Source organism: Miniopterus schreibersii (genome assembly GCF_964146895.1).
Source record: "Miniopterus schreibersii genome assembly, chromosome: X".
Lineage (NCBI taxonomy): Eukaryota > Metazoa > Chordata > Mammalia > Chiroptera > Miniopteridae > Miniopterus > Miniopterus schreibersii.
Window position 1 is genome coordinate 47,862,478 of NC_138104.1, and position 288,358 is coordinate 48,150,835.

General features: G+C 37.1%; 1 protein-coding gene and 1 pseudogene across 3 annotated transcripts; one reads left to right on the plus strand and one right to left on the minus strand.

The window, feature by feature from the left end:
• Positions 1-64,748: 64,748 nt before the first annotated feature.
• BRWD3 (bromodomain and WD repeat domain containing 3) lies at positions 64,749-194,766 on the plus strand. Of its 2 annotated transcripts, none has more exons than XM_081124964.1 (41): positions 64,749-64,999; positions 65,125-65,183; positions 65,381-65,410; positions 65,815-65,874; positions 78,280-78,430; positions 80,761-80,859; positions 110,996-111,156; positions 112,451-112,672; positions 124,460-124,560; positions 125,340-125,410; positions 126,340-126,440; positions 127,805-127,845; positions 130,699-130,803; positions 131,932-132,085; positions 133,562-133,696; positions 134,976-135,104; positions 136,045-136,270; positions 137,883-138,050; positions 139,688-139,868; positions 141,689-141,782; positions 143,679-143,828; positions 145,122-145,198; positions 145,792-145,960; positions 147,063-147,176; positions 151,402-151,509; positions 153,109-153,233; positions 154,526-154,608; positions 156,050-156,161; positions 157,127-157,188; positions 157,291-157,446; positions 158,090-158,210; positions 159,419-159,544; positions 159,632-159,710; positions 176,520-176,576; positions 177,734-177,874; positions 181,870-181,944; positions 183,481-183,633; positions 184,969-185,132; positions 185,485-185,582; positions 186,151-186,309; positions 192,729-194,766. In XM_081124964.1, exons 1-41 carry the CDS (start codon positions 64,969-64,971, stop codon positions 193,478-193,480), a joined length of 5,400 nt encoding a protein of 1,799 aa, XP_080981090.1. In that variant the 5' UTR covers positions 64,749-64,968; the 3' UTR covers positions 193,481-194,766. The 2 variants fall into 2 exon arrangements, with proteins under 2 accessions (XP_080981090.1, XP_080981091.1); XM_081124965.1 differs by having other exon boundaries at positions 158,153-158,210.
• A 19,939-nt stretch (positions 194,767-214,705) lies between these two features.
• On the minus strand, positions 214,706-219,481 carry LOC308550945 (uncharacterized protein C15orf39 pseudogene; annotated as a pseudogene). Its single transcript has 3 exons — positions 219,410-219,481; positions 218,894-219,036; positions 214,706-216,545 (listed from the first exon to the last, which is right to left on the minus strand). The product of its transcript is annotated as an uncharacterized protein C15orf39 pseudogene (transcript).
• Between the last annotated feature and the right edge of the window lie 68,877 nt (positions 219,482-288,358).

Sequence of the window (288,358 nt, forward strand, 5' to 3'; positions counted from 1 at the left end):
GTAATGGGATGGAAGTAGATAACAGTCACAATAATATAGAACTAGAAGGAGTACATTAATTATATAGGTTTATTTTTTAAGGCCTTAATAATATATATGATTTACCTAAGACTACACAGTTAATGAAGGAGCCAGACTAAGAACAAAATTTTTCTGATGCTCGTGCTATTCGTTATTTTTTCTACTGCATCATGCTGGAAAGAGCTATTTTGAGAGAAGTAAAACTACTAACAATGTGAATTTTAAAGGACACACATTATAATGCATGTTGATGTTAGCTCAGGTGAAAAGTAAGTTTACTTAGACTAAGAAATTCACATCAGACACTTTTGCAGAGAGTTTTTGTTTGTGATACAATTTAAAGAAAGAGTAGATATTTTAGGGCTAGGTAATTTAACTTTAGCTGTACTATTTAAAAATGTGACACAATACACTGAATGAGCAATATGGACTTTAATATATCTAAAACTTTGTTATAGTAAAATTTTTATTTTCATGAGTGAACTGGGGGAATGAGGAATTATGGCATATAGTATCTGATTAAATACCCAAAATTTACTATGAAAAATTTTTCTGCCATTAGTAAATAAGAATGCTAAAATCAACAATATTTCCTTGAAGACTAAATATTCTGTAATAGGCTCTTGGATTATCCCTGTGTTTAATGGAATATCATTAACATTTTTGCTGAGTAAAATTCGATATAAATATTTTTTTTATAACGAAGTTTCTCAATTAGTTGGATATGAATGCGACTTTAGTATATGTTGTTCTGTTTATATTTGTAGACAACGTCAATTAATAGTTAAATAAACAATTTTAAAATTTAACTTAAGAGGAGAGCAGAAGATGGTGACCCTGTGAGAAGCACCAGCGCCCCCGCTCCCAGACACGGACTCGATTTACTCCTAAAATCCTACATAACCAGCTTGAAAAAAACAGAGAAACATACCTGAGTGGACGAAGTGTGAGTGGGGAGCACTGAAAAAACATCACGGAGTCCGGTAAGAGAGGGGGGCCGTAGGAAGGGGGAGTCCCCCTGAAGCCTGTGCTGTGCTCCGAGCCCAGAGGCTTGGAGGCTGCAAAGCTCCTGCCCCTTGGGAGTGCAGATGGCATCGAAAAGTGGGGATCCCACAGCCGGAGAAGAGAGGGGAAGGAGCGCCCCGCGCACAGGGCAGAGGGACCCAGGGGAGCAGTGAGTCCTGGAGGGAACAGCGCCTTCCTAGGAAACAAAGCCTCTAGGGGCAGCTGCGACCAGCGTCTGGTGCTCCGGGTGCCGACCATAAGGAAGGCTGTTCCAAGGCCTGTGGCACCCAAGTGGTAAGGGACCAGAGGACTGCGGTGAGCAGCCTCACACGGGGACCCCCTGCCTCCCTGTGGGGCATTGTGTTGAGCCCCAGAAAGCGCTGAATCTGTGTGGCGCGGGGGAGAGAAGAGCCCTCCTGCCCTGAGCTCCGGGTGCCAAAAGGCTGGGATCTCTGACCAGCCCTGAGGGGCCCCGTGGTGGCCCGTGAAGCCACTCCAGCTTTGCTCAGACCAGCGGTGTGGAGAGCTGCGTGGAGCTGACTTTGGGTCCCCTCCCCCTGGGGGCCTTGGAGCAAGGGTGGCGGGACCTTGCAGGGTGGACCCTCTGCCTGTGTGTTGCTTTGTGCTTTTGCGAGTCTGATTGCGGAACTGGTTCTCACCTTCCCGGCGTGCACTGCACGGACAGACCAGCAGAGGCTGCCTTTGGGGTCTGTGCTGTAGACTGTCTGAGGCGTGGGCCTGGTGCAACCAGCCAACCAGAGCTGAGCAGGGAGGGGCAGAGCCCTCCAGCCTCCCTAGCAGCTGGACCGCCACCCCCAACAGGAAAGGGGCGGGTCCCGCTCACTGAAGCCCCAGACACACCCGCAGGGCACAGTCCTGAGGTGGAAGGGAGAGCAGCTCACAGGAGGACTTTGCAAGAATAAGACTCTCAGGGACTGCTGTTTGGGAACTGGAGGAAACGCTGAAAACCCCTGCTGGGGGCTGGGCAGGCAAAGGGCTCACCAGAATGTGTTCTTAATCGAACCCACTGAGCCCAGGCTGCTGAAGCGGCCCACACAGAAAAGGCAACAGGCTGAAATCAATCTGAAGCTGCAGCAGGCCAGAGCCTGCGGAACTAGAATCAGAGGAAAGGGTAGGGACTGAGGAGCTGGCGGTGGAGCAGAGACTAACTCCCGCAGAGTGAGAGCCTGACAGCAACACCTCTAAGGGGAGTGATACCCTGGGCTACAACTATGAGGTTGCAAAATAGCTGGCAAGAGCAGGTGGTCCACGGAGAGCCTTAGATCAACCATCTACCTAAGGACACCAGAGCCAACCCTAGAAGGCTCCTCACATTGGGGTGATACACAAGTACCTCCCAGGAGAACTGAAATCACAAAAAACAGTGACCCTCAGACAACATAAGTTGCCCAGAAGAAACTCACCTGATTGACTTCCTTTGGTTCTGCTGTTTTTTTGTTTTGTTTTGTTTTTGTTTTGGGGGTTTTTTATTTGTGGGTTTGTTTATTATTCCCCTTTTTTCCTTAGGAAGAAGAGAAAGGGGAGAAGATTTGTTTTTTCTTCTTTTTAAAATTTTATAATAATTTTTTTTTTTAATTTTTTTTAAATATTTTTTTAACTAAATTTTTTTTCTTCTTTTTTATAAAAGAATTTTGTCTTGCTTAGCTTGTTTTTGGTTTTGTTTTGGTTATTTGCTTTGTTTTGTTTTATCCTTGCTTCTACTACCAAGACTTTCTTGATATCCCTGCTTAACAACTGGGACTTTATCATTATAACCAAGTTTACTGCTTTCCTCTATAGTTTCCCCAAATCTCTTACCAGACACCCTGCCTGCCTGGGCTTTATCTCTCTCTCTCTCTCTCCTCTCAATCAGTTGGCATAACTTTTATCTTCTTTTTATTCTTTCTTTTTCTGCTTTTCTTTCATTCTTTCATTATGCTCCCTTCTGTCTTCCTGTCCGATTGTTAGTTTCTCATTCTCTTTATTGTATTTTTGTTTTCTCATTTTCAACTATTATCCTATTCCTATTCTCTCTCTTAATTTTTTGCTGACCCTTCTTTCAGAATCTTTTCTCTGCTTCTGTTATCTCCCAGTAGCTTCTCTATATTTTACATTTTAGTTTATTATTATTTTCTAAATTTTCACCAGTATTAACAATATACATCTCTCTCTAAGTGTTACTTTTCTTTCTCTTTCTTTTGTTTTAAGCATTATGTTGTGTGTGTGTGTATGTGTGTTGTCCCTTCACTCTCCCAGTTCTATTTTCAAGTGGGTTGTTTTCATTGTGACTGTCAAGATATTTTGAAAGATACCTCTTGTTTCCTGGAATTTTAGTTGTGTATTGTCCTGCCTTGCCAGCACCCGTACAACAGCTTACACGTTGAGGTTGGGGCTGAGACACAGTTAGCCAACATGAGAGGAGGGTCCTCCCAAGGACTGATCTACAATAATCAAGACCCAAACACAACAGGAGAACATAAAGAAACCACAAAAGAAGCACCCACAAGAGGGACACGCCTAGAGCAAAGAGCTCAGAGGTGTAAGGAAAACACACCTCTGGGCTCCACTGAACCCACACGAGAAAATCCCATCCCACAGACTGGGAGACAGCAAATATATCTAATATACAGATACAAGCACTAAGACCTACCAAAATGGGGAGACAAAGAAACAACCCCCAAATTAAAGAAAAGGAAACATCGCCAGAAAAAGACGTTGATGAGACAGAGTTCAGCAAGTTATCAGATATGGAGTTCAGAGTATGGATGATGGAGATGTTCAAGGAACTTAAGAAGACTCTAGATGATAAGAGGGAGTACCTTAGTGAAAACAGGGAAAAAGAGCTACATACCATAAATAAAACTCAGACAGAGATAAAGAATGCTGTATCTGATATCAAGAATGCACTAGAAGGAATTAAAAGCAGGGTCAATGAAGCAGAGGCTAGAATAAGTGACTTAGAAGACAAGGTAGAGAATATCACACAATCAGAGCAGCAAAAAGAAAAAACACTTAAAAAGCATGAGGACACTTTAAGGGAACTTTGGGACAACATGAAGTGAAACAACATTCGCATTATAGGAGTGCCAGAGGGGGAGGAAAGAGAGCAAGGGATAGACAACTTGGTGGAAGAAATAATTATAGAAAACTTCCCTAGGCTGGCTAAGGAGAAAGCCACACAAGTTCAGGAAGCACAGAGGGTTCCAAACAAGAGGGACCCAAAGAGACCCACTCCAAGAGACATTATAATTAAAATGGCAAATGTCAAGGACAAAGAGAAAATATTAAAGGCTGCAAGAGAGAGACAAGCAGTGACCTACAAGGGAACCTGCATAAGGCTGACAGCTGATTTCTCAACAGAGACTCTTCAGGCCAGAAGGGAGTGGAATGAAGTTCTGCAAGTAATGAAAAGCAAGAACATGCAACCAAGATTGCTTTATCCAGCAAGACTATCATTTAAATTTGAAGGTGAAATAAAAAGCTTCCCAGACAAAAACAAATGAAAACAAACACACACAAAAAAAAACATATGGGAAACTCAAAAGAAAACTAAATAAGCATAAAGCCCCACAGCATCTGAGAGCTGGATCTGGCCTGTGACTGCCAGTTTTCCATCTCTGGGGTAGATGTTTTCTTTTTTGAATTTTGACTATGTTTTTCTTTACTTGGGAAAAAATTATATGGCATCCTTCAAAAATGCAATAGTCACAATTTAAGGTTGTCCCTCTTAATTAAATTTTTTTTTAAATTTTATTTTTGTTTAAAATATTACAGATATCCCTTTTTCTCCCCAATGACCCATTCCACCCCTTTCCTTCCCCCTCCCCAGTCCCTCTCCCCACCATTGTCCATGTCCTTGGGTTGTGCATATTTGCATATAAATTCTTTGGTTACTCTCTCCCCCTCCACCCACACACCCTCCTCCATCCTTCTGACATTCATCAGTCTCATCTATGCTTCCATGTCATTGAATCTATTCTGTTCATCAGTTTATTAAGTTCTTTAGATTCCATGTATAAGCGAGATCATGCGATGTTTGTCTTTTGCTGCCTGGCTTATTTCACTTAGCATAATATTCTCCAGGTCCATCCATACTGTCCCAAAGGTTATGAGATTCTTCTTCTTTACAGCTGCATCGTATTCAATGGTGTAAATGTTCCACAGCTTTTTTATCCACTCATCTACTGATGGGCACTTGGGCTGTTTCCAGATCTTAGCTATAGTAAAACTATGCTGCTATGAACATCGGGGTACATTTATTCTTTCTGATGAATGTTTCAGAATTATTAGGATACATTTCTAGGAGTGGAATCACTGGGTCAAACGGCATCTCCATTTCTAATTTTTGGAGGAACCTCCACACTGTTTTCCATAGTGGTTGTACCAGTCTGCATTCCCACCAGCAGTGTACTAGGGTTCTCCTTTCTCCACACCCTCGCCAGCACATGTCATTCATTGATTTTTTGAGGGCAGCCATTCTGGCAGGTGTGAAGAAATAGCTCATTGTGGTTTTAATTTGCATCTCTCTGATGATTAGGGACATTGAGCATTTTCTCATGTGTATCTTGGCCATCCATATGTCCTCTTTGGGGAAACGTCTATTCTAGTCCTTTGCCCATTTTTTAATTGGGGGGTTTGTCTTCCTCTTGCTGAGTAGTATGAATTCTTTGTACACTTTGGAAATTAGCCCCTTATCAGATACACCCTTGGCAAATATGTTTTCCCAGACCATGGGTTTCCTTTGTATTTTGAGACTGTTTTCTTTTGCTGTGCAGAAGCTTTTAGTTTGATGTAATCCCATATGTTTATTTTTTCTTTTGTTTCTCTTGCCCTAGGAGTCGTATCAGTGAAAAGTCCAGTACGTGGGATGTCTGTGACTCTACTGCCTATGTTTTCTTCCAGAATTTTTATGGTTTCGCAAATTACATTTAAGTCTTTTATTCATTTTGAGTTTATTTTTGTGTATGGTGAAAGTTGGTGGTGTAGTTTCATTCTTTTTCATGTATCTGTCCAATTTTCCCAGCACCACTTATTGAAGAGACTGTCCTTACTCCATTGGAAACTCTTGCCTCCTTTGTCAAATATTAACTGACCATAATGGCATGGGTCTATTTCTGGGGTCCCTGTTCTGTTCCATTGATCTATATGCCTGTTGTTGTACCAATACCAGGCCATTTTGATTACAGTGGCTTTGTAATACAGTTTGAAGTCTGGTAATGTGATCCCTCCTACTCTGTTCTTTTTTTCTCAAGATGGCTGCAGCTATTCGGGGTCTTTTTTGGTTCCATATAAATTTTCAAAATGTTTGTTCTAGGTCTGTGAAATATACTGTTGGTATTTTCATAGGAATTGCATTGAATTTATAAATTGCTTTGGGTAGTATGGACATTGTAATGATATAAATTCTTCCAATCCATGAGCATGGCATCTTCTTCCACTTGTTTAAATGTTCCTCTATTTCTTTTTTCAGTGTCAAGTAGTTTTCTGAGTACAGGTCTTTTACTCCCTTGGTTAAGTTTATTCCTAGGTATCTTATTTTTTTAGTTGCAATGGTAAATGGTATTGCTTTTTTAGTTTCTCTCTCTGAAAGTTCATTGTTGGTGTATAAGAATGCCATTGATATACAGATGTTGATTTTGTATCCGCTACCTTGCCAAATTTGTTTATCAAATCTAGTAGTACTTTGATGGAGTCTTTAGGGTTTTATATGTACAATATCATCTCATCTGCAAATAATGACAGCTTTACTTCCTCCATCCCAAAACCAGATAAAGATACTAGAGAGAAAGAAAATTACAGGCCAATATCTCTGAGGAACATAGATGCTTAAATCCTCACTAAAATACTAGCAAACCGGATCCATCAATACATTAAAAAGATCATACATCATGACCAAGTGGGATTCATTCTGGGGATGCAAGGCTGGTACAACATCCACAAATCAATAATTGTGATACATCACATAAGCAAAATGAAGGACAAAAATAATATGATCATTTCAATAGATGCAGAAAAAGCATTCAACAAAATCCAGCACTCATTTCTGATAAAAAAAAAACCTCTCAGCAAAGTGGGAATAGAGGGATCAAACCTCAACATAATAAAGGCAATATATGAGAGACCTACAGCCACTATCATACTCGATGGGCAAAAACTAAAACAATTTCCATTAAAAACCGGAACAAGACAGGGATGTCCACTTTCACCACTCTTATTCAACATAGTACTGGAAGTCCTCACCATAGCCATCAGACAGAAAGAAAACATAAAATGTATCCAAATTGGAAAGGAGGAAGTAAAACTGTCTATTGCTTTTTAAAGTGGAAGGTGGAATGAGAGAGGGGGGAGGCACAAGGAAGGGAAGGAAGGAGGGGGAGTGAGAGGGAGAGAAAGAAACATCGGTGTGAGAGAGACACATCGAATGTTTGCCTCCAGGATCGAGCCTGCAACCAAGATATGAGCCCTTGGCTGGAATCAAACCCAGGACCCTTCAGTCCTCAGATGCATGCTCTAAACACTGAGCCAAACTCGCCAGGGCTGTTTGTTTTTGTTAATTCTCATCGAAGGATATTTTTTCCATTGATTTTTCTTTTCTTTTTTTTTTTATTGATTTCAGAGAGAGGAAGGGAGAGGGAGGTGGAAATAGAAACATCAATGATGCGGGAGAATCATTGATTGGCTGCCTCCTGCACGCTCCCTATTGATGATCAAGCCTGCAACCCGGGCATGTGCCCTGATTGGGAATCAAACCCTGATTTTTTGATTCATGGGTCAACACTCAACCACTGAGCCATACAGCCCAGTTTCCATTGATTTTCAGAGAGAGTGGAAGGGCCAACACTCTAACTGCTGAGCCACAGTGGCCAGCACTGCACATAGGAGGTTTTAAAACAATTAGAATTAGCCCTGGCTGGTTGAAAGTTTGATTTCTGGACAGGGCACATACCTAGGTTTTGGGTTCGATCCCCAGTCAAGCCGTGTAGGGAAGGGATTTGATGGATGTTTCTCTCTCACATCTATGTATCTCTCTCTTTCTCTTAAAAATAAATAAACAAATAAATAAAAAATAAATAATAAAAACATTTCCTTGAGTGAAGATTAAAAATACACACACACACACACACACACACACACACACATAGAATTAGATGGCAGCATTTAAAACCTGAGAGATTTAGCATAAGTTTATGGCTTCTGAAAGAATTAGATCTGGCCATATTGGTTCTATAGTCCCACTTTACAACAATCAGCTGGCACTGAACTATTTTATTTGTCACAGTCTCCAGCACATTCTTTGGAGTTTCAGCCTCCATGATTTATATAATCATTTGAATTTAGAACCCTTGCAACAGACAAACCTTACTTAAAATACAGGCAAAAAATACTAATTCAACAATATATTGAAATACTAATACACCATCTAAAGATAAGGCTTAATCCAAAAATGGAAGGATTGTTTTGTATTAGGAAATCTATTAACATAATACATGACATGTATATTATTCATACAGTATCATGTTCCAGAAAGACTTTAATATGGCTCAAAAGAATACATAAAATACAGTTGATGATATGCAAAGAGTGAGCAGTAAAAAAATTAAAACCGGAAATATAAATACCAACATGATCATCTTAATAAGTACTAAAAAGGTATTTGATTTAAAAGGTCCATTTCTGATTTTAAATAAAAAATTCTTAGAAACAAAGAATAAGTATGCTTTTTTATTGTTGACAGTATTACAAATGTATCCCATTTTCTCCATTTTTGCCACCCTCCACCCAAAATCTGCCCGACCCCAGGTCTTCCCCATGCTATTGTCTGTGTCCACAGGTTATGCATATGTTCTTCCATGGATCTCTTCCTGTCCTCTCCCCCCCAAAACCCCCCCAATGAGGTCTGTTATTCTGTTCCGTGCATCCATACCTCTGGCCCTATTTTGTTTGTCAGTTTATTTTGTTCTTTAGATTCCACTTATAAATGAGATCACGTTGTATTTGCTTTTCTCTAACTGGCTTACTTTGCTTAGCATAATACACTTCAGGTCCATTTATATCCTTCTTTTTTATAGCTGCATAGTATTTCATGGTGTAAATGTCCCACAGCTTTTTTATCCACTCATCTACTGATGAGCACTTGGGCAGTTTCCAGATCTTAGCCATTGTAAATAATGCTGCTATGAACATAAGGGTGCATATATTCTTTCTGATTGGTGTTTTGGGATTTTGGGGATATATTCTGAGAAGTGGGATCACTGGGTCAAATGGCAAATCCATTTTTAACTTTTTCAGGAACTTCCACACTGTTTTCCACAGTGGCTGCACCAGTCTGCAGTCCCACCAGCAGTGTACTAGGGTTCCCTTTTCTCCTCATCCTCAACAGCACTTGATGCATGCTGATTTATTGATGGTTGCCATTCTGGCAGGTGTAAGGTGATATCTCATTGTTATTTTAATTTACATCTCTCTGATGATTAGTGATTGAGCATTTTTTCATGTGTCTTTTGGCCATTCATATGTCCTCTTCGGAGAGGTGTCTATTCAGTTCCTTTGCCCATTTTTATTTTGATTGTCTTCCTGCTGTTGAGGTGTATGAGTACTTTATATATTTTGGAAATTAACCCCCTATTAGATGTATCATTGGCAAATATTTTCTCCCACACAGTGGGCTCCCTTTGTATTTTAATGTTGGTTTCTTTTGCTGTGCATAAGCTTTTTATTTTGATGTAGTCCAATTTGTTTATGCTTTCCTTTGTTTCCTTTGCCCTAGGATATGTATTGGTGAAGATGCTGCTACAAAAGAAGATGCCTATATTTTCTTCTAGAATCTTTATGGTTTCATGACTTACATTTAAGTCTTTTATTTATTTTGAGTTTATTCTTGTGTATGGTGTAAGTTGGTGGTCTAGTTTCATTTTTTTTCATGTACCTGTCCAATTTTACCAACACCATTTATTGAAGAGACTATCTTTGCTCCATTGTATGCTCTTAAAACCTTTGTTAAATATTAGTTGGACATATTGGTGTGAGTAGATTTCAGGGGTCTCTGTTCTGTTCCATAGGTCTATTTGTCTGTTCTTGTACCATTACCAGGCTGTTTTTATTACAATGGTTTGGTAGTATAGTTTGATATATGGTATTGTGATCCCTCCAACTTTGTTCTACTTTCTCAAGATTGCTGCAGCTACTCAAGGTCTTTTTTGGTTCCATATAAATTTTTGGAGTGTATGTTCTAGATCTGTGAAATATGCCATTGACATTTTAATAGGATTTGCATTGAATCTGTAGTTTGCTCTGAGTAGTATGGACATTTTAATGATGTGAATTCTAGCAATCCATGAACACAGTATATACTTCCATTTTTTTGTAGCTTTCTCTATTTCCTTTTCTAGTGTCTTATAGTTTTCTGACTACAGGTCTTTTACCTCCTTGGTTAAGTTTATTCTCAGGTATCCTAATTTTTTTGTTGCAATAGTAAATGGGATTGTTTATTTAGATTCTCTTTCTGAAGGTTCTTTATTGGTGTATAAAAAAGCCATCAATTTCTGGGTGTTAATTTTGCAATCTGCTACTCTGCCAAACTTACTTATTAAATCTAGCAGTTTTTGGTGGAGTATTTAGAGTTTTCTATGTACAATATCATGTCATCTGAAAATAATGACAGTTTTACTTCCTCCTTTCTAATTTGGATGCCTTTTATTTCTTCTACTTGTCTCATTGCTGTGGCTAGGAATTCCAGTACTGTACTGAATATGAGTGGTGAAATAAGACATCCCTGTCTTGTTCCTGATCTAGTTTTTGCCCATTGAGTATGATGTTGGCTGTAGGTTCATCATGTATGGCCTTTATTACATTGAGGTATGATCCCTCTATTCCCACTTTGCTGAGAGTTTTTATCATAAGTGGGTGCTGAATTTTGTCAAATGCTTTTTCTGCATTTATTGATATGATCATATGATTTTTATCTTTTATTTTGTTTATGTGGCATATCACATTTATTGATTTTTGAATATTGAATCATCCTTCCATCCTTGGAATAAATTCCACTTGGTCATGGTGTGTGATCTTTTTAATGTATTGTTGGATCTTGTTTGATAACATTTTTTGAGGATTTTAGTATCTATGTTCATCTGAGATATTGTCCTATAATTTTCTTTCTTTGTAGTGCTTTATTTGTTTTTGGAATTAGGATAATGCTGGCCTTGTCAAAAGAGCTTGGAAATTTTCCCTCCTCTTGAATTTTTTGGAATAGATTGAGGAGTTTTGGTGTTAGTTCTTCTTTGAATGTTTGGTAAAACTCACCTGTGAAGTTATCAGGTCCAGAGATTTTGTTTGCTGGGAGTGTTTTTTATTACTGCTTCAGTTTCATCAGTTGTTATAGGCCTATTCAAGTTTCTGCTTTTTCTGCTTCTTCCTGATTAAATTTTTGGAGATTGTGTGCTTCTAGGAATTTGTCCATTTCACCCAGGTTTTACAGTTTGTTGGCATATAGGTGTTCAAAGTATATAAGTACACCTTTTTAATGTGACAAAAAGTGTGAATCTTAAATTATCAGTCAATATTATACTGAATACTACACTCCCACTTAAACAATAAATTTCAAAAGTTACAAACATTATAACAGTTATAACCATTATTATTAGACATAGTTTGGAAAGTTCTGCTAATGAGATGACATGAATTAAGAATAAGTGTAAGGGTGGAGGGGATCAATGGGGAAAAAGAGGGGGAGGATATCTGTAATACTCTCAACAATAAAAATAATTTTTTTAAAAAGAAATAAGTGTAAAGATTGGAAAAGAGATTAAGTCACTATTAGTAGATAAATTAACTGTTTACCTAGAAAACTTACCAATTGGAAAATTGTTAGAATACTCATTAGTGAATACCATTTTGTTCATGCTTACCATGTGCCAAGTACTGCCCTAAGTATTACTTTACATCTCATCTCATTTAGTCCTCACAACAATTCTATAAGTAGATACTATCAGTATTCTGAATGCATAGATGAAGGAATTGAGAACCAGAGATTAAATAACTTTCTTCTAGATCAAATAATAAGTATCTGAGTGTAGATCTAAATGCAGCATGAGTCAAGACAACATGACTATATATTAAATGCCCTCAATATATATACTATATTGCCTCAGAATTAATAAATATGTTGGAATTAAAAAATATTTAGCCACTGCACACCAAGCAGTCTTCGGATCTATCTCTAGGATCAAGTGCCTGCAAGGAACAAACCAGAAGACTTCCTATTTTCAGTTTCCAAACAATCTCCAACCTCCTCCACAGCTGCAGCCTCTGAAACCATATTCTCAGCTTGACATAGGCCCAAAAATGAAAAAAGAGATCAATAGAATAGAACAGATAGCAAGGAAATAGTCTTTATTATAACACTTTAATAAATTATGAAGGCAGTATGATACAATTGTGAAAGTAAAGATATTCAATAAATAATGATAAAACTACTAGTAATCTGTTTTGTAAACAATTTTTTAACTCCATACAAAATAAATTAAAGTTGTAAAACAAAGAACATTGATGTAAAAAAAACATCCAAACCTGAAAAGCATTTTTATAAGAGTTTATTTGAGCCAAACTGATGACATATTCTGGGGAGCAAGCCTCAAATACTCCTGGAGAATAACAGCTTTTCAGTTTCTTTTATGCATTTGAGATTAAGAAGGAAATTTAAAGAAGATTACTTAGCACTTGGGTAAGGCAAGGTGGGGATTGGATTACAGGATAGTTAACAAGATTATATGTTCTCTTGAGGATGGTTAGGCTTATTTCAAAAGTGTGTTAACCTACATGCACAGACACAATAGACAGGGCTTACTTAAGGCAAAGATAAACCTATTACTAAAAAAGTTATAAGCCTGAAGCATGACTACCCACCATAACCTGCCCAGTTAGGAATTTGTGATCAGATCACACAGTGAGGTTACTTTCCATAAAACCCCTTTTTCATACACAGTAGTTATCTGTAAAAATATCAATTTATAAAAAACAAAACTAGTGGAGTCTTGGCAGGTGTGGCTCTGTTGGTTGGGCATCATCCCATGCACCAGGAGGTTGCCAGTTTGATTCCCAGTCAAGGGCACATGCCCCAGTTACAGGTTCAATCCCCAGTAGGGGGAGTGGAGGAGGCAGTTGATTGATGTTACACTCTCACATTGATATTTCTCTCTCTCTCCTTCTCCTTTCTTCTCCCTCTAAAATCAATAAACTATTTTAAAAACTATTGGAAAAGAAAGGTTAAAGGTTTACTTTCTAAGTTTAAGGTCAATGGAAAAAATAATGAGAAAAAAATGGATAAATTTGACTTTTAAACTGTCCACCATTCAAAACAACATAATTTATAAAACAAGAACAAAATTGTAAAAACTTTGGCAACAAATATGACAGAAAGATAGTTATATTCTTAATATATATGTAGTTCAAACAAATTGAAAATAAAAATACCAAAGATTCACTAGATAAATGGATGAAAGATATAGGTGACTCATATAATTCACAGAAGATGAAACAAATGGATACTAAACAAGAAACAGATGTTGAAATTCACTAAACCAAAGAAATACAGCTAAAAATAAACACTAACAATTTCAACCAACAAATTGACTATATATGTAATATAGCTATTATATATATTAATGTATTAATATACTTATATATTTGGTAATACAGTCACTTTCATGCACTGCTGGAAGGAATATTAAAATTAGTGGAAGTATAAATTAGTACATTTCTGAAAGTAATTTGGTATTATTTTTGGAGGACCTTTAAAAATGTTCATACTCTTTCATCCAGTAATTTCAGTTTTAGGAATCTATTCTTAAGGATGTAATTCAAACTGTATACAAAGATGAATGCCCAAAGACATTTAATGTTGCTTTATCTATGATAATGAGAAGGGGGAGAGAAACCAAATATAGAGTATTAAGAGAAAGGCTAAAGTAAATCTAATACAGTCAAATAATATAATTCTACACAGCTATTAATATGTTTAACAAATAGTTTTGTTTTTTGTTTTTTTAATATATCTTTATTGATTTCAGAGAGAGGAAAGGAGAGGGAGAGAGAGAGATAGAAACATCAATGATGAGAGAGTCATTGATAAAGCCCACAACCTGGGCATGTGCCCTGACCAGGAATCAAACCCCTATCGCCTGGATCCTAGGTTGATGCTCAACCGCTGGGCCACGCCTGGCCGGGCAACAAATAGTTTTTAATATATGAGCAAACATTCATATTTTGATGTTAAGTAAAAATAAGAGGAATAAACCACTTTTATAAACAAATATGGCAAAATGTCAAGTTGAAAAGAAATATGGCAAAATATTAAGAGTGACTAATTTTCAATGGATTTTTCTGTTTTCCAAATAGTCTTGAAATATTTTTTCATATTAAAAAGACAAACATGCTTACTGTTAAAAATATTTTCATCAGTTGAGAATATGAAAATAGAAAAAGTTTTCCTTCTGCCCCCATGCTACTACTTCTCAGAGTTTCTTACTATAAGGCTTCCTGTGTATCCTTCCAAGCATTTTAAATATATATACAAAAATATTATTTTATATTAAGTAAACAAAACAAAGAAGTTCTCATGCAAATATTTGTTTCTAAAACTTAATACATTTATATTGAAAGCTATGGTAGTTGTATTTATATTTTCAAGTAAACTTATAACCACAACACTATCTTCATAAAGACTTTAGTATACACATATGCTATAATATATACTTAGAAGATTTCTAGGTAGAACAGATTAACATTGGTTATCATTGCACAAGAGTTTATATTCAACTTTTCTACTACTCCAGAGCATAGTATTTAATTATTTTCAGAGTAATACCAGTTACTACTGATAAAAATGAAAATGTATGTATCATATTAATTTTGCAGTCAAGAGATTTGCTTTGTGTAGGTTCTGACACTATTAATAAATAGTCAAATTAGCCAGTCAAAGAAAGACAAGTACCATATTATTTCACTCATATGTGGAATGTAATGAACAAAATAAACTAACAAACAAAATAGAAATAGACTCATAGAGAACAGACTGGCAGCTGTAAGCTGTCAGAGGGGAGGGAGCTTGGGGGGCTGGATGTAAAAGGTGAAGGGATTAAGCAAAAACAAAAAACAAAAAAAACCTCATAGACACAGACAACATCATGGTGATCACCAGAGGGAAAGAGGGTTCGGAAGAGGTAGAAGAAGGTATAGGTGGGATAAATGGTGATGGAAGGAGACTTGACTTGGGGTGGTGAACACACAATACAATATACAGATGGAATTGTACCCCTGAAATGTATTTAATTTTATTAACCAATGTCACCACAATAAATAATTTTTAAAAAGCCTCTGGCAGTGCTCAAGTTATATGTGCTAGTCTCTCAGTGAATCACATGTAGAGGCGAGTGGTATTCACCAGATTGATACTGGTTCAAACTTGGTGCCAGTCCTGGGTTTGAGGTCACTCAGCAAAAGCCCCCAAGTATACCAAGTCTAGTTGCCACCGCTGGGTACTCACACACATTTGTGGTTGGGCAAGGTCTGAGTTTATCAGGTCCAAACAGACCAAGATTTGGCCTTATGAAAGGAGGGTTCTGCACTGCTCAGGCATGCAAGGGAAATTTAGTCCCCAGTCTATAGCCATACAACTCAGTCTTAAACAGAAGGAGCCCAAGCTCAGCAGGGTAGGGCTGCCTGAAGTCTGGAGGATGGGGCTAAGTATATCTTTTGTGAGGGGGAGGTGCAGGTCAGGTTTTGGGGACGGTGGGGGTGGCCTCTGCCCCAAAGCCACACAATTCAGCCTTTCCCAGATTTTGCCTAGCCTTCAACAGGGCAGAGCCACCAGGAGTTATGAATGTGAGGTTAACAGGTCTTCTGTGAGGCAGAATTGCCAGTCAGATTCATAGGAAAGTAGAGGGAATGGCCCCTGCTCCAAAGCCACACAACTCAGTCACTGGCTGCCACTGAGTTTGCCTATACCTCTACACCCCTACCCAAGCAGCTAACTCTTCAGCAGGGAATAAGCTCTGCAACTGGGGCAAGAGGGAGTCCAAGACAGAGAAAGAGAAACATCAATGTGAGAGAGACACATTGATTGGTTGCCTTCCCCACATGCCCCGGCTGGGTCTGGGAATGGAACCAATAACCGAGGTATGTGCCTTTGACCAGAATCAAATCTGTGGCTCTTCAGTACCTGGGCTGACCTTCTAACCACTGAACCAAACCAGCCAGGGATATATCTGTTTCTCTTTTTTTCAAACATAGGGACTAGGCGCATTAAAAGAATATAATTTTTAAAATAATCTAATTTAAATCAACTCTGTGTTTGTACTCATTCTGTGTTTCCCCTTGCCTTATTCTTTCATAACTCAGTTGAGGCCGAATGCAACAACAGTAGCAAAAGGTCAACATGGCAGAGAGAATAAAGGTTACAGAGGAAATATGTGCCATTGTGAGTATATAAGTACCAGTATAAATATTTTATAATACATTTCAGTTTTGCTTTAATAGAATTATGGAATCTCCCTATTAATTTAGACTTTTAAGGGATTCAGTATCTATCATTGCCAGTAGAGATGAACACATAGAGTAGAATAGATTTTGTCATTCTGTGTATTTAAAGATCATTTTAGTTAGACTGGGCCTGGCTTAATATATAGTAATTAATTTCTAAGTTGGGGTCTCCTTTTAAAATTCATTCACAGGGGAGGGAAGATAACGACACTCTGACAAGAAGTTGATAGCCCTTGCTTCCAGGCATGGACTGGATTTACAGCTAAAATACTGTGTAGGCAGTTTAGAAAAACAAGAGAAATATACCAGAGTGGACATATTTTAAGTAAGGAGCACTGAAGAAAAATCATAAAGTCTGGTAAGAAAGGAGTGTCCCCGCTGAAACCAATGCTGGGCTGTGAGACTCAAGGGTTATATGCTGCAAAGTGCCCTCCCCTTGGGAGTGTGGACTGGCATCCAAAAGCTGGGATCTCAAACCCAGAATGGAGGAGAAGGGAAGGAGAGCCAATGCACGGCAGGCAGATGGAGCAAGGGGAACACTGTGCCTATGAGGAGGGGACTGCGCCTTCCCAGTGAAACAACACACTTAATGGCATCAGCCAGGACAGGAGACTTTCACCCTGGTACAGAACACTGGAAAGGCTATACTGCAGGGTGTGGCCTCTGAATAGAAAGGGGCCAGAGGGCTGCACTCAGCACTGACCTACAGGGACCCACTCCTTTCCTGTAAGGCATTGTGTAGAACCCCAGAAAGCATTTAAACTGTATAGCAGGGAAGGGGAAGAGAGCCTTCCTGTGGCCAGAGAAGGGCCAGAGCCACCAGCAGGGTGGATAGGGGCTCCAGCTGCCTGCCAAAGATACTGGTGGAGTAAATTGGAGATTATTGATCTGCTTTAAGGGGAGCCAGAAAAGCAGGCAAGGAGCTGCCCCAGCTTTACTGAGATAAGCTGTACAGAAGACCTGCATAGGGCTGACTTTGTGACTCCTCCTGCTTGGTTCTGAAGCACGGGAGCAACAGGACCTTGCAGGGCAGATTCTCTGTGGGTTTGTTGCTTTGTGCATTTTTTATTAGTGACCGGGCATCCACCTTCCTTGCTTGCACTGGAGAGATGAACCAGCCAGGGCTGGGATTAGTGCCTGCACTGTGGAGAATTAAAATGAGTGTCCTGTGAGATCAGCCAACCAGAACTGGGAAAGGAGGGGCAGAGCACACTTACTTCTCCTGGAGATGAGGAGCACCATCCCCAACAGAAAAGGGGCTGGTTCAGTTCACTGAAGCCCCAGATATCCCCCACAGGGCACAGCACTGAGGAGGAAGGGAGAACAGCTCACAGGATGACAATACAAGAATAACTCTCAGAGACTATGTGGGAACCAGAGGAAATGCTTAAAACCCCTTCTGGGGGCTGGGCAGGTAATGTGCTTAATGGTGTTTTTTTTAAATTAAACCCATTGATCCCAGGTCACTGAAACTCCCATACAGAAAAGGAAACAGACTGAATTCAATTTGAACCTGCAGCAAACCATTGTATGGGGAACTAGATTTGGAGGATAGGGTAGAGACTGAGGAGTTGGCTTTGAAGCAGAGACTAACATCCCACAGTGAGTGCCTTACAGCAAAACCTCTAAGTAAGGGGGGAAATACCCCAAGCTATACTAGTCGGCCTACACCCTAAACACTCTCTTGGGAAGACTCTGGAGAAAGACCAATCAACCACAAGGGGGAGGCAAAATAGCTGACAGGTGGCGGTGGTTCACAGAGAGCCTCAGACCAGCCAACTACCAAAGGAAACCAGAGGCAAACCCAGACAGCTCCTTACATTGTCAGACACATAAGTATCTACAAGGAGACCTGAAATCAGTATATAAAATAGTGAGCCTCAGACAACATAAGCTGAAGAGAGAAAATTCACCTGATTGACTTTTTTTCTTTTAGAAATAAGAGGGGAAAAAATTCCTTTTAAAATGTTTTGTTTTTAATTTATTAATTTTTAAATTAATTTTTTAAAAATTTGCTTTTCCTTGCTTTGCTTGTTTTTTTATACTTTATTGTGTTTTGTTTTGTTCTTTGTTCTGTTATCAAGATTTTCTTCATATTCTCTGTTTTATTGCTGGAATATTATCATTATAACCAATAAGTTTATTGCCTTTCCCATTGTTTAACGCATAACTCGTATTGACCTCCTTCTCTGCCATTACTTTACATTTCTCTCCCTTTTTGTTCCATTGGCATAACTTTCTTTTTTTCTTTTCTTTTCTTTTCTTTTCTTTTCTTTTCTTTTCTTTTCTTTTTTCTTTTCTTTTCCTTTTCTTTTATTTTTTTCTCTTGTTTGCATTTATCTCTTTTATTTTTATTTTTTTATTTTTCAACCACTTCCCTATTACTACTTTATCCTTATTTTTTGGCTTGACCACTTTGCCTTTTAGAATTTTTTCTCTACCCCTCTGATCTCCCAGTAGCATCTCTGTTTTTTAATTTTAATTTTATTTTATTATTTAAAAAAAATTACTATTAGCACTAATATCCTCTTTCTCTCTCTCTCTCTTGCTTTAGCAATTGTGTTTTTGTTTCACTCTCCCAATTCTACTTTCTCTTGTGTTGTTTTCATTGTGATTGTCAGGATATTTTTTAAGTTACTATTTGTTTCCAGGCAGTTAGGTTGAGTTTTGGTTTTCACTGTCAGCAACTGTACAGCACCTCACATGACATGGTTACATTAAAAAGATTATACACCATGACCAAGTATATTTATTCCAGGAATGCAAGACTGGTATAACAACTGCAAATCAATAAGTGTGATATATCACATAAACAAAAGAAAGGATAAAACTCATACGATCATATCAAAAGATGCAGAAAAAGCATTCGACAAAATCCAGCACCCATTTTTTATAAAAACTCAGCAAACTGGGAATAGAGGGAACATACCTCAACTTTATAATGGCTGTATATGACAAACCTACAGCCAACACCATAATCAATGGGCAAAAACTAAAACCATGTCCTTAAAAACAGGAACAAAACAGGGATGTCTACTTTCACCAGTCTTATTCAACATGGTATTGGAAGTCCTTGCCACAGCAATCAGACAAGAAGAAAACATAAAATGTATCCAAATTGGGAGGAGGAAATAAAACTGTCATCAATTGCAGGTGGCATGATATTGTACATAGAAAACCCTCAAGACTCCATCAAAGCACTACTAGATCTGACAAATGAATTCGGCAAGGTAGCTGGATGCACAATTAACATCCGGAAATCAGTGGCATTCTTATACATGAACAACGAACTTTCAGAAAGAGAAACTAAAAAAAAATACCACTTACTATTACAACTAAAAAAATAAGATACCTAGGAATAAACTTAACCAAGGATGTAAAACACCTGTTCTCAGAAAACTACAGGATACTGAAAACAGAAATAGAAAAAGATATAAACAAGTGGAAGAACGTACCATGTACATGGAATGGAAGAATGAATAACATTAAAAAGTCCATACTACCCAAAGCAATTTATAGATTCAATGCAATTCCCATTAAAATACCAAGAGCATTTTTCACGGATCTAGAACAAAAAGTTTGAAAATTTATATGAAACCAAAAAACACCTCTAGTAGCTGCAGTCATTTTAAGAAAGAATAACAGAACAGGAGGGAACACTTTACCAAATATCAAACTGTACTACAAAGCCATTATAATCAAAACAGCCTGGCAATGGTACAAGAACAGACATATAGATAAATGGAAAATATCACAAACCAGAGAAATAGACCCAAGCCATTATGGTCAGTTAATATTTGACAAAGGAGGCAAGTGCACACAATGGAGTAAAAACAGCCTCTTCAATAAATGGTGCTGGGAAAATTGGACAGTTACATGCAAAAAAAAAATGAAACTAGACCACCAACTTTCACAATAAACAATAATAAACTCTAAATGGAAAAAAACATAAATGTAAGTCACAAAACAATAAAAATCCTGGAGAAAAACATAGGCAGTAAAGTGACAGACATCTCATGTAGCAGAATTTTCACTGATACATCTCATAGGGCAAGAGAAACAAACAAAATAATAAACAGATGTACAATATCAAACTAAAAAGCTTCTGCACAGCAAAAGAAAACAGCTTCAAAATACAAAGGAACCCCATGGTCTGGGAAAACATATTTGCCAAGGATGTATCTGATAAGAGGCTAATTTCCAAAGTGTAAAAAAACTCATACTACTCAGTAAGAAGAATACAAACAATCCAATTTAAAAAAGGGCAAAGGACCTGAATAAACACTTCTCCAAAGAGGACATACAGATGGCCAAGAGACATACAAAAAAATGCTCAATGTAATTAATCATCAGAGAGATGCAAATTAAAGCCACAATGGGGAACACTTTACACCTGTAAGAATGGCTATCATTAACAGATCATCAAAAGTCATGAAATGGAGAGGATGTGGAGAAAGGGGAACCCTGGTACACTGCTGGTAAGAATGTAGGCTGGTAGAGGCACTATGGAAAACAGTATGGAGGGTCCTCAAAAAATTAGAAATGGAGCTGCTTTTTGACCCAGTGGACTCCTATCTAGGAATATACCCTAAGAATCCTGAAACACTAATCAGAAAGAATATATGCATACTTATTTTCATTGCAGCATAATTTCCAATAGCTAAGATCTAGAAACAGCCCAAGTGCCCATCAGTAGATGAGTGAATAAAAAAGGTGTGGGACATTTACACCATGGAATGCCATGCAGCTGTAAAGAAGAAGGATCTCATGCTGTTTGGACAGTATGATGGACCTGGAGAATATTATGCTAAGTGAAATAAGCCAGGCAGAGAAAGGCAAACATTACATGATCTCACTTATATGTGGAATCTAAAGAACTTAATAAACTGATGAACAGAAATGATTCAATGACATGAAAGCAGGGGTCAGACTGACAACTCTCAGAAGCATAGAGGTGGGCAGGTGGGTGGAGAAGAAAAGATTAACCAAAAAACTTACATGCATATATGCACATATATGCACAACCCAAGGACATGGACAGTGGTGTGGTGAGAGACTGAGGAGGGGGTGAGGCAGGGTGTAAAGGGTCATTGGTGAGAAAAAGGAAAATCTGTAATATTTTGAACAAAAATAAATGAATAAATAAATAATTAATTAAATAAAAAGAATGAGGACTGTAAGGAAATTTTAGGACTACATGAAGGAAAACAACATTCGCATCATAGGGGAAACAGAGGGGGAGAAAAATGAACAAAGGATAGAGAACTTGATGATGGAAATAATGACAAAAAATTTCTCAAAGCTAATGAAGGAGAAAGCCACACAAGTTCAGGAAGCACGGAGGGTAACAAAGAAGAGGCACTCAAAGAGACCCACTCCAAGACACATCATAATTAAAATGAGAAGTGTGAAGGACAAAGAGAGAATAGTAAGGGCTGCAAGAGAGAGACAATCAGTGACCTACAAGAGAGCCCCCATAGGGCTGACTGCAGATTTCTCAACATAAACACTTCAGGTCAGAAGGGAGTGTCATGAAGTTCTCAAAGTAATGAAAAGCAAGAACTTGCAGCCTAGACTGCTTTATCCAGCAAGGCTATGATTTAAAATTGAAGATGAATTAAAGAGCTTCCCAGACAAAAGAAGGCTACAGGAGTTCAAAACCACCAAACCAGCATTGCAAGAAATGTTTAAAAGACTGCTTTAAAAAGAAGAAGAAATATTGAGAGAAAGGTACATTGGCAATAGGGGGGGAATGGCCTTAAATAAGTACCTATCAATAATAACCTTAAATGTAAATGAAATAAATGTTCTAATCAAAAGACATAAGGTAGCTGAATGGATAAGAAAAAGGGACTCATATATATTGCTGTGTATAAGAAAGCCACCTGAGAGCAAAAGATTCACACAGGCTGATGGAGAATGGATGGAAAAAATATTCCATCCAAATGGAAACAAACAAAAAAGCTGGAGTAGCAACACTTATTTCTGACAAAACAGACTTCAAAATAAAGACCATAATAAGAGCAAAAGAAGGTCATTACATAATGTTAAAGAGATCAATCCAACAGGAGGAAATAATCTTTATTAACATATATGTACCCAATATAGGAGCACCTAAATATATTAAAAAGTTCATGGTAGACTTTAAGGGGGAGATTGACAGCAACACAATCATAGTGGGGGACTTTAACACCCCACTGTCACCATTGGACAGATCATCAAGACAAAAAATCAACAGGCAAACACAGACCTTAAATTACACACTAGATCTAATGGATTTAATTGACCTTTACAGAAGATTTCATCCCAAAGAAGCATAATACACATTCTTCTCAAGTGCACATGGAACATTCTCAAAAAGAGACCACATGTTAGAGCACAAAGCAAGCCTCTACAAGTTCAAGAAGATTGCAATCATATCAAGCATCTTCTCGGACCACAATGGCATGAAAGTAGAAAACAACCACTATAAAAAAAATACTCAAGCACATGGAGGCTAAATAGCATATTATTAAATAATGAATGGGTTACCAATGAGATCAAGGAAGAAATAAAAAACTTACTGGAAAACAATGAAAATGAATGGACAACAAACCAAAATCTATGGGACACAGAGAAAGCAGTCCTGACAAGAAAGTTCAGAGTATCACAGGCATACCTCAAAAGTCAAGAAAAAGCTCTACTAAACCAAGTAACACAACAACTAAAAGAATTAGAAAGAGAACAGGAAGAAAAGCCCAGAAGAAGTAGAAGGAAGGAAATAATAAATATAATAGCAGAAATTAATGACATGGAGACTAAAAAAAGAATACAAATGATGAATGAAACCAAGAGCTGATTCTTTGAAAAGATAAATAAGTTTGATGAACCTTTAGCCAGTCTCACCAAAAAACAAATAAAGTAGACCCAAATAAATAAAATCAGAAATGAAAGAGGCGATATAACTGACCCAACAGAAATACAACAGATCATAAGAAAATACTCCAACAAACTGGGCAACCTGGGTGAAATGGACCAATTCCTAGAAGCATACAACCTTCCAAAGCTGAATCAAGAAGAGGCAGAAAACCTGAATAGGCCAATAACAACTAATGAAATTGAAGCAGTAATCAAAAACTCCCAGCAAACAAAAACCCTGGACCAGATGGGTTTACAGGCAAGTTTTACCAAACATTCAAAAATAATTAACACCTGCCTGGTCAGGCGTGGCTCAGCAGTTGAGCATCGACCTAGGATCTAGGGGATCGCACTTCAATTCCCAGTCAGGGCACATGCCTAGGTTGCAGGCTTGATCCCTAGTCGGAGGCATGCAGGAGAAAGCTGATCAATGACTCTCTCATTATCGATGTTACTATCTCTCTCTCTCTTCCTTCCTCTCTCTGAAATCAATAGATAGATTTAAAAATGAAAAAGAATTAACACCTATTCCCCTCAAACTATTCCAGAAAATTCAAGAGGAGGGAAAACTCCCAAGCTCTATTTATGAGGTCAGCATTATCCTAATCTCAATACCAGCTAATCACACTACAAATGGAGGAAAATTTCAGGCCAATATTCCTGATGAACAAAATGCTAAATTCCTCATTAAAATACTAGCAAACCAGATCCAGCAGTACATTAAAAAGATCATACACCATAACCAAGAAGGATTTATTCCAGGGTGCAAGGCTGGTATAATCACAAATCAACTAACTGCCAACATCATACTCAATGTTCAACTAAAACCTTTCCCTTCAAAACAGGTTAAATTTCAGCATTTGTATGAAGATGGAATGCAGCCACTAATAAAGTTGAAGTTTGGAAAATGTAGTTTGTATTAAAACAAAACTAGTGCTGTTGCAGTAATGTAAATGGAAAGTCAAAGCCAAATAACATTAAAAGCAAACTGATTTAAAGAGTAAGCTATTAAAGAGACAAAGACCTGGTGGAGGTTCTCTCAGGAACATGCCCACTCCTTTCTTCCTTTTCAGGTGTGCATCTTTACTTTTCTCTCCTAAACTCTAAGGGTACCCATGAGAATCACAACCAGCAACTTGCAAACAGACAGCAGCAGCATGTCCTGGGTTTACTCCCTGAACCTGTCTCCAAGGCCCCTTTTCTCTGGCTTTTTAATTAGCTAACAGCAACCCCACCTTGGCTCACTTCTTTCCTATAAACGTTTCTAGAGAGTCAAAGGAGAGTACCGCTTAGGCTCTCTCCTGTTGCTTCTTCTATCCTAGACTTTTTGGTGAGCTAAAAGTAGCCCTGCCTTGGCTCACTTATTTCACTGTGACTTCTACTTCTCAGTGAGTACATGCAGGCCAGTGTGGGCCACTTTTCTTATAATGTTTCTAGAGAGCCAAAGCAGAGGCACTTCCTTGGTTCTCTCCTGTTGCTTCTTTTTCCTAGACTTTTGTGTGAGCTAACAGCAGACCCACCTTGGCGCATTTCTTTTTTTAAAAAAAACTTTTAATTTATTTATTTTTTAATATATCTTTATTGATTTCAGAGGGAGGAAGGGAGAGGGAGAGAGAGAGAGATAGAAACATCAATGAAGAGAGAACCATTGATCGGCTGCAGCCTGCAACCCGGGCATGTGCCCTGACCGGGAATCGAACCCTGATCGCCTGGATCCTAGGTCGACACTCAACCGCTGAGCTACACCCAGCTGGGCACCTTGGCGCATTTCTTTCCTATAATGTTTCTAGGGAGCCAAAGCAGAGCATTGACTATGCTTTCTCTTGTTGCTTCTTCTACCTTAAGGCCTTCCTATGTTTTATTGTCCCCAGCTTTAATAAACATACTCTCAAAATCACCTGGACTTCTGCTGTGAAATCTTTCCTGCACAAAGTAAAGAACCCACACACTACTGGCTGGCTTAAGGCAGACCTGCTCCTGGCCCAGTCTCTTTCCAGTGACAAAATTACTGTTTATGCTGTTATTTATGAAGTACAATATTTATTGAAAATCATCTGTAACGTAAATTGTGTGTGTGTGGTTTTTTTTCAAGTTTTTAAAAAATATATCTTTATTGATTTCAGAGAGAGGAAAGGAAGGGGGGCGAGAGAGATAGAAACATCAGTGATGAGAGAGTCATCGATCAAGCCCGCAACCCGGGCAAGTGCCCTGACCAGGAATCGAACCCTGATCGCCTGGATCCTAGGTCGATGCTCAACCGCTGAGCCACGCCTGGCGGGGCTGTGTGTTTTTTTTAAGTTGTTGATAGAATACAATTAACAGTGTGCTACAGTGATAAGAGAAACCTGGGTAAAAAAAAAAAAAGTCCCAAAATAACTTGCATGCTTTCTCTTATGTACATGAACTTTATAGACTTCTGTAGACACCCTGAAATACATCCAGTAAAATAAGTCAAAAATTTGAAATATTATAAATATAATGAAATAAAATTAGTTTATAACTTTGGAAATAATTTTGTTTTTAGGCTCTGTACAATAGCTTAATAGCTTACATATATTTATTTTTAATCCTCTCCTGAGGATGTTTTTCACTGATTTTAGAGAGATGAAGGGAGAGGGAGAGACAGAAACATCAATGTGAGAGATAAACATTGACCGGGTTGCTTCCCATACACCCCCCCACTGGGAATCAAACCTGAAACCTGAGTATATGCCCTGACTGGGAATTGAACTGTCACCAATTGGGGTTGCTGGCTGGGACCTCAGTTCTTCTTGTTGATGCAGAAAAGATTTTAAGGCCAATGAAAATGAAAGCAAAGCAAACTGGGATTTATTGAAAATACACTCCAGCCCAGCTGGCATGGATCAGTGGTTAAGCACTGACTTATGACCCAGGAGATCACAGTTCAATTCCAAGTCAGGGCACATCCCCAGGTTGCAGGCTCCATCTCCAGTAGGGGGCATTCAGGAGGCAGCCAATCAATGACTCTCATCATTGATGTTTCTATCTCTCTCTCCCTCTCCTCTCTCTGAAATCAATAAAAACATATTTTAAAAAGGAAGAAAAGAAAAGAAAAAAGAAAAGAGAAAAGAAAGGAGAGGAAAGAAGAGAAGAGGAAAAGAAAAAAGAAAAGAGAAAGAGAAGAGAAGAGAAAGAAGAGGGGAGGAGGGGAGGGGAGGGGAGGGGAGGGGAGGGGAGGGGAGGGGAGGGGAGGGGAGGGGAGGGGAGGGGAGGGGAGGGGAGGGGAGGGGAGGGGAGGGGAGGGGAGGGGAGGGGAGGGGAGGGGAGGGAAGGAGACGGTCCAAACAAGGAGTGGGTCAGTTGAGAGAGACAATGGCCCTGAACTCCTGGGTTATATGGTTTAAATTAAGAATTTTCTGAGTGGAGACTTTCATTTGAGTTCAGTGATGATTGACAGAAAAGGGTTATATAACTATATTTCTTCTGTACATCCATTACCCAGGGCAGGGTGGTGGGGGTGGGGAGGGACATCAAAACCACAATGTAAATTTTATAATAATTAATCCAAGGCCTTAATAATGCCACATTGAGGTCATGTCGTTTTCCTCTGCATTGTTCCAAGAACCGGCTGATTCTGAACCTGCACCCTGGTGGTCTGCTGGCTGCTGGACCACCCATAGAGAGGTGGTCAGAAGGCAATGTTTGTCTGACCCCTGTCAGGACCCCAGGGAAGGCCCCACCCCAGTTGCTCATGTCTAACTTCCTACCTAACAAAACCTGCCACCTTTTGGGGTATGGGATGTGTGTTCCAGACAACTGGGCTACACTGGCCAGGGCTATCTTATGTTATTGAAATCAATAAACATACCTCCTCAGTGTCCATGAGAATAAATTGAGTGCTAGTATATATTAGGTGAACTTTAGTCTATTTATTAAGTTGGCTAACAAATATTATATAGTCTCTAATAAAGACTAACTAGAATTTTAAGTATACATAATCAGTCAGTAGGGTCTATGGGGGGAGCGAGGGCTTATGATAATTCTCACACTTCATGTAATAACAAGAACTCTACATGTAAGAACCCTACAGAAAGAACTCCATGTTTATAATAAAGCTCTAGGGTTCTATCTTTCCCTTCCCTTTTCTTCCTTTTTCCTTCTATAAATACCCTCCATCTTGGCATGCAAGCCAGAGTTTGCATGTGGCTTGCCATGTCTGCATGCACTGGGATGAAAACCTTTCTTTTTCCCAAATAAATCCTTTTTGGTTATAAAACACCTAGACACTATTATTTTTCAGTCAACAGCTCTTTAGATAATTTCTCCTTACATCATTTCCAACCCAAAACCCTTACATTTTTCCTGCTGTTACTGTTGAATTTCAGTAATTTGCACTACATCCCCTTTAACTTGCTCTAACTCTTCAGAAATTTTTGGCAAACATATTCAAAGATTTTTGAGAAACCAGCACCAATGATCAAAGATTAACATAAAAATTGATAAAATTTTGTACTTTTAATTTAGAGATTTGGTGTACTCACTACAGTCATTTCAGACTGGGTTATCTATAAAAGGCGTTAATAACTGTTTCATACAAGTAAATGTTGAGATAATTATAATAAGTTCCCCTTGACAAAGTTCTGATACATGATTAGGATTATGAAATACTGCCATATTTACTTTAATAAAGACTTGCCATATGATTTTACAGGATTAAGTTTGTACTGATATAAAAAGCATTGTACTAGTTAATCGTTTTTAAGTGCTATCCCTTTACTTAAAACACTTCCATCCAGTTCCCAGAAAAGCATAAAAAGCTTACTAATTGCTCTGATTTCATGCATGACACTGGGTGATGCTCTGGGGATTAAAAGGAATGTGGTCAACATTGTCCAAATGCCCTAAAGAGATGCAAAACAAAAAAGGGAGGCACAGATAAATGTAATTGACTTTGAAATAATGGAGTACATTGGGGGAGCTCTCTCTGGAGCATGACCAAGCTTTTCTTCCCTCTCAGGCACGAATACTTTTCTCTCCTGAACTCTATGGGTCTCCATGAGACTTGCAACAAGGGGAGCAACAGACAGCAGCAGCTTGTCTCAGGCTCACCCACTGAACCTGTCTCCAAGGGCCCCTTTTCTCTGACTTTTCAGTGAGCTAACAGCTCCACATTGGCTCACTTCTGCACTGTGACTTTTGCTTCTCAGTGAGTTCAAGCAGCCCAGCATGGCCCACTTCTTTCATGTAATATTTCTAGAGAGCCAAAGAAGAGCACCACCTAGGCTCTCTCCTGTTGCTTCTTCTACCCTAAGCCCTTCCTTTGTTTCACTGTCTCCAGCTTTAATAAAGGTACTCTCAAAGTAAAAAAAAGAAATAATGGAATACTTTTAACGGATAAAATAACAACTGAAAAACTTTCAGATGAAGGAAGTATCTTGGCTTCCTTTGTCACTCCCTATTCTGGTTTCAATTTTTCTTGGTTCTGTTTGTTTGTTTGTTTGTTTTTGGCCTTTCTCAGTTTGTGTTTTTCTTATTACAAGTGAGCAGACATCCAAAGCTTCCACTGAACAGAGGGCCCTAGGATATTTAGGTTTTTTGTTTGTCTGTTTTTCACCTCAGCAAACTTCACTGGACTGTTATCCTTAAGAAATAGCAACAGGTAATTATTAAATACTCTCTGGACCTAATAATTTTTAGTAATAGCTGAGAAGGCACTAGATAACTGATACTTAGTGAAGTCTATATAATTCAGTCAAAAAATTCAATTTCTTCCTCGAGGAACTGATATTCCATGATATAGTGTTGCTGTCAAAAAAATAATAATGTCCAAACACAAGTTTTACATGTTTCTATGCTGTTGCCCTTTGAAGTGGCAATGAAAGGCACATAAGAGAGACTGAAGGAATATAGTGCAGATCCATGTAAAAAAGAAGCAGAATACATCTTTCCAAATCCACTGTCTTCTAGTGGATGCCTGAAGATGAAAGGCACAAATAGCATTATTCTAATTTACTTCTCTAAAATGTTTATGTCTATAGAAGGTAAACATGATAGCATACTTCACTGAGTGTTCCACCCTAACACTAACTTGTTTTTATCATTGTAAAGGTAAATTGGGTCGACACAGGGTCTTAGTATACCAGTTTTCAGGTGTACAAAATTAATTAAGTAAAAGATGAATCTGTCAAAGTCAAATAGGGGGAAAAAATGATCTCTGAGTGCAATTAACCTGAAGTATATCACTTAACTATGATCCTTTGCAGGATTGGGTGTAAGAAATTCACCATGGCCCTGGCCACTGTGGCTCAGTTGGTTTGGCATTGTCCCATGCACCAAAAGTTTGCTGGTTGGATTCCCAGTCAGAGCACATGCCTGGGTTACAGGCTTGATCCCCATGCAGAAGGCAGCCGATGGATGTGTCATTCTCTCTCTCTCCCTTCCTCTCTTTCTCTAAAAATCAATAAACATATTTTTTTTTTAAAGAAATTCACCATGATTTGCTTCTGCCAGAGACAGGAGGGAGAGGAGATGTCTACTTCCCATTTATATTTCTCCAAGTTATCTGAGAGGTTCTGATGGAATGGGAGCCTCTTTTACTCACTGGCTAAATATAGGAACACAATCATGAATAAGATGGGTCCCCTAACCTAAAAACATGAAGGCTTGGGATGGCCTAATGAAAGAGAATGCATTTGTGAGTAAACTACAAAGCATACAGGTTTCCAAAGACTTTTTCCATGATTGGAGTAAAGCTGCATTGCAGTAAGGATACTCCCTGTGTTTTCCTATATGATTCCACAAATACCATGGAGGCCTTTGATAAGAGCAGAACCACTTAGAGAATGTAGTTTAGCTATGAATAATCCCACTATACTGGCACTACTTTGTGTTCAAATGCTATTTGAGCATCCTCAATCTTTTAATTTGTTAGATATTTTGGTAGTAATGCTACTGTTCATGGAGTAGTTGATTAGTATTAAAAAATTCTGCTTCATTTAACATTAGGATTCATTATTAGAGCTGTAGGTAGTAAAATGCTAGAAAGAAACAAAATACAGTGAGTCTAAAGAAAGATAAATATACTTTAAAAAGTAGTTAAAATGTTATTTTAAAAAATAATTTCAACTTGCACGTTCTCTTATAAATCATTACAGCAATAAAAGACTGAAATAGAAACTTTATTCAGTAGGGCCAATTAGCCCTGGCAGGTTTGGCTCAGTGGTTAGAGCGTCAGCCCTCAGACTGAAGGGTCCCAGCTTTGATTCAGGCCAAAGAATCTGTTGCAGGCTCAGTTCCAGTCAGGGCTCGAGTGGGAGGCAATCAATCGATGTGTCTCTCTCACATCAAAGTTTCTCTCTCTCTCTCTCTCTCTCTCTCTCTCTCTCTCTTTCTCTCTCCCACTCTCTCTTAAAAGCAATGGAAAAAATATCCTAAGGTGAAGATTAAAAATAAATAAAGTAGGGCCAATTAGCAAAGATGTTCCTAAACAAAAATTTTTTCCCCCCGGTGTTTGGAAGTAGAGAGTTGTGAGATTACATAGTCTTTGTATCATATAGTACATGATTATGAATGATTTGGTCAAGTATGTTTAGACTATTGGAACAAACCAGAAAAAAAATACCAGAGAACAGGCTCTAAAGAACAGGGAATAACAGAGTAATATCTATCTATTTTTAAATTTTTATTGAAATATAATTCAATACCATACATTTCACCCACTTAAAGTATACAATTCAATGGTTTTTACTATATTCTCAGAGTTAAAAAACCATAACCACAATTCATTTTAGAACTTTTCATTACTCCCCCAAAACTCCACACCCAATTAGCAGTCACTCCTCATTTTCTCTTAAGTTCCCTGCTACTAGACAACCACTAATCTACTTTCTGTCTCAATAGATGAACATTTCATATAAATGGGAGCATACATGTGGTACTTTGTGAAGGGATCCTTCCACTTAGCATAATGTTTTCAAGTTTTATCTATGTTGTAGCATGTATCAGTGCTTCTTTCTGTTTAATTTTGGAATATTTCATTGTATGGATATATCACATGTTTTATCCATTCATCAGATCATAGACATTTTGGTGGTTTCCACTTTGGGACTATTATGATTAATGATGACATAAATATTCAATTACAATTTTTTAAAATTCTCACCTGAGACATGTTTAGAGGGGAAGGGAGATAGAGAAAGAGAACATCGATCGGTTGCCTTCTGTAAGCTCCACAACTGGGGATCAAACCCACAACTCAGGTATGTGCCCTGACCAGGAATTTAACTGGTAACCTTTTGGTGCACAGAATGATGCTCAAACAACTAAGCCACTCTGGCTGGGCTCAAGTACAATTCTTTAGTGGACATATATTTTTCAATTTAGGGAGGTACATATCCAGGAGTAAAATTGTTGGTTAATTCCATGTTTAGATTATTGAGCCACTGTCAGTTTTCCAAAACAGCTGGATCATTTTATGTTCCCACCAGCAGTGTATGAGAACTCCAATTTTTCCACATCCTCACCAATACTCATTGTTATCTGTGTATTTAATGGTAGCCATCCTAGTGAGTAGAAAATGGTTTGTATTTGCATTTCCTTTTTGGATAAAGATGATGAGGATCTTTCCATATGTTTATTCAAATCCTTTTCCCATTTTCCAATTGGGCTATTTGTCTTTTTACTGCTGAGTTCTAAGAGCTCGTTACATATTCAAGCTCCAATATCAGATATAGGACTAGTAAATATTTTCTTCCATTATGTAGGTTTTATTTCCATTTTCTTAGTTTTGTGCTTCGATGAACAAAGGACTTGAATTTTGATGAAATCTAATTTATATGTATATATTTTGTCCCTTGAGCTTTTGGTGGGATATCTAAGAAACCATTGCCAAATCCAAAATCACAAAAATTTATGTGTATGTTTTTTCTAATGTTTTTGTAGTTTTACCTCATATTTATGTCTTTATTTATTTTGAATTATTTATTTTACACATTGTAAGATATGGTTCCAAAGTTATATTTTTTCATGTGGATATTCATTTGTCCCAGGACCATTTGTTGAAGAGATCATTCTTTTCCCCATTAAATTTTTTTGACCTTTTTGGAAAATTAATTGACTAAAATGTGAGGGGATTACTGGACTCTCAATTCTTTTCTATTGATTTAAGTTTATCCTTATGCCAATAACACACTGTCTTGATTACAGTACCTTTGTAGTAAGTTTATAAATTGAGAAGCATGCGTCCTCCAAATGTTCTTATTAAACTATGTTTTGGCTATTCTGGTTCTTTTTGTTTCCAAATAAAATTTAGGATCAGTTTTCCAATTTTTGCCCCAAAAAAGCCACCTGAGATTTTGATAGGGATTGTATTGAATATATAGATCAATTTCAAGAGTGTTGCAATCTTAAATATAGTGAGTCCTCTGATACATAAATAGTGGGTGTTGTTCTGTTTATTTAAATCTTTATTAATTACATTTAAAATGTTTTGGTGAGCCCAGCTGGTTTGGCTCAGCGGTTGAGTATCAACCCATGAACCAGAAGATCACTGTTCGATTCCCAGTCAGGGCACATGCTCCGGTTTTGGGCTTGATCCCCAGCAGGGGGCATGCAGGAGGCAGTCAATCAATGACTGTCTTTTATCATTGATCTTTCTATCTCTCTCACTCTCTCCTTTCCTCTCTCTGAATCAATAAAGACACATTTTAAAATAAATTAATTAAATAAAATGCTTTGTTGATTTTAGTGTACAAGTCTTACATGTCATTGGCTAAATTTAATCCCAAGTATTTTATTTCTTTTTATGTTATTGGAAATATAATTATTTTTGAAATTTTATTTTTATATAGTTCATTGAAAGTGTATAGTAATCGAAAAGATTTTTGGACATTCCTATTTTATCCTGCAAAACTCATTTATTAGCACTCATGAATTTTTAATGGATCCTTTAGAATTTTCTATATACAAAACATGCCAGGAGAGGGGAAGATGTGACAACAAGCCATGGACTTGATTTACCACTAAAATACTGCATAACCAGCTTGGAAAAGCAGAGAAATATACCTGAGTGGACATATTTCAAATAGGGAGCACTGAAGAAACATCACAGAGTCTGGTAAGGGGGGGTCATAGAAAGAGGGAGTTCCCCGTGAAGTCTGTGCTGGGCTCCGAGGCCCTAGGGCTAGATGATGAAAATCTCCCTCCCTTTGGGAATGTGGACTGGCAACCAAAAGCTGGGATCTCAAACCCAGAGTGCAGCAGAAGGGAAGGAGATTCTGTGAGTGGACCACAGAGGGACCAGGAGAATAGTGTGCCTGCTAAGAGGGGACTGTGTCTGTCAGTGAAACAGTGCACCTAAAGGCTGCAGACAGGACAGGTCTTTTTCACTCTGAGTATTCACCTTGGAAAAGGCTGTCCCAGTGTGTGGCTCCCAAATAGAAGGGGGCCCGAGGGCTGCACTGAGCAGCCACATACAGGTACCCTCTGCCTTCTTGTAAGGCATTGTGTATAACTCCAGAAAGCATTTGACCTTTGTGGTGCAGGGAAGGGAACATAAGCCCTACTGCTGCCAAAGAGGGTCCAGAGCTTTGAGAAGGGCGAATCAGGACTCCAGCTGCCAGAGCTACCAGTGTGGTGAATCTTGGTTTCTTGACCTGCTCTGTAGGGAGCCGGGATAGAGCACAATGAACTGCCCCAGCTTTCCTGATATCAGCTATGCAGAGGAGCTTCATGGGGCTGACTTTGTGACCACTCCTGCTTGGTACCAAGGTATGGGGGTGACGGGGATCTCGCAGGGCTATTTCTCTGCCTGTGTGTTGCTTTGTGGGTTTTTGAATTTTCAATTGCTGAACAGGTGTCCACTTTTCTGGCTTGCACTGGGGTGACAGACCAGCAAAAGCTGGGATTTGTGTCTGCATAGTGGAGTGTGAAGTGAACGCCACATGTGACCAGCCAACCAGACCTGGGAAAGTAAGGGAGGAGCACTGCTAACTCTCCTGCAGGCTAGGAGCACCACCCCCAACAGGAAAGGGGCTGGTTCAGCTCACTGAAGCCCCAGATATCCCCTGCAGGGCACAGTCCTGAGGGAAAAGGGAAATCAGCTCACAGGACAACAATACCAGAATAAGACTCTCAGGGACTATTGTTTGGGAACTAGAGGAAAAGCTTAAAACCTCTGCTGGGGGCTGGGCAGGCAAAAGTGCTCACCAGATTTTTTTTCTTTTTTCTTAATCGAACCCACTGAGCCCAGGCTTCTGAAATGGCCCATACATAAAAGGCAACAGACTGAATTAAATCTGAAACTGCAGCAGGCCTGTGTATGGGGAACTAGAATTGGAAGATAGGGTATAGACTGAGGAGTTGGCTTTGAAGCAGAGACTAAGTTCCCCACAGTGAGTGCCTGACAGCAAAACCTCTAAGTAAGGAGAGCAATATCCCAAGCTACACTAGTTGGCCTGCATCCTAAAGACTCTTCTGAAGGCTCTGGAGTAAAACCAGGGAACCACAAAGGAGATGAAAAATGAACAACAAGTGGAGGTGGTCCACAAAGAACCTCGGACCAACCAACTACCTAAGGACACCAGAGTTAAAACTAGACAGCACCTGACATTGGCTGACACACAAGTATCTCCAGGAGAATCGAATCAGCTTACAAAACAGTGAGCCTCAGACAACATGAGCTGCCCAGAAAAAACTCACCAAATTGACTTTTTCTTTTTTTCTTTTTTTCTTTTTAGAAAAAAGAAAAAACATTTTCTTTTAAAATAATTTTTTTTTTAATTTTTAAATTACTTTTTTAAAATTTTGTTTTACTTTGCTTGGTTTTTTTGCTTTGTTTTGTTTTTTGTTCTATTATCTTTATCTTCCTGATATTCTCTGCTTAATTGCTGGTATATTATCATTATAACCAATAACTTTACTGCTTTTCTATATTGTCTCCCCAAAAACTATTATTGTACTCCCTCTCTGCTCTTGCTTTATTTATCTCTCTCTCTTCTTGCCCCATTGGCATAACTTATTTTCCCTCCTCTCTTTTACCCCCTTTCTTTTCTTTTTATCCTTTCTGTCTTTTGTCTTTTTGTTTGTTTGTTTCTGTTTGTCACTTTATTGTATTTTTATTTTTCATTTTTCAACTATTTTCCTAACCCTATGCTCTACCTTAATTGTTTTTTCCTCACCCTTATTTCAGAATCTATTCTCTGCCCCTTATATCTCCCTGTAGTTTCTCTATTTTTCACTTATTTCATTTGTTATATATATTTTTATTTTTGTTACTGTTAGCAATAATATCCTGTTTTCTCTCTCCCTCTACATATATACTGATTTTTTTTCTTTCTCTCTCATTTATTTATTTTTTGCTTTAGTATTTGTGTGCTCACTTCACTCTCACAATTATATAGTCTCTTGGGATGTTTTCATTGTGATGGTCAGGATATTTTGTAAGTTACTGTTTGTTTCTTGGCAGTCTTATTGTGTTTTATTTTGCCTTGCCAGCACCTTTACAACAGTTCACATGATGTGGTTGGGGCTGAGACACACAGTTAGTCAACCTGAGAAGAGAGTCATCCCAAGGACAGGTCAACAACAATCTAGACCCAATCACAACAGGAAAGCCCAAAGTACCCACAAAAGGGACACCCACAAAAGGCATGCGCCTAGAGCAAATAGCTCAGAAGTATAAGGAAAACACACCTCTGGGCTCCACTGGACACACACTACAAAATCCCACCACACAAGACTGGGAGACAGCAAATATATCTAATATACAGATACAAACACTAAGAGCCACTAAAACAGGGAGACAGAAAGACAAAACAAAACACCAAACTAAAGAAAGGGGAATATCACCAGAAAAAGTGCTTGATGAGATAGAGTTAAGCAAGTTATCAGAAATGGAGTTCAGAGTAATGGTTATAAAAATGCTCAAGGAAATTAATTAGAACAAGACACTTAATGGAAAGGTTGAGGAACTTAGTGAAAACATGAAAAAAAAAACTAAATATCCTAAATCAGAAACAGGCAGAAATGAAGAATATTATATTTGATATCAAGAATATGCTGGAAGGTATTAAAAGCAGGCTCAGTGAAGCAGAGGATAGAATAAGTGACTTAGAAGATGAGGTAGAAAAAAACACTCAATCAGAACAGAAAAAGAAAAAGCACTTAAAAAGCATGAGGATAGTCTAAGAGAGCTTTGGGACAACATAAAGTAAAACAAAATTTGCATCATAGGAATGGCAAAAGGGGAGGAAAGAGAGCAAGGGATAGAGAACTTGGTGGAGGAAATAATCACAGAAGACTTCCCTAAACTGATGAGAGAGAAAGCCACACAAGTTCAGGAAGCACAGAGAGTACCAAATAAGAGGAATTCAAAGAGACCCACACCAAGGCACATCATAATTAAAATGGAAAGTGTTAAGGACAAAGAGAGAATAGAAAGGGCTGCGAGAGAGAAACAAGCAGAGAGTGACTTACAAGAGAACCCCTGTAAGGCTGACTGCAGATTTCTCAACATAAACACTTCAGGCCAGAAAAAAGTGTCATGAATTTCTCAAAGTAATGAAAAGCAAGAACCTGCAATGAAGACTGCTTTATGCAGCAAGGCTATGATTTAAAATTGAAGATGAATTAAAGAGTTTCCCAGACAAAAGAAGGCTACCATCAAACTAGCATTGCAAGAAATACTAAAAGGACTGCTTTAAGAAGAAGAAATATTGAGAGAAAGGTACATTGGCATAAGGGGGAAATGGCATTAAATAAGTATATATCAATACTAACTTAAAATGTAAATGTAATAAATGTTCAAATAAAAAGATATAAGGTAGCTGAATGGATAAGAAAATAGTACTCAAATATATGCTGTCTACAGGAGACCCACCTGAGAGCAAAAGATTCACACAAGCTGATAGTGATTGGATGGAAAAAAATATTCCATGTCAATGGAAATGAAAAAAAAGCTGGAGTAGCAATACTTGTCTCTGACAAAATAGACTTCAAAATAAAGACCATCACAAAAGCAAAAGAAGTTCATTACATAATGCTAAAGGGATCTAACCAAGAGGAAGCAATAACCCTTATAAATATAAATGCACCCAATATAGGAGCACCTAAATATATAAAAAATTTCTTGGTAGACTTTAAGAGGAAGAAAGACAGAAACACAATCATAGTGGGGGACTTTAACACCCCAATGTCATCATTGGCCAGATGACCAAGACAAAAAATGAACAGGGAAACAGAGACCTTAAATGGCACACTAGGTCTAATGGATTTAATTGACATGTACAGAACATTTCATCCCAAAGCAGCAGAATACACATTCTTCTCAAGTGTACATGGAACATTCTCAAAATTAGACCACAGGTTAGGGCACAAGGCAAGTCTCTACAAATTCAAGAAGATTGAAATCACCTCAAGCATCTTCTTGGATCACAATGTCATGAAACAAGAAATCAACCACTATAAAAAAAACTGAAAAATATTCAAATATGTGGAGGATAAACAACATGTTTTTAAACAATGAATGGGTTACCAATGAAATTAAAGGAAGAAACCAAACACTTCCTGGAAAAAAATGAAAATGAACAGAAAACAACCCAAAATCTATGTGACACAGAGAAAGCTGTCCTGAGAGAAAAGTTCATGGCATTACAGGCACATCTCAAGAAACAAGGAAAAGCTCTACTAAATCATCTAACACAACAACTAAAAAATCTAGAATAAGAACAGCAAGAAAAACCTCGAGGAAGAAGGAAGGAAATAATAAAGATCACAGCAGAAATTAATGACATTGAGACTAAAAAAAAATAATACAAAAAAGTCAATGAAACCAAGAGCTGGTTCTTTGAAACAAATAAATAAGATTGATGAACCTTTAACAAGACTCACCAAGAAACAAAGAGAAAGAACCCAAATAAATAAAATCAGAAATGATAGAGTTGATATAACAACTGATGCAACAAAAATACAAAGGAACATAAGAAAATAATATGAGCAATGATATGCCAACAAACTGGACAATCTGGGTGAAATAGACAAATTCTTAGAAGCATATAATCTTACAAAGCTGAATCAGGAAAAATCAGAAAATATGAATAGGCTGATAACAACGAAAGACATTGAAGCAGTAACCAAAAATTCCAAGCAAACAAAAGTTCTGGACCAGATGGATTTACAGTCGAGTTCTACCAAGCATTCAAAGGTGAATTAACACCTATTGTCCTCAAATTGTTTAAGAAAATTCAAGAGGAGGGAAAACTCTCAAACTCTTTTTATGATGCCAGCATCATCCTAATTCTCAAACCAGATAATGACACTACAAAGAAAGAAAATTACAGGCCAATATCCCTGATGAACAGATGCTAAAATCATCAACAAAATACTAGCAAAGTGGATCCAGCAATACATTAAAAAGATCATACACCACGATCAAGTGGGATATATTCTTTGGATGCAAGGCTTTTATAATATTCACAAATCAAAAAATGTGATACATCACATAAACAAAATGCAGGACAAAAATCACATGATCATATCAAAAGATGCAGAAAAATCACTTGACAAAATCCAGCACACATTATTGATAAAAAACTCTCAGCAAAGTGGTAACAAAAAAAAACATATCTCAACATAACAAGGCCATATATGACAAACCTACAGCCAACATCATAATCAATGGTCAAAAACTAAAATCATTTGACTAAAAAATAGGAACAAGACAGGGATGTCTCCTTTCACCACTCTTATTCAATATAGTACTGGAAGTCCTTGCCACAGTCATCAGAGAGGAAGAAAACATAAAAGGTATCCAAATTGGAAAGGAGGAAGTAAAACTGTCATCATTTGCAGACAACATGATATTATACATTAAAAAAGCATAGAAAGACTCCATTAAAATAGTACTAGATTTGATAAATGAATTTGGCAAGGTAGCTGGATATAAAATTAACATCCAGAAATCAATGGTATTTTTGTACATCAACAATGAACTCTCAGAGAGAGAAACTAAAAAATTCAATAACATACACCACTGAAACTAAAAAAATAAGATACTTAGGAATAAACTTAACCAAGAATGTAAAACACCTGTACTCGGAAAACTACAGGACACTGAAAAAACAAATAGAAGAAGATATAAACAAGTGGAAGAATATACAGTGTTCATGGATTGGAAGATTTAATATCATGAAAATATCCATTCTACCCAAAGCAATTTATAGATTCAATGCAATTCCTATTAAAATACCAAGAGCATTTTTCACAGATCTAGAACAAACATTTTGACAATTTATATGGAACCAAAAAACATCCAAATAGCCGTAGCCATCTTGAGAAAGAAGAACAGAGTGGGAGGTATCACATTATTGGACTTCAAACTGTACTACAAAGCCATTGTAATTAAAACAGCCTGGTATTGGTACAACAACAGACACATAGATAAATGGAACAGAACAGTGACCCCAGAAACAGTCCCACGCTATTATGGTCAGTTAATATTTTCAAAGGAGACAAGAGCATACAATAATGACAGTCTCTTCAATAAATAGTGCTGGGAAAATTGGACAGATACATACAAAAAAAAAAGAAACTAGACCACCAACTTTCACCATACACAAAAATAAACTCAAAATGGAAAAAAAAACTTAAATGTAAGTCACAATACCATAAAAATCCTGGAAGAAAACATAGGCAGTAAAGTCACAGACATCTCCCATAGTGGAATTTTCACTGATACATCTCCCAGAGCAAGAGAAACAAAAGAAAAAATAAACAAATGGGACTACATTAAATTAACAAACTTCTGCACAGCAACAGAATTCAGCCTCAAAATACAAAGGAAACCCACGGTATTGGAAAACATATTTGCCAACAATGTATCTGATAAGGGGCTAATTTCCAAAGTGTACAAAGAACTCATACAACTCCACAAGAGGAAGACAAATAATCCAATTAACAAATGGGCAAAGGACCTGAATATACACTTCTCCAATGATAACATACAGATGGCCTAGAGGCATATAAAAATATGCTCAATGTTGCTAATCATTAGAGAGATGCCAATTTAAATCACAATGAGGTATCACTTCACATCTGTCAGAATTGCTACCATGAACAAATCAACAAATGACATATGCTGGTAAGTATGTGGAGAAAGGGGGACCCTGGTACACTGCTGGTGGGAATGCAGACTAGTGCAGTCACTATTGAAAGCAGTATAAAGGCTCCTCAAAAAATAAGGAGCCTTTTGACCCAGTGATCCCACTTCTAAGAACATATCCTAAGAATCCTGAAACACTAATTAGAAAGAATATACATAGCCCTATGTTTATAGCAGCACAATTTATAATAGCTAAATCTGGAAACTGCCCAAGTGCCCAGCAGTAGATGAGCAGATAAAAAAGCTGTGGGACATTTACACCATGGAATACTATGCAGCTGTAAAGAAGGATCTCGTACAGTTTGGCACAGTATGGATGCACCTGTAGAATATTATACTAAGTGAAATAAGCCAGGCAAAGAAAGACAAACATCACATCATCTGACTTATATGTGGAATCTAAAGAACTTAATAAACTGATGAATAGATTAGGTTCATTGACATGGAAGCATGGATCAGACTGAAGAATCTCAGAAAGAAGGTGGGGTGAGTGGGGGGGAGAGATTAACCAAAAGATTTATATGCATATATGCACAGCACAAGGACACAAACTGGTGTAGTGAGGGACTGGTGAGGAGGGTGGAAGGGGTGGAATGCATCAATGTGGAGAAAAAGAGACATCTGTAATATTTTGAACAATGAAAAACAAAAAACAATCAAACAAAAACAACAGAAAAGCATGCCATTTATAAATTGAGAGTCATATTCGTTCCTTTTCAAACAGGAAGCCTATTATTTCATTTTCTTGACTAATTTCCTAACTGGAACCTGAAGCAAAATATTTAATTGAAATGATGAAAAGGGACATGCTTGTTTATGCCTGATTTCTAAGATTAGAAAGACTAAGATCAGTTTTTCCTCGTTAATATGATGTTAGTTATGTGGTATTTCATAGATATCCTTTATCAGGTGGAAGAAGTTTTTTCTATGCCTTGTTTATTTTATTTTTTTATCATTAAAGAGTGTTGAATTATTTCAGATGTATATTTCTTATTTTACATTTAAATTACTTTTTTCTTTTTCAGTTATAGTTGACATACAATATTATATTAGTTTCAGATGTACACTCCATTGATTAGACATTATATAACTTAGTAAGTAAGCATCCTGATAAATCTCATACAGTTCTGACACCATACATAGTTACTAGAATGTTATTGACTCTCTCCCTTATGCTGTACATTACATCCTCCTGACTATTCTGTAACTACCAAATTGTACTGCTTAACCCTTTACCTTTTTCATCCATTCCCCAATCCCCCTCCCATCTGGCAACCCACAAAATGTTCTCTGTATCTATGAGTCTCTTTCTGTTCTCCTTGTTCATTTATCTTGTGCTTTTTATTCAATTGTTGATAGATATCTGTTTATTTGCCAATTTATTGTTCATATTTTTAATTTTTTTTTGTTTTTCTTCTTCTTCTTAAAGAACTGTTAGTATTTCATGTAATACTGGTTTGGTAGTGATGAACTTCTTTAGTTTTTTCTTGTCTGGGAAGCACTTTATATGTCCTATATGCCCTTCAATTCTAAATGATTGCTTTGCTAGGTAGAGTAATCTTAGTTGCAGGTCCTTGCTCTTCATCTTTGAATATTTCTTGCCAATCCCTTCTGTACTGCAAAGTTTCTGTTGAGAATTTGACTGACAGTCTTATGGGAGCTCCCTTGTAGGTAAATAACTGCTTTTCTCTTGCTGCATTTTTTCTTTATTTTTTCCATCACCATTTAAACCTCCTATAACCTCTTCCATCTCCACCCAACTCCCTCCCCCATACAATCATTACACTGTTGTCTGTGTCCATGGGTTCTTTCTTTCTTTTTTTTTTCTTTTTCCTTTTGCTCAATCACTCCACCCTCTTGCTGCTTTTGAGATTCTTTTTTTGTCTTTAATCATTTGCATTTTAACTATGTTGTGTCTTGGTGTGAGCTGCCTAGGATTCATTTATTTGGGACTCTTTGAGCTTCCTGGACTTGTATGTCTATTTTCTTCACCAGGTTTAGGAAGTTTTCTGTCATTATTATTTCAATAGGTTTTCAATTTCTTGGCCTCTCTCTTCTCCTCCCACGTTCATGATGGGAATGTTGGTATACTTGAAGTTTTCTCAGAGGCTTCTTACACTATCGTCCTTTTTTCTGTATTCTTTTTTCTTTTTGCTGTTCTGATGGGGTGTTTTGTGCTTCCTTATATTCCAAATTGCTGATTTGATTCTTGGCTTCATCTACTCCACAGTTGATTTCCTGTAAATTATTCTTCAGTTTAGTTAGTGTATCCTTTATTTTTATCTGGCTCTTCTTTATGGTTTCCTTGTCTTATTTTATGCTGTTCTTCTCACTAAGTTCATTGAGCATCCTTATAACCAGTGCTTTGAACTTTGCATCTAATAGATTCCTTTTCTCCATTTTGTTTAGTTCTTTTCTGGAGTTTTGTTCTGTTTTTTTTTTTTTCATTTGGGACATGTTTCTTTGTCTCCTCACTTTGGCTGCCTCCTTGTGTTTATTTTTATGTCTTAGGTAAAGCTGCTATGTCTCCTGGGCTTGGTAGAGTGGCCTTATATAGTAGGTGTTCTGTAGAATCCAATGGCACAGCTTCCCCATTCACCCCAGCTGGGCACTCCAGGTGTGCTGTAAATATTCTTCTGTTGTAGTTGAGCCTTGGTTGCACATCAATTGGAATGATTTACCACCAGGCAGATTGCCTGCAGGGACTAGCTGCCACCTCTGACCACCACAGAGGATCAGCTTTGCAGGGGCCTATCCCACAGAGCAGAACATTCTGCAGTGGGGCTCTAGTGCCTTTTGAGTATTCCCCTTGAGTGTGTTGCTTGTGGAGGTGGTTGAGTGGTGTTTTGACATGGTCTGAAGCTGTCACTGAGTGTGCTGGCTCTGGGGCCTTCAGGAGGTGAAGGCCTAGGTCAGCCACTGCCTGTGTCCTGCTTGGGCCCCCCCCCCCCCAGCATTAGCTACAAAGTGATTTGCAGGTGGCTGCTACTTTTGCTTGGTTTGGAGGTGTCCAGGTAAGGCCAATCTGCAAACCAAGGCCTGCTACTGGTAGTGCCAGTCCTGAAGCCACTTAGCAAGAGGTATGTGCAAGCTGAGGCAAGATGCTGCTTGTCTGAGAGATTTTTGGAAAGTCTAAAGCATGAGCCAAGACAGGGCATTCATATGGAAATGCCAGTAAAAACTGCTTGGTTGGGCCTGCAAGTTTGGTAGGGTGAAGTCTCAGGGAATTACCAGACAGTTCAACAGTGATATCCAGGTTGATGGAGACTCAGATATGGCACCCATCTTCTGGCTCTGTAGGGGTAGTCTTAAAAAGAAACAATGGCTTCTGCCAATGCTGTTTCCTCAGCTCTCATCCTGATGTCAGACAATTCAGTTCCTTCACATATGTCCCTGGTGCCTTTTGAGTTGTTTCCACAGTGCTGGAGCTCAGAGGGAGTGAATCCATGTAAGTCCGTGCACAGGCTCTTTAAAAGGAACTGCCTGGGACTCTAACAGCTCTCCATTTCATTCAGCAGCAATTCCTGCTGGATTGTATAGCCATGTGTTATGGGAATTTCTCTTACTTGTGCTGGAACTTTGGGCTGGGGGGCCTGGTCTGCAGCTGGGACCCCTTGCTCCTCAGGGGAGACCACCACAGCCAAGATATTTCTCCCAATTTTTATCCACCACACATAGGTGTGGGACCGTCTTATTCCATGTCTCTGCCCTTCTTACCAGTCTCAATGTGGCTTTTTATTTATATCCCTAGTTGAAGGACTTCCATTCAGCTAGATTTCAGGCAGTTTTGAATGATGGCTTTTGTGTAGTTTAGTTTTAATTTTTGTTGTTGTTGTAATTTTGATGTGATGTTGGAGGATGTGAGTACTGCCTTTACTTACACCACCATCTTGGCCTTGTCATATGCTTTTTCTGTGACTAATAAAATTATCTTGTAGTTTTTGTTCTATATTTTATTGGTATAATGCATTACATTAATTGTTCTTCTGATGCTAAAATTACCTTGCATTTCTGGGATAAATGTAACTTTGTAATGGTTCATAATCCTGTTCATATAATTATATGCAGATTACTAGTATTGTGTTGAGAACTTTTGTATCTAGATTAGTATATTTATGGTGTTCCACAGTAACATAACCAGTTGTGTGTGTATATATATACAATAGTATAGTTATATACATAGAACCAATGTGTATGTATGTATATATACATACACACACATATATAGAACCACAAGTATATATACATTATATATATAGAGAGAGAGAGAGACAGAGAGAGACAGAGAGAGATTTATTGCACAAAATTGATTCACACAGTTAAGTTATGCAAGGTAAGAAGTCCAAATACCTATCATGTACAAATTGAAGGTCCAGTTTAGCAAGTAGAATAATTCTGAGAACCAGGAAAACCAACAATGTAAATTCCAGTCCAAGGACATAAGATGAGATGAGATGTCCCAGCTTAACAGTGAGACAAGAAAAAGAAGAAAAATCCCTCCTTCCATTGCCTTTCTTACTATTTAGGCTCCCAAGGGATTAGGTAATTCCCATCCACACTTGTGAGGGCATTCTACTTTACTGAGTTCACTGATTTCAAATATTAATCTCATCCAGAAACAGCCTAACAGACACACTAAGAAATAATGTTTAATCTGCCCAGTCCTTGACCCACTCAAGTAGACAAATAAAATGAATCATCACAAGTCCACCTTTTGTCAATTTGACACCCATAGGCATCTTCTTAAACTATACTTAATCACCAAATAAAGATAAAATAAAGACATAAAGACAAATAAAAGTCATACTTTTTTCTAACATGATAAAACTACCCTGGATATAAACAAAAACAAACCAACTCCTTCCCCTGAAGAGGAGATAATGTTCTTGAGTGATGTTTACATTTTTTGATATCCCATAACTTAAATACTATGATGCAAAATAAATAATACAGGGACTTTCAAGATGGTGACGGAGTAGGTGGGTCTTACACTCACCTCCTCCCAGGACCAAATTGGAAGTACAACTAAAATATAGAAAAAAACATCCTGAATAATCAACTGAAGACTAGCTGGAGAGCACCCTCATAATGAAGGACGAAAAGTGGAGAAGCATAGAGTCTGGTAGGAAATGTGGGGGCACAAGAGGGCTGGCCAGGATCCCACTGACAGCTGCTGAAGGTCCAAAGAGATATCCCAGCTGTTGGGGGGTTCCCACTAAGAACCCCGGGGTCTAAACCCCAAGCTGGGCTCCCCAGCCCAGAGCACCAGAATTGAGAAAGGTGCCCATACAACATCTGGTTGTGAAAAACAGCAGGGGTTTCTGTCTGCAAAGAAGGATGGCTGAAAATGTAGACACCCTTTTAAAGGGTCAAAGCACAACATTTTTATGTGCAGTCACTCACCTTGGGCTCTGGCAGAGGGAGGAAGAGTGGACTAGTGCTGTGTGAGGAGAATCCAGGATTTAGGGCTCTGAGGGTAGAGCTTGGATTCCTGTGCTGAGTCAATCCCCCAGACTGCAGTGGACATCTTTCTCAGGCAGACCTTTACCATCCAGGCAGCTTTTGCCTGGAGGGGAAGCAATTTCCCCACCCTGTTGGAAAACCTCTCCCCCCACCTTGTAGTTTATGCCTTGCTGATGTCTATACCTGAGCCTCATTAGAGACTGAGAATAACAATCAGCCTGCAGGCAAAGGTGGATCTCTGGATGCCTAGACTCTTTCCTGATCTGCTTCTGGACCTGGGGCTAGGAAAAACAGACCTTGGTCTACATCTTGGTCCTTTCCAAAAGCACCCAGCCCCAGCAGAGGGATTTATAAGCTGTGTCACTGAGAGCTCCAAACAAGATACTCAAGGCGAGTCACAAACAGCATCTTACATTGAATTGCACCGGAGACCATCCAGAAAGACTGGGAGACCTAATAGATCTACCTAATATATAAAAAAACTCATACAGCCCGACCGGGCGTGGCTCAGTGGTTAAAGCATCGACCTAGGATCCAGGCAATCAGGGTTCGATTCCCGGTCAGGGCACATGCCCGCGTTGTGGGCTGCAGCCGATCAATGACTCTCTCATCATTGATGTTTCTCTCTCTCTCCCTCTCCTTTCCTCTCTCTGAAATCAATAAAGATATATTTTTTTAAAAAAAATTTGAATTAAAAAAAAAAACACAAAAAAAACCTCATACAGGCAGCCAAAATGAGGAGACAAAAAGTAGGTCCTAAATGAAAGAACAAGAGAATTCTCCAGGGGAGATAAATGAAATAAAGATAAGCAATCTATCAGATATAGAATTCAGAATAATGATTGTAAGGATGCTCACCAGCATAAGAAAAGATATGGAAACTATAAGGTAAATTAAGAATGTCATAGCAGAGCCAGGCCAGTGTTGCTCAGTGGTTTAGCACTGACATATGATCAAGGTTCAATTCCCATGCATGGCACATGCCCGGACTGTGGGCTCAGTTCCCAGAATGGGACGAGCAGGAGGCAGCCAATCTATGACTCTCATCATTGATGTTTCTATCTCTCTCTCCCTCTCCCTTCTTCTCTCTGAAATCAAGAAAACTTCTCTAACCTGGTGAAGGAAAACATCACACAAGGTCAGGAGGCTCAGAGAGTCCCAAGCAAGAAGAACCCAAAGAGGCTCATGCCCAAAAACATCATAATTAAAATATCAGAAATTAAAGACAAAGAGAGAATCTTAAAGACAGCAAGAGAAAAGCAATCTGTTACCTACAAAGAAGCTCCCATAAGGCTGTCAGCTGACTTCTCATCAGAAACTCCACAGGCCAGAAGCGAATGGCATGAAGTAGTTAAGGTAATGAAAAACAAGGATCTGAAACCAAGACTGCTCTATCCAGCAAAGCCATCATTCAAAATAAACAGTGAAATAAAGGGCTTCCCAGACAAAAAAAAAAAGCCTAAAGGAGTTCTTCACCACCAAATTAGCATTGCAAGGGACTGGTGTAATAAGAAGAGGAAATAGGGAAACATAGGCATAAATAATTAAAGAGGCAATAAATAAGTACCTATCAATAATCACCTTAAATGTAAGTGTATTAAATGCTACAATCAAAAGATATGGGGTAGCTGAATGGATTAGAAAACATGACCCAAGTGTATGCTGTCTACAAGAGACCCACCTCAGAACAAAAGACTCATACAGGATGAGAGTAAAGGGATGAAAAAATATTTTCCATGGGAATGGAAATGAAAAAAAAGCAAGGGTAGCAATACTCATATCTGACAAAATAGACTTGAAAAGGAAGGTCATAACAAGAGACAAGAATGGTCACTACATAATACTAAAGGGATTGCTCCAATAAGCAGATACAACCCTGGTAAACATATACACACCCAATATAAGAGCACCTAAAAATATAAAAAAAACTTCTGGAGGACTATAAGGGAGAGATTGACAGCAATACAGCCATAGTAGGGGACTTTAACACCCCACTGAGTTCACTGGATAGATCTTCCAGACAAAAAATCAAGGAAACAGTGACTATAAATGACACAGTAGATCAGATGGATTTATGGAACTGCCATTTAACCCAGTGATCCCACTTCTAGAAATATATCCTAAGAAACACAAAACACCAATCAGAAGAAATATATGCACCTCTATGTTCATAGCAGCGCAATTTACAATAGCTAAGATCTGGAAATAGCCCACGTGCCCATCAGTAGATGACTGGATAAAACAGCTGTGGTACATTTACATCATGGAATATTATACATCAGAGAACAGAGAGCCCAGAAATCCACCCATTCCTCTATGGTCAATTAATATTTAACAAAGGAGGCAAGAGCATACAATGAGTGGTAAAGCGGAAAGTCTGTTATATAACAAAGTAGGTTTCCCAAATGCATGTGTTAAAAAATTGGCAAATTAGTTTCTGTTTTTACTTATGTAGAAACATTTGTGTAATTATAATGAAGAATGTATAAAAAGTTTAATTTCACAGAAATGTTTTCTATATGTATTACTGTAACTTTAAATTTATACCAAATAGGTCTATTAAATGCGTGCATTCACCTGTCACTGAGAGCAAACAAATGCACACAGCTGGGGAGTGGCTTAGTGCACGTTGGAATATCGGCTCGAGCATGCCTCACAACTGCTACAGAAAGTCACACCAAGCAACAACAAAACCAATTACTGCACGTGATGCTGTTTGATCACATGCTAATCATTTGGCAAACATTATTTATGAGCAGTGACTCTTTGATTTAAATATGTAGAGTATAGTTGTAGGTATGTAATATTTATGTCAGGGAAATTACTACAAGTGATTTTTCCAACATGTGGCCTAGTCACTAAAATTTGTTAAAAATAACTGAATTAATAACAAAAAATAACCTGTTAATTTAATTACAAGCAAATCTTAGTCAAAAGCATTTTAAAATTAACAGAGTGTTAATTTTAACATATGACATAGGGACCAGAAATTTTGTACATTAAATCTGAAGTCTGTTAAATCAAGGTCTGCAAAATCAAGGGTTTACTGTACTGTGATATAAAATCAATACACCTTGCATATATATATATATATATATATATATATATATATATATATATATATATATATATACACACAAACATATTCATAGCAAAGTAAAGATAAAGTAATCATAAAAATTGTCATCCTCGTTTCTGTCATTGGTCAGTGGTCATAGCTGGCATTTATACCTACTTTCTTTTGCTATCCATCCTGTATTCCCTTTGTCTTTGGCCAGTACCTCAGCTGGTCATTGTTCTTATGGTTCTTTACCTGGGGGTGGGAGGGTGGCTCAAACCTTTATTCCTGAAAGTTTGGGGCCATTATTAATCCTGCCTGGATTGTTTTGTTGTAGCTTTCCATTGATCTTAATCACAGAGCATGGTAAACAGAGATGTACTAAGAGATCTCCTGTATTCCAGACATACTTTTCCTGAACTTCATTGTGGAGTAGTAGTTCAATTCCTCCCTTGGCATTCAGGATCAAACACCCTAGACAAGCCTGTAATTCCCTTCTTTGCCTGTTGATTCAGAGGTACAAGTAACCCAAAGTGTCTGGGTGGCAATCTTAACTTCTTGTTCAATGGAAACCGTGTGTTTATGGGTGGAATCATTTTTTCATCTGGAGCTAAGACCTCTAGGCCAATGGAGCATAAAGTCATGGTGACAGGAATCAAAAGTTTGTTATTGGGTCACTAGGGGTAATAGTGAGTGGTACCGCTCCTATTTTTACTCCTTGATTTTTGGATCCATTAATCCTAACTATGGGAAAAACAGCACCGTATACTAGACACTAATTCAGAGCATATACAGCCTTCAGGGGAATATTGCCTTAGCTCTGCAAGATATTTCCACCTAGCTGGCCCTGTAACTGAGTTTCCAAAAGCCATTTCACTATTCTATTGATACAGCTGCTTCAGGATAGCAAGGAATATGGTAAAACCAGTGAATTCCATAAGCATGGGCTCATTGCTGCACTTCTTTTGCTGTGAAGTTCCTTGATCATCATACCATGATGAATGATAAGGAATTCTGTAAGTTCAAGGATGTAGTTTTGACAGAAGTTTTGCATGCAGGGAAGGAAAATCTATATCCAGAGTAAGTTATTCAATAAGTACAAAATGCTGTCCCTTCTATGATAGTTGTCCAGTGTAATCCATCAGCCACCTACCTGGTAGCTGACTGATCGCCCCAGGGAAGGGTCTCATATTAGAGGCTGAGTGTTGGTCTTTGTTGCTGGCAGATTGGGCAACTCAGTTGTGGCTATAGACTGATTGGCTTTGGTGATTGGAACTCTATGTTGTGGAGTCCATGCAGAACCTCTATCCCTGCCACCATGGCCACTTTGTTTATGAGCTCATTGGGCAATGACAGGGGTGGCTAGGGAAAGAGACTGATTAGTATAGAGGAAATGGGCCATCTGCTTCACTTGATTATTAAAATCTTGTTCTGCTAAGGTCACCTTTTGGTGAGCATTCACAAGATATAAATATCTTCACACACACACAAACACACACACACACACACACACACACCCATTTAGAGAGATCTTGCTACATACTTCTTCCCAAATGCCTTTGTCACCAATTTCCCAGTCATGTTCCTTCCAAGTTTCAGACCATCCAGCCAAATCACTGGCTACAGCCCGTCAATTGTTATTAATCACACATCTGGCCTTATTCCCTCTAAGCAAATAGAACAATCCAGTGGACTGTACAAAGTTCTTCAAATTTAGAGAAATTCCATTTGCCACTGTACTTCAGAGATATCATAGAGGGGGCCTGCAGTGCTGCACTTTTAAGTGATGCCTTTACACTGTACAGAACCATCTATAAACCAGGCCCAATTTTTCTTTTATTCTGTCAACTGATCATATGGAACTCCCCATGAAGCCATAAGGTGCAGCTGGGGAGAGAGAAGGTAGTGTAAGAAGAGTGGAGACTATGGGCATTTGGGCCACTTCTTCATGTCACATACTTGTGCTTTCAAGACCTGCTTGGGCCTGATCATGTGCACAGCAAATCCTCACTTAACAACATCAATAGGTTCTTGGAAATGTGGTGAAATGATATATAATGAGATCAATTTTATCATAGATTAATTGATATAAATAAGAGTTCATTTCCTAGGGCATCTCATCAACTTTATATAAAACTGTTGAACGAAAAAAGATCATTCAAGGACCTGCTATAAACTACTTCCATTTGATGATGATGTTTTGGTGTGCATGTCTAACTTTATAGTTTGGTAGGTCAGATAACTACCTGTTCATGATGGGAAGCTCAGATCACATGGTAACTTTGTGGCCCATAGTAAAGCATTTAGTCTTTACCAACGACCAGCAGCAGGCCAAGAGCTATTCCTCAAAAGGAGAGTAGCTATCTGCAGATGGTGGCAAAATCTTGCTCCAAAATCCTGTAGGCCTGTGCTATGACTCACCTATTGAGGCTTCCCAAAGGCTCTAAACAGCATTCTTACCTGCTACTGATACTTTACGTACCACTTAATATGCAGAATCACATAGTCCAAGTGGCAGAGAAGTTTGCATATTAGCCTGGCCCTGTTTCAAGCTTCTCTTGTCCTGGGTCCCACTAAAAACTAGGAGATTTGAGGGTAACTCAGTAAATGATTCAGAGAAACACACCAAATGAAGAATATGTTCCCTCAACAAGCCAAAGAGGCCCACCAGGTGTTGTGCCTCTTCCTTGGTTGTAAGGGGTGGGGCAGGTGCAACAACTTATTCTTCACCTTAGGAGTAATATCTCAATATGTCCCACATCACAGGCCCCCTAGAAATTTTGCTGAAGTAGAGCTGACCTGAATTTTAGTCAAATTTATTACCTACCTTCTGACATGCAAATTTACCAACAAGTCTAGAGTAGTTGCTACTTCTTGATCACTGGGTACAATCAGCATAACATCATCAATGTAATGGAACAATGTGCTATCTTCTGGAAGGTAAAGTTGATCAGGATTCCTGGAAACTAAATAATGACAATGTTTGGAGAGTTGATATATCCCTGAAGTAGAAGAGTGAAAGTGTATTTCTGGCCTTGTTATCTGAACACAAAATATTTCTTGTGGATCTAGTGAACAAGGACAGAGAAAAAGGCATTGCCAGATCAATAGCTGCATACCAGGTACTAGGGGATGTCTTAATTTGCTCAAGCAACAAAACTACACGTGATATAGCAGCTTCAATTGAAACTTCTATCATAAAATGTGCATCTTTATCTCTAATAACATTTTTGCTTTTAATTTTATTTCTCCTACTATTAGTAGAGATACTCAAGCTTTCTTGTGGTTGTTTGCATGATATATATATTTTCCCATCAATTTAATTTTAATCTATATATTTGAATCAAAAGTGTTTCACCTAGCCCTGGCCTGGTTTCTTAGTTGGTTGGTGTCATCTCATACACTAAAAGGTTGTGGGTTTGATTCCCAGTCGGGCACATACCCAGGTTTTGGGTTTCATTTCCAGTCAGGGCCAGTACAGGAGGCAACTGACCAATGTTTCTCTCTTACATCAATGTTTCTCTCTCTCTCTCTTTCACTTCCTCTCTCTAAAATCAATAAAAAGAAAAGCAAACATATCCTAAGGTGAAGATTAAAAGAAAAATGTTTCACCTTAGTTGGTTTGACTCAATGGTTAGAGCGTTGGCCTGTGGATCAAAGGGTCCCAGGTTCAATTTTGACTAAGGGCACGTACCACCTCAGTTGCAGGCTTGTCCCGGTCAGTGCATGAGCAGGAGGCAGCCAATCAATGTGGCTCTCTCACATCGATGTTTCTCTCTCTCTCCCTTCCACTGTCTGAAAAAGCAATGGAAAAAAATATCCTTGGGTGAGGATTAAAAAAAAAAGTGTTTCATCTATAAACTGTATGTAGTTGGATAATTTCTTTTCCACTGGATTGTTTAATCCATTCATATTTAATGGTATTGTTGATATATTTGATTTTACATGTGTTATTTTACTTTTTCCCCAGATTTATTGAGATATAATTGACACATAACATTATGTAAGTTTAAGGTATACAATGTGATTATTTAATACAAAAATATATTGTGAAATGATTATCATACAAAGTTAGTTAACACATCCTTAACCTCACATAATTACTATTTTGTTATGTTAAAAACATTTAAGATGTACTCTCTTAGCAACTTTCAAGTGCACAATACATTATTGTCAACTATAATCACCATGTTGTACATTAGTGTTGAGAATTTACCTAAACTACTCCACAATGCTGCTGCCTTGGCATCCATTTTGAATAGCCAAGTGGCCTGCAGTGCCCTTGAACTGACACTAGCTCCTCCCAGGAGTCTATGCCCTAAATAACAGCCTGCAGAGTCACAAGTATATGTAAGTTCCTAATATGACTCTCTCAAAGGCTTTTGTGATAAACAGTCTCTATTGCCTCCCAGTTTCCCCTGCAAAGCTGGCCAAACACCTCCTCTTTTTGGTTTGAATTAACTAATACCACTTTAGTCCAGGAACCCCAAAGCACTCCACACTTGGACCTTAATAAAGGCATTTATCCCAGGATCTGCTCCTTTCTCTCTGCCTGTACACTACCTTGACCTTTCCACATTGCCCCTTGAAGTATGCTGTGCACCTCCTTCAGGACATATGAGTAGTAAACTACTCTATTTCAATTCCCTTGTGGACATTTGTTGGACCGAGGCTCATCATCCAACATCCTGGAGCTCTACTTAATAAATAATAATTTAATGAAGTAACAACTCTTAGATTCCCAGAACTCATTTCTCTTAAAACTAAACATTTGTAACCCTTTGACCCACCGTTTACCCCACTATCCCACCCTTGGCAACCACCATTGCACTCTGTTTTTATGAGTTTGGCTTCTTTATTTTTATTTTTGTAAATATTATTTTTACTTATTGATTTTGAGAGAGAGAAAATGGAGGGAGGGAGGGAGGGAGGGAGGGAGGGAGGGAGGGAGGGAGGGAGGGAGGGAGGGAGGGAGAGAGAGAGAGAGAGAGAGATTTGTTGTGCTACTTATTTATGCATTCATTGGTTGTTGTTTATTCTTTTTTCTTTTCATTGGTTGGTTCTTGTATGTGCTCTGACCCAGGATCAAGCCCTCAACCTTGGCATATTAGGACAACAATCTGATGATCTAACCAACTGAGCAACCCAGCCAGGGCTGAGTTTGGCTTTTTTAGATTCCACATATAAGCAAGATTATATTGTATTTCTTTCTTTGCATGCCTTACTCTTCTTAGCAAAATGCCCTCAAGATTCATTCATGTTGTTGCAAATGGGAAAGTTTTCTTTTTATGGCTTTATAATATCCCATTGTGTATGTGTGTATATTTTCTTTATCCATTCATCCATTAGTGGACACTTAAGCTGTTTCCATGTCTTAGCAACTGTGAATAATGCTGCTATGGATATGGAGGTGCAGATATATGTATGAGACAATGATTTCCTTTCCTTACGGTTGTGAGATTTCTGGTCATAAGGTAGTTCTATTTTTAATTTTTTAATGAACCTCCATAGTTTTACATAGTGGAAATTTACATTCCCACCAATAGTTGTGTTATTTTACTTTTTGTTTTCTATATGTATGTTAGCCTTCTTGTTCCTTTATTCCTCCTTTACTGCTTTCTTTTGTATTAAGTGAATCTTTTCTAATGCAGCATTTAAATTTCCTTAATGGTTTGTTGCCATATTTTGTGAGTTGTTTCTTTAAAACATTTTTATTTATTGATTTTAGAGAGACAGTGGAAGAGAGAGAGAAGGAGAGGGAGAGATTGATTTGTTGTTCCGCGTATTTATGCATTCATTGGTTGATACTTTATTTTTTTAAATGTTTTTATTGATTTTTTTAGAGAGAGGAAGGGAGAAAGATAGAGAGATAGAAACATCCACGAGAGAAAAACATCATCAATCATCTGCTTCCTGAAAAACATCATCAATCATCTGCTTCCTACACTCCCCCCACCAAGGATCGAGCCTGAAACCCAGGCATGTGCCCTGACCGGGAATCGAACCAGTGGGAATCAAACCAGTGACCTCTTGGTTCATGGGTCGATGCACAACCACTGAGCTACACCAGTGGGGCTTCATTGATTGATTCTTCTATGTGCCCTGATTGGGGAATGAACCTTTAACCTTGGTGTATTGGGACCATGCTCTAAACAACTGAGCTACCTGGCCAGGTTGTGAGTTGTTTCCTTAGTGGTTGCTCTGGAGCTTACTGTGTACACTGTAACTCAGTAGAATCAGCTTAAGATTTATACTAACTTAATTCTGGTGAGATATAGAAATGTTACTCCTATATAACTATACTCCATTTTCCCTGTTTTGTGGTATATTAAATATAATACCTCTATAAATGATGTATAAATTTTTCTATCCAAACAATATATTATAATCATTACTTTATCTAATTTAATATCTTTTAAGAAGCTAAGAGAAGAAACAAGAGCTAGTATATATTAGTAGATTTTGTTATATTAACCTGATTATTTGTCATTTCTTGTTCTCTGCATTTTTTCCTGTGGATTTAAGGTACCATATGGTATCACATCCTTAGCCCAATACAGCTTTGTTCCCATTTCCCTTCTTGTTGCTTTTACTGGCAGATACATTTTTATGTTATAGGCCAAATAATTCATTATATACACATTGTTTTGTACAATTAAAAATTTAAGATGGGAGGAGAAATATATATTTTTACTGTCTTTTATAATTATATAATTATCTTTATAATTACTTTCTTGTATGGATTTGAATTAATGTCTGGATTTAGTTGCTTTCAGCTTGAATAACTTCCTCTAATGTTTCTTGTAATGTGGGTCTGTTAGCTACAGATTGTCTCATTTTTGTTTATCTAGCAATGTCTTTCACCATCTTTTTAAAAGATAGCTTTCTTGGATATAGAATTCTCATTTGATTTTTTTTTTTTTTTCCTTTGAGCACATTGAATATGTTATCCCACTGTCTTGTGGCCTCCATTGTTTCTAAAAAATCAGCTGTTATTCTTCCTTTGTAAGGGAGAAATCCTTTTTCTTTTGCTGTTTTCAAGATTTCCTTTTTGTCATTGGCTTTCTATATGTTTTCTTTGTCTATGGTGTTACTATAATATGACTATTTGTGGATCTCTTTGCATTTTTCCTATTTGTAATTCACTGAGGTTCTTGCTCCATTTTTTCTTGCTCTCCTTTCTCACTTTTCTTTTCTTCTAATAATTCCATTACATATATATATTGCTTCTGAATATTATCCTACATTTCTCTGAGGTTTTCTTCATTCTTTTTCTCTCTGAGTTTGTTAATTTTTTAAGTTGAGGTATAATTGACATTATATTTGTTTCATGTGTACTATGTAATGATTGAGTATTTGTGTGTATTGTGAAATGTTCACTTCAATAAAGGGTAGTGAACAGAAATTTACTAGATGGCTGTAAACTGCTTGCCATTTAACTGTATCAGTATCCTTACTCCACTTGTCCTGGCTTACTAACCTATCTCAGTGAAAGAAATAAGGGAAACCCTCTTGAAATGAATGGCAACATAGAATGTCTCATATGATCTCATTCATATGTGGAATCTAATGAACAAAATAAACTGATGAACAAAATAGATCCAGAGACATAGAAGCATGGAACAGACTGACGAATCTCAGAGGGGAGGTAGGGATAGGGGAGTTGGGAAGAGAGATTAATCAAAGAATTTATATGCATAAAGGGGGGTGCGGATGCCAGCTAGAGGGGATCAATGGGGGGGGAAGGGGACATCTGTAATACTTTCAACAATAAAGATAAATTTTAAAAAACTAAAAAAAGGAGATAGACCAAAGCACAAAACAAAACAAAATGAAAAACAAAAACAAAAGAACTACACTATAAGGAATTGTAGAAAATACAGATTGGGAAAATAAAAGACTAGTGACCTCAAAGTCATAGCAAAGGAAATTGTACAATGTAAAATATAGAGAAAAATAAATTTTAAAAAGTGTAGTGAACATCCATCACCATACATGGCTACACATTTTTTTTTTTTTCTGATGATGAGAACTTTTAAGATTTACTCTCTTAGCAACTTTCAAATATGCAGTACAGTATAATAACTATAGTAATTGTGCTATACATTATAACCTCATGACTTATTTATTTTATAACTGGAAATTTGTACCTTTTGACCTCCTTCACACATTTTACCAGTTCTCCAGCTCCCACTTCTGGCAACCCCACCATCTGTTCTCAGCATTGATGAGTTCTTTTTTGTTTTGTTTTATTATTTTTTAGATTCCACATACAAGTGAGATCATATGATATTTTTCTTTCTCTGTCTGACTTATCTCCCTTAGCACGATATCCTCAAGGTCCATTTATCTTGTCACAAATGGCATTATGTCACTTTTTATGGCTGAATAATATGTCATCATAAGAGTATACAACACATTTTCTTTATCCATTCTTCCATTGGTGGATACTTAGGTTGTTTCCATGTCTTGGTTATTGTGAATAATGCTGCAGTGAACATGGGAGTGCAGATATCTTTTTGAATTTTTTTTTTAGTTTTCTTTGATAAATACCAGTAAGTGAAATTGCTAGATCATATAGTTCTATTTTTAATTTTTTTTAAATATGTTTTTATTGATTTTTGAGAGAGAGAGAGAGAAAGAAACATCAATGTGAGAATCAGCTGCCTCCTACCAGGGACCACGCCTGCAACCCAGGGACGTGCCCTGACCGGGAGCTGAACCGGTGACCCTTTGTTCCATGTGTCACCACTCAACCAACTGAGCCATGTTGGCCAGGGTTATTTTTAATTTTTTTTAGGAATGTCCACAGTGTTTTCCATAGTGACTGTACCAATTTACAATCCCACCAAGAGTGGATAAGGGTTCTTTTTTCCCCACATTTTTGCCCACACTTGTTATTTTTCGACTTTTTGATAATAGTCATTCTGACAGGTGTGAGGTGATAACTCATTGCGGTTTTGATTTGCATTTACCTGATAATGAGTGATGTTGAACATCTTTTCATGTACCTATCAGCCATCTGTATGTCTTCTTTGGAAAAATGTCTATTCAGATCGTCCACCCATTTTTAAATTGGATTGTTTATTTTATTCCTATTTAATTATGATTTCTTTATATATTTTGGATATTAATCCCTTATCAGATATATAATTTACAAGTGTTTTCTCCCATTCAGTAGGTTCCCTTTTCATTTTTTGATGGTTTCCTGCTGTGTAGAAGCTTTTTTAGTTTAATGTAGTCCCACTTGTTTATTTTTACTTTAGTTTGTTAATTCTTTATTCTGCCAGTTCGAATCTACTCTTGTTTCCTCTAGGAATTTTGTTTGTTTTTAATCCTCACCTGAGGATATTTTTTCATTGTTTTTCAGAGAGAGTGGAAGGGAAGAGGAGAGAGAAAGGGAGACATCAATGTGAGAGAAATATATCAATTGCCTCCCACACACCCCCAACCGGGGCCTGGGATTGAGGCTGCAACTGAGGTATGTGCCCTTGAGCAGACTTGAACCCGAGACCCTTCAGTTCTTGGGCCAGTGCTCTAACCACTGAGCAAAACTGCTTAGGGCGGGAGTTGTTTTGTTTTTGTTTTTGTTTTTGTTTCAGAGAGAGGAGGGAGAGGGAGAGAGATAGAAACGTCTATGATGAGAGAGAGAGACATTGATCGGCTGCCTCCTGCAAGCCTCCTGTTGGGGATCGAGCCCGAAACCGAGGCATGTGCCCTGATTGGGAATCGAAATGCGATCTCCTGGATTGTGGGAGAACACTCAACCACTGAGACATGCCGGCCATGCCATTTTTTTTTTTTAATAATTTCTATTTATATTCCCTATTTGATGTAACATTGATATCATACTTTCCTTTAGTTCTTTGAACATATTTATAATGGAAACTTTGAAGGCTTTGTCTATTAAATCTAACATCTGGTCATTTTTCACAGGCAGTTTCTGTTGCTCCTTTTTTTGAAGTGTGGTTCATACTTCCCTACTTCTTTACATGTTTCAACTTTTGTTGGAAACCAGACATTTTAGATAATATATTTTAGCAAACTTGGGTACAGGTTGTCCCCTCTTCCAAGTCTTACTATACGCTTGTTCACTTCACCATGTGAAGCCCCTGATGTTGTACCTCAGAGGGTGCAGCCTTGATTATGTACACAATTGCCCTGGGATGACTAATTTTGTCAGGGCTCTGTCTCTTTTCTTGACCACTGTCAATGCTTAAGTTTTGTTAACTGCTGGTTGTTTGTTCTGTTGTTTTAAAAAATGCAGTGGCACATAAATTGCTTCACAGTCTAACCCAGTCAAGTTTTGGCTCCTTTGAAGAGATATTTCCTTAGATCAGTGTTGGAGATTTGCTCTGACCTCAGAAGGGCTCTTTTCAGTTGTCTTTTCCCTTCGTTTCCTTCCAGCAAACTAAGCAGCCTAAGATTTATCTTATAATTTCAATGAATGCACTAATTTCCTTCCAATTGCTTTTCCCCACAACCTTCACTGTGTTTCCAGAGTGCTCTTAGGCTTGGATTCTCCACACTCTGCTGCAAATGAAGTCAGTTCCTTTGGGGAAGGCTTCAGAGCTCTCTCTTGTAAGCCCTGCCTCTCCTCTAGAGCAAAATCTCTGAGCTACAGCTCTAGTACTGTGGGTCAGGACAGTGGAACATTTCCCTCTGACATCTTTGATTTTGAAGATGAGTGCTTGGTGTAGAGTGGGACAGTAGGTTAGGTATCTTTGCCTTACTTTTCTTAGTATGTTTCTCATGTGCCTCAATGTGGTATAAGGGTGACCCAGGCTCCAGCATTCTCAGTGCCACCATGTCTAAGATCTATCCTTGACCTATGAGTGAGGGCTTGGTGAAAGAAGGAAGTCTCCACCTCCTTAGCTGCACTGAATCAGAAGTTAGCCTCAGAATAGGCAGTTGAGGTATGAGAAACACTTCTGCCTTGTCTCACCCAAGAAGATAGCTTTTCATCTGAGAACTAGGAGGAGAGGGAACCCTGTATTCTTGGCTATTCTATGCAGCAGTGCAATTTCTATATTGATAAGCTTGGGGGTAAAGAAGAAGGGGGTGGGCGTGGGTTTTGGTTCAAATACCATAGACTTTTACTCTTCTTAAAGTTTTAGTAGATTTTCTTGAAGGCATGTTTGTTTGTTTTTCATTTTTTATGCCATTAGGACCATTTCTGGAGACTTTATTTTTTTCCTTTTTATTGAATTTATTGGAGTGACACTGGTTAACAAAATTATACAGCTTTCAGGTGCACAATTCTACAACACATCATCTGTACACTTTATTGTGTGTTCACAAGTCAAGTCTCTGTCAATCACCATTTATACCCCTATAACCTCCTCTACCTCCCCCCACCTGACTTTAAGTGGCTGTTTTTTATAATTGTCACTGGTTTCACTGGGGAGCTGGTCAAAGCTCTTCATGCTGTCATGCTGGAAGTGGAACCTATCCATTCACATGTAATGTTATTGTAGATTTATGTCTGCCATTATAATTTTGTTTTCTATCTGCCTCATGTCTTTTTGGTTCTGTTCCTCTTTTCTTTATTTCTTTTGCATTAATATTTTCTAGTGAAACTTTAAAAATTTTTAAATAATTTTTTCATTATATAGTTTTTATTTAGTCCTCTAGTGGTTCCTCTAAAACTTACCATATATATATCCCTTAACAGAATATAGTTCATTTTTATACTAACTTAGTTTTTTGTTTGTTTTTTTTAAATATATCTTTATTGATTTCAGGGAGAAGAAAGGAGAGGGAGAGAGATAGAAACATCAATGATGAGAGAGTCATTGATTGAGCCCACAACCTGGGCATGTGCCCTGACCAGGAATCGAACCCCGATCGCCTGGATCCTAGGTCGACGCTCAACTGCTGAGCCACGCCCAGCCAGGCAAACTTAGTTTTTTTGAGATACATAAATGTTACTCCTATATAGTTCTATTCCCTCTTCCCTTGTTTCCCCCTATTTTTTGTTACGCATATCACACCTATGTAATATGTTAAAACATATTGACATATAATCTATGTAATATGTTTAAAATCAAGGAATACATTATTTTATTACATTATATAATTTTGTTTTTCTTAAGAAACTGATATAGGAAAATAAACGATTTATTTATATAACTTGTTATATTAATCTTACTTATCATTTCCGTTCCTCCATTTCAGGATTCCCTACTTTTTATCTTTCTTTTTTTTCCAACCTAAGGATAATTGTTAAATTTTCAACCTTGATCTTGCATTAAAATGTGATTTTAAAGAAGCCAGAATAAAATAAATGATTTAGTGGTTTGATTTGTGTCCCTTTCAAAACATATACCCATGTCCTACCCCCCTCCCCCGTATCTGTGAATATGACCTTATTTGAATATAGGGTGTTTACAGATGTTAAGTTTTTCAAGATAAGATCATCCTGGATTTAGGGTAGGCCTGAAATCCAATGACTTGTATCCTTATAAGAAAAAGGAGAGGGGATTTAACACAGGGACACACAAGGAATAACAGCATATGAAAATAGAGGCAGAGCCTGGCCAGGCGTGGCTCAGCGGTTAAGCATCGGCCTAGGATCCAGGCGATTGGGGTTCGATTCCCGGTCAGGGCACATGCCCGGGTTGCGGGCTGCAGCCGATCAATGACTCTCTCATCATTGATGTTTCTCTCTCTCTCTCCCTCTCCTTTCCTCTCTCTGAAATCAATAAAGATATATTTTTTTAAAAAAAGAAAAAAAAAGAAAATAGAGGCAGAGATGTGAGTTATGCTATCAGAAACCAAGAAATGACAGGAACCACCAGAGACTGGAAGAGGTAAAGAAGGATTCTCCACTAGAGATTTTGGAAGGGGTTTGGCCCTGGCACACTTTGATTTTGGACTTCTAGCTTCCAGAACTGTGACTGACAGAACAAATTTCTGTTGTTTTAAGTCACCCAGTTTGTGGTAATTTGTTTTGGCAGCCCTAGGAAGCTAATATACCTATCAGTTAAACATTCTAGCTTTTTGCTGTATAAATCCATATTTGCTTTATTTTATGAACATTTTCTTCCCCTCTCAATTAAGCCCTTGGCCATAGACTTAAGACTGGTGATTTCAATTGCAGCAAAACAATTCATTCAAAGCATCAGGCTTATCCTGAACAACAAATTTTGAACGCATTTTATGTTAATTTACATATTTTAATAACTTTTTTTCCTCAACCTAGTCATTACAGTCAAGAAAACAGCAGGAAAGTTGTGCCAGTTTACTGATGTTGCTTATCATCTCCAAATTCTCCCTTATTGACTGCTCTATGAAAAATGAATCTGGGACATTAAATATTTTTCCTTTTGTCATCTAGAACTGTAGCTTTGTCAGTCAGTAGAGGTAAGTGGAAAGGCAGTGCAGGAAGAATGGGTTTTGCTTCCAGCTTCTGGTGTGCTTACTGAGTAGGCTGCTCTTACAGCTTGTGCAGCTTTCTCCAGTGCCTGGCTCCTGTGGTGAATAGTTGGTGTTGGGAGCACCCAGCAGCTCCCCCTAGCACCCTCCCTCTGGTGGTTTTGTAGTAAACTGCCTCAGGTGAGAAACTTGACTGTGAACATATTTCCCAGGCATCCTAGAGGACTGATTCCAGAGGGTAGGTTTCTGGAAAGTTCCAGAGGCCAGAGGTCCAGCATTCTGCCTTCAAGGTATCACAGCATCTTTCCTACCATTGAATGAATCTCGGCTGGTTCTGTCCTCTCCAACCAGGTTTGGATCTTAGTCATGGTGGGGAATAAGGGTTGAGAAGACTCTATCTCAGCTCTATGGGTAGTGGTTATTATATCTGCTGTTACATTATATATTATATCTGCTATTCCTATATGCTATAGACTTTTCTTAACTCCTTAGTAGGTAACCCCTCATTAGTCCAATCTCCTGTTATCATTAATCATTCCGTATCTTAAACTTTCTCTATTCAAGTTACTGTGTGCCTTTTCTCTCTTGATTTCACCCAGACTGATACTGATCACTGGAAAACAATGACCTATAAAGTCTGATATATGACACAAATATATTCATGACTTTTACAGCAATTCCTATGAAGTGGGCATGGCATGTAGTATTACTCACATTTTATAGATGAGGAATAAGGTTTACAGAATTTAAGTGAGTTGTCGAAAGTCATATAGTCATTTTTGTCACCTGTAAAATGGGGATAAAAATAGAACCTACCTCCTAGGGTCATTACAAAGATTGAATTAGGTAAAGTAGTTAAAGTGCTTAGTACATGGTAATGGCTTGATGTTAAATGTTATATTATGCTTGAACTGTAAAAAATAGTCTGGTGTTTTGCTAAACTGCTTGTAATGAGTTGTCTAGGGTTTTGTATCTTTTCAAGATCCAATTTTTTTCAGTTGATGGTATTTGTTTTGTCAAGTACTATAGCATAATGACCAAACATAGACTTATAATCACAATTACCTTGTGTGGTTATTTCTTTCTGAGGGTTAAACACGTGACCAGAGTGAGAACTAACCAACCTACGTTAAGTTTATGTCAGCATAATGCAATTCTAGGTTCACTGTGGTCAAATTTGAATATTTCAATGTAAACAGTGCATGCAGCTAAAACAGCATTTCTGGTCTCATCAGGTTCAGCTTCTATTAATTACTTCTTTTGGATAAGGCTTGAGGTGGGAACAGAATATTAAGGGAAAATAGGGAAGGAGGTCCAATTTACTATGTATGTGAATTATTGTACAAACCCTTTGATCACGTAGGATTTCAGTAAAACAAATACTGCAAGTTGATACTGTACTAAGAGTTTGGGATTATATATTAACAAACACTGCCCCAAACCTGTAGAAAACTGCCTTGCATACATAAAAATCCATGGTTAATGTAAAATGCTCTGGCAGTATTTGAAGATACAATTGAAAATTATTCTATAGGAATGGGAGAGATATGGCATATGTGGAACTTTCACTAGGGGATAAAATAAAATGCTTGGTGTTGGACAGCAAACTCCTGCAGTATTTGTCAGAATGAGGGACATCTTCAGAACTGGTCTCCTTTACAACGATGTGAGCCCTGCACTCTGGACTGGTAAGTACAGCCTTTTCATCTGGTACAAAAATCGTTTCAAAGAGAAGCAAGTGACGAGAGATAAGTAGAGGCTCCTTTTCATTCCTTGGTCACAAGATCCTTTAGGGGCTAGCTAGCCTCCTTTCGGTGGAGAAGAGACAAAACAAACAAACAAACAACAAAAAAAAGGGGGGAAAAAAGCCTCATTAGCTCCGGGAGGAAAACGAAAAAAGCAGCTGAGTCAAGTCAGCGCCTCACATGTTTCTCAGGATCACGCCAGAGACACGGCTGCCCCACTGGAAAGGTTCCTACTGCCCTCACAGGAAGGGAAACGGACTGTAGAGATCAGGGAAGAGAACGCCACCATCGAGTTCTACAGAGGCTGCCAGAGCGTCTGCCCCAGTTAGCACCTCCCCCCTTTTCCGGGAGCAGTAGCTAGGCAACCCTAGGCCGTCTGGGAGATCAGAGGCCTGGCTGCAGCCGTAGTGCCTCTGGCGGCGAATAACCAGTAATGCAGGCCCCTCTCAGTTTTTTTACCTTCCCATCTCTCCACCCCCTTTGCCCCCGCCCACCCGTCCGCCACTTCGACTCCTCCCTCTTCTTCGCTTGCTCCCTCTCCTTCCTCCTCCGCCTCCTCAGCTCTAGGGCTAGAATATCTATGGGTCGAAACGTGATGCGATGAATCCGAGAGAGACCGAAACTGGGACGAGGAGTGCGGCGGAAACGGCGGGACTCCAGGGCATGGGGGCTTCACCACAATAGAGGCAGCGCCCTCACCCGCCGCCGCTAGCCTCTCCGGATCGAAGCCCCCAAACCCCCTCGTGAAAAGGATGGCGGCGGCACCTACCCAGATCGAAGCCGGTGGGTAGCTGTGTCTGGGGGCCAAGGGGATGGGGGCTTAGCGCGACGGATGTCAGTTTCTTTTGAAAAAGCTTCTATTTCTCTTCTTTGCCTCCCTTTCAACCTCTTTTTCCCCTCTTTCTTAGAGCTGTATTACCTGATCGCTAGATTCTTGCAGTCCGGACCCTGCAACAAATCCGCTCAGGTGAGAGGGAGAAGGAGGTCTGGGAGTCGTGGGGAATGGTCCCAAAGGGGAAGTCGAGGCAGCAGAGTGCGCGGTTCCGCTGAGGGAATGGCCGGCCTTGACTATTCCTACCGTCAGCGGCTGTGTTCGAAGTGGGAAGGGAGGAATGGGTTGATGGCCCAAGCTGCTTCTAATTTCTGTATTTCTCTTTTGCTCAGGTGCTAGTGCAGGAGCTCGAGGAGCATCAGGTACGGAGCCCCTTCAGGAAGAGGTGGGGAGGGCTGGGGTGAGACTGGAAGGAGAGTGGGCCGGTCTGGGGCGAAGGGCTGGGGCCCGGTGGGAGTCTTGGATCGGGGCACTCGTAGCTGTTGTCACAGGGGTGAACCGGCTTTTTCGCTCAAAAGGGGCGGATAGCGCTGGGGTCTCATCTGGCCCCCTCTTTATGCCTGTGGGAGGCGGTTTTTCAGGATTTCCTCCGGGTAGGCCTCCTCCACCCACACTGGTCTAGCTCTGGGGCCACAGCTACAGGGCCTTGAGAAATAAAGACGCCAAAGGGTCAAGGACCGGGACCCAGGCTGGTTCGGGTTGACTGGGAGCGGGGGCTTGGCCTTTATCGTTTGCCTCCCCTCTCCTTTTTTTCTCCGGCCCCCAGCTGATTCCGCGCCGCTTAGACTGGGAGGGGAAGGAGCATCGAAGAAGCTTTGAGGATCTGGTGAGTAAAGTTTTCATTTCAACTTACCCCAACTCTTTCACTGCTCCTTCCCCACCTTGTTCCCCCAGCCCGCCTCTGGGTCCCCTTAGCCGACTGGGCTCGGGAGCTCAGTGTTGAGCCGAACGACTCCCCTTCCCCCCTCCCTAGTCGGAGAAAGGGTATCTTGCCCTCCCCTTGGCCTTGCTTGTTTCCACCCGAAAACTTTGAAGAATGTGAGTTGGTTGTCAGAGATACTGTGCTGTGGATTATGAATATGTTACAAACGTCGGGAAAGACCCATTGTAGGGGGAAAAGGGAGAGAAACCAGGGGGTTATCTTGGGGCACGTACCAGGGACTGACGCTGGCCAATGGCAGCATTGGTAACAGCCCGGAGTTCCGGATTAGTGGAAGAAAACTGGTTTCTGGTTGGTCCTGGCTTGAAATACGGGAACTGAGGCCAGGCTCGGTCTTTTTTGGGGGTGGGGGATGAAGGAGGGGGCTCTGGAGGGGAGTTGATGGACCCGGATTGAGAAAAACGACAATTAAAAATAGGGAGCAGCGAGCCAATTCCAAAATTTCGAGTACTGAAAAAAAAGCATAGTCGTATATCTCAGATTTTAGAAAACAGCTCATCAAATCATTATTAAATTGAATTTGTGCACATTATTAAATAACAATTATGGATTATGACCTTTTTGAGAATTGATGAAACACGGAAACACGATTTTGGGTTTACAAGGAGACAACAATGGACACATTCTAAAATAGAATATACTTGAGTAAAAGGCCAAAGGCAATAGATTGACCGTCGTTTCTCCTACAAATACAATTCATAGTGTAAACGTACCTTCTGTTTAGCATTGATACACACAAAAAGGGGATCCTTTTTATTTTGGGGAGGCTGTTCCCTTGCATTAGCCACTGGCACAGTGAATTGGAAGGAAATGAAAAAAGGAAAGGCTGATGTTACTAAAATCAAAATTGAGCCATCTTTGAAATAAAATCCAAATGGAGAAAAATCGGACAAAGTTTTAAAAAAGTTGGAAGGGTATGGTAAACTCTAAATATAAATAAAATGATTTAAAAATTGCTTGTAATAAGACAATATTTAAATTGCTTTGGTGTTCATTTGATATTTCTCTTTGTATTAAATTACAATAATGAGGCCACGTTAATTATTACAAAGTCTACTATTTTTCTTATTTTTTTGCAAATCTCAGAAAATGGTATAAGGAATGTGATAAGGATAAACTCCACCATCTGTTCTATTAATGGTAAAGAATTTGCAGGTGGATAAAAATTATTTTTGAAGAACTGCGTATATTATCAGTTTATTTAATTAGTAGTCAGACATTTTGTTGAACTTAAGTCCTGTTCCAAAAAGGCGCAAACAACAGTGCCTAGCAATATATATTTTAACACTTTATTACTAATGTGGTTTTGAAGATAGAGTTTTTTACTGAGGTATATTTAAAATGTTTTCCTTTACTTTTGTCTCTAAGTGGACCTTTTTAAGTAGAAAAGACTTAAAAGGAAAAAGCTGTTTAAATATTAACTTGACAGTAATGCAAAGTAAATGAACACCAAAATAATTAAAAATACAGTCTCCTAACCACATATGTACACACACACACACACACACACACACAAAACCCAGCCCACTACATTTCCTTTTCTTAAATTGTAAACGTATATTTTTAAGTAATTGTAATCAATATCTATTTTATGCTTTATATTTTTTTACTTACCACTTATACATATGCTTATCTGTATTTGACTGCTCATTGTTATTTTAATGGTAAGAAAAGATTCCATTTTATTTGAGCTGCTATGATTAGAACTTAACTTCTTGTAAAGCACTTGAGTTACTTCCAGTTTTTCACTAATATCTTTGCATAATTAAGTAGTCTTTCTGCTTTTTTCTTTGAGTTCTTTTCCTGAGCTATATTCCTAAAGTGAAGTTATCAGGTCAAAGGGTCTCATTAGTTTTATAGCTCTTTTATGTATTGTAAGATTGCTTTTCAGAAGATTGTACTAATTTATAGTGTCACCATCTAGGTACTTAAAGTGAGTTTTTAAATATTTTTTTACATCTTTTGGAGGCTTTAATTGGTGAAAATAGTCCTTAGTTGATTTAATTAGGTCTTTTTTTCCATTGTTAGTGAAGCTTAAACTTTAACCAGTTTGTTTTTTAATTGTTAATCCCTACATATACTTGAGTTTCACTTTTTGAATATTTATATATTTTTTATTTTTATATACACAGAATTTCTATTGTTTGAATATTATCTAACATTTAGATAGTCTGTCTTTTTTGTTTTTAATTTAAATTTTATATTTTACATTTAGGTTTTTATTTTTCCACACTGGGATTCAGTTTTTCTAGGGATATTACATTTTGATAGTATGGTCCTATTTTAAGTCTGACATCTGCTCTCTACCTGTAGATTTCTTTGTAGGGGAAGAGGGGACAGAGCTGAGTGAAAATTTGGACAGGAGGAAAAGAAGTATAGTGGCTGAGAACTGAGTGGGCAGTGTTAGACTGATTCTAGATTCAGCAGTTGTATTGTTAATTAAAATCATTACACATTTGACCTCTGATTTTGAGTGGCTTCATTGTGGAATTTTTTTCCTTGGGGTAGACCCTTTTTTTTTTTTTTTTTTTTTTTTTTGAGAATTTTTATGAGTTTATTTGAGTCAGTCTGATGACATATGCTGGGAAGCAAGATCTCAAATGTTCTTTGGGGTAGGTATTTTTTAAAGTGCTATTAGAACAATGGATTTATACAGTATGATCTTAGATTTAGCTACATGTTTTGGATTGGAATTTAGGGTAAAGTATTAATAAGTAGTATAATCTTATGTACTTATAGTATTAATAAGTAGTATAATCTGATATATTAATTATATAACAACACTTCAAATGTAAGATATACTGGGGTATAGAAAGGAAGGAATACAAGTGCATAATGAAGTGGTAAAAAACTATAAACAAAGATATCAAAATACTGAACTGGGGTTGCATATCCATGTGTATACTATATATTAGAAAAAAATCCTGCCTTTCTGTCCAGGTGAATACTTTTGCTTAAATTGTCTGTACTGCTTAACATCCAGAAGGATGTTAAGGTAATAAGTTGATTAGTGCTCTTCCTATTACATATTCTAGAAATTCCTCCTTTTTATTTTTTAAATCTGATTTAATGTTTTAATTAAAATTTGGAATGTAAGGGAAGGTGCTTTTTTGTTAAAGCCACTGGCAGGCAAGTATGACATATTCAGATCTGAAGTGCCTTTAAAAAAATGTCTGTACATGAAATATTTGTCATTTTGTGTTGAACTGTAAGGTTTCTGAATATGGTATTCAAAATAAAACATTCTAAATTAATTTTCAGAATGTTAAGTAGTGATTGAAGGAGAATTTTGAAGTGATGATTGTTTCTGAAGTTTGATCTGTGCCTTTTTCTTTGTATCTGCTTGACTTATTTACAACATAATAGAATTAGATTTGATTCTTACAATTCATCTTAAGGTAGATAATTTAAATAATTACAGATGTTTTTTCATTTGTGTTGACCCTGTTGAATTGTTGGCTGTTTTATTGCTTCCTCCATGGAGCTTTATTGGGGACAATGAACAAAGTAATGAGGGGGGCATGTGTGTTTAAATGAGCAATTTTTGTTAATATACACATTTCATACATTGAAATGATGACTTGGAAACTTTTTCAAAGGCAATTTTAAGATTTTTGAATCATGTTAAGGGTACTCATATAATACTGAAGCAGAGGCATAATTATCTTTAGCTGTGGTATGTATTTTTACATTTATTCAGTATTTTCATCGATCGAATTGAAAGCACGAATTACTGTTTACATTTGGAGTGACATTGATCGTATTACCTTTTTTTATTTACTGATTTGAGAGAGAGAGAAAACCACTGATTTGTTGTTCCACTTATTTATGCATTCATTGGTTGATTCTTGTATATGCCCTGAGCTGGGATCAAACCCGCAACCTTGGCATATTGGGACAACGCTCTAACCAACTGAGCTACCCAGCCAGGGCTCTATTACCTTCATTTTGTCTACAAAAGACTTGAAGCAGTTTTATGCTCTTGAAAAAGTTTTATCAAGATTGTATGTTCACTATCTTTAAAAATAATACATGTATCTATGATGATATGTCGTTATAAGAACTTGTATCTGCATATAACATTCAAGTTTAAAAGTGCTTTCACATCTCATTTGATTCTCACCAACTACTTTAAAGCACTGCATTTACGTTCCAGACATATCTATTTTTTTCTTACCTTACCCAGCTCTTTTTCTCTAATTACTAGTAATAGCTTAAATTGTCTGTTAGAAAAGTATCTTTGAGTGTTGATAGTATAGTTAATGCATCCCTCAGTGTGGAAGCAATTTAAGCATGTGTGATTTATTAACTGCTCTGTGGACACAGACACACAGCCATAGTTAGGAAGAACAGAATGCATCTTGGGAAACCAGAATGCATGTGCTACTCAAGCCCAGTGAGGATATAATGCTAACTCATAGGTATTATGGCAGAGAGCAATGAATGTCTGAACACTAGTATTCTTCACTACTGATTTGCTTGAGTCACATGTTCATTCTTGCTTTCTGTAATATGTTGGCTTTAGCTTTTGTATGGATTCATCTTCGGCTTTTTTTCACACGTGGGCTCTAGTAACATACTTTGGATGATTAAAATCCTTTTGGAGATTTATCATTAGCCCTAGGAAAACTGGTATCTCAGTAAAAGTAAGATAGTATTAAGAAAGTGATGAAAATTGCTGTTAGGGTGAATGTTCCCTTATAAAATTTTGTCTTTAAAGCACTTTGCTAAATTTGAAATAGTATATAGTTTGTCGTGTTTTTGTTGTTGTTTTACTGATGTTGATTACTGATTGATTAATATATAATTTTTTGGTAAAGAGCGAAATAGTAATTAATTTAAAGGCAAGTTAGTGTTTGTGTCATTTTATTTTATTTTTGTTTTTGTCATATTTTAGAGATGCCCTTGTTTGACATTTCTCACATAACATTTTGTGGGTAGTATGAAAATATCAAAAGTTTAGCCTGGAAGATAGGCTTTACTTGCTGAGTAACCCTGGGAAAGTTATTTAACCTCTCAGGGATTCAGTTTCCTTATTTATAAAATAAAAACCAATGCCTGTTTTACATTGTTGTTGTATGAATCAAAAGAGTTAAATATGAAAGAATGCATTTTGTTAATTGAAAACACTGTGCAAATGAATTGGTTACTATTTTTTAAAAAATATGACAGAGATTGAATTGCTAGCATAGAAATCTGGAGAACTGACTCTGGAATTTTTTTTTTTTTAGCTAGGTAATTATTACCATCTAATTTTTCTAATATTTTTATAAGGTGAAGGGCATATAAGACATGCCATTAAAAATAGTATTTAAAAAGTGAGTGTCAGAATTGAACCCCAAATGAGTGTTTTGACGTGAACCTGTATTAAACAATAAATTACCATTAGGTCAAAAGATATTTAATGTTATTTGTATTTTTACAAATTACAGAAAAGTAATTCATTATGATATTGGTGTAGTTAGTATTCAGTCTTTTTTAAGAAGTAGGAGGTATGTCTTTTCATTGTCTTTTTGTAGGGATTCTCAGTCCTTCTGATCGATCTCTTTTTATCCTGTTATTTTCTATACATTATTAATAATTAATTTCTTATATTTTAAATTACATTGTTGAATATGTTTTTTCATGTCCTTTAGTATCTACCATAGTGCTTTATATAATTCTCTGTCCCTCTGTTATTATTTGATCAGTTTTCTTAACTGTTTTAAGAAGTATATATATATTTAAGGCTTTTCTAGTCTGCTAGCTGGTACTGAATTCTTTCATTGGACCTTTCTTTACTGAGAAACTTCTACAATGTGGGTTGATCCCTTGTCTTTGTCTTGATATTGTGTGCTTTCTTGAGACAGCGTAACCCAGAGAATATTTGAGCCTAGGTGGGTGGATCTGGTGGTCTCATTCCTGAGGATATCTTAACACTAATAAAAAGAAATGCTGTGGACAATGATTAGCATTTTCAAAGGAAAGTGATATGAAATCTTAACACTTTATATCCCACCATGCTAACTAGTGGTATTACTACAAGGCCTATCTGTTTTATTTCCCTTTTGACCCATTTCCCCCCTCTCTTCCTTCAAACACTAAAACTCGACACTTATATTATAAAGATATACTATCAGATTATTGCAGATATTTATATTTTACTGAAAAATATCAAGAAGAAAATGTTTTCTTCCAGTCTTGTTTATTTGTACAAGTATTATTCAAAATCAGATGATCCTCTAGAGAGAGGGTTTTTGTTTTTTTTTTAATATATATATCTTTATTGATTTCAGAGAGAGGAAGGGAGAGGGAGAGAGAGAGAGAGAAAAACATCAGTGATGAGCCAGTCATCATTGACCGGCTACCTCCTGCACACCCCCGACTGGGGATCCAGCCCGCAACCTGGGCATGTGTCCTGACCGGGATTTGAACTGTAATCTCCTGGATCCTAGGTTGATGCTCAACCTCTGAGCCATGCCCGCTGGGCAAGAGGTTTTTTTTTTTTTTACTGGACCTTGGTTCAGCAACCTGGGTGTTTGAGTTTTAGCTAAGATATCTCTCTTTATCTCTCTCTCTCTCTCTCTCTGTCTCTCTGTCTCTCTGTCTCTCTCTCTTCCACCCTCTCTCTGTCTCCCCCCTCTCTCCCCCCCTCTCTCCCCCCCTCTACTGCCCTCTCTCCCCCTCTCCCCCTCTCCCCCTCCCTCCCTCCCTCCCTCTGCAAAGCAACGGAAAAAATATCCTCAGGTGAGAATTAAAAGAAAAAGAAAGAAAGAATTCAGAGGCAAGATTCAAACTATCAGAGAAAGTTTATTTAGAAAGTCACAGAGGTAGAAGTGAACTGTAGAAGAAATGGGCTCAGGAAACAAGTTACAGAGGCAAAAGAAGGGCCCTTGGAGCTTAGGAGAGAGAGGCAAGGGAAAGGCACCTGGGAAAGTGGGTGGGGAAAGGTGAGGGCATGCTCCACAGAAAGAGCTGCTGGAGTTTCTTTTGTTTTTTTTATTCTTTTATTTATTGATTTTAGAGAGAGGAAGGGGAGGGTGAGAGAGAGAAAAATCCCATTGATTTGTTGTTTCACTTATTTATGCATTCATTGGTTGCTTTTTGTATGTACCCTGACCAGGGATTGAACACACAACCTTGGCATATTGGGAAGACGCTCTAACCAACCGAGTTACCTGGTCAGGGCCCTGCATTTTTTCTTTTTTTTTTAACTTAACATTGTGGAGGAGCATCTAAAACATTGCGTAGACAGTGTGTGATAGTCACCATTCAGTGAGTTTACTGGGTGCAGGTGCATTTCTCTGCCTGGAATGCCCTCTCTTCCCCTTTGTCTTGTGGATATTTATTTAGCCTTCAAGTGTGAAATTAGACATGAACTACTTCCTACCCCAAGGCCAAAATTAGCACTGTGCTGCTTTGCTTCCTTGCTCTCTGTGCTAACTTCTGGGCACTTGTAGCATTGATTTTTTCTTATTTGCTAGTTTGTTTCCCCCATGGGACTGTGTGTTCCTTTAGGGCAGCAGTTTAATCATCTTTCCATTGCATCCCTATACTTTAAATGACTGAATAAATGAGTTCATGGGTAAATGATTCTGTTTGTGTCTTTACCAAATCATGTGAGGTGGTTATCATTACTCCCTGTTTTACGGATGAGGAAGGTCAGGCTCAGAGACTGAGTAACCTTACAGGTCACATAAGTAGGAAATGGGGATGCTGGAATAATTCACTAAGTCATTCCTATTGTACGACACTGCCAGAAGGATAAAGGCTAGTACATTTTAGAACCTGAATAATCCAGGTTCTCAGACTTCAAAGTGACATGCTAATGTACTTTTATTGATGTATTTAAAACCTTGCTGTATTTTTCAAAATTGCTTTGTTTTCTGTCCCTAGATGTAAAAAGAGCATGTGACTTTTTACATGTCTTCTATTCCCACCACTCCCACCAAATTACAATCTCAAATAAATGTTGCATTTTATTTCTTCAGCATATGGTCCCAATTTGATTCATTTTACCTGTGTAGTTATGATCTTAGAAAATAAAACACACAAACAGTTCTGTCTTGTTTTTTAGAGTTACTGATCTTAATCCTATTATTTCTAAAAGCCAATGTAAAATATCATTACCAACTGAAAATTAGTATTTCAAATGCAGCTTTTGGTGCTGGGCTAGCCTCCAGATATTAGGTAGGTACCATTTGCATTTTATTCAGTGCCCAGCTGGATTCCTCTTAAGTATGATGAGTAGGATCATCTCAGTGAGCTCTCTGGTCCTCTCAGTTGTCATAATGATTCTGAAGGGTGGTAATTCAATTGCTAGATTTGCTCTTTAGGTCAGGTAATCTTCTGTCTAGAAGGTTTATAATTTGGCTTCATTTAATTTCTTTCAGTTTATTGAAATTTATAGTTTTACTTTTTAACAGTCTTTGTGTTACTTCATAATTTTTCAACTGCTTTAATAGGACAGTAATAGAAAGAGCAGCAGGCAGGGAGACCAGAGTCCTGTCCACTCATTATGACCATTGGACTTCACTTCTCTGGATCTCTTTTTCGTACTCGAGGATGTGGAGTTGGCTTGATTATGTATAAGGATACTTCCAAGTCAAAGATTCTGTAACTTTACAGAATAATACAGAAGTTTGTATTATATTCTTGAATTTTGTTTTTAGAGATTTTTTTCTTCTGCAGATCTTAAAGTGCTTGTTGTATTACTTGTTGGCCATTATAGTCCAGAGAGAGAAATGTGGTTAAATAACCGAAATTGGAATATTTGAGCTTTAATGCAAAAGAGTTGCTTAAAATATTAAGCCACAGATTTCATAGAATATTTTAGTCCATATTTTAATATTATATTTTATATTACATTATATTCCTACATAATTCTAATGAGGGTAGTTAAGAGTTCTTATGCTTAAAAAGATCACCTTCAAAACATTATAGTTTTAATTAAAACAACTGGATTAAAGTTAATGTTAACTACCACTTATAAGTCCTAAAGTTTGATTCAGAAGAAACTATTATTGCAAGAACTGTGCTGATATAGTTTGGAAACTTGCTAATATATTTTTTTTAAACGAGAAGCTAACAGGTTCAAAATAAAAAGTATTGTTATTGCCATTGTGTTTATAGAATCTGTTTCTCTAGTACTGTTTTATAATCAAATTTTTTATTGATTTTACAGGAATGCACTTTTGAATGGGACCACTTAGAAACTGAGCAGTTTTCTATTATATAGGGTGAAAATCAAACCTGTGAAATTTATTTAATGGTTTATAATACAAACCTTCAAGGGGGAGAATTTGGGAGTAGAAAAGCCTTTAGTTCCTTAACTAATGTTTATATGTTTTTAAATTATTACTGAGGAATTAATAAAAATTTTATATAATTAACAGTAAATTGAATACCATTGTTTCTGTAAAATGAAGTAGTCAGGCCTTAAGATGTCAGTTTGATATAATTCTGACAGATTTTTTTTTTAATAAGAGATAATTCTAAAAATTCCTACCAGAGAACTCCCATTTTCTGGATTACATATTGCTAGATATATTGTAATTTCTAGAATAGTTAGTTAGATTTTTGTAATGTGAATAACTTGAGTTGGTAATGGCATAAAGAAAAAGAAAATTTATAAAAAATAAAATGCCATTAGAGACATCAACTACTATCCTGCCCGGCCGGGCGTGGCTCAGGGGTTGAGCATCGACCTAGGATCCAGGCGATCAGGGTTTGATTCCCAGTCAGGGCACATGCCCGGGTTGCGGGCTAGGCAGCCGATCAATGACTCTCTCATCATTGATGTTTCTCTCTTTCTCTCTCCCACCCTCCTTTCCTCTTTCTGAAATCAATAAAGATATGTTTAAAAACAAGAAAAAACAAAAAACTACCATCCTATGTAAAGCCCTGATATAGGATGGGGCAAAATAAGTTTACAGTTGTTAGTATGGAAAATAATACAATAATTAATAAATAATAATACAAAAATAAACTCTGTGTTTCACATACTCGCAACTGTAAACCTACTTTTGCCCCAAACTGCGTAACAGTTACTTGGTGAAAAAATAATTGCTGATATCAGAAGCTCAGTTTATCCAAAACAGTATTGGGTGGGGGCAAAGACATAAGCTATTATACATGTTAATATTCAATATCTTAAGGCTTTTTTTCTGATGTGTGTGTATGTGTGTATATATGTATACATATAAAACATATATACATATATATAATATATATATTAGGGGCACTAACTATGTTTGCATGTAGGCACATTTAGAAAATGCCCTAATGTTGAGGGAATGAATTACAAACAGGTTTTAGGATATCAGTGTCTGTAGATAACAAGAAATGGTTTTTAGATTGAATCATCAGCTGCCTTTGTTTTATTACCTGTATATTTTACTGATAGTTCTATATAGTTATTTGCTTGGAAAACAAAACGAGATGTGAGAAATTAATTTGCTTGATCCTTTGTCCCAATCCAGAAGCTAAACTTTGTAGATGCAAATTTAAAATAATCGGGTGAAATTGCCATTCGTCTTGAGCATTGCGACAGTTGCCCAAGCCCCAGTTATTTTGGTAGATTAAAATTGGTTTTTGAATGTACTTAGAAAGATAATTGTCAGGAAGTAATTTTTTTAAATCACAATAGAATCAATCATTCCAAGAATTCTGCATACATGTTGGATCATAGATCTTTGACTTGTTTCCTAAGGAAAGAAAAAGGCACCCTGATATAAGAGCCTAAGGTTTTTCTTTTATGAATTCATATGGTATTGCTTACTTTTGTAGACTTTACTTTGGTTTTTATTCATTTATTGATTCAGCAAGCGAATATTGATAGAACATACATAATCTCTTGCCTCATGGTGATCATTAGGGACTATTTACAAAATTATTTTTTTGTGTTGTGGTAATATATCGATGTGTGTACTATGTGATGGTAGACATGTATATTTTTATTTATATTTATATTCCTTGCTCTACATATATATACATACATATATACATATATATATAAAACTGTAGCACTTACAAAAATTGGCATTGTGGCCAGAAGTAGGTTTCAGGACCTTATATCAAGAGAACGTAGATGCTCGTTTTATCTAAGGATTTTTAATATTCTAGTTTTCTCTCTTTACTTTTTTAATAATTAGGTATTTATGAAACATATCAGGGACTTGAACATTAGCTTAGATAAAAAATGAAAAACAGTTGTGTTTTACTGTCTCATCCCTATCTACATATGTTAACCATCTTCAGAAATTTATTGTGTGTTTTAAAAAATGATGAGCCCGGTCGGGTGTGGCTCAGCACTTGAGCATCAACCTAGGATCCAGGAGATCGTGGTTCGGTTCCTGGTTGGCGCACATACCCGGGTTGTGGGCTTGATCCCCAGTGGGTGGTGTGCAGGAGGCAGCTGATCAATGACTCTCTCATCATTGATGTTTCTATCTCTTTCTCCCTCTTCCTTCCTCTCTCTGAAATCAATAAAGATATATTTTAAAAATAAATAAATAAAAAATGTTTATGTTGCAATGAATTTTGAGTACACAACTTAGTCGTTTAGAGCATAGTATTTATAAAATCATTAATTTCATGCTCTTTTGGAAACTAGTTAGCTTTTTTAGGAAAAACAGCTCTGCTTTATTAAACAAGTGTGTCCAGTTACTTGTAAAGAGATTAAGGTAAGAGTTTTGTGTGTAATACCTTTTGTTTGCATTCTTATCATTTAAATAGAATCTAGATTCTCTGATTCTTGGTCAGTTCATTACTACTGAAGAAATCAAGTACCCGTCTTTGTAATTCTTTGATTTTAGGCATGTTCACTTTTGCCGTTTTGTAGCACTTATTTCATAAGATTAACAGCTAAGCAAATTATTTAATCAAGGCATATAAAAGAAAGAGTGTCATGTCCTTTAAATGTAATATTATTTAAATGTGTTTCTTTTTATTTTAAATATATCTTTATTGATTTCAGAGAGAGGAAAGGAGAGGGAGAGAGAGAGATAGAAACACCAATGATGAGAGAGTCATCGATTGAGCCCTCAACCCGGGCATGTACCCTGACCGCCTGGATCGAACCCCGATCGCCTGGATCCTAGGTTTACGCTCAACCGCTGAGGCACGCCCGGCCGGGCTAAATGTGTTTTAGTATTTAAAGTTTTGTAGCTGTTTCTTAAATTTGGTTGACATGTTAAATATTTAAAATAGTTAAAATTGTACTTTGCTTCATGATGGAACAGTTTGGTAATGGAGTAGATTAATGTTTTTAAAACAAATTTGTTTTCCTGTGTTTTATTTATGCTTTTTTAGGTGGCAGCCAATGCACACATTCCTCCAGACTACCTCCTTAAAATTTGTGAGCGGATTGGTCCCTTACTAGATAAGGAGATCCCTCAGAGTGTTCCTGGGGTACAGACATTGCTCGGTGTTGGTCGGCAGTCTCTGTTACGGGATGCCAAAGGTAAGATTTTCCATTTTTCGAGGAATGAGTAGAGAGCAGCATACAGTGGTACCTTGGTTTTCGAACGGCTCCGTTGATGAACATTTTGGTTTACGAACACTGTAAACCCGGAAGTAAATGCTTCGGTTTTGGAACATGCCTGGGAAGTTGAACATGCCCCCTGGCTTCCGCTGAGGCTGAGGGCAAGATCCTGAGGCCTAGCTGTTGGCTGTTGATCCCTCGGTTTTCTGACGTTTTAGAGCTCCATTGGGCTTCTGGAACGGAGTACATTAAAAAACTGAGGTACCACTGTATTTTTATGTTAAGTATATGTTCCCATGTTTTTCTAAATACTAAACTTTTCCAGTTTTTATTTTATTTTGCCAATCTTGTTTTTATTTTCTTAGTGTACAAGTAAATTTTTAGAGGCCTGAAAGGAGCCCTTTTTTGTAAAACAATGAATATCAGAGGTAAAAGATATAAAATCTCTGTAGTCCTGTGGAATAGAGATCTCAAAAGATTGCTGCTCTGATTAGTACAGTATAAATTACATTTTAATGTTCTTAATCTTTATGAGTCTTGATATCATCCTAATCACGTAGAATATTTTATAACAAGTAAATGAAAATTATGATATGTAAAATTATAATTTGAAAATATTTACTTTTAAGTTATTATTTTCTAAAGATTTTTAAATTGATTTTTAGAGAGAAGAAGGGATAGAGAGAGAGAAATACTGAGGAAAACATCGATCCACTGCCTCCTGCACGCCCCCTATGGGGATTGAGCCTGCAACCTGGGCATTTACTCTGACCAGGAATCGAACTGGCAACCTTTGGTGCACGGAATGATGTGCAACCAACTGAACTACACTAGCCAGGGCAATTTTTTAAATTCTTTTTGAATTTTAGCAGTTCCTTTCTGTAGGTCCATTGTTCTATTGTTTATTTATTAACAGTTTTTATTTTCTGAGAGTTGATAAATACATACTTCAAATACATTACTCTTACTGATTTTTAGAAAGAGAGAGGAAGTGGAAAGAGAGATAGAGAAATTGATTTGTTGTTCCAGTTATGTATGTATTCATTGGTTGATTCTTTTATGTGCCCTGACCCAAGATCAAACCCACAACTTTGGCATATCGGGACTGTACTCTAACCAACTGAGCTACCCAGCCAGGGCTATTCATTGTTTAAATATCACAAAAGTGCTGGAGGGTTGAAGGGTTTTTACTCCTCAGCTTTATTGAGGTATAAAAAATTGACAAATTGTAATATACTTAAAAAACATACTCAAATAAAAATCTCAACCCATCAGTAACTGTTAAATAACAGTTTCTCTCCTCTACTGTTTTTCAGCCTTGTACAGCTTCTTCCCAAATTTTTACATGGAACCCTAATATATAAAATATATAAAATAGTATTTTATGAACATAGAAATATGAAATTAGGTGTTAGGATACCTCTTAGTGTAATAAATACTTCAGGTCTAGCAACCAATTTATTTCTGTTTTTTTTTTATTAGCATAATGTTTTTAAAAATCCTAATTTACAAATATAAATAGTTGCATAAATGATACCAGTACTTAAGTATCTTATTTTATAATTTAAGGAAATTCTTCAATAAAGTTAATTTGGGAGCTTTTAAGAGAGTAGTAGAATATTTTTGTTTCAAAGTGGATTAGGAGTATTTCATATGTGCTTGAATCTTCTGACATAAACATAAAAGGCAGACAACACAACTATTTATAGTCAATTATCATCTAATATGCAGTGTTACCTGTTACGGCACAACTGGAAAACACTGCATAACATGAGCATGCACTGAGAATAAATGTTTATAAATTTTATCTGGCATACATGTATGTAGTTATTTCCTTGCTTATATAGTTTATTATGAGTAGATATGTATATGCCTAAAGGTCAGGAAGGACCAATGTAAACTTAAATCCTTATTAATCCATGACATTTACATGAGATTCAAATATAAGTATAATAAAAACTTTAGTTCAAGGTCAACACAAATAAAATATCCTGATGATGTATTAAGGTATTGGTGTTTACCAGTCATGATGTAATGTGGTTTATAACATGTTTAAATATATGCAATTTATTTTCATTGTGGCTTTCGTAAAAAATGTATTTTTAAAAATTTATCTTTATTGTTGAAAGTATTACAGATGTTTCCCTTTTTCCCCATTGACCCCCTCCACCCTGTACCCGCCCCCCCATGAAAAATGTATTTTAATAATTGAAGTTGAAATGAGACATTTGCCTCAGAGGTACACTTAAAGAACTAAAAAACAAAACACTGTTCTACTCCTTGACTAACATTTGAATCTTTTTGTATAGACTGTAAGAGTACACTATGGAATGGGTCTGCTTTTGCAGCTCTACATAGAGGCAGACCTCCAGAACTACCTGTAAATTATGTGAAACCTCCAAATGTGGGTGAGTAACATCCATGTGAGTTATAAACATATTCTTGATTTGTTCTTTCCGGAGCTCATTATAAAGCCAATAATAGGAACGAGAACTAAATTTGAAGTATAAACAGACTGCTTACATTCTTGAGGTGTTTCATGATGGGTCCAGATTTTTAAAAGTAAAGCAAACTTAATCATAGTTTTGTAAAAGGTGACCTCCTGTTCCCTCCCTCCCTCCTGAAGCATTTTTATATACTACAGGTGTTTTTAACCGTATGGATGTCTATTTACATATCTATGTGCTGAGCTCAAAGATTTTACAGGGATCTATGTAAATATAGCTTTCAGAAGGAAACAAAAGTTTCCCGAAATTCACATGTCCTATTTAGAATATTTCAGAGTTTTCTCTGGTGACTATTATAAAAAAATATTAGTAGTGGTTCCCAAGGAGATCTAGCTAGAGAGCCATTTATAATAAAGTTAAGTCTTAAACAGTGTGCGAAATCAAGCAGCTGGATGAGTAACTGTCACTTTCTCCCTATTTTCTCACTCTTTAAAAAATTATTTTATACAGTGCCTATAGAATATTCCTTAAATTCAAGTTGAAAAATAAGAATACTTTTTTAAAGGAATACTAGCTTATAAAACTTATTTACCCTAAGAGATTAAATAAATTTAGGCTAGAGATAATTTTAAAATATATTTAGACATATCATTGATAAAAATTCTTTAAGGTTTATTAAAGTAAATTGGATACTTTGATGTATATTGCTAACAATACTTTATCATAGCCTGGATATTACTGGGAAAAGTAGACTACTGGGTTGGGTCTAATTGAACTTTTTTTGTTTTTCATCTTCAGGGGTAGTTTTTTTTACCCTCCAGTGTTTTCTAGTTTTTACTTTTCCTTAAATATTTATTCATAATTAATTTATTAAATTTAATTGGAATAATTTTATTATTCATGCATTTATTTATGTTGCAAAGTTATATTTTTAGCCACATTATCAACCTATTTTGTGATGCTTTATATTTCCTTCACTGGTCACATGTGAGGTGAAGAGCAGCCTTTAGAGGAGAGGTGGGGAACCTTTTTTCTGCCGAGGGCCATTTGGATATTTATAACATCATTTGAGGGCCATACAGAATTATTAACTTAAAAATTAGTTATGAAAAAAGCTCCTAGATTTATTGTATTTCGAGTCCGGCCTGCAGTTGCCTTGGTAGCGCCAGACCAAATGATTTTGCCAGCTGGGACGTTCCCTACCCCTGCTTTAGAGTATTAGACTTTCAATGTTTCTTTATTGTTTCTTTCCTTCCCTTTTTAAAAATTCTTTTAACTACTCATATACATTCAAACTTATGCTGATTTTGAGAGTAAGCATTTTTTTTTGAGCAGAAAAATATGCTTTATTTGCCCCACAGTTTTCTTATATTCATCTTTCCGCTTTTATTTGAAGCTCATATATGTGTAATGTTATGAGAGCAAATGTTTAGTTCCGTATTACCTGATATATGAACTGTTATATAGTGCATGATTTTCACAATCTTTTCTTTTTTTTTTTTTTCTTTTCATTGATCCCCTCCACCCCGCATCCATCCCACCTCCAGGCTTTCTCCATACCAATGTCTGTATGCATGGGTTATGCTTATAAACATATAAGTTCTTTATTTAATTTCTCCCCACCCATTCCCTCCTCCCCGCCTTCCCTCTGAGATCCCTCAGTATGTTCCATGTTTCTGTATCTCTGGATCCATTTTGTTCTTCAGTTTCTTTTGTTTATTAGATTCCACATATAAGTGAGATCATGTGGTACTTGTCTTTCTCTGACTGGCTTATTTCACTTAGCATAATACTCTCCAGTTCCCTCCATGCTGTGCCAAAGGATAAAAGATCCTTCTTTTTTTACAGCTGCATAGTATTCCATGGTATAATGTGCCACAGCTTTTTTATCCACTCATCTACTAATGGGCACTTGGGCTGTTTCCAGATCTTAGCTATTGTAAATTGTGCTGCTATAAACATAGGGGTGCATAAGTTCTTTGTTATTGGTGTTTTGGGTTCCTTAGGATATATTCCTACAAGTGGGATCACTGAGTCAAATGGCAGGTCAATTTTTAATCTTTTGAGGAAGCTCCATACTGCTTTCCATAGTGGCTTCCCCAGTCTGCATTCCCACCAGCAGTGTACTAGGGTGCCCTTTTCTCCACACCCTGGACAGCACTTGTTGTTGATTTGTTGATAGTAGCCATTCTGACAGTTGTGAAGTGATGTCTCATTGTTCTTTTAATTTGCATCTCTCTGATGATTAGCAACTTTGAGCATTTTTTCATATGTTTCTTAGCCATTTGTATGTCCTCTTTGAAGAAGTATCTATTTAGGTCCTTTGCCCATTTTATAATTGGATTGTTTGTCTTCTTTTTGCTAAGTTGTATGAGTTCCTTATATATTTTGGATATTAACCCTTTATCTAGAGAGTAAACATTTTACATTCTGACTTAGGTCACTTTGTTACTCTTAGAGTAATTGCTAAGGAATTTTAGTGTCCCTGGTATTGATGCTTTCACATTCTTAACTCTACCATGTTATTTGGGGAAAGAGCTATTATAATAGAGATAATTCAGTTAAGTTGTATTTTCATGTATCCCATGGGGGATACATTCCAAGACCCCAGTAAATGCCTGAAACTGTAGATAGTATTGCACAGTGTGTGTGTGTGTGTGTATATATACATAAATATATGTACATATATATGTACTGTGTTCTTTCCTATACGTACATAGCTTTTCAATTAAAGGAAGCACTTTATGGTTTCTCTTTGGTATATGTGAATTGCTAGCATCACCACTCTTGTGTTTTGGGACCATTATTAAGTAAAATAAGTGTTACTTTATTTAAACACAAGCACTGTGTACCAGGACAGTCAATCTGATAACCTAGACAGCTACTAAATGGCTAAGGGGCAGGGGACTGTATACAGTGTGGATACACTGGACAAAGTGATGATTCATGTCCCTGGCAGGATGGGGCAGGATGGCGAGAGATTTTATCATGCCACTCAAACATCAGTAAATTTTAGACTTATGAATTGTTTATTTCTGGAATTTTCAATATTTTCAGACCATGGTTGACTGCAGGTAACTAAAACCACAGAAAGCAAAACTGCAGATAAGGGGGGACTAATGTTTATTAACCAAGATTCTTAAGTTTAGGATAATTAGCATGCAGAACGTGATGAAAACTCAGTGGCGTTGACTAAGAAAGTGAGCAAGATAAATATGAAATCTTTTCAAATTTTGATTTGAGGCAGTTTTCTCATTGTAGGGTACAGTTTTCCACAGCTACTTTAAAATCAGTCAGTCTTATGATTTTCCAATGTAAATAAAACTTAATCATGAAGCTAAATCTTGAAAGTTTATCAAAGAATCTTAGAACTTGAAAGAACTTTAACAGCACTACTTCTCTTTTTTAAAAAAATATATTTTTATTGATTTCAGAGAGGAAGGGAGTCATTGATTGGCTGCCTCCTGCACGCCCCCTGCTGGGGAATGAGCCCGAAACCGGGCATGTGCTCTGACTGGGAATCGAACCTCGATCTCCTGGATCATAGGTTGATGCTCAACCTCTGAGCCACGCCGGCTCAGCACCACACTACTTCTTGGGAAAAGAGTTCCTTGGTCAAGTAAATGTAGGAGACAATTTAAAAAATATGGAATAAATGTGTGTATATACACGTCTGCTCAGAGCCTTTCATATGCTAATATGGCATTGCCAATCACCTTATGAGGAGCATTTCCTAATCTGATGTGGAAACCCTTTTCCAAGAATACCTGTAACATTCTGAAAGTTTTCTGGGCACTGATTTGGGAAGCTGGATTATAAACTGTTATTTACAGCAGAAAAACTCAAAGCTCAGAGAAGTATGTGACTGGCATAAATTATACTGCTTGTCTTATGTACAGTAGTAAGGGTCTTCCTGCCCTTTTTCTGTTGAATTCTTATATGGATATACGTAATCCTCAGTGCCAGCAGGAAACAGATCATCACCCTTTCTGGCATCAGCAAAGTGGTCAAAAGAGTGGAGGTTCCGAATAGTGGACATACATACAATTTCTTTTCCTGTGCAGAAATGGCCTGCAGAAGGCTGCAGCAGGGAATGTCAAGCAAGGGGGGCTCAAAGGGAGGTAGTTGATCCTCAGTGGTGGATCAGTGACTGGGCCTAAATTTTTCCTTTTTATTAAATTTATTTGGGTGACATTGGATAATAAGACTATATAGGTTTCAAGTGTACTTGTACTATTGAAGTGCTAGTCCCTCAAGTACAGTGGTGATTTGAAGTGGTGAGACTGGACACCTTTGCCTTATTCCTGATCATAGGGGAAAAACAGACAATTTTTCACCATTCAGTATGATCATAGATGTCCTTCATCAGTTTGAGGATGTTTTCTTCTATTCCTACTTTGCACTGATCTTGTAAAACATAAATAGATATGTCTCATTTATTTTATCCAGTATATTTGGAATTATACCAGTTATTTCTTGAGGCTCATTTTAACTGTATTTTATGTAGAATAGTGCTACCCAGTAGAACTTTGCGGTAATGGAGATGTTCTATCCTATGATATGACATCCAAAACAGTAACCTTTAGCCACATGTGGCTATTGTATCTGAAGAACCAAATTTTTAATTTTTGGAAGTTTGAGCAATTTGGTATGCAATAACCACATATGACTAATGGTTACTGTATTGGACAGTGCAGATCTAGAACAATATGGTAACCAGTAAGCAGTTCTCTGGATAGGTGTATAATTTGGTAATAATCTATTGACTAATGATTCATTTTACAAATTTAACTTTGACTGTTTCTAATTTTTGTACTTAGAAACTACATTTAGATTTTTCTATTTTGATTCTCTAACTCACTTTAAAGATCACATTGTGCCACTTACTTCCACTGAAAGTTTTACAATTGTCTTTGGTCAAAACCAATGTAATTCTGACCTTGTCTGGACTTTCCAATATATTAGACCATTTTTTCAAATGTTCCCATCCTTTGTGTAGTTAACAGTGTTTTTTAGTAATTCAGTGAAATGGAGGTGAGGGAGCTTGGAGATGGAATTTTAGAGTTAATTCCAATTCCATCCTCCAGACTAACTACTGTAGTACTTTCAACATATGTGTACTTAAGTTTTTCAGGGTTGAATTTCCATATTCCTGTAGGGCAAGAGCAAAGATGCCTATTAACATTATTACAGGTCTAAGCTCCAGTCATGCCATTTCATTAGCTGTATGCTTAACTGATCAAATTGGTTTTGCATTGTGCCAAAATTAAATCAGAGGAAGAAAATGAACTAAATTCAAAACAGTATTAATGTTTAATGCCACTCAAAGAAATCCTGGAGCATATGTAATTAATATTTGTAGTATTGTTTGAGATCTTGCACTATAATCACTAAGTATTATTTCTTTATCCCTTTACGTATTATTAGTATTTGTTATGGAAACTTTGTAGTAGTTACACTAAAACTTGAAAATAAAATTTCACACAAGCACAACTCTTCTCAGCTAGTTTGTTAGTACAGAAGTAATTTTAAAATTGTTTCATGTCTGTTTAAAATGAATATTTGCAAGAACTAGTATTATAGTTATTATCCATCCTGATAGAAGTATCCTAATTCTAAATAATTGTCCAAAGGAATGGCAGCACAATGGTTTATTCATTTTAGTTTAGGACTGACATTGTACCCAAGGAACAATTGACCATGCTTATTTTTCTAAACTGAGTCAAGGACATGATATAATAAGACTGTTTTTAAAGCTTTTTTCCTTTATCTTCAGTATATTTGGCATATAGCAGCATCCTGTAATTTACATTGTACGCCTATAATTTACACTGTATTCAGCTCAGGAGGCTTGCATTACCTCTGTAGCCAAATTAATACTTATATGTTGCCATAAACTTCCATTTAACATTGATTGGCTCTTGACTTATTGGCCATCATATGGTTATGTCACACTTAAATCCAGAATTCACTTGAAGTTGGTAAACCTGTCTCTTGTTAACATGCAAATGCAAACTGAAAGAAAGTAATCTAATTTAAACTTTTTATTTGGTTGAGGTGACTCTTTTTGCCAGGAATATTTGTCATCCTCCCTCTCTGATTTTATGTAGTTCTTATCTTTTGCCCATGGGTCACAGGTTTTTCCAAGGCTTACTTTGTACTGCCGGCTTCCCTTTACTTACCACCTTCCTCCTTTTTGTATTCACATAATTGTTCATGAAAACAAGTTGCATCTAAAGTCATTACTTTTATGTATTTGTAGAGGAAGAAGGGATTCTTGTCACACCTGCAAGTAATTAGAACTGGAATATAAACTCAGAATCTTTTGTATGTGCTACATTGTGAGAGGTCACTAAATATTAAATGAATGGAAGTGCTATAATTGCTGCCACATGGAAACAGAAGCATCCCTTTTAAAGGCATTTATATGGTTTTCTATAGCTCATGCATTTCTAGCCCTTTGTATCCATTTCTGAAGTCAATATTTAATTAATATTAGGCTTCATAATTTTAGTTTATCGATTTGAAAGAAAACAGATTTTATAATGAATTTCTGTTTAATCCTGTTATGAACATTATTTTCCCGTTCCTCATTATTCTTGATCATTTCTTTAGCCTTTGATTTCAACATACACCAAAGTATTCTAAAATAATATTTTAATATTTGTTGTATACATTTTACTCTGTATCTTATAGAAATAGAAGTTTATATTTACAGTTTACAAAGGGAAGCTGCAAAACAACTCCAGATTTGTTTAGTTGGAAGAAAAGGCAATCTAAAATGTCTGTGTATAATAATCAAATCAGGTTAAATGCTTTGGAAGAAGATAGGAAAATAAAGATTTAGGATACTTACTCTGAAATTATGTTAAGTGAACTTTCCTGAAAGGCTGAACGGAATTAGAAATACTGTGTGTTTTTTGTTTGTTTGTTTTTTGCCATATCTCATTTAATATTATCTTAGCAAAAAGACATTCAATCATGAATATCAATAGCCTGTAGGACTTAATACTGTTACTTAAATTGTACTGTGGATGGGTGTTATGAGGTAGGAATGGTATCAGCCTTATAGACTGTAAAGCAATTATTCTGTGTAGTTACGGTTTCAGAGATATAATTAGATCCATAGTGGCATCAAATCCATGAAATAAATAATTCTGTTGTCTTAGGTTTTTACTACAGTTTTTAGGTTTTATTAAAATTCATTTCTGCTCTTGCTGGTTTCTTTCAAGACTTTATATTAATTCATTTAGTTAGAACTTTTAGGGGGGGACCCTGAACCAAGCTTGACACAGAAAACACTACTGATCATTGTAAATCTAAAATTGGCACTGAATTTCATTAGTCACTTCCAGTGTTCTTGACATAGTATTTTCTTAGTCTATTATTGCCCTCTACTTTTAGGATAACTGCATTTTAACCAATCAGAAGGTTGTATATATGCTATTATTGTATTTTCTGATTAAAATTAAAAAAATATAACTAAGTGTTGATGAAGTGTCTTTTTTATAAAAGAGAAAAGACTAATCCAAGATTCTTTTAGCCCTCTTTAAATACAGCTTGTTTTCTGAAAAACTTTGTATTTGATGATGACATTGATGATGATGGGTGTGGTGTAAGAAGCCTGATAGTCTTTTCTGCCTTGTGTATATAAAGCCTTAAGGCTGTTATTTTGTTAGCAGTTATTGGCTGAGCCTGGTACTGTTTTTCGATTCAATCTTAAACTTATGCTGAAAGCACCCCTCTTCCTGCCTCATTCTTTATCCTACCCACATTCCAAAGTTTATCTTTGAAGCAGGGGTTTAGCTACTGGTTCTTAGAAGTTGAAAACTTCACTTTATTGTTTTGAAGTTGTTTAGTGGATTTTAAAACATTTCATATTGGTCCTATAGGCATCATATTGGAACATGATTTTAGTAATGTCCTTTGTCCTTCATTCCCTTTATAAGGCTGGTCTAATAAAGTTGTGTTGAGGTTATTCTTTAAAATAGCTAGACCTGCTATTCTCCAAAGCATTTTATTGGTAATGAGGTGCCTTTAAGTTCTCTGGGTTGCTTAATGGCCTCTACGAATATAAAGTTAACTTGACCTATGGTTAAAACTATTCATTTTATCTTTCAGTGCCATTTACAGAAGAATTGGAACAATTCTATTTTTATATAAGCTATATTAAAGTTTAAAAATTAAAAGTTAGAAAATCACAGGGATTTCATGAACACTATGTATAGCATATGATTAGATTATAGGTGACAGATAAAATTGCTCAAGAGTTATGCGACTCATTTTTATTAAAAATCAGATAACATCACCAATTTGGACACTTCTGGTTTTATCTGGAGCTTGATGCCAAGTTCATGATACACTCTTTCTCCCAGCAAATATGGTAGTTACCTGGCATTGGTTAAATACTATATCTTTTAGCATCATTGATCAGATGTTTCCTGTGATATATTAAGTAGAATTCTGTCAGTTATTCATCTTTCTTAGCAGTGAAAGTATCTTGTGTTTAGTGATTTTATGGTTTAGGCTCAGAAGTTGGTTTTTTTGGGAGGGGGTGGGGGGCTTTCGTCAGTACTAAACTGCTGGATCTGTAGGGCAATTTAAAATAGGTTTCCTTGTTAAAGCCTCATCAACCAGAGACCACCAGCAACAAGCCTGTAGTCTGACAAAATCAGATTTATTGACTCATAGGAGGGAGTACACTCCTGAGGAACCTTGGAAGGCCTCTGGATAAGAGGAAGGAGGAAAGTGTCTTTTTTTTTTTTTTTTAAATGACCACTTCTTATTTATTGAAAGATATCCAGTTTAGAAATAGAGAAATAATTGTTAGCATGTATGACAAATGATTATGATTAAGTTCCACTAATTCATATTTCTGAATTATACTTTCTGCTAATTCAAGAGCATTCTATTCATGCAGCAGTAGGAAAAAATATTGTTTTAATGCCCATCTTCTTGATAAAGCAATGTAAGTTTGGTTTCCCACTAAAGCATTCTGAGGAGGGTTTGCAGGAAACCAGGATTAGTTCTGAATTGGTGGTTGCTTCTGAAGCAGATTGACAGTAGTGGGGATTAACTAGGGGATGGGTGCTAGCATGAAGTAAGGCAGTTTAGGAATTGGGTATCTCCTTTCAGTAATAAATGAAAATAGCAAAGCAAGTTTGGGGGCATTATTGGTAAGAAAGCAGTAATCACTCAAAGACAATGTAGTTATGATATTTTACAACTACAGCATGACCTTGGGAAAAAACAATGTTTCCTGTTAACTTTAGAGCCCACTTTATCTTGTCTGTCCTCCCAGCCTGATTAATTGCAGGGCTGCCTTTTTCTTTTTCAGTCCTGGCTGATATTCACTATTTCAATCCTGGATGGGTTTTGATTCTTTCAACATGTTGTCTTTAAAAAGCATGTGGTTAACATACAGCAATTTGTTATTAATTGTATTTAAGGGTTTTTCTGGATGTTCTTAGTCTGTTTTGTTTTAGCCTAGAAACATTTTCTGACACCAGTTCAAAAGTTCCATAAAGAATAAAATACTTTTAATATAAACAGATTTTTTCCCCACTTTAAATAGAGAATGAATGGAGTAGACTAGTTGTCTAACAATTCCGATGTGGCCATTTTAGAATACTCTTTAAATCTTCGTGAACTTTGCAGTAAAACCCAGAGTCCCTACTGACTTTATTCAGTGTCTTGCAAGTAGAGGAAAGATTGAGGGATGTATGTAGATTTTTTGTTTTTAAAATTATTTACTATTTCAGGCTCATAGCATATTGTATTTTCTGTAATGTCATTAAATAGCATCAAAAAGTGGGAAGACTATTGAACTATAATCAGGAGACCTAGATTCAACCTATGCTCTGCCATTTATTGGCTCTGTGATGTTAGGCAAGACACTTAGTTTCTTTGAGCCTTAATTTCCTCATTTACAAATTGAAGTAAATGCTTACCTTCAGATCGCACAGGATTACTGTGAACTCAAGTGAGAAGTCTGTGGAATTACTTTATAAGCTTTAAAATATTACACAAATGTAATTTGTAATTACGATATTGGGTTACAGATACTGATAATAATGACTCATAGATTAAAGATCTAGTATTTGAGTTATCTGCATGAAAAGATTATATAACTCACATGCAACCATTGTGGTTGCATATCTAACCTTAAGTCTCAGACTTGTCCTTAGACTTCAAATCCAGTGCTCCTCCCACAAAATTCTCAGCAAAGTGAATAATACATATATTTCCTACTTGCCATAATGGAACATCTTGTTGACCATTGTAGGTGCTCTGAGATATTTATAATACTAATTTTTGCTACTACTTTCCCAAATAGTTTCCAGCCTCTGATTTATGTTTAGAATCATAGTTTTTACATTGTTGTGTGCGTTTTAAATAAGACATGAGATAATAAGATAGGAATTGTTAAATACTCTCAATTTATTCAATATACTTTGAGGTCCAATTATATCAAGTACAGGCTCTTGAAAAATGAATAGTCGTTTTGTTCAGAAGAGAATTAATTGCCTATTTGCTATAATAAAAGCCTAGAGTTTATGGTGGGATATAAGACTGGAAAGGAAGGTTCCGGACCAATTATTCTGAACCCTTCATGCTAAGAGTGGATTTTTTTTAGCTAAAGAGTTAGATAGCAGAAGTTTTTTGCTTTCTGGGTCATTTGATCTCTGGTGCAACTACTCATCTCTGTGGTAGTGTGAAAGCAGCCAGCAATGGGCGCATGATGCAGATAATGTTTTATTGAGTTGTACACTTGAAACTTGTATGGTTTTGTGAATCAATGTCACCCCCAATAAACTCAATAAAAAACAGATGCCACAGGTAATATGTAAATAAATGAGCATGATTGTTTTCTAGTAAAAATGTATTTACAAAAACATGTAATGGGCTGAATTTGTCCCATGAACTTCATTTTGCCAAAACCTGTTCTATACTACACTACTGAGTGTAGTATGAATCATTGGATATTTTTTTTTGAAAAATTTATCTTATTGTTGAAAGTATTTCAGGTGTCCCATTTTTCCCGCCCATTGACCCCCTCCACCTCCCTCCCACTCCCTCCCCAGCCTCTACCCCATTATTGTCTGTGTCCAGGGGTTATGCATATAACTTCTTTTGTTAATCTCTTTCCACCCCCACCCCCCCTTCCCTCTTCCCTCTGAGACATGACAGTCCATTGAATGCTTTAATGTCTCTGGGTCTATTTTGTTTGTCAGTTTCTTTTGCTCATCAGCTTCTTCTTAAAGAAGACCCTTCAACATTTCATGTAATACTGGTTTGGTGGTGATGAATTCCTTTAGCTTTTTCTTATCTCTGAAGCTCTTTATCAGACCTTCAGTTCTAAATGATAGCTTTGCTGGGTAGAATAATCTTGGCTGTAGGTTCTTGCTTTTCATCACTTTGAATAATTCTTGCCACTCCCTTCTGGCCTGCAAAGTTTCTGTTGAGAAATCAGCTGACAGTCATATGGTGGTTCCCTTGTAGGTAACTAATTGCTTTTCTCTTGCTGCTTTTAAGATTCTCTCTTTGTCTTTAACCTTTGGCATTTTAATTATGATGTGTCTTGCTGTGGGCCTCTTTGGGTTCCTCTTGTTTGGGACTCTCTGTGCTCTTTGGACTTGTAAGTCTGTTTCTTTCACCAGGTAGGGGAAGTTTTCTGTCATTATTGTTTCAAATAGGTTTTCAATTTCTTGCTCTCTTTCTTCTTCTGGTACCCCTATAATGTGAATGTTGAGAAACTTGAAGTTTTCCCAGAGACTCCTTATACTATCTTCATATTTCTGGATTCTTTTTTCTTTTTGCTCTTCTGGTTGGGTGTTTTTTGCTTCCTCATCTTCCAAATTGCTGATTTGATTCTCAGCATCCTCTACTGTACTGTTGATTCCTGTAAATTATTCTTCATTTCAGTTCGTGTAGCCTTCATTTCTGACTGGTTCTTTTTTATGTCATTGATGATCTCACTAGTTTCCTTAAAAGTCTTACTAAGATCCTTGGCATTCTCATTAAGTTCCTTGAGCAATCTTATAACTATTGTTTTGAACTCTGTATCTAGTAGCTTGCATGGCTCCATTTCATTTAGTTCTTTTTCTGTAAATTTCTTATATTCTTTCCTTTGTGACATGTTTCTTTGCCTCCACATTTTGGCTGCTTCCTGGTGTTTGTTTCTGTGTATTAGGTAGAGCTGCTATGTCTACTGGAATTGGTAGAGTCGCTTTGTGTATTAAGTGCCCTGTAGGGCCCAGTGGCTCAGTATCCCCAGTCACCTGAGCTGGGCCTTCCAGGTGCTCCCCTAGGTGGGCTGTGTGCACTGTCCTGTTGTAGTTGAGCCTCGGTTGCTATTGGTATCACTGGGAGGAATTGACCCCCAGGCCCATTGGTTGTGAGGACCAGCTGCAGCTCCAGCCAACGAGCTGCTGTGCTGGAGACACCCCTATGGAGCAGTAGTTACTTCATTGTAGCTTTGGTGTTCACCGAGTCCACCTCTTGAGTGTTTCACTCATGGATATGGTAAGGTTGTAATCTGGTGTAGTCTGAAGCTGACCACTGGGTGCACTGTCTCTGGGACCTCCCGGGAAGTGCAAAGTCAGCCTCTTCCTGTTCCCTGCCCAGGGCCACCCAGCATGAGCAATCTAGTGATAGCTGCTAATTGTGCTGGGGTTGGAGCTCTCCAGGAGTGGTCAAGTTATGAACCAGTCAGACTGTCGGTAATGCCAAGCCTGGTGCTACTTATCAGGAGGCATGGGGCACACTGAGGCCAGCTGCTGCTTATTGGAGAGATTTTAGGAAAGTCCTAAGCATGAGGCTAGAGAGGCCACTTGCATAGAAAAGCCACTAGAAATGGCCTGGATGAGCTTGCAAGTAGGGACGGGCCTGGTCTCCAGGAATCACTTTCACCAGGGTGAAAAGTGTTACCCAGGTTGATGGAGATTCAGAAAAGGCGCCTGCCTACAGGTTCTGTAGGGGGAGGGCTCATTTAAGGGGCAGTAGCCTCTGCCAGCTCTTCTGTCTAGGAGAAAGCTTCCCCTCCATCTCTTGTCCTGATTCCAGGCAAGTTAGTTCCTCCCTGAATGTCCCAGGTTCCTTTCAAGGTGCTGCCTAGCGCTGGAGCTCAGAGGGAGTGCATCTGAGTAAGTCCGTGCGCCAGCCCTTTAAGAGGAACTGCCTGGCACTCCTGCAGTCTCAGCCTCCCTCAGCCATGATCTCTGCTAGTTTTTGCAGCCTGAAGTTGTAGGGACTTCTCTTCCCGGCCCTGGAACCCTGGGATGGGGGGCCTCTCTACTCCAGGAAACCTCCACCACTGAGGTATTCCTCCCGGTTTTCAATCGCTGCACCTGGGTGTGGGACTGGGGCTGTATCTTTGTGATTCAGTCCAGATTCTGCCCTGTTTCTCTGCCCCTCCTACTGGTCTCGTTGCTTCAGTTCCCTGGTTGTAGGACTTCTGTTCAACTAGATTTCAGGAGATTCTGAATGATGGTTGTTCTGCATTTTGATTGTAATTTTGATATGGTTGTGGGAGGCGGTGGGTACCACTGTTACCTACGCCACCATCTTGTTGTCTCCTCATTGGATACTTTTGAATAGAAAAATTATATAATCAGACTATTTTGAAAAGATAACTCAGGTTGCAAAGTGTAAGATAAATAAATTGGAGAGGAGAGAGACTAGAAGAGGCACACAGTAATCAGAGGGAAGATTATTATTATAGATGTAGACAGATGATGAGTATGAGTGAAAGGTAAAAAGTTAATGATTGGCAATATTTCATATGTGGGTAGGTAAGATTGCAGGGATAGCTTGAAGACAGACAGAGAGCCCTAGATAGAATTTGAATGAATTTCATCAAGGGTAAGTCAGAGTAGGAAAAAAACAATATAAAACTAAGAAGGTAAGGTTTAAAAAGGCAGGGAGGAGCACAGAGGATTTTTTAGGGGAATGAAACTATATGATACTATTATGGAAACCTATAGAATGTACAACGTGAGTGGACTTTGGGTGATGATGACATATCAGTTTATGTTCAGCAACTGTATCGAATGCACTGTGGGTGCTAATAGTGGGGGAGGCTCTGTTTGTGGGGAGCAGAGGACATATTGGAACTCTACTTTTTCCCAGATTTTCTGTGAACCTGAAACTGTTCCAAAAAATAAAGTTTATTAAATCATTGAAAAAAATGTCGGGATGAGTCAGAAGTGATATCTTGTAAAGCATAAGAAAATTTGATTAATTTTTCAGATTTGATCAATATTCACTGTAAAACATACTTATTTTATGGAATTTATATTCTCCATGGTTTTGAAAGATTGAATAATAATCCAAATTACTTAACTTTCTAGAAATAATTTTTAATTCATTAAATACTTGAACATCAAATATATGCAAAGCCTTTTTCAAGTCTTCAGGGATTCTTGCTCTCAAGGATTTTTACTCTTTTACTGGGGAGGTTTGGATAGATGGAATATGGTTATAGTGAAGTGTCTCAGTTGTTTTTGGATGCTATTAAAAAATACCATAGATTGGGTGGATTATAAACAACAAACATTTATTTCTCATAGTTGTGGGGTCTTGAGAAGTCCGAGACCCTGGCAGATTTGGTGTTGGTGAGGACCTGCTTTCTGGTTTGTAGTTTCTTCTCGCTGTAACCTCACGTGGAGGAAGGGGCAAGGGAGTTTCCTCAGGCCTCTTTTATAAGGGTACTAATTCCATTCAAGTGGGCTCTACCCTCATAACCTAGTCACTTCCCAAAAGCCCCACCTCCTAATACCACTACATTCAACATATGAATTGGGGGTAGCACAAACTTTTAATCTATAGCAGACATAAACTAAGTGATTTATGTGAAATACAAAGTTTAATCAACATTCAGAAAAGAGAGATGAAACTGATTAAGAGAAACAAGGAAAGATTTTAAGTAATAAATAACCTTTGAGATGAACTTTTAGGGATTGATTATAAGTTGAAGGGTGGAACATTCCAGATGAGACGATATCTGCATAGGACAGAAAAGAAGGCTTGTCTGATTTCAAGTGGAAAATATATGCCCTGGAGTAGTAAGAATTATGGTTGGATATTTTGGGAACGATGGGGCTAGATTAATTAAACAAATACCTGAATGTGTTTTGCTCCCTAGGACTAAGTTAGGTCAGCACATGATGCATTAGACATTAATCTCTTTCCTTAAAGTGCTTATAATCTTAGATCATAGATATGTACAACTAAAGGACCTTGACAAGCAGGAGAGTTCATTTTTGGCTGAAGTGATTATGAAAGATTTCATGGAAAAGAAGGTGGTTTTAGGCTATGTGTTCAAAGATAAGGATATTGACAGGCTGAAATGGCAGAGGTAGGCATAAAGCTAAAGGAATAGCATAAGCAGAGGTTCCAGTGTGGTAAACTGAGAGAAGTTTAGATTAAGTGTAAGAATCAGGAGATTGCCTATAGTTTTATCAGTTGTTCTCTGTTTTACTTATATTCACTTGAGTGTGAATATGTGGTTACTAGGTTCTATACAATTTTATCACTTGTGTTTCCACCTCCACAGTTAAGATAGAGTTTTATCACAAGGTTCTCTCATGTTGCCCTTTTATAATCACACCCACCTACCTCCTGCCTGACCTACCCCACAGTCTTGTCAGCCACAAATCTGTACTCAAGAATGTTATATAAATGGAATCATACAGTATATAACTTTCTTTCATTTAGCATGATATACTAGAACTGGACATTCATCTAAGTTGTTGCATATATCAATATTCATTCCCTTTTATTGCTGAATGGTATTCCATGGTATGGATATACCACAGTTTGTATGACCTTTCATCAGTTGGAGGTCATGTGTTGATTCTAGCTTTTGATTATTACAAATAAAGCTGCTATGAACATTTGTGGATAGGTTTTTTTCGTTTTTGTCTTTCTTTTCTCTTCCCCTCCCCTCCTTTCCCCTCCTGTCCCCTCCTGCCCCCCCCCATCTCCTCCTGTCTCCTCCTCTCTTTGTGAGTGAACCAAAGCTTTCATTTCTCTAGGATAAAAGCTCAAGAGTACAGTGATGGGTTGTATGGTAATTGCATGTTTAGTTTTGTGTGTTTTTTAAGAAACTGCCAAACTGTTTTCTAGAGTGGCTGTAGCTGTAGCATTTTTACATTCCCTGTAGCAATGTATAAATTATTGTTTTTCCACATCTTCACCAGCATTTGATATTCTCATGGTGTTTTATTTTAGCTATTCCCATAGTGTGTAGTGTGATATATCATTATGGTTTTAATTTGCATTTCCCTAATGGCTACTTAAGTTGATCATCTTTTTGTGTGCTTATTTACTATATGTGTATCCTCTTTGATGAAATGCCTGTTCACATGTTTCACCCATTTTCTAATTAGATAATTTTATTGTTGAGCTTTAAGAGTTCTTTATATATTCTAGATACCAGTCTTTTGTTGGGTATATCATTTGCAGATATTTTCTGCCCATCTGAGATTTGTCTTTTCATAATCTTTACATAGGCTTTAGCAGACTAAAAGTTTTTAATTTTGATAGCATGCAGTATATCATTTTTCCCTTTTATGAGTCATGCTTTTTTGTTAAGGCGAAGAATTGTTTGCCTAGCCCCAGATCCTAAAGATTTTCTTCTTTTTTCCTAAAAGCTTGTTAGTTTTATGTTTTACATTTAATTCTATGATCTATATTGAGTTAAATTGTATAGGTAGAGGTTCATTATTAATTTTTTGAGGTTTATTATTTTTTTACTTATGAATATCTAATTGCTTCAGCAGCATTTGTTGAAAAGGCTATCCTTCCTCTATGGAATTTGATTTGTACTTTTTTCAAACGTTAGTTTAAAATATTTATGTAGATCTATCTCTTGGTCCTCTCTTCTGTTCAATTGATCTATGTGTTTATATCCTTACCTTTACCACATTGTTTTGAATACTGTAGTTACATAGTAAGCCTTAACTTTGGAAAGAACAATCCCTTCCACTCTATTCTTTGTCAAGATTGTTTTCAATATTCTAAGGCCAGGTTCTTTTCATATAAATTTTAGAATAAGCTTGTCAGTGTCTGCAAAAGCCTTTTGAAAGGAATTTCATTGAGCCTATATATCAATTTGGGAGAATTGACATGTTTACTATGTCAAGCCTTCTAATCCATGAACATGGTATGTCTCCATTTATTGAGGTCTTTTTTTTTTTTTTTATATTGTGCTTTTAATATTAGTTTCTGCATGTTCATTGTTAGTGTATACAGATGCAATTAATTTGTGTGTTGATGTTTTTTCCTGTGACCTTGCTGAGCTCACCTATAGTTTCTAGGAGTTTTTAATTTCTTTTTAAACATATTTCATTTTGTTTTTCTTTTCATTATAGTTTTGGAATTGGGTGATTTGGCAGATTTAATTATATTCTGAGTTGGTTTGGGCTAGAATTTAAGGATTGGTGTGAAACCTGTTATAGTCACTAGAATGTAGTTTGCCTATTGAGACAAATTATAATGTTTTTAACTTATTGATTTGAGAGAGAAAGAAACATCGATTTGTTGTTCCACTTATTTATGCATTCATTGGTTGCTTCTTATATGTGTCCTGATCAGGGATTGAACCACAACCTTGGTGTATTGTGAATACACTCAATAATTTTTATTTTTCTCTCATTTTGAGAAATGCTATTAAGGAATATTGGTTAAGAGAGCAGCCTCTGAAGCTAGATTGCCTGGGCTTGAATACTGGCTCTGCCACTTACTAGCTTGGGTTCTTGTATTAATTATTTAACCCCTGTCTGCCTCAGTTCCCATGCCTCTAAAAAGGGGATATTAATAATACTTCATAAGGTTAAATAAGTTAAACATATGAAGTGATTAGCATAGTGCCTGGCACAAAAATGTGTTAAATAAATGTTGTTGTTTTATATAACAAGGGAGTTTTTTTCGACTCCCATTAGCAAAGTGTGTAATATTTTTATGTTTAATCTTTTTCTTTAACATAGAGATCACTATCCATCAGAGTCCAATTTAGTATGAAACTTTTTTCCCTTCCCCCCACCCCATCCATTTTTGAATTTGAGAGCACTGAGGTCCCAGAGAAGAGAGGAAAGGGAAGAGGAGTAGGAACTAAGTTTCACAGGAACTAAGCCTACTGTGCCTTACGTTCTACAAAATTCACTTCACTTAATTGTCAAGATAGGTGGTGGTATGCCTGTTTTATAGATTTTATAGATAAGAAAGATGCTAGGCCATTTTTTCCTCAATACTATGTTGCCTTTTTACTGTCATTTTGTCAAAGTAGGGGAAATTGGTAAAGCCAGAGCCAACTCTTCTAGCACCTATTGAGCTACTTGCCTAGCTCTTTGATTTTCCCACAGGATTACTATGTATTAGGTTTTTTGTCCCCACCGCCCCCACCAAAACGCATGTCCCCATGGTTTACCCTTTGGTATCAAATAACAATTTGGTACCCACAAAAACAAGGGGGAAGAGTTTACAGCTTTAGATCCATCAATATCTTTTGTTTGGTCTATGTAACTCTTTTTATATAGTATCATACTATTTCTACTATTAAAGCTTTATAGTGTAAAATCAGAAAGTATGTCAGGCTTTGTTCTTTCTCAGGATTGTTTTGGCTATTTGGTGTCTTTTCTGGTTTTGTACAAATTTAGGATTGTTTTTTCTATTTCTGTGAATTATGCCATTGGAAGTTTTTTGTTTTTCTTTTTAATCCTTACTCAAGGATATTTTTTCCAATTGATTTTTAGAGAGAGTGGAAAGGAGTGTGTATGAGGGGGGAGAGAGAGAGAAGGGAGGAAGGGAGGAAGGGAGGAAGGGAGGGAGGGAGGGAGGGAGGGAGGGAGGGAGGAAGGAAGGAAGGAAGGAAGGAAGGAAGGAAGGAAGGAAGGAAGGAAGGAAGGAAGGAAGGAAGGAAAGGAAGGAAAGGAAGGAAAGGAAGGAAAGGAAGGAAGGAAGGAAGGAAGGAAGGAAGGAAGGAAGGAAGGAAGGAAGGAAGGTCGATGTGAGAGAGACACATTGATTGGTTGCCTCCCGCATGTGCTCCCACTGGGGTCAGGGATCAATCAAACCTGCAACCCAGTTACGTGCCCTTGTCTGGGAATAGAACCCAAGACCCTTCCGTCCACGGGCCAAGGCTATAACCACTGAGACACACCGGCCAGGGCTGCCATTGGAATTTTAATAGGGTTTGTATTGAATGTGTACAATGTAGGTAAAAATACCTTGCTAATATTGAATTACAGTTTTCTAATTCTGTCTGTTTTCACCTTTACCAGTTTTGTGTACTTCCATGTTTTCATGTAGCTTATTAACATCTTTTGAATTCAGCTTGAAGAACTTTCAGTATTTCTTGCAAGGCAGATCTAGTGATAGTGAACTCCCTCAGCTTTTGTTTGTCTGGGAAAGCCTTATCCCTTGTATTTAAAGGATAATTGTAATGAATAAAGTATTCCTGTTGGCAGTTTCTTTTATCTTTCAACACTTTCTGTATGTCATTCTGCACTCTCTTGCCATAAAGAGTTTCTGCTGAGAAATCTGTTGGTAGCCTAATGGAGTTTCTTTGTAGGTTAATTTTTTTTCCTTGCTGCCTTTAAGATTATTTCTTTTTCATTGATTTTTGCCATTTTTGTTATACTGTGTCTTGCAGAAGGTCTTTTTGCATTGATATAATAAAGTGTTCTATTAGCTTTATGGACTGGTATGTCCAAATGCTTTCCTGGGATTGGAGAGTTCTCAACTATTATGGCTTTAAATAAACTCTCTATCCCCCTTTCCCCTTCTTTTCCTTCTGGTGTACCAATTATTCTTAAATTTGCCTTTCTGATCAAATCTAATAGCTCTGATAGAGTCCTTTCACTTTTAAATTCTTAGTTTTCTCTTCTTTTCTAATTGAATTATTTCTATATTCCTAACCTCCAAGTCACATATTCTTTCTTCATCTGCTCTGTCCTGTTACCAGTGCTCTTTAGTGCATTTTTCTATCTCCTTCATCAAATTTTTCAGCTACAGAAGTTGTTTGGTTCTTTCTTATAATTTGTATCTCTTCTGTAATGAATTATTTCTGTTCATTAATTTTATTCCTGAGTCCAATGAATTGTCATCCTGAGTTTTTTGTAGCTTGTTGAGTTTCTTCATAACGGCTATTTTGAGTTCTTTATTAGTTAGATTGCAGTATTCTGTGCCTTTTGAGTTCATTTACTGGAGAATTATCATTTTCTTTTTGTGGTACCATATTTCCTTCATTTTTGATAGTGTTTGAAGGCATTTGAAGAAGCAGATACTTCCTTTATTAAGGCTTTGTGTCTTCTTTGGTCCTTATGATTCAATAGGCTGTCTATTAGAAACCTTTCTTTTGTATTCCAAAAGGTGGCACAATAGCTCAAGTGTGTAGTTTCCCATGTGTGGTTTCTCCTTCTGGAGCTGGCTCTCCCAGATGCTCTGGGAGTGTGCTCAAGGAACTGGTAGCAGAGTACGGGGGGTGGGCTTAACACCGGGGGCTTTGGGGGGTACCCACTGGCCAGTAGGGAGATTCTCTAGTGCGGAACTCCCAGAGATCCATGGGTGGACCTCCTGCTGAATTTCCAAAGCAGAAAGCAGGAACTGTTTTCATTCAATGCCATTGGATATTTTTATCTGCCTGCTTCCTTTCCTCTCCCTTTCCCAGTGGAAGAGGTCTGTCCTTAGAAATCGGGATGCTGCCTGAGAGAAACAATCCCCTCCAGCCACATCCTGCACAGTTGGGGCAGCCAGGCAGTCATTTAACACTTTTTAAGTGTATCTTTATTGTTGAAAGCATTGCAGATGTCTCATTGTTTCCCCATTGACCCCCCACCCCACCCCACTCCCCGGTTACTCAACACTTTTGATTTTTACTCTCCCATGGTAGAGGTTGCTGCTTTCTATTTCCTCTCTGGTGAGGGTGCTGATGCAGTTTCCAAACACCCAGCCCCTTACAGTGTTCCCCTGGGGAGTGGTGCCACCTTAAAGAGTTCTTCCCTTTTGCCTGCGTCTAAATTCAGCTGTTTCTCATTCTTGTGGCATGCCGGATTCTCCCCTCCGGCAGGCTGGGTGTATCTACTTAGTTTTGCACTCTCCAAGGGTCCCTTCCACCCCACCATGGCAGGGTGTGGAGTGGGGCAGGCTCACCCAATCCCTTGGATCCACAGCCCCCACTGAAGTTCTATTTGCCCACTTTTGGATGCACAGATGGGTAGAAACCTCCCAGATGTCCTGGTATAATGTGCAGAGGAACTTTTGTTGAGCTAAGAATGTTCATTTAATTGTTAATTAAAGGCCCAAGGAAAAGAACTCATCAGCCATGATGCTGATGTCACTCCCCTAATAAACATTAAATTTGGATTCTGCTATTGATGGTTGTGTCCTAGCAAGAAATCATGTGGAGTATCAGTCTATAAGAAATACTCATTTTTATTCTAAAATGAAATCACTTTTGAATATATTAGCTAAAACTAGGAGTCTTAAAATACTTTAGAAATCTAATTCATTTTTTTCTTTATTAAGCATATAAAATATAAAACCTTAAATTTAGTATAAAATAACAAATATTTAATACCTTTTTACCAGTTTTCTACTTTCCCCAATTTTTAAATTCTTTACTACTTTACAATTTTTGTCTACCTGTTATGTAATTGTTTCAGCATAGGCTTCCTGATATTTTTTGGTCAAATAATGTTCTATCTTTCATGTATGAAGAAAATAGAAGGGAATGTGCTTTGGCATATTTTTCACACAAGTTATGCATTTGTGGTGATCCCTGTATTTCTTGCTGCTTACTGACCTTGGTTTTTGATATGATCAACTGAATTTAGGAGAACAAACTGTTTGGTGTTGAACGATTGCAGAAATAAGCTGATGCACTAATAGTTTTCTTAGTACAACAACCCTGTAATAAATCTTTGATTTGGATTTATTGTTGTGTCCTTGTTATTGAGTCTTATATATTTTTTTAGGTTTTATCACCATTTTATATTTGAGGACCTAGTACTAAGCTTTTAAGTCAAGATAGTGAACATCTTGTACGATACTCAACAAAATCTTTTAACATAGAAACTTCTTTCTAACACTAGGATTTTAACAGGTTATTGGTAGTTTCTTTCCTATAAAATGATGGGATGGATCGCTAATGGAGAGGACAATGAAGGAAGAAGTAACATGTGAAAATAAGTACATCCTTATAATAAATTCATAGAGCGAGGAAGGCAAAGCTGTTGAAGAGTGTATGAACAAAGCCACAGTCTAATTTGCATTTTATTAATTCGGGTTAGAGTATCCCATATTGTAATTTTGAAAAATAGAATTTAGGTATGCGTAATGGTGTGTTAATATCCAATATATTAGAATATTATACACTTTAAATTATGACTTTTTTTTAAATCCTTACCTGAGGATATGTTATCATTGATCCTCGAGAGAGAGGAAGGAAGAGGGAGAGAGAGAGACATTGATTGGTTGCCTCCTGTCCACTCCCGGATCAGGGATCAAACCCGAAACCTCGAGATGTGCCCTGACTGGGAATTGAACCTGAAACCCTTCAATGCATGGGATGATGCTTGAACCAACAGCCACACCAGCCAAGGCAAATTATGACATTTTTCTGTGCCTTTTTTCAAAGACCATTCAGTTATTCTTAATTGTTCTTTAGCACTTCTAATTGATGTTGACAAAGCACAGGAAATTAAAGAAAATAAGTTGATTTTACTGTTTATTAGAAATACTGGTAAAGCAGTTATAACATAGCAGTTATAACATAGGGTATAGCAGTTATAACATAGGGTAAAATCCATAAATGAGGGAATGACCAGTAATTCATGAGAGAAAACATTAAGATTAGGCAGAATATTTATAAATATTAGCTATAATGCAGCAAGGTGAACTAGAAATTTAGTGCTTAAAATGCGATGAGTGGCTATAGTTGGTTCTAAGTAAACAACTAATAGGAACATGAAGAGAGTAGTGGTGCATGTTAATATAAATGTATTTAGAAATCCATAGACCAAAATGTGGTTATAATATGAATAACAGTGGGTAAAGATAAAAGCAGTGAGAAATATATATATAGGATTATACTACAGAGTGGACAGTATGGATGGTGGTTTCCTAATGAGAGGTAAAGAACGGGATATCTACATCAAACTAATGCCTGGGATTAAAGCTAAATTTGCCAAACCTATACTTTCTAGGATCTGTTCTTTGTTCCCTTTTGTATACTTGTCCATTGGGTCATTTACATTTCTCTTGTCCACTCTGATTTTAAAAAAATACCTGCCATTAACCCCATTCCCTCCCCATTCCAATTATAGCTATTATGTTGATAAATTTAAAGTTACTAGTTTTGTATGTGGAAAATCGTCGAATATCAATAATTTCATGTGGTTCCACCCATACAGTAATACCCTGAAACATCTTTAAAATTCTAATTAGCATATGGGGAAGGAACCTACAGATTTACTGAATAGGAATTGATCGTATAAATTCGTAGCTACAGGGTGAGAACTAGAGATTAACCATTCTTTGCTTTAGTCTTCTCTGTCAAAGAGAATGATCTTTAAACTGTAAAGGGTAGAGTAAGTATGGTGAAGGAAAAGAAAACCCTGGTATACTGAAATAGTTCGCACTGGCAGGTATTTTTTTGAAATCAGAGTGGACAGGAGAAGTGGAAATGATCCAATGGACAAGTTATACAAAAGGGAACAAAGAATAGATACTAGAAAGTATAGAGTGGTGAACTTAGTTTTAACCCCAGGCAGAAGTTTAGACAGGTTTATTGAACAGGTGGTTTCTGTATTCTTAGAAAAGAAAGAGGTGGCCACTGGGAACTTGGATATGTTTACAAAGAAATAATGCCAACTAAAACTTTATTTCCTTTTAAATAGATAATATAATGGATAATACAAGGCAGCTGTTTTAGAAAACTAATGTATTCTGTGCAATCTTAAATTGCATTGCTAAAATGTAGTTAGAAATAATTCACTATACTCTGTTCTTATCAGACCATTGGAATATTTTTCCAATTCTTTTTTTTTCTTCTGTTAATCCTCACCTGAGGATATTTTTCCATTGATTTTCAGAGAGAGTTGGGGGGGGGAGGAGGAGGAGGAAGAGAGAGAGAGAGGAGAGAGGAGAGAGGAGAGAGAGAGAGAGAAAGAGAGAGAGAGAGAGAGAGACATTGATGTGAGAGAGACACATCGACTGGCTGCCTCCTGCATGCACCCTGACCAGGGCTGGGGATCGAGCCTGCAATCCAGGCAGGTTCCCCTGATCGGCAATCATTCCCCTGGTCAGCAGTTGTGGTGTGCATGCCGACACTCTTAACTACTGAGCAACACTGGCCAGGGCTCAATTCTTGTTATTTTAAGAGGCTCAGACATCGATGAGCTAACAACTTTACAGAAAAAAAGCAATCACTAGTGTTTATGGTGAAAGGGTATTTTTTTTGTAGAGGATGATAGGAAAAGGAAGTGTTTGTAAATTACGACTGTGGGTAATTTAAAGGGGACCTCACACATTGAGAGAAGACTTATGGCACAAATGATAGCTATCTTTAAGTATTTTGTGGGTTACCATATAACAAAGTCATTTGTTTGTTTGTTTTTTAGTGTAGCTCCCAAGGCAGAATCTGTATGACTGGAAGTTACAGGGAGAGAGATTTAGCCCAGTTAAGGGTAGTGTCTACTCAAAATTAGAGTAGCTCAGCATATGAATTGGCCATTTTTGAGAAAAAATAATCTTCTCTTTACTAGAAATGTTTAGGAAGAGGCTGAATGGCCTTTTGCCAGATAAGTTATAGAAAGGATAATTTGGGAAGAAGGAAGGTTGGACTAGAATCAGTAGTTCTCAAACTTGGCACAGTATCAGGATCATCTGCAAAGCTTATTAGAAAAACTGTATTATAAGAGCTGTATATATTTCTGTAGATCATTTTCCCCATTAAAGTATCTTATTCATTCTTGAAATTGGGTAAGTGATGAAAGCTTTACCCTCTGGAATGTACTTTTCATGAAGATAGAGATCTTGTTTGACTTGTTTATAAGCTGTATTCCCAGTGTCTAATCACACTACTTATATACATTGCATTAATTTGTCTACCGTTTGAATTTGTTAACATTACTAAAAGTAAAGAAGTGTATTGTGACTTCAAAGGTGTTTGTCTCAAAAGGAAAGTTCTTAAAATATTTTAAGACAAAATTCGCATGTTCATATCACTATTCAAGAGAAAATGCTCTATAGTTGATTATTGGAATCAGACCATATCAGCTTCCCAGAGAGAAAGGTGTCATAACTGTTCTTCAAAGGTTGCTAAATCCTTAACCACAGTGGATGGAGAAGCAGGCATTTTGTTGTGACTAAAATTATGTTGCTTGGTTGCCCTGTTTTAACTGGTGTTTTTAAAGTTGTATTGCTGTTTCACTTTTTGTGACTTTATGGGGCTAAATTCCTTAGTAAATGAGGCTGAGATAACATTACTTACCCGTTAGTGTTTTTTAAATACTTAAGTATATAATTAATCAAGGCAATTAAGTATATATACTAAAACTTATCACATACCTTTTAAGCACTCTAGATTTTAGAAGGCTTACTAGTTGCAATGCAATAATGACATTCTAGTGGATATATCAGCATAGGATTATGGGACTTTTGTTGTTTCTCATTAATACTTCATTCTACTTTGTTAGAGTGAAAGGTAAATTGCTTATCTCTAAACTTGAATTATGCCTATAATAGAAGGAACAAGTCAATCAAATAGTACATTTGATAGGGACATTCAGATACAGCACAATGATAGTTGTGGTTCCCTTTATTTTATTGTTACTTTTGAGAAAAGGAATAATGATTTGAGCATCTCCCTCCCCAACGGGAGCTATATAATATTTATGCTAGAAAAACAAGATCTACTTTTTTCTAGTAAAATACTCAAAGGGTTGGTAAAAAGTAAACTCTTTTTAATTGTATCTTTTTTTTAAATTTATTTTTATTTTTAAATTTTATTTTTAAAATATTACAGATGTCCCTTTTTCTCCCCAGTGACCCGTTCCACCCCTTCCCATCCCCCTCCTCAGTCCCTCTCCCCACTATTGTCCATGTCCTTGGGTTGTGCATATATGCATATTTATAGTCAGTTATCAGTCATTAACAGCTGAGGAAAATGTTCCTGATAAAGTACTCTGTAGATTTATAAGAAAAGCAAGAAACAGCAGTACTGAAAAATAGTGTCTAAATGGAGAATACTTGGAAAAGACAGTGTTGACAAACTCCTTAGGGTATAGAGCCTAAGGCCTGTAGACATTACCAAATGACTAAGAAAAATGTATTATCATCTCAGGTGCTGGATGAATAAACAAAAAATTGCTGAGATGAGAAAGACGGAATATTCAATGATGATGCTGTCAAATATGCAACATACCTTATATTAAGATTTTTTTGAATAGCTGTTAGTGATGACCAAGAAGAACATTAAAAAAGCATGATTAATCAAAGAACTTATGCACGTATATGCGCAACCCATGGACACAGACAGTAGTGTGGTGAAGGCCTGGGGCAGGGGGTGGGTGCAGGGTAGAAGGGTCAATGGGTTAAAAAGGGGGACATCTGTAATAATTTCAACAATAAAGATAAATTTTTAAAAAAATGTGTTTAAGATAAAAAATGTATTGTTGGACATTAAGTGAAATTTTAAAATTCTACCTATACTTTTATCACAAAAGTTGGTTTCATTTCTCATTTTGTTCTAGTCTTTATTCATGTATGTATGCATATTTTTACATAATTTATATCAAAGCATACTTACAAGTTTGTATTTAACTTTTTTGCTTTGCAGTTCCTAATTTTTCTACACTGCTCTTGTTTTTATATTTTAATTAATAATTTCTACAGAGTAGTCCATTATATATTCTATAATTTAATTAACCATTCCCCTGTTGTTGACTTTGGTTTTAATTATAAATAGCACTTTGTTAAACATTTTGTACATGTAAGTCTTGTTAAACATTTTGTATATGTCCCTAGGAGAGATTCCTAGGAGTCAGACAATGGGTATGCATATTTTCATGAACCTTGAAGTCTATTGCCAAAATTATTTTCCATATGGATCATAGCACTTTCTAGTGCATCTAGAAATGTAGGTGTACACCAGTTTCAAGAAATAATTGCTGGCATTAAGTTTTAGAATTTTTAAATGCTAATTTATTCATTTTAAAATTTTATCCTTTTGCTTTCATTTAAATTTCTTTTGATACTTGGCAAAAAATTGAATGGTCAGTGTGACTAAGTTGGTTGGGCATCATCCTGTGCACTGAAAGGTTGCTGGTTCAATTCTCAGGGCACATGCCTGGGTTACAGGCTCAAACCATGGTAGGGGGCATGCAGGGGGCACAAGATTGATGTTTGCTCGCACATTAATGTTTTTCCCTCTCCCTTCCTCTCTCAAAAATCAATAAAAAATATTTTTAAAAAATATTGAATGTTTTTAGTGACTCAGTTTATGATTTGTATTTCCTATATTGAGACTTATTTGTTAATTTCCTTAATCCACTAATTTATTAGATCTTGAGGGTGTTCTTATTGATGGTTAGTTTTATATGTGTTTTAAATATTAAGACCTTGTCATAGCTTTTGTAAATGTTTTTAATTTTTTTCTTTTGAAGCAATTATTAGTTTTCTCTATTAAAGTCTTAAAAAGTGAAATATAATTTTTTCTCTATTTTATTATTTTATTTTTTAAATTTTTTAAATTTTATTTATTTTATTATTTTTTTCCATCACCATTCATACCCCTATACCAATGCTAAGTGAAATAAGCCAGTCAGAGAATAACATATGATTTCACTCATATGTGGAATTTAATGAACAAACTGAAATCTAATTTTTATATAGTATAAAGATACATAAAATTTTTAGTAACTGTTCCTGAATTAACAGTTTGGGCCTGAGATATTAACTCTTAATGGGGTCTAGTATATTTTGTTTATATGATTGTGTTCCTTTGGCTATTTAGAAACTCTGGTATTGGATGAATGACTGGATTTCTGGTAGGTATTTACCTCTCCTCTTTTTCACTGGTTCTTTCTTTTTCTGTTTCTGCTCCACTTCTCAAAGTTGATTTTTTTATTTTTTTATTTCTGTTGAAGTTATTTTTATTTTTATACTTTAAGCACTGGTTTTCGACCAGAGACGGTTTCCTCTACTCCCTAAGAATTGTTTGGTGATGTCTGAGATATATTTGCTTTGTCACAACTTGGTGTGTGTGTGTGTGGAGATGTTAACTAGCAACTAGTGGGTAGAGGCCAGGGATGCTGCTGAACACTCCAAAATATAGAAATAGTCTTTGATCATGAAGAATCATCAGGCCCAAGATGCCAGTAGTTCTGAGGTTGAGAAACCCTGCCTTAAAGAAACACATCTTTTCCCCTATCTACTTGCAGAGTATGTATAGAAAAAAGCAAAGCAGAAGTCATTAATGGTTGATTGTTTCAAGGAACTCAAAGCACTAAGAAATGTTTGATTAAAGAAGGAAGATTACTAAAGTCCCAAAGTTATGGTGCACGCTCTTCCCAATTTAGAATTGTTCAAAATTCTAGAACTTGGGATGGGGAACAGCTGTCATAAAGCAGTCCCCTTACCTGGTACTGAGCTTATGGATTTTCTACCATTATTTACTCAGCATCTCTTAATGTTACATAAATACTCAGATATCCATTTCTTATGATTTACATTCAAAGTTTGTTGATTTTGCTATTCATCATTCTTTTTTTTTTTTGTCATTTTGTCAGTTTAAAATGGCCAATGGATCTACCTTTGCCTGAAAAAAGACTTCATTGCTCTTAAGATTGAGACATTGAAAGGTTTCATATTTTTTTATTGTGGCATGGTTCTGATTGTACTAATCCAGCTACAACTCAATTTTTGCCTTAATTTTGTCTTGCTTCAACATGAAAGCTATTCTCATTTGTACTATATTATTTGTGCACTATGTTAGAATGTCATATAGGATCTTATGTTTTGATTAAAATATAATATGTGGGATATTAAATGTTTTCAGTTAATAAAGGAAGACTAGAGGAATCAGAACAAGTGAGTGCTTGTAAATCCTTATATGGGGATCAAGACATTTGAGGGAAATGAAAAGAATACAGGTGGTATTTGAAAGAGAATTGTGCAGACTTCTGTTTTATTCTGGCTCCTTTTTAAGAAAATTAACTACAAGGCAAAAAACAAATAAACAAAATGGAGACAGGATCTAAGATAACCTCATAGGATATGAAGCCTCAGAATTCATTGGTTAACTAGAAAGAGACCCTACAGTTTCAGAAACCAAAAGGGCAAAAACCTATAAACAAGCCTAGAAAGAATTGTTTGTTACCGAGAACCTATGTGGTGTCATAGCTGCCTTTCTCTTTTCACTATATAAATCCTCTTATATTACTGTTGAATTTTTAGGTACAGCTGTAGATGGGGTGGATGGGTGTGAGGACAGGAAAAATTCTCTATAGAAATTTTAAGATATACTTAACCAAATATAGTTTTAATTCTAAAATTCCTTCGTGTTATAGTAAGATTTACCTATACATTTAAAGTGACAGTCTCCTTGGCTGTTGTGTACCATGAAAGAAAAAATGGGAATGTACTTGAGAAACCATAGTAAGGCAAACAGAAAGTCAGACTTGTGGGATTTAAAAGAAGAGTGTGCGGGGGGGGGGGGGGGGGGGGGTGGAGGTTAATCAAAGAACTTATATGCATAATCCACAGACACAGACAATAGTGTGGAGAAGGCCTGGGGGGGTTGGAGGGCATCATTTCGGAGGGGAAAGGGAACATCTGTAATACTTTCAACAGTACAGATAAATTTAAAACAATAAAAATAAGAGTGTTCCAAAAAAAGTGTTCTTAATGCTTTGTGGTAGTGAACTTGAGTTCATAAAATCATGAAATATATAATGAAATTTAGACTTCTCACAAGAACTGCTGTGGTATGTGTACCCTGTTTTATCTCATCTTAATATTTATGACTTAACTTCATAAAGTAGGTTTCACTTTTAGGTTTTAAGAAGTGAATCTCCTATTTTATGTTTTCCAGTGAATATCACCTCTGCCAGGCAATTAACAGGATGCAGTCGCTTCAGCCATATTTTCCCTTCATCTGCTTACCAGCACATTAAGATGCATAAGAGAATTCTGGGGCACTTGTCATCTGTCTACTGTGTAGCATTTGACCGAAGTGGGAGAAGAATTTTTACAGTGAGTTTAAATTTTGTAATACTGTACCATATTAAAGATTAACAACAATTGAAGCTAGGCCTCATGGCATTGAATTATGCTTTTTTGCAGTTTATCCTTTAAGCCACATGAATGTAAGGAAAGATGAATGGAAATTGAAAATCTTTTCTCATTCTATATAAGTAAATGAGTGTGAACTATAATGTTCTCTATCTTTAGGGAAATCTAATAAATTTTCAGAAGGCTGTATAGTCTAGAGGTGGTTAATTTATGTGAAACAAGTTTTATCTACCCAATTTCATTTACATTTTAGCAAACATTTATTAATACGCAATTTCCATTTGTCACTTGGTGTAATTGGTGCCAGTTCTGCTTAATTAATGATTACATCATCCGTATGGTTGAATAGTTGAACTGCACTACACAGTAATGAAGATTACAGTTGTACTAGTTATTTTTAAAATTGGGTTTTCATTAACCAGATTATGTTGTGTGATTTTGAGTACAAAATTGTAGCATACTGTTATTTCCAATAAAAGGCTTATTAGTCTCATTACTTTAGTACTAAGTTAACATAAAAGTGTAGGTAATGGCCCAATTTTTCTTTTTAAATTTCTACGCAACAACTAAGGAAGTGGTTTGTATTTTGAGAAGTTATAACTCCTTGGAGTTCATTACAGACTCTTCCATTGACATTTTCATGACTCCAAATGCATCACATAAGTATTTGTTTATTAATGATCACAATGAGGATGATGATTGCCATCTTGCTATAAACAGATAATTATTAAATAACTTATTTTCCATAATGAAGTATAATTGCTTTTTACTATTTTTAAAGCTTTTAGAAATTCTCAATAGGAAGTTAAAAATATTTTCACCAGAGATTATCAAGAAAAGGCCACATGTTTACTGAGAAATGCATGTAGACTTTAGGTTAAATTTTTTAATATTTGTAAAAAATATATTCAAGAAATTAAGGAAAAAAGACTGTCAGGCCTAAGGAAAGAAAGAATGGCATAGTTACTTAATGCTAAATCACTTAAAAGTAAGCTAAAATTATTGTGAGTTGTCGGGTTTCACAGTTTTGAGGAGCTCTTCACAAATACCATTGTCAGTTTGGACAATGCTTTGTCAGTGCTATCATTTGAACTTCATTTATATTTGCTACTGGATCCATATTACATGGAGAGAAGAGACTAAAAAGTAAAGGCTTAGAAGTAACTTAATAAAGTTTTCCCTTTGTCTCTGGGTTTTTGGGGAAGGGGAAATTTCTGCTTCATTGTAAATCTTCTGTCCTTTCATGTTACGATAGGGTTCAGATGACTGTTTGGTGAAAATTTGGGCAACAGATGATGGACGCCTCCTTGCTACACTTCGAGGGCACTCTGCTGAAATATCTGACATGGCGGTTAACTATGAAAACACTCTTATTGCTGCAGGCAGCTGTGATAAGGTTGTAAGAGTGTGGTGTCTTCGAACTTGTGCACCAGTAGCAGTCCTTCAGGGACATTCAGCTTCTATTACTTCCATACAGGTGAGAAAAATGAAAAGATAACCTCTAACATAATGTAATAAGGATGAGAATTCTCTTGTTTTTGTTACTCTGTGTTGATAATATTATAAAGAATAGCCAACAGAAAAATGTTGATCTCTTAATGGCTTTGTTCTTACCCTGCACAGGTATTTTTTAAAGTTCCTGTTTTATATAAATCCATTCCCTTTAGAAATAAGTAAAAAGGGAACTAAAAAGGTTTTTCAAATATAGTGTGAGACATCTTATTTGTCTCACTCATATTTATAAAGAAGGGAGAAGCTTGTAAATGCTTTGAGGAGCAACACTAATACCTGTTAGTCAGGATATAAACAGGTTCTAACTTGAATGTTGGCATACTTTGTGTTAACATTTAATCCAAGATGCTTTTCAGTCAGATTGAGAGAGAGAGAAAGAGAGAGAGAGCGCATGAGAGCGAGGGAGAGAAGGAGAGTTTTCATATTAGGAAAAATTTTATTCTTAGTTCCAACTTGATATTTCATATACAGTACATTGACTTCTTTTAAATGCTTGGTCATATAATGTTTTTACCAGATGTTAGTAGTGGAAGTCCTAGATATTCCCAAAATAATTTTTATTTAATCAAACTAAGCTGAACTTTTGTCCTCTTCTTTGTGTGGAGAGCAAAATGGAGGAATCCTTCGAAAAGGTCTTTTATACTTTGGTCAAGGAGACCACTTTTGTAGATGAGATAATTACTCCCATTTACTTTGTTCTTTAGTTGCTAATAAGTATGCCTGTCATTTTGTGTGTGCGTGTGTTATTTAAATAATATATTGCTTGTTTATGAGGAGCTAGCAAGGATTGGATTCAATGTAGCATGTTGAATCTGAAAAACGTTCACGTCAAATTTTTGATCAGTTGAAATTATTTCATGGATTTTATTTTGAGAGATTACCAGGTACTTTTGTTCCCACCATTATATCTGACTGTTATTTCTGGAATTTGGAGGTACTCTCATACAGCATAAAAATGACTATTTAGCCCGGCCAGGCATGGTTTAGCGGTTGAGCGTGGACCTAGAATCCAGGCGATCGGGGTTCAATTCCCGGTCAGGGCACATGCCCGGGTTGCGGGCTCAATCAATGACTCTCTCATCATTGCTGTTTCTATCTCTCTCTCCCTCTCCTTTCCTCTCTCTGAAATCAATAAGGATATATATTTTTTTAAATGACTATTTATACAGAAAAATGTTTATGATACTGTTTGATTCCTTCATAGTTTCAATTGCTCTTTCTACATCATTTTGTTTACATGTGGGATTGCCCTAGAGATCCATTGGACCTCTTCTATGTCACATTTCTTCCTTGGTGATTGCATCAAGTCTCATGGCTTTGAATTTCATCTGTACACTGATGACTTTCAAAACTTATATTTCCATCTTGGGACCTATTGTTTAGCTCCATACTTGTATATTCAGCTACTCTGCATAATCCCATGAATATCTATTGCGCATCTCAAAGCCAACAAATTTAAAATTGAAATCCTGTCTCCCTTTCTCAGATATGACCCTACCAAAGCTTTCCACATCTAAACAAATGGCAGTTTAATCCTCCCTATTGCTCAGAGTAGTCATCCCAGACCATTTTCTTTCCCTTATATCCCATGTCTAACTTGTTAGCAAATTATGTTGGCTCTACCCTCAGAATATATCTAGAATCTGACAAATTCTCATAACCTCCATCATACTACCCTATTTCAATCATCTCACCAGAGACTTCTCATATTCTTACTTCTCTTCCCTCTCTATTACCATAATTTAGCCTCCGAATAACGGAGTGATTTTAAAATGGAAGTTAAATCATGTCACTGCTGCTCAGAACCCTCAATAGCTTCCAAACTCAGAGTTAAAGCCAAAGAAAGTCTGTTTTTAAAATCATTTTTCATTTTTCAATTATAGTTTACACACAATATTATATTAGTTTCAGGTGTACACCCCAGTGATTAGACATTGTATAACTTACTAACTGATCATCCCGCTAAATCTCATACCCATCTGACACCATACATAGTTATTAAAATATTATTCACTACATTCCCTATGGTATACTTTACATCCCCCTGAATATTATGAAACTACCAATTTATACTGCTTAATCCCTTCACCTTTTTCATCCATCCACTCAACCCCCTCCCATCTGGCAACTGTCAAAATGTCCTCTGTATCTATGAGTCTCTTTCTGTTCTGCTTGTTTATTTTGTTTTTTAGATTCAATTATAGATAGATATGTATTTATTGCCATTTAATTGTTTAGATTTTTGGTCTTTTTATTTTCCTCTTAACAAAGACCTTTTAAAATTTCATTAATACTGGTTTGGTGGTGATGAACTCCTTTAGCTATTTGTTATCTAAGGAGCTCTTGATATGTCCTTCCATTCTAAAATGATAGCTTTGGTGGGTAGTGAAATTCGGTTGTAGGTTCTTGCTTTTCATCACTTTGAATATTTCTTGCCAGTTCCTGCTAGTGCTGTTTCTAAGATTATTTCCTTTTCTTTTAACTTTTGAATTTTAATTATGATATGTCTTATTATGGGCCTCTTTGGGTTCATCTTGTTCGGGACTCTGAGATTCCTAGACTTATATATCTATTTCCTTCAACAGGTTAGGGAAGTTCTTTTGTCATTATTTTGTCAAATAGATTTTCAGTTTCTTGTTCTCTCTCTTCAGGCAGCGTCATGATGGGAATGTTGGTATGCCTGAAGTTGTACCAGAGGCTTCTTACACTATCCTCATTTTTTGGATTCTTTTTTCTTTCTTTCTTTCTTTTTTTTTGTTTTTTAAATTTATCTTTATTACTGAAAGTATTACAGATGTCCCCTTTTTATTCTCCATTGTCCCCCTCCACCCCACATCCGCCCCCCCCAGGCCTTCATGACACTATTGTCTGTGTCCATGGGTTAAGCATATGCATATAAGTTCTTTGGTTAATCACCCCCCCCAACTGCTGCATTCCCTCTGAGATTCGTTAATATGTTTCATGCTTCTGTGTCTCTGGAACTATTTTGTTCATTAATTTATTTTGTTCATTAGATTATACATATGAGTGAAATCATATGATACTTGTCTTTCTCTGACTGGCTTACTTCACTTAGCATTAATACTTTCCAGGTCCATCCATGCTGTCCCAAAGGGTAAGAGATCCTTCTTTTTTTATAGCTGTATAGTATTCCATGGTGTAAATGTGCCACAGCTTTTTTATCTACTTATCTACTGATGTGCAGGTGGGCTGTTTTCAGATCTTAGCTATTTTAAATTGCATTGCTATGAACATAGGGGTGCATATATTTTTGTGCCTGGGGTTTCAGGTTTCTTGGGATATATTCCTTGAAGTGGGATCACTGGGTCAAATTCCATTTTTAATTTTTTGAGGAAACTCCATAACTGTTTTCCATAGTGGCTGCACCAGTCTGCATTACCACCAGCAGTATATTAGGGTTCCCTTTTTTCCACATCCTCACTAACACTTGTCATTTGATGATTTGTTGATAGTAGCCATTCTGACAGGTGTGAGGTCATACCTCATTGTCATTTTAGTTTGCATCACTCTGATGATTGGTGACTTTGAGCACTTTTACATACATCTTTCGGCCGTCTGTATGTCCTCTTTGGAGAAGTGTCTACTTAGGCCCTTTCCCCATTTTTAATTGGATTATTTGTGTTCATTTTGTTAAGTTGTATGACTTCCTTATCTATTTGGGAAATTAAACCCTTTTCAGATGTTATCATTGGCCAATATGTTTTCCCATACAGTGGAATTTCTTTTCAATTTGTTGATTGTTTCTTTTGCTGCAGAAGCTTTTTATTTTGATGTAGTCCCGTTTGTTTATTTTTTCCTTTGTTTCCCTTGCCCTAGGAGAAGTATTGTCAAACATATTGCTACAAGACATGTCTGAGATTTTGCTGCCTATGTTTTCTTCTAGGATTTTTATGGTTTCATAAATTACATTTAAGCCTTTTATCCATTTTGAGTTTATTTTTGTGTATGGTATAAGTTGGTGGTCTAGTTTCATTTTTTTGCATGTACCTGTCCAATTTCCCCAGCAACATTTATTGAAGAGACTCTTTACTCCATTGTATGTATTTGCCTCCTTTGTCAAATACTAATTAAGTGTAATGGCTTGGGTCGAATTCAGGGGGTTTCTGTTCTGTTCCATTGATCTATATGCCTTTTCTTTTGCCAGTACCAGGCAAAAGAACAGTGGCTGTTTTGAGTACAGTGGCTTTGTAGTATAACTTGATATCTGGTATTGTGATCCCTCCAACTTTGTTCTTCTTTCTCAAGATTGTCGTGGTTATTAAGGGTCTTTTTTGGTTCCATATAAATATTTGGAGTATTGGTTCTAGATCCGTGAAATAGGCTGTTGGTATTTTAATAGGGATTACATTGAATCTATAGATTGTTTTAGTTAGTATGGACATTTTAATGACGTTAATTCTACCAGTCCATGCACATGGTATATTCTTCCACTTGTTGATATCTTCCTCTATCTCTTTTTTCAATATCCTCTAGTTTTCTGAATACAGATCTTTCACCTCCTTGGTTAAATTTATTCCTAAGTATCTTAATTTTTTTGTTGCAATGGTAAATGGGATTTTTTTATTTTTATTTTTTTTAGTTTCTCTTTCTGGGAGTTCATTATTGGTATATAAAAATACCATCGATTCCTGGGTGTTAATTTTGTATCCTGCTACATTGCCAAATTCATTTATTAAGTAACTTTTTGGTGGAGTCTTTAGGGTTTTCTTTGTACAATATCATATCATCTGCGAATAATGAAAGTTTTACTTCCTCCTTTTCAATTTGGATGCCTTTTATGTTTTCTCCTTGTCTGATCTCTGTGGCTAGGACTTCCAGTACTATGTTGAATAAGATTGCCGAAAGAGGACAGCACTGTCTTGTTCCTGTTTCAAATGGGAATGCTCCTATTTTTTTGCACATTGAGTATGATGTTGGCTATAGGTTTGTCATATGTGGCCTTTAGTATGTTGAGGAATGATCCCTCTATTTCCACTTTGCTGAGGGTTTTTATTAAAAATGTGTGCTGGATTTTGTCCAATGTTTTTTCTGCATCTTGATATGATATGTGATTTTTGTATTTGAATTTGTTTATGTGATGTATCACATTAATTGATTTGCAAATATCATGCCAGCCTTGCATCCCTGGAATAATCCCACTTTGTCTTGATGTATGTTCTTTGTAATATATTGCTTGATACTATTTGCTAATATTTTGTTGAGGATTTTAGAATCTATTTTCATCGTGGATATTGGCCTGTAATTTTCTTATCTGGTTTTGGGATTAAGATAATTCTGGCCTCTTAAAAAGAGCTTGGAAGTGTTCCTTCCTCTTGGATTTTTTGGAATAGTTTGAGGAGAATTGGTGTTAGTTCTTTGAATGTTTGGTAAAACACCCCTGTGAATCCATCTGGGCCAGGGCTTTTGTTTGCTGTGAGTTTTTCTATTACTGCTTCAATTTCATCTGTTGTTATTAGCCTATTCATCTTTTCTGATTCTTCCTGATTCGGTTTTGGAAGATTGTATTTCTCAAGGAATTTGTCCATTTCGTACAGGTTTTCTAGCTTGTAGGCATATAGTTGTTCATAGTATTTTCTTAAAATCCTTTGTATCTCTGTTGTTTCAGTTGTTGCTTCACCTCTTTCGTTTCTGATTTTATTTGGGTCCTGTTTGTTTCTTGATGAGTCTGGCTAGTGGTTCATCAACCTTGTTTATCTTTTCAAAGAACTCACTCTTGGTTTCATTGATCTTTTGTACTGTTCATTCAGTCTCTGTCATTTATTTCTGCTCTGATCTTTATTATTGCATTCCTTCTTCTTTCTCTGGGCTTTTCTGATTTCTTTCTGATTCTTTTAACTTATACAGTTAGATAATAGCAATTTTTCTTGTTTCTTGAAGTAGGCCTATAGTGCTATGAACTTCCCTCTCAGGACTCTTTTCACTGTGTCCCATAGATTTTGAGTGGTTTTGTATTCATTTTCATTTGTTTCCAGGAATTTTTTGATCTCTTTGGTAACCCATTCATTTTTTAATAACATGCTATTTAGACTACATGTGTTTGAATGTTATTCAGTGTTTTTACTATTGTTGATTTCTAATTTCATACCATCGTGTTCTGAAATGATGCTTGATATAATTTCAGTCTTCTTGACATTGTAGAGACGTGTTTTGTGTCTTAACCTGTGGTCTCTCTTTGGGACTGACCCGTGTGCTCTTGAGAAAGATGTATAATCTGTGCTTTGGGGTAAAATGTTTTGTAAATATCAATTAAATCCATCTGATCTTGTGTGTCATTTAGAGTCAATGTTTACGTGTTGATTTTTTTGTCTGAACAATCTATTCTGTAAAGTCAGTAGGGTGTTAAAGTCCTCTACTGTGATTGTATTGTTCTCGATCTCTCCCTTAAAGTCCTCTAAAAGTTCTATAAATTTAAGTGCTCCTATATTAAGTGCATATATGTTTACTAGGGTTATATCGTCTTGTTCGATTGATTCCTTTAGTATTGTGTAGTGACCTTTCTTGTCTCTTGTTATGGCCTTCATTTTGAAGTCTATTTTGTCAGATATGAGCATTGCTATCCCAGCTTTTTTTTTCTTTTCATTTCCATTTGCATGGAAAAATTTTTTTTACACCTTCACTCTCATCCTGTGTGAATGTTTTGTTTTTAGGTAAGTCCCTTGTAGACTGAATGTAGTTGGGTCATGTTTTCTTATCCATTCAGCCACCCTTTATCTTTTTGTTGGAGAATTTAATCCATTTACATTTAAGGTTATTATTGATAGGTACTTATATAAGGCCATTTTAATTCTTTATGCCTATTTTTCTCTCTGTCTCTATGTCTACTTCTTATTAAAACAGTCACTTTAACATTTCTTGCAATGCTAGTTCAGTGGTGATAAATTCCTTTAGGCTTTTTTTGTGTGTGGAAAGCTCTGTATTTCACCATTTATTTTGAATGATAGCCTTGCTGTATAGAATCGTCTTGGTTTCAGATCCTTGCTTTTCATTACCTTGAATACTCCATGCTATTCCCTTATGACCTGTAGAGTTTCTGATGAGAAATCAGCTGACAGCCTTATGGGAGCTCCTTTGTGGGTAACAAATTGATTTTTTTCTTGCTGCCTTTAAGATTCTCTCTTGGTCTTCAATTTTTTTCATTTTATTTATGATGTGTCTGGGCATGTGCCTCTTTGGTGTGTTTTGTTCTTGTGACTCTCTGTGCCTCCTGAACTTGTATGACTTTTTCCTTGACCAGGTTAGGGAAGTTTTCTGCCATTATTTCTTCAAAGAGCTTCTCTAACCCTTGGACAGTTTCTTCACCTCTGGCATTCCTATGAATATTGTTATGTTTCATGTTGTCCACAGCTCCCTTAAGCTGTCCTGTTTTTAATTGTTTTTTTCTTTTTGGTCCTCTGATTGATTTTTTTTCTACCCTGTCTTCTAATTTGCTGATCCGATCTTCTGCTTCCTCTTATCTGCTCTTTATTCCTTCCAATGTATTCTTTATTTCTGCTATGTCATTCTTCATTTCTGACTGGTCATTTTTCATAGTTTCAGTATCTTTTCTCATGCTGTTGAGCATCCTTTTAATTATTATTCTGTACTTCATATCTGATAAATTGCTTATCTCTATTTCATTTAGCTCTTCTTATGGAGAGTTCTCTTGTTCTTTCCTTTGGGCCTCAGTTTGTTTGTTTTTTTGTCTCCCCATTTTGGGAGCCTCCCTGTTTGTTTCCATGTATTAGGTAGAGCTGTTATGTCACCCAGTCTTCTTAGAGTGGCTTTAAGTTGTAGGTGTCCTATAAAGTACAGTGGCACAGCCACTCCAGTCACCCAAGCTTGGCACTCCAGGTGCAATCTGCCCACCCCCGCAGTGTGAGCTGTGTACACCTTTCTGTTGTAGTTGATCCTTGATTACTGCTGGCATGTCAATGAGAGGGATCCACCATGAAGCCGAATGGCTATAAGGACTGTCTGAAACCACCTTGTAGGATCAGCTGTGCAGGGTCCCACTTTGCAAAGCAGGAATTAAATCAGCAGGATTCTGGTGTCTGCTGAATCTGCCCCTTGAGGTTGTCTCCTATGCAGGAGGTTGGGTGGTGTTTCAATGTTGTCTAAATCTGTCTACCTGTTACACTAGCTCTGGGGATCCTGGCATGTACAGGCCAAGGTCAGCTGCCAACTGTGTTGTGTCCAGGCCTCTGGACATGAATTTAAAAGTGATCTGCAGGTGGCTGCTACTGTGCTGGCTTGGAGGTGCCCAGGAGAGCCCATGCTGTGAACCAAGGCCGGCTGTTGCTTGTGTCTTGTCTGGGGTCACTTAGAGAGAGGTACGGGGCACACCAAGGCCAGATGCTACTTGTTTGAGAGACTTTTGGGAAGTCTGAAGCATGAGGCAAGAGAGGCCATTCATATGGGAAAGGTACTGGAAACATCTTGGGTGAGCCTACAAGTTCCGTGGGGTGAGAAATCAGGGAATCACCAGGGCAGGGCAAACAGTGATAGTCAGGTTGGTGGAGACTCAGAAATGGTGCCTGTCTTCCTGCTCTGTGTCGGGGGGATGGGGTTGCTCAATAAAGTAAAAATGCCCTCTGCCAGCATTTCTGTCTGGGAGAAAGGTATACCCACCCCCACCCCCCCAGCTCTCCTCCTGATGGCAGACACTTAAGTTCCTCCTTATATATCCCTGTTGCCTTTTAAGCTGCTGCCACAGTGCTGGAGCTCAGAGGTAGTGTTTCTGGGTAAACCTGTGCTTGGGCCCCCAGCAGCCCTCCATTGCACTCAGCCCTGCAGTTTTATTGTTTGTTTAATTTATTTTTATTGAATTTATTGGGGTGAGATTGGTTAATTAAATTATAGGTTTCAGGTGTACAATTCTATAATGTATCATCTTTATATTATATTGTATGTTCACCACCCAAATTCCAGTTTCTTTTCATCACCATTTATCCCCCCTTTATCCTCTTCTACCTCCCCCCACCCCCTTTCTCTCTGGTAAGCACAGTATTGTTGTCTTTGTCTATTAGTTTATTTTTTTCAACCAGAAGTTATGGGGACTTCTCTTCCTGGCACTGGATCCCTAGGATGGGGCACCTGGTGTGTTGTTTGGGTCCCTCCTCCTCAGGAGGACCTTTGCATCCCTGATATCCCTCTTGATTTTTATCTGCTACACATGGGTATAGGGCTAGCCCATTGTACATCTCCACCCCTCCTGTCAGTTTTGATGTGGCTGCTGCTTTATATCTTTAGTTGTTGAACTTCCATTCAGATAGATTTCAGGCAGTCGTGAATGATAGCCATTATGTAGTTTAGTTGTAATTTTGATGTGGTTGTGGGAGAATGGGATTGTCACATTTAACTATGTCACCATCTTGACCAGAAGCACAAAGCCAAAGTCTTATTTATTTACTTTCTCAGCCTCTTGATGTTTGACCTACCTCACCTCTTTCTGCTTGTTTCCTCTTCTCATTCTGCTTTAGCTGCAGCGCTCTCTGCTTTTTTAGAGCACTCTAGTTATACTACCTTTGCTTTTACTGTTTCATGGTTCTAGAATAATCTTCCATGTATATTCACATGGCTTTTTCCCTCAATTTCTAAGCACTTTGTGCAAATGTCACTTTGTCAGGGAGATCCTCTCTGACCACCTTACTACTCTAGAATTGTAAATTGTCCCCCCCATCAGCATTTTGTATCTCCCCTTAGTTTAATTTTTGTTTGTACTAATGATCACCATTTAGCATGCATTCTATGTGCTTTATTCTTTGTTAATTGTCTCTATCAACATTCTGGTGTATTATCCCCCCAGTTTCTTTTTTTCAAAAAATAATTTCAGATAAAATGGTATGAAGTTAATAGTAGTTGCTTCTGGGTGGTGGGATTATAAGTAGCTTTTATTCTGTTTTTCTTTGTTTCCTGAATTTTCTTCAATAACTATGTATTAATTTGTATTTAGAAATACACATAAAAGTGTTTTATTTGTATAATCTCTAACATGCTTTCTCATTTAAAAACAATCCATTTAAAGTACATTAATGAGCTGTATCACCCTTTGTGAGTGATGAAGCTGTTTAAATGTCATGGGAATAATAAAGTTTTTAGTGTTCTTCAAACTTAATAAAATTATACTATTTCATATTTAATTGTCTCATGCCTATATACCAGAGGTCAGCAAATTTATTGGCCACTTAGTAAATATTTTAGGCTTTGCAGGCCATATGATCTCTGTTGCAACTACTTAACTGTTGTTGCACTACAAAAGCAACCATAGACAGTGTAAGTTGATGTGTTCCAATAAAACTTTATTTACAGAAACAGGCAGTAAGCTTGATTTGGCATGTTGGCTGTAATTTGTAGACTCTTGCTATACACTGTGGATTAAGCTTTCTAATGGAAGCCTCTCGATCTCAGAAGTGAAGATATAAGCATGCTACTTGAGTACTGGTTTATTTTACTGTGCATCAGCTATTAATGGATAATATTAATTGGTGATTTTTGTTTGGTTTATTCTCTAGCCATTTGAAGTGCTATGCTTCAAACAAAAAACAAAAAACACCTAAATAAATGAATGCTAATATCTGTAATGATCGTTTTCTTTTGATTTGAGTTTAGAATTTATTTAAACTCTATGCATTGTGATCCTTAATCTTCATTTCAGTGAAAGGTGTATATTTATCTCTGCTTGGGATTTTAGAAACTCACAGGCATTCTAGAGACTGTGGTTTGATTTTTAACCTTTTTTCCTGTGTCCCAGGCATAATGAACCCAGTGGCTTTTCTCTTTGTGATTTTTTTTCTGAGGAAATGTAAAATACTGAGAATTAGAGCTTGGGAATCCTACATGATAAGTGCTCAATGTAGGGCAGAAGTCATACTTTAAATTGACAACTTAAATATATTGTTTTACTTTATTTCTTTCCACAGTGATATGAACAAAAATTTGACCTGGTTTATATTATCCATTGAAACAAATAGAAATGATTTAAATTTAAAAAGGACTAAATTGATATTGTACTTCATTGATGTTACCATTTAAAGTAAAATATTAAAACTCAAATACTTAGATATTAGCTACCTAATCATTGATTATAGATTTACTTCTGATGCCCTATTCATATGGAACTAAAATTTCAATAATTATTGCTATTTAAGCATATATTTAGCAGATTTATAGTGGTTTAACTAGTAATGACTTTGTGAGTTTTTTGCTCCAATAAAAGTATTGAAGTAGCCCTGGCCAGGTGGGTCAGTTCAGTGGAGCATCATCCCATACACCAAAAGGTTGCAGGTTCGATTCCCTGTCAGGGCACATACCTAGGTTTCAGTTTCGATCCCAGGTCGGGGCGCCTGTGGGAGGCAACGGATTGATGTTTCTCTTTCTTTCTCTACATTCCTCTCTCTCTATAATCAATTTAACAAAAAACATATCCTTGGGTGAGGATTAAAAAAAGTATTGAGGTAATAAACTTAAAGAGTGATGTCGAATAATTTAAAAATAATTATTTTTAGGACTAAAATAATTTATCCTAAATTTAACGCACGATTTTTTTCTTCAATTTTTTGACATTTTGTAAGTTATTCATTAACCTAAGATATTTAAATAATTTCTCGAAACTGGAATTCTTGTGAATTTAAAGTAATTTGTTAAAATTATTATAATTTTAGAAAATGCTATGTTTAAAATAAGTTTGAATATGAAAGTTTTCTAACTGAATTAGAATTTTATTTTTATCTTTATTTTATTTTATTTTTTTTAGTTTTGTCCATCAACTAAAGGCACAACCAGATACCTCACTTCTACTGGTGCTGATGGAACAATCTGTTTCTGGCAATGGCATGTAAAAACAATGAAGTTTAGGTAAGTTTACAATTGGGTTAGAAATTTGGTGAAAAGTCAAGTATATTCATTTTTCTTTATTACCTTGATAGATTCTTAGTAGTCTATGTATTTAAATGTATGCATGCATGTGTGTGTACACACATTCATACTTACTTCAAGTGGATATTAAAGATTTTAGAATAAATTTTTTTCAAATATCTACTAAGATATTGAGTCCCAGTTGCCACATCCCCACCAGAAGATATTTTTTTCCATTGCTTTTCAGAGAGAGTGGGAGAGAGAGAGAGAGAGAGAGAGGAGAGAGAGAGAAACATCAAATGGTTGCTTCCCACATATGCCCCTACCTGGGGCGGGGGATCAAGCCTGCAGCGAAGGTACATGCCCTTGACTAGAATCGAACCCAAGACCGTTCGGTCCGAGGGCCAATGCTCTAACTACTGAGCCAAACTGGCTAGGGCAGAATAAATTTTTTATGAATTCAATGTTGAAGAGACTAATTTATACACAAATTTTAGTAGTATTTGTTTCATTTCTTATTCTGGTAAGAAGAGTTTGAAATTGTAATGGTAGTAGTAACACAGTAATATGTTTATAAAGTTATGAGTACCAATATCATAAATTTTATTTATTAGGTTAAATGCCTTTTATACTTGAATGATGAAACTAATACAGATTGACTGCTTCAATTTTAAGGTTTCTATAATATTAATGCTAAATCTGTCAATATCCAGTATACTAAGATTCTTGCACATTAAATGAACATGTTGAAAAATAAAAACATCTTTCTTTTCTCTTAGAGATCGCCCAGTTAAATTTACTGAGAGATCCAGACCTGGAGTTCAGATATCTTGTTCATCTTTCAGTTCTGGTATGCGTGAAGATTGAATGTTTTGAGTACCCCAAATATTAAATGATACAGTTATGAAACATATATTTTTCAACTTTATGGAGGAAAAAAAATGCATACGTTTGAGTGTTAATGTAATCACTCAAAATGTGTTAATGTAATCACTCAAAATGTTATAATAGACTTTTATGGACTCTAACATGTGATACCTTTTGAAGTTATTTTCTTATTTCTAAGTAATATGTTTTTATATGATGCAGAATTTAGTTGGTAAAAATAAAGCCTTTTTACCCCCTATTCCACACTAAAATCCTGCCCTGACTTTTCAGAAAATGTGTACTGTGGCTCTATATAGAAGACACTTTTACAGTATGTAGATAGTGCTTTTCTGCTGCTTAATTACATGCTATTTAACCTTTTTCTCATTAGGGTAAAATATAATGTAAAATTTACCAATTTAATAACCATTTTGAAGTGTACAGTTCTGTGGCATTAAGTAGCTTCACATTATATTGTATGCATGACCACCATCTCCAGAATTTTTTCATCATCTGAAAAGTATTTTGAGTTTTTGCACTCAACAACACCACTACAGCCACTATAGTATAAAGAGAATTGTAGATATAGGTCATTTAATAAATAATTTTATTTTTACATTAAATATAAAGAATTCCTCGAGGCTGTAACCATTTGTGTTTATGATCCAAAGTCCTGTATTTCGTGTAAAGTTGCATTTTTATTGGGTTATTTGTATAGTTGTATTTTAAATATTTCTCTATTTTTTGAATTTTACTTGTTTTTTTCTGAAACATTACTATATCTGTAACCATTAGAAAGTAACTTTGTGTTTCCTGAAGCCTTTTTATTAATGTAATTTAGCATATAACTAAGAAAGCAGTCAGAGGTTTTTTTAAGTTCTGTGGTACAATGTTTGTTTTTTAATCCTCCAGGTGGTATGTTCATTACAACAGGTAGCACTGACCATGTGATTAGAATATATTATTTGGGTTCTGAGATTCCTGAGAAAATTGCTGAGTTAGAGTCACATACGGTAAGAAAAAAATGAAAAACTTAACTATGTTGCTTTCTTTTTTAACAACTCTGGAAAGTTGATTTTATTTTCTCGTCTGTACTGTAATTTAATATAGATTGGTGCTGAAACCTATATGGTAAGATGTCCCTTTAGTAATGAAGATCAGTCTGAAAATTTGGATTTAGTATGGTTATAATATTTAATATAATTTCTATATGACTATATGGAAAAAGAAAAATTACATATATTACAGTGATAGTTTATGAAAATCCTCTTTTCACCTGCTGTATTTTATTAATTATATAGCTGTTTGTTACTTCAGTGTCTACATACTTACTAAAAGACATTGATATGACTTAAAAAAAATACTTTTTAGGGAATTTAGTTTCTTAATCTTAGTATGATCGTTTTCAGAATGCTAGAAGGAGGTAGTAAATGAATGAGAAAGAATCAAGGGGGGAAAGAAGAAAAATTGCTTTTGCAGGGGCCCACCTCAGGAAAAAAGTCAGAAAACTTAAAACATTCCCTGTTGAAATCAATGGTGGCTGTTGGTCATTGGAAATAAGATGTCTTTTCAGAACATTTAAGATCAATTATTGCAATTAGTAGTGAGAATCCAGAATCTGATAAATACTACAGTGAAGTCATGGAACAGTCTGAATCACAGATACCTCTGAACATAGAAAGATAGTTTAATAATTTTTAAAAATGAAAAATAATTAAATACAGATATTTACTATCCTGAGCTTTTTAAAAATTAAGTTTGAATTAATGGTTTTTGAAAATGTGTATAATATTTGTGGGTACATTTTAGTGTTATTATCAAGGAATAAAGAGAAGGAAAATGAATAGTTTGGTTTATAGTTTAATCTTCTCATCAGTACAGTACACAGTATATTAAAAGAAGATTCAAATAGCAGTATCTAAACTATAATACCTAAAGACTGTCAGATGACTCCATTGTAAAATAAATAAACCATGTGAGAAACAGGAAATGACTGATTTGTTTTCTGAAGTTTAAGAAAGATCAGTGGGAAATTTCATTCAACTACTATTAAATCAGCTATTTTAAAATGGTATTTTAGATTAGTGTGCTGTCTTATTATGAGGGTCATAATAACCTTAATACCTGTTTGCAACTATCTGTTTCTTGAGACTATGGTTTATGGCTTAGCAACAGGTTTCCTTATGTCTGGTTTGTCTCAAATTACTACTCCTTAGCTAATGCATTGATCGTTACTTTTTTAAAGCAAATTTGAGTTAAGAAAATTATAGTGTTAAAAAATCTACTCCATGATGCTTTTGCATGTGAATTTGAGGGGAATAGTGTTTTATTCATTTTACAAATAAATTAATTCTAATAAAAATATTTTATGTCGTAGGACAAAGTTGTTGCTGTTCAGTTCTGTAACAATGGAGACAGGTAACTATGTAGCTCCTATCTTTGTAAACAGATGTTTGACATATTTTATCTCCATTCCCTCAGAATTAGCTTCCCTCTAGTCTGGATACTTTATTTCTTTCCAGTTACTGAAGCTGAAAGCCTTTGCCTATCTTTGATGACATCCTTACCCCATCTCTTCTAAATTCCTATTCAAGTAGTTGTCATAGGCTATCAGTGCTTTCTTTCTGAATTATTTCTTTTTTGGTTATTTTTCTTTTTTCATTTGTTATCCTCTGCCTTAGTCAAGATTATTTGACCCATTACCATCAGTTTTCTTCTTTCTTCTAAATACATTCTGTCCATTTCTGCCAGATCAGCATTGCTCTGTTCAGGAAATTTTAGTGCTACTTCTTGGTCTGTAGAATAGAATGTCTTAGCTTGGCGTTCAGAACTCTCAACAATTGGACTTATTACCTACATTCTTAATTCATTTCCTATTCCCATATGATTCCTGAAATCCACCCTAATTGATTTAATCATTCTTCTTGTTACATCCCACATATATTTTCTCATCCATTCCTTTGCTTATACTTCACCTCACACCATTCTTACCCAGAAATATCATCTACCTCCACTTCACTCTTTCCCTCCTACATCCTCCATCTCTTTCCTTGCCTTTATTTTCCCTCTACCTCCCATCTCTTCTTTAAGTCTTGTCTTCCTTTTAAGGTTTATTCCCTAGCTGAAACCTTTCCTGACTTCTCCAGATTTTAGCTACCTGTCTCCCGCTGAACATCTGTATCACTAATTTTATCTACTATTCATGTCATACATATTTTCCATGTCTGTAAAACTCAGAAATTATATACAGGTTTTCATGCACCCTCTCAAATGTCTGATCTAGAAAAGGTGATAATCTTCCCTGGATTAAAACTGACCTAGAATAGATTTAAAAATGTAACCACTTAGCATAACTTGTATCTATATATTTCTCTAGGGACTTTTTGTGGATGGCTGTTTTATTTTTAAATATTTTTGGACAGTAGGTGATTACTATGTTTGTTCATCTTTGTTAAATGCAAAAGTAAATAATGATGGTCTACAAAGAGTGATGTGTATATAGTATTAGCAATGAAAAAAAAACATTGAAACGATTTTTAAGGTTGGTTAATTGCACTATATTTTGTTACACACTTGAAGATTTGTTTTACTAAGACTTTTCATGCTAGAAGAATCTCAATTTTTTAATTCCTTGCCTTTTTTCTTAAAGGAGAAACCCTCTTAATTAATTATGTGGTCAATAAATACATTGAAAGATGTACAATTTTACTAATAATCAAATGCAATTTAGAATAACATTAACAATTTCTTTCTTTAAGAATGACAAGATAGCCCTAGCCAGTTTGGCTCAGTGGTTAGAACGTTGGCCTGCGGACTGAAGGGTCCCGGGTTAGATTCCAGCCAAGGGCACGTACCTTGGTTGCAGGCTCGATCCCCAGCCCTGGTTGGGGCGCTTGTGGGAGGCAACCGGTCGATGTGTCTCTCACACATCAATATTTCTATCTCTCTCTCTCTCTCTCCCACCCCCTTCCACTCTCTCTGAAAAGCAATAGAAAAAATATCCTCGGGTGAGGATTAAAAAAAAAGAATGACAAGGTAATACCCAATATTGCCAAGGATTTAGGGGAAATGGATACTCTCCCACAATTTTTGAGATTATAAATTATTTTTAAAAAACTTTTCAGGGAAATAATTTGGCAGTATGTTTCAAAAGCTTTAAAAATGTGTCTACCCTTTGACTCAGCAAAGATATACTTTATAAGGTCATACAAAAATGTATATTGAGATTCATGACATTATTTATGATGGTGAAGACTGGAAATATTCATCATTAGGGGTTGATTAAATACATTTTGATACATCCATATAGTTGAACACATTTAAAATGATGGTAGTTTTGTATTTGTACACATAGAAAGAAATATATCTACAAAATATACTTAAGTTAGGGAAAAGCATTATAAAATATATAGTGTAATTCTATTTCCTATGGGGGAAATACATAAGTAGATATATATATATATATATATATATATATATATATATATATACACACACACACACACACACACGTCTTTAATGAAGTCCTCAAAGAATAAAAAGTATGAACAATGATGGAATTATTGCTGAATGAGTGTATTTTTATGACAATTTTATTGAGATATAATCCACATAATATAAAATTCAATGGTTTTTAGTATATTCATAGACTTGTGCAATGTTCAACACAATCAATTTTAGAACATTTTCATCACCTCAAAAAGAAATCTCATACCTTTTAGCTCTCAGTCTACAATCTTTTTACACCCCAACCCTCACTCTCAGCTTTGGGCAACTATTTCTTACCTTTTGTCTCTAGATTTGCCCATTCTGGACATCTCATATAAGCAGAATCCTTTGTGACTAACTTCTTTCACTTAGCATAATATTTCCAATATTCATTCATGTTGCAGCATGTATCATTATTTCCTTTTTATTGATGAATATATTTGAATGTATGGATATACCACAATTTACCCATTTATCAGTTGATGGACATTTGGGTTGTTACCACTTTTTGCCCTATTGTGAATAATGCCATGAATATTTGTGTACAAGTTTTTGTGTAGACTTATCTTTTCATTTCCTTTGGACATATACCTGGGAGTAGAATTGCTAGGTCATATGGTAACTGTTTATCCTTTTGAGGAACTGTCAAACTGTTTTCTAAAATACACTATTTTGTTCTCCCCAGTAGTGTCTGTGGATGAAAATATTACTTGTATGATTAGCAAAAAAGTGACTTCCTTTTTAGAGGAAAGTAATATGGCTATTTTTACTGTTTCTTTGCAGTTTAAGATTTGTTAGTGGAAGCAGAGATGGAACAGCAAGAATTTGGCAATATCAGCAACAAGAATGGAAGAGTATAGTGCTAGATATGGCTACTAAAATGACTGGGTAAGATTGGATGTTAGATATTTCATTGGTTCTCAGAAGGTATAGTATCTTACATTATTGAATTATACTTAATAATGAAAATAAAATATATTTTTAGATTAGTAAATAGTTTAGAGTTAATTGGTAGGTGTGAAATTTGCATCTGTACTTAGTTTCTAAATAAATTGCCTTTTGCTTTTGATTGACATACTGGATGATAGAAACATTGCTGACTCATTTAAAATTCTGGACTCTTGTGATCACTGTGTTCTACTAATGCCCACAGAATCATTCTCTCCCTTAGTTTTCTAAAGGCCATATACAGGGTGTCCAAAAAAATGTGTGTTGAAGGCAGTGTTTGTTAAAATACATTTCATTTTCAAAATGTAAGATAATCTACAGCTATCAGCTGTTAAAGTATGTATACATTTTGGGGGACACGATATATATATTTGTATTTTGAGGTTATCCCTATTGTATGTCATCATATGTTTACTTCCCTAACTTAGTAAGGATACCTTTATACCTTTATAATTTTTCTTACTGTTAGCATTCCTATTCAACATTATAACTACACTTAAATAGCATCTGTTTCCTAATCTTCACTGTTGATTGAAAGATATATAATTGCCTCTTTAGGGTATGACTCTGAAATTATCTTTTCATTTATAACAATATAGAACTGACTGTAGTCATAGCTAGCTACTGATAATATTCAGTTAAACCAAAAGTTACCTAATCTCTTACTACTCTTGTATATGACCTATTAGTTTCACAAAATTTAATATTTAAGGGACTAAAGTGTCCATTATGTTTTCTTTTTATTTTCTAGTATCCAACATAACCTTATATTTTATTTTTTAAGGTATTTGTAGATTTCTTTGTAATTTCACTTTTTTTGGTTGTTCTTATGTAACTGCAAAATTTTTGCCATTTGTGTCCTTTTTTGCCTCCCTAAAATAAGCTATTGGTATTGCCCTATGTAGGTATTTTTATTATTTTATTTCATCAGTACTTTAACATATATTTTAGGATTTTTATATCAAAAATTTGCATGCTCCTGGAGAGATTTTTGACATAATTTACTGTGTTAGTTGCACTTTTGTTAAAAATTTGTAGTGTATGAATACTGCAAATTATTTTGTTTAGGAATAACTTGCCATCTGGGGAAGATAAGGTCACTAAACTTAAGGTGACTATGGTAGCCTGGGATCGCTATGACACCACAATTATTACCGCAGTGAACAATTTCCTTTTGAAAGTATGGAATTCAGTCACAGGGCAACTTCTTCATACATTATCTGTAAGTATTCTACTTTTAGAATAATTAAAATGGTCACAAAGGACATTCTAGAAGACAGGAAATTTAAGTTCCAGTTTACTTTCTATGACTTACTATTCAAGGTACCTCTGTTAACATATCTGCAAAATAGTGATGACTCATGGTATAACTGCTAAAAGCAGTAATGAAAGTTTTCACGATCCTTTCCAGGTCTTTTATTTATTTGTTATGTTATTGTATGCAGTCAAAGGTATATAAGTTATTTTGGTTTTGGCAGGAGTTGGGACTTTTTGTTGTTACTGTTTTAGGGGTAGAACTAACTCTATTTTGACAAGGATATCTTGTATATTCTACCTTCATGGATTAGTTTATACAAGAAATGAAGGTAAGAGGACGAAGTTGGAGAAAAAGGTGTCTTTTCCTCTTTCTTTTAAAAAACATATTTGTCATAGTAAAAGGTGTCTCTGCCCCTCCTACTGTTCTCCATGTGCTGCTTCTTTAATTCCCTAGTTGTAGGATTTCCGTTCAGCTAGATTTCAGGTGGTTCTGAATGATGGCTGTTCTGTATTTTAGTTGTAATTTTGATGTGGTTGTGGGAGGCCGCGTTTACCTGTGCTGCCATCTTGAGTGGAAGCTCTGTAGCCTGTTCTTAATCATGTACTCGCTAACCAGGAATTAAGGAAAATCAACAAGGATCTAAATAAATCAGATGTTGGCAAACTTTTTCTTTAAGAGGCCATGTAGTAAATATTTTAGGCTTTGCAGGTCACATAGGATCTCTGTTGCATATTCTTTTTTTGTTTTTTACAGCCTTTAAAAAATGTAAAACCATTCTTAGCTCACATGCTGTATGTACAAAACCACCTGGGAGCCGGATTTGGCCTGCAGGTTACAGTTTGGAGATCCCTGGTATAAGATCTCTATATACTGATAATCATTGATTTATTAGAAGGGAAACATATACATAGATCATTGGTTTTCAAACTTTTCAAGAAGCAGTTCCATTTCTCAGATAGCATATTAAATGAAACTTTCAACTATAAAGTAGATAAAGGGTGAAGTCACTGTACTTTGTTGTTTGAATACCATTGATAGTGACTGCTGGATGAAGAATAATGAAGATTGGTCTGTTATCACTGTGGCATAACTGGGTATTAATGAATGATTCTGTTTGTCACATTTTCTGTGACTTTTTTTTTTTTTTAAATAGCAGAGTCCTGGAAATACCAATTCCACTTTAGGTACCTGGTTAATGAGCTGTAACTGTTTTGAATTATGTTTTAACACTTTTTCAGGCCTTCTGTCTATTGAATACTTTATGAAATAAGCACTTAAACATACAAGAAAATCTTACTTAATATTTATTTTAGTGTCCATGTAGTAAATGTTAAAATTGGTGTGCATGAATTAATCTGAATTGGACTGGTAGCACACTCTCGGAATCTTTTGACCAAATAAACCAGATGCTTTTCGTATTTAATATTGATTTTATCACAGGGACATGATGATGAAGTATTTGTTTTGGAAGCACATCCATTTGATCAAAGGATCATACTTTCAGCGGGCCATGATGGGAATATTTTCATTTGGGACCTTGACCGGGGGACCAAAATTCGGAATTATTTTAACATGGTAAGAAAAAATTGTGCTTAGTTCATATTAAAAGAGGCTTCTCTTTTATGATAACTTGGTAATTAAAGTATACTTAGTGCCAAAGAGCCTCATGTGATCTGTTTAAATCCACAGAGTAACAGAATGACTTAAGACCTAAGTGTAAGGCCAGTAGAGAATTATACCTTTCAGGGTGACTCTGTTATCGTGGTGTTAGCATTTTCCAAATTCTGCTCCTCAGCCCTAAACTCCAGAGACTCAAATTTTTTTTTTTAATCCTCAGCTGAAGATATTTTTTTCATTGCTTTTCAGAGAGAGTGGAAGGGGGAGGGGGAGAGAGAGAGAGAGAGAGAGAGAGAGACCGATTGGTTGCCTCCCGCCTGAGCCCTGACCAGGCCAGGGATGCCCTTGGCCCAATTCAACCCTGGGACCCTTCAATCCACAAGCCAATGCTCTATCCACTGAGCCAAGTCCGCTAGGGCTAGAAACTCAAATTTAATAAACTTTTGGAGCTAACACTAACCAAATTCACAAAAAGGTTAATGTTTAAACTATAATCATAATTTATGAATCTCAACAGTTGACTGTATTTTTTCTGCCTCTGGTGAACCCCATACGCCTTAGTTAGTACTCAGGGAGTTGTTTGGCAAATGTGGAATTAGAGCTATGAATACTTTTAATATATATATTGCGTGCAAATCATGTGAAAATCTGGTGAGCTCTCTCTCCTCCCAGTAAACACTTTCCTGTGGTGATGGAACTACTCATATCCTACATATTCAGTGCCCCTCTCTGAAGAAGCATTGTGACTAAACATTTCTAAATTGTTGTCCTTTGAGCTCCTTTTTATAGGCTTTATACAGATCCAGAGCATTAATTACACCCTCTGTCTTTTGTTAATAAAATTAATTTGTGTGCTTTAATTTTAGGGTGGTTATTTTAAGACTTACTTGCATTACAATTTAATATGTGAAGATACTATTTTGACTTTGCTGAGATATAACACCTTTGTCAATTTGGTTGTGTTTAGATCGTTTTTTAGTCTCCTCAGTCACTCATTTAGTACTTTTTGAAATATGACATTGCTAGTAAAGTTTGATACCACCCATTGTGTTTTTATTCTCCCTGATTTCTTTTAGAGCTTACTGTTCCATTAGGGTTCTGGCTACAGAAGCCAGAGAGTACATTGGAATGTTGATGTGTCACAGAATTCAAGATATTAACAAGCAGAAGCTATCGCCTACTTATTATTTGAAAGTTACCTCTTAAGATGATTTAAAATTACTCCTCTAAATTTCAGATTGAAGGCCAAGGCCATGGTGCAGTGTTTGATTGTAAATTTTCACCAGATGGAAACCATTTTGCCTGCACAGATTCTCATGGGCATTTGCTGCTTTTTGGTTTTGGATGCAGTAAATACTACGAAAAGGTTAGTACATTTAATTTTTGTTGTAGACTTCAGTTTTGGATTGTATCATTTATAAATTTCCTTTAAAGTCTTCAGTTAATAAGGGTCATTGTGTGCTAATTGATATAATATAACAGTCACCTTTCTTGGTAAAATTTTTTGTAACTGCCAGAACATAAGACTTAATAGTGATTAAGGGTCCAATAGTGATTATCTACAGGGTGATGTAGATATAAAAATTCATTATAAAATCCTTTTACTTAGAACATATCCTCTGTACTACTTTTCAGGTATAATAGGTGAGGACAATTTTACCAGATTGCATCCTCTACTTATCATAAATTGGGAATAAACAGCTGGTGATCGAATGTTTACTTTCTTGCTTGGCTACTTTACCTATTATTGATCTTGTTAAAATACTTTGGAAACTGACCTCATAATTTCCTTTTATATTTTATTAGCTGTGAATTTGAAATAGATTTTAGAATCTTGGAGTTGGAAGGTAATTCAGAATCACTGAGTGCGGCTCAATACTTGTATCAACTTTGAGTTGTCTTTAGGCAGTTGATACTTACCTGCCTCACTGTTTATATTGCACTCTATCTGTCCTTATTTGAATAAAAGTAAGCAAAAGAAATGGTTATAAATGTTCATATGATTTTTGCAACTTAAATAAAAATACATAATTTTATCTACTGTTGTTGCTTTACTTCTTCTTATCCTAATTGGAGAAATATGATATAGGTCCAGAAAGTAATACAGATTGCAGGATTTTGTAGAGAAAAGGTGGGATTATAATCTAGGTGATTCGCTTCTGCCTAGAGGAAACATATGGCAACTGAGGAATATAAGAGAATGCAAAAATTATCTGACTTGAAAAATGCATGTGCTCTAGGAATGAAAATAAGTGCTTATCTATAAAATTCTCTGTTCACATAAATACTAAACATCTGTCATAAAGATTCCAGATCAGATGTTTTTCCACACGGATTATCGACCTCTTATCCGTGATGCCAACAACTATGTATTAGATGAACAAACCCAACAAGCTCCTCACCTCATGCCTCCCCCATTCTTGGTGGATGTCGATGGAAATCCTCATCCCACAAAATTCCAAAGGCTAGTACCAGGACGGGAAAATTGTAAAGATGAACAACTTATACCACAGCTGGGATATGTGGCTAATGGTATGTTATCTCTAAAATTAAATTTAAAACATTCTGCAAAATGTTGTACTTGCTATTCTCTCTATGATATTATGCCCCCAATGAAACTCTGTGGCAGATTATAATATATTTTACCTCTATTAAATTTCAGTTGCATAGTACTTTTTATCTTACTCCAGAGTACTTTTACATTGCTTATCTCACCTGGACACAGATAAATGGATTAGGACAAACAAGGATATGCTCAAGCAGAAAATGACCTGCTTTCTTAGTGCCCTGAACATATGTATGATCATGTTTATAGTATTAACTTCTAGTAATTATTACATGTGCTAACTTTAATGTGTCAAGCTTTTATAACAGGTAAAATTCCACTGCCCATAGTATTGGTATTTTAATTTGAGAGTCCATAGTTAATGGACCTAAGAAGAGTACATTTCAAAACCACAAACTGGGAAGTGGCTATTTATCTATCCTCATGTTTGAAAAGCAAAAAAGTATTGTGTTGGGGAGGGGGATTGTAAGTGCTTAAATAATACTCAACCTTGGAGGATATTGAAACAGTGGTGATGCATAATGGGAGGATAGTAGAATAAGATACTGAAATAAACTTTTATCTATCAAAGCAACTCTTCTGGTTAGCATATTTCCCTTATGTATATTGCCTCTTCCACACCACCCCCACACCGGAATGCCTTCATATCTTTGTTACATGTAGGTATTCTTACAGGTACGAGATAATGAGTTATTGACTTGCCAATGATTTCTTACTAGGGAATTTAGACTTGGCTTGATCTTTATAGAGTGAAATGTTGCACATCCTTTTATGGTCTTTGTTGTAAAGATTTGTAAAGCAATGAAAAGGTGTTACTATGTGTTAAGTTACTTTGATTATATGCTATTTATTAAACAAGGGGGGGGGACATGAATAGTAAGTAGGAGATAAAATTAAAACACCTGAATTTAAAAAGACCTATAATTCATCACACTTGATTTCCTGTAAGACCCAATCACTTGGCTACTCTATTAGATACCATTAAACCTGACTAGAGGAGAAGATGAAAAACTGGTCTAAGATGTAGTTGAGAAAGAAAGAGATCATAGAAATAAATTTTTATTCAGAAGTAACCATTAAATTTCAGTGTATTATAAGAATAATTTCTCTACTCATTAGTATACAGAGGTATTATCAAAAAGAACATTTGAAAGTGTCGACCATAATTTGATTTCTTTCAGAAAGGAAATTGTCATGAAAGAAAGATGCAAAGCATTTTAGGTATCTGTGTTTGAACTTGTTTAAACCTTACCTAAACCTCTACTCCCAACTTTTAGCTTAGAATATTCCATGGAGAGAATTCATTTTAAAATTAATAATTTAATAATTGTTCTTTAAGATGAGAAAGCCCTCATAATAATGTCTGATTTGGGGATATTGGTTAAATCAAGCTGACATACCAAAAAAATTTTAAGTTATTTTAAAAGTATTTTGTTTGATATATGCTTTGTTTTCATTTTAATCCTCTGCTTTTTTATTATTTATCTAGAAATTTATATATTAAGCTTGTTTTCACTGTGTTTAGGGTATACTAAAACTTAAGTAACTTAGTCGCCTTTTATCTTTGGTCTCATTAAGGTGATGGTGAGGTGGTAGAACAGGTAATTGGGCAACAAACCAATGACCAAGATGAGAGCATTCTTGATGGAATAATCAGGGAGCTACAGAGAGAACAAGATCTGAGACTAATTAACGAAGGAGATGTTCCACATTTTCCAGTTAATAGATCATATTCTGCTAATGGTGGTAAGTGTGTGTGTGTGTGTGTGAATGGTATGATAAATGTGTTTTAATTATTTTACTTATATTTATTTTAGGTTTGTAAATAAAAACAACATTTTGGGTTGTTCGGGTTTTTTTTTTTGCCAGATGATACTCATTTTCAATTTTTAAAAATATGTTTTTACTGATTTTTTAGAGCGAGCGAGAGAGAGAGAAACATTGATTGGTTGGCTCCTGCACACTCTCCAACCAGGAATTGAACCTGCAACCTGGGTATGTGTCCTGACCGGGAATCGAACTGGTGACCGTTTTTGGTGCATGGGACCACGCTCAACCAACAGCCCCACTAGCCAGGGCTCTTTTAAAACTTATTTTTCAGTTATAGAAGAACAACATTTTTATTAATTTACAATTGTGATAATAGATATACGAAAAGTGCTATAATCTCATTATCATTTGTGGCTCGAATGACTTTAAGAAATACAGCTGGTTTATTTTAATATACAGTAGTCATCCCCCCCACCACCACCCCTTATCTGCATAGGATAGGTGGCAAGATCCTTAGTGGATGCCTGAAACTGCAGATAGTACCAAACCCTATATATACTGTTTTATTCTGTATGTATATACACCTATGATAAATTTTAATTTATAAATTAGGCACAGTAAGAGATTAATAATAAGTAATATTAAAATAGGATAATTATAACAATATACCATAATAAAACATGATTGTGATCTCTCTCTGAAAACTGATCTAATAACCTAGATAGTCACTAAGTGACTAACTGGTGATGATTCCTGTCCCACTGGGACAGTTCAAGATTTTATCACACTATATAGAATGGAGTGCAATTCAAAACTTATGAATTATTTATTTCTGGAATTTTCCATTTAATATTTTCAGGCTGCAGTTAACCATGGGTAACTGAAACTGCTAACAAGAGGGAACTACTGTACTAGGTTTCTTTGAATAGATGTAAAATGCCATTAGTCAAAGTGACCCTGTCTAGTTCTATTTGCAGTGTTCATTTGTTTTGAGTTTTTTCTGATGCTTATTTTAACAGTTGACTATTTCAGTTTTCATTTTTGGATTATTTGCAAATATAACAAAAATAAATTAACAGGGACCTTTCTAGGGGATTAAAAAGAAAAATGTTATTACTTTTTCCCTTTTTTATTGTTTATCAATTTTGAAAATGAAATTTTGAACATTAAATTCTTTTTCAATTTATACTTTTTCTCTTACTATTTTTGAAAGCCTTATTGAAGCTTTATTCAAACTCTTTTTGATGGTCTAAATAAATACAGAGTTTAGATTAAAAAGCTGCTTTCTGAGCTAGTACTAATAGACATTTGTGAATCTACTAAATCATGTTAAATATACTTTTTTTGTTTTTACTGAGCATTTGGTAGATGAGAGATGTAAAAGTGCTTTGAAAAAAATGGAAAGGGCTATAAGAACTTTAGACATTTATTTAGTGCCAGCTTCATTCATAATACTCTAAAAATCATGAAGGGGGGTACAGAAAATGTAGAAGAAAGGGATATCAATGTTGTCTGGCACTATTACTTTGAATCTCCTATTTTATTTAGAGCTCTGATCTGGAAAAGTTTGGTGCCTTTGCTCAGAAAGTGGTATCTTTCTTTGTTTGCTTTAGCTCTGAGAAGTCCAAATATGGACATATCTTCTCCAAATATTGGACTCCGACGTAATGGTCAAATTGAAGGTGTCCGACAAATGCATAACAATGCTCTTCGTAGCCAGATGGCCACTGAACGAGATCTTATGGCATGGAGTAGAAGAGTGGTGGTAAATGAACTAAATCATGGGATTAGTAGGTGAGTCAATAAGGTAACATTCATAGGAAAATTGAGAGCTTTGTTTTCTTGTAAGTAAATCAAAATGTTCTCTGTTAGCCTAATAACTAAAGTTTTTTTTTAAATCCGCTAACTTGTGTATTAGTTTTTTCACTTTATTTCAGTTAGTTCACTCCATAACAACTATTTAATGATTGTCTTCAATTTTCTTAGCTTTATGTTAAATACTGAAAAATGAAAATCATGATCTTTGTCTTCCATGTGTTTATAGTCTAGGTTAGAAGGTAAGAATACAAATAATGTTAAGTAAAAACATGAGGCCATGTGTGAATAAATATGTCAGTGATATATGAATCCAAAATTTAACACTGGCTCTGAGAAGGCTCTCAACTTGATATTGGAGCAGTTTTGGAGTGCATTATAGATATATAGTAGACTCCAGTGCTTAGGGTGTATTTAAATATTATTTAAGTAGACTTGGAATATGAAAAGATTTTGTTAGGATAAATTTCAAACTTAGAATCCCTACATTTATATTCATTAAATTCCACATGTAAGCTAAATCATATGGTACTTGTCTTTCTCTGACTCGCTTATTTCACCTGGCATATTTTCTAAGTTCATCCATGCTGTTGTAAAAGGTAAGATTTTGTTCTTTTTCAAAGCTGAGTAGCATTCCATTGTGTTAATATACCGCAGCTTTTTTATCCACTCATCTACTGATGGGCATTCAGACTGTTTCCAGATCTTAGCTATTGTAAACAATGCTGCAATGAACATAGGGGTGCACATATTCTTTCAAATTAGTGTTTCCAGTTTCTTCAGATGTATTCGCAGAAGTGGGATTGCTGGGTCTAAAGGCAGTTTCATTTTTAATTTTTGAGGAAACGTCATACAGCTTTCCATAGTGGCTGCACCAGTATGCATAAAAGTAAAAAATATTTAAAAAAAGAATCTCTATCCTTTATGTGAACCCTAACATTTGCTATAATATCAACTCCAGATAATCCACAGCAACTGGAAGTAGATTTATAAAAGAGAAAGGACATTGACAGAGGACATACAAAATTTATTTTAATCATGTTATCTCCCTAATGAAGCCTTTTAGTAGCTCAGCCAACAAATAGGAAAATTAAATTGGTTTTGCCTTTTCTTTCTTTGGCAGTAATAAGAAAAAAAGGAGACATAGAGACAGCTAATTTATGAACTAAAAGCCACCCTCTGGCAGTAGAGCAATTTGAAATAATTCTTTGCTCAAAACGTTAAAACTAGAATGGAAAGCAGGGACTCAGAGAGATATCATACACCAATGTTCATTGCAGTATTTATTCACAATAGTTGAACGGTAGAAATAACTCAAGTGTCTATTAGCCGATGAATGGGTAAGCAAAATGTAATACATACATACAGTAGAATATTATGCAGCCAAAAAAAAGGAATGAAGTTTTGATACTCTGCTACAACATTGAAGACATTATGCTAAGTGAAATAAGCAAGACATAACAGGACAAATAACATATGATTCAACTTACGTGAAATAACTAGAATAGGCAAATTCATAGATACATAAAGTAGATTAGAGGTTAACGGGCCTATTAGAAGGAAAAATAGAATTATTGCTTAATGGTTACAAAGTTTAGGTTTGGAGTGATGAAAAAGGTTTGGGAATAGTGGTGATGGTTACAGAACATTATAAATTTTCTTAACACCACTGAATTGTACACCTAAAAATGGTTAAAAGGGCAAAATTTACATGTAGAAGTATTTTTTATCTGACTTTTAAACTATCGGTTTGCTTTTTGATGATTATCTGTTACTTTGACCTTTGATTTTTTTATTAGGGTTCAGGAAGAATGTAGAACTGCGAAAGGTGACATAGAAATCAGTCTTTATACCGTTGAAAAGAAGAAAAAGCCATCTTATGCTACCCAAAGGGTGAGTTTAGTTCGACAGTACTTTGGGACACACTATTTGCAAATATTTGCAGATACCAGGTTTTTGAAAGTTGCAGTTATGTATTAAGGGACTGTTTTGATAGGTGTCTGCATATGAGGAACCAATTTTTTTAACCCCAAATTGAGATATGTGGTTATTAATAAGGATAAAATTACACAAAGTCAGGACTCTCCCCCCAAATCTAGGACATATAGTTATTGTAGGTATAGGCTATTTCTGTTAAAATACCATTTTTATATGGTTAAAGAAGAACCTTAAAATGATTGTCTGATCACTTAATCACAATGTAAAACAAATGCTCAGGAACCCTAGGCCAGAGGTTGGCAAATTACTGCCCATGGGTTAAATCTGGTCTACTGCCTATTCTTGTTAATAAAATTTTATTGGAACCCAGCCACACTTATTCATTTATATATTGTCTATGGCTGCTTTCACACTATACAAATTCGAGTAGTTGCAGCAGAGATCATATGACCTGCAAAGCCAAAAATATTTGCACTGTGGGCCTTTACAGAAAAGTTTGCTGACACCTGCCCTACGAACACTTATGGCCTACCTAATCATACAGGATAAAATATGATCTATACATTGGGAAGATTCATATTCCCAGTAAAAACTGTAAAGCAGGGAGTAACTTTCCTATACTCTGTTAGGTACATGGTAAGCCCCTTACTAGCACTCTGAGGTTGAATGAACCAGTGGCCTAAAGAAGTACAGTTTTCTTCCTGGATATAACCATAACTCCTAAAGAGTATTGCAGCTTTGGAAGTCTAGGATGATTCTAATTTTATTAATCTAGGCAATGGGTAGTGAATTTAATTTTTTTTTTCAGTATTGATAAACACAGTTTTAGGTAACTATTATAAGAATGTCTCTAGCCCCTGCCAGTGTTGCTCAGTTGGTTGAGCATCATCCCATGCACCTAGAGGTTGCTGGTTCGATTCCTGGTCAGGGCATGTGCCAGATTGAGGGCTCGATCCCCGATAGGGGGCATGTAGGAAGCAGCCAATTGATGTTTCTTTCTCCTTCTCCCATCTTTTCTCAATCTAAAATCAATAAAAACGTATTTTTTAAAAGAATATCTCTAAATAGTCTTAGATCATTTTGATGCCCAATTTCTTAATTTCTATTGCGATATTGTTAGCTTATTTGATGTTCTCTGATAAGATTATTTTCTTAGAGATTTGGAATTACTCAGATCCATGATTTATATTCTTTTTTCTTATTAAGCTGATTTGTCAAACATCAGGCTTGTCTGATGGTAGTTAGGTCTATAAAACATTTTTATTTATAGAAAATGAGAAATTTTTAAATATAAGAAACTGGCCATTTTATACTGATTTATAAGACTTTACTCCTGATGACATGGTAGGGTTGTAGCTTTGACATGGTATATCAGTAATATTTTATATTTGTAAAGGTTAGAATAAATTAGTTTTCAGTTTATAGTCTAGGTGTTAAAAATTAAATCTTTATTTTGGACTGTTTACTAAAGGTAGTTTTTATAGAACTAAAGAAGTACACATTAGAAATTATATATACATAGATGACATTGATAACTTGCTTCATCCTATAATAAATTGTGAATGATATAGTATATGTAAATTCTGATTGGGTAAATTCTTGTGGCCCAGACTTTAAGCACTGTTTTTAATTTGATCACAAAGCTTTCAAAATAGGAAAGTAATTAATATTAATGGAAGGTGGGTTAAAATATATAGTCATTTCTTATATTTTCTTTTAGGAGATTTGTTTCTATCCCTTACATCTATCCCCACACCGTCCCACCCAATTGATTTGCTTTATATGTGTCCATTTATGTATGTTCACTGAGACTTTCACTTTTTAAAAATCTGTTTTACTTCTGTTTTACAGAATGATTATCAGCCTAGCTGTGGAAGGTCTTTACGAAGGACACAACGTAAGCGTCAGCATACTTACCAAACACGGTCCAACATAGAGCATAATTCGCAAGCACCGTGTCAAAATTCAGGTGTACAGGAAGACTCAGACAGCTCCTCAGAGGTTAGATATCTTATATTATATACTCAATGTAATTTTTTGTTTTCGAGTTAGTATCATCACTTTGGGTTTACTTTGAAGGGTCAATTCCTTAGCACAAAATTATTTTAATGATTTTCTTAGAAGAGGATTATTGGTTAATAAGGCATTTCATAAGAAAATTTGAAGATTATATTAAATTCTTTTACCTATCTTTTCTGACTTGTACCTAAGATACTGTATCAGTTGAGAGTATCAAACATGTCAGCAAAAGTTTGGCTTTGGGACAGTGAGAAAAAGGTGACATGAAATCTGCCTAGAAATCAAAAGAAGTGGAATATAAACAGGGAATACTAGTTATACAGTCCCAGGACTAGTTGACTGTGCAATCAGCTGAATGTACACATTTTCTGTTATTATTGACTTCGCTGATTATGGATATTAGTGAGTGATGATTTTTCTCAGGCCTACCTAATTCATTGAATAATGAGTATAGCAATTCTTTTCTTTATGTTATTCTTTTCTCCAGTACTTTCCTTTTTGTTCTCTTAACTGTAGTTGTTAAGTAAATAATGAAGGTTTAATTATGCATTAGCAATGTATGGTACCTCATTCTTCTTTCACTACTTACAATTTTTTAACTTATCAATGATGTTCCTCTCTCTCCCACCCATGAAAATCTTGCTCTGAAAAGAATGATCATGTATAAAGTAATTGCTGTTACCTTTTAATGTAATAATAGTATTGTGCTTGAGTTTTTAAAAAGAATCCCTATCTTAATAAATATTTATAGTTAAAATGCTTTCTTGGTCCAGATTCACTTCAAAATAATCCCTCGGATATGAGGCAGTTGCTGAGGCTATAGATAAAACAAGATAGGGTGTGAGTTATTGTCTAAACTGGAGATTGTGTACACAAAGGTTATCTATTCCCACTACTTTGGTATGTTTGAAAATTTATATAATAAATATATTAATTTTTTATGGAGAAGAAGTATATTAACTTGGAGGAATATAGATATATTTTAAAAAACTGTTTTAGCATTTAAGAGTATTATAGTTGACAGTCTTAAGGAGTCTATTCAGCCTTTGAAATGATGAAAGATGTCTTATACCATTAAGCTAGTAGATGTCAGAAAAATTAAATACCCCATAGGCTTAGTTGTGAGTTACAGATATATGCAAAAAATGATTATGTACATTTTAACCAGAGCATTTTTGGGGGGATACAAGAGTTGTTATAAAATAAATAGTGTGTGCTAATTAACAATATGCTATTTAAAAACCGTATATCTTAATTGCTGGCTCTTTGTTTCAGGAGGATGAAACAGTTGGCACAAGTGATGCTTCTGTAGAGGATCCTGTTGTTGAATGGCAAAGTGAAAGTTCCTCCAGGTAGTTTTAATGGTTTTGATTTGGTCAAAATTATTTGATGATTTTCATGTATAATTATGTTCTTATAAGAATTTGGTAAGACTAGAGTTAAAATAGTATTTTATAATAGAAAGAGTACAGTACTGGGTTGGAAGCCTGGAGACCTGCTGTTTTATCCTGGCTCTGGCAATATCTTTTTGGGCATGTCACTAGGAGCTTTGGTTGCCTCATCTATAAAAGAAGATACTTTGTAAATCCAAGATTCTACATCTTGGCAGGCTGTATGTATTTATTTCAGTTTTAAAATGACTATGTTTAACCATTCCCAGCAAAAAGAAGCATCTTTATTTAAAGGAGTTTTTGTGATTTGGACATCAATTTTAAATTTTAAATTCTGTTATGAGAAACTAAGCATTGTACTTTATACAAGAAGCATTTTAGTAAAATCACTTAGGTAACGATCAAAATTCTATATTGATATTTTTTTCTCTTCAGTTAGAACAGAATCAAACTATGTCATTTATAGTGCTGTTTGATTATAAAATGATAATCTTTCAATTCTAAGGTACAACTGTGTTTTTCCTAGCTCATTCATAATTTTTATTTACTTATAGTGATTCATCAAGTGAATATTCTGACTGGACAGCAGATGCTGGAATAAATCTGCAACCTCCAAAAAGACAAACTAGACAGGCAACCCGGAAAATATGCAGCAGCTCTGAAGAAGATAATTTGAAGTCACTAGAAGAAAGGCAAAAGAAACCTAAACAGACTAGAAAGAAGGTTTGTAAGTTTATAGGTTTTGTTTTTGTTTTTGTTTTGGGTTTTTGTTTTTACCTTTGGTACTTGAATATTTAACATTAACACTTGACTTTTCTCTAAAGAAAATGTCCCATCTGAGAAACTAAGTAAGGAAAATTATTTTAAATGAGTTTAAAATGGAAAGAATTTTTGAAATTTTTCTGTTATCAAAAGTAGACACTAGAATATCTTCATTATTATTTTAATTGTTATTAAATTAAAACATGTTCACAATTGTTGGTTAAAATGTAGTAGAGTTTTAAATAAGCCACTATAGTGTAAAGGTGTTCTTGTCATGTCATTAGTCATTTTCTTCCTATACATTTTTGACTTGTGAAATGAAAGGTATGATAAATTTTGTAGGGCTCTTCAATTTTTAAAACGTTTTTTTATTGATTTTTAGAGAGAGAAGAAGGGAGAGGGAGAGAGAAACACTGATGTGAGAGCGAAACATCCATCAGCTGCCTCCTGCATGCCCTCTACTGGGGACTGAACCTGCAACCTGGGCATGTGCCCTGACCAGGAATCAAACTGGCAACCTTTAGGCACACAGGATGACACACAACCCACAGAGCCACACTGGCCAGAGCTCTTCATTTTTTTAATGGTTTTATTTCACCCCAAAGATGGTTTATTTTTCCCACTATAATTTCATTTGGATGATGTAAAGACTTAATCCACATAGTTCTTTGAATATTAATTTAAAAATTTATTATGTACACATTCTGTAGCCTGTTCCTTTAGTAGACAGAATTAGCTTTTTAATTGTCACCATTTTATTGGTAAAAAGTTATTGTGTGACTTGTATTTGAATTCATATGGTATTCTAGAGACATGAAGAGTAAAATTTGTGGTTTTTAGATAGCATGTAGTGTCTCATCATTTTCTGTCAGACAAAATTCAGCAACATATTAAGAACTCACTTGTTTATTTTATTGGTATACAAGTTGTGCATAATTAATTGGTAAAGGAAAATGTTTAAAATTTGTATATTTTAGCTAATGTTTTTAACATTCTCTACTTGTTAATTTTTATACTGCTGTTCCTATATTTATTGTTTATATATTTGTGAACTATATTTTAGAAAGGAGGGCTGGTTTCTATGGCAGGTGAGCCCAATGAAGAATGGTTTGCCCCTCAGTGGATCTTGGATACTATTCCACGACGATCTCCATTTGTCCCACAAATGGGAGATGAGGTAATTGTTACCTGTTATAACCCTTTTCTCTTAGAACCTCAAGAATATTCACTTTAATCAGTCTTAGGGCAATTATAGTCTCAATTCTATTATAGTTATGTATACACTGTCTTAGCTACTCTTCTCAATTATATATTTCTTGTGGACAGTAACTGAATCTTAATCTTTGTATCCCTTGTAGATGGCACAGAGTCTTCAGTGTAGTGGATGCTCTGTGAACATTGAGATAAATTGATTGGCTTGTGAAGTCTTGAAAATAATTGTCTTTGTTTTTATCTTAATTGCCACTTAGTAAAGTTAAGTGGTAGTTTGAGACCTAATTCAAGTTCTAATATTGTTTTGTTGCGTGTTTTTTTAAAGAAACCCACGCTCAGCCTGATAGAAAATATACTAAAGAAAAATTAATTCCTTTTGATAATTAGGGGGATGTCATTTCACAAACAAGGTCTTCTTACCAAGCCTATGATTGAATAATACAGCCATATTTATGATTTGGTCATCAAAAATTGAGTTAAATTCTATCTGGTGAAAATGTTTATTCTTTTCTTATGAAAATAATGGTAACATTGTAATATATGAGCTCTAGTTGGCTTATATAGTCTGATATTGACTAATTATTTTTGAGCGATTAAGTGCTTAGACCGCGTTTTCAATTTAAGACTAATAGTAGGAATGTAATGTTGTCATTGTAATAAAAGAAGGAACAGCCTGGCCAGGTGTGGCTCAGCGGTTGAGCATCAACCTAGGATCCAGGCGATCGGGGTTCGATTCCTGGCCAGGGCACATGCCCGGTTGCGGGCTCGATCAATGACTCTCTCATCATTGATGTTTCTATCTCTCTCTCCCTCTCCTTCCCTCTCTCTGAAATCAATAAAGATATATTAAAAAAAAAAAAAAAGAAGAAACAAAACCTGACATATGTTTCTAAAAGTCTTGGGACCAATAAAAATTTCACCAAATATTCCTATCATTGCCTGTTATTGATATCTGGTACCAGAGATAGCTATCAAGTAGTCTTATGAATAAGCAATTGCTTATTATTGTTTGATATTATTAAAATGTATTTTTCATAAGTGTGTCTTGTAACTATTAGATTTTTGAGCAATGCTTGTTTATGTGGTTATTTTAGTAGAATGTGCTTTAATGAATGCTGTATTTAAAAAAACACTTAAAGAGCTTTTTGAGGGGCATTTCCAAAATCATGATTTCTTATATTTATTTCCTGTTTTATGGAGGCTTTTAAAAGGGATAATTTTGAAGTAATTTTAGAAGACTTTATAGAACAAAATAAGGATCTGTATACACTATGATCTTATGAGACTGCTCTCTGTTGAGTATAGGAATAAATACATAATAAAGGGAAAAGTTAACATGGTGGTACATGGGTAGGCTAAATAGCCATCTCAGGCGGGTGAATAAAGAAAAATTAAATTTATTAAAAGGGGATGGGTAATATCCAAAGGGAAGGGCTACACAGCACTGAACCAAAGGGTATTGGGTCCATGATGGCAGCAAAAATATACTTGGGACAGTGAAACAAGGAAGAGCATAGAAGAAGCAACAGGAGAGCCTAGGCTGGGCTGCTTTTGCTCACTGAGTAGTCAGAGAAAGAAGGGGGCCGTGGAGACAGATTCAGGGGGTAAGCCTGAGATGAGCTGCTGCTGCCTATTGCTTCTCTGGTTGCAAGTCTCATGGAGTCCCCTCGGAGGGATGGAAATAGCTCTGGCGTGCTCTCCTGGTAGGGAGTGGGCACTGGGTCCTTTGTCCTGGTCATATTTATCTCTTTCTTACAGATGGGAATCTTAGGGAAGGTCTCAGGGGAGGGTCTCAATAGAATATTCATCAGCTTTCCAGCTGTGCTCTTTCAGGGTCCTGGTCTCGACTGATTGGTCAGTGCCAGGGCAGGGGGTTGTTCGTCAGTGTTTCTGTTCCTGAAGGCAGCCAGAGGGCCACTTTTCTGGCTTTGCTGTTTTTCTAGGCCTGGAGGTGAAATACAACTGAGTCCGAGATGTTATCTTTAGGGAGGAATGCTCAGGGGGTCAAAACCAAACCGCATGACCAGTGATATCCTAGGGGAGGATAGATTACTCTGAGGACAAAGTTCTTGTTTTCCCACTTTCACCCCTTGCTAGGCATCCAGGGCTTCCTGCCCTGGTGAGTCTCTGTACCCCGGTTTATGTACCTGGCCCATCTAACATAAAGGATATCTGGAAAATATGCTTTATATTGACTTTTTAACCCCTACAGTTTTTTATATACTAATATTTAAATCTTTTTAGTTTTATACTTGTACTTTTAGCTGTTTAGAAATTCTGACTTAAACAGTGTTGATTGGTACAGTATGTCAGTGTAGTTTCGAAAACTCATTGTATGGTTTTATGTTCTATTTATGTTTACCACCTCTTTAAAATTATTATGGGAAACTTTTTTTTAAAAAATATATCTTTATTGATTTCAGAGAGAGGAAGGGAAAGGGAAAGAGAGATAGAAGCATCAATGATGAGAGAGTTGTCATCAATCCGCTGCCTCCTGCATGCACCCCAACTGGGGACTGAGCCTGCAACCCAGGCACGTGCCCTGACCAGGAATTGAACCTCTATCTACTGGATCCTAGGCTGACACTCAACCACTGAGCCACACCCGGCCAAGTGGAAAGAAACTTTTTAATGAATCAGAATATTGTAGTGAATGCTGTCTTAGGATGTGAAGGGTCTTACCAAGCACTTGGATTCATTTTCCCTCCATAAAATGCCAGTTCTGATGTTAATTCTTATAAAAGAAAAATTAATTTTTTTCTGGAAATTCCTCTTTTTAGTAGTGCATCTCTCACTCTCCTTCCCTCCCTCCCTCCTTCCCTCCCTCCCTCCCTCTCTCTCAAATGTGTAGCCTGACGATTAAAATGTTGATACTTAGAAGGTCAATTACAATTTGAAGTACAGTCAAACCTTAGTTCTTGAACATCTCCTATCTTGAACAATTTGGTTCTCGACCAGGTTGTTCATGGAAAAAATGTCTTGGTTGTTGAATAAGGTTGGGTTCTGGACCTGACAACCCTTTCATGCTGATACCTCAACACGATAAAAAGCATCTCTCAGGCCACAAAGGAGAGAATGTGAGTCAGTTTACAGCATTGTTAATATGTCAGGAAATTTTGCTGTGAATATTTTTGTCAGTTTTTTGTTTGTTTTTCTCTTGTTGCTGGCAGATGGACCATTAGCACAATTTTAAAATAGAAAGAGGCCATCAAAAGTGCTAATATTGCTAAGGGTATTAAAGAAACAATGATCACAGGCAATTGAATAGGTAGAAAAAAAACTGTTGTTGATTTGGATAAACTAAAAGCATTTAGCTAATGACAGCATTTCAGAGGCAATGATGTGTGAAAAAGCTAAGATGCCTCATGCTGACCTGAAAGACACGCCTGGAAAGAGGGCGGAAAGTGATTCCTTTAAGGCTAGTAGGGGGTGGTTCGATAAATTTAAGAAAAATATTTGCTTATAGATGGAACAGTACATTAGACATGTACTGTATATAAGAATGGTTAAAATGGAATCATTTGGGGACATGGAATGAATTAATTCAATTTACATTATTTTTAATGGGAAAAAAGCTTCGTTTTTTGAACAAATCACTTCTCGAACAGCCTTTTGAAACAAGTTAGAGAACTAAGGTCCCACTACATAGTACTTTAAAATATGAAATAAAGCCCAGCCGGGCGTGGCTCAGCAGTTGAGTGTCAACCTAGGATCTAGGAGATCGGGGTTCGATTCCCAGTCAGGGCACATGCCCGGGTTACGGGCTAGGCAGCCGATCTATGACTCTCTCATCATTAATGTTTCTATCTCTCTCCCTCTCCTTTCCTCTCTCTGAAATCAATAAAGATACATATTAAAAAAAATTTTTAATGTGAAATAAAATATGAGTAAATGTTAAATATTTTAAAATAAAATAGGGATTTTGTGTATTTGTCACAGTCTGTTTCTTCAGAAATTTATGAAGCTACTGGGGGAAAGGGACTGTGTGTACAGTTTTTATTATGCAGTACTTAGAGCCAGGCTACATGGGCATGAATACTGAATGAACATTATTTGATGGTGACAAATACATTTTTAAAAAATTATAATTATGTTTGTTGTAAACAGAAGAGGACATTTATAAGAATGTATATTGTGATGTACAGAGTTGTTAGGACGCTGCTGTTTAATATGTCATGTTTTTGTTTTAGCTTATCTATTTTAGGCAAGGACATGAAGCTTATGTGCGAGCTGTAAGGAAATCAAAAATATACAGCATTAATTTACAAAAACAGCCATGGAATAAAATGGATCTCAGGGTAAGTTTGCCAAATTCATTAGCTATGAAATTGAAGTAGCTTTGGAATTAAGGTACTTGCCTGTAGGCTTTTTCTCACTTTCATGCATATCTCACTGTTTTTTGTATGTCCAAGATAAGATGGTTACCATAATCTTATACGGCTGAGTGTTATGGGTCAGAATTTGTTTCCCAAAATTTGTATGCCACCTATTATCTTGATTATTTGACTTAATTTCCTTCAAGCTTCAGGTCCTCCGGTGTATATCATTCTATAATTGGAGCAAAGCAGTAGTTCCCTGGTGTGGATATTTTCCTCAAAAGCTTTGTACATTCTGGAGGCTCTATAAACTGACTACGTGTGTGGACTACAAACACCCTGGAGGTTCTGGCGGCTTTAGGATATAGTAAATATCACAAATCCCAAGAAGCTCAGAACTTTGTGGTGCTTTATGGATTATCTCTTTTGATATAGTACCTATGTAGCTACATTGTAATGAGTAAAATAGGTATGTATATTTTTAGAGAAGGGTTTTCTCCCTATAAGTACATGTCATTCATTTATGCTTATATACATACAGACAAACAGACATAGGAATACATACACCATCATTTATGCATAGGTTTATATACATGTGTTTTGTTCCTTTTTTTTTTTAACTTGGAAAACGAAACTAAAGAGCAATTTTACAATGGTTTTTCCAAGTAAATGAAGGATTGATGTGTGAGGATGTTTAGCAGGAAGGATACAAAATCTTTACATGTACTGAAATAAAGGTTTAAACACTTGTAAAATTGCATTAAGATTGTGAGATGGTAAAGTATCTTACCAAGTAAGCTTTACATAATCATCTCCTGGGAGATAGGGATGCTACCATCTATTCTAATCAAGTGAAAGTTTAGTTTTTGTTTGTTTGATTGTTTTAGAATCAGGAATGAATAAAACACTATTTTTTATTTTAAATTCTAACCCTGTGGTTCTAGGAAATTATAGGAGTCAGCATATGTGTGGTGCAAAAGCCTAGGCTTTGAAATAAGACCTGAATTTCAGTCCTAGCTCCGCTGTTTAATAGTGTAGAACTTTAAGCAAATCACTGTTCCCATGAGGCTCAGTTTTGTTATCTGTTAAGAGTGACTAAAAATCTATAAGAGTGATATTGTAAAATAATATTTTAAGTGTTCAAAAATGTATGTCATTTCCCCAAACATACATGTACATGTCCACCTGCATTATATACATACTGTATTTCTGCTAGAGGAGTGATTCTTAACTAGGCAGAGCATCATAGTCCCCTAGGGAGTTGTTTTTTAATATATATGACTGAGTTGTACCCCAAACCTACTAAATTCTATTCTATAGGACTGGGGTTTAGGAGCATGAATTATAAAAAGTTTCCCAATGGAATTCTGCTGCTTATCCTTGGTTTAGAGCCCTGCACTAAACTACAGCCTGTTTTTGAGGGTCAAGAGTCATGTCTTATTACCTTTAACACTTAGTGGAAATCCTAGTATTTGGTGGTTATTCAGATAATTTTTAAATTGTACCAATAATAAATAATATGTAAATGTTAGAAAATTATTTATATTGAAAATAATAGTTTATTGGTATTCTTATAAATAGGAACAAGAGTTTGTTAAGATTGTAGGAATCAAATATGAGGTTGGACCACCTACATTATGCTGCTTGAAGCTTGCATTTCTGGACCCCATTTCAGGAAAAATGACTGGAGAGTCTTTTTCCATTAAGTGAGTAACTGTGTGTGTGTGTGTGTGTGTGTGTACGCGCGCGCACGCGCGCGAATCCCTATTTTGTATTCCGCAGAGCACAAGACTTAATGAGAGAGAAAACACTACAGCACTATAGGCTTAATGTTTTAAAGAACAAAGTTTAATGTTTAATTCTTGGTTTACGTTTTTACTTAACTATATGTATATGGCTATTAAAGTGTATGTATATAGCAAATGTATATTTTAATACAATGTGTGATATATATATACATACATATATATATATATTTATATGTTCATGAGTTAGTTACTTCTCTGAATTTATGCCTTCATTTATAAAATGGAAATGTTAATATCTTCCTCAGGATTGTTGTGGGGAATAAAAGAAAAACCTTTATAAGTACCTAACAGTTTGCTTAGAACACCCTAGATGCTTTTATTTCTGTTAAAAATAGGAATAGTCAGTGGCACATTTCTTAAAGTAAGTTTGAAGTCTAAGGAAATGAAATAACATCAATTCATACTTCTTTTTTGTTATTCACATCAGAGGATATTTTTTCCATTGCTTTTCAGAGAGAGTGAGAGAGAGAGACAGAGAGAGAGAGATGGAGAGAGATGTTAGAGAGACACATTGATTGGTTGTCTCCTACACGCACCCTGATGGGGCCCGGGATCAAACCTGTAACCAAGGTATGTGCCCTTTACTGGAATTGAACCCGAGACCCTTCAGTCCTCTGGCTGATGCTCTAACCACTGAGCCAAACTGGCTCAGGCTCCATTGATTTTTAGAGAGAGTGGAAGGGAGGGAGGGAGGGAGGCAGGGAGGGAGGCAGGGAGGGAGGGGGAGAAAGAGAGAGACAGACAGAGAGACAGAGAGAAACATCGATGTGAGAGAGACACATCAATTGGTTGCCTCCCTCACGTGCCCCAACCAGGCTGGGGATCCAACCATGACCCTTTGGTGGGCAGGCCAACATTCTAACCACCAAGCCACACCAGGCAGGGCCATACGTTTCTTAAAAAGTCCTTAGTAAAAATAAATTATATTAAACCTTAGTAAAAATAACTTATATTAAACTTTAAGAACCTTTTTGACTCTTTATTACATTAAAGTGATACAGCATTAGGCAGAGTTCTCCCAAACAAAGCAAAGCAGATGAAGTTTAATTTAAGTAAAGGCATTTGTAAGGACCTTGAGGTTTACAACATTTTGCTTCATGGCTATGCTTTAAACGTATATCCATGGATAGTTAGTAACATGTACTATTATATTTGTATATTGGTTCACAGGTGCTTTATTTTCTGTACAGGTATCATGATATGCCAGATGTCATTGATTTCCTTGTGCTACATCAGTTTTATAATGAAGCCAAAGAAAGAAACTGGCAGATCGGTAAGTACAGAATTCTCACTTAGTAACTATTAAGTTTGAGGTAGAGTACATAACTTTTTAATCTGATTTAACAGAAACTAGTTTTACATGTAGCCAAATTAGAAAAATTAAACTGAAAATATTTTCTCAGTTATGTTCGGTGATTTTATGCACATTGTGTGTGTCATATAATCTCTAAACCTTCTGCAAATTTCTAATCTGTTAGAATACATATCTGAATTTAAAAGGGAGTTATCTAATGTCACTTGTCCTAAAATATAGTATTTAATATTTGGGCTCTTAAACAAACCATTACTGATTGTGGTTTTCTTTCTTTCTCTTTTCTCCCCACCACAGCTCGATCGCCCTCTCTCTCTCTCTCTCTCTGTCTCTCTGTCTCTCTCTCTCTCTCTCAACCTTTCCCCTTTCTCTTTTCTCCCTCTCTTCCTTTCTCCCACTCCCTCCTTTCCTCCTCATTAGCTATTTGATCTTGGGCAAGTTTTTAATTTCTCAGTGCCTCACTTCCATTACCTTTAAATGGGAATCACATGATGCCACACCTATAAAAGACTGATGTGAGCAATAAATTAGTTAATATCTAGAAAGTACTTAAAATGGTACCTGATACAGAGTAAACACTGCATATGTTTGCTGTTAATTACTTTTAAGTAATGTTTTCTTATTTGGAAGAAACTATTGTCTACAATGATTTGGTTTTGTAATTCTTAGTCATTTAGAACAGAAGACTAGTATGAAGTGATTTTAAAGGCAGAAATCAAAAAAGATAAGAAACAAAAGGTGTAACATAGGTAGAGAGCAAGAATTAGTATGCCTAATGATGATTTCAGGTAATTGATAAAAGTTTAATTATATGTGGTAGCATTTATTTAAAAAAACATGGACATATATTTGTGTGTGTGGTTTTTTTTTTCTTCAAAAAAATAACTAGTACCTGGAAATCAAAATCCTTGAAGAAGGTAAAATGTAAAATTCACTTATCTTGCAAACTCAGATTGAAACCTTTAACAACACTAGTTATAATACTACTTCTATATTCAACAAAAAGTAGCAATTTAGCCCTGGCCAGTGTGGCTCAGTTGGTTGGAGCATCATCCTGTACACCGAAGGTGGCAGGTTCAATTCCTGGTCAGGGCACATACCCAGGTTGTGGGTTCAGTCCCTGGTCAGGGCACTAGCGAGAGGCAACCAATTGATGTTTCTCTTTCATACCTCTCTCTCTCTCTCTCTCTCTCTCTCTCTCTCTCTCCATACATATATATATGTGTACATATACACACATCTTTCTCTATTTCTGTCTCTCTCCATCTCTACCCCCCAAAATCAATTTTAAAAAAATCCTTGAGTGAGGATTAAAAACAACCTTTGAAAATAACAATTTATAGTGGGAACAGAGCTATTATTCTCGAGAGCACCGTTGTAAGAATTTCTAAAAACATTACAGGTGATAGATTCCGCAGTATAATAGATGACGCCTGGTGGTTTGGGACTGTGGAGAGTCAGCAGCCTTTTCAACCAGAGTATCCTGATAGTTCTTTCCAGTGTTACAGTGTTCAGTAAGTACAGTTATGCTCTTTTATGCCTGATATAATACAGAAGTGCTATATGAACTTTCTATAAACCCTGCCAGGAATAATATAATTTATCTGACTTATCTAGTTTTACAAGATCTATAACTGTAAGGAAGTAATCATGATACCTATAGGGAAGGAATTTGATGATAAAGTAGGTAAATGTTTCTGCTAAAACAAAGCAGGAACTGAAGGCTCACTCCTACCTCCCTTATGTTCATATTTTCTTGTAAGTAATTTTATTTTAGACAAGAATTACTATTACTTCATGAAGAATACTGAAATTAATTCAGTTTTTAAAGTAATTGTTACAGCTGGAATATAGCAATGAATATTAGTACCTAGGCTTTTATTTAATGGTGTGAATTCTAGGCAGAAATGACTGTATTATATTTGGATGTCGTATTTGTCTTCAACATTTACTTTAGTTCTTCATGATAGATTCCTAGTTATAATACTCCTAATTAATAAAGTTTTCTTGTCAGATGTGATAGGACAAGTGTTTACTTTGTGAATATTGACTTTTGTCTCCACATTGCAGATCAAAAAGGAATAATAAAATTTTGGAGATGTTATGATACTTAACCTGTTAGGATAAAGTAGATTGTCTTACAGAAATAAGTGGTCTATTGAATCACGTTTTTAACCTGAAAGGGATTTTTCTAAACATACCATTTTATTCTGTATCCTGGCTTAACATTGAATAAGTCCTTGATTGGAATAAAAAAGCCAAGTAAAGCTAAGAATAAGCCTCCTACTCTCTAAGTTTCATATTGGTAGACCATGTTTTCTTTATTAGAGGTTTATTATTATCTGTATGTAAGCAAAGTTGTACTTTAAGGAAAACTGTATTGCCCTTTTCCAAATTTCATCCCCAATAATTCATGCAAATTATGCTAGTATATAAAGTATCATGTGAATTTTATTTGTATCTTGTTATTTTTTAATAGCTGGGACAATAATGAGAGAGAAAAGATGAGCCCCTGGGATATGGAACCAATTCCAGAAGGAAGTAAATATACTTTTAAAAATGAATTATAATTCTTATAAAAGAAAAATGACAATAGCATGGTATTGGAAACTAATCATTTCTGGGTTTCCCTCTTATGCATAGCTGCCTTTCCAGATGAAGTTGGTGCTGGTGTTCCTGTGTCCCAGGAGGAACTGACTGCTTTGCTATACAAACCCCAGGAAGGAGAGTGGGGGGCTCATTCCAGAGATGAGGAATGTGAACGGGTTATTCAGGGCATCAACCACCTTCTTTCCCTTGGTATGGTGAATGTGAAAGAATATTAGGTTGGGAGGGAACAAGGAAAAGCAGCAGAATTTTAAGTTCTGCCAAAGGAAATGCATTTTTTTCACTGTACACTTCTAACTCAAGAAGCACAGTGATTCTAGTTTTAATAGCATTTTTATATGCTTGGCCAAAGTAATGACAAACTTTTTCAGTTCTGTGGTGGCTTATAATAGTGAAGGCAGGTAAAAGGTGTCTTATTTGCTTGAGTCATTTTGACTCTCTGACTGTTTCATGAGCCTGACTGGGTTATTTGATAAAGACAGTGTGTGAGTAATCTATATTACTTGCATAACTAGTTATGTTTTCTAAGACATATCGCTTGAGACATTTGGCATTTATCCAGAAAAGACATAAATTTGAAATTAAACACAGTACTCCTTTAATTTTGTCTCATTTTACCTGATTTGAACCACTGTATCATACATGAGTCTTAGATAATATGCCCCCCGTAAAAATAATAATATCATAACAGTATTGGTCTAATATTAACATAATTGAATCGTCAACATTTTATGTGTAGTATATTCGCCCCCCTTCTTTTTTATATGTTTTGTTTATTAACATGAAATGTTAATGTTCTTTGTAACCACCTTTCTTGATTTTGGTAATATTGTAGATTTTGCTAGCCCTTTTGCTGTTCCAGTGGATCTCAGTGCCTATCCCTTGTATTGTACTGTAGTTGCATATCCAACTGACCTCAACACCATCAGGCGGAGACTTGAAAATCGCTTTTACAGGTCTGTTTAGTTTTATCATTTACTATAAAATTTACAGCTTTATGTCTTTTGCTTTTCTTTTTGTATAATGATACACTGAGATCTTTGTTTTCATAGTATAAATAATCATTCAAAAGAACCACTCCAAAATTTCTTCTAAAAATTTAGACCACTAATTTTCCTTTATTCAGTAGATTCTTAGTCTTCCAGGGTGAGAAGGGGTGTGAAGGGAATGAAGTACAGGGAAAAAATTATGAGTAATGCAAGTCACATGTGAAATAAAAACTAGTTAACTTTAGTTTATTTAAGGCAGGTTAAGTGTTTTGTGGATTCATCATGGTTAAGGTGCTACACAGAGACTTTCAGCATGTGTAAATCCCCTGTTGAAAAATTAAGCAGCAGTTAATGAGATTTAATTACCAGCCCTGAAATGTGTATAGAAAAAGGGATAGAGGAAGATATGAACTGGAAGAATATACCATGTTCATGGATTGGTTTTAGTCAGGAGTGAAGTGATTATGGGAAAGCGATGAAGGGCCACTTTTGGTATCTCCCTCACCCCAGACTCCACTGTCCTAACCACAGTTATTCCATGAACTGCTTTTAACCAGCTGGGTGTATTTTATAACATTACCTACAATTTCATTCAATAATATATATCATAAAATGACTAGATAAAAATCTGTCCTTTTCTATAACCTGCTTTTTTCTTTTTCTTCCCCTGAAAACTAAACATTTTAACTTTATCTCAGCAGTTTATTTTTGTTTATTTATATTTGGTCAAATCACTATTTACCCATAATTTCCTGGGTCAATTCTTTTCTAACTTTTAATATGCAGTCCAGTAGTTCTAAATTCTTGCCTGTGCTTCAAATACTGTAACTATATACGTTTATTAGTGCACATCTATCACACACATGAGTTACATACATACAAGGTGTTCCAAAAAGTGTATGATCACTTAAACATGATAGCTCAATTTTGAAAATGAAATGTATTTTAATAAACACTGCCTTTATAATTATTCAAAGTGTGTGTATACATTTTTTGGGGACACCCTATATATTTTAATACCTTTGACATGTCATGATTAGTTGCCTAGTTGTTCTGTGTTACATATTCCTAGAATAATTGAAGGTATTTTTTAAAAATTTTTTCAATTACAGCTTTCATTTAATATTATTTTATATTAGTTTCAGGTGTCACAGAAGGTATTTTTTATTTCATAGGAGAATATCAGCATTAATGTGGGAGGTACGCTACATTGAACATAATGCCAGGACTTTCAATGAGCCAGACAGTCCTATAGTAAAAGCAGCCAAAATTGTAACTGATGTCTTACTTCGATTTATTGGGTAAGAAGGAGTTTTATTCTCCATAGGAACTGCCTTCTGATTTTGTAAAATTTATTGAAATATATTTTGATTTATCATATTTCTTAGGGACCAGAGCTGTACTGATATACTGGATACTTATAACAAAATCAAAGCAGAAGAACTAAACAGTACTGATGCAGAGGAGGTAAGAATTGCAGCATTCGTGAGCATGTGTTCCTTTTCTGTTATTTAAATTACAGTAAATATTATATGTAGGTATTATAAGCAATGAAGCTAATTTCTAAAAGTTGGCTAACACTTGAATTTTTTTTTATTAAACTATTTAACCTGTGTTTAAATGGCATGTACAAAAATGTAGTAGTGCTAAAGTATTCAGTCAGGTGTCTGGTCATACTATTGACTTAGTGGGTTTCAGTGATGAGAAATCAAGACTTCATATTAGAGCCCTTAAAAACAGGACAAAGCACTAAATAATGTAGAAGAATGGTTAGTTGAGGGAAACTTTAATAAGGATTCATTTTCTACAGACGTGTAAAATATTAACATATTTTAAAATTTTAGTTTTCAAAATTGACATGTTTAGTAGTTTTATGAAATTGCTGTTCAATTTCTTTTATGGAAATTTGCTAACATAAAACAGTTTTTTTTAAAGAGATGAAATTAGTATTGTCAGCAAACCCTCACTTCTGATTTCCCCAGCCAGTTATACTCCTAAGGTACATAAAGCCATTTGTGACTAGAGGCTATGATAGAGAAGCAAAAACCAAGATAATAGGCTGAAACAATAATAGAGAGTGACAATTAAAAATCTTTAGTGGCAGACAATTCATCCCATGGATGAGTGACTTAAATTTGCTAAATTCTATTGTAGTGGCTATTTTACACAGATATGTCACCTGTTTATATTGTCTGTACCCTTAATCTTCACAGTGGTAAATTGTCAGTGTTTTTTACTCTTTTCTTTGTTCATTTTTTAAAGTATTACAGATATCTTCCTTTTCTCCCTCATTAATCCCCTCTTCCCGGCATCCACCCCCCCCCCCCAGGTCTTCTTCACACTATTGCCTGTCTATAGGTAATGCATATATGCATCTAAGTTCTTTGATTAATCTCTCCCTGCCCACTCCCCACCCCCACCTTCCCTCTGAAATTCATCCAACTACTCCATGGTTCTGTATCTTGGTATCTTGTTCATCAGTTTATTTGTTCATTAGATTCCACATATTAGTGAGATCCTGTGGTACTTGTCTTTCTCAGACTGGCTTATTTCACTTAGCATAATACTCTCCAAGTCAATCCATGCTGTCCCAAAGGGTAAGAGATCCTTCTTTTGTATAGTTGCATAGTATTCCATGGTGTAAATGCACCCCAGCTTTTTTATCCACTCACCTACTGATGGGCATTTGAGCTGTTTCCAGATCTTAGCTATTGTAAATTGCACTGCTATGAACACAGGGTTGCATATGTTCTTTCTTCTTGGTGTTTTCGATTTCTTAGGATATATTCCTAGATGGGATTACTGGGTCAGATGGCAATTCAATTTTTAATTTTTTGAGGAAACTCCACACTGTTTTCCATAGTGGCTGCACCAGTCTCCATACCCACCAGCAGTGTAGTAGGGTTCCCTTTTCTCCACATCCTCGCGAGTACTTATCATTTGTTGATTTGTTGATGGTAACCATTCTGACAGGTGTGAGGTAATATCTCATTGTTGTTTCAATTTGCATCTCTCTCGTGATTAGTGACTTTGAGCATTTTTTCATATGTCTCTTGGCCATCTGTATGTCCTCTCTGGAGAAGTGTCTATTTAGGTCCTTTGCCCATTTTATAATTGGATTGTCTTATTTTTGTTAAGTTGTATGAGTTCCTTATATATTTTGGAAATGAACACTTTATCAGATGTATCATTGGCAAATATGTTCTCCCATACACTGGGCTCCCTTTTCATTTTGTTGATGGTTTCATTCACTTTATATTTTGATGCAGTCCCACTTGTTCATTTTCTCCTTTGTTTCCCTTGCCGTAGTAGATGTATCATCAAACATACTGCTCCGAGAAATGTCTGAGATTGTGCTGCCTATGTTTTCTTCTAGGATTTGTATGGTTTCATGTCTTACATTTAAGTCTTTTATCTATTTGAGTTTATTCTTATGTACGGTGTGAGTTAGGGGTCTAGCTTCATATTTTCCGTCTATCTGTCCATTTTCCAGACTCCATTTGTTGAAGAGACTGTCTTTACAACATTACATGCTCTTGCCTCCTTTGTCAAATATTGAGCATAAAAGTTTTGGGTTCTCTTTCTGTTCCATTGATCTATATGTCTGTTCTTGTGGCAGTACCAAGCTGTTTTGATTACAGTGGCTTTGTAGTATAATGTGATATCTGGTATTGTGATCCCTCCAACTTGGTTCTACTTTCTCAAGATTGCTGTGCTATTCTGGGTCTTTTTTGATTCCATATATATTTTTGGTGTGTTTGTTCTAGATCTGTGAAATATGCCATTGATATTTTATTGAGGATTGCATTGAATTCATAGATTGCTTTGGTTAATATGGACATTTTTATGATGTTAATTCTACCAATCCATGAACATAGTATATTCTTCCAGTCCTTTGTATCTTCTTCTGTCTCTTTTTGCAGTGTCCTATAGTTTTCTGAGTACAAATCTTTTACCTTCTTGGTTAAGTTTATTCCTATGTGTCGTAATTTTTTTGTTGCAATAGTAAATGGGATTGCTTTTTTAGTTTCCCTTTCTGTGAGCTCACTATTGGTGTATAAAAATGCCAGGAATTTCTGGGTGTTAATTTTGTATCCTGCTACATTGCCAAATTCATTTATTAAATATAGTAGTTTTTTGGTGGAGTCTGTAAGGTTTTCTATGAACAATATGTCATCTGCAAGTAATGACAGCTTACTTCTTCTTTTCCAATTTGAATGTGTTTCATTATTTCTTTTTGTCTGATAACTGTGGCAAAGACTTCTACTATTATGTTGAATAAGAGTGGTGAAAGTGGACACCCCTGTTTGTTCCTGTTCTTAGGGGAGATGCTTTTAGTTTTTACCCATTGAGTATGATGTTGGCTATAGGTTTGTCATATATGGCCTTTATTATGTTGAGATATGATCCCTCTATTCCTGCTTTGCTGAGAGTTTTTATCAAAAAATAAGTGTTGGATTTTGTTGAATGCTTTTCTCCATCTATTGATATAATCATGTGTCTTTCCATTTGTTTATGTGATGTATCACATATATTGATTTGTGAATATTGCACCAGCTTTGCATCCCTGGAATAAATCCCACTTGGTCATGGTGTATGATCTTTTTAATATATTGCTGGATCCGATTTGCTAATATTTTGTTGAGGATTTTAGCACCTATGTTCATCAGGGATATTGGCCTGTAATTTTCTTTCTTTGTAGTATCTCTATCTGGTTTTGAAATTAGGCTTATGGTGACCTCGTAAAAAGAGCTTAGAAGTGTTCCTTCCTCTTGGATTTTTTCAAAAAGTTTGAGGAGAATAGGAGTTATTTCTTCTTTGAATGTTTGGTAAAACACCCCTGTGAAGCCATCTGGCCCTGGGCTTTTGTGTCCTGGGACTTTTTTGATTACTACTTCACCTTCATGAACAGTTGTTGGCCTATTCAGGTTTTCTGACTCTTCCTGATTGAGTTTTGGAAGGTTAAGTTCCTCTAGGAACTTGTCCATTTCATCCACGTTGTCCAGCTTGGTGTGGTGTATAGTTTGTTCATGGTATTTTCTTAAAGTCCTTTGTATTTCTGTTGGGTCAGTTGTTACTTCACCTCTTTCATTTATGATTTTGTTTATTTAGGTCCTCTCTCTTTGTTTCTTGATGAGTCTGGCTAAATGTTCATAAATCTTGTTCATCTTTTCAAAGAACCATGTCTTGGTTTCATTGATTTTTTTTATTGTTTTTTACCCTCTGTGTCATTTATTTAGACTCTGTTCTTTACTATATTCTTCCTCCTAGTTACTTTGGGCTTTTCTTTTTTAATGTATCTTTATTGATTTCAGAGAGAGAGAAAGAATCATTAATGATGAGAAAGTTTGGGCTTTTCTTGTTATTCTCCTTCTAAGTCTTCAAGTTGTAAGGTTAGATAATTCATTAGTCTTTCTTGTTTTTTGAGATAGGCCCGTAGTGGTATGAATTTTTCTCTCAGGACTGCTTTCATTTTGTCCCATAGTTTTTGGGTTGTTGTGTGTTCATTTTCATATTTTTCCAAGAAGTTTTTGATTTCTTCCTTGATCTCTTTGGTAACCCATTCATTGTTTAATGACATATTTAGCCTCCATGTGTTTGAATGTTTTTCACTGTTTTTATTGTAGTTGATTTCTAATTTCATGCCATTGTGATCTGAGAAGATGCTTGACGTGATTTCAGTCTTCTTAAACTTGTAGAGACTTGTTTTGTGTCCTAACATGTGGTCTATCTTTGAGAATGTCCCATGTGTACTTGAAAAGAATGTATGTTCTGTATCTTTGAGGTGGAATGTTCTGTAAATGTCAATTAATTCCACCTGATCTAGTGTGTCATTTAGCATCGCTGTGTCCATGTTGATTTTTTGTCTAGAAGATCTATCCAGTGATGTCAGTGGGGTGTTAAAGTCCCATACTATTACTGTATTGCTATCTTATAGTCCTCCAGAAGTTTTTTTTATATTTGGGTGCTCCTGTATTGGGTGCATATATGTTTACCAGGGTTATATCCTCTTGTTGGATTGATTCCTTTAGTATTATCCAATGACCTTCATTGTCTCCTGTTATGATCTTCATTTTGAAGCCTAGTTTGTCAGATATGAGTATTTCTATCCCTGGTGTGTTTTTTCATTTCTATTTGCGTGGAAAATTTTTTTCCATCCCTTTACTATCATCCTGTGTGAGTCCTTTGTTCTGAGGTCATTTTATTGTAGACAGCATATATATGGGTCATGTTTTCTTATCCGTTCAGCTACCATATGTATTTTGATTGGAATATTTAAGCCATTTATATTTAAGGTTATTACTGATTGGTACTTACTCATTGCCATTCTTTTTTTCTGTCTGTTCCTCTCTTTCTCTACATTTTTTCTTCTTCTCATATCAGCCCCTTTAGCATTTCTTGTAGTGATGGTTTGGTAGTAATAAACTCCTTTAGCCTTTTTTTTATCTGTGAAGCTCTTCATTTCACCTTCTATTTTGAATGATAGCCTTGCTGGATAGAGTAGTCTTGGGTTCAGTCTGTTATTTTTCATTACTTTGAATACTTCATGCCACTCCCTTCTGTCCTGACGGATTTCTGTTGAGAAATCAGTTGTCAAATCTAATGGGTGCTCCCTTGTAGGTAACATTCTCTCTTTCTTGCTGCTTTTAAGATTATTTCTTTATCTTTAATGTTTGCCATTTTAATTATGATGTGTTTAGGTTTAGGTGTTTTGGGGTTCAATTTGATTGGGACTCTCTGTGTTTCCTCAACTTGAGTTACTCTTTTCCTTCACCAGGTTCAGGAAGTGTTCTGTCATTATTTCTTTAAACACTTTCTCTAATCCTTTATTGGATTCTTCTCCCTCTGGCATCCCTATGATGCAGATATTGTTACGTTTCATATTTTTCCAAAGTTCCCTTAAATTTTCTTCCTCTTTTTTTTTTTTTTTTTTTTTCCCTAATTGCTGCTCTGATTAGGTGTTTTTGTATCCTGTCTTCTAATTCACTGATTTGGTCCTCAGCTTCTAATCTACTGTTGATTCCTTTCAGTGTATTCTTTATTTCAGCTGTGTCATTCTTCATTTCCAATTGATTCTTATGCAGGCTTTGGAAGTTCTCATTAATGTGGTTGAGCATCCTTATAACCATTATTTTGAACTCTATATCTGATAAATTGTTTGCCTCCATTTCATCTATTTCTTTTTCTGGTTATTTCTTCTTTTCTTTCATTTGGGTGTTGTTTCTTTGTCTCCATTTTATTTTGCCCCTTGTCCAGGAATACCAGGTCAAAGCTGCACAGTGTGAACAGGGCCTCATTTCTGTTAGTCCCAGGGTACCAGGTTCAGCAGCTAGGTCCTGATGACAGGCCTATGTGTTTGGGAGGTGTTGGGTCATGATGGCAGGGCCAGGTGCACTACGTCAAGGCTGTAGCCAGGTAGGCAGGCAGGCCTGGCAAGTCTTGTCAAGGAGGCACGGCAAGTAGGCTGGCAGGCAGGCAGGCCATGTAACACGTCAAGGAGGCACAGAAGGCATGCAGGCAGGGAGGCCGTGTGCACCACATCAAGGCAGTACAGCAGGCAGGCAGGCCAGCAGGCAAACCGGGAGTGCCCCATCAAGGGGGTGGCCCAGGCATGCATGCCTCACACTACTAAAAGGAGGCACATCAGGCAGACAGGCTGGGTGCACTCCATTAAGGAGGCAGGTCAGGTGTGCACCCCCATCAAGGAGGCAGGCAGGAGGCTGTGTGTCCTTGTCAAGAAGGTAGGCAGGCAGTCAGACTGGCTGGCTGTAGGCACCCCATCAGGGAGGTGCCGCTGTCAGGGAAACAGGCCAGCCATGCAACCCCATCACGGAGGTGGGCAAGCAGAGAGGCAGAGGCAGGCCAGCTGTGTGAGTTTTTTACTCTTTAATGAAAGTGTGTCTCACTATAAAATGTTGTATTATTGGAGTTAAATGTTATTTACATAATAAAAACTTAAATATGCGGATTAGGTATTATCCTGAAAGTAATGACAAGTTTATCATTCTTATGCCTGATATTTTCTCTGACCTTTCACATAAGTGCATTTTGATTCAGGGTTTCATGTAGCAAAAATTTTGTCTCAGAGCAAGCACTACTTGGGTTAAAATAAAAGTAGAGTATAATTCAACAACTTTATCTTTTTTGATGAGAACATTTAAGTTTTACTTTCTTAGCAAATTTTAATTATATGATACAGTGTTATCAGTATAGTCACCATGGTTTTTTTTCTTAGATCTTTAGATTCTTAGACCTTATTCATCTTATAGCTATAAGTTTGTACCCTTTTACCAACCTCTCCCCATTTCCCCTACTACCTCCCCTTGGTACTATTTGTTGTTCTCTGTCTGGCTTATTTTACTTAGCATAATGCCCTGGAGGTCCATTCATGTTGTCACAAATGGCAAGATTACCTTCTTTCTCAAGGCTAAGTAATACTTCATTGTGTGTGTATAAACATACCAATCACACTTTCTTTATCCATTTATCTGTTTACATACATTTAGATTGTTTTCATAGCTTGACTAGTGTGAATAATGCTGAAGTGAACATGGCAGTGCAGTTTTATCTCTTTGATAGTCTGTTTTCATTTCTTTTATAGATATATACTCAGAAGTGGGATTGCTAGATCATAGGGTACTTTTTTATTTTTATTTTTGAGGCTCCTCTGTACAGTTTTCCATAATGGCTGTACTAATTTATATTTCCACCAACAGGACACAGGGGTTTCCTCCTCTCTACATCCTCTGGAACACTTGATATCTCTTATGTCTTTTGTGCTAGACGTTCTAAGAGGAATGAGGTGATACCTCATTGTGGTTTTGATTTGCATTTCCCTGATGATTAGTGAGGTTGACCATCTTTTCATGAACCTGGTAATAATTTGGATGTCTTCTTTGGAAAAATATCTGTTAAGTCCTCCTGCCCATTTTTAAATTGAATTGTTTGGGTTTTGTTTTTGTTTTTGTTTTGCTATTGAGTTGTATGAGCTTTTAAAATACATTTTGGAGATTAACAAGTTATCAGATATATGATTTGCTAATATTTTCTCCCTTTCAGTAGATTGACTTTTCATTTATTTAAAAATTATTTTTAATTGAATTTTTTGGGGCGGCATTGGTTCACATCATACAGGTTTCAAATGTACCACTCTATAACACATCATCTGCACACTTCATCATGTGCCTTTTGCCATAAACAAAGTCTCACTTCATTCCTCTTCCCACCCATTTGTCCACCTCCACTTATCCCACCCTCCTTTCCCTCTTGATCATCACCACACTGTTTGCATCTATGTATTATATATGCTTTTTTGCTCAATCCCTCCACCCTCCATACAGCCCCCCAACACACCTCCCCTCTGACATCAGTCTGTCTGTCCAACATATCCATCACTGTTTCTATTTTGTTTATCACTGTATGTGTTCATTTAGATTCCACATATAAGTGAGGTCATATGGCACTTGTCTTTTTCTGATTGACATTTCACTTAGCATAATGAACTCGAGGTCTATCCATGTTGTCGCAGAGGGTAAAATTTTCTTCTTTTTTATAGCTGAGTAGCATTGCATTGTGTAAATGTATCACAGCTCTTTTCTTTTTCTTTTTTAAACATATCTTTATTGATTTCAGAGAGAGGAAAGGAAGGGGAGAGAGAGAGAGGTGGAAACATCAATGATGAGAGAGTCATTGATCGGCTGCCTAGCCTGCAACCCGGGCATGTGCCCCGACCGGGAATCGAACCCCGATCTCCTGGATTCTAGGTCAGTGCTCAACTGCTGAGCCACCCCCAGCAGGGCATACCACTGCTCTTTTATCCACTCATCTACTGATGAGCACTTGGGCTGTTTTCAGATTATTTATTGTAAGTAATGCTGCTATGGACATAAGAGTGCATATATTCTTTAGAACTGTTATTTTGCATTTCTTTGGATATATTCCCAGAAGTAGGATCTCTGGGGTCAAAAGGCAGTTCTATTTTTTAATTTTTTTTATTGTTGAGAGTATTACAGATGTCCCCCATTTCCCCCCTTGCCCCAATCCGTGAAACTCCATAGTGTTTCCACAGTGGCTGCACCAGTCTCCATTTCTGCCAACAGTGTGCAAGGATTCCCTTTTCTCCACATCCTCGTCAGCACTTGCTCTTTGTTGATTTATTGATGATAGCCACTCTGACAGGTGTGAGGTGATATCTCGTTGTGGTTTTAATTTGCGTCTCTGATGATTAGTGACCTTGAGCATTTTTTCATAAGTCTCTTGGACATCTGTATGTCTTTGGAGAAGTGTCTATTCAGGTCCTTTTTCCATTTTTAATTGGATTGTTTGTCTTTCTGGTGTTGAGTTGTATAAGTTCTATATATGTTTTGGAAATTAACCCCTTATCAGATATATCATTGGAAAATGTGTTCTCCCATTCAGTGGGTACCGTTTTCTTTTTGTTGGTGGTTTCTTTTACTTTGCAAAAGCTTTTCATTTTACTGTAGTCCCATTGGTTTATTTTTTCCTTTGTTTCCCTAGCTCAAGGAGATATACTGGCAAAACTATTGGTATGAGAGATGTCTGAGATTTTATTGCCTGTGTTTCCTTCATGGATTTTTATGGTTTTGCTACTTACATTTAAGTCTTCTGTTTTGAGTTTATTGTTGTGTATGGTGTAAGTTGGTAGTATAACTTCATTTTTTTTTTGCATATATCTGTCCAGTTTTCCCAACACCATTTATTGAATAGACTACGTGTGTAACCCATTGTATGCTCTTGCCTCCTTTGTCAAATATTATTTGACGAAAAAGACGTGGATTTATTTCTGTGCTATTATGTTCCATTGATCTATATGCCTGTTCTTGTGTCAGTTCCAGGCTGTTTTCATTATTATGGCCTTGTAGTGTAGTTTGATATCAGGCACTGTGATCCCTCGAATTTTGTTCTTTGTCAAGATTGCTGAGGCTATTTGAGGTCTTTTTTTGTTCCATATAAATTTTTGGAATTTTTTTCTGTATATGTGAGATGTACTATTGGTATTTTAATAGGAATTGCACTGACTTTGTAGGTTGCTTTGGGTAGTGTGGATATTTTAATGATGTTAGCATTTCCTATCCATGAACACAGTATATGATTCCACTTATCTGTATGTTCCTCAGTTTCTTTCTTCAGTATCTTATAATTTACCGAGTTCAGGTCTTTTACCCCTTGGTTAAAGATCTAGTTGTGTTTTGAGCGGAGTCTTTAGTGTTTTCTATAAAAATATGTCATCTGCAAAATAATGACAGTTTTAACTCCTCCTTTCCAATGTGGATGCCTTTTGTTTCTTCTTGTCTCATTGCTGTGGCTAGTACTTATAGTACTATGTTGAATAAGAGTGCTGAAAATGGATATCCCTGTCTTGTCCCTGATCTTGAGTGAAACTCTTTTAGTTTTTGCCCATTGACTGTGATGTTGTCTGTGGGTTTGTCATATATAGCTTTTATTATGTTGAGGTATGATCCCTCTATTCCCACTTTGCTGAGAGTTTTTATCAGAAAAGAGGCCTGGATTTTATCAGATGCTTTTTCTGCTGCTATTGATATGATCATGTGATTTTTGTCTTTCACTTTGTTTATGTGATATATCACATTTATTGATTTTGTGAATATTGTTCCAACTTTACTTTCCTGGAATCAATTTCACTTGATCATGGTGTATGATCTTTTTTCTCTTTAATATATCTTTATTGATTTCAGAGACGGGAAAGGAGAGAGAGAGAGAGAGAGAGAGAGAGAGAGAGAAACATCAGTGATGAGAGAGTCATTATCAGCTGCCTCCTGCATGATGACTCCCACTGGGGATCTAGCCCACAACCCAGGCATGTGCCCTAACCAGGAATTGAATCAAGATCTCCTAGATCATAGGTCGATGCTCAACTACTGAGCCACGCCAGCTGGGCAGTGTATATTGTTTTTAATGTATTACTTGATCCAGTTTGCTAATATTTTGTTGAGTATTTCAGTATGTACTGTATATCTTCAGGGATATTGTCCTATAATTTCCTTGCTTTGTAATGTCTTTATCTGGTGTTAGTATTAGGATCTTGTAAAAAGAGCTTAGAAATCTTCCTTCCTCTTCAGATTTTTTTTGGAATAGTTTGAGAAGTATAGATGTTAGTTCTTCTTTGAATGTTGGGTCAAATTCAGCTTTGAAGCCCTTCAGTGTAGGAGTTTTGTTTTCTGAGTTTTGTGGGGTTTTTTTATTACTGCTTCAATTTCATTAGTAATAATCTGTCTATTCTGGTTCTCTATTCTTCCTAATTCAGTTTTGTAAGATTGTATGTCTGGGCAAATTTATCCATTTTCCCTCAGGTTGTCCCATTTGTTGGCATATATTTGTTCAGTGTTTTCTTACAATTTTTTGTATTTCTGTGGTGTCAGTTGTTATATCTCAGCTTTCATTTCTGATTTTGTTAATTTGACTCCTGTCTCTTTTTTTCCTGATGAGTCTTATTAAAGATTTGTCAATCATGTTTATCTTTTTAAAGAACCACCTCTTTTATTCATTTTTTATATTGTTTTTTGTTTTGTTTTTAGTCTCTATGTCATTTATTTCCACTCTAATCTTTATATTTTCTTCTATTTTCTCTGGGCTTTGTTTGTTGTTGTTTTTCTAATTCTTTTAGGTGTAAGATTAGATTGTTTGAGATTTTTTCTTTCTTCTGAGGTAGGCCTGTAATACTATAAACTTTTCTCTCAGGTCTGCTTTTGCTGTGTTTATTTTCATTTGTTTCCAGGTAACTTTTTTTTCTGTTCATTTTTTTAAAAAATTTATCTTTATTGTTGAAAGTATAACAGCTGTCCCCTTTTTTCCCCATTGACCCCTTCTACCCTGAGCCCACCCCCTGCCCAAGGCCTTCACCACACTATTGTCTGTGTCCATGGGTTATGCATATATGCATGTAAATTCTTTGGTTAATCTCTCACCTCTACCCACCTACCCCCATCTACCCTCTGAGATTTGTCATCTGTTCCGTGCTTTTGTCACTGGATCTATTTTGTTCATCAGTTTATTTTGTTCTATAGATTCCACATATAATTGAGATTATGTGATATTTATCTTTCTCTGTTTCCAGGTAATTTTTTATTTCTTCCTTGATCTCATTGCTCATTCATTCATTGTTTACTAACATGTTATTCAGCCATCATGTGTTTGAATGTATTTCAGTATTTTTATTGTGGTCAGAGAAGATGCTTGATATTATTTCAATCTTCTTGAATTTATTAAGATCATTTTGTGTCCTACCATGTGGTCTATCTTTGAGAATGTTCCATGTGCACTTGAGAAGAATGTATACTCTGCTGCTTTGGGTTGAAATGTTCTGTAAATATCAGTTAAACCCATTCACTCCAGTGTCATTTAAGGCCACTGTAGCCTTGTTTATTTTTTGTCTGGAAGATCTATCCAGTGATGTCAGTGAGATGTTAAAATCCCCTATTATGACTGTATTGCTGTTGATTTCACCTTTCAAGTTCACCAAGATTTTCTTTATATATTTAGGTGCTCCTATGTTGGGTACTTATATGGTTACAAGGATTAGAGAGTCATTGATTGGCTGCCTCCTGCATGACCTCTACTGGGGTTTGAGCCCAAAACCTGGGCATGTACCCTGACCTGAATCTAACAGCAATCTCCTGGTTCATGGGTCGATGCTCAACAACTGAGCCCGCTGGTTGAGCCAAGGGTTATATCCTCTTGTTGGATAGATCCCTTTTGTGTTATGTAGTGATTCTTTAGGTTCATCTTTATGGGACTCTGTGCTGTCTGGCCTTCTGTGTCTTTTTCCTTCACCAGATTAGGGAAGTTTTCCCTTATTATTTCATCAAACAAGCTCTAGATTTCTTACTCTTTCTCTTCTTCTGGATCCCTATCATGCAAATGTTGTTACACTTGATGTCCCAGAGGTCCCTTAGGTTTTCCTCATTTTTTAAAATATCCTTTCATTTTGTTGCTCTGCTTGTGTGGTTTTTGCTACCTTGACTTTCACATTTCTGACTCAGTCCTCTGCTTCATCTAACCTGCTGTTGATTCCTACTAGTTTATTTTTTATTTCATATATTTTATTACTTTTTTCTGACTGTTGTTTTTTTATGGTTTCTATGTCCTTTTTAATGTTTACTATTTCTTTAAGTTCTCACTGAGATCATTCATTCTTCCCCTACGGTCCTTGAACATCCTTATAACCATTGGTTTAATCTCTACATCTGTATCTTGGTTGATTCCATTTCATTTAATTCTTTTTCTGGGAATTTCTCTTGTTCTTTCATGTGGGGGATATTTTTCTGTCTTCCCCATTTTGTCTCTGTGTTTTATGTATTAGGTAGATCTGTTATGACCCCCAAACTTGTTATCATGGCTTTATGATATAGTTGACTTATTGGACAGAATTGCACAGTCTTTCATATCATTTTGGCTCTTTGCTTCAGTTATGTTTCTTTTGGGTTATGTGCACCCTCCTGTTCTGGTTGACTTTTCAATGCTGTTAGCCTTTTTGTGGGTGGAGCTTACCCTTCAGGCAGGCTGACTTTAAGGATAAACCTCAATAACTATGTACGAGTCACTGTGCAGGGGCTGTTCCTTGAGGCAAAGTTGTTCCCAGCAGGGTCTGGTGCCTGTTAGACTCCGCCTCTGGGTGTGTTGCTTGTGTTACTAGTTGGGTCTAACTCTAATGTGGTCTGAAGCCCACCACCTATTGGTTCTAGGTCCACTTGGGCAGGGTTCAGGTAGAGGTTGATGTCCCTCATTGTATGTAACCGTTTTATGCTACCTGTCTGGAGCTACTACACTATTCACTGTGTGTGACTGCATCTACTGAGACTGGGTGTGTGTGGGAGGGGGAAATCTGTGTAAAAGGGTCAGATTCCTCCAGTTTAGAGCTGGAGGCAAATGAATAAAATGTCTGAGACGCCCTGATGTTGTTCTCTACCTGTCAGCTCCTCCGTCTCACCCTGAGGTTGCCTGGTCTTCCTCCAGAGCCTTCCAAAGAAAGATTGTAGAGTGGTCCAAGGCTGGCTGCAACCCACAGACACTTCTACAGCTCATGAGCTCAGTAAAGCCAGGCAACCGAGGTCCAGAGGATGGAGCTAGTGGGTCCCCTACTTGGGGGTTGCACAGTCAGTCACTCAATAATGAGGGGAAGGTGGCCCCTACTCCAGGGCAATACCATGCAGTCTCTGCCAGAGTCTCCAACTCTAGCTCCCCCAGGAGGAGCGCACTGCAAGTTCAGGTTTGGTGCATCCAGTCATCCCCTCTAGAAGAGCAAACTCAACCAGTGAAAGCCACTGGTGCTGCAGGGCAGCTGAGCCTGCGGGATGGGGCCAAGCACTCCATCCTGTTCCCAGGCAATAGTCTCTGAAGGAGATATACTCCAAATATCCCAGGTGCAAACAGCCTCTCTCTTCCCCCGTGGAGCTGAACTCAGCAGGGCCAGAGCAGTGGTACTTGGGAGGTCAGATCCAAATAGTCTTTAGGAGGGGTTCTGGCATTTCTTCCTCTTCCCGGGATAGCAGGGCCTGAGCTTGCAGGGTTTATAAGAGTGGCCCCTTTATGATGTAGCCACACAACCCATATGATTCCTGGGAGACATGCTCAAATGTCCCAACTCTGCGTGACACTCTTATCCCCCTGTGCAACTGAACTCAGCAGGCAGGGCCACAGAGTGGTCTGGCAATCTCAATGATTCTACAGGTGGAGGGTGGCTGGCTGTGCCCTTGAGGTGGTGGGAAATTATCCCCTTTCCAAAGCTATACAGTTTAATCACTGTCTGAGTCTCTGCCAAGAGAGTCCCCAGAAGAAGAGCATCCCAAAGGTCCTTGCTGGGTACAACCAACAGACCCCTTTGCAGGATCAGAGCACAACCGAGTGGCATCGCCAGCAGTTGGAGGACCAGGCAGTGCATTTCCCAGGCTGGTACTATAACAGTAGGAGTGCTCTACCCTGGGAAGGCAGCTCCTGGGTCTCTAGCATACTCCCTCTCTCCCAGGTGGACTGAATCCCCAGTGGTGTTCAACACCAGATGCTATGCAGACTCATCTTCCTGTCTCGGTTGTTCTGAGTTGGGAATCCCTGCATGGGGTTGAGACCCCATGCTCCTGGGGGGAGGGAGTTTTGCAGCCATGATATCCGTCCAGCTTTTAGCCACTGCACGTGGTTGCAGGGGCCAGCCCTTTCTGCATCTCTGCCCTTACCAGTCTCAATGAGGTTTCTTCTGTAAATTGTTGGTTATTATATTTCAGTTCAGCTAGCCTTAAGTTGGTCATTCAGGTTGATCTCTCTACAATTTATATGTAAATCCATTTTGATGCTGGGAGCAGATGAGTGTAGCTTCCACCTACTCTGTAGCCATGTTGGAATCTCTTCATTTTATTGATGTTTTCCTTTGCTGTGTAGAAAAGCTTTTTAGTTTGATGTAGTCCCACTTGTTTATTTTTGTTTTTGTTGCCTTTTGCTTACTTTGCCTTAGCTGCCTTTCCATTTTTGTCAAATACTAAAAATAATTTCTAAGACTTTTGTTAAGGAGCTTACCACCTGTGCTTTCTGGAGTTTTGTGGTTTTATGTCTTACATCCAAGTTTTTAATTTATTTTGAGTTGAGTTTTACATATGGTGTAAGATAGGGGTCCAGTTTCATTTTTTTGTATGTGGATATTGCATTTTCTCAGCATCATTTATTGAAGAAATTATTCTATCCCCATTGTATATTCTTCTTTGTTGTAAGTTAATTCACTCTATATGCATGGGCTTATTTCTGTGCTCTCTGTTCTATTTCATTGATCTATGTGTCTTATTTTTCTTTTGCCAATACCATACTGTTTTGATTACTCTAGCTTTGTAAAAAAGTTTGAAATCAGGAAGTATGATGCCTGCACCTTTGTTTTTCTGTCTCAAGATTTCTTTGGCTATTGGAGTCTTTTTTGGTGGTTCCATACAAATTTTAGAAGTGAATTTTCTTTTTCCTATTTCTGTGAAAAATGCCATCATAATTTGATAGGGATAGCATTAGATCTGTAGATTGCTTTGGGTAGTATGGATATTTTAACAATATTATTTCTTATATTAAATGAGCACAAAGTATCTTTCCATTTACTAACATCTTCTTCAATTTCTTTTATCAGTGTTTTATACTTTTCAATGTAGAGATCTTTGTTTCAATTTATTTTTAGGTATTTTATTATTTTTGATGAAATTTTAGATGGGATTGTTATCTTAATTTCACTGTTAGTGTCTAGAAACACAACTTGTATAATTTTGTATCTGCAACTTTACTGATTTTGTTTATTAGTTCTAATAGTTTCTTGGTATAGTCTTTAGGGTTTATATATGTAATCTCATATCATCTTCTAATAGAGACAGTTTTATTTTTTTCCTTTCTGATTTGGATGCCTTTTACTTTTCTGGTTTAATTGCTCTAGCTAGGACTTCTAGTATTATGTTAAATAAAAGTTGTTAGAGTGGTCATCCTTATCATGTTTCTGCTTTTAGAGGAAAGGCCTTTAGCTTTTCACTGTTTACCATGATGTTAGCTGAGGGTTTGTCATATATAGCCTTTATTATTTTAGGTTCATTTCCTCCTCTGTACCTACTTTGTTAAGTTTTTTTTTTTGTTTTTTTTTTCATGAATAGATATTGCTTTCCTCAGAGTGGCACTCCTTGGGTTATGATAGAAACTTAAAGTAAAATGTAGTTCAGCAACTTTATTTATTAGATGAGGGTACCAATAGCTCATGAGCTACTTTTATTTTCTCCTAAGCATTACCTATGTGTTTTACCATCACCAGGCCTTGCCTCTGTGTACTAAAAACTTACCCCCTCAGAAGGATTCTTAACCTAATCTTAGGTTTTAATGCATATTCATATTTTCCCTGTAGAAAACAAATGTATTTTTTGAAACATCAGAAGACCAATCATGAATAATTCATGGTTATAGTATATTAATTTAGCATGTCATAATAGAGTAAGTTTTGTTTAGATACTAACATTTAGGTACAAGTTCAGATACCAATCACTATACTTTTCCCCTTATTTCCTATTCTGATTTAAAGAAAAACCCTTTTTACTCTTCTGGTATATTTTCCAGCTTGTATATAGCACATAGCCAGTATTTGGAGTCAATGTTCCTTCAACCTTTGTTCTGTTGCCTGCTTCAATGAGGGAGTTAATTGTGGTTGTATTTATCATTTCTTTGTAAGTGTTCATCTAATTTATAAGACTTTAAATGTAACTTAACATCTACCTCTCTTCCCTTTTTTAATTTTAGGATACAGAAATGGTTGATTTAGATTCAGACGGCCCTGGTACTTCATCTGGAAGAAGGGTGAGTGAATAAATGATAAGAAAAATTTCAGGCTTCTTGTGTGAGGGATACCTAAGAGCAACTCCATATGTTTGAAAAGTTTCCAGAAAGACTCAAAGTACTCAGTATATATAGTTGTTACTCTTTGCTGAATTTTATTGCAGTGATTCCGTAGGGATACATAGCTGGATCACAGGGGAAAAGACATAGGCAAAGTCTGAAAAAATCCATGTGTAGGGTTTTTTATGCTCTCTCCTTCCTTTGATGGGCCACACAGAGCACACTCTTCCCCAAGCAATGAAGATGTAGCAACATGTATGTGATTAGAGAATCAGTCCCTAAATAATTTACTGAGAGCTAGTTGTGTAGACAACATCTGACTAGCACATGCCAAGATTCCAGAATCCCAGAAACCAGGAAAGCACAGGAAAAGTATGAGAAACCAGGTGTTCAACACAGATAACATTGTTTGTACAAACAATGTATATAGAGCAGACCACATTTATTATATTGGAAACAGTTCAAGTGCCAAGTTCCCAGATGCCAGTCATGGGCCAAACTTGTAAGCAGGCCATACTAAAGGTAACAGCCTTAGGTCTATTATGTTAACTCTGTACTACACACTTTCTCTCTGTAATAATTAGATAAATAGTTGTTCTATATGAGGGGAAAATTTCCTTTGAAAGAGATCAAATGAAAAAGCCATCAAATGGTAAAGGCCAGCATTTATCATGACCATAAATGATTTACATATATATGTAATTCAAGTGTTACTTTGAGAAGATTATGGGATTATGGTGCCGTAGTCAAGTATACTTAACTAACAGCAAATATTAAGGCATTAATTATTTTAGCCTTGTGGAAGAAAAATAATTTGTTCCGTGTGTTTATTTGAGGTTCAGATTTTCTTAAAATGAAAATTCATAATAATAGAATTCTTGCTATTTTCACAAATATATTTAGTTTTTATTTTTTATATTTTTTCCAGGGAGAATGATGTCTACTCTAAACTTAGACTTACTTTCCACCAAAGATATACCCATGAGAACTTCAATTAAGAAAATTTTAAATAGCAAATACTATATCTTACATTAATATATTAACATTAGAAAAACAGGAGAAAATCAATAAAGAGTGAAGGAAAGAGCTTTTAGATATAATTCTTTTAAAATCTACAGGTCAAATGCCGAGGCCGAAGACAGTCGTTAAAGTGTAACCCTGATGCTTGGAAAAAACAGTGCAAAGAACTGTTGAGCCTCATTTATGAACGTGAAGACTCAGAGCCATTTCGACAGCCAGCTGATCATCTTTCTTACCCAGTAAGCATACAGTTGTTTAAATAATTGCCAATATGTAATTTCCCATGTCTGCTAAAGTCTAGTTAAGAGCCTCTTTCTTCCTTCCTTTTCTTCCTTCTACTTCCTTCCTTGTTTGTGTGTCTTTGTTTTGTTTTTAATTTATCTTTATTATTGAAAGTATTACAGATACCCAACTTTTCCCCCCCATTCACCTCCTCCACCCCACTCCAGCCCCCTCCCCAGGCCTTCACCACACTATTGTCTTTGTCCATGGGTTCTGCATATAACTTCTTTGGTTAATCTGTCCCCCCCAACCTCTGAAACACATCAGTCTGTTGCATGCTTCTGTGTCTCTGGGTCTGTTTTGTTCGTCAGTTTATTTTGTTCATTAGCTTCTTCTTAAAGAAGACCCTTCAACATTTCATGAAATACTGGTTTGGTGGTGATGAACTCCTTTAGTTATTTCTTGTCTGTAAGCTCTTTATCTGACCTTCAATTCTAAATGATAGCCTTGCTGGGTAGAGTAATCTTGGTTGAAGGTCTTTGCTTTTCATCACTTTGAATATTTCTTGCCACTCCCTTCTGGCCTACAAAGTTTCTGGTGAGAAATGAGTGGACAGTCGTATGGGCTCTCCCTTGTAGGTAACTAACTGCTTTTCTCTTGCTACTTTAAGATTCTCTTTTTGCCTTTTACCTTTGGCATTTTAACTATCATGTGTCTTCGTGTGGGCCTCTGGGTTCATCTTGTTTGGGACGCTGTGCTTCTTGGACTTGTAAGTCAATTTATTTCACAAGGTAGGGGGAGTTTTCTGTCATTATTTTCTCAAATAGGTTTTCAATATCTTGCTTCCTCTCTTCTTCCAGCACCCCCATTATTTGAATGTGGGTATGCTTGAAATTGTCCCAGAGGTTCCTTACACTAACTTCATATTTTTGTATTCTTTTTTCTGACTGGGTATTTTTTGCTTCCTCATATCCCAAATCACTAATTTGATTCTTGGCATCCTCTATTCTACTGTTGATTTCCTGTATTATTCTTCATTTCAGTTACTGTAGCCTTCATTTCTGACTGGACCTTTTTTATGTCATTGATGTTCTCACTAATTACCTAGAATTCTAAGTAAGTTCCTTGAAATTTTCATTAAGTTCCTTGAGCATCCTTAGAACCATTGTTTTGAACTCTGTATCTAGTAGTTTGCTTGCTTCCATTTCATTTAGTTCTTTTTCTGGAGATTTCTTCAGTTCTTTCATTTGTGAAATATTTCTCTGTCTCTGCATTTTGGCTGCTACCCTGTGATTGTTTCTGTGTACTAGGTAGAGCTGCTATTTCTCCAGGAATTAGTAGAGTAGCCTTGTGTAGTGGGTGTCCCGTAGGGCCCAGTGGCTCAGTCTTCTCAGTCACCTGAGCTGGGCATTCTAGGTGCTCCCCTGTGTGGACTGTGTGCACTTTCCTGTTGTAGTTGAGCCTTGATTGCTGTTGGCATCACTGGGAGGAATTGACCCCCAGGCCAATCAGCTGTGAGGACCAACTGCAGCTCCAGCCAAAGAGCTGCTGTGCTGGAGACCCCCTATGGAGCAGGATTTACATCAGTGGGGCTTTGGTGTTCACCAAGTCTTCCCCTTGAGTGTGCCACTCATGGATGTGGTAGGCTTGTAATCTGGTGTGGTCTGAAGCTGACCACTGGGTTCACTGTCTCTGGGGCCTCCTGGGAGGTACAAAGTCAGCCTCTGCCTGTGCCCTGCCCAGAGCTACCCAGCCTGAGATACACAGCAGTCTAGATGGCTGCTACTTATGTTGGGCTTAGAGATGCCCAGGAGAGGCCAAGCTAAGAACCAATGCAGGCTGCTGCTAATGCCACGCCTGGGGCCACTTACTGAGAAATGTGGGGCACTTTGGGGCCAGCTGCTACCTTTTTGAGAGGTTTTAGGAAAGTCCTAAGCCTGAGACAAGAGACATCACTTGCATAGAAAAGCCACTGGAAATGGCTTGAATAAGCCTGCAAGTAGGGAGGGGTGGGGTCTGTGGGAATCACCAGGGTGGGTGAAAAGTGTGAGCCACGTTGGTGAAGATTCAGATATGGTACCTGCCTGCCAGCTCTGTTGGGGGCGAGCTCATCAAAGGAACGGTGGCCTCTACTAGCACTTCTGTCTGGAAGAAAGCTGCCCCTCTAGCTCTATCCCTGATTCCAGGCAAGTTCGTTCCTCCCAAATGTCCCAAGTTCCTTTCAAGCTGTTGCCTCAGGCTCTGGAGCTCAGAGAGGTGAGTCAAAGTAAATCCGTGAGTGGGCCCTTTAAGTGGAATTGCCTGGGGCCAGCAGTCTCTGTGCCAGTCAGCCACAATCTCAGCTGTTTTTCACAGCCAGAAGTGGGGACTTTGTTTCCTGGCACTGGGACCCCTTGCTCCTCCAGGAAACCTCTACAGTCAAGATATTCCTCCCAAGCGTGGCTGGTATGTCCCAGTGGTTGAGCATTGACCTATGATCTAAAAGATCCCAGTTTGATTCCCAGTCAGGGCACACGCCCGGGTTGTGGGCTTGATCTCCAGTGGGAGGCTTGCAGAAGGCAGCCGATTAATGACTCTCTCTCATCATTGATGTTTCTCTCTATTTCTCCCTCTCCCTTCCTCTTTCTGAAATCAATAAAAATATATTTTTAAAAAAATCAAAAGATATCCCTCCCTATTTTAAACTGCCCCATGTTTGTGTGGAAACACACCTACCCGTCTCAATGTGCTTCTTTTTATTTCCCTAGTTGTAGGACTTGGGTTCAGCTAGATGTCAAGCAATTCTGACTGATGGTTCTGTATTTTAGTTGTAATTTTGATGGGGGTTGTGGGAGGCAGCCAGTACCGCATATATCTATGCCACCATCTTCACCAGAAGCCTGTTTCTGTATCTTTGAATTGTGAAAGCGGGTAGTGTAATTAGTCATGACTTTTTGAAATGCCTGTCATGTATTTTATATGTAAATAATACATTTGTAAATCCAATTTGAATCTAAATATCTTTGCTCATGATGTAGTATAGAGTGGTATACTTGACACCTATATAATTAGAAAAATGTCACTCCAACAAACTTAATTAAAAAATAAAAAATAAATATCTTCATAATATCTTCCTGCTTTTATTTTAGATATTTGTTTAATATGTTTTACTAACTTCTGATACACTTCTACACACTGTAGACCCTTGGTAACGTGTCAGCCTTAAATGTTAATAATTTTTGTTAATTTATGTTTAGTTTATGTTAATAATTTAAATATGTTATCCAGTATGATCACTTAGAGTAACCAACATACCATATTACTTTTCAGCAAAGATACAAACATGAGAACTTCAATTGTAGGATTTATTTTCTAATAGTGTTATCTATTTATATATTGAGTAACCTTTTAGTATTAATAGCAAATCTGTTTTAACTTATTCAGAGAATAATTATAGCAGTATTTCAGAAATACATCAGATCATCCTTTGAAATTAGTAAATATCAATATTCTCTACATACACAGGTTTAAGTTGGAAAAATTTATTCCAATAATGTTTAACAACGCTTGTTTGTTCATTTGTAGGGAGTTATGGTAGAATAAATTAGTCTTGTGTTTTCATAGCAGAAGAGAATGATGAATGTAGAATTCCTTTATCTTAAGGTACAATTAGTAAAAACATTCTTCCTATTTATGGATCTTTGAACCGTAAATAATAATTGTATTACGCCCAACCGGCATGGCTCAGTGGTTGAGCATTGACCTATGATCCAGGAGATTGTGGTTCAATTCTGGGTCAGGGCACATGCCCAGTTTGCGGGCTCGATCCTCAGCAGAGGGCATGCAGGAGGCAGGCGATCAATGACTCTCTCTCATCATTGATGTTTCTCTCTCTCTCTCTCCCTCTCCCTTCCTGTCTCTGAAATCAATAAAGATATATTTTTTAAAATAATAATAATAATAATTGTATTTCAATTCTTGATATTTTGTTGTGATGGCCTAGAAACACAATATATCTTCTTTACCCTAATAGGGCCATCAAGAGCAAGAGGGAGAACCCTCAGGATCATTTGTTCTGGAAAGACAACAAGATACATCTCTTTCTGAGGTAGGCCTAGTAGTCTCTTAAAAGACATCTACTGGTTATTTTTACATTGTTTTACTGTTTAAAATCTCCATACTGTAAATGAAACTTTATAATTTACCAAGTTGTTTTCTAACTCTGCTCACTCCCTTTTTACTAAACTTTGATTTTTTTTGGTCATTTATTTTTTGTTTTTTAAATCAGCTCATGTTCTCATGAGTTGTTTTAAATCAGCTCAGTGTACCATCTGTATAGATGACAGATGTTTGTTTCTATAGATCTAACGCTACTGTAGCGTAGTAGAAAACATCAATTACACAATCTAATTATGTCTGTTTTGCAGCTTATTATTCCCATTGGGATTCATCATACTGCACAGAGTTCCAACATTTTTATTTATGAAAATATTTATATCCATAAGCCATGCTGTGTTGGAATTTACTTTTGATTTTTATGATTTAAGCAAAAATTTTTAAAAAGACATTAAGAACAATTGTGGTTTCTCATACTTTGAAAAATATTTTTCCCTTTTTATTTTCTTCCTCTTCCCCTTCTTCTGGTTCTTTGGCTACTCCTTTGAGAGAAATGTGGTGATTTTAATTCTTAATGTTTCTAAATAAGATGAGGGATCTAATACCGACAATGGCTTTTACTCCAAAATATGTTCATTTATTAATGGTTGTGGTATATATAGGTATATGTACATTTCAGATGTACTTCTATAGGATAACCCTAGAAATATCTTAACTGGTCTTGAAAGAAAATAAAATTTTCTCCCTCCTCTAAATCAAAATCAAACTAATTCTGAATATGAAAATAAAGACCTTAGATGAAGCAAAAGTATCACATTTATCGAAATCAAAATGATAGGAGAAAGACACAGACATGGCCAATTTGACTTTGACCTTCAACTAATGACACCTTAGGTAGAATGCTCTCATAGCCGGGAATGTCTTGGAAATATGTAGTTAATTTGTGACATGGAACTATTTAATTATATGTGAATTATTCCATCATCTACTTCCACTGAGCAGTTTGCCAGGGAATTGGGGTTACTTCAGCCTTTAAGGAAGAAATGAAATTTCATATTATGGACTCTGGGGATGAAGCCAGTGGGTATGGATTTTCTTTTCTGGTTCTTGAGATAGTCATGGTTATGGATTGCAGGGTGATGGCTAAGGCCCTCCCATACCCCCCTACTGTTTTTCTGAGCCAACAAAAGAGTTCTGTTAAAAGCATTGACCTAGGCACCAGGAGGCCCTGGTTTGATTCCCATCAGAGCACATGCTAGGTTACGGGCTCAATCCCCAGCGGGGGGCGTGCAGGAGGTAGCCGATTGCTGTTGATGTCAATATTTCTATCTCTCCCTCTCCCTTCCTCTTTCTCTAAAAAAAATCAATAAAACATTTTTTAAAAATGTATACTGGTTGAAGGGAGGCAGTTAGGTTGAAAAGCAGTCTGTTTATTTAATGGTGACTTGGTGATGCAAATCTCAGTCCCATTGTATTATGTAGTATTGTTACTCATCCTATGAATTTAATAACACATTCTTCTTTGTAGGATTATCAAGGTGTTATAGACACTCCTATGGACTTCAGTACTGTGAAAGAAACTTTGGAAGCAGGAAACTATGGTAGTCCTCTGGAATTTTATAAGGATGTTCGCCAGATATTCAGCAACTCCAAAGCTTATACCTCTAACAAAAAATCAAGGGTATGTCAAACCTACATTAGGTGGATTAATCCTCTAAGCATTTAGTTATATATAGCAGACAGCTTTTTCTTTTACCAGTTTTAAAATTGCTAAAAAAAAGTATACACAATTTTGACATTGCCACTGAAGTTTGGTTCTCAGTATTTCTCTGACAGTTTATTAGGCATTAGGCATGCATAAAGACACATTTAGCAGAGTCATTCTGGAATTAAGCACCTCTTTCTTTCTCCTACCTGCCTCATCTTTGCTCTTTATTAATATTTTCTATCTGCCAGAGGAAGGTCAAGGGGTGGAGAGCTAGTAATTTAAGTACCCTTTAATATGTCCAATAAATAATTTTATAAATAAAAGTGGTTAACAGTATTAATTTTTATAAAGTGTTTGGATTAGCTCTGAATATTTATGTTCTCTCTATTATAACAAATAGTGAACCATATTGGGAAGTTACAACTGTTTATTAATACATTTGGTACTTTCTCTATGTGTTGTCAGAACTTAAATATGTTGAGAACAAAAAAGTACTAATAATAATTTTTGTGTTTTATAATCACTGATATATGATTAACTTTTAAATAAGTTGCACAATAAGTATAAAACTTGCCCACTTTCAACTCTTATAAAATGAATTTTCACCAATTTCTACAGGCATAATTTTTTCACATTTGATTTCTTTCCTATGCTTATACTTGCATGTGTTTATATATTCTTTAAACAGATTTTATACTTTGAAACCTTTTTAAAACATATTTTATGAGCCTTTTCCCATGTCATTATTACTCTTTGAAAACATAAGTTTTAATGTCTCCATAGTATTATATTATGTGGTGGTTTTATGTTATTTCACAAGTGTCTGACTACTAGAGATTTAGGTTGTTCCTAGTTTTACACTTTACATGAATAAAGCTGTGGCTAACATATTTAACATGCTTGAACATAATTATTTTGTGTGTGCAATTCTCTGATATTTTGTTAGAATAAATTCCCAGAAGTTAAATTATTAGCCTAAGGATGTGTATATTTTTGAGATTTTTGATACCTATTACAAATTGTCTTTTAGAATTGTTCCAGTTAAAATAACCCACTGGCAATGTGTAGAAACATTTTCTTTCTACCCTTCCCAACAATGGATATTATCTTTTAAAAACCTTTATTAATTTTTGGTTAAAAATGGTATCTTGTTTTTAATTCTTCAGGAATAATTTTTCAAGTGTACGAAATAGCACATATATTTTGCATGAAAGGACGATGTTGATAATGGTCCAGGCATGTTTATGCCTTTTATTTTTTATATAAGTAAAGTAGTTGCTAAAACAAGACTAATTTCTACTTTTTCAGATCTATAGCATGACACTGAGGTTATCTGCCTTATTTGAAAGTCATATTAAAAATATCATCTCTGAATATAAGTCAGCAATCCAGAGTCAGAAGAGGAGAAGGCCACGGTACAGAAAACGTCTGAGAAGCAGCAGCAGTTCATTATCAAGTAGCAGAGCTCCTAGGTATATTACATTGATTTTATGTTTTCAAAGCATTTTATGTATATGACCTCATTTCTTAAAGTTTATTGAATAGTTTGAGGGGATCCCAAGAGATTTTTTTTCTTTAAGAAATCTTGCAACTGTGTAAAGATGGAGGTGGTAACCCAAAGCATCGTTCATGTGGCTTTTGTTATACCAAAAACTTTTTATTTTAATGCTTTAAATTTAACTTTGTTATGTTACCAATTTGAAATATTTCACTCAAATTATTGGTCATTTCTTTTTTGGCCACCTAAGCATTTTATATTGTACTGTCTATTATAATATGATGCTAAGAGAAAAATTTTTCATTGTTTCATATTTTTACTTGTAGTCCAAAAGGGAAACAGAAACAAATGAAGTTGCAGCCTAAAAATGACCAGAATACCTCAGTGTCTTATGCAAGGACCAGCTCTCCATTCTCGTCTCCTGGTAAATATGTCTTTTCTGTTTGGTGTTGTATATTTCAGTTTAATACTGATATTAAGGATATAGAAAAAGCAGCATGGTTTATAGTACAAAGAGCAATGGATTTCGATGTGGAAAAGTTGTGTTTTATTCCAAATTTTTTTCCCTAGCTGTGGGGTCCTAGGTTAGACATTAGGCCATAGATTAAGTAGTGTCTTCAAATTTTAAATGAAGGTGTAAAGACTAGATGAATTTTAAAGTTTCTTAGTTTTAAAAGTCTGTAATTTTATGATTTTAACATCTATTATATCTTAGAGTACTGTCTACAATATATTTGCCAATGTAAGAATCGAGGATTCATTATGTGTGGGAGTGTTTCCCTTGAACAAGTTTTTCTGACATTCCATCCTTGAAAGCTTAATGATGTCATAAAACATTTGTTCTCAAAATATTCATATTTCCTTCAAACAATGCACAATTTTGATGTTAGAGTAGAATAACTGAGTAAGATATAGTTTTAAAAACAACCTGTTTAATAACTTTACTGAAAACATGGTAATTATGTTAACATTACAACCTTTTTAAATGTAAGTTTCAGATGCTGCTGAAGGGCTTTCACTATATTTACTGGATGATGAGGTGGATGGACCATTTTCTTCATCAAGCTTCAGTGGGTATAGCCGAAGTGGAAATAGCCATGACCCAGGGAAAGCCAAATCATTTCGGAATCGAGTTTTGCCAATTAAACAAGGTAGGAAATAAATATGGACATGGTATTTTTTCTTTGGTACTTTATAATGGCAGATGAATTATTTAAAAGCTAGTGTATTTAGGTTGTAAAAATTAGCATATCCTTATGAGTATTTTAATATTGTCAAATTTGACTCAGGCAGGATTTCATATCTACAACTAGGAAAAGGCTATTAATAGATTTCCATCCAAACATTTTATTTAGTCTTTTAAAATAAAATGTAAAATGAATAGGGAGGAACAATTAAATGAAGAGCTCTTTCCCCAAGCACATAAAAACCAGACTATTAAATACATTTAGGATTATTCATATATTAAACCATATTAATAAAAATGTCAAAAAAATTCCAAAATTATCTTTAAATAGGGCTCATTTTTAAAAAGCTTACCCCAATTTTTTAAAAAGGGTTTTGTTTGACAAATGAGCCTTCTTTTAGTCAACACCTACATCTACCACCTTCTGGTTTTCTAGTCACATATAACTTCCCTCGGGGCCTGTTGTCTCAATAATTCAATGGTTTTCAGACTGTTTTGCCTATTTCTCAGTAATCCACAGAGCTACTTCAGGAATTCTCAGAATAGCCTTCTTCATTCAACCAGAGCAACTTACTATTTTTCACGTAATGAGCTTCCATATCACTTTTATTTGTAGAGGAATTTGCACTGATTAAAAAGAAATCACTGATCTAATAATTCATTATCAAGTGCATTTTTTTTCTTTTGCACCATGTCAGGGGACATCATTTATAAATACTTGAAGATTATTGTTATGTAGACTTTCTTCTTATACTGAGCCCTATGTTATGGATCTTGAACATGTTCAAAGAAACTTCTCATGTGTCTGTCTATTTGAAGTTTGTGAAGAATATTTACTATGTTTTTATAAATATATTAGAGTTTATATATTTATTTTATATAAATTTTCTTTTTAGGGAGGTTTAGCTCCAAATTCTTCTTTTAATTTATCTTTGTTGTTGAAAGTATTACAGATGTCCCCTTTTATCCCTCCACTGAACCCCTCTGCCCCCTCCCCAGGCCTTCACCGCACTGTCGTCTGTGTCCCTGAGTTATGCATATGTGCATATAAGTTCTACTCCCCCTCCCCCCCGCCCACTTCCCTCTGAAATACAGTCTGTTGCATGCTTCAATGTCTCTGGGCCTATTTTGTTTGTCAGTTTATTTTGATTAGCTTCTTCTTAAAGAAGATCCTTCAATATTTCATGTAATACTGGTCTGGTGGTGAACTCCTTTGGCTTTTTCTTGTCTGTGAAGCTCTTTATCTGACCTTCAATTCTAAATGATAGCTTTTGAGCCAGTGCACCTAGTAGTCAGCTTCAGACCACACCAGATTACAACCCTACCACATTCACAAGTGACACACTCAAGGGGTGGACTCGGTGAACACCGAAGCCCCTTTCAGGCAAATCCTGCTCCATAGGGGTGTCTCCTGCACAGCAGCTCTTTGGCTGTAGTTGCAACTGGTCCTCACAGCTGATTGGCCTAGGGGTCAATTCCTCCCAGTGATGCCAACAGCAATCAAGGCTCAACTACAACAGGTCAGAGCACACAGCCCACACAGGGGAGCACCTAGAAGGCCCAGCTCAGGTGACTGGGGAGGCTGAGCCACTGGGCCCTACAGGACACCTACTACACAAAGCCACTCTACCAATTCCAGGAGACATAGCAACTCTACCTATTTTATATAAATTTTGCTGAAAGATTAAGTAGTTTATCCATTGTCATTGAAGCTTCCAATAACTGAAAAATAGACATTCTAAAGATATGTTTTATATTGGTTACGTGAGAAATATTGTTACATATCTGATTATTTTAAGAAGTTATTGCATTTATTGTCCCCAATTTTGATCTTTACTCTGTCTTCTGCTCCAGCTGCATGTTGCATATTTACAACACTTTCTTCTTGTTTTGCCCGTTCCTTCATTATCAAGCTTTTAGAAAGTGTAGCTGATACTTCCTGCCTGTTTTCTTTTCATCTAAACTTTCCTTTATCCTTTATCGTCTAGCTTCTGTCCCCACCACTCTACAAAAGTTGTCTTCTCCAGATTCATCACCAACCAAGTATCATTTTCTTAGTCCCTATCTCCTTGATCTGTCTGTATCATTACATGCTACTGAGTACCTCCTCTAGGAACTCTACTGTGTGACTTCTATAGTACTGCTTCTCTTATATCTGTTTCTCCTGTATTAATATATTCTCTGTTTCTTTTTGTTTGTTTTTGTTGTTTTTTGTCTTATACAACTAAAGAAATCTAATTGCTACATCAGTCTTCTTTATGCTGATGACTCTCCAAATTCATATCTAGCCCTAATTTTTCTATTCTACCAGTCTCATTTCCAAGTGCTTCCTAAAAATATTTCTGTTTTGGTGCTTCTTACTCATCATTTTCAAGCTCTCTTCTTTTTCTGCACTCACTATTTTAGTTGATGGCACCACCATCTTCCTAGTCATTCAATTTAAAATTTTATAGTATTCTTTGACTCTCCTTTTACTCCTCATATCTAGTCAGTTACTAAGTTTTGTGAATTCTACAACTCTTTAATACCACTTAAATCTCTTATCTACAGTTTCTGTTGCTATCACCTAGTATATTAGTCAGCGTGGGCTGTCACAACAAGACACCACAGACTAGGTGGCTTAAACAACAGTTACTTATTTTTAGCAGCTTCATTGATATATCATTGACATAAAAATGTACGTATTTAAAGTATACAACTGGACATTTCAATATGCTCATACATTGTGAAATGGTCACCACAATCAAACTAATTAACATAGCTGTCACCTCTACATGATTACTGTGTGTTGAGAAGATTTAAGATCTATCCTCCTAGCAGATTTCAAGTATGCAGTACAGTATTGTTAACTATAGTCATCATGCTGTACATTAGATATCTAGAACTTATTCATCCTGAATAACTGAATCTTTGTTCACTTTGACCAACACCTCCCCATTTCCCCTCCCCCAGCCCATGGCAACCACCATTGTACTCTGTGCTTCTATGAGCTTAACTGCAAGGATATGTTATGAGAACGTGTCTTTGGCTGATTTTGTCATGTGGACATCATAGAGTTTACTTACACAAACCTAGATAGTGTAGCCTACTACACACCTAGGCTATATGGCATAGGCTACAAGCCTGTACAGCATGCTACTGTACAAGAGAAAAACAACACAAGAGAAAATGATGCAATCAAGAGACACGGTGAACATGGGATGTGTAAGGCTGCTGCTGGCTTACCATGGCATATGGTTTTACAGCAAACTTTTTTTTGAGTACAAAGAGTACACTATAAAATAATTAAAAGCATAGTATAGTAAATACATAAACCAGTAACATAGTCATTTATTATCATTGTCAAGTATTATGTACTATACATAATTGTATGTGCTACACTTTGATATGACTGGCAACGCAGTAGGTTTCTTTACACCAGCATCACCACAAACACAGTAGTAATGTGTTGCACTATGGCATTACTATGGCTTTGATGTCAGTAAGCAATAGATAACAATTTTTCAGCTCCATTACAATCTTATGGGACCACCATTATATATGCAGTCTGTCATTGACCAAAACATCATTATACTGCACATGACTGTATTTTAGATTACCATATAAGTGACATTATACATTAGTTCTTTCTCTGTGTCTTGCTTATTTTGTTTAGTTAGCATAATGTCTTCCAACTTCATCATTGTTGTCACAAATGACAAGATTTTCTTCTTTTATAAAGCTGAATAATTCATTTTTTATATATATCTATTTTTAATATATATGTTATATATATGTTATTTTCATATCTTGGCTATTGTGAATAATGCTGCAGTGAACAAGGGAGTACAGATTTCTTCAAGATCCTGATTTAAATTCCTTTAAATATATACACAGAAATGGAATTGGTGTGTTATATGGTAGTTCTCTTTTTAATTTTTTGAGGAACCTCCACACTGATTTTCATAATGGCTGTACTAATTTGCATTCTCACCAAATGTGTGCAGGGGGTACCTTCTTGCCACATCCTTGCCAATACTTGTTATCTTTTATTTTTTTTATACTAGCCATAGTAACAGATATGAGGTGATACCTCATTTTGGTTTTGATTTGCATTTTCCTGATATTAAAGATGTTAAGTACCTTTTCATACACTTAAAAGAGACATTTATTTTCTCACAGTTCTGGAGGCTCCAAGTCCAAGATCAAGGTGCCAGTAGGGTTGGTGTCTATTGAGGGCTATCTTCCTGGCTTGCTGATGGCTATCTTCTTGCTGTGTCCTTATGTGACTTTTTTTCTGTGCATCCACAGACAGGAAGAGAGGACACCATTCCTAATTCATTAGGGCCCACCCTTGTCACTTCACTTTAATTAAAAACTTCCTTAAAGGCCCTATCTACAAATAAAGTCACATGGGGGTTAGGGCTTTGCTTCAATATATGTAATTTGGAGGTAATGTAATTTGAGCCATAGCACCAAGACTATTAGACTGATTTTGTAACTTTGGTTACCATCCAACTCTAAGCATTTATTTTTCCACTATTTCCAGTATACTCTCCTGTTTTCCTCCTATGTTATTGGCTATTCTTCCCAGTTATCTTTGCCTGTTCTTTATCTTTAAATTTCAAAATATTCCAAGTCTCAGTCTTCAGCTGCCTTGCTTTACTTGCTTTCTCAATGAGCTCTCTCAGTTCTCTTGACAGTAAATGTCATCTCTTCGCTGAAAATTTCAAAAATTATATCTCTAGCTCTGTCCGAGTCCCCCCTGAGCCTCTAGACTGGTATATCCACCTGCTTTTTTTTCTTTTGCTTTTTTTTTAATGTCTTTACTTGTGTCTCTAGTAGTATTTAAAACTGGAATCTTTATTTCTCCACCAGCTTGCCCAAACCTAATTCCTTCTTTGGTTTCTCCAACTTAGCAAATGATCTCTACCATTCACCCAGTTGCAGGCTATAAAATCTAGTAGTTGACCTTCATTCTTTGCTTAACACCTGGCAGCTGTTCTCCTCACTTGGAACTATAAAAATAAAGGTTGGTTCTGGGGGCACCGCTAGAAGGAAATATTCCAAATCCAATCATTTCTCAACATCTCTGTTGTTAATTCCTCACCATGTGTTACCTACACTATTGCAATGGACTCCCAACTTATCTCTGCTTCCGGTCTTCCCCTTCTGTAATCTGTTCTCTATACAGCAACCATAGCACTCTTTTATTTTTTTAAATCTTCACCTGAGGTTATCTTTTTATTGATTTTAGAGAGTGAAAAGGAGAGAGAGAGAGAGAGAGAGAGAGAGAGAGAAACATCGATCAGTTGCCTCCCGCATGCCCCCCATCCAGAAATCAAACTCTCAACTTTTCTGTGTACAGGATTATGCTACAACCAACTGAGCCACACCGACCAGGGCCCATAGCACTCTTTTAAAAATGTAAATCAGCCCAGCTGTGTGTGGCTCAGTGGTTGAGTGTCGACCTAGGATCCAGGCAATTGGGGTTCGATTCCCGGTCAGGGCACATGCCCGGGTTGCGGGCTCGATCCCCAGCAGGGGGCGTGCAGGAGGCAGCCGATCAATGACTCATCATTGATGTTTCTATATTTCTCTCTCTCCCTCTTCCTTCCTCTCTCTGAAATCAATAAAGATATACTTAAAAAAATAAAAATTAAAAAAATTTAAAAATCAAAATAAAAATGTAAATCAGATCCTGTCATTCTTCAGCTGTAAAACCCTTCACTGGCAGTCATCTCCCATTACTTGGTTTTTCTCTTCCACTCTAGTTACACTGGGTTTCTGTATCCTCTGATGCAATGTTCTTTCCCCAGATCTAACTTCATTCAGTTCTTTTCTTAGATATTACCTCTGCAGAAAAGTCTTTCCTATATAAAATACCCCTCAAACATACATTCAAACTCTATTTTTACCCTCTTTTATTTATAACATGTATTATTTCTTAAAATTATTTAATTGTTTAGCAAGCTTTCCCTACTAAAATATAAATCCAAAGAGCAAGAACTTTGTCTTATAATTGCCATATTTCAAGCTCCAAGCAATGCCTGGACTGTAGCAGATAATCAGTAAATATTTATTCAGTGAATGAATGAAATTACTCTGATACATGTTCCCAGATAGTTCTTTCTAGAGTTTAAGCCCTTAAAATTTCTGCCCAGCTCCCTCACCGCTCATCTCCCTCCACAATTCCCCCTCACAAAAAGCAATCAGACAAAAATCAGAACTTTAGTATCTTCCATTTCCAACAGATTTAAATTCATATTCCAACCCTCCATGATTTTACCCCATCTATCTTTGGGTATAAATATTTTTATAGACTGTTTATGTTACTTTTGAACCTAAATAACCATCTTACCAATGTCAAAACTTAACTTTAAATAATCATTCATCTTGATTTAGATCACTCCCTTGATGGACCCCTTACAAATGGTGATGGCAGAGAGCCCCGGACAGGAATCAAGAGAAAACTACTTAGTGCATCGGAAGATGAAAGCATGGGAAGAGAAGACAAAGAGAAAAAAGAAACAAAAGAGAAATCACATTCATCCTCCTCAGAGAGTGGAGAGTTAGGATCCAGTTTAAGTTCTGAAAGTACCTGCGGTTCTGATTCTGATTCTGAATCAACTTCCAGAACAGATCAAGATTATGTAGATGGAGACCATGACTATAGCAAGTTCATACAAACCAGGCCTAAAAGAAAACTCAGAAAGCAATATGCCAATGGAAAAAGAAACTGGAAGATGAGGGGCACAGGAGGAAGGGGCAGATGGGGGAGATGGGGAAGATGGAGTAGAGGAGGCAGAGGAAGAGGAGGCAGGGGACGAGGGGGTCGAGGAAGAGGTGGAGGTGGCACCAGAGGGAGAGGGAGAGGGAGAGGAGGAAGAGGTGCTTCTAGAGGAGCCACCAGAGCCAAACGTGCACGTATTGCAGATGATGAATTTGATACCATGTTTTCAGGACGTTTCAGTAGACTTCCTCGAATTAAAACAAGAAACCAAGGCAGGAGAACTGTTTTATATAATGATGATTCTGATAATGACAATTTTGTGTCCACTGAAGATCCTCTGAATCTTGGTACATCCAGATCAGGCAGAGTGCGTAAAATGACAGAAAAAGCCAGGGTTAGCCATCTCATGGGATGGAATTATTAACAGTTAAGAAATTTAGAATAATTTAAAAAATTCAATGGCCTTCTACTGCAGGGAATTTACCAGGAAATCTACAAAGCAAGTTGTGTGGGAACTTATGCTTCCTTTCACATTGGTGCTTTTCCATTATGCCAGTACACATTTGTTTCAAGACTTTTGATCTCCACACTTCATTTGTTCAAACAAGCCTTACTCATTAGGCCTTAAATTAAAAAAAAAATTCTGCCCGCACACACACACACACACACACACACACACACACCACAGACACACTACAGATTTACTACGTTAAAGGAGCATTCAGCTTCTTAAGAGTAGCATGACATTTTTATCTCAATAGAATATCCCTCTTTTGCTTTTGTATCACAGAAGTATAGCACCTTCTTACAGAGTTTTATATAGTTTTTTTTTTCCATTTTGATTCCTGTACCCAGTAATAATAACTTTTGCACAATACACCAATCCTAAAGGCAGCTATTAAATGTTTACAGTTTCTATATTGTAAGAACGATCTGGATTATTTTACTCTTCCCAGGCCAAACTTTCAATAATTGTACTGAACTGAAGTATATATTTATACTACAGTTTTTTTTGGGGGGTGGGGGGAATCTTGATATGCTTTTCATTGATTTGCTTAATTCATGTTAAAGGTGAGAAAGGGTTGGTGCCTTGTAAATATGTAGCAAATCGTTGTGGTGTGTTCTGATGTGTACATTAACTTTATTAAAAAAGAATACTTGAGGTATCAATCTAGATAAGGTGCCAAATGCAAAGGTTTCTTGCATCCATTTTCTTTTTCCTATTATATTTTATTGCATTAATAGCACTTGTGTAGCTTAAAGAATAACTTAAACATTTGAAAAATCCTCATCCACAAAAAATAACTTCTTTGAATAGTAGCTCAGCTACCTCTATTAACTACAACTACTGGAAACATTAAGGAAAATAGATACTGTTATTCATTACTGACTAAAGAAAAATAGAACAAGCTTGGTGAGAATAAATATTCATAAGTTATAAGCTGAGAGGTTGTTAATAATCATTTTGGCTCTCAAATTAATGGTTGTAATTAACAAACTTGTATAAGTATAGTATGCTCTATATTAGACTTTTCTTAGAACATATTTATGTAAGTAGACTTGGGTGAGTGCTTATATATCTCTGCTACCCCTTACTATGTAACAGTTATGAGTGATTGGTTTTCATTTGAATTTCAGAATGTAACAAAACACCTAATTTGAGTTGGAATGTTTTGGCTAGCTAATATTTTGAATCAAAATACATAGGTTCTGCTCATACCATTCCAAAAGGTTCTTTTGTTATAATCTTTCAGAAAAGAGCCTCATTGCACTGCACACTGATATTTTGAGTTATTATTTTATAGATTAAAAACATTTTTCAACCCTTACGGTCTTGTTTACAGCAGTAGAGTGTACATGGTTCCATAAGTGAGCTTGAGTTCCAAGATCAGTTTTATTCCTCAAAATTGAGAGATTGCAAATTTGCTAATTTGTTAGATACTTAGATTTTTGAGGTGGGAGGGAATATATTGATCTCTGTTTTTGTAACAGCAGATTTGTTGTGCTTAGATCAGATTTGTGGGATAAACAAAACTTCTTAATGTATGCCTAGTAATTCCAGGATATTTAAGCTAATGTGTTTGTCTCATGCTTTCAGTCATTTCATGCATCTGAAAAATCCTAAGTGCAGAGGAAGGAGTACACACATAACTTTGCTTTTTTGGTTGGGTCAGGTGGGGGTTATTCTTGGACTAACATCTTTAAGCAATTTTCACTTGCAGTAGTAATGTTCAGGCTTTAAGAAAGTATTCTTGTGACTTGTTAATGGCACTAAATTCTGTTACTGGAGAGTTGATCAAGCTGATTTTTTTTTTTTTTGTAGTCATTTTTTCACTAAACCAAAACTACTGGTTGTAACTCAACTGCCACTTTTAACCATAGTATAGATTAAAAAATGTTCATATTTGAAACTCTACATTTAATTTTTGTTAGGATGTGCTATTTTAGTTATTCATCTCTTGGGCATTTAGACTAAATTTGTGCCTATGTTTTCCTGGAATCAATAACATTTTGGCCTACCCTAATCAAAGTAACAGTTACTTAAATTCATGGATATACCCAAATGAGTATCATGCGTATCGTTTTAGTGTGAAATATTTGTTGACATTCTTCTATGAAGAGCTGACCTCTTGAAATGTAGAAGAATTGCCATTTGTGTGATTTTAGCTGTCTGAAGCTTTATTTATAATTTATTTTGAAAAATAAAATTGCCACATTTATTCCCCAAATGTCAAGATTTTCTAGGTTTAAATAATTAGAATAACAAGGCTAAAGACATTTTAAGCATATTTTATATGTAGTGAAATACTGTGAAAATACTAGTGACAGCATTTTGCTGTAATGTTGATTTCAGTAATTAAGATTTAAAGAGTTAGTCACCAGGGTGTGTTAGATGAGCATAGTTATCATTTATTACAAAACAAACAGATCATTTCTGTTTGCATGCAAATTATTTTAATAATTGTGAAAATAAAAGTTTGGAAGATGTATTTTTACTTTTATATCTGGACTTTCCCCCACCCCAATTTATACTTTGTTCTTTTGTAACGCTGCCTCCTGTGAATGTGATGTAATTTGTATCACATTGAATATTTTATCGCTTTAATTTTTTAGAAGTCCTTTAGACCTAAATAAGATCTGGGTTCAGCCATAGAAAAGCAAGTAGGAAATGAGCTAAGAATGTTGAAAAGTCTAAATCTTAAATGCATTGCTAAGAAAAAAGCCACTGTTATATTTAGGTTCATGAGAGCATAAAGATAGATGTATAAGCCTAATCCTATGCTAGATATTAATAGTGAACTGTAAGATTTCTCATGAATGCTAATAATGTTTTAATTCCCAGCTTGAAGATCTTAGCATGTATATATGTTTATGAAAACTGAATTTTGTGTTTTTTCTATGGCTTGCTTTGTGTATCTCTTCCAGCAATCGGATGCTCTCCAAAACATTCACTAGCCTGTTAGCCTAGTAACTAAATTTGTTTGTGTGTGCGTGCGTGCGCGTGTATGTATGTAGATTTTTTTTTCCAACTTGGCACACTTTATCTCAGACATAAAAAAGAATATTTCATAAGGAAGACAGCCGTATTCACTGTCTACTAATTCTTTGCCTCTGTTGTAAAGTGCTTAGCTTTATCACTCATTTCATTATACCTTCTAGATAAACAATCTAGGTTTTGTTCTGTACATGTGTCCTTCTATATTTTTAATTTGCTCTTTCGCTTGTTTCTTGTTTATTTCCCTTACCAGAGATCAGGCTTGTGCTAGAATTCTTCCATGTAGCACTTTACTTTCTCCCAGAGTAAAATTCATAAATCTCATTCGTACAACTGTGTGCTCAGATATCTAACTCAGCTTTCCAATAATTTGAAATAAATGAGTGATTTATCTTTTTTTGCTGGTTTTTTTTTTTTTTTTTGTAATCCTATAGGTTGTCATCAGACAATAACAATTATTTAAAGAGAAAGATGTGAATGCCACTTCTTTTTGATAAAAACTTTTTTGAGCATTTTTCAAAGTTTGTATGTTCATGGTAGTGATAAATTAAACACCTTATATTAAACACACATATATCTTGGAAATTATTTTATGCACATTTACCAACTGGTACTTTAAAGTTGGAATTTTCACATTCACAAAAAGGAGATTTAAATCCTGTGTAACTTTTAGTATACTTTGATGTCCAGCCTTTTAGTTCTGGGGAAAGGAATGAAACTTTTGACATTTAAAGTTCATTGTTTTAAATGTTAACCCCATCCCCAACATTTTTGTGGTACATGAGGCTATGTGAAAGTTCTGTTGAAAATAGAATATTCTAAGATCACTTTTAAGGCTTGTTTTAAAAATTAGGATGAAAATATTTTCATGCTTTTTTGCTTTTCACCTCTTAGTAAAGTTTCTTTGCCAAGTTTACTAAGTTTTGATTAAATTCTAATATAAAGTTTAATTTTTTTCATGGTGCTGTATTTTGTGGAATATGGATTGCCCTCAATTTCTTGTAGCCTTATCCTTGATAATTCCTTTTTCATCATTCCTCTCTTGCATACTTTTATCCTCACTTCTCTTTCTGCAATGAAGACTTTACCTAATTTAGCACACTTCAAAAAGACTGGTAATTTATGATTCATTGATGGGAGAAGTACAGTAGAAAGGCCCTGCAGTTTAGAGTTAAGGTGTGTTTGTTTATATATGTGTATACCCATTTGTTATTCCTATCGTAATTAAGTCTAGAGTATGAGACTTTGACATATAAAAGCATGGTAAGTATTTTCTGAAAAATAAGACTATTGATACATATTAAAGTCGCCATTGGTAATTGACTTTTAAATTCACATACAAAAAATATTTAGAAACCCAGCTGGGAAATGGTTTTTACATATGTCATCAGATACACATTAGGCAGTACTACAAATGTTAGTTCTTGAAACAATACTGTGGTGATGGCAATCAATAATTTATTTCTTTGTCCTGTAACTTATCATCCTTGTCTTTTGTAATCCCTTACAAAGTATTAACAAAACTGTACCTATGTTTGTTCTTAGTATCCATAAGTTTTAAGATGGAAAATCATTCAGTTAATAGTTGATGTGATGTATATGGGCAAAATGTCCATTTAACTAAAATTCAGTAAAGAAAGGTAAACTAGACTGATTTGGTTTATAAAAGATGTTTTGTTTGGCAGTTATAAGTCATTATAAACAATTATCTTCAAAGATAAAAAAAAAACTGGACTAATTTGTTGCTATTCTTTATGGGATGTTTACAATAAAATTCCAAGTTGTTTGGAATCAGTTGCAGTCTTGCTGCTTTGTGCCTTAACTCAGGTACTGGAGATAAATTAACAAGAAGAAAGAAATATAGACTTACCTTTTCATTATCCAGCTTCAGAGATTGTAACATGTAAATCTTGGGTCCATTCTTGTTTTTTGTCATGTAGTATTTTATTTAATCTGAGAAACTAGGTACTTCCTACAATCAAAGGACACTAAGTTTTTTGTTTGTTTGCTTGCTTGCTTTTGTAATTAAAGATATTCTGGGTTACTTTTAGGTAATATTAACATATTGCCCAGCCGGCATGGCTCAGTGGTTGAGCATCAACCTATGATCCAGGAGATCACGGCTCAATTCCTGGTCAGGGCACATGCCCAGGTTTCAGGCTCAATCCCCAGTAGGGGCCATGCAGGAGGCAGCCAGTCAGTTACTCATCATTGATGTTTCTCTCTCTCCCTCTCCCTTCCTCTCTCTGAAATCAATAAAAACATTTTAAAATATATATATGATAAAATATGTTAACATTTTTGAAATGTACGTTGCTGGGTGCATTAAATAACAGCCTGCAAAGCTTTAGTCAACATTTTGTTTTGTAGAGCTTTTTGAAATGAATAGATTTCTAATGTCTTTATAGCTTATAAGTTTTAACATCTGAGCTATGTATCCCTGGCAGTTTTACTTATAGTATAATTGCCCACAAAGGCTTAGCTGTATTATAAATGGTACTTTAATTCAATGTAAGTGAGGAGGGAGAGAAGTAAGGTGAGAGGTAACTTTTGAGCCAGGAACTGAAAGTCCTAACAAACATTCATCCTATTTTATACACCTGTATAATTACCCAGAATTTTCTTCCCAATGGGTAGAACTTCATTCAGTTGAAGGTAAGTAAGTTGGCCAAAGACTGGACTGCATGTTTTATATATACATTGTCTGTTTTGTGTATTTAAGACCAAAAAAGGTATTTAGAAAAAAAATATTACCTTTGTCTTCTGGCATATCCTCTGGCTGTGAAAGTAGCCCAAATTTTCAAAATATTTGGAGATTGAATTAGGGATCAGTTGCTTGGTACGTGCATTAGTTGTATGACTGATTAAACGTAGCCCTCTTTAAAGATATTAAAGTGTACATTAGAATTCTTTCTTGGCAGGCTTTGATGTTTTCTGACTTCATCTGCTAGGTTTTTTATATAGAATAAGTAAATAATTTCTGTAACATACATTAGAGCAGTATTCAGAAGATCGTTTTGTGTTGTTGTTTTTTAATCCCCTAGCTGAGAAGGAGGGCAAGAACAAAGTGCTCTCTACTTTCTTTGTCAGTTACATGCCCCTGACAATTTACAGCTACTTTCCAAACATGCGCAAAATAAATGAAACCAGTATATTGAGCCTGTGAATTATTTTTCTTGGGATTTTTAAGCCCATACACTTACAGTTGCTATCTTAGGTCTTTTATATACTTAAAGAATTTTTTTTATGCTACATATTACTGGCAAACCAAATATAACATTAAATAAACTGAAGCTTTTATGGTATTAATGTTTTCCCAAAGTTTTAAGGAAGCTTTTTTTTTTCTTTCCTTCCTTTGTTACTTTAGTATGTTTTCCTTTGCCAGGTGTGGCAATTGCCTTAATAAAGTTACCTCTCAACAGGATATTACAAATATTTAATAGATGATTTTAGCTAAGTTATTAATTATTAACAAAGTTAAATTTGATATTGGAGATTTTTAAAAGCAACTTTCTGAAGCTAATATCCTTTCTTTAATTTGTAAATTTTTAATTGTCAGCTTGCCTACTCAGCATCTTTATAATTCAGAGAATGTTTTATAATAAATATATGAAGAAATAAAAACAGTTAAAATTGCTTGATTTAGGTTACTAATATTTGGTAGAGGTTATTCATTTTAGGGATGTTTCTGTGTTTAATATTTTAAAAACATTTTTATCGATTTTTTTTTAGAGCTAGAGGAAGGGAGAGAGAGAAATATCAATGTGAGAGTGGAACATCGATCGGCTGCCTCCTGCACGCCCCCTACCAGAAATCGAACCAGCAACCACTCAGTGCACAGGACAATACCCAACCACCAGCCACATCAGCCAGGGCTACTTTTTAAAATTTTTTTATTGAAAAATTTTTGGGGGTGACAAAGATGAGATTAAACAAAAAAAATCCTGATTTTTGTCATGTTTCAATTCTAAGTAGAATTTGTATAGCAGTACATTCATTTATGTTAGGAATATTGTAAAACTGTCTTTTTAATTGAATTTATTGGGATGACATTGGTTAACTAAAATACATCATCTGTATATTGTATTGTGTGTTTATCACCCAAAGTCAAGTCTCCTTCCATCACCAGTAAAACTGTCTTAAGATATTTGTTTGTTTTGCTTTTTTAAAAAAATTAGGATATGTTGAAATGAGATTTGAAGCCCAAATTGTAAACAAGGTCATTTTTAGGGTGGTATTTTGTTATGTTTGGGTATTGTTCATCTAAAATATTAATAATGAAGTGCTGGTGGTTCTGAATTGTTCCCATTTAAATTTTAATTTATAAGTCAGAGCAAGCCTTTTATATAAGAAAATGATAATTTTGTCTAGTCTGATCCTATGGAACAGAAGATATCATGCCCCTCAGATTCTCAGTCATATTACCAAGTAATCTTTTCAGTTTTGGAGTTAGTAGATCCCATGAAAGAAAATAGTTATTAAGGCAAAATAATAATTAAAGAACAGTTTTTCTTTCCATTTGCCTCAAAATTGTAAGACTGGTAAATAATCTTTTATTTCTTTGTTTATAATTATTCAAGCAGAAATTACCAGAGAACAATCTGAGATAATGAATCATGTTATTTTTTCAGATACATATGGGGATCACCTTCATAGAAGAAGGTATTTACCTGCAGGAATTTGTAGCCTGTATATGTTTTGTATATTAGTGATAAGTGATGGCTAAAGGGAGACTAGTTTATTTCTTCCCAGACTTGTCTTTTTGTGTATTCATCTATTCAACATTTATAAGTCCCTTCTATGTGACAAGCACTATAGTTTTTAAAAGAGCTTTACAGTTTATAGGCCTACTCAGACCCCTCATACTTGCAATCATCAGAATGACACTATTAGTAAATTTAATTTTTTATGTCAGAAAAAATGTGTTTCAATGAAATCAAGTCGTTTGCCATAGATCATACAGCTAATAAACAGAAAAGCCTTGATTCATCCAGAATAGTTGCTTCTAGGTTTTTCATCTTCGCTTTTATATCTTATTAATGGGATGATTTTGGTTCCATTTTCCTCCTTCCATTCTCCATGAAATGGAGACTCCAAAGTCATGCATGTGTATCTTGAAGATCACACTTCCTTTTGATTCTGGTTAAGATCATTTAAAAAGAAGACATTGAGGGGTGAATATTTATGCCTCTTAGTACTTTAGGAAGGTGCTAGTTAGGGGCTGAAAATTTTTAAAGGTATTGGGTTTAGAAGTAGAAAAATGAATGGAGCTCTTAAAGTGAATTTCTTATGCAAACTAACACAAGGGTAAATGCCCAAGAAAAATGTAGAGAATTTACTCCTATCTTAACGGGAGAATTAGTTCTGCTAATAATGTACATAAGTGTGCTTTACAGTGCATGATAAAAAATTTATCTGTTATTGCTATCTTCCACATGCTGTGTATGCTCTTGCCAGTTGCAAAATCTAGAACTTTTTTACCTTCTTAGTTGAAATGGGTTTTAGCTACAGTTCTTGGGAGAATGCTGCAGGGTTCCCAACTTAAACCATGGCTTTAATTTAGTTCAAGGTTCTTGTTTGGGGGAGTTTTAAAACATTCTTTGAATGTTACAGGGCACTGAAAAGCTAGGGAAATTCCAGGGCTAAGTGGAATAGGGAAACAGACAGGAATGTTAAAAAAAGGCCAAACAGTGTGGGCAATTTGCAGCCAGCTTGTAAATAACAAGCCATTATCTTCCCCAGCCAAAGACACAAGAGCAAATGGTTAAAAGCCTCCCTAACCAGAGAATGCAGGAAGGGGGGGGGGGGGGAGGAAAAAAGGGCAGTTTTACTCCCTAAGCAGAGAAGCCAGCAGTCTCAAGGCTTGGCAAGATAAAATTGCCAGGTGCTTCTCATGAATTCTGGGAAGGCCACAACAAAGTATAAAGGGACCTTGAGAATTAATCTATAACAAAATATTCAGCAGAGGAATTTTGAGACCTTTAGAAAGGAGGGTATATAACGCCTCAGAGAGCCTGTCTGCACTTCATAAACCAGATGTATAGATTTGCTTGCTTCTTTAATAAAGATGCATGCTTAAACTGCTTTAATAAAATTGGCTTCATCACAACACAGTCATCTGGAGTTTTCTCATTTCAATTCATTTCTATGGGAAGACAAGAACTGAGGTTGGGGACAGCCCTCTCCCTCTGACTCAGAGGGCTGTCCAATAACACCTCTCTGATGTCTGGGAGAGGTGCCTCTAACGTTTGGTGCTGCAACAGGGATTGAAGAGCACCATTAGGATCTGAGTTGGATTGCTACCAGTTAACTCTTGGCTGCAGGGTTGTCCTTGATTCCCTCTGATGGATCGCAGTGAGTTCAGTCCCTTAGGGGATTTCTTTTTCTGTTTTGCAATCAGGGTTAGGGGGTTGCAGCATAACAAAAAGCGAAACATTGTAGGCCTAAGCTCCGGGGGCAGAAAATTGAAACTAAAACCTAATGAGTGCTTGGGTCTCAGCCCAAGCTCCGAAGATCAAAGAGGCAAATTCCTCCCTCAGGGGTTTGAGAGTCTGGAATGTCCTTACATGAATAAGGGCCTTGTGGTGGTGTCTGGGGTTGAGCCCTAAGACATGCAGGGGTCCCATAGGGACTCCATAATGCAACTATCATTAAACTTTGACCTGTCCAGAGAGTGCACATAAGGGCTGGTCCCCCAGTACTCCAGGTCCTCATGGTTCTAGACAGCCAGTGTGAGACACCTAGTCACATAAAAGGGGTGGGGATGATGAGTGATGTCACAGCCTTTGGGAGCACACTTGGAACCACTACATAAAATCCTTACCTTTTTTTACCTCTGGAGCATGACCAGAGGAAGGATAAATGTAAGTCATCAATTACTTGACAGTCTGCTGCACACCTCCCTGCCCTTCCTCCCGGGCTCCATGGCTTTTGGTAGCTGTATTTACATCTGTATCCCCCTTGTAAAAAATGCAGACAGGGAGAGTGTTGCATCTGCAGGGCACCAAGGGAAAGAACCAATTGGGGGCCCCTTAAGTTACAGAAGTATCCAAAATACTCAGAGGAAGTTCCTCCCTTAGGTTACCTTTACAAACATTAACAAAAGACACTGGCCAAAGGCTGTTAACCAACAGACTGCTGATAGGTAAACAAAGGCTTAGGTGAGACAGGCTAGTTAAACAAATTGAAGCTAAAATCTTGGGGCAGTGTGCCAAGCTGATTAGGGCTCTTTACTAATTAGGGCACTAGTTCCACGCTAGTTGTGGAAAGGGTGAAATAAAGGGACATTCTTCATGCATATGCTCTGGGCTCTGGTACCTTTTAGACTCAAAAAGAATTTGTCAAATATCTTGAAAAAGCTGACAGGCACAGCAGGGAATGTTGGCTTTGTCCTGCTGAGCCTTACCAAACCTTATAGGATGTCAGAAAACTACCTGCTTAGACACAGACAAAATATTACCCACTCTAATCAGGCATCTGTTATGCATAGCTCTCTATAGGACCCACGAGACAGGTGGAGTAGACAGGAATGGCAGATTTTCAGACACTCCAGTGGACAGATACCTTAACAATTTTTTTTTTTGGTAATCCGCACCCGAGGATAGTTTTTCCATTGCTTTTCAGAGAGAGTGGGAGAGAGAAAAACACCAATGTGAGAGAGACACATTGATTGGTCGCCTCCTGCACGTGCACCAACAGCCTGGGATGAGTCCACAACCGAGGCATGTGCCCTTGGCCAGAATCAAACCCCGGACCCTTCAGTCCATGGGTGGACGCTCTAACCACTGAACAAAACCAGCCAGGGCAGTAGCAATTTTTTTAAAGGAATAAGAATACTGCGAAAACCTAGAAGGGTTCCACTGATGAGACTAAAAATACTACAATTATTACTCCACCAGGGCCCTTTGGCAGGAAAGATGGGTCACTAACTGGTGGCACTGCTGCCTAAATAGAATAGTGCACCCAGAAGGTATGAGGCCTCCCCCTGCAGCACAGGGAAGGAGTCATGGGAAGCAAAGGAGGTTTTAAATCAATTGAGAATAGAGATGCCCGGCGGCAGGGAAGGGGGTGTTTTACACAGTAAGGACTAGTTAAGCCTGGAAACCCATGAGATTCTCCTTTGGGATGCATTTCTCAGGGGGAAGGTGGGAGTGGGTGGGTGGGAAGAAATTAACCAAAGAACATATATGCATACCCCATGGACACAGACAATAGTGTGGAGAAGGCCGGGGGTGGGGGCAGGGGTAGGGAAGAAGGGGTCACTGAGGTGGAAAGGGGGACATCTGTAATACTTTCAACAATAAAGATAAATTTAAAAAAATAAAAGAACTGGGACAACTTTGACTATCAGACCTTAAAGAGGGAAAGATTGATTTTCTTTTGTAATATAGCTTGGCTCCAATATAAATTAGGAGATTGGGGAAGTTTGTCCCGGAAATGGGAGCCCAAATTATAATACAATCTTGCAATTAGACTCATTCTGTCGAAGGCAGGGCAAGTAGACTGAAATACCAATGTCCAGGTCTTTATGGCCCTGAGAAATAACTCCAAATTATACCAAAGCTAGATAGATCCTGCACTCTTAGCTTCCATAGCAAAGAAGGAACTAAATCTTGAGAGTGAATGCCTAATTCTACCCATAGTGCCTCAAAAACCAGCTGCCTCAGAACTAGCACTACCCTATACTGAATCAACTAGTCGGGGGACGATAAAGCAATAGATTCCAAAGGAAAACAGGAAATACCACCTCGACTTTTCCATTTGAGGGAAGCCCCAGGACAAGGAGGAATAATAAGAATTCAGATTCCATTTAACATGCAAAATTTAATAGTCATGAAGGACAGGTTGGGGAGTTTTACAGATGAACCTGGCAAGTTTATCCAAGAATGAAGGAAGGTAACACTTAATGTATAATTTATATTGGACGGTTATTAATCTAATTCTCCAAGAAGCCCCGACCACCTCAGAAAGTGATAGTATTAAGGGAAAGACATTAGCCTATGCAAATGAAATCTGCACACAAAATTATAACTATCCACGAGGAACAGAGGCCATCCCCTCTTCTGATCGTAACTGGTACTATGATTTGGAGGATGGGGGCTGGGCCAGAGATCACATGCTTTATGCCTCCAGCAGGGAATAAAAGCCTTCCAAAAGAAACCTAATAATTACAATAAACTAGCAGCCATTGACCAAGGTCCCCAAGAAAATCCCACCTCCTTCATAGAAAGGCTAGGGGAAGCTTTCTTTTTTAATTAAAAAAAAAAAGGATTTTATTGTTTAAAGTATTACAGATGTACCCTTTCCTCCCCATTGACCCCTTCCACCCACCTCCCTCCACAGTCCCTCACTGCACTGCTGTCTGTGTACTGGGGTTATGCATATATGCGTATAATTCTTTGGTTAATCTCCCCCCACCCAAGCCCTCACACCCTCACCTCTCTCTCAGATTCATCAGTCTGATACATGATTCCATGTCACTGAATCTATTTTGTTTATCAGTTTATTTTGTTGATTAGATTCCTCATATAAGTGAGATCATGTGATGTTTGTCGTTCTCTGCCTGACTTAATTCTCTTAGCATAATATTCTCCAGGTCCATCCATACTGTCCCAAAGGATACGAGATACTTCTTCTTTACAGCTGCGTAGTATTCCATGGTATATATGTCCCACAGCTTTTTTATCCACTCATCTACTGATGGGCACTTGGGATGCTTCCAGATCTTAGCTATTGTAAATTGCACTGCTATGAACATAAGGATACATATATTCTTTCTGATTAGTGTCTCAGGATTCCTAGGATATATTCCTAAAAGTGGGATCACTGGGTCAAAAGGCAGCTTCATTTTTAATTTTTTGAGGAACCTCCATACTGTTTTCCATAGTGGCTGCACCAGTCTGCATTCCCAACAGCAGTGTACTAAGGTTCCCCTTTCTCCGCACCCTCGCCAGCACCTGTCATTTGTTCACTTGTTGATGGCAGCAATTCTGACAGGTGTGAAGTGATAACTCGTGGTTTTAATTTGCATCTCTCTGCTCATTAACAATGTTGAGCATTTTCTCATATGTCTCTTGGCCATCTGTATGTCCTCTTTGGAGAAGTGTCTATTCAGGTCCTTTGCCCATTTGTTAATTGGATTGTTTGTCTTCCTCCTGTAGAGTTGTATGAGTTCTTTGTACACTTTGGAAATTAGCCCCTTATCAGATGCATCCTTAGCAAATATGTTGTCCCATACCCTGGGGTTCCTTTGTATTTTGAGGCTGATTTTGTTTGCTGTGCAGAAGCTTTTTATTTTGATGTAGCCCCATTTTCTCTTGTCCTAGGAGATGTTTCAGTGAAAATTCCACTACAGGAGATGTCTGTGACTTTACTGCCTGTTTTCTTTCAGTATTTTTATGGTATCATGACTTACATTTAAGTCTTTTATCCATTTTGAATTTATTCTTGTATATGGAGTAAGTTGGTGATCTAGTTTCATTTTTTTCCATATACCTGTCCAATTTTCCCAGCAGCATTTATTGAAGAGACTATCTTTACTCCACTGTATGCTCTTGCCTCCTTTGTCAAATATTAACCCACCATAATGGCATGGGCATATTTCTGGGGTCTCTCTTCTGTTCCGTTGATCTATATGTCTGTTGTACCAATACCAGGCTATTTTGATTACAGTGGCTTTGTAGTACAGTTTGATATCTGGTAAAGTGATCCCTCCCACTCAGTTCTTCTTCATCAGGATGGCGGCGGCTATTTGGGGTCTTTTTTGGTTTCATATAAATTTTTGAAATATTTGTTCTAGCTCTGTGAAATATGCTGTTGGTATTTTAATGGGAATTGCATTGAATCTATAGATTGCTTTGGGTAGTATGGATATTTTAATGATACTAATTCTTCCAATCCATGAACATGGTATATTCTTCTACTTGTTTATGTCTTCCTCTATTTCTTTTTTCAGTGTCCTGTAGTTTTCTGAGTACAGGTCTTTTATACCCTTGGTTAAGTTTATTTCTAGGTATTTTATTGTTTTAGTTACAATGGTAAATGGTACTGTTTTCTTAGTTTCTCTTTCTGAGAGTTTATTGTTGGTATATAAATGCCGTTGATTTGTGGATGTTAATTTTGTATCCAGCTACCCTGCCGAATTAATTTATCAGATATAGTAGTACTTCAGTGTAGTCTTGAGGGTTTTCTCTATAGAATATCATGTCATCTGTAAATAACGACAGTTTTAATTTTTCCTATCCAGTATGGATACCTTTTATGTTTTCTTCCTGTCTGATGGCTGTGGCAAGGACTTCCAATACTATGTTGAATAAGAGTGGTGAAAGCAGACATCCCTGTCTTGTTCCTGTTTTAAGGGAAGTGCTTTTAGATTTTGACCATTGAGTATGATGTTGGCTGTAGATTTCTCGTATATGGTTGTTATAATGTTATGGTTCGCTATATTACCACTTTGCTGAGAGTTTTTATCAAAAATGGGTGCTGGATTTTGTTGAGTGCTTTTTCTGCATCTATTAATAAGATCATATGATTTTTGTCCTTCCTTTTGTTTATGTGATTTATCACATTTATTGATTTGCAAATATTATACCAGCGTAGCATCCCCGGATTAAATCTCACTTGGTCATGGCATATGATCTTTTTAATGTCTTGCTGGATCCGATTTGCTAGTATTTTGTTGAGGATTTCAGTATCTGTGTGCATAGAGATATTGGCCTGTAATTTTCTTTGTAGTGTCTTTATCTGGTTTTGGGATTAGGATGATGATGGCCTCATAAAAAGAGCTTGGGAGTTTTTACTCCTCTTGAATTTTCTGCAATAGTTTGAGGAGAGTAGGTGTTAATTCTTCTTTGAATGTTTGGTAGAACTCACCTGTAAATCCATCTGGTCCCGGTCTTTTGTTTGCTGGAAGTTTTTTTATTACTGCTTCAACTTCATTAGTTGTTATTGGCCTATTGGGGTTTTCTGATTCTTCCTGATTCGGCTTTGGAAGATTGTGTGCTTCTAGGAGTTTGTCCACTTCACCCAGGTTGTCCAGTTTGTTGGCATATAGTTGCTCATAGTATTTTCTTAAAATCCTTTGTATTTCTGTTGGATCAGTTGTTATATCGCCTCTTTCATTTCTGATTTTATTTGGGTCCCCTCTTTTTGTTCCTTGGTGAGTCTAGCTAAAGATGCATCAATCTTAATTATCTTTGTAAAGAACCAGCTCTTGGTTTCATTGATTTTTTGTATTTTTTTTTAGTCTCTATGTTATTTATTTCTGCTCTGATTTTTATTATTTCCCTCCTTCTACTTCCTTGGAGCTTTTCTTGTTGCTCGTTTTCTAGTTCTTTTAGTTGTTGTGTTAGAGGGTTTACTAGATCTTTTACTTGTTTCTTGAGGTATGCTTGAAGTGCTATGAACTTTCCTCTCAAGGATACTTTTGCTGTGTCCCATAGATTTGGGGTGGTTGTCTGTTCATTTTCGTTTTTTTCCATGAAGTGTTTGATTTCCTCCTTAATCTCATTGGTAACCCATTCATTGTTTAATAACATGCTATTTAGCCTCCATGTGTTTGAATATTTTTGAGTTTTTATTATAGTGGTTGATTTCTAGTTTCATGCCATTGTGATCCAATAAGGTGCTTGTTAGGATTTCAATCTTCTTGAATTTGTAGAAACTTGATTTGTGCCCTAACATGTGATCTATTTTTAAGAATGTCCCATGTACACTGGTGAAGAATGTGTATTATGCTGCATTGGGATAAAATCTTCTGTAAATGTGAATTAAATCCATTAGATTTAGTGTGTCATTTAAGGTATGTGTTTCCCTGTTGATTTTTTGTCTTGATGATCTGTCCAATGCTGGCAGTGGGGTGTTAAAGTCTCCCACTATGATTGTTTTGCTGTCAATCTCCCCCTTAAAGTCCACCAAGAAATTTTTTATATACTTAGGTGCTCCTATATTGGGTGCATACATATTTACAAGGGTTATTTCCTCCTGTTGAATTGACCCCTTTGGTATTATGTAGTGACCTTTGTCTCTTGTTATCTTTATTTTGAAGTCTATTTTGTCAAAAATAAGTATTGCTACTCCAGCTTTTTTGTTGTTTCCATTTGCATGGAATATTTTTTTCCATCCATTCACTTTCAGCCTATATGAATCTTTTGCTCCCAGGTGGGTCTCTTATAGACAGCATATATGTGGGTCCTGTTTTCCTATCCATTCAGCTACCCTACATCTTTTTATTGGAGCATTTATTCCATTTACATTTAAGGTTATTATTGATATATACTTATTTAATTCCATTTCCCCCCTTTATGCTGATATACGTTTCTCTCAGTATTTCTTCTTAAAGCAGTCCTTTTAGCATTTCTTGCAATGCTGGTTTGGTGGTACTGAACTCCTTTAGCCTTCTTTTTTCTCGGAAGCTCTTTATTTCACCTACAATTTTAAATGAAAGCCTTGCTGGATAAAGCAGTCTTGGTTGTAGGTTCTTGCTTTTCATTACTTGGAGAACTTCATGCCACTCCCTTGTGGCCTGAAGTGTTTCGGTTGAGAAATCTGCTCTCAGCCTTATGGGGGCTCCCTTGTGGTTAATTCTTGTCTCTCTCTGGCAGCCCTTAATATTCTCTCTATCCTTCACACTTGCCATTTTAAGTATGATGTGTCTTGGAGTGGGTCTCTTTGGGTTCCTCTTGTTTGGTATCCTCTGTCCTTCCTGAACTTGTGTGGTTTTCTCCCTCATCAGCTTAGTGAAGTTTTCTGTCATTATTTGTTCCACCAAGTTCTCTATCCCTTGCTTACTTTCCTCCCCCTGTTACCCTTTTGATGCGAATGTTGTTTCACTTCATGTTGTCCCAAAATTCCCTTAGACAGTCCTCATGATTTTTAAGTGTTTTTTTCTTTTACTGCTCTGATTGCGTGTGTGTTTTTTTTACCTTATCTTCTAAGTCATTTATTCTGTCCTCTGCTTCATTGAGCCTGCTTTTAATTCCTTCCACCATATGCTTGATATCAGATATAGTATTCTTCATTTCTGCCTGGTTCTTATTTATGACATTTAGCTCTTTTTTCATGTTTTCACTAAATTCCTCGACCTTTCCATTAAGTTAAGGGTCTTGTTGTTCTCATTAATTTCCTTGAGCATCTTTATAACCATTACTCTGAACTCTATTTCTGATAACTTGCTTAACTCTATCTTATCAAGGTCTTTTTCTGGCAATTTTTCATTTTCTTTAGTTTGGGGGTTTCTTTGTCTCCCCATCTTAGTGGCTCTTAGTGTTTGTATCTGTATATTAGATTTATTTACTGTCTCCCAGTCTTGTGGAGGGAGATTTTGTAGTGTGTGTCCAGTGGTGTGTTTTTCTTATACTTCTGAGCTATTTGCTCTAGGCATGTCCCTTTTGTGGGTGTCCATTTTGTGGGTTCTTTTGGCTCTCCTGTTGTGATTGGGTCTAGACTATTGTTGACCTGTTATTGGGAGGACTCTCTTCTGTGGTTGGCTAACTGTGTGTCTCAGCCCCAACCACATTGTGTGAGCATTTGTGAAGGTACTGGCAAGTATGGACAATACACAACCAAACTGCTAGGAAACAAGTGGTATCTTACAAAATACCCTGACAATCACAATGAAAACATCCCAAGAGACTGTTGAATTGGGTAAGTGAAGTGAGAACACAAATGCTGAAGAAAAAAAAGAGAGAGTAAAACAACAACAAACAAAATAGTGAGAGAAAAGGATATTACTGCTAATAGTAAAGAAAAATAGTAAAATAAAAAGTAGAAAATGGTGATGCTACTGGGAGATAAAAGGAGCAGAGAAAATATTCTGAAAGAAGGGCGAGCAAAAAATTCAAGGTAGAGCATAGGAATAGGAAAATAGTTGAAAAGAAAAAATAAAAATAAAATATAGGGACAAACAGAAACAAACAAAGAAACAAAAAGACAGGAAAACAGAGTATAAAAGGGGACAAAAAGAAAAGAAAAAAAAAGTTATGCTGATGGAACAAGTAGAGAGAGAGATAAAGCATGGGCAGGGAGGGATTCCAATAAGAGATATGGGAAACAATAGAGAAAAGCAGTAAACTTATTGGTTGTAATGATGATAACCACGCAATTAAGCAGAGAATATCAAGAAAATCTTGATAATGGAACAAAGAACCAAACCAAACCAAACAAAAAACACACAAGCAAAGCAAATCAAATTAAAAAAATTTTTTTTAATTAAAAACAAAAACTTTTAATAAAGAAAAATTTTTCTTTTCTAAAAAAAAAGCCCATCAGGTGAGTTTCCTCTGGGCAGATTTTATTGCCCGAGGCTCACTGTTTTGTATGCTGATTTCGGTTCTGGGAGGTACTTGTGTATCAGCCAATGTGAGGAGCTGCCTAGGTTTGGCTCAGGTGTCCTTAGGTAGCTGGCTGATCTGAGGCTCTCTGGGGACCACCTCTACTTAGCTATTTTGCCTCCCCCTTGTGGTTGCCTGATCTTCCTCCAGAGTCCTCTCAGGAGTCTTTGGGTGCAGGCTGGCTAGTGTAGCTCAGGATATTGCTCCCCTTACTTAGCAGTTTCACTGTCAGGTACTCACTGTAGTGAAGTTAGTCTCTGCTTCAAAGTCAACTCCAGTCTCTACCCTATCCTCTAATTCTAGTTCCCCATACATTGTCCTGCTGCAGTTTCAGATTCAATTCAGTCTGCTGCCTTTTCTGTATGGGCAGTTTCAGTGGCCTGGGCTCAGTGAGTTTGATTTAAAAAAAAATCCAGTGAGTGCTTTGCCTGCCCAGCCCCCAGAATGGGTTTTAAGCATTTTCTCCAGTTCCCAAACAATAGTCCCTGAGAGTCTTATCTTGTCATCCTATTAGCTATTCTCCCTTCCCCCTCAGGACTGTGCCCTGTGGGGGATATCTGGGGCTTCAGTGAGCTGAACCAGCACCTTTCCTGTTGGGGATGGTGCTCCTAGCCTGCAGAAGAGGCAGGTGTGCTCTGCCCCTCCTTTCCCAGCTCTGGTTGGCTGTTCTCATAGGGCGCTCATTTGAAACTCAGCACAATGCAGACACTAATCCCAGCTTTCACTGGTCTGTCTCCCCAATGCAAGCCAGGAAGGTGTATGCCCATTCAGCAATCAAAAACTCAAAAACACACAAAGCAACACACTGACACAGAACCAGCCCTGTGAGGTCCCGTTGCCCCCACACCTCAGAACCAAGCAGGAAGCGTGACAGAATCAGCCCCATGCAGATCCCCTGCACTGCTGATCTCAGTAAATCTGGGGCAGCTCCTTGTGCACTATCCCAGCTCCCCTCAGCAGGTCAAAAATCACCAATTCACTGCACCGGCACCTCTGGTGGCTGGAGACCCGATCTGCCCCACCAGCAGCTCCAGAGGCTGGAGTCCCGATCCACCCCACTGGCAGCTCTGATCCCTCTCTGGTTATGGGATGGGTCTCTTCCCCTTTCCTGCACCACAAAGTTCAAATGTTTTCTGGGATTCTATACAATGCCTTACAGGAAGGCAGGGGGTCCCTGTATGTGGCTGCTCAGTGCAGCCCTTCAGCCTCTTTCTATTCGGAAGCCACACACTGTGGGACAGCCTTTCCCATGGTCAGCACCGGGAGTGAAAGCCTCCTGTCACGTCTGCCACCATTAGAGGCATTTCACTGGGAAGGCACGGTCCCCTCCTCTCAGGCACACTGTTTTCCTGAGTCCCTCTGCCCATTGTGCATGGGCTCTCCTTCCCTTCTCCTGCACTCTGGGTTTGAGATCCCACTTTTGGATGCCAGTCCACACTCCCAAGGGGAGGGAGTTTTGCAGCCTCTGGCCCTTGGGCCTCAGAGCCTAGCACAGGTCTCAGGGAGGACTCCCCCTTTCTATGCTCCCCATCTCTTACTGTTATACCCATCTTACATGAGACTAATCACACGGAGACCAAATTGACAATTTGGAGATTTATTAGCCTGCAACTGCAAGCAGGCTTCTGCCCTAAACAAACTCACAGCCTCTAACAGTTTTTACAGGGAGAATATAAAGGCAAAAACCATCTCCTGGTTGGGGCGGGGGAGTAGGTGAGGACTAGCAAAGCGGCATACAGAAGCTAAGTGTTAATTAACCTTCTTTGGTTAGCTATTCCCTGAAATTTTGTGGGCAGAAATCTTTTACAAAGAGCCAGGGGAGGGGAAGAGGTCATTGTTTCTACCTAATTTTGTTGCTCTTGTTTATCTTCAAAGTAGCGATTGTAAGGGTAGAAAGCGGGAGTGCTAAAATGGGCGTGCTGTACTTCATTCCCCACTCCTGTTTGTAAAATGTGATGAGAATTAAATCCTTGGTTCTCCTTTGAAGGGTAGAGAATTATACTCAGTTCTGAGGACCATTAGCTTTACAGAGTTAATTCTATCTCTAATGAAGGAGGTTAGGCGGCCAAGGAGACAAGGGCCTATAATATGGGCGAGTATAAGGAGGACTACGGGAAGGGTAGGCTCCCCCAGGGCTGAGGTTTAGGGCCCAACCCCAAACACTGAGGCTGTAGCCACAGGCGTTCTTGGGGGATTACTCTAAAAAGTATGGGAGTCATATACACTACACTGTATCAAACCAAGATAACCAAGTCTTATGACACATTAAGACTTTCTGGAGGTTCTGTTTGGTCAGCCTCAAACTCCAGGCTGGGATCTGGGCCCCAGTCCTGTGGAGGGAGCAGAGAGCAAACTATAACTGCTGTGTGTCAAGCATCACCCCCACAATAACCCTGCAAGGTAGACTGTGTTATCCTGTTTTACAAATGGGTAAATAAAGGCTCAAGAGGAAGTGACTTGCCCAGTTACACAGCAAGAAGCATAGGAGCCAGGGTCTGACCCCAAGTCAGTGGGGCTCCAAAGCCCACATATCTTCTCTCAGGATGAAACAGAAATCAGTCCTTTCTATTAAGGGACCTCAAATTATAAGCTCAGGGACTCTCAGCCCAGCTAGTGGTGGGGGGCAGGATGAGAACCAGAGAAACTCCAAGGGCATGTCTCCTGGCCTGGGCAGCTGGGCTGGCAGAATGGAGAGGTAGAGAGAGTGATTACCAGACAGTAGCTGTCCATACAGCACCAGCCACCAATGCTACAGGAGATGGCTTTGGCCACCTAACAGCTGTGGGCAAGGTGAGGGCCGGGCTGCTCCTGAGGCCTTGTAGCCCTAAGTGGGCAGGTCCAGGCCACCAAGCCAGGCGGTTTCCAGCAGGCTTCAGCACCGGGCCCTCAGTGTGTGGCTGGGTGGGCTGGCACTGGCATTGGGGGCAGGTGAGGCACAGCAGGACCCTCCCCCAGCAGTTGCCTCTGCTTTCTCCGGGCCAGGAGTTGGTAGCTTCTTCCCTGGCTTCCTGGCCTTGGAGATAGAAGACTTCTGAGCCAGAGATAGGCTCTCTGGCTCATCTCTGGCCATGATGGGTTTCAGCTGGCAATGTACACAGTCACGCCACTGCAGGTCTAGCAGGTCATGGTATATGTCAGACAGCTGGCGCAGTGCCAACAACTTCAGCATGCATGAGGTGCAGCTATGCAAGGCTCGCTCCTGCAGTGCCTTTTCCTCTGACAGTGTGGTGGGCCGAAGCTCCACGCGGTGCTCCTGCAGCACATGGTCCACAGAAGCAGGCGGCAGCCTTGGGAAGAGCTGCTCCTTCACCAGGTGGATGGGCATGAAGATGGCACCAGCCCTCACCACGTGAGAGAAGGGGCACTGCTGCGTGCACACAAAGCATTGCAACTGGGACAGCAGCTTGCCCAACAGCCCCTGCACTGCCTGGCCATTCTGCCATGCTACCCGGCCCCAAGGCCCAGCCATCTCAAGCCATTCATGCAGCTTCTCAGGTGGGGAGTGGGCCACTGAGCCCAAGATGGCATCACATAGGGATTCATTCAGTCCTGCAAAGTGTTGCTCTGGGGAATCCACTGTGACAGGGGTAGAAGCTGGAGTCGTAGCCTGGGCTGGAGCAGATGATGGAGCCAGAGTAGGTGCTGGGGTGGCCACGAATACACCTAGAGAACTGGGCAGTGCCAGATCAAAGCAGGCCATGGGCAAGGGATGTTTGAGAATCTGTAGTCTAGTGGGCACAGACGTAGGGGTGGGTACAGGCTGGTCAGAGGAAGGGACTGAGGTGGGCACAGATGGGACCATAGCTGCAGACAAGGGTGCTGGCCGGAGGATCTTGAATTTTCGGAACATGAAGGCCACAGAGCTGTGGAAGTTGGTCTTTGGGGTGGTCTCTGTGGTCACTGGCACCCCAGGCAGCTCCAAGACTGCGCTCCCTGCATCTGGCACACCCACAGCTACAGGGAGCTTGGAGTGTACCTCAGGACTAGGGACCTTGATAGGAGGAGCCTCTGCCATGGGTTTCTTTACACTCAAGTCCAGTGCCATTTCCTCCCTAAGTGAGCAATGCACCCTCAAAGGGGCCTCCTGGGTAGACAGGGTTCCCCTGGAGTCTTTGTAATAGCTGTCCTTGGGGACTGGGGCTGGATCAGGCTCAGTTGTGGCTCAGGTGTCTGCACATCCAGATACTCACAGTAGGGGGCCAAGCTGAAGACATTGTCAATAATGGGCATGGGTGGAGAGCCAGGGGGCAGTGTTCCTTGGTTCTGTAGAAGAGACTGGTGCTCTTGGGCATAGGGTGGGAGTGTTGGTGGGGTGCGGGGAACTGGACTATCTCCGATAACAATGGGTGCCCCAGGGTGCTCATTGAGCTGGAGCTGGAGCTGCTCTTTCCTGTAGCTGGGCAGCCATATAGTTTTCTCAGCATCGTGCACCGGCTTCTGTATAGGCCTTACAGGCTCTGTGCATGGCTGACTGGTAGGCAAAGGCTAGCATGCTTGCTGGAAAGCACTGGGCTGTGGCACAGCCTGAACACTATTCTGGGAAGGTAGTGTACCCCTGAGCCTTGGGGATGCTCCACAGAGAGAGGTCATCCCTTGCATAAGGAAAGCCCAGCATCTGGGGGGCAAAGTCTAGTGGGCACTGTGGAGTGAGAGGTGGCTCAAAGCTTGCAGTATGCGCATTGGTTTTTTTCCTAGGAGTGGTCTCCTCTGGCTGCAGGTGTGTTTTTTTCCCCCTCTGGCTTGCAAGGGCCCTTATCCTCCCTTACCCCTGGTCCCTCTTGGTTGTTGACTACTGGACTCCTTTAGGGCTGCTACTACTACTCTTGCCAGCCTTTTTTCTTGTTTTTCAGAGGGACTATCTCGGTTGTCAAAAACTTTTTGAGCTACTTCTAATAGTTGAGATAAGTTCATCCCTTGGAACCCTTCTAATTTCTGTAGCTTCCTTCTAATGTCAGGGGCCGATTGAGTGACAAAGGCTAAGTTGATCACCCTGCTGTTTTCCAGGGCAGCTGGGTCTATGGGAGTATAGACTCGATAGGCTTCCTTCAGCCTTTCCAGGAAAGCTGTAGGCAATTCCTGAAGGCCTTGGGAAACTGCAATTACTTTGGACAGACTGATCGGTTTTTCGGGCGGCCCCTTTTAGGCCTGCTAGGAGGTACTGGTGAAAATTGTTCAATGCATCCCTTCCTGTGGAGGTGTTGGTGTCTTACTCTGGCGGATTTGTGGGAAAAGACTGTTCAATTCTATTTCTATTCTCTTCTAAGGAACCCCCCCCCCCCCCGCCTTGCGGGCTTCCTTTTTAATTCTTTCACATTCCTCAGAAGTGAACAGGGTAACCATCAGTTGCTGACAATTGTCCTATGTGGGGCTGTGGGTGTGAAACACAGACTCTAGTAGCCCAATAAGGGCCTGCGGTTTTTCTGAGAAAGGGGGATTCTGGGCTTTCCAGTTGTATAGGTCGCTAGATGAGAAGGGAGCATATACAAGAAAAGGGGATCTTCCCCTCGAGTCCCCATCAACCAGCCAGGCCTGCAGCAGGGAGAGAACAGCACTAGAGGAGGACAGTGCCTCCTGTATGGCCATTAAGGTGGAACTGCGGGTCTGAGTAGGGGAATAGAGTGAGGCAGGCCGGGGGGGGGGGGGGGGGTAGGGGGGGTGGCCGTTGGTTGACAAAGGAGGTAGAGGTCAGAGGGAAGGGTGACAAACCAAGAGAATTTGCACCTGACCGTGTTGGTAAGGGAGGTGCTGTGAAATCACCTGGGGAACAGCACGCTAGACAAACCCCAAACTGTCAGCACAGGGGTAGCTGGTTTGGGTTGGCGGCAGCACTAGGCCAGAGTAACCCAGCCCTGAGAGAGGGACTGGTGGCGAAGTGCAGCTGAGGACTGGGGTCACCACCGGGCAGGGCAGGGCAGGGCTCCCTCAGGGGGAAGAACAGCACTAGAGGAGGACGGTGCCTTCCGCATGGACCTTAAGGTGGAACTGTGGGTCTGAGGAGGGGCACTAGAGGAGGACAGCGCCTTTTGAGAGGAGCTCCCCATATCTCCCTGTGCCCAAACCAGCCTTTTCCCAATGGTCGAGCATACATTGGAGCAGAATTCTGACTTTCAAGCTACCCCCTCCCATAGTGAAACTAATTAAAACAATTAGTTTGGCCAAGGGGAAAAGAATGAGAACGATTCCCGATGTCTTCCAGAAGGAGGAAAAGGCCGAATCCGGTTGTCCTGTGAGAAGGGAAAACAGATTAGGAGACAGGTGGCGTAAGACAGAGGATGAGAAGGAATGGAAAAAACTGGGTCTTGGGTGAAGAACATAGTCAGAGGCTGCCTCGGAGGATTAGGTCCGAAATCTTTGGAGAGAGCAGATTTCAAAAGAGAATGGGATAGGACTAAATCAAGAAATATCCTCTAAGATATCTGAAACAAGAGAAATGAAATTGTAACACAGGAGAACAAATATATGTAGACTAAGTGAAATAAGAGAAACTGAACAAATTTGTAAATTCTATGTATTCCTTGAGCCTGGATCTTTCTGTGCACGGTGTTGGAGACAGACAAAGGAGCGGGGAGGCCCCCAAAGGGACCCTATCAGATGCCCATCCATCTGCTGCCTCAAGGCGACTTAGTTCAGCCTTGACTAAGATGCACCCGTATAAACCCCAGGCCTGGTCAGCTAAAGCTGAGTCACCGTTATGTCATTGCAGCCAACTACAGAAGGGGATCAGGGCCCACTCAAATCCTATAGCAAAAGCCGTGGGACTATAGACACATTCACTCAACACTCATTTAGAGGTTATGACATTCCCACCCTATAAAACCTGACTGGGACCTCTATAGGTCTGGGGAGATAATCAGTCTCCCCCTTGAACAAATGTTCAGAACCAGGTAAATACCCCCGTCCGCATCCCGACCCAAGGAGGGACCCCACACAATTAGAACGGTCACGACTGGCACTAATTGGCAAGAATCCAGGGACTAGTCTAACCAGGAAATAATTTAAAATTATTTCTTACCTTCGGATGCGTCCTGAAGGACTCCAAATAGATAGATGGCTATAGGGCGTCAGCTTCCCACCTGCAGGGGAAAAGTCCTCGTCGTGGGGCCCTGGAACTTCTTCAGGGGGTACCCCCCCTGCGACGGGAAGTTCTCCAGTGGGCTAGTCGTGGAGGCCCGGCAGCCTGGAGAAATTTTAGAATGAGATCTCGCTGGGGCCTCCAAATATATCCGTCTTACGCGAGACTAATTCACATAGAGACCAAATTGACCGTTTGGAGATTTATTAGCGGGCGACTGCAAGTGGGCTCCTGCCCTAAACAAACTCACAGCCTCTAACAGTCTTCGCAGGGAGAATATAAAGGCAAAAACCATCTACTGGTTGGGGAGGGGGAGCAGGTGGAGACTAGCGAAGCGGCATACAGAAGCTAAGATAAGTGTTAATTAACCTTCTTTGGTTAACTATTCCTTGGAATTTTGTGGGCAGAAATCTTTTACAAAGAGCCAGGGGAGGGGAAGAGGTCATTGTTTTCTACCAAATTTTGTTGCTCTTGTTTATCTTCAAAGTAGCCGTTGTAAGGGTAGAAAATGGGAGTGCTATACTTCATTACCAGACTATAATGTTTCTTCAGTGCTCCCTACTCGAAATATGTCCACTCAGGTATATTTCTCTGGTTTTACCAAGGTGGTTACACAGTATTTTAATGGTAAATCGAGCATGTGGCAAGGGCGCTCTGCTTCTTGTCAGAATGCCACCATCTTCCCAGTCTCTGGGAAGCTTTGATCAAATACACCAATCTGGATTCTGATGATCCAGCTAGAGCAATTATCCTAAAAGAGAAATTCATGACCCAACAGTAAGAGGAAAGGACAGAAATCAGGAATGGAACCAGCTACCCCCCATGAAAGAAATGTTAAAAGTAGCGTCCTTGGTATTTTACAACAGGGTTCAAGAGCAGGGAGAAAGGGCTTTAGAAAAGGTGAAACTCAAGGAGAAAAGGCACGCCCAGTTTATCACTGACTTGCAGGGGCAGAAGCCAATGATGCCACAATATCAATGACTTAAAAGACACCTTCCAGAGCAGCCTACTTCTCAGCTCACTCCTCCCTCCCCAAAGAGCAGCTGCCTCTGTTTAAACCTTCCTCTGCTACACAACTGCAGACACTTGTTTGCAGAACTGCAGGCACTAGCTTAACGGTCCTGCCACTACCAGGAGCAAAGCTCATTATCACCCAAACCCTAACATGTTATCTCTAGGAAAGTTATAAATAAGGAGCCTGTTAAAGGAGTTACTCAGGTCTGTTAAGGACCGAGCACTTTGGGGATGAATTTTATCCAATAGACAGCCCCAGACATTAGGAAAAAGTTATCAGAAACTAGTCTTAGGACCCTAGACCCCACAGCAACTGGTAGAAATAATTTTCAGTATTTTTAACAACCAAGATAGGGCAGAGAAATAGCAAGAAAGCCATCCCATAGAAACAAACAGCTCAGTTTTAAGCCATAAGTCACCTCAAGGGTACCCAAGTCCCAGAATACAAGGAACATCAAAGGGCTGATGTTATTTCTGTGGACAAGAGGGGCACTAGAAAAGGTAGTGCCCTGGGAAGGAGTTTTCTCAAGGGCCGTGAACCCTCTGTAGCAAGTTTAGCCACTGGAAAAGGAACTGTCCTGTGGGCTGGAGGGTACCTGGACCAGAACCTACCCACACAATGGAGTTGAACTGACAGGGCCGCATGCTCCAGTTGACGCCGCACTAAGAGCATCATCTACGAAGGGGCAGAGCCAAGGATGACCCCTAACATGACAGGTAAGCCCATTACATCTTTATCAGACATGAGGGACTGCTTGCTCTGCTCTGACTCATTCACCAGGGCCTTTTTCTTTCAAAACCTGTTTGATCACTTTGGTGAATGGGCATCTTCAATGCTACCATTTCACTCTACCCCTCAGCTGCAGCCTTGGGAATCTCACTTTTAGTCATGCCTTTCTTATAGATCCAAGGTGCCCCATTCCCTTATTAGGGAGGGACACCTTGCCTAGTCTAAACTTCTGGGTAATTAAAAATGTAAATAAGGCTAGGGTAATTAAAGGACATTTGTAAAAGTGAATCTTCTAAATGCTCCAAATTTTCCTCCTATAGGGTCAGAGCTGCAGCAGTGTTCTTGCGCAAGATACAGAAGGAGGACGGCCACTGCCCCCCTTGTAAAGGAAAGAATGTGATACTTTTACATTCAAGCTGCTAGAGGCCCAGGAACTACTCTAGTCCCGGGAATAAGCACAGGTCTGATATCTCCCCCCCCCCCGCCTCTTTTCCAGCCTCCTTAAGGGTTAACAAGAATAGGAAATAAAGTGGTGCCATTGCACAGACTACAAAAGCTGCAGGAGTGGGAGGAGGGGCAGGCACCCCTCCCCTTGTAAAAGGGAAAAAAAGGAAGGTACCTTTAAACCGAAGCCTCTAAAATGCCCAAGCCAATGCTTTAAAAAGAAACATACTAAGGGGGACTATGAAAGTTGCAAAGGGTTTGTATAAGTCACAGAGAGTCCATATAAGTCACAGAAGGTCTATGCAAGTTAAAAAAGGGACAAATGAAAAGGCCAAAACACTCTCTTTAATGTTTTCAAAACCATTTATTATTTCCCCACAAAAGCCCCAAGTAAATGCCTTATATGATGCGTCTTTTACAAAGAAAAACTTGGTCAGTTTTCGGAGGACTCTAACAAATTGACAAAGGGGATTCAGTCACTTGACACTGACTTGTAACTTAACTTGAGGTAATTTTCAAATTGTTCTCTTCCACTTCTACACTACAGATGAAAAGCAGCACATAATAGAACTTACTAGGGCTTAGGCTAATAAATAACTGGTCGTCATAGTCAACATCACATATACAGACCAGGGGGAGATACAGTCCTAAATCAAAACCCTAATTAGGTCTATCAAACTGAAACAAAGGACAAAAGGAAAGGAAATGCCAGACCCATAGAGCTAAGGAAAAATGCCTCTAGCCAAGCTATCACAAAAACCTCATAGTCCTAGATGTCCATGTTACCCATAGGTCTCAAGGAAATAAAAACTACACCTAAAGGAAAAGTTCCAAGGTCACATCTCGGGATAGACCTATTCCTTATAGATCTCCACAGGAACCTCAACCTAAGACCTACTCTTGTGAACCTATCAAGGACCTCAAGCTCTTCTTCAAGAAACAAAAACTTATTATAGATAAGTAACATAGTAACAACTCCATATCAAGATAATGACACTTTGAGGATTCCAGCCCCTCCCTCTTTTAGAAGAATCAACCAGTGGCCTCTCTGTTCCAGTCTCAAACCCCATTCCCTTGTCTCCCTTAAATCAAATAGGAAGAGGCTTCCATACCCTAACTCAGGCAGGGTCTGCACCCCTTAACAGCAAGAAACAATTATGGAAGACAGAACTTCCTCCGTCATCAACCCTCGGAGATTTTAAGGATGGAAGTCTCAGGGGGGGTGGGGGGGATATGTTGCAGGGCAGTAAAAAGTTAGGAAAATTCCAGGGCAAGTGGAATAGAAAAACTGAGACAGGAACATTAAGGCCAAACAGTGTGGGCAATTTGCAGCCAGCTTGTAAATAACAAGCCATTATCTTCCCCAGCCAAGGGCACCTGAGAGCAAATGGTTAAAAGCCTCCCTAACCAGAGAATGCAGGAAAGGAGGGGGGAAGGGGAAAGGGAAAAAGGGCAGTTTTACTCCCTAAGCAGAGAAGCCAGCAGTCTCAAGGCTTGGCAAGATAAAATTGCCAGGTGCTTCTCATGAATTCTGGTAAGGCCACAAAAAAGTAAAAAGGTGTTGGGGGCAGAGATGTAGATCATGCTCTGTTGACCATGATTGTGAAAGGGGGGAATGCGCCTAATAGGAATAGGACCATAGTTGTTTAATGATTATTTACCTTACTAACTATAGATACAAAGTTTTCCTACAGACCCTGGGAAACTGGAGAATTTGCTGCAAGAAGAAAAATAGCTGTAAATAGATGAGACACCTTGGGGCCTGGATGGGTCCATTGCTCAGAAAAGAAAATGCATTTTGAGAACAAAGGACAGGACATGCTTTGTGCCTGGACCCTGACACCCCCTGCAGGAGTCTGTCTCAGGAATGCTAACCTTTCTCAGGTCCCAGGAACTGGCTAAACTGGGTTTTAACACCATTGAAAATTAACTACCTTGTTATCAAACTTCAACATCTTGGAAGGAGACAGACCACAGACCTTGCAGCCATCCTCCCCTTCTTCCCCCTTTGCATGCAACTTTCTTCCTCACCCCTATATAATCAACCAGCTAGTAAGGAGAGACAGAGCGGATTTTATGTTGACAAATCCCTCTGCTCTCCCATTTTGCCAGCAATAATGGAATAAAATGGTCATATATAATTCAACCTTGTCTCTGCTTAATTGGCTGAAGTAGCGACAGGCAGCCTGGACTCATTGTGTCCCGTTTCAAAGGGACCTTGAGAATTAATCTGTACCAAAATATTCAGCAGAGGAATTTTGAGACCTATAGACAGGAGAGTATATAATGCCTCGGAACCTGACCCAACTCACTCTTCAGATTAGCTGAGAGCCTGTCCGCTTCATAAGCCAGATGTATATATTTGTTTGCCTTGCTTCTTTAATAAAGGTACATGCTTTAATTGTTTTAATAAAATTGGCTTCATCACAACACAATCATCTGAAGTTTTCTTATTTAAATTCATTTATATGAGAAGACAAGAATCGAGGTTGGGGACAGCTCTCTCTCTCTGACTCGGGCGCTGTCCAATAACACCTTTCTGGTGTCTGTGAGAGGTGCCTCTGACACTACCTCTTATTATTACATGTTATTTAATTTGTTACTCTTCCTTTGCACCCACATTAAAAAAATAAAGGCCCCAAATCCAAAATATCCAGGGAAAATAAGACTATATTGTTAGGGTTTTGGGCCAGTGACTCAGGCTGTGAAAGATTTCACAACTAAAAGAGATGCAGAAAGAATTTTTTTGTCTTCCCCCACCCCTAGAAGGGAAAGGGCCAGTGCATTGTTAATCAATACAAGGGCAAGAAACAAAAGAGCCACCCTGCTTTTAAGCAGGTAGGTTGCTAGGTGACTAGGAAGTGAGAAGTTTGAGTTGTCTTGAAGTGAAGCAGATACCAGGGAGAAAAAAGGATTGGCATATGAAAGTTGAAACAGTAAATGCTTTATTTTTGATATGACTATAGACAGAAAAGCGATCTTTCTTTTTCTTTGCTGTGGCCTTCCACAAGTTATGAGAAGCATCTGGTAATTAAGCCCTAAGATTGTTGGCTCCTCTGATTCAAACAACCCCTCTGTTCAAACTGTGGGACAAGATAAGCTACTCCCAAGGCTACATTCTTGCATCCCCCTCCTCCTTGCTGTTTTCACAACTCAGGCATAATTCACAGCAAGGAGTCTCTAGTTATTAGAAAATTCCCTTCCCCCATTCCCTTCAAACTAGCCTCTTTTGAACTCTTCATAACTTTTTCTCCAAATAAGTTTTATAGGCTTAGTAAAATACTGATAAGGCACCTCTTTAGCACATCTACTGGACAATCTCCTAGAAAGCAAACAAAGTATAACTTTTCAAGACAACCTCCCTGGTATCTGCTCAACTTCAAGACAACCCAAACCCCTCCATTCCTTGTTGCCTAGCAACATACCTGCTTAAAACTCTAGGCCAGCTCTTTATTTCTTGTCCTTGTATTGATTAGCAATACATTGGCCCTTTCCCCTTCATGGGGAAAGTAAAATAAACTTTCTTTCTGCATCACTTTTTTCATTTGTGAAATCTTTCACAGCCCATGTCACCAGTCCACAAAACCCTAACAAACTCCATCTGACCTAGTGTGTCATTTAGAGTTATTGTTTCCTTGTTGATTTTTTGTGTGGAAAATCTATCCAGTGAAGTCAGTGGGGTGTTAAAAACCCCTATTATGACTGTATTGCTGTCCATCTCTCCCTTAAAGTCCTCCAGAAGGCTTATTTATTTATATATATTTAGGTGCTCCTATATTGGGTGCATATATATTTACCAGGCTTATATCCTCTTGATGGATCGATCCCTTTAGTATTATGTAGTGACCTTCCTTGTCTCTTGTAATGGCTTTTCTTTGAAGTCTATTTTGTCAGATATTAGTATTGCTACCCCTGATTTTTTTTCATTTCCATTTTCATGGAAAATTTTTTTCCATCCTTCTACCCTCATCCTGTGTGAGTCTTTTTTTCTGAGGTGGGTCTCTTGTAGACAGCATATATTTGGGTCATGTTTTTTCATCCATTCAGCTACCCTATGTCTTTTGATTGGAGCATTTAACCCATTTACATTTAAGGTTATTATTGATAGGTACTTATTTATTGCCATTTTATTTCTTTATGGCAATGTTCCTCTCTATTTCTTATTATTACAGCAGTCCCTTTAACATTCTTGCAATGCTGATTTAGTCATGATAAACTCTTTTTAGCCTTCTTTTATCTGGGAAGCTCTTTATTTCACCATCTATTTTGAATGATAGCCTTGCTGGATAGAGTAGTCTTGGTTCAGATCCTTGTTTTGCATTACCTTTAATACTTCATGCCATCTACATCTGGCCTGTAGAGTTTCTGATGAGAAATCAGCTGACAGCCTTATGGGAGCTCATTTGTAGGTAACAAATTGCTTTTCTCTTGCTGCCTTTAAGATTCTGTTTGTCTTTAATATTTGGCATTTTAATTATGTTGTTTCTCGGTGTGGGTCTCTTTGGGTTCTTCTTGCTTGGTACTCTCTGTGCCTCCCAAACTTGTGTGACTTTTTCCTTGACCAGGTTAAGGAAGATTTTTGCCATTATTTCTTCAAACAAATTCTCTATACCTTGCTTACTTTCTACATCTTCTGTGTCTCCTATGATGTGAATATTTTTATGTTTCATGTTTTCCCATATCTCCTTAAACTGTCCTCCTGTTTATTAATTGCTTTTTCTTTATGGATCTCTGATTGAGTGATTTTTTTCTATCTTGTCTTTTAATTCATTGATCCAATCCTCAGCTTCCCCTAATCTGCTGTTTATTCCTTCCAATTCTTTTTAATTTCTACTATGTCATTCTTAATTTCCTTCATAGTTTCCATTTCTTTTCTCATGCTCTTGAGCATCCTTACAATCAGTACTCTGAAATCTATATCTGAGATTGCTTATCTCCATTTCACTTAGCTCTTCTCCTACAGAATTTTCTTGTTCTTTCATTTGGGGCTTGTTTTTTGTCTCCCCATTTGGGCTGCCTGTTTGGGTTTGTTTCTATGTATTAGGTAAATCTTCTAGGACTCCAAGTCTTTTGGGAGGGTCTCTGGTGCAGACCAATGTCAGAAGCTATTTGTGGCTGGCCTTGAGTACCCTGTTTGGAGCTTTCAGTGATCCACAGCTTGCAGCTTCCTCGCTGTGGCTGGGTGCACTTGAAAAGGACCAAGATGTGCACCAAGGTCTGTTTTCCTGGCCACAGATCCAGAAGCAGATCAGGCAAAGAGTCAAGGCATCCAGATATCCGCCTTTGCCTGCAGGCTGATTGTTATTCTCAGTCTCTTAATGAGCCTCAGGCTTTAGACCACTGCAAGGTGTAAATTTCACAGGGTAGGATGAAAGATTTTCCAACAGGGTGGGGCAATTGCTTCTCCCCACAAAAAAGCTGTCTGAATTGTAAAGTTCTGCCTGAGAAGGATGTCCACTGCATTATAGGGGAATGACTCCACACAGGAATCAGAGCTCTATCCCTAGAGCCCCCAACCCTGGATTCTCCTCACACAGCACTAATCCACTCTTCTCTCCTGCTGGAGCCCAAAGTGAGTAACTATACAAGAAATTTTGTGCCTTACCCCTTTAAGAGGGTGCTTGCATTTCCATCCATCTCTCCCTGGCAGACACAAAGCCCTGCTCTTTTTCACAGCCAGATATTATATGGACACCTTTCTCAGTTCTGGTGCTCTGGGCTAGGGAGCCCAGCTTGGGGTTTATACCCCAGAGTTCTCACTGGGAACCCCCGCCCCCCATAGCTGAGATATTCCTCCAGACATTCAGCTGCTGCCTGTGGTAGCCTTGCCAGCCCTGTTGTGCTTCTACACTTTCAACCAGTCTCTGTGTTGTCTCCACTTTTCATCCTTGTTTATGAAGGTTTTCTCCAGCTAGCGTTCAGGTGATTATGCAGGATGATTTTACTGTATTTTAGTTGTAATTCCAGTTTGGTCCTGGGAGAGTGTCAGTGTAGTTCCAACTAATCCCACACTATCTTGGAATCTGATAGTCCACTCATTCTGATCATCATCAAGGGACAGAAATGTTGGTTTCTAACAGATAAGGCTATTGAGTTCTGTCAATAAAATTGATGTAAAAATCAAAGAGAAAGGGAGTATATTATTTTTCTCTTGTCTTTCTACCTAATTTCTAGTAAATCAGTTCTGTTTTATTTTGGCCTTTAAAATAGGAGAGTTTATTTTTCTAACTAGACAGAGCAAGTCATTTTTGGCTAACTGATTATACCTACACTAATCTTTGTTTGTATTTGGAGAATCTAACTTAAAAATATGGATTGGAGCTCTGTGCTGTGGTTGAACACCATTCTGTGTCTGGCCTGTATGCTTGACCATCTGTATTTAGATGAAAATAGCCTGACCTGGAGTAAGGTACTGCAGTTATGGTGTAGGGTAAAGGGAGATAGGAAAGCTAAAGTGAAACTTAAAGATCTTTCTAAAATACAACTTAACTCTAGGACAGAGAGGAATGGGGTTTGGAGAGTTAACGAAGAATGAAATCCCCTAGTTTTCAGGGTTTGGGTGTCATGCCTTCAGTCACAACAGCCCCTGAAACAGGTTAGAGGAAGCCCCACATAAGATTTGCTTTCTAAGCTTAGGGGAATTGCAAGAGATTGTTGGTGGTGATGGTGGGGTTTAATTTCAGATTTGCTGTATTAGTAATCATAGTTATTTTTCTTGAGAGATAAACCCTATTAGGAAGATATTGTTAGCCCCATTTTGCAGATGAGATATTTGAGGTATAGAAAAACAAACTTGCTCAAGACCACTCTGCTAATAAATGACAAGGTTTACACTCATCTGCTTGCAAAGCCTGTGTGCTTGCCTATTACACATGCCACTTCCCAGTTGGGCTAATTTTGGCCCTAGCTCTGTCAGAGACTTATTGAAGTGGCTTTGGCCAATTTTTCCCCCTTGGTTTCACTTATCCTTAGCTGTACAAGGCTGAATTTGATTACTAAATTATTTCTGTCATACTTATGATTTTATTCTTTTAAATTTCTTGTTATCATTTCTTTATGCATCTTCCTAATCTTCAAAACATACTCCCATGGAGGCTCAATTTTCTTAGAATCTTGATAAGCCCTATATTCTACTGATTAAAGTTATTGATTTGGAGACAAATATGCCATGTGAAATGCTTCAGGAAGTTTCAATTTTCATAAAGAAAGGCTCACAAAATGCAGTTTAGGAAGTGTAAAAAAGTGGTTAGAAAGATTTCTAGTGTGAAAATGTGAAGATTTCCACTGACTCACTTCTCAGTGGAACTGGTGAAAACTATTTTAAGAAAAATACAATTAGCCCTGGCCAGGTAGCTCAGCTGGTTAGAGGATCATCCCAATACATCAAGGGTGAGGGTTTGATCTCCAGTCAGGGTACATATAAGAATCAACCAATGAATTCACAAATAAGTGGAACAACAAATCTCTCTCTCTCTTTCTCTCTCTCTCTCTCTCTCCTTCTCCCTCTCTGTCTCTCTCTCTGATCAATAAATAACAAAATTAAAAAACAACAACAACAATTAAAATCTCTGGAAATGGACCTAAGGTCAAACAGCAAATAGAAAACAATCTGTTCAAGAAAATATTTGAACATTCTGTAGGAATCTATGGTATTTGAACCAAGACCCATACTGCTCTCTTCTTACCCCATCCTAGGTCAGCGAGTCAGAGACTGCACTCTAGAGTGCTGTAGCCAGGAGTACAGGCTCTCTCTCCCCCAAGCTCCCAGGCCAAGTGCTTTCTTTCAGGTAGAGCAGGACATCAGCATTTTTCACCCTTCCTCTAGCTATGCATTACTGAGGCTAAGTCCCAGTGAGTGTAGTTGACAGATGGAGGTTCCTTTCTTCAACCTAGTTTTTCTCATGTAATGGAGGCTCTACTTTGGTGTTCTGAGCTAGAAAGACTGAGGCCCTAATCACCCTTTCTCCACCTTATAATGTGGTTCTAACCTAGAAGACATCAGGCTGCTGCCACTTCCTCCACTGAGTGCTGAGCAACTAGAGTGGAGACGTCACTCAGAGATAACCTTGCCATTGTCCCCACCACCTGGCTCAAATATTTCCTGGGGGAATAAGCAGACCATAAAACAGTTTCTAGTCTCTTCCCAAAGGAACTAAACTTATTTGACAGGCCTCAAATAAAGAGTGCTCTTAAGATTAGTAGAGAGTGTGGTGAAAGGCAAGTGAGAGGAGATACAAGAAACTAAACTATAGGCAGGCTTATTTGCAGGAGAGAACCAGTGAATAAGACATTTGGGAAGAGCCTTCCTGAGGTCAGAACAAATATCAAACACTGACCTCAAAAACTTTAGTTTGTAGAGCAATTTATGACACAAGGCACTGTTAAAAACAGTTGAGTAATCAACCTATAATTAGTGAGTTTAACAGCTGGGTGCAGTCAAGGAAAGAGGAAGAGACCCCTTCCCAAACCTCTGTCATCCCAGGATGATTGTGGGCATACCAGAAGCTGAACTGTCCCGAGGAGCAACATTAGAATCTTGTCACTGTGGGAGGAGAAAGACCTCACTAAAATAACCCAACCAGTAACTAAACAAATAAGCAAATAGCAATACCAAGCCTTGGGTGAGGGAGGTCAGTTCCCAGAGCTGTTTCAATATATTATTTTAAATGTATAAAGTTCCAACAAAACAGTCACGAGACATAGAATACAAAAAGCAAAATGGCAAAAGTAAACACAACCATATAAATAACATTAAATACAAATGCATTAAACAATACAGTTAAAAAGTAGATATGCTGTACAAAAACAAACAGCATAGATGGCTATTGGTGGAAAAAGTATAGTAAATATAAGTAAAAGTAGACTTTAAGACAAAAACTTGATAGAGATAAAGTTCATTTTATAAGAAAAGGGTCAATCCCTTAGGAAGACAATTATAAACATATAAACATCTCCAAATACATGCAGCAAAAAGTTACAGAATTGAAGAGATAAATAGACAAATAATGTTTGACGACTCAGTACCCCATTTTCAATAATGGGTAGAATAACTAGGAAGAAAAGCAAAGATATAAAAAGGCTTGAACAACTCTATAATCCAACTAGACCTAATATATACAAGACACTATCCAATAACAGAAGAATACACATTCTTAAGTGCATATGGGATATTCTCCAGAATATGAAAAGCCATAAAACAAGTTTTGATAGATTTAAAAAGATTGAAATCATGCAGAGTATGTTCTCCCACTATAGTGGAATGAAATTGGAAACCAACAACAGGAGGAAATTGGAAAATTTACAATTATGGGAATGTTAAACAATGTTCTCTTAAATAACCAATAGCTCAAAAAAGAAATCATAAGGGAAATCAGAAAATACATTGAGATGAATAAAGATGAAACAATATACCAAAATTTATGAGATGAGTAAAGGCAGTGTTCAAAGGCAAATTTATAGGTATAAATAGCTATATTAAAAAGGAAGAAAGCTCTCAAATCAATAACTTAACCTCTCACCTTAAGAAATTAGAAAAAGTAGAGCAAACTAAACCCAAAGCAAGCAGAAGGAAGGAAATTATAAAAAATAGAGTGGAAATAAATAGAGAATAGAAAATTAATAGAATATATTAATGAAACCAAAAATTGGCTCTATGAAAAAATCAACAAAATTGACAATCCTTTAGCTACATTAAGGAAAAAAAGATAGACTCCAATTACTAGAATCAGGGATGTAAGATAAGACATCACTATCTACCTTATAGAAATCAAAAAGATTATTAGGGAATACTATGAACAATGGTGTATTTAGTCTACTAGGGCTACCATAACAAAATACCACAAAGTAGGTGGCTTAAACAACAGAAGTTTATTTTTTCACAGGTTCTAGAGGCTGGAAGGCCAAGATCAAGGTGCTGGCAGAGCTGGATTCTTCTGAGGCCTCTCTCCTTGCTTGCAGGCAGCAGCATTCTTGCCAATGCCTCACCTGGCCTCTTCTCTGTTAGTGTACCTCCCAGACCTGTTTTCTTATGAGGACATCAATCATATTGGATTAGGGCCACACCTTTATGACCTCATTTAACCTTAATTGCCTATTTGAAGGCCCTGTCTCCAAAGACAACCATATTTGGGATTAGAGCCTCAGCATATGGAAAACACAATTTAGTCCATAACAAACTACATGCCAACAAATTAGATAATACACAGGAAGTGGAAAAATTCCTGGAAAACTCAAACGTCCAAAACTAAGAATAAATAGAAAATCTGGATACACCTATAATGAGTGTTATGGACTGCATGGTTGTGTCTTCCCAAAATTCATATGTTGAAACTACAACCCCAATGGGATAATATCAAAAGGTGGGGGCTTTGGAAGGAAATTATATTTAGGTGAGGTCATAAGAATGTAGCTCCCATTATGGGATTAGTGTCCTTATAAGAAGACAGAGACTAGAGCTTGCTCTCTACTGCTATGTGAGGATAACAATGAGAAGATGGCCATCTGCAAGCTAGGAAGAGGGCCCTCACCAGATACTGAATCTGCCAGCACATTGATCTTGGACTTCTCAGCCTCCAGAACTGTTTGCTTATTTTTTTTTTTTTATTTTTAAAAATATATCTTTATGGATCTCAGAGAGAGTAAGGGAGAGAGAGAGAGAGAAATAGAAATATCAGTGATGAGAGCCATTGATCAGCTGCCTCCTGCATGCCCCCTACTGGAGATTGAGCCCAAAACTGGGGCATATGCCTGACTGGGAATCAAACTGTGGTTTCCTGGATCAGCTCAACCACTGAGCCACTCTGGCCAGGCCAGAACTGTTTGCTTTTTAAACTACACAGTCTGTGGTATTTGTGTTACAGTAGACTGAACTAAGACAACAAATAAAAAAATTGAATTCATAATTTTAAAATATTCCACAAAGTAAACCCCACTCCTAGATGGTTTCACTGGTGAATTCTACCAAATATTTAAAGAGAAATCAACACTAATCCTTCAAAAATTATTGGAGAAAACAGAAGAAAAATGAATGCCTTTCAACTCATTCTACGAGACCAGTATTCCATGAATACCAAAATGTGGAAAAGATATCACAAGAAAAGTACAGACCAACATTCTTCGACCATAGGTAAAAAAGATGTAAAAAATACTAACAAACCAAATCCAGTAACATATAAAAGGGTATAGATAATATGCCATGATCAAGTGAGATTTATCCCAGGAAAGCTGTTTGGTTTAAAACCTAAAATCAATCAATGTAATGCACCATACTAATAGAATAAAACAAAAACTACATGATCTTGGCATTACAATTAGAAAAATTATTTAACAAAATTAAACTAATCTTGATAAAAACATGCAGCAAACTAGGAACAGAAAGGAACTTCCTCAACCCGATAAAGGCCATCTATGAAAAACTCACAGATAATATCACACTTAATAGAGAGATACTGAATATTTGTCTTTTAAGTTCAAGAACAAGACAGTATTTCTGCTCTCTCCACTTCTATCGAACATTGTCCTGGAGGTTCTAACATGGGCATTTAGTTAAGAAAGATAGATAAACAAAAGGAATCTAGAGTGGAAATGAAGAAGTAAATTTATCTTTATTTGCACATTACATTATCTTCCATATTAAAAATCTTAAAAGAATGAATGTAAAAAGTATTAGGACAAATGAACAAGTACAAAAAGTTTCCATGATACATGATCCAATATGCAAACATCAGTTATATTCTTATACACTATCAGTGACAAATACAATCAAGAAATCAATTCCATTTACAATGGCATTAAAAAGAATAAATGTTTAAGAATAAGTTTAATAAAAGATCTACAGGGCCTGTACATTGAAAACTACAAAACATTACTGAATGAAATTAAAGATGACCTAAATAAATGGAAATATATCCCATGTTTATGCTTTGGAAGACATAATATTAAAATGGCAATATGACCAAATTGATATACATATTTATCTAGCAAAATCCCAACTGGCTTTTTTTTTTTTTGAAAAAACATCATAAATTTATATGGAAATGCAAGGGACTCAGACTAGCCAAAACAATCTTGGAAAGAACAAAGTTAGAGTACTCACACTCTCTAATTTCAAGGCTTACTATAAGATACAATACTGACATAAAGATAGACATAAATCAGCGGAATAGAATTGAGAGTTCAGAAATGAGCCATACATCTATGATCAACTGACTTTTTACAATGATGCCAAAACAATTCAATGGGGGAAAGAATAGTTCTTTCAATAAATAGTGATATGACAACTGGATATCCACATGCAAAAGAATGAAGTTAGACCACTATATCACACCACATGCAGAAATTAACTCAAAATGGATCAAGGACCTAAAGGTAAAAGGTAAAATTATAAAACTTTGAAGAAAATGTAGGTATAAATATTTGTTACATTAGATTAGGCAATAGTTTCTTAGATAAGGTACCTAAATAATAAGAGACCAAGAAAAAAATAGAAACATTGGACTTTATCAAAATTAACCACTTTGGTGCTTCAGAGGACATTATCAAGAAAGTGAAAGGATAGCCCGAAGAATGAGAAAATAGTTGCAAATCATATGTCTGATAAGAGAGTAATATCCAGAGTAGAACTTTTACATCTCAACAATAAAAGATGAGCAGTGCAATTAAAAAATGGGCAAAGTATTTGAATAAATATTTCTCCAAAGAACATAAGCAAATGGCTAATAAGCAGATGAAAAGTTGGTCAACATCATTAGTCATTAGGATAGCTATAATTAAAAAAAGATAATAACAAATATATATATTTAAATATATCTTTATTGATTTCAGAGAGAGGAAAAGAGAGGGAGAGAGAGGTAGAAACATCAATGATGAGAGAGAGTGATTGATCGGCTGCCTCGAGCCCCCAACCCAGGCATGTGCCCTGACCGGGAATCGAACCCCGATCGCCTGGATCCTAAGTCAATGCTCAACCGCTGAGCCACGCCCGACCAGGCAATAATAACAAATATTGATATGTTATTTGTGAGGATGTGGAATAATAGAAGCCTCATACATTGTTGATCAGAATGTAAAATTGTGCAGCTGCTTTGGAAAACAGTTTGACAGTTCCTCTAAAAGTTAAACATAGAGTTATTATATCCTGGCAGTTTAACTCCAAGGATATACCCAAGAGAATGGAAAATATATGTCTACACAAAAAGTTTTACACAAAAGTTTTCAGCAGCATCATTCATAATAGACAAAAAGTAAAAATCACCCAAATGTATATCAACTGGTTAATGGATAAAGGAAATGTTGTATACTCATATAATAGACCATAACTGAATCATAAAAGAGGATGAAGTACTGATACATAACTACAGCACGAGTGAACTGAAAAATATTATGGCAAGTGAACAAAGCCAGTCAAAAATATCACATATTGTATGATTTCATTTATATGAAATGTCCAGACTAGGCAAATGTACAGAGACAGAAAGTAGGTTAGTGATTACTTAGGGTTTGGGTAGAGAAGGTGATGTTTTTTTGGAGAGTCATGAACATGTTCTATAATTAGATTATGGTAATTGTTGCACAACTCTGTACATATACTAAAAACCACTGAATTGTACAATTAAAACAGTGAACTTTGTGGTATGTAAGTTATATCTCAAAAAAGCTGTTAAGAAATATATAGTGCCTTGAATAAGAATAAACTACTAGGGTTCCCTTTTCTCCACATCCTCACTGCACTTGTCATTTGATGATTTGTGGATGGTAGCCATTCTGACAGGTGTGAGGTGATATCTCATTGTCGCTTTAATTTGCATCTCTCTGATGCTTTGCATCTCTTTGAGCACTTTTTCATATGTCTCTTGGCCATCTGTATGTCTGCTTTGGAGAAGTGTCTATTTAGGTCCTTGCACATTTTATAATTGCATTGTTTGTCTTTGTTTTGTTAAGTTGTATGAGTTCTTTATACATATATTTTCAAAATTAACCCCTTACCAGATGTGTCATTGGTAAATATGTTCTCCCATACAGTGGGCTCCCTTTTCGTTTTGTTGATGGTTTCTTTTGCTGTGCAGAAGCTTTTCATTTTGAAGCAGTCCCATTTGTTTACTTTTTTCTTTGTTTTCTTTGCTCTAGGAGATGTATCAGCAAACATATTGCTACGAGAGATGTCTGAGATTTTGCTGCCTATGTACACTGCTGGTGGGAATGTAAACAGGTACAGCCACTATGCAAAACAGTATGGTTACCTTAAAAAATTAAAGGAACTACCATTTGACCCAGTGATCCCACTTCTAGGAATATGTCGTAAGAAACCTAAAACACCAATCAGAAAGAATCTATGCACCCCTATGTTCACAGAAGCACAATTTACAATAGCAAAGATCTGGAAACAGCCCAAGTGCCCATCAGTAGATGAGTGGATAAAAAAAACTGTGGGACATTCACACCATGGAATACTATGCAGCTGTAAAAAGACGGATCTCTTACTGTTTGGGTCAGCATCGATGGACCTGGAGAGTATTATGCTAAGAGAAATAAACCAGTCAGAGAAAAACAAGTATCACATGATCTCACTCATGTTTGGAATCTAATGAACAAAATAAACCAATGAACCAAATAAATGCAGAGACATAGAGGCATGGAAGAGACTGATGAATTTAGGAGAGAAGGCTGAGGTGGGGGAGTGGGAGGAAGAGAGAAATCAAAGAACTTATATGCTTATATACATAACCTGTGGACACAGACAATAGTGTGGAGAAGGCCTGGGGGAGTGGAGGCAGATGCTGGGTTGAGGGGATCAATTGGGGGACATCTATAATACTTTCAACAGTAAAGATAAGTTAAAAAAGTAAACTACTAAATGAGATTTTTCTTTTTTTACTCATTAAAAAAATATATATATTTCTATTGATTTCAGAGAGAGGGAGGGAGAAGGAAAGAGATAGAAACATCAATGATGAGAGTCATTGATCCGCTGCCTCCTACACATCCCTTACTGGAGATTGAGCCTGGAACCTGGACATGTGTCCGGACTGGGAATTGAACCAGGATCTCCTGTATCATAGGTCGATGCTCAACCACTAAGCCATGCTGGCTGGGTGAGATTTTTCTTTAAAAACTAAAAATGCTTTTGTTCAATAGGTTTAAATCACAATTCTAGCATCTTTTTAATATTTTTCTTCTCCCACTCACAACTGAAAAATTCAAAACAAAATAAAATGAATGTGACAACTTAGGAGAATGTTTTTTCCTGCTGATAGTTTACCATTATCACCCTAATCCCATATCTTCCACCAGGTCTGAGTCAACCACCAGTAATAATGTGAAAGAAATATGAGTGGTATCCAAAGATAGGTATGTGGAAAATAATAATGAGTCCTTGGATATTGCAAATAATTTGCTGAAGGATACTTATCCCTGCATGTTCAAATTCAGGCAAAAATGACTTGAGGAGTGGGATATTAGCCCAAGGATATTGTCATTTAATTGTTTGATGCAGGCCTAGCGTCTTGAGTAGGAAGTTATCCTGAGTGGTGACAAAAGCCCTTTCCATCTCTACTTTCTTGGGTCACCATCTTCAACAACACCAAGGCCTTCTTAGATAGGTCTCTCCCGTATCCCACCTTTTGGAAATACTGGGGGCGTGGTTCCCTCATTCATTATGTAATAAGGCAATGTGAGATTGCTAATGCACTTCATAAAACAGGTGAAGTGGCATTTCTTCAAGGCCTTCACATTTCCATAATCCTTCTGGTTATTAGGAATTCTGGCCCCTTTCTAAGGCCACATTTTGACCTATAAACACTCATTGTTCTGTACTTCCTCCTGCAACAGTACAGGAAGCACTCTTAGGTGGAAGGGTAGAGAAGTGGCCATAGAAATGACAAGACTCTAGTGACTGTCCAGATTCTCTTTCTCTGACTCCAAACCTCATTTGTATCAAATTATGAGGATCTGTTGGAACATTGTGAGGCCTTTAGGTATGTATTGCAATTCACAAATGCTTTACAACCTCCCCCTGGCCCAAAGTGTCTCAGGCTTGACCCCTAAAATCATAAAATATATGGTTTTAAAATTCTTAAAAAATCAAATTCCCTGTTTTCTGCTATTGCGACATACTTCACTTGAAAAATCACAAAAGTGCAATAATACCACTGAATTCTTTTCCTTCCTTTTTATCAGTGCTGTCTGAGGTGATTATTCCAACCATAAAACTGTAGTAAAAAAAGCACTGAGCTGTGATCACTTATTGGACTTTTAATAAGATTTACTTCCAATGGCTTGTCGTCCATTACAGGAATGAGGGAATTGTTACTTAATTCTGTAAAATTCTGACTCAAGATTTAGAATCTTTCATAGTAGATTATACACAGTGAGTTAACTGTATTGATATAAATTAAGCTAAGGATAAAATATAAATTCCTTATTGTGACTTACAAACCTCTACATCATCTGGTATATGAGTACCTCTCCTCTTTTACCTCATGCTTTTATACTTTCTCTTCCTTCTGCCTGGATCATATTGTGTATGGCTGCCTCCTACTTGTCATTCAGGTGTCAGCTCAAATATCGTTTCTTCAGAAAAGCCTTTCCTAGCCACCTTATCTAAAGAATAGCCTTTTCCATCATTATTTGAAATAATTTTTTGTTTATGTGTGTTTTGTTTGTCTCGTGGCACCATGAAAATAAGGACTCTTCTCTCTCATTAATCTAGATGATTAGTTGACATATAGAAGGTTGGCAGGTAATATTTGGTTAATTAAAATCTTGAAGCTGTCAGTATGTTGGTAACATTGTCTTTTAGAAGCCAATACATCTAAGAATACTTCCTTCAAGCAAATTTATTTTGGTCACACTCACTGATATCAACAATAATTAATGAACAATCTTAGTCACCTTGATTTTATGTTATGTATCTGTTGGATCCTTTTCACATTCTGTGATGGAGGTAAAAATAAAATCTTATCTGTAGTACAGAGTCTCTTCAGGTAGAAGAGACATTGTGAAATGATAATATAAGTTGATCATTCAGTTCAATCTATTAATTAATTAAATGAAAAATTTTAGATATTGAAAATCTTGCTTCGGGAAAGCTGAGGACTTAACACAGAGAAGAGGGCAACTCCCAAAAATAGCATGATAATTTAGTCTTATTCTTCCACCTCTTGGAGGCAAATGTACTGAAATGTCAGGATTGCTATTAGATTAAGGCCTTGGCAGAATAAGTTAGGAAACATAGGTAAAAAGGATGAGATTCCAAAGAAATGTTTCTTTGGAATAGAGAAGAGAGGACTTTTAAATCTCAGCATTAACTGTCAGTAAGAACTTCAACTCATAAGTATATGCAAAGTGATACAATCTTCAGTATAAGCAGTTGTAAAACTTCATAAGGTGTTTTTGATTATAGACAGCAATGGTCTATGAAAAAAAGCATTTTAACACAGAAGGAAAATCTCTTTTGGTAGTGGCAAATAAATTATTTGGAAATCCTATTGTTTGAATTTATAATTCAGTGCTTTAAAAAGATTTCAACGTGGAAAGCAGTTTGATAGTTCCTCAAAGAGTTAAATGGAAATGCCATATGATTCAGCAATTCCAATCTCAGGTATATACCCAAAAGAATTGAAAGCAGGGATTCACAGATATTTGTACACCAATATTCATAACAGCATTATTGATAATAGTCAAAAGATGGGAACATTGGTGGATGAATAAACAAAATGTGATATTATTCAGCCTTTTAGAAAGGAAGAACCTTAAACATTATGTTAAGTAAAATATGCCAGTCACAAAATGACAGATATTGTATGATTTCACTTATATGAGGTACCTAGAGCAGTCAAATTTATAGACACAGAGTATAAATATTGGTTTCCAGGGACTGAATAGAGGAGAGAATGGGGAGTTACTATTTAATGAATATTGAGTTTCTGTTTGAGATGAAAAATTTCTGGAAATAGGCAGTGGTGAATACAACATAGACACACATAGTAAATGTATTTAATGACACTGAATTGTACACTTTAGTTGTTACAATGGTAAATTTTATGTTATGAATTTTTTACCACAATTTTTAAAAAGCCCTCTGTTTTCTTATTTGATCTTTCATTTTTTAAAAACTACCTGGATTTAATCTTTCATTATAAGCAACTTCATAGTCTGAGAAGCCAGGTTGGGCCTTGGAGTCAGGCAAACCTCGCTTTTACAGTTAATTACAGCTGTGTCATCTTTGAGTCATGACTGAACCTCTCTGAGATTCAATTTTCTCATCTATAAAGTGAATTTTCAACTTTTAAGGAGTAGAATCCTTGCTGCGGAAAAAATATCATACAGAAAAAAATCTTATCTATAACCCAAATAGGATAAAACATATAAAAGCAATTAAATAGGCTATATATAAAACAGGCAATTGCATTTTGTAAGGTTAGGGTGGGGAGAGGAAGTCCCATTACCCCTACCCTTACCTCTAATTCATTTCCCAGGAACCCTAGGACATAAAATAACATGGTTTGAGAACCACTGGCCTAGCTGTGCTCTCATAGCCTTTTCAGCTATGACATTCTATGATTATTTGCCTTAGAGAATTTGTAATCTTTGGATTATTGAAATGCTGCTATTAAGACCAATCTGGGATGACACAACTGTGAAAGAACTTTGTAACCTGCAAAGACAATCACAAATGGGAGCTACAGTTGTGATGATTATATCCTACTTGATCACAAATGTGGTGAAGTGGAAAGAACATTGGACAGGGAAGTCTTAGAATATCCACATCCCTTCCTGCAGTGGCATTTAGGGATACAGAAGGATATCAATTCTAAAAAGCAAATGCAGACAATACAGATAGAACAATAGATGGCAGCAGCAGAAAGATTGAAAAGCAAAAAAAAGAGATGGGGAGGCTGGTTACCCTTTCCCTCCCTCATAGTAAAAATTACGATCTTGCTTTCATAACAAAACTATTTATTATTAGAAAATTCATTAGGTTAGAATTTAGGTGTAAAAATTCATATTTAAGCAACTTTATTCTAATGACCCCTCTCCATTTTGTTATCAGAAGAAACAAATTAAAGTAGAAACTACAAGCTAGGACAGAAATATGTTATATTTGGCTTTATGAATCTCTTACTTGATCTTGGTGATGGCAATTTCACCAAGTTGAGAGCATAAAGCAATATTCCAGTGAACTGAAGAAAGAATGGGAAAATAAATTGAGTAGTATAGTGGACTAGATATATTGAGACTCTTTCTCACAATAAATTAATTAGATCCTTAATAAAACAGATATTTAATGTATTTCTGGACTTTGAAAATAAGAGAAAATTTTGAGGCACACTCGCTGCTACCTAAAATGAGGGTAAGCTGAAACCAGAGCAGATAGCAAAAAGCAAACAAAAAGATGGCTTAAATATGAAGGGAAAATGTCATTATCAACACTGAAATGAATCAGGAGACTAACTTCGAGTTAGCATCAAGCATGGGAGCTGAATTTGAGACTGTGGCCCCTACCCAAAAAGGAGCTAAAGAGGTCCCAGGTTAGTAATGTACTCTGGAACACACATAGAAAAGTATCTGGAGGAAAGCATTTTTTAGTTAAATTAATTAGGGTGGCATTGATTGACAAGATTATGCAGGTTTCAAGTGTACAATTCCATAATATATCATCTGTATATTGCATTGTGTACCCACCACCCAAAGTCAAATCTTCCACCATGTATTTGACCCCTTTTATCAATATTACCCCTGCCCTCTTCCCTCTGGTAATTACCTTACTCTTGTTTGTGTCTATGAGTTTTTGTATGTTAGTTTGTTTTGTTTGTTTATTTGTTGCTTTCTGTTTTATACCTCACACATGAGTGAAATCATATAGTTCTTGACTTTTACTGTCTGACTGATTTCACTTACCATGATGTTCTCAATGTCCATCCATGTTGTCACAAAAGGCAGTATTTTATCTTTTCTTATGGCTCAGTAGTATTCCATTGTATATATGTACCACATCTTCTTTATCAGTCATCTATTGAAGAACATTTTGGTTGTCTCCATGTCTTGGCCACAGTGAATTATGCTACAGTGAATATTGGGGCACATATATCTTTGCAAATAAACATTTTCTAATTTTGAGGGTAGATATAAAAAACAGAGGTTGCTGGGCCATATGTTAACTTTATTCTTAACTTTTTGAAGACCCTCCATACTGTTTTCCATAGTGACTGTACACGTTTATATACCTAGCAGCAATGAATGAGAGTTCCTTTTTCTCCACAACATCTCCAACACTTGTTATTGCTTGTCTTGTTAATAATAGCCATTCTAGCAGGTGTGAGGTGGTATCTCATTGTAGTTTTGATTTGCATTTCCCTAACAGCTAGTGAAGTTGAGCATCATTTCATGTATCTGTTAGCCATTTGTATGTCCTCTTGGGAGAGTGTCTGTTCAGGTTCGCTGTCCATGTTTCAATTGGAATTTCAATTTAAAGTCCCACAGATGAAGACCAATAAAATATGAGCTAACAATAGAAGGTCACAAACACACAAGGAGAAAAACATTATGAATGAGTATCAACAGATAAAAGGGAAACAACAGATTTAGACTCCAAAAGATTTTCTTCAGCTGGAATAGTCAGATACGGACTATAAAATACCTGAGTATCAACTATTTCATGAAATACAAGATTAATTTCAAAAATTAGGAAGCAACAACAACAACAACAAATATATGTATATATAATCTCTCTATAAGCAAATTTGAAAAAGAACCTAATTGAACTTATAACATTGAAAAAATTAATTGTTAAAAAGACAAATTTAGGAGAGAGGGAAGATGGCGGCCCTGTGAGAAGCAGCAGAGAGCCCCTGCTGCCAGCCATGGACTCGATTGACTCCTAAAATACTACATAACCAGCTTGGAAAAACCAGAGAAACATACCTGAGTGGACATATTATGGGTAGGGAGCACTGAAGACACATCATAGAGTCTAGTAAGAGAGGGGAGATGTAGAAAGGGGGAGTCCCTCCTGAAACCTGTGCTGGGCTTTGAGCCCTGAGGCTTGGAGGCTGCAAAGCTCCCTCCCCTCGGGAGTGCGAACCGGCATCTAAAAGTGGGGATCCCACACCCAGAGAGGAGAAGGGAAGGAGTGCCCCACATGGAGGGTAGAGGGACCCAGGGGAGCGGTGAGTCTGCAAGGAGGGGATGGTGCCTTCCTAGGAAGCAAAGCTTCTAAAGGCAGACAGGCATCTACTGCTCAGGGCACTGACCATAGGAAAGGCTGTCCCAAAGAGTGTGGCACCCGAGTAGTAAGGGACTAGAGGTCTTCACTGAGCAGCTGCACACAGGGATCCTCTGCCTCCCTGTAAGACATTGTGTTGAGCCCCAGAAAGCATTGAATCTGCCTGGCATGAGGAAAGGGAGGAGAGTCTTCCAGCCATGAGCTCCCAGTGGGGACAGTCTGGGATTTTGGATCAGCCCAGAAGGGTGCCGTGGTTGTGCTTCCACCTGTACAGGCTTTACTGAGATCAGCTGTGTGGGGAGCTGCGTGGAGCTGACTTTGGGCCCCTCCCGCTGGGTGCCTTGGTGCGCAGGCGGCAGGACGTTGCAGGGTGAACTTTCTGCCTGTGTGTTGCTTTGTGCCTTTTCGAGTTTGATGCGGAACTGGCTCCCACCTTCCCAGCTTGCACTGCCGGGACAGACCAGCAGAGGCTGGGATTGGGGTCTGCACTGTAGAGGATCTGAGGGGCGGGCCTGGTGCAACCTGCCAACCAGAGCTGAGCAGGGAGGGGCAGAGCTCACCTGCCTCTCCTGCAGCCGGGAGCACTGCCCTCAGCAGGAAAGGGGCTGGTACAGCTCACTGAGACCCCAGACACACCCACAAGGCACAGTCCTGAGGAGGAAGGGAGAACAGCTCACAGGAGAACATTACAAGAATAAGACTCTCAGGGACTGTTGTTTGGGAACTAGAGGAAAAGCTGAAAACCCCTGCTGGGGGCTGGGCAGGCAAAGGGCTCACCAGAATGTTTTTTTAATTGAACCCACTGAGCCCAGGCTGTTGAAACGACCCATACAGAAAAGGCAATAGGCTGAAATCAATCTGAAACTGCAGCAGGCCAGTGCATGGGGAACTAGATCAGAGGATAGGGTAGGAACTGAGGAACTGGCTGTGGAGCAGAGACTAACATCCCCAAAGTGAGTGACAGCGAAACCTCTAAGTAAGGGAAGTGATACCTGAGCCATGCCACACCCTAAAGACTCTACAGAAGACTCTGGAGTAAGACCAGGAAACTACAAAGTTGCAAAATAGCTGACAAAAGGAGGTAGACTACAGAGAGCCTCAGATCAACCATCTACCTAAGGACACCAGAGCCAAACTTAGACAGCTCCTTACATTGGCTGATACAAAAGAACCTCCCAGGAGAATGGAAATCAGCAAACAAAACACTGAGCCTCAGACAACATAAGCTGCCCAGAAGAAACTCACCTGATTGACTGTCTTTTTTGTGTGTTTCTTTGTTTTTTTCTCTTTTTTCTTTAGGAAGAAGAGAAAAAGGAAAAAAATTACTTGTTTTTTCTTTTAAAATTTTATAATAAATTTTTTTAATTTAAAAAAAAAATTATTTTTAATTTTTTTATTTTTTAAAGAATTTTGTTTTGCTTAGCTTGATTTTTGTTTTGTTTCTATGTTTTGTTTTGTTTCTTTGCTTTGTTTTGTTTTATCCTTGCTTCTACTATCAAGACTTTCTTGATATTCCTGCTTAATTGGTGGGACTTTATCATTATAACCAACAAGTTTGTTGCTTTCCTCTATAGTTTCCCCCAAATATCTTATTGGACTCCTTTCCTGCCTGGGCTTTATCTCTTTATCTCTCTTCTTGATCCATTGGCATACCTCCTTCTCCTCCTTCTTCTTCTTCTCTTCTTTTTTTTTCTTTTTCTTCCTCCCTCTGTATTCCTGTCTTTTTGTTCGATTGTTAGTTTCTCTTATTCTCTTTACTGTATTTTTAGTTTTTCATTTTCAGCTATTATCCTATTCTTATTCTCTCCCTTTATTGTTTGCTGACTCTTCTTTCAGAATCTTTTCTCTGCCCCTATTATCTCCCAGTAGCTTCTCTATTTTTGACATTGTAGTTTCTCCATTTTTTACATTTTAGTTTATTATTGTTATTTTCTAAATTTTCATCACTATTAACAACAATATACTTCTCTCTCTCTTTCTCTCTCTCTCTCAAGCTTTTCTTTTCTTTCTCTTTCTTTTTTTTTTTAAGCTTTTTTATTTTCTCCCTAGAATTTGTGTTTTCCCTTCAAGCTCCCAGTTCCATTTTCACTTCGGTTATTTTCATTGAGACTGTCAAGATATTTTGGAACATACCTCTTGTTTCTTAGAAGTTTAGTTGTGTATTGTCCTGCCTTGCCAGCACCTGTACAACTGCTTATACAATGATGTTGGGGCTGAGACACACAGTTAGCCAACCTGAGAAGAGAGTCCTCCCAAAGACTGGTCAACAACACTCTATACCCAACCACAACAGGTATACCCAAAGAACCCACAAAAGGGACACTCACAAAAGGGACACACCTAGAGCAAAGAGCTCAGAAGTATAAGGAAAACACACCTCTGGGCTTCATTGGTCTCACAGTACAAAATCCCAACCCACAAGACTGGGAGACAGCAAATATATCTAATATATAGATACAAACACTAAGACCTACCAAAAAAGGTAGACAAATAAAACACCCAAATTAAAGAAAAGGAAAAAGAGCCAGAAAAGACCTTGATGAGATGGAGTTAAGCAAGTTATCAGAAACAGAGTTCAGAGTATTGATTATAAGGATGTTCAAGGAACTTAACAAGGCCCTAGATGATAAGATGGGGGACTTCAGTGAAAACATGAAAAAAAGAGATACATAACATAAACAAAAATCAGACAGAGATAAAGAATGCTGTATCTGATATAAAGAATACACTGGATAAAATTAAAAGCAGGCTCAGTGAATCAGAGGATAGGATAAGTGACTTAGAAGATAAGGTAGAAAAAAATCAATCAGGGAAACAAAAAGAAAAAACACTTAAAAAGCATGAGAACAGTCTAAGGAAGCTTTGGGAAAATATGAAGCAAAACAAAATTCGCATTATAGGAGTGCCAGAAGGGGAGGAAAAAGAGCAAGGGATAGAGAACTTGGTGGAGGAAATAATGATAGAAAACTTCCCTATGCTGATGGAGAAAGCCACACAATTTCAGGAAGCACAGAGGGTTCCAAAAAGGAGGGACCCAAAGAGACCCAATCCAAGACACATCATAATTAAAATGGCAAATGTAAAGGCCAAAGAGAAAATATTAAGGGTTGCAAGAGAGTGACAAGCAGTGACCAACAAAGGAACCCCCATAAGGCTGACAGCTGATTTCTCAACAGAAACTCTTCAGGCCAGAAGGAAGTGGCAGGAAGTTCTCAAAGTAATGAAAAGCAAGAACATGCAATCAAGATTGTTTATCTAGCAAGGCTATCATTTAAAATTGAAAGTGAAATAAAGAGCTTCCCAACAAAAAAAAAAGGGGAAAAGGAGTTCATTACCACCAAATCAGCATTTCAAGAAATGCTGAAAGGGATGCTCCAAGAAAAAGAAAGAATAGTGAGAGAAAGGTACATCAGCATAAAAGGGAAAAAATGGCATTAAATAAGTTTATATCAATAGTAACCTTAAATGTAAACGGAATAAATGGTCCAATCAAGAGACGTGGAGTAGATGAATGGACAAGAAAGTGGGGCCTAAATATATTCTGTATACAAAAGACTCACCTGAGAGAAAAATATTCACACAGGCTAAAAATGAAGGGATAGAATAAAATATTCCATGAAATGGAAAGGAAAAGAAAACTGGAGTAGCAATTCTTATTTATGACAAAATAGACTTCCAAATAAAGAGCATAACAAGAGACAAAGATGGTCACTACATAATACTAAAGGGTTGAATCCAAAAGGAGGAAATAACCCTTATAGACATTTTTGCACCCAATATAGGAGAACCTAAATATATAAAAAATTTCTTGATGGACTTTCAGGGGGAGATTGACAGCAACACAATCATAGTGGGACTTGAACACCCCACTGTCAGCACTGGACAGATCATCAAGACAAAAAAATCAACAGGGAAACACGGACCTTAAATGATTCACTAAACCTAATGGATTTAATGGACATTTACAGAACATTTCATCCCAAAGCAGCAGAATACACATTCTTCTCAAGTGCACATGGAACATTCTCAAAAATAGATCACATGTTAGGGCACAAAACAAGTCTCTACAAATTCAAGAAGACTGAAATCATATCAAGTATCGTATTGAATCACAATGGCATGCAACTAGAAATCAACCACTATAAAAAACCTCAAAAATATTCAAACACATGGAAGCAAAATACCATGCTATTAAACAATGAATGGATTACCAATGAGATCAAAGAAGAAATCAAACACTTCATGAAAAAAACAAAAATGAACAGACAACAACCCAAAATCTATGGAACACAGTGAAAGCACTCTAGAGAGGAAAATTCATAGCACTACAGGCTTATCTCAAAAAAAAAGATAAAGCTCTAATGAACCATATAATACAACAACTAAAAGAACTAGAATGAGAACAGCAAGAAAAGCCCCAAGGAAGTAGAAAAAAGGAAATAATACAGATCAGAGCAGAAATTAATGACATAGAGACTAAAAAAAAAAAAAAACAATACAAAAAATCAATGAAACCAAGAGCTGGTTCTTTGAAAAGATAAATAAAATTGATGCACCTTTAGCCAGACTCACTAAGAAACAAAGAGAGAGGACCCAAATAAATAAAATCAGAAATGAAGGAGGTGATATAACAACTTACCCAACAGAAATACAAAGGATTGTAACAAAATACTATGAGCAACTATATGCCAACACATTGGACAACATGGGTGAAATGGACAAATTCCTAGAAGCATACAACCTTCCAAGGTTGAAACAGAAAGAGGCAGAAAACCTGAATAGGTGATATAACAACCAGATAAAGACACTGCAAACAAAGAAAATTACAGGCCAATATCCCTGATGAACATAGATACTAAAATCCTCACTAAAATACTAGCAAACAAAATCCAGCAATACATTAAAAAGATCATACACCACGACCAAGGGGGATTTATTCGGGGGATGCGAAGCTAGTATAACATCTGGAAATCAATAAATGCAATACATCATATAAACAAAATGAAGGATAAAAATCATATGATCATATCAATAGATGCAGAAAAAGCATTCGACAAAATCCAACACCCATTTCTGATAAAAACTCTCAGCAAAATGGGAAGAGAGGGATCATACCTCAATATAATAAAGGCCATATATGACAAACCTACAGCCAACATCATACTCAATGGTCAAAAACTAAAACCATTTCCATTAAAAACAGGAACAAGACAGGGATGTCCACTTTCACCACTCTTATTCAACATAGTACTGGAAGTCCTCACCATAGCCATCAGACAGGAAGAAAACATAAAAGGTATCCAAATTGGAAAGGAGGAAGTAAAACTATTATTATTTGCAGATGACATGATATTGTACATAGAAAACCCTAAACACTCCATCAAAGTACTACTAGATTTGATAAACGAATTTGGCAAGGTAGCTGGATACAAAATCAACATCCAGAAATCAATGGCATTCTTATACATAAACAATGAACTTTCAGAGAGAGAAACTAAAAAAACAAAACCATTTACCATTGCAACTAAAAAATTAAGATACCTACGTGTAAACTTAACAAAGGATGTAAAAGACCTGTACTTGGAAAACTACGGGACACTGAAAAAAGAAATAGAGGAAGATTAAACAAGTGAAATAATATACCATGCTCATGGATTGGAAGAATTAATATCATTAAAATGTCCATACTACCCAAAGGAATTTATAAATTCAATGCAATTCCTATTAAAATACCAACAGCATAATCCACCAATCTAGAACAAACATTTCAAAAATTTATATGGAACCAAAAAACACCCCAAATAGCTGCAGCCATCTTGAGAAAAAAGAACAGAGTGGGAAGGATCACTTTGCCGGAATCAAACTGTACTACAAAGCCATTGTAATGAAAACAGCCTGGTATTGGTGAAACAACAGACCTGAAGATCAATGGAACAGAACAGAGACCCCAGAAATAAACCCACACCATTATGGTCAGTTACTGTTTGACAAAGGAGGCAAGAGCATACAATGTAGTAAAGACAGTCTCTTCAATAAGTAGAGGTGGGAAAATTGGACAGCTACTTGCAAAAAAATGAAACTAGACCACCAACTTTCACCATACACAAAGATAAATTCAAAATGGATAAGAGACTTAAACATAAGTCACGAAACCATAAAAATCCTGGAAGAAAACAGGCAGTAAAGTCACATACATCCCACATAGTGGAATTTTCACTGATACATCTCCTAGGGCAAGAGAAACAAAAGAAAAAATAAACATATGGGACTGCATCAAACTCAAAAGCACAGCAAAAGAAAACAGCTTCAAAATACAAAGGAACCTCACTGTCAGGGAACACGTATTTTCCAAGGATGTATCTGAGAAGGGGTTAATTTCCAAAGTGTACAAAGAACTCATACTACTCAGCAAGAGGAAGACAAACAACCCAATTAAGAAATGGGCAAAGGACCCGAATAGACAGTTCTCCAAAGAGGACATACATATGGCCAAGAGACATATGAGAAAATGCTAATTGTCACTAATCATCAGAAAGATGCAAATTAAAATGACAATGAGGTATCACTTCACACCTGTCAGAATGGCTACCATCAACAAATCAACAAATGACTTGTGCTGGCGAGGATGTTGAGAAAGGGGAACCCTAGTACACTGCTGTTAGGAATGCAGACTGGTGCAGCCACTATGGAAAACAATATGGAGGTTCCTCAAAAAATTAAAAATGGAACTGCCTTTTGACCCTGTGATTCCACTTCTAGGAATATATCCTAAGAATCCTTAAACACTAATCAGAAAGAATATATGCACCCTTATGTTCATAGTAGTGCAATTTACAATAGTTAAGATCTGGATACAGCCCAGGTGACCATCAGTAGATGAATGTATAAAAAAGCTGTGGGACATATACACCATGAAATACTACGCATGTGTAAAAAAGAAGGATCTCGTACTCTTTGGGACAGTATGCATGGACCTGGAGAATATTCTGCTAAGTGAAATAAGTCAGGCAGAGAAAGACAAACATCACATGATCTCGCTTATAGGTGGAATCTAAAGAACTTAATAAACTGATGAACAGAATAGATTCAATGACATGGAAGCATAGATGAGACTGACGAATGTCAGAGGGATGGAGGAGGGCATGTTGGTGGAGGAGGAGAGAGTAACCAAAGAATTTATATGCATATATGCCCAACCCAAGGACATGGACAATGGTGGGGAGAGAGGCTGGGGAGAGGGATGGGACAGGATGGAATGGGTCATTGGGGAGAAAAAAGGACATCTGTAATATTTTAAACAAAAATAAACAACAAAAATCCCCCAAAACAAAAACACACACAAATTTATGTGTTAAACAGCAGATTAGACAGTTAAAATACTAGTAAGCTAGATCAATCTAATGAAATTACACATAATGCAACAGAGAAAGGAAGATAGACACTGATGAGCTAATATGAAACTTTACTACATTATCCCAGAAGAAAAGAATAAAGAAAGTGTAAGAGAGGTAATATTTTATTTTATTTTATTTTTTAAAAAAATATATCTTTATTGATTTCAGAGAGAGGAAAGGAGGGAGAGTGAGAGAGACAGAAACATCAATGATAAGAGAGTCACTGATTGGCTACCTAGCCCGCAACCCGGGCATGTGCCCTGACTGGGAATCGAACCCCTAGGTCGATGCTCAATTGCTGAGCCGGGCGAGAGGTAATATTTTAAAAGATATTGACTAAGAACTTTCTAAACCTCAAAAAATAAGCATCTATAGATATTGGAAGCAAAAAGTACACAAAGCAGGACAAATAGAAATTTGGTTCTGGTTTAAGATGGCAGAATAAGAAGATTCTGAACTAAACTCTTCCCATGAAAACAGCAAATCTACAGCTACATATGGAACAACGTCCTGTGGGGGGAAAAAATCTTAAAAATAGACTGAGTGACTGCTACACATTGGGTGAATAAGTGAAGGCCTACATCAAAGCAGGTAGGAAAGGCTGGGATACAATCTCTCCATAAATCCCACCCTTGGTGGGGTGGTGACCCATATTTGGGAAGGAACTCAAAAAGCTGGAATTTCTCCTAAGGAGTGAAGCTTCTCCTAAGGAACCACATAGGTCATACTCAAATATTAAGAATTGCATTTGAGAATGAGTCACTGAAACATCTAGCTTTAAAAACCATGAGATTCACAAGACTATGGAGATCTGAAAAATATCACTTAAAGGGCTCACACTCTCAAACTTGCATACCCCAGGGTCCAATGTGGAAGTGGTGAGTCAAGGGGCATCCAGACTTTGTGTGGAAGAAGCTCATTTGCATGATTTGATTCATTGCCTGAGGGGCAGGCATCTAATTTGACACAACTGATCGGAATGCTGGGATGCTCTGCAGGAAAAAGACTGGTGAGCATCATTTTTGCACTTTCTCTCTGGCTTGCTCCAGCCAGTGAACATCTTTTTCTTCCTCTCCCACACTCCAGAATGCAAGTAACTCCCAGACAGGAGCCTTTACACTTATCTGGTGCTCCAGGTTTTGTGGCTGCTCCCAGGAGACGCCTCTACATTGCCTGGCTTTAGTGTCCAGTGGGGCTTTTGCTCTTCGATCCCACAGTGCTGTAAACAACAGATACAGAGTACATAGATGGCTACCACCTTTGAGGCACAAAAAGACATCAGACCCAGGAGCTCAGTCTTCTCTTGCAAGAGTCTATTAACTTATCTTCATAGCTGCAGCCTGAGGGGCAAGCTTCTCTTTAAACAACATCTAAGGGCTGACTGTAATCTTTCCCAGAGACATCAGAGAGCAGATGCTATCTATGTAGTTTCCCTCTGTTGTGCTCCAAAGTACCAGTACCTCCCATGAGAAAGTTTTACACATGTCTGGTGCCCATTTTTAGTTCTGGTGTTCTGATTTTGTGGCTGTTGCCCAAGGAATGTCCCTGAATCATCTGAATCTGGTGGCCAGGGAGAGGGGCTTGTGTTCCTAGGTCCCATGGGACTATAACAATCACATAGAGAGTCCTTTGCAGAATACCACTCCTGAGGGGACTGCACAGACAACAGAGTAAAATACACCCCAAGACTTTTTGTGTAGAAGTCCTATTTGTTTGCCCTGTAGCTTTGGCCTGAGGGGTAGGCTTCAAGTTTGACACATGTCTAGAGATCTATGGATGTGCTCTCAAGGAATGTAGGCTGGTACATGCCATCTTTGTGCTCTCCCTCTACCTCACTACAGCTCACTGGTATCTCCAAGACAAAGGCTTATCCACTCATCTGCATTCCTGATTTTTGCAACTGCTATCACCCAGGAGACACCTCTAGATCGCCTGGCACTGGTGGCCAGTAGGGTTAACACTGGCAGTCTCACAAAACTGTACATATTTGCATATGTTATAAGTTAGTGCCTGAGGATCTGGCTTCTAATCAGCCTGAATCTAGGTGCTGATTGAGATTCTCCCCTTTGGGATACTAACAGGTCATGGCATGCTCTCAGCTACTGGAAGCCATTAAAAATAAAATAGGCTGCCTGAATAATCATATAGGTTTGAGTGATCAAGTTGGATTTAGTCCAGGGATATTAACATGGTTCAACACCTGCAAAGCAATCAATGTGATAATCCACATGAAAAAAAAATGAAAGATAAAAATTACATGATTATCTCAATTGGTACAGTGAAAGCATGTGACAACACTTAGCATCCATTTATGATAAAATCTCAATTTAGAAGGTATAGAGGGAACATACCTGGACATAATAAAGGCCATATATTACAAGCCCACAGCTAACATTATACTCAATGGCAAAAAGCTAAAAGCTTTTTCTCTAACATCAGGAACAAGATGAGAATTCCCACTCAGGTCACTTTTATTCAACATTACATTGGAAGTCCTAGCTAGAGCAATTAGTCAGGAAAAAGAAATAAAAGGTGTCCAAATAAGATAAGAAAGGGTAAAAATTTTACTAGTTACAGATGACATACTATATATAGAAAACCTTAGCCCTGGCCAGCCTGGATTTGTTGGTTGAGCATTGTCCCATGCACCAAAAGGTCGTTGATTTAATTCCTGGTCAGGGCACACACCTGGGTTGCAAGCGCCATACCCAGTAGGAGACATGCATGAGGTACCTGATTGTTGTTTCTCTCTCACATCAATGTTTCTCTTTCTTTCTCCCTTCCTTTCTCTCTAAAAATCAATAAAGATATATTTAAAAATTTTATATAGAAAATCCTAAAAATCTCACTGAAAAAACTTTTAGAACTAATAAACAAATTTACTAAAATTTCAAGATACAAAGTCAATATGCAAAAATCTTTTGGTTTTCTATATACTAATAACAAAGTATCAGAAAGAGAAAGAAGTCAACCCTATTTACAATTTCTTCAAAAAAAATAAAATACCTAGGAATAATTTAACCCAGGAGGTGAAAGACCTGTACATGAAAACTTATAAAGACACTGATGAAAAATATTGATGATACAAATAAATGAAAAGATATCTCATGCTCATGGATTAGAAGAATTAATATTCTACCCTAAGCCATCTACAAATTCAATGTAATTCATATCAACATCCCAATGACATATTTCACAAAAATGGAACAAATACTGTAACATAGTAGATCCTTACTCAAGGAACTGATAAAGAATATGGCTCAGGTAGAAAAAAAAAAAAAATCCCAGAAGGTGGGTCAGTAATGCAAAAAAAAAAAAATTAGGATCAAAGAACGTGACAAATATGTAAATAAGTCCAGATAAGCAGTTTGTGTAATTATAATTTCTAATTTGTGAATTTTTATAATGACAGAAAATTAATAATTTAGAAAGTGTTTTCTTTTAAATATATCTTTATTGATTTCAGAGAGAAGAAGGGAGAGGGGGAGAGAGAGAGAGAAACATCAATGATGAGAGTAATTGATTAGCTGCCTCCTGCATGCCCCCAACTGGGGATCGAGCACACAACACAGGTGAGTGCCCTGACCAGAAACGGAACCTCTATCTCCCAGATCATAGGTGGATGCTCAACTGCTGAGCCATGGCAGCCAGGCTAGAAAATGTTTTAAGTGAAAGTGCTTAAGGTTTTTTGAGAAGCAGGTTAAGATATTACTTCTAGAAATTTATAAACTTATTGAGATAACATTGGTTAATATTATATGAATATCAGGAGCACAAATTATAATTTTATAATTGTATAAAATTTTAAGAGTATATAATAAAAAATAGAGTGCATGCATTTTAAAATAGGTGACCAAAAAATTAAGTTATCATACACCAGAAAGTTGGAAAGCTAGACAGTGATGGACTCTCCCAGGCCAATGTAGCTTTTTGAACAATAAGACTTTCTGGTTTATAAATGGTAAAGCATCATTGTGTCTTTTATAATTCTTTAATAGATAAAAAAATAATACCTAACTGCAGTTCTAGGAGGTGATGACTGCTTTAAAACATCTAGATAACCATCAGTGTGCTGTTGCTGGTTTTCTACAACCACTTAAAGGTGAATAAATAAAGTGTTTTGGACTATTGTGTCCTGCACAGATTAAGCTTTATATGGAACAAGTGTGCAGAGTCTTGCAGACCACCTTCACATTAGTACACTAAAACCCCCAAAAGGAGAGGAATATGCTTGCATTCTAATAACCTCTGAGGTTCACCTCTGCTTCTTCTGCAGTCCTTTCTAGTTAAAATAGTGATTCTAAAACCTGACTACATATTTTTGAATCACCTATGTATTTTTATAACACCCAGAAATCAATGGCATTTTTATACACCAGTAATGAACTCTCAGAAAGAGAAACTAAAAAAACCAATACCATTTACCATTGCAACACAAAAATTAGATACTTTGGAATAAACTTAACCAAGGAAGTAAAAGACCTATACTCAGAAAACTACAGGACATTGAAAAAAGAAATAGAGGAAGATATAAACAAGCGGAAGCACATACAGTGTTCATGGATTGGAAGAATTAACATTATTGAAATATCCATACTACCCAAAGTAATCTATAGATTCAATGTAATTCATATTAAAATATCAATGGCCTATATCACAGATCTAGAACAAATACTACAAATATTTATCTGGAATCAAAAAAGACCCCAAATAGCCTCAGCAATCTTGAGAAAGAAGAAAAAAATAGGAATGATCACAATACCAGATATCAAATTATACTGCAAAGCCATTGTAATCAAAATAGCCTAGTACTGGCACAAGAACAGGCATAGAGATGAATGGAACAGAGCAGAGACCCCAGAAATAGACCCAAGCCGTTATGTTCAATTAATATTTGACAAAGGAAGCAAGAGCATACAATAGAATAAAGACAGTCTCTTCAATAAATGGTGCTGGGAAAATGGACAGGTACATGCAAAAAAATGAAACTAGACAACCAACTTATACCACACATAAGAATAAACTCAAAATGGATTAAAAACTTAAATGTAAGTCTCAAAACCATAAAAATTCTAGAAGAAACTGTAGGCAGCAAAATCTCAGACATATCTTGTAGCAATATGTTTGTCAATACATCATCTAGGGCAAGGGGAACAAAGGAAATAATAAACAGATGAAACTACATAAAAATAAAAAGCTTCTGCACAGCAAAAGAAACCATTAACAAAATGAAAAGGGAGCACAATGTATGGGAGAACATATTTGCCAAGGATACATTTGTTAAGGGGTTAATTTCCAAAATATATAAAGAACTCATACAACTTAACAAAAGGAAGACAAGCAATCCAATTATAAAATGGGCAAAGGACCTAAATAGACACTTTTCCAAAGTGGACATACAGATGACCAAGAAACATGAAAAAATGTTCAAATCCACTAATCATCAGAGAGATGCAAATTAAAATGACAATGAGGTATCACTTCACACCTGTCAGAATGGCTACCATCAATAAATCAGCAAACGGCAAGTGCTGACGAGGATTTAGAGTAAAGGGAACCCTAGTACACTGCTAATGGGAATGCAGACTGGTGCAACCACTATGGAAAATGGTATAGAGGTTCCTCAAAAAATTAAAAGTGGAACTGCTATTTGACCCAGTGATTCCACTTCTAGGAATATCTCCTAAGAAACCCCAAACACCAATCAGAAAGAATATGTTCATAGTACTGTTATTTACAGTAGCTAAGATCTGGAAACAGCCCAAGTGCCCATCACTAAATGAGTGGATAAAAATGATGTACATTTACAACGATAAAATAGTATGCAGTCATGAAAAGAAGGATCTCTTACCTTTTGAGACAACATGGAGGGACCTGGAGATTATTATGCTAAGGGAAATAAGCCAGGCAGAGAGACAAACATCACATGATCTCACCTATATGTGGAATCTAATGAACAAAATAAAATGATGAACAAGACAGATCCAGAGACATGGAAGCATGGAACAGACAGGAATCTCAGAAGGGGGGAGGTGGGTGGGGAAAGATTAACCAAATAATTTATATGTACATATGCATAACCCATGGACACTGACAATAGTGCAGTAAGCCTGGGGTGGGGTGATGGCAGTGTGGAAGGGGTCAATATGTGAAAATAGGACATTTATAATATTTTCAGCAATAAAGATAAATTTTTAAAGATTTTATTTTTCAGTCTGAAGAGTGTCAAAAACTACAGTTGGCTGGGCCTTTCTCCAGACCAATTAAATCAGAATTTGGTGGTAGAGCTGAGATGGGTTGCTTTTCCTAGTTCCAGCCTTTGAAAATATTGTGAAATTGCCTATATCCTCTTCCACCTCCTTCTCAAGGACCCAAGGCTCCATTATCTACCCAGACAGGTCTTGATTTCATAGTTTCTTCTGTTTTAACTTGTCACTTTCCTAACAAAGCCTATCCACCTCTTGTCCCATTCTCTTAATTCCAACAAACATCTGACTAATCTTAAGTAGTGAATCAGAGTACAGTGTTTGTGACTGAGACTAGCTTAGCATATTTCCTAGAGAGGATAAAGGAAGTTGCAGTTTAACAGGGGAATTCCAATAACAGAGAATATAATCTCAAATAAATAAATCTGGAAAGGAGTGATTCCAGGCATTTTGTCAGGGAATGCAAGGGAGATATTTGGGTACAAAATTCATATGAGAGCACCTCCCTTTCCTGGAAATAGTTACCTTTTTTGTCTGTGTATAATTTGAATTTGGTGGTAGAGATATGTACTTATCCCACAGAATGGAATGGGTTAGAGAGGGAAGATGAAAAGAAAGTAAAAGACAATAAATAGTTGATGGTCCTCACAACAGCAAAGACATTCCAGGCAGTATTCCTGTTCTATGCTGCTGAATCCATATACATTTTAGGGTGTGGGGAAGCGAGACATTTTAACTTCCATCTTACTCTCTGAGTACAAGTAAATGAATGATTAAAAGAGAAATATATTGTTCCTGGGCTGAAGGGAAAACATTTTAACAAATTGTTGGTATGAAAGCTTATCTTGTTACTGCATGCCAAAGAAAATTAATGCACACCTGCCCATAATTAATCAAAATGTACTAAGTAACAGTTCCAGCTGATACAACAAATATAAGCTAGACATTAGACAAAGTCAAGACATGATGAAAAAAACATTTAATTGTATTCCCTGCCTAAGTTATATTTATCCTGATGGCTAAAATATTTTGGGCTATAATCCAGGGTTATAATTTTAAATCCTTCTTAATCTATCTAGTTTGTTTTGTATTATTAGCCTGAGATAAATGATTTGTGAATCTATAACTATCAAAATTATGCTATAGATTCTTCTTCTAATTACTATTTAGTTGTATTAGATTTCTTTTTACTCATAATGAAAGAAAAATTTGTGAAGTGCTATTAACTTTAAATTACCCCTTATAATAAGGAACAAAGCAAATAAGACTACTTGAAAGCCATAGTTAATCCAGAACTTCTTCCCAACTGAACCTTTGTTCAAAAGTAGCTAAACTAAGCATAAGCAAGTGCCTTGCCTGGTGTTTGACCTACTCTCTCTGACATTCTTAACTTTGTTGGAGGCTTAGCAGGAGGCTGCCCAAACTTAGGGCATGAAAGGGAGAAGGCAAGGAAGGTTGAAGTAATTCTGAGACAGTGCAGGGTAGAAATCTTGGCTAAAATAGTTATACACATGTGGACTAAAAAGGAGTAAAGTGTAAATCTATTACCAAATAACAGAAGTGATCTTTGTCATGCACTGTTTGAGAAGTATGCCACACTTAATTCACTGAAAGAGGTTTTGAGCAGATTGATTCATCCACTTGTGGCCAGTGCCAGATTGTAGATTAAGCAGGGGCTGATTGTGAGTATGGCATGCTCTTCATTTTATGCTCACTGACATAAAAGAAATACCAAAACTGTATTTGTGTCATTAACACTTTTGCATGCTTCCTGTCATGGGTTCAAGAACAAATTCAACCCAGGGTTTTGGCTACACTAGTTCATTTGGCTTATCTCCAAAAGATCTGATACTTATTCAACGTCCACCCTAAATGAAAGACTAATGGACTAATGTGGATAATATGAGGACAATTGCCCATTGAGATTAGCAGGTCAAAGTCAGTCTTATTTCTAATTTATTTAATTACATTGCAAGCATAAGGGAAAGTTAGAGTTTGGAGAAAGTTTCTTCATTCATAGAAAAGAATGAATGTGGATGATTTGATCAAAAGACAAATTTAAAAAAGGATAGTAGAGGTTGGGAAGATGGCGGCACTGTGAGAAGAAGCAGAGTGCCCTTGCTGCCAGCCATGGACTTGATTTACCACTAAAATACTGCATAACCAGCTTGGAAAAACTAGAGAAATATACCTGAGTGGACATATTTTGAGTAGGGAGCACTGAATAAAAGTAATAGAATCTAGTAAGAGAGGGGGGCTTAGAAAGGGAGAGTTCCCCCTGAAGCCTGTGCTGGGCTCTGAGCCCCGAGGGTTAAAGGCTGCAAAGCTCCCTCCCCTTGGGAGTGTGGACTGGCATCTCAAACCCCAAGTGGAGGAGAATAGAAAGAGTGCCCTGCATGGAGGGCCAAGGGACCTAAGGGAACAGCTGCCTGGGGCTGAATTTGTGTCCCCTCCTGCTTGGTGCCTGTGAAGAGGGGACCCCGCCTTCTTAGAGAAACAAAGCTTCTGATGGCTGCTGCCACAAACTTTTTACACACAAGGTGCTGACCATAGAAAAGGCAGTTCCACAGTGTGTGTCCCCCGAATAGGAAGGGACCAGAGGTTTGCCACTGTGGAGCCACATGTGGCATGCTCTGCCTTCCTGTAAGGCACTGTGTAGAAACCCAGAAACATTTAATCTGTGTGGCACTGGGAAGGGGAAGAGAGCTCTCCCACTGACAGAGATAGACTGAGGCTACCTGTGGGGCGGAGTTTTCCTCCAGCCACCTTCACTCCTGGTAGGGTGATTCTGGGATTTTGACCTGCCATGAGGGGTGCCGAGATAAAGCACAAGGAGCTGACCCAGCTTTACAGCGATCAGCTGCCGGAGCCCGCCGGCAAAGTCGAATGGTCCTGAGGAAGGGGTGAGGATGGAGAAAAGACAGACACAAAAAAGATGGGATCGGGAGGACTGCAGCTCGTGACTGCTGCAGCCCCGAGTTTATTTTCCAAGCTCAATTTATACCGGTGCTGTTCTTTTTGCTGAATAGCACCCCGCCCCGCATTCCTTCCCCTTGCCCGATAGAAAGTAATTCCTTCAAGGCCGTATGAATGCTCTTTCAGAGTAAACATCCTGCCTCCTGCAGGAGCTCAGACCTTGGTACCTATCTTTGTCTCGGCTTCTAATGGGAACTTTTTGGGGAGGATTGAGTCCTTGGCTTGGTATGTGGCTTGACTGTCCCTTAACCCTTCAGGCTGGGGCCAGTTTCCTAATAAGCCTTTCTAGAATTTATGGCCGCAAGTTAAATTAGTATCGCCTTAGTGCCTCAAGGTCTGGGTCAGGGAGCAGGAGAACACATCTGCAGCTCACCCAGGCAGCTCCTCTGTGCCTAGGACCACAGCAGCTCCCCACAATCAGCTGTGCAGGGGAGCTGCATGGGGCTGACTGTGTCCTCTCCTGCTTGGTGCTTTGGCGCGGGGCCATGGCAGGGTGGATTCTTTGCTTGTGTGTTGCTTTGTGTGAGTTTGAGTTTTTTATGGCTAAACTGGCTCCCACCTTCCTGGTTTGTATTGGGCATAAAGATCAGCAAAAGCTGGGATTTATGTCTACATAAGAAAGAGTTTGAAATTTGCATGCCCTGTGTAACCAGCCAACCAGATCTGGGAAAGGAGGGGTGGAGCAAGCCAACCTCTCCTGCAAGCTAGGAGAACTACCCCCAACAGGAAAGGGACTGATTCAGCTCACTGAAGCCCCAGGTATCCCCTGGAGGGCACAGGCCTGAGGGGCAGGGAAAGCAGCTCACAGGAGGACATTACAAGAATATGACTCTCAGGGACTATTGTTTGGGAACAGGAAGAAATGCTTAAAACCCATTCTGAGGGCTGGGCAGGAACAGTGCTCACCAGAATGTTTTTTAATCTAACCCACTGAGTCCAGGCCACTGAAACTGCACATATAGAAAAGGCAACAGACTGAAGTCAATCTGAAACTGCAGCAAGCCATTGTAGGGTGAAATAGAATTGGAGGAAAGGGTAGAGACTGAGGAGCTGGCTTTGAAGCAGAGACTAACTTCCTCACAGTGAGTGCCTGACAGCAAAACCTCTAATTAAAGGGAGAAATATCCCAAGTTACACTAGCCAGCCTGAACCCTAAAGACTCTTCAGAAGACTCTGGAGTAAAATCAGGCAACCACAAGGGAGAGACAAAATAGCTGACAAGTGGAGGTGGTCCACAGAAAACCAACTACCTAAGGACAGTAGAGCCAAACCTAGACAGCTCCTGACATTGCCTGATACATAAGTACCTCCCAGAAGAACTGAAATCAGCATACAAAACAGTGAGCTGCAGACCACGTAAACTGCCCAGATGAAACTCACCTGACTTACTTTTTTTTTTCCTTAGGAAAAAGAGAAAGAAAAAAAAAAATTCTTTTTAAATTTTTAAATTAATTTTTTAAATTTGTTTTGCTTTGCTTGTGTTTTGTTTTGGGTTTTATCTTTTGTTCTACTATCAAGATTTTCTTGGTATTCTCTGCTTAATTGCTGGGACATTATCATTATAACAAGTTAGTTTACTGCTTTTTGCTATTGTTTTCCCCATATCTCTTATTGGACTCCCTCCCTGCCCTTGCTTTATCCCTTTCTCTTCTTGTGTCATAGGCATAACTTTTTTCCCCTTTTTTTCTTTTTCTCCCTTCTGTCTTCCTGTTTTTTTGTTACATTTTCAACTATTATCCTATTCCTACCTCTACCCTTAATTTTTTGCTTGCCCTCCTATCAAAATCTTTTCTCTGCTCCTTTTATCTCCCAGTAGTTCTCTATTTTTATTTTTTTTAGTTTGTTATTATTTTTAAAATTTTTACCATTAGCAATAATATCCTTTTCTCTCTATATCTCTATTTGTTTTTCTCTCTTTTTTTCTTTATTATTATTATTATTTTTCCTTTGAATTTGTGTTCTCACTTCACTCTCCCACTTCTGTTTTCACTTGGGTTGTTTTCATTGTGATTGTCAAGATATTTTGTAAGATACCGCTTGTTTCCTGGCACTTTAGTTGTGTATTTGTCTTGTCTTCCCAGCACCCGTACAACAGCTCACACAACGTGGTTGGGGTTGATACACACAGTTAGCCAACCTGAGAAGAGAGACCTCCCAAGAATGGATGAACAAAAATCTAGACCCATTCACAACAGGAGAGCCCAAAGAATACACAAAAGGGACACCCACAAAAGGGACATGCCTAGAGCAAATAGCTAAGAAGTATAAGGAAAACACATCTCTGGGCTCCACTGGGAATAACTTACAAAATCCCACCCCACAACTCTGGGAGACAGCAAATATATCTAATATATAAATACAAACTCTAAGAGCCACCAAAATGGGGAGACAAAGAAACAACCGCCCCCAAACTAAAGAAAATGAAAAATCACCAGAAAAAGACCTTGATGAGATGGAGTTAAGCAAGTTATCAGAAATAGAGTTCAAAGTAATGGTTATGTAGATGCTCAAGGAAATTAATTAGAACAAAACGACACTTAATGGTAAAGTACAGGAATTTATTGAAAATATAAAAGAAGAGCTAAGTATTATAAATAAGAATCAGGCAGAAATGAAAAATATTGTATCTGATATCAAGAATATGCTGGAAGGAATTAAAAGCAGGTTCAGTGAAGCAGAGGATAAAATAAGTGACTTAGAAGATAAGGTAGAAAAAACAATCAGAGAAGTCAAAAGAAAAAACACTTAAATAGCATAAGAACAATCTAAGGGAGCTATGGGACAACATGAGGCAAAACAACATTCGCATCATAGGGATACCAGAGGGGGAAGAGAGAGCAAGAGACAGAGAACTTAGTGGAGGACATAATGACAGAAAACGTCCCTACCCTGGAGAGGGAGAAAGCTACACAAGTTCAGAAAGCACAGAGGGCTCCAAACAAGAGGGAGCCAAAGAGACTCATTCCAAGTCACATCATAATTAAAATGGCAAATTTCAAAGACAAAGAGAGAATATTAAGGGCTTCAAGAAAAAGACAAGCAGTGACCTACAAGGGTACCCCCATAAGGATAACGTCAGATCTCTAAACAGAAACTCTTCAGGCCAGAAGGGAGTGGCATGAATTTCTCAAAGTAATGAAAAGCAAGAACATGCAACCAAGATTGCTTTATCTAGCAAAGCTATCATTTAAAATTGAAGGTGAAATAAAGCGCTTTGTGGACAAAAGAAGGCTAAAGGAGTTTAGTACCAAGAAACCAGCATTGAAAAAATGGTAAAGGTATTGCTCTAAGAAAAAGAAGAAATAATGAGAGAAAGGTACATCAGCATGAATGGTAAAAATAGTATTAAATAAGTATATTTCAATAGTAACCTTAAATGTCCAAGCAAAAGAAATAGGGTAGCTGAATGAATAAGAAAACAGAACCCAAATAAATGCTGTCCACAAAAGACCCACCTGAGAGTAAAAGATTCACAAAAGCTGAAAGTGAAGGGATGGAATAAAATATTACATGCAAATGGAAACAAACAAACAAAAAAGCTGGAGTAACAATTCTTACTTCTGAGAAAATAAACTTCACAATAAAGACCATAACAAGAGACAAAGATGGTCACTACATAATACTAAAGGGATCAATCCAACAGGAGGAAATAACCCTTATAAATATATATGCACCCAATAAAGGAGCACCTAAATAAATAACAAAATTTTTGGTGGACTTTCAGGAGGAGATTGACAGCAACACAATCATAGTGGGGGGATTTAACACTACACTTTCAGCATTGGACAGATCAAGACAAAAAATCAACAGGGAAACACAGACTTTAAATGACACACCAGATATAATGGATTTAATGGACATTTACAGAGCATTTTATCCCAAAGCAGCAGAATACACATTCTTCTCAAGTGCACATGGAACATTCTCAAAAATAGATCACATGTTAGGGCACAAGACAAGTCTCTACAAATTCAAGAAGACTGAAATCATATCAAGTATCGTATTGAATCACAATGGCATGCAACTAGAAATCAACCACTATAAAAAAACTCAAAAATATTCAAATACGTGGAAGCTAAATAGCATGCTATTAAACAATGAATGGGTTACCAATAAGATCAAGGAATAAATCAAACACTTCCTGGAAAAAAACGAAAATGAACAAACAACCCCAAATCTATGGGACACTGCAAAAGTATTCTTGAGAGGAAAGTTCATAGCACTTCAGGCATACCTCAAGAAAAAAGAAAAAGATCTATTAAACCCTCTAACACAAGAACTAAAAGAACTAGAAAAAGAGCAGCAAGAAAAGCCCCAAGGAAGTAGAAGGAGGGAAATAATAAAGATGAGAGAAGAAATTAATGACTTAGAGACTGAAAAAATAAATACAAAAAAATCAATGAAACCAAGAGCTGGTTCTTTGAAAAGATAATTAAGGTTGATGCATCTTTAGCCAGACTCACTAAGAAACTAAGAGAGAAGATCGAAATAATTAAAATCAGAAATGAAATAGGCGATAGAACAACTGACCCAAGAGAAATACAAAGGATAATAAAAAAAATGCTATGAGCAACTATATGCAATAAACTGGACAACATGGGTGAAATGGACAATTTCCTAGGAGCATACAATCTTCCAAATCGGAATCAGGAAGAGGCAGAAAACCTGAGTAGGATGATAACAACTAATGAAATTGTAGCAGTAATCAAAAAATCTCCCAGCAAACAAAAGTCCGGGACCAGATGGATTTACAGGTGAGTTCTACCAAACATTCAAAGAAGAATTAAAACCTATTCTTCTCAAACTATTCCAGAAGATTCGAGACAAGGAAAAACTCACAAGCTCTTTTTATGAGGCCAGCATCATCCTAATCCCAAAAACAGATAAAGACACTACAAAGAAAGAAAATTACAGGCCAATATGCCTGATGGGCATAGATGCTAAAATTCTCAACAAAATATTAGCAAATCGGATCCAGCAGTACATTAAAAAGATCATACACCATGAACAAGTGAGATTTATTCTGGGGATGCAAGGCTGGTATAACATCTGGAAATCAATAAATGTGATACATCACATAAACAAAATGAAGGAAAAAAATCATATGATCATATCAATAGATGCAAAAAAAGCATTTGACAAAATTCAGCACCCATTTCTGATAAAAACTCTCAGCAAAATGGGAAGAGAGGGATCATACCTCAATATAATAAAGGCCATATATGACAAACCTACAGCCAACATCATACTCAATGGTAAAAACTAAAACCATTTCCACTAAAAACAGAAATAAGACAGGGATCTCTACTTTCCCCACTCTTATTTAACACAGTACTGGAGGTCCTAGCCACAGCCATCAGACAAGAAAACATAAAAGGTATCCAAATTGGACAGGAGGAAGTAAAACTGTTATTATTTGCAGATGACATGATATTGTACATAGAAAACCCTAAACACTCCATCAAAGTACTACTAGATTTGATAAATGAATTTGGCAAAGTAGCTGGATACAAAATCAACATCCAGAAATCAATGCCATTCTTATACATCAACAATGAACTTTCAGAGAGAGAAACTGAAAAAACAATACCATTTACCATTGCAACTAAAAAATTAAGATACCTAAGGAAAAACTTAACCAAGGATGTAAAAGACCTATACATGGAAAACTACAGGACACTGAAAAAAAAAAAAATAGAGGAAGATATAAACAAGTGGAAGAATATACCATGCTCATGGTCTGGAAGAATTAATATTATTAAAATGTCCATACTACCCAAAGCAATTTATAAATCCAATGCAATTCCTATTAAAATACCAACAGCATAATTCACCAATCTAGAACAAACATTTCAAAAATTTATATGGAACCAAAAAAGACCCCAAATAACTGCAGCCATCTTGAGAAAAAAGAACAGAGTGGGAGGGATCACATTACCAGATATCAAACTATACTACAAAGCCACTGTAATTCAAGCAGCCTGGTATTGGTACAACAACAGGCATATAGATCAATGGAACAAAACTGAGATCCCAGAAATAGACCCAAGTCATTATGGTCTGTTAATATTTGACAAAGGAGGCAACAACATACAATGAAGTAAAGACAGTCTCTTCAATCAATGGTGCTGGGAAAATTGGACAAATACATGCAAAAAAATGAAACTAGAGCATCAACTTTCACCATACACAAAAATAAACTCAAAATGGATAAAAGACTTAAACATAAGTTACGAAACCATAAAAATCCTGAAAGAAAACAAAGGCAGTAAAGTCACAGACATCCCACTTAGTGGAATTTTCACTGATCCATCTCCTAGGGCAAGAGAAACAAAAGAAAAAATAAACATGTGGGACTACATCAAACTAAAAAGCTTCTGTATAGCAAAAGAAAAAAGCCTCAAAATACAAAGGAACCCCACTATCTGGGAAAACATACTTTTCAAGGATGAATCTGATAAGGGGCTAATTTCCAAAGTGTACAAAGAACTCATACTACTCAGCAAGAGGAAGACAAACAACCCAATTAAAAATTGGGCAAAGGACCTAAATAGATACTTCTCCAAGGAGGACACACACATGGCCAAGAGACATATGAGAAAATGCTCAACGTCACAGATCATCAGAGAGATGCAAATTAAAACCACAATGAGGTATCACTTCATACCTGTAAGAATTTCTACCATGAACAAATCAACAAATGACTTGTGCTGGCGAGGATGTTGAGAAAGGGGAACCCTAGTGCACTGCTGTTGGGAATGCAGGCTAGTACAACCACTATGGAAAACAGTCTGAAGGTTCCTCAAAAAATTAAAAATAGAGCTGCCTTTTCACCCAATGATCCCAGTTCTCGGAATATATTCTAAGAATCCCGAAACACTAATCAGAAAGAATATATGCACCCCTATGTTCATAGCAGTGCAATTTACAATAGCTAAGATCTGGAAACAGCCCAAGTGTCCATCAGTAGATGAGTGGATAAAAAAGCTGTGGGACATTTACACCATGGAATACTATGCAGCTGTGAAGAAGGATCTCATACTCTTTGGGACAGTATGGATGGACCTGGAGAATATTCTGCTAAGTGAAATAAGTCAGGCAGAGAAAGACAAACATTACATGATCTCGCTTATATGTGGAATCTAAAGAACTTAATAAATTACTGAACAGAATAGATTCAATGACGTGGAAGCATAGATCATCCTGACAGATGTCAGAGGGATGGAGGAGGGCAGGTGGGTGGAGGGGGAGAGATTAATCACAGAATTTATATGCATATATGCACCACCCAAGCATACAGAGAATTGTGTGTTGAAGGACTAGGGAAGGGTTTGGGGCTGGGTTGAATGAGTCAATGGGCAGAAAAAGGGACATCTGTAATATTTTGAACACAAATAAAAAAATAAAAGAGAATAATAGCTTGCAAGCTATCCACCTGAAGAATTATTTGGAGCATCTGTGTCTGCATATTTTATTTTAAAAATATTGTGGCACGGTTGTCTTTTTGTGGCAGAGGCTGTGAGCACAAATTAGTCACAGCTTGAACACCTGTGTGTATGATTAAGATGATGAAAGAATATTTAAAAATGAAAATTGTCAAAAATTGCTCTAGAAGGTAAAAGAAATTATATTTGAGTAAAATAATGGAAATAAACAAAAGAAGACATCAAAATGTAAGACAAACTGAAGAATAAAAAGGAAAGAGATAAGCAGTGTATAAGTTATTCCATTCCAGTGGGACTGTAGAACACAGTCATAATAGCTAACATTTATTGACTGTTTTAATGTGCTGAGTATAGTTCTAAGTAATTTAAATACACTAACTCATATAAGCTTCATGGTGGTTTATACAATTATTATTCCCATTTTATTGGTGAGGAGTAAGGATAATGAGACACAGGGTTATACAACCAGGAAATTGAAAAGAATATATTTTTTTCTTGTATTTTTAAAGAAGTTTTTATTTTAATCCTTCCTAGAGGAATACAGACTTGAATGAAATACATTCATTCTAGCCCGGCCGGGCGTCGCTCAGCGGTTGAGCATCGACCTGGGATCCAGGCGATCAGGGTTCAATTCCTGGTCAGGGCACATGCCCGGGTTGCGGGCTCGATCAATGACTCTCTCATCATTGATGTTTCTATCTCTCTCTCTACCTCTCCTTTCCTCTCTCTGAGATCAATAAAGATATATTTTAAAAAAAAGAAATACATTCATTCTATAAATACATTAGCAGCAAAACCTTCCCACCAGGAGGGTGTGCCTCAGCAAAGGAGAACATGTTTTGTCAACCGTCAACTTAAGGATGTCTGCTTCTTGCTGAAAGCAGGATATGCATGTGAAACCAGGTGAAAGACCAGATGGATGGAAGAACTAAACTGGGACCCTGAAAGTACACCCACATGGTTACCTTAAGCCTTCTGCCTTTCAAATCCTTTGGTATCCACCATGCTTAACTGGTGAGGTCCATCACCAGACAACTGGGTAGGGCTAACCTTGCAAATGCACCAATGTATTTGCAGTCATTTGTCTTTCCGAGTTGGCAACATTTTAATGGTGTCTTGATCCTTTTCAGAGGTTAAGCCAGATATAAAGGATTATTCGCTCCTTCCATCCCTGGGACGAAGTACTACTTTGCCACCGCGTGTGCTTGTTGTCAGGACATAATCCAGCAGGCATTATTTGGCTCCAGACCTCCAAGTCCCAAAAAAGCCTAGATTTTTTAAAAAGCTTAAATTCTATCCTAAGAATATCTGACTCCAAAGCCGTGTTCTCAATCACTTCAATATATGAGAAACCAGCTTCCTCCTTGTCTTATCAAGAGCTTCTTTGACTACTTACTTTTTCAGCCTTTGTGAAACATGGGGGCAGGGGGGAATGAGGTATACCTTTGAGTAAATACATTTAAAAAACTGTGAGTCAACTACTATTTGGTCCAAATAATGGACAAGTAATCTTTTTCATACCCCTGTGCATAGCCAGAACCCTGAAATGTAAGTTGGGAAAGTGCAATGGTTATTTGTTAGTGTCCAAATGCAGACCTTTTGATTTTACTCATTACAATGGTCACATCTTGGTCTTTGTCATCACCTGGACAATTCAATGTAACATAGAAGAAAAGTTGAATTAAGATAGCAGAAACTATCTAACCGTGTAATTGGAATCCCAGAAGGAGGAGGCGATATGATATATAGACAATTAACTTGAATAAACAGTGACCAAAACTTTTTCAAATTTGATATAAACTAAGAGATCCAAGAAGCTATACAAACCAGAGACAGGAGAAATATTGGGAAAGCTACACAGTGTACATGATACATTTGAAAACAACCATGATAAAAAGAAAATCTTAGAAGCAGCCAGAGAAAAGGGCATATTAAGGAACAAAATTAGAATTATAGCAGCCTTCTATCTGAAACTGAAAAACCAGAAGACAATGGAGTAACATATTTAAAAGTACTGAAAGAAGATTCAAACTGGGGTTTTATAGTCAGTAAAAATGTTTTTACAATGAAAGTAAAATAATTACATTTTCAGACAAAGCTGAAAGAATGACCCCATGATTTGCAACACTACATGAAATGTTAAAACAAGGTCTTCAGAAAGAAGGAAAATGATTTCAGATTCAAATTTGTATTAAAGAAATGATGAGGGTCATAAATGATAAATGTAAAAGTAAATATAAAATATATTTTTAAATTTTTAATTTCTTTAAAAGCTGTTTATCTAAATGTTTATTTTTTGAATAAACTGCTAAAGCATAATTTTCTAAAAAGATTAACTCATTACTTTCATACAAATATAAAATGAGCACATCAAAGATTTTATTCAACTCATTAATTAATGAGGGAACCAGAAAGATAGAAAAACCAGTTCATTTGAGAAGATAATTATGTACAGGCAATATAATTTAAAAATGATTAGGATAGAAACAAGTCAGTCAGAGAAAGACAAATACCATATGCTCACTTATATTTGAATCTAATGAACAAAATAAACTAACGAACAAAATAGAAACAGAGGCATGGATACATGGAACAGAATGACAGCTGTCAGAGGGGAGGGAATAGGAGAACTGGATGAAAGAAGGTGAAGGGATTAGCTAAAAAACATATATACATAGTACATAGACATAGACAATACTGAGAACATAGCCAGAGGGAAAGGGAGGTGGGGGCTAGTTGGAGGTGGGCAAAGGGGGATAGAAAGAGACTTTGGGGTGATGCGCTCTCAATGCAGTGTGCAGATGTTTTGTTGAGTTGTACACTTGAAACTTGTATGGTTTTAATAAAAATAAAAATTCAGCCCTAGCCGTTTTGGTTCAGTGGTTAGACCATTCAGCCTGTGTACCAAAGGGTCTCTGGTTTGATTCTGTTCAAGGGCACATATCTCAGTTGCAGGCTTAATCCCCAGGCCTGGTTGGACGCTTGCAGGAGGCAACCAATTGATGTGTTTCTCTCTCTCTTTCTCTCTATGTCCCTTCTACTCTCTCTGAAAAGCAATGGAAAAAATGTCCTCAGGTGAGAATTAAAAAAAAAAAAAAATCAATCGATAATAGATAACGAGTTCTAGTGAAGTAGTGATGAGCATAAAAGATAAAATAAAAATGGTTGGGTAAGATTGCTAGATTAGATACAAAAGAGATTATACAAGGCCATAAAACTTAACATTTGAAATTATCTGTTCTAATAGAGAGAAATTATATGCATATCTACCACACAAAAATTTGTAAGTTATCATGTAACTTTACTAAGTCTGGGACTTTTAATGAATAACAGTGAATGAAACTAGGTTTATTTTTCTGAATAATCCTTGGACGTCCTTTGCCCTATATGACATTAAAAGACATACTGCCACCCGACCAGGCTCAGCGGTTGAGCATCGACCTAGGATACAGGATATCTTGGTTCAATCCCAGTCAGGGCACATGCCCAGGTTGCAGGCTGGATCCCCCCCCGCCCGGGGATTGGCTGCAAGAGGCAATCAATCAAATACTCTCTCATCATTGATGTTTCTATCTCTCTTTCTCCCTCTCCCTTCCTCTCTCTGAAATCAATAAAAATATATTAAAATTTTTTTTAAAAGACATACTGCCCACATGTTTACTTTAAATTTTTGGATACTGTCTCATAGTAGAATGATGGATAAATAAGATTTATTTCTTAGGACAAAAGGAGACTTTTTAATATCTATCATGATGAGATTTGAATTGGTGGACTAAAAAAGAGGAGAAAAATTGAAAACAACTAGATTATTGAGTAAAGGATAGTCATTTTTAGAGGCAAATGGTCATGCTTCAAATCCCAATTCTTCTCCTTCTTGACCTTGGAAAAATCATGTGCCCTATTCAATGCTGAGACACTATTTATGAAATGGAAATGGTAATCATCATCATTATTATCTCTTTACATATCTTACAGTGTTGTGAGGATTAAATCACATGAAAAGAGGTTTGTGAAAATATTTTCTCTTATATTAAGGATTCTACAAATTAATATAATTGTTAATAATAAGAATAACATAGTCAGTGGAGCCATAGGTAAATTTAATTACGACTTTGGTTCCTGAGTGAATGGCTATTTGTTAAGAAAATCTCCAGTTTTAAAAATGTAAAGTAGAAAAGTCCCTGATATTCAGATTTCTCCACAGCCTCTCAGTGAACCTTTTTCTTAGCCTAGCTATCTCCTTCAAGTCACATTCATCTCCCTGTATTTGGATACTTATTGCCCAAAGAATACAAAGACTATCTTTAGTACACCTAGTTTTTGTGCATAGTGATATACTGATTCATCCTGTGTTATTTGATCCATGTGTGGTCCCCTGGTTTTTAATTTATTTTATTTTATTATTTCCATCACCATTTATCCCCTCTATGGCCTCTGCCTCCTCTACCCCCCACCTGCCCATCCCCCACAATCACCACACTGTTGTCCATGACCATGAGTTCTCTCCATCCCCTGGTTTTTGAAGCTATATTGTAAGTACCTACAATCTAAACAGGAATATCAAATCCTTGACTTTTTTAGTGTCTCCTACTTTGTAATGCACAGAACTTGGTACAGAGTTGATTAATATTTTGAGTGGTTGGTGAAGTAACTAAATTATAGCAAGTCAGTTTTGAAAAGTGGAAATTCTGTCCAAGCTGTATGCTATGTGAATGAATAATGTGCTAAAACAGTGTTGTGTAGTGGTTAACAATACATATGTAGTTTGAAGCAAGAGTGCCAGGTTTTAAATCCCAGACTTTTACTTGGTAGTTGTGCACTCTGTGGTAAGTTACTCTTTGTGCTTTAATTTCTTCCTCAATAGAATAGGAAATATAATAGACCCACCTCACAGGTATGATATGAGGATTAAATAAAATAATCTCTACATAGTGATTTTAGAATCATATACCTGGCTCATAGTAAGTGCTCAAAATGTAAACTATTGATTACTCATATCTACTTCTTACCCAACACTTTTAGACATAGTGTCTGGAACAAAGTATAATCTCAAAAGATGGTTTCAAAATAAAGTGAAATACTCTTTCTGGTCACAAGGGGAAGGAAAGAAAGAAGAACAAGTCATCAGCCTCGGACCTCAGGTGGTTGAAAGAAAAAATGTATTTGGTGTCTGTCACATCTTTGCACCCTTCAGTGACACTTTTGTCCATGTCACCGATCTTTCTGGCAAGGAAACCATCTGCGTGTGACTGGTGAGATGAAGATAATAGCTGACCAAGATGAGTCCTCTTCACACGCTGCCATGTTGGTTGCCCAGGATGTGGCTCAGGGTGCAAGGGTATCACTGATCTCCACGTCAAACTCCAGACTTCAGGAGAAAATAGGACCAAGACCCCTGGACAAGGAGCCCAGTCGGATCCGGAATGAAGATTGGATGCATTGAGGATGTCACCCCATCCCCTCTGACAGCACCCACAGGAAGGGGTTCCCCCTGGTCACTGTCTGTGAACAGGACTCCTCAAGTTATTGTTTTCTGCTAATAAATTGCTTTTGCATCAGCAAAAAAAAATTAAAAATAAAATAAAGTGAAATAAATGGATTACATTTTTTAACTTAAATTTTTCAGAGCACACTAAATATATTGTTTGGATCTAGGGAAATAGAAGATGGAGGAGTGCAAATTAGAGGGAATTTGAAAGAATTTTCAGTATTGGTGGGGGTTAAGGCTGGGGGATGGGAGTTTTTCAGGGTCAGACAACCTTCATAAAGACTTGGTTCTAAGGTAAAATTCTAAAGATATCAAACAATTATTTATCATTGCTCTTCTCCCTTTCTCTTTCTAAACCCTTGTCCTTAATGTGCTGGTCTTTTCTCTCAACACAGAGCCCATTGATTCTGATTAAATATTTCAGATTAGTGCTGATCTTTAACATTTTGCCAGTATCTTCAGTTTCATTTTTGTGAGCAGTAGTTATACAGTGGGATCAAATTTGACCTTCCATCTTTTAGAATACAGTGAAAAACTGGTGCCACTTGTAGCTAGGAAATCACCCAATTAATGTCCTAGATGTTGGGAGAAAACACTCCCTGGCCTACATTAAAGAAAGGAGTTGAATGGAGGGTGTTCTAGTTCGATGAGCCTAAAACTACTAAAGAACAAATTTGTGGTTTAACAAAATCAGGCTTATTGACTCATTGAAATAAGGAAGATTGTACAACAGTGGAATCATGGAGTGTCTCACCAAACAAAGGAAAATATAGATTTTTATAAGCTTTGAGAGAAATGTATAGTTTAAATGAAATTTAAACAAGTGAGTGTTTTCATGAGCAAAGCAAGAGTGTATGTAAAGGAATCAATATCTGGTCTGGACTTCAAAGTGGACTCAGGATCTGGAAAAAATAAAGTTAATATAGATGTGGAATGTTATATCCAGAAATCCCTCATCAGAATCTCTGTACCTTAGTTCGAAATCAAAGTATCTTATCTGAGTCATAGTAGTTTAGATTCTCCAGGCAAAGTAGGGGTATTTCATTCTTCCTGTTAGAGGTTCAAACAGCTATGTTTCTGATAGTCTATGGTTTTAGAGAAAGTAGTAGTCACTCAAAGAAAGGGATTTTATGGCACTTTACAGGCACAATGTATTTTGGGGAAAAATATTGTTTTCTGTTAACTTTTGAATGGTTTTATCTTTGTCTATTATTTCAATCAGATGAATAGCAAAAGCAGACTTTTACAGTACAGATTGATTTTTAATTCCTCAAGGGCCATTTGGACAGTTATATTTCAGAAGCTAGGTTGTTAATATTCAGAATGCTTGACTTTCTACAGCCCCTTTAGCCAACTGAATTCCCCAATTCTGATTTCAGTCTCTACCCCTTTCCATTCTGCCAAGAATGATGAATTCTTGTGATTTCATGTCTGGATTGGTATCTAAAGTATGGTGCCCTCAGATACTTCAATTTAGAAATATGCTTTCCTCTTAAGAGAAGACTAGTATGGTGAGGAAGAGTGATTGAAAGTCTGAGACTTGAGGTATGAAATAAATAAAATTTTTCACTAGGAAACAAACTGCTTTGGGGGGGCATGCATGGTTGCATATATGCTGAGACACAGCGCACATTTCTAGCCAGAAACAAATATTTGCAACAGTGATTGGGAGAGGAATTTTCCATCAGTATTGTTGCCATAAGAAACTTCCAAACCTGTAGAGAATTTTTATGAGTTTATTTGAGCCAAAATGACAACAATTCCTGGGAAGCAAAATCTCAACTAATTGATAAAATGCTCCAGAAAATGGCAGTTTTACCACTTATTTTATACAACAAAATCAGAGTGAAAGATGTAAAGAGGTTACATGAAATCCACTGTTGATCAATTAGGAAGGCAGGAGAAAGCAAAGCAGGGAAATCTCTGAGGGTGGATAAAAAGTAAAACAGATACACACATACTTCTTTTATATTGGTGGGTACAAGATAGTTAACAATTAACATTTACAGTACGTAGAGATTGTATGTGGGAGAACAAGATAACAATGACAGGTTCTGTGGTCTCATGTTCTGGTGGGAGACTGGGCCCTGAGCCTGAGGAGTCTGACAAAAGGGAGCTACTCTAACATTCCAAAGGTATGTTACTGTAGATGTAAAAAGACAATAGACAGAGTCAGTTAAGGTAAAGATTGACCTTTGTCAAGGCAGTTACTGGCCAAGAACATGACTACCCACCATGACTCACTTTTAGTTCGAAAGTTTTAATTTCAGGCTATCCCGCGTGGTTAATGTTGGTGGCAAAACCACACCAGGTGTTAGCCTCGATTCAGCAACCTAGGTGCTTGAGTTTCGGCTAAGAAAGAATTTCAGACTAAGACTCAAACTATAAGAGAAAGTTTGTTTAGAAAGTCACAGAGGTAGAAGGAATGAGCCATAGAAGAAATGGGCTCCTGTAATGATCTACAGAGGCAAAAGAAGGGGCCCTTAGAACATAAGAGAGGGAGAGAGAGAGAGAGGTTGAGAGAGAGAGAGGTTGAGAGAGAGAGGTTTCTTGAGGGAGGAAAGGCATGGATGTGCTCTGGAAAAAGAGTGATAGAGAGCACACACAGGTTCCCTGTCTTAACTTTTATCTGTAGGTCTCAGGGGAGGATAACAGAATATTCATTAGCTTTCCAAATGTGCCCCCTTTAGGTAGTGGTCTCCACTGATTGGTCAGCACCAGGGCGGGGGTTCATTAGTGAATGAAGCTGGTCCTGATGTCAGCCATGGTGTTGCGCCATTTAGTTTCAATGCTTCTCTGGGCCTGGAGCTGAAACACTGCTGAGGCCTACATGTCATCTCCAGGGGTTAATGCTTGAGTGGTTGTGCAAGGGCTTGTAGTTTTGCCCATTGCTAGGCACCTGGGGCTTTCCACCCTGATGACCCACTGCACCTGGCCTATCATTCCTACTCTGCTCATGCCTATCTAACTAACTACTGCAGTTCCTTTAGGTCTCTGAGTTTGTAAGGTCTGCCATGCAGGCCTCCCCTGAGCTTGTCAGGTTTAGTATATGGCCCCTTTTTCGTCCACAGTATCAGCTGGAGAACTTTTTCTCACTTGTCTTCCACTGACCACTACTCATATATCTTGTCCTTAGGGCATGCCCCTGGTTGAGAAAAAGTAATTGAGAAAAAAATGATAAATATTTGAGAATTGTAAACATGGCTAAAGAATAGAATTCAAATTCTTAGTATGTTTGATTACAAACCTTAGAATGATGTAATAAACTTAAGAGCCCATTGAACTGTATTAGAGGAAAAATTTTTTCTCTACCTTCTTGTTTATATCTGAAATTTGCAAATTAAACTGCCCAAAGACAGATTAACAGGAGAAAAGGCTTATTAATGTTTTTAATTTTCATGATTGGGGGGAGTGGTTGGAAATGGGGTATGGGGAGGAGGCATACTTCACAGAAGAAAAATGAGTGAAAACCCAAGAAGGATTTATACCTAGGGACGTAAACATCATTTTAAAAAAGGATGATAAATTATGGAGAAATGACTAGACAAAAGAAAAAAGGGGCTTGGGTTTGTAAAGGTGGTAAATTGTGAGAAGTTAACTATGAAATGTATATTAGATAAGGGTTGTTTAGTAAGGTTTGTTATGTAGACTCAAATCATTTGCTTTTGAAAAGAGTTGTTCTCTTCCTGGTAATGTAGTAGGCAGTTAGATGGGCATGAGCAGAGTAGGAATGATGGGCCAGGTGCAGTGGATCACCAGGGTGCAGAGCCCCAGGTGCCTAGCAATGGGCAAAACTATAAGCCCATGCACAGCTACTCCCTTAAGCATTAACCCCTGGAGATGACATGTAGGCCTCAGCGGTGTTTCAGCTCCAGACCCAGAAAAGCAGCAAAACCAGGTCAAGTGATGCCATGGCTGACATCAGGACCAGCTGCAATGGCTAATGATGCCCTTCCCTGAAACTGAGCAGTCAATGGAGACCATGACCCTAAAGACACACCAGGAAATCTGATGAATATTCTATTGATAGCCTCCCTCTTAGACCTCAGATAAAAGCCCTCAGAATGGAGAACCCAGCAGCTGCTCTCTCTATGGAGTACACCCATGTCTTTTCCCACCCCACTCTTTTCCCAGGGCATGCTCTGTCTCTTTCTCCCCGCTACTCCCCACAGCCTGCCCAAACCTCTTTGGTTTCTCAAAGTGCATCTCTCTCTCTAGCCTAAGCTCCAAGAGCCCTTCTTTTGCCTCTGTAAGTCGTTTCCTGAACCCATTTCTCCTATGACTTACCTCTTCTACTTCTGTGACTTTCTAAATAAACTTTCTCTTATAGTCTGTCTTGGCTCTGAATTCTTCTCTCAGCCAGAACTCAAGGACTGGGGTTGCTGAAACAAGGTTAACACCTGGTGCCATTTTTGGTTGCTAACAGTAACAAAGAGAGAAATACCTTTACAAATGGAAATTTTTTCACCTTTAGAAAGGGAAATTTCTGCCTTGCCTTTACTTAGATAAGGTTAAGGAAAGAGCTCCTCCTGTGTTTGTTCTTTCTTAATTGCCTTTAGAGCAAAATAATCCTTATGCCAAAGTGGCATATTTTGAGGTGGTATATTCTGATTCCCTTCTGTAATTTCCAAAAAGTTCACTTTCAAGTAACTCTTTAAATATTTTTGGAATGTATTTTCTTATAGAAATAATGTTCCAAATAATGGTGAGGTTTCTGTTAGCCCACAAAGCTGATGTACCACCTTAAGTACCTGAAATAAGTTATTTATAATAGAAAATAATATAAACCAAAGTTACCAGAGTATACAGATGAAATAAAACAGTAAAAACTTCCCTTCTACACTCGCCCCCCTCCCCCCAAAAAAGAGAAATTGAACTTTGGTACTTGAGGAAAAGTGGATTTAATTAGAAGAGTATGAGGCCTGGGATACTATTGTTGAGATTCTACAATATAAATTATAGAATTCATTTTATAAATTCTGGTAACTTGCAGGTGCCTTATAATAAAACATAATGTCTACTTTTATTTCAAAATATATAGTTTTTCTTTATGCATTACTTATAAAACTCATCCATTTGTATTTTTTTATTTAAGTCTTTTTTTAAATCTCAGAGTGCAACAATAGAAAGGAGAGAGAGAGGAAAAGATTTTTTTGACAGTAAGTGGGAAAAATATGAAGAAGAGAGAGAAAGAAAGGGGAGAGAAACTAGGTTATTAAACACCCACTCTATGCCTAGCATCATGCTAGGTGGATAAAAGGGATTCATATGTGTAGTAGGCAGTTAGACAGTCATGAGTAGAGTAGGAATGATGGGCCTGGTACAGTAGGTCATCAGAGTGGAAAGCCTCAGGTGCCTAGCAATGGGAAAAACTGGGAAAACAAAGGACTCACCCCCTCCCAAGGTAGCCTTTCTTTTCTTTTTTTAAAAAAATATATTTTTATTGATTTCAGAGTGAGGAAGGGAGAGGGAGAGAGACAGAAACATCAATGATGAGAGAGAGTCATCGAGCCCACAATTTGGGCATGTACCCTGACTGGGAATTGAACTGAGATTTCCTGGATCATAGACCAATGCTCATCTACTGAGCCACGCTGGCTGGGCTGACCTTACTTTTCTTAGCATATTGCTGGTCACCTGGTGTAGACCCCCTGACTTTTCATATTGCTGCTCATGTGGTTCAGGGCACTCCCCTGACCTTTTGTCCCCTAGTATTTTTCTTATCATATGATAGACCTCCTTAGAGGAGAAACAAGGAGACCAGAGAATAGCCCCATAAGACTACCATACAAGGCCTTGCATAACCCTCAGGAGAATAAGGTTCCAACCTGCATCAAATAATCTTAGGGACAAAGTCTTGGGTCTGTTGACCACAGAGACAGAGTTTTGATCAAACAAGTGATAACATCTAGGCCTCAGTTGTTTCAGTTCCAGGCACAGAAAAGCAGCAAGGCCTTGTGGGGCTACACCACAGCTGACATCAGGGCCAGCTTTCATGACTAATGACCCTCTACCCTGGCACCTACTAACCAGTAGAGATCATGACCCTGAAAGGGCATGCCTGTAAAAGCTAATGAATATTGTATTGAGATCCTTCCCTGGTACCTCCCCTAAGATCCCTGCCTTTGGAGAGTGGAAGACCCAGTGCACCTCTCTCTCTCTCTCTCTGTCTCCCTCTCTCTGAGAGCCTTCTTCCTTTAGGTGTGTCTCTTAGCTTTATTTTTCCTAAACTCCAAGGGCCCTTCTTTTGCCTCTGTGCTTGTTTCTTGAGCCCATGCAGCCCAGCTGGCTAATTTCTTTCCCAGCTCGCTTCTATCTCTGTGACTTTCTAAATAAAGTTTTGCTTGTATTTGAGTCTTGGCTCTGAATTCTTTCTTAGCCAGAACTCAAGTTCCAAAGTTGCTCAACTGAGGTCCAATCACCAGTAACATGCTGGTGCCATTTAGCTGCTAACATATGGGCAAGTGGGCATGGATTGCCAAAAATGGAGTTAATCAAACCATGAGCTTAAAGGGACAGGGAAAAGAAGATGCAAAGTGTTTGTATGATCACTTTGGAAAAAAAGAATATGCCTAGAAAAAAAGCATTATTCATTTGCCACAAGTGTACTACATTATCAGAGTTGCACTGCTACTTTACAAAAACAGATTCTAAATGTGTGAATGTGGAAAAAGAAATGTGTACGAAAAAAAATTATGAGCAGGGTTTTCACAACATAAAGACTGCCTGGATAATCAGAGCACATCTAGCAAGAAATTAGTCTCTTTAAAAGAGTATTATGAAAGAGCGGATAGGGGTGGGGTATTAAGCAGGGACTAAGTTACCTGCTTTTGTCCATTCTGAATACTATAATTTTCACCCTAGTATAATTAAGTCGGAGCCTATATATGGTAATAATTGACAGATTTTTTTTTAAATTTAGTATTTAATGAAGACAATACAAGAATTCAGAGAATGCCTTAAACTTTCTGTTGAGTGAGAATTAGATACAATTTATTCTAACTAGACTAAATAGGTATAATTATAATCACTGTAAAGATACTGGGTGCAGTTCTGAGATGGGCTTCCAGTTCCTCCTCACTAAGGATGTGGTAAAAATCTAAGCCTGTATAATAAAGAGAATAAGATCTGTCTGGTCCAGTCTGGAATCTTTTTCACCTTAATGTTCTTGAACTTTTTATATGTTCCTGAATTTCATGTTTCTCAAAGATTTGTGTTAGAATTGCTTAGGTAACTTATAAATTATTTTCAGACTACTTAGGTAATTCCTAAGTTTCCTTTAAGCACATGTTTTTAAATCACTAGGTTTCCACAAGAGATTTGTTTCTTTCAGTATCTTCTGCAAAATCTTTGTTACTTCCTTGTTTGTTTGTTTTTGTTAATCAGGGATACAGATCATGTCTTTGTTGGTTCTGAGACTTTAACACCAGTAACTCTTCCCATATTCCTCTCAGTGTTCTTTTGTCTCTGCTGTTAAAATGGAGAGTCTGGAGTCAAGTGGTATTATTATACATTTCATTTATTCTTCTTCATTAAGAGTGAAGTATCACAACCTGACTGGAATCTTCACTAGATATGGATTTCCTCCCCCCTCCCCCCCCTTATATTGAGCAGTACCATTTCTTTTGAGAAAGCACTATTAAATATGCTCTGGCTACAATAAATCCAATTCTTTTTAAAAAATTTATCTTTTTAAAAAAATTTATTTTACTTTAAGTAAAAGTATTACAGATGTCCCCCTATTCCCCCCATTGACACCCTTTACACTGTTCCCACCCTCTCCCCAGGCCTTCACCCCATTATTGTCTGTCTGTGTCCATGGGTTTTGCATGTATGCATATTAGATCTTTGGTTAATCTCTTCTCCCCCCGCCATGCCCCCCATGAAATATGTCACTGTGTTGCATGCTTCAATGTCTTTGGATCTATTTTGTTTGTCAGTTTCTTTTGTTCATTAACTTCTTCTTAAAGAAGATCCTTCAACATTTCATGTAATTTGGTTAGGTGATGAACTCCTTTAGCTTTTTCTTATCTGTGAAGCTCTTATCTGACCTCCAATTCAAAATAATAGCTTTGCTGAGTAGAAAAGTCTTGGTCCTTGATTTTCATCACTTTGAATATTTCTTGCCACTCCCTTCTGGCCTGCAAGGTTTCTGTTGAGAAATCAGCTGACAGTGGTATGGGGGTTCCTTGTAGGTTACTAATTGCTTTTCTCTTGCTGCTTTTAAGATTCTCTCTTTGTCTTTAACCTTTGGCATGTTAATTATGATGTGTCTTCCTGTGGGACTCTTTGGGTTCCTCTCTTTTGGGATTCTCGGTGCTACTTGGATTTGTAAGTCTATTTCTTTCACCAGGTAGGGGAAATTTTCTGTCATTTTTTTCAAATAGGATTTCAATTTCTTGCTCTCTTTCTTCTCCTTCTGGTATCCTCATAATGTGAATATTGGTATGCTTGAAGTTATCCCAGAGATTCCTTACACTATCTTCATATTTCTGGATTCTTTTTTCTTTTTGCTCTTCTGATTGGGTGTATTTTGCTTCCTCATATTCTACACTGTTGATTTGATTCTCAGTGTCCTCAACTATACTGTTGATTCCCTGTAAATTATTCTTCATTTCAGTTCATGTAGCCTTCATTTCTGACTGGTTATTTTTTATGTCATTGATGATCTCATTAGTTTCCTTAAAAGTCTTACTAAGATCCTTGACATTCTCATTAAGTTCCTTGAGCACCCTTATAACCATTGTTTTGAACTCTGTATCCAGTAGTTTGCTTGCTTCCATTTCATGTGGCTCTTTTCCTGGAGAATTCTTCTGTTCGTTCATTTGTGGCATATTTCTTTGTCTCTGCTGCTTCCCTGTGTTTGTTTCTATGAATTAAGTAGAGCTTATTTGTCACCTGAAATTGGTAGAGTGGTCTTGTGTAGTAGGTGTCCTATAGGGTTCAGTGACTCAGCCTCCCCAGTCACCTGAGCTGGGCACTCTAGGTGCTCCCTTCTGTGGGTTGTGTGCACTGTCCTATTGTAGTTGAGCCTTGATTGTTGTTGCAGTCACTGGGAAAAAATTGATGTGGTTGTGGGAGGCCACAATTTCCGTGTTTACCTAAGCCACCAGCTGGACCAGAAGTCAGTAAATCTAATTCTTTACACTTATATATATCTTCATGCTGTATCAAGCCAATACTTTAGAGTATAATGATTTTCAAGGCTGAGCACAGACTTCTTTTCTTTCTTTAACCATTTAACTTCTATCAACAAATACACTTTCTGAAAAAAAAATACAGGAATTCACTTGCTGTGCCTAAGGGCATTGATTCTAAACTCAGCTCAGAGCATGTGGGTCAAGGAGCTGATAAAATTAGGCACATTTTAATCAAAGCTAGGTTAGAATTTCTGGACCTGAGATTCTAGCCTCTTGTATTCTTCTGAAGTCTCTGTGAAACTATCTTGTCTAGGAAAGGTCACAAAGCTAGAAAGCAATGGCACCAGTGGGGAAAAGATGTCAGCTGCATAACATTGTTCTAGCCACTGTACAAGGTAGACATTTTAATAAACAGAGTTTGATATGCCTCAAAGACTACATATGGCTTTTGTTTATTGAATGGTATTCTTTAAGAAAGGACTCTCCTCCTTTTCTGTTTTTGCTGATACCAAAAGGCACAAAATATTTCAAGACATACATCCATATGAGTGAATGTTTTCCATTCATTTAGGATTTGTTTTTATGATGTTTCAAATTTTAGATGAAAATAAAACTGTTCTTTTTTTAAAAAAAGAAAAGAAAAGAAAAGAAAAGAAGAAAAGCAAGAGTAATGATTATATCTGTTTAATTTCTTGAATGTCCACATTCTCCTGTCATATGTTCTTGGCTTCTAGTAAGGGGAAAATGTTTAAATTCTTATATATTTTGTTTCAACAAACTTAATTACCCTACAGCTATTTGGACAATGTAAGGGATCCAGTTATCACAATATTTGATGGAGGATAGCATGAACATATGCACAGAGCTGAGAGGTGTGATTGACAATTTGCCATCAAGTGAAAACTTCTTTGCTTTTCTTAGGGGCTAATTACATTCTTTATGGTTGTATGATGTATTGGCTGTTTGAAAGGACATAGTTTGTTAGGTTCAACTGAGGGAAATATAATGAAATTCATGTGATTATAGGATATAGACTTACTAGTGAATTCCCTAGAAATGAGGTAAGAGTGAGAAAGTTATTGTCAAGTTTCATTCTATAATTAAATTTACATTCACTCCAGATTATGAGTTAATTCTGGAAGTTGCTGGGAAAAGAAATATTAATAACACATTTCAAAAAACTAAAATAGTTCTGCCTGTTTCTTTGGCTTTGCTGGGTATATAAGTAGTTTGTTTTTGAATCTCCCTCTCCCTCCCCCCCCTCTCTCTCTTTCTCTGATGCATTGTGAGATTGAGCTCCCCTTCCAATCTCACTTTGAAAAGGAGAAAGATGATGTGTCATGTGGCAATGTTGAACTTTAGCAAAGCTCTGCACTTCCAGAAAACAGACAGTTGAGGAAGTACATCTACCCATTTGTATTCCTAACAACTAACCATAAAGGATCACTCTGCCTTGGTATTTTCTGAGAAATAATTGCCTCAAACCTTCAGATAAGCCTTTCTGCCCACTCTCTTCATGACTCTTTTGTCTACCTTCTTCTGTAAATCTCAGCCTGCCCTTCTTTTTCTTTGAGATGTTCTCCCTATTTCAATAGCCTGAATAATGTTATGTCCTGAATTGTCCAGTGCATAGTGTCTTTGATAGTTTGGTGCCATGACTCAGATAAAATCCCTATTAATTCTACCTGGGCAACCAAGTCATCTTAGTGCCCTTTTATGCTCTGTTCTGACTAGTGACTGGGATATCCAATGGTGAATTTGGTTCTTGGTCCTGTGTTCCAGGCTCTTCTCGAGTGATAATTCAGTAAGGTTGATCATTTCTGAACACTCGCTTGATTTTATTTTTTAATGTTTAAAAATTTTAATTTTTAAACATTAAAAAAAATTATCCTTATTGTTAAAAGTATTACAGATAATCTCTTTCTCCCCCCCCCGCCATTGATCCCCTCCAGCCCACATTCCCCCCACCCCAGGCCTTCACCACACTATTGTCTGTGTCCATGGATTATGCATATAAGTTCTTTGGTTAATCTTTCCCTATCTACTCCCCCACCCACACCTTCCCAATGAGACTCATCACTCCGTTCCATGCTACTATGTCTCTGAATCTATTTTGCTCCTTAGTCTATTTTGTTTATTAGATTCCACATATGAGTGAGATGGTATAAAACTGAATCAGGAAGAATCTGAAAACCTGAATAGGCTAATAACAATTGACGAAATGGAAACAGTAAAAAAACCCCAAAATCTCCCAGCAAACAAAAGCCTGGGTCTAGACAGCTTCACAGAGGACCTTTCTAATTCTTTCAGTTGTAGGGTTAGATAGTTTACTAAAAATGTTTCTTGCTTTTTGAGGTAAGCTTGTAGTGCTATGAACTTCCTTCTTAAGACGGCTTTCTCTGTGTCCCATAGATTTTGGGTTGTTGTGTGTTTATTTTCATTTATATCCAGGAAGTTTTTGATTTTCTTGATCTTATTGGTAACTCATTCATTGTTTAATAACATGTTATTTAGCCTCCATGTGTTTGAATGTTTTTGCGTGTTTTTACTGTAGTTGATGTGTAATTTCATGGCTTTGTGATCTGAGGTGCTTGATATGATTTCAATCTTCTTGAACTTGTAGAGATGTGTTTTATGTCTTAACATGTGGCCAATGTTTGAAAATGACCCATGTACACTTGAGAAGAATATATATTCTGCAGCTTTGGGGTGAAATGTTCTGTAAATATCAATTAAATCTATCTGATCTAGGGTGCCATTTAGTCACTGTTTCTGTGTTGATTTTTTGTCTGGAAGATCTATCCAGTAAAGTCAGTGGGGTGTTAAAGTCCACGACTATGACTGTATTGTTATTGATCTCTCCCTTAAAGCCTTTAAGGTTATTATTGATAGGTCCTTATTTATTATGATTTTAATTCCTTTTCTTTTTAATTTATTTATCTTTATTGTTGAAAATATTACAGATGTCCCCCTTTGGTCCCCTCCACCCCGCATCCATCCCACGCCCAAGATTTCCCCATACCAATGTCTACATCCATGGGTTATGTTTTTATACATATAAGTTCCTTGATTAATCTCTCCCCACTCACCCCCCTCGCCACCTTTCCTCTGAGATCCCTCAGTCTGTTCCATGCTTCTATGTCTCTGGATCCATTTTGTTCATCAGTTTACTTTGTTTATTATATTCCACATATAAGTGAGATCATGTGGTACTTGTCTTTCTCTGACTGGCTGATTTCACTTAGCATAATACTTTCTAGTTCCCTCCATGCTGTGCCAAAGGATAAAAGATCCCCCCCCCCTTTTTTTTTTAATAGCTGCATAGTATTACGTTGTGTAAATGTACCACAGCTTTTTATCCACTTATTTACTTATGGGCATTTGGGCTGTTTCTAGATCTTAGCTATTGTAAATTGCGCTGTTACAAACATAGGGGTGCATAAGTTCTTTGTGATTGGTGTTTCAGGTTTCTTAGGACACATTCCTAGAAATGGGATCACTGGGTCAAATGGCAGGTCAATTTTTAATTTTTGGAGGAAATTCCATACTGCTTTCCACAGTGGCTGCACCAGTCTGCATTCCTGCCAGCAGTGTTGCTAGAATGCCCTTTTCTCCAAACCCTCCCCAGCACTCTTAATTCATTGATTTGTTGATGGTAGCCATTCTGATAGGTGTGAAGTTATACCTCACTGTGGTTTTAATTTGCATCTCTCTGATGTTTAGTGATGTTGAGCATTTTTTCATATGTCTCTTAGCCATTTGTATGTCATATTTGGAGAAGTGTCTATTTAGGTCCTTTGTCCATTTTTTAATTCGATTGTTTGTCTTCCTTTTGTTAAGTTGTATGAGTTTCTTACATATTTTGGACATTAACCCTTTATCAGATGTGTCATTGGCAAAAATGTTCTCCCATACAGAGAGCTCCCTTTTCATTTTGTTGATGGTTTCTTTTTCTGTGCAGAAACTTTTTATTTTGGTGCAGTCCCATTTGTTTATGTTCTCCTTAGTTTCTCTTGCCCTAGGAGATATATCAGCAAACATATTGCTATGAGCGATGTCTGATATTTTGCTGCCTATGTTTTCCTCTAGGATTTTTATGGTTTCATGTCTTACATTTAAGACTTTTATCCATTTCGAATTTACTTTTGTGTATGGTGTAAGTTGGTGGTCTAGTTTCACTTTTTTGCATGTACCTGTCCAATTTTCCCAACACCATTTATTGCAGAGACTGTCTTTATTCCATTGTATGTTCTTGCTTCCTTTGTCAAATATTAATTAACCATAAAGGCATGGGTCAATTTTTGGGTTCTCTGTTCTGTTCCACTGATCTATATGTCTGTTCTTGTGCCAGTACCAGGCTGTTTTCGTTACAGTGGCTTTGTAGTATAAATTGATATCTGATATTGTGATCCTTATTTGGGGTCATTTTTGGTTCTATATACATTTTCAAATTGTTTGTGCTAGATCTGTGAACTATGCTGTTGGTATTTTAATAGGGATTGCATTGAATTTATAGATTGCTTTGGGTAATATGAACATTTTAATGATGTTAATTCTTCCAATCCATGAATATGATATATTTGTTTATATCTTCCTCTAATTCTTTTTTCAGTGTCCTTAGTTTTCTGAGTAAAGGTCTTTTACATATCCTGTTAAGTTTATTCTTGGGTATCTTATTTTTTTAGTTGCAATGGAAAATGGGATTTTTTTTTTTTTTTTTTTAGTTTCCCTTTCTGAGAGTTCATTATTGGTGTATAAAAATGCCATCAATTTCTGGGTGTTATTTTGTATCCTCCTACATTGTTGAATTCATTTATTAAATCTAGGAGTTTTTTGGTGGAGTCTTTAGGATTCTCTATGTACATCATGTCATCTGCAAATAATGACAGTTTTGTTTCCTCCTTTCCAATCTGGATGAGTTTTATGTTTTCTTCTTGTCTAATCACTGTGGCTAAGACTTCCAGTACTATATGTTGAATAAGAGTGCTGATAGTGAACACACTTGTCTTGTTCCTGCTCTTAGGGGAAACAGTTTTAGTTTTTGCCCCTTGAATATGATGCTGGGTGTAGGTTTGTCATATATGACCTTTATTATGTTGAGGTATGAGCCCTCTATTCCCACTTTGCTGAGAGTTTGTGTTAGAAATGGGTGTTGGATTTTATCAAATGCTTTTTCTGCATCTATCGATATGATCATGTGATCTTTGTGTTTGAATTTGTTTATGTGATATATCACATTTATTGATTTGCAAATATTGTCCCAGCCTTGCATCCCTGGAATAAATCCCAGTTGGTCATGGTGTATGATATTTTTAATATATTGCTGGATCTGATTTGCTAATATTTTGTTTTAGAATTTTTACATCTATATTCCTCAGGAATATTGGCCTGTAATTCTCTTTCTTTGTAGTGTCTTTACCTGGATTTGGAATTAAGCTAATGCTGGCCTCATAAAAAGAGTTTGGAAGTGTTCCTTCCTCTTGGAATTTTTGAAATAGTTTGAGGAGGATAGGTGTTAATTTTTCTTTGAATGTTTGAAAAACTCTCTTGTGAAGCCATCTGGTCCAGGGCTTTTGTGTGCTGGAAGCCCTTTGATTACTGCTTCAACTTCACCATCAGTTATCAGCCTATTTGGGCTTTCTGACTCTTCCAGATTGAGTTTTGGAAGGTTCTATTTTTCTAGGACTTTGTCCATTTCATCCAGGTTGTCCAGGTTGTTGGCATTTAGTTGTTCATAGTATTTTCTTACAATCCTTTGTATTTCTGTTGGGTCAGTTGTTACTTCACCACTTTCATTTCTAATTTTGTCTATTTGAGTCCTCTCTCTTTGTTTCTTGATGAGTTTGGCTAAAGGTCCATCAATGTTTTTTATCTTTTCAAAGAACAAGCTCTTTGTTTCATTGATGTTTTGTATATTTTTTAGTCTCTATGTTATGTATTTCTGCTCTCATATTTATTATTTCTCTCTTTCTACTCACTCTGGGCTTTTCTTGTTCTTCTCTTTCTAAGTTTTTAAGTTGTAAGGTTAAATAATCTATTAGAAGATATTCTTGGTATTTCAGGTAGGCTTGTAGTGCTATGAATTTCTCTCTCAGGACTGCTTTCATTGTGTCCCATAGATTTGGAGTTGTTGTGTGTTCATTTTCATTTGTTTCCAGGAATTTTTTTATTTCTTTCTTGATCTCTTTGGTAACCTAGTCATTGTTTAAAAATATACTTTTCAGCTTCCATGTGTTTAAATGTTTTTTAATGTTTTTATTGTAGTTGATTTCTAATTCCATGCCACTGTGGTCCAAGAACATGCTTGATATCATTTCAATCTTCTTGAACTTGGAGCGACTTGTTTTGTGTCCTAGCATGTGGCCTGTTATTGAAAATGTTCCATGTGCACTTGAGAAGAATGTATATTCTGCAGCTTTGGGGCAGAATGTTCTGTAAATGTCAATTAAATCTATCTGATCTAGTGTGTCATTTAGAGTCACTGTTTCCTTGTTGATTTTTTGTCTGGAAGACCTATCCAGTAAAGTCAGTGGGGTGTTAAAGTCTTCTAGTGTGACTGTATTGCTGTTGATCTCTCCCCTAAAGTTTTCTAGAAGTTTGTTTTTTTTTTTTTTTATAAATTTAGGTGTTCCTATATTGGGTGCATATATTTTTATCAGGGTTATATCCTCTTTTTGGATTGATCCCTTTAGTATTATGTAATGACCTTTCTTGTCTCTCATTATGGTCATTTTCAAGTTTATTTTGTCCAATATGAGTATTGCTACCCCAGCTTTTTTTCATTTCCATTTGCATGGAAATTTTTTTTTCCATCCCTTTACTCTCATCCTGTGTGAATCTTTCATTCTGAGGTGGGTCTTTTGTAGACAGCATATATTTGAATCATGTTTTCTTATCCATTCAGCCACCATATATCTTTGTATTGGGGCATTTAATCCATTTACGTGTAAGGTTATTATTGAAAGAAACTTATTCTACTGCCATTTATTTTCTTTATGCCTAAGTTTCTCATTCCCTTTATTTCTCCTAATTATAGCAGTCCCTTTAACATTTCTTGTAATGCTGGTTTTGTAGTGATAAAGTCTTTTAGCCTTTTTTTTTTTGTCTGGGAAGCTGTTTATTTTATCATCTATCTTGATTGATAATCTTGCTGGATAGCGTAGTCTTTGTTTCAGATCCTTGTTTTGCATTACTTTGAATACTTCATGCCATTCCCTTCTGCCCTGTAGAGTTTCTGATGAGAAGTCAGATGACAGCCTTATGGGGGCTCCTTTGTAGTTACCAGATTGTTTTTTTCTATCTTCCCATAAGATTCTCTCTTTGTCTTGAATTCTTGGTATTTTAATTA

Coding starts and splice junctions, on each gene's coding strand:
- BRWD3 (XM_081124964.1), top strand. CDS start 64,969: ATGGCGGCGGCACCTACCCAGATCGAAGCCG. Junction 65,875..78,279: donor GAAGAAGCTTTGAGGATCTG/GTGAGTAAAGTT, acceptor ATGCTTTTTTAG/GTGGCAGCCAATGCACACAT. Junction 143,829..145,121: donor ACTCAGACAGCTCCTCAGAG/GTTAGATATCTT, acceptor TCTTTGTTTCAG/GAGGATGAAACAGTTGGCAC.